At 44.0% G+C, this 288358-nt stretch overlaps 3 protein-coding genes across 6 annotated transcripts in view; 2 read left to right on the top strand and 1 right to left on the bottom strand.

Moving 5' to 3' along the window:
• The window catches only part of LOC311231825 (interferon-induced protein 44-like), a gene marked incomplete at its 3' end in the record, with an annotated part of 41703 nt that extends 33755 nt beyond the window's left edge, over positions 1-7948 (bottom strand). Inside the window, exons 1-3 of the mRNA XM_084318447.1 lie at positions 7417-7948; positions 6749-6791; positions 5798-5993 (exon numbers count right to left, since the gene is read on the bottom strand). Of these exons, the coding sequence (XP_084174573.1) occupies positions 5798-5993; positions 6749-6791; positions 7417-7888 (711 nt within the window). The 5' untranslated portion in view covers positions 7889-7948. The remainder of the gene's footprint in view (positions 1-5797; positions 5994-6748; positions 6792-7416) is intronic.
• A 57979-nt stretch (positions 7949-65927) lies between these two features.
• Positions 65928-92762, top strand: psmd12 (proteasome 26S subunit, non-ATPase 12). Its single transcript, XM_084318583.1, has 11 exons — positions 65928-66125; positions 67584-67643; positions 68443-68571; positions 72124-72231; positions 72453-72557; positions 76031-76180; positions 76368-76502; positions 82622-82734; positions 88153-88327; positions 89744-89821; positions 92463-92762. The coding sequence occupies exons 1-11, from the start codon at positions 66012-66014 to the stop codon at positions 92670-92672; spliced, it is 1377 nt and encodes a 458-aa protein (XP_084174709.1). The 5' UTR covers positions 65928-66011; the 3' UTR covers positions 92673-92762.
• Positions 92763-95693: 2931 nt separating this feature from the next.
• helz (helicase with zinc finger) lies at positions 95694-282301 on the top strand. Of its 4 annotated transcripts, none has more exons than XM_084319194.1 (33): positions 95694-95720; positions 139421-139663; positions 143950-143986; positions 145897-146021; positions 148963-149019; positions 154036-154084; positions 157603-157669; positions 160559-160754; positions 161298-161405; positions 165789-165930; positions 170694-170846; positions 171406-171676; positions 178701-178827; positions 183364-183573; positions 190248-190378; positions 195731-195910; positions 201513-201614; positions 206254-206432; positions 210275-210393; positions 213261-213406; positions 216875-217022; positions 217805-217988; positions 227559-227787; positions 237270-237552; positions 247077-247128; positions 247606-247793; positions 260861-261065; positions 262761-262843; positions 263258-263771; positions 264843-265080; positions 267087-267813; positions 276564-276849; positions 280839-282301. In XM_084319194.1, exons 2-33 carry the CDS (start codon positions 139439-139441, stop codon positions 281183-281185), a joined length of 6108 nt encoding a protein of 2035 aa, XP_084175320.1. In that variant the 5' UTR covers positions 95694-95720; positions 139421-139438; the 3' UTR covers positions 281186-282301. The 4 variants fall into 4 exon arrangements, with proteins under 4 accessions (XP_084175320.1, XP_084175319.1, XP_084175318.1 ...); XM_084319193.1 differs by having other exon boundaries at positions 280836-282301; XM_084319192.1 differs by having other exon boundaries at positions 170691-170846.
• Positions 282302-288358: the final 6057 nt, after the last annotated feature.

The raw sequence follows: 288358 nt of genomic DNA, 5'->3' as shown, positions 1-288358 counted from the left end.
CGCCACGGGGAAAGGGTGTCCAAGAGGAATGCTTCTTGAATATCCTGGAGGCAAAGCACAGGGAAACAACAGCAGGCAGCAGGAACGGCGAATGCAACAGAAATATCAAAACAATCCAACCAAACTTGAATGGGGAAACGGGGTATAAATAATACGGGAATGCTTAATTGACAAGCAGTGACAGCTGAGGGATGTGATTGATAAGCGTGTGGACGGGGGAGAACCAATCAACGACGTCTCTGGGAAGAAGCGTGTGAATAGGGAAAAGAAATGATTAACAGAAAACAAATGGAAAAGAGCGAGTAGGCTTAAAGGAACAGAGCGAGTAAGTGAGCAGCGGACCAATCATCACAGTACTTCAAGAAGCCCGTGGTGGGGAAAGAACCAAACCTTACAGTACCCCCCCCTCCACGGGAGCCACCCGGCGACCCACTCGGCCCCGGCCTGCCCGGACGGGACCCAAGGAAGCCGGCGATCAGGGGCACTGGAGAGGGGGACAAAGACAGAGGCTCGGAGAGGGGGACCGGAGACGTGGACAGAGGACCGGCGAGGGAGGCCGGAGACGGGGACTGGGACCCGACAGCGGAGGCCGGGCACGGGGACTGGGACCCGACAGCGGAGGCCGGGCACGGGGACTGGGGCCCGACAGCGGAGGCCGGGCACAGGGACAGAGAACCGGCAAGGGGGGCCGGAGACGGGGACTGGGACCCGGTGAGGGGGCTGGACGGCACCCGAAGACACCGGGCACGACAGGAGGGGCTCCACCCCTTGATGGTACCGGAGGACCAGGCGATGTGGGGCTCGTGCAGCGCGAGCCAGGGCCTGCCCAGGACCACAGGGACAAGAGGAGAGCTGGTGACGAAAAACTGGAGCCTCTCAACGTGGTCACCAGCAACGGTGAGAAGGACTGGACAGGTGCGTTGAGTGACGTCAGCCAGGCGGCGATGACCCATTGCGAAGACCTCCAAGGGCCTCTCGAGGTCCTCAAGTGGAATGTTGGCCCGGGTGGCAAACCCAACGTCCATGAAACTCCCATCAGCACCAGAGTCCATGAGTGCACCCACCGTCGCCCGCTGGTCCGCCCAGGCTAGGGTGACGTCCGCCAGACGGTTGGGTGGTGCACGGGTGGGGGAACAGGAAAGACGGCTCACCAGGATCTCCCGGGGTCCCGGCGAGCCTGGTCCTCTTGGCCGGGCACGGCAATTGGAGACACGGTGTCCATCCCGGCCACAGTAGAGGCAACGGCCGGAGAAGAGCCTGGACTCCCGTTCGGCCGGGCTAAGGCGGTTGCGTCCCAGCTGCATGGGTTCCTCCTCGGTCACGGCTCGGGAGGGAACAAACCCACCAGTCACGGAGGGGGCAGGGCGGTCAGCACTGTAGAGGCGGCCGCCGGGAAAGGGAGCCCCTGAGCGGAGGTCGATGGCACAGTCGTAAGGCCGGCGAGGCGGAAAGACCTGAGCCCTGGACTCCCTGAAAACCCCCTCGAGGTCGTGGTACTCGGGGGGTACGTCTGGGGTACTGAAAACCTCCTCGAGGTCGTGGTCCTCGGGGGGTACGTCTGGGGTACTGAAATCCTCCTCGAGGTCGTGGTCCTCGGGGGGTACGTCTGGGGGTCCCCGTCGGGTTCTCTCACGTCTTCTCTCCTGGAGGCGTCCGTCGATGCGAATGGCGAGGCTGAACAGGTCCTCGAGGGAGTTAGGCTCCTCCCGGGTCGCGAGCTGGTCCTTGACTGCGTCACTGAGCCCCCTCATGAAGGTTAGGCGAAGTGCTGGGTCGCTCCAACCACTCTCCACCGCCGCCAGTCGAAACTCCAGGACGTAGTCTGTTACCCCGCCGCTCCCCTGTCGGAAGGTACCCAACCGGGCTCCAGGGTCCAGACCACGGGCTGGATGGTGGAACACCCTGCGGAGCTCAGCCACGAAGTCTGGATAGGAGAAAACAAAATCTGCATCCATTGCCCAGGAGGAAGTGACCCACTGGGCAGCCCGGCCTGAAAGCAAGTTTGTCATATAGGCCACTTGGGCCCCTCTAGAAGTGAATCGACTTGGTTGATGACGGAAAACCAACTCACATTGCATGATGAATGTGGCACACTCCTCGGGATTGCTGTCGAACAGCCGTGGGACGGAGAGACGGGGTTCCCGAGGTGCGGGATCGGGAAGCGTGGGAACTGCTGGGGCTGCGGGGAATGCTCCTGAAGGAAGTGAGGGAAGTAAAGCGTTAACGGTGTCGCACAGCGTGTGAAGCTGAACGAGAATACCAGATTGTTGTCCTGCCAGAGCGGCCAGGGACCCTTGAATAAGCTGGACCTGCTCCCTGAGTTCCAGTACAGCTGCCGCAGCCACATCTAGCTGTAGGCTGTGTTCCCTGGCTGACTCTAACTGGACTGCCGCTGCTGTGCTGACTCTCTTGCGGGCGCAGACCGCGCAGGCCAGTACGAACTCCTTGACGTCGCTCCTCATGGTGGGCCACCAGAATCGACGAGCCAGGAAGGAGAACGTGCGATGAACGCCCGGGTGGCAGGCGAACCGGCTGGTATGGCCCCACTGGAGGACCCGGGACCGGACTGAGTTGGGGACAAAGAGACGATGAACCGGTACATTGCCTGGAGCGCGATGGAAGCGTAGGGCACGCCTTACCACCCCCTCGATGCCCAAGGTGACGACTCTCTCTGTGTCGGCTGGGGTCGTCATATTGGTTGGATCGTAATGTTATGGTTTGACACCGACCCCAAACGCAACGACACAAGAGAGTAGGATTCAGAGTTGCCAAAAACAAGGGCTTGTTTATTAAGACTAAAATAAACAGCACAGACTTGGAAGAGTTCAAACAAAGACTGGAATACAAGCAAGGATGAATGTTGCTGCTCTGCAGCTTCTCCCGGGATGGTAGTCAGGGGAAGCAGCCGCTGACGTCAGAGCCGCTCTGCAGACTTCTCTCGGCAGAATCTCTGAGGTGGTTGCGGGACCGAGAGAGAGAGAGGGAGCGAGTTAACTCAGAGTGCAGGTGGAACAGAGCAGGTGAACAGGAGAGGTGACTTGTACCCGAAAACAGAGTTATCCAAGTGACTGAATCTTCGGTGTAAATAAACACTGTGAGTAACGTTCCAAACACAATCCCAAGTGATAGATATCTTCGGTGCAAAATAAACACTGTGAGCGAAGTCCCAAAATACAAGTCCAATGTGATAATATCTTCGGTGTGTAAACACACAGTGGGAGATGTTAGGCCAAAATATTATCCCAATGAAACAATCCAAAAAAGGCTAAACGCTGGGTGAGTTACTGTCTGATAAAAAGCTGGAAATCTTCAGTGTTATAAAAACACACGAAAAACGGAATTAGATCAAAGACAGTCATTAAAAACTCACCCAGGCGTTGTGCGTAAAGAGCGTTGGAACAGAACGGAGCGAGCGCGTCGCCACGGGGAAAGGGTGTCCAAGAGGAATGCTTCTTGAATATCCTGGAGGCAAAGCACAGGGAAACAACAGCAGGCAGCAGGAACGGCGAATGCAACAGAAATATCAAAACGATCCAACCAAACTTGAATGGGGAAACGGGGTATAAATAATACGGGAATGCTTAATTGACAAGCAGTGACAGCTGAGGGATGTGATTGATAAGCGTGTGGACGGGGGAGAACCAATCAACGACGTCTCTGGGAAGAAGCGTGTGAATAGGGGAAAGAAATGATTAACAGAAAACAAATGGAAAAGAGCGAGTAGGCTTAAAGGAACAGAGCGAGTAAGTGAGCAGCGGACCAATCATCACAGTACTTCAAGAAGCCCGTGGTGGGGAAAGAACCAAACCTTACAGATGTAGGCTAAGCTGGCTAGCTACTGTTAGCATACAAGCTTTTACAAACACTAGCCTACTTACTTTTTCATCCACAAAGTTTTTTCTGATCCAGATGCATAAGTCCACTTCTTCATGTTGCTCAGTTGCTGGTTTATACTTCGGTCCTAATGTTGGCGCAAAGTTTAATTTAGCCTGACTTTACTTGTTATAGCTGTACAGCTTACTTCTACTAAACAACAACTAAACTACTTCCTTGCTCTTTCAAACAGTCAAAATGGGTCCATCTGCAGGGTCGGAGGTTAGGTTTAGCTCTGGCCAATCTCAAGTTTCTTTATTAGTTGTCATACAGAAGTACAGAATACTTTTATACAAAATGCTTATTTCTGTTACATTTTGTATAAAAGTATTCTGTACTTCTGTATGACAACTAATAAAGAAACTTGAGAAACTTGAGATTGGCCAGAGCTAAACCTAACCTGCAGATGGACCCGTTTTGACTTTGCAATGCAGCAATCTCTGATTGGATTTGCAAGGCTGCCAATCATATTCAACCTCCATGTATTGGATGGCAAGGGCTGTCAATCATTCAATCCTCCATTCAATGGCAAGAGTTTAACTGCACAGACCGTGCTTAGACGAAGTTAATAGCCTATTTCGATTGGCTGTTATTTATTATTTATATAGCATTGGGTCACACCTGTGAAGTTTTCTTCACGAATAATTACTGCAGTCATTACTGCAGTGCAGGCCTGCTCAGAGCTGTCAATTTTGGCCATTTTTTTAAAAGAAAAAATTCACTGGCATTTTTTTTACAGAGGAAAACTTTTATAATAAAAAAATATAAAATAATAATAATTAAAAAAATAATTTTTTTATATATATATAAATAAAATAAATGTATATATATATATGTAAATTAATAATAATTATGAATTATGAGTGAATTTGTGTTTCACGTGTTGTCATAGAGAAACCTCCACTGGTGGGCTTAGAGATATCCATTTGTGCTTTTGGCAAGCTTTGACTGACTTTTATGAAGTTCAGAGCATTTTTTGTCTCTGGATTTCATAGCGGTCAGTATTTCAGAGTGCATCCATGGCTCAGCGCAATTTTTAACCCTGGTGGTTCTTCTTAGGGGGGCCATGTTGTTAAGTATGGTTGTGAATTTGGTTTTGAATCCTAGCCATGTTTCTTCAACTAGTGTACCACTGAGCTCATCTGACCAGTCCAGGCTCTCCAGTTCAAGGTTAAAGGCCTCGCTAGAGTAGGTTCTGAGGTCCCTAGATGTGACTGTTTTGTGACAGCCGGCCTTTTGTTTTAGCTTTTTGCGGGTACAGAATATCATATAATGATCGCTTAACCCGCATGCTATCACCCCTTTGTTGTATAAATAAAGCGCCCCCTCCTAGCTCTCTCCCAAAACGAAAGACTTGACATATTAAACAAAAATGGCTGATTTATCAACTTCAATGTGACAATATTTCCTGGTTGTTGACAAGGAGGGTAAAATCGAGGAGATGTCACTCGTCATATTCCATCAAACATTGGAGTATGACAGAATTTGGCCGCAGTTTTCACCAATTTGATCCTGTTCACTCAACCAGTGCAATCTGAGCATGCACCATACCCCCATCTCCCATTGGATGGCTGACTGGTGACTTAGCCTACATTTATTAGCCTTGGGTGACAATCACACTCCTAATACTGTCCTGAGAGCACAATATTGATGGAATTAAGAGACTTGCTGAAATATTTCTTCATCGATAGAATAGTTGAGGAATGGGCAGAGCTAAGGCACGGAAACATTTTTATAATTATTGCATTTCCCTTCTGAAGAATGACTTCTGAATGTTATAGTTATGCTTTGTTGCTCGTGACTTTGAAGTCAGGGCCCCATACAATAATGTACACGTTGTACAAGTTGATGAATGAGCAGAAGAAAAGTAGCTAAACAGGGTTTTTTTTTTATAGAAAGAAGTTAGTGAGCAGAACCAACATACCATAGTGGTGAGACTGGTGCCAGAGCTGCCAGCTATGGCCTGGCTGGTAACATGGCCACTGAATATGGATTTGATGGAGTTGAAGAAGCTGGACTTCCCCACCCCCACGGGTCCAATGAGCAGAACCCGGAGCTGGGACACGGAGGCGATGGCAGACTTATAGAGCTCAATGCTCTTCATCAGCTCCTTCTTCGTCCTGAGGGAGCGAGAGGAAACAACCAACCGGTTGAGCACATTACAGCATGTAGAATATAGACCGTTTCAAACCTCAAGACATAAACATTTTGGTCCAAGTTTGTTTATTAATTGTCACAATAAAATACACATCCTTTTACGGTGAAATGCTTGGTTCTGTATGAGCCAGTTTATTCTCTGTTGTAGTGTTCGAGCTGCCTCTACGACCTGTATGTCCAACTTTCTGCATAGGAGTGTGATGATGGGGGAGACAATGGTTTCTGTGTGTTGATATAATGAGAAATACATAGAAATACATAAACACAAATTGTAATACCAAAAAAGCAATACCAAAGAGGCTGCTTTTTCAATGTTTTACCTCCTCTACCAAGTTAGGCATGTTCTTTCAAAAGTGGTTATCAATCATTACAGGCAGTAATTTTGAAAGAAATAGAACTTTACTGCAAAGCCTCTATAAATGTACTGATTACTAGATTAAATGCTGCAGTATAATTTCTACATAGCATCACAACACTGTGTACTGTTTCCATGTCCCCTACCACTGCACTTTTTACAGTCTTATTGTTGTCTCACTGTTCTGTCCTGTCTTGCACTTTACTTACAATTATTTATTTACTGTTGTATTGTTCTAAATTGTGAAACGCATGCACTGCAATCGTCAAATCACGTTCCATTTGTACTGCAATATGGTGAATAAAGTAATCTGAATCTGAACACATATTTATTTAATTTTGATCTATAATTTTAAAAGCTTACTCAGGTTCCCAGAGAATGGTTCTCCATGGCGTTCCCATGCTTTCTGTTGGGTTAAAGTTCATGAATAATCAACCATTTCAACAAGGTGATTTTAAAGTAATAATCATACTGCCCTCCCCTTCCCCAAACACTGGCCAAACAGTAGGCTGCTAAAGAAATGTCCCCACAAAAAAATACTTATATCAGCATTATTAGGTTAATGTTCGTCTGTGCAAGTTGTTGGATCTCAAAGGATGCTAATGGAAACTGCAGTTCTGTTGAAGTCACCACAACAGTTCATAGTGATCCAATGCTAGCAAAAGTAAAACCAGGCGTGTTATCGTTCAAATTGTAAGTTAGACAAAGGGATGCTTATTTTGACACAAAAACACAATCATGGTAAATTAATCATACTTAAATGTGTTGTTATAATTGTCGATTCATGAATGTGTCATCAAAGACAGTGGCCTTGTATGGATGTACTATGTAGTGTCAATGGGGACAGACCTTTCAATAACCAAGACATTAATTAAAATATGCGAGTTTGTCTTTGTTTGCCATAAAGAGTATTTTTCTTCTAAACACTGCTTTATAACATATAGTATAGCCAACATCTGAAATCTGTATAGCCTATCTGGCCTGCAAAGACAAGGTGTATGAATAGAAATACAGCCAGACACTAAACTCACCTCCGACTTGATACACTTCACATTCAGTTAGCTGGAGGTTGTTGCCATGCATTTCTGCAGCATTGGAATTAAAATGTGCACCTGTCACGCTATACACCACAGGTTTGTTACCATGAAGCAGAACAAATTCCTCTCCAAAATAAGGACCATTATTGGGATTAATTCTCATTGCATGTGCAGGGTTGGTACAGTGATATTTGACGAGATTTCTCCCACTAAAAGTGAAAAGAAATGCCTTGTCATCCTGCACTTGCTGGTCAGTTTGGTCAAAAGCTTTGCTGGTGTAGCCTCCAAAAACAAAGCCAGTGGAATTGTAGCCCACAGACACAGTGGGACCCTGGGCATCACATCGCTGGTGGAAGGCAGCTGCTGTGAAACCGTGGACACTGGCTTTGTACAGCAGCTTGAGGCTGACGTTTCCCAACTGGGTGCCCAGCTCTCTCTCCTGGTCCTTGGTTAGTTTGGGATCCATGATGGCAGAGTGCTTTCAGTAGGGTTAGTTAATGGTTGTGTGTCCTCTGGATTCAATGGGCCACTTCGTTCATTCAGTGCACAGTCTCTGTCTGAACACACAATTAAAGGAGTTGCATTATTCTTACTGTTACAGTACAGTCTTGGATAGGTAATTCTTAGGACGCACAACTGCATTAATAATAATGAGAAACAAATCAAGAGATATTTACACAGTGTCTCACTGCCTACTGTCAGTGAATAACGTTGTCATGGGGCTATCCCATGCCCTATAAGTAGGATGCACATTGGCCATACACACACCACTCTTCTATCTATAATAAAAAAAAAACATCTGGCTGGCATAGAATTGTGGATTGTGTATAGTTAATGGGTTATCTGAGTTGTAATGGTTGCCTAACAGTCTTAATTGATTTAGCCCTGGTCTCCACATGTGGTCATGCAGCTTGATTTAGCCCTGGTCTCCACATGTGGTCATGCAGCTTGATTTAGCCCTGGTCTCCACATGTGGTCATGCAGCTTGATTTAGCCCTGGTCTCCACATGTGGTCATGCAGCTTGATTTAGCCCTGGTCTCCACATGTGGTCATGCAGCTTGATTTAGCCCTGGTCTCCACATGTGGTCATGCAGCTTGATTTAGCCCTGGTCTCCACATGTGGTCATGCAGCTTGATTTAGCCCTGGTCTCCACATGTGGTCATGTTAGCCAAACATTTATAAATGACAAAAAATGCAGCCATGCCGTGAAACCGAAACTGAAACTTAAAAACAATGAAACCCGGACATGTCCGGGCAAAAGAGGACGTTTGCTCACCCTAACTGACACTTTTATAGTTGTATCCAAAGCGACTTACAAGTTCTGTATAACCTCGTTCCCAGCTTTATAAGTTCTGTACGACAAGTCATCAGTCGTTCCCTGTAGAATCTCTGGCTGCCATACCTGAACTGGGAGAGGCCAAAGCCTTTTCTGGATGGGATATAAACTAAGAAAAAATATAATTATAAGTTTTCTGAATTTTATGTTTATATAATGCAAATGAGGCACTTCACCATTAAATATGCACACATTTGCATGTATCGCCAAGACTCGCGCCAACATGGATAATGCCAGATTCAAAAACTTGGTTTCATTTTGTTGATACATTCAAAACGAAAATTCTTATATAGGGGATTGTGGCTATGTCCTCTTATCACATCAGGAAATACTGTCTATGGTCATAAAAAAAAGTAATTGTTCGCCTAGTTTTGGTATAAAATGTACTATAAACCCGGCTATGAATGATATATCAACAAACCCCTCTATACCGAGAAGCATAATATAGATGGGAAGAAATGTGGAAAGTTTGGTGTGTAGGTACTAGGGAATGGAGTGCCAAGACTTTGTGTGTAAGTAAAATGCATAAAAACTAGTTTTTCAGAAAACAACCTCAAAGTTTTGTATTGTAAAATACCATGCATTTTTATTTGAAACTGCTATTTATAAACACAACACCCAATCAAACCATTAGTAATAGACACCCTAAACACATGCCTGATAACTGAATAACATAATAATAATGATGTTATTGAAGTGAACAGAACTACACACAGGCTACAAACAAACAGTGTAGTAACAGTGTAGTAACAGTGTAGTACCCTCTAATAGGCAAAACAAATATTTGAATAGATATCACTATGAAACTTTCCCAGTTTGTTATGTACTAAGAAAAAATATATTGCAAGTTTTCTGAATTGTATGTTTATATATGCAAATGAGGCACTTAAATATGTGCACATTTATGGATGCAATCAGGCAAAATGAAGTCAAATAAACAACTAAATGTGTGTTATTGACATTTTATTGTCATTAGTTTCATAGAAGACATGTTTAGGAAGCAAAATATAACTATCTCAATATCGTCGAAAAAAAGCAAAAAGGGGATTTTGGGGGTGTTTTTGGAGGCTCACCAGCAAAGCTTTTGACCAAACTGTTGTTTGCCTATGTAAATGTAACTAATGTCTGTATCGCTTAATTGATTGTTTGTGATTTCGGTTTGTCTCTGTAGGAGGAGCTTCCAGGATAAAGCCTGGGATAGAAGCTCCTCTCAGGAGGAAGTAGAAGTAGAAGCAGGCTTGGAAGAGAGACACAGCCTCGCTGGAACTAGTTCTCATAGCCAAGGGCCTAGTTGTTGCGTGATATTTTGTTTGTTTGAAACAAAATAAAAACAAACCACCCGGTGATGACAAACTGCCTCAGACAATGTTTCCACCGCTTGGCTACAAGGATGTCTAACAAACGTGTCTACTAACAAATAGTTAAATATTAGGCCTATTATAGGAATTAATTGAGAGCTAACATGATAACTAATGGATAGAGAGATAGCACTCCGGGTGAGAGGAGAAATATGTTCTGAATGGGCTCTGAACTGGCTTTCATATTTCTTCTTTCATATGTCTATGCCTACCTTTGTTAATCATCCTGACAGCATTAGCATGTACAAGTGTAACAGTTGTGACAACGTCACCTCAAACTTCGATCCCCCGAGGGAGATTCGAACCCCGGTCTCCCACGCCGCAGGCAACAACACAGGCCGCTATACCAAGAGGTGAAGTCACTTCTAAGTGCTGGGTCTATGCGTCTTTTGAGGATGTGAGAGTGAGTTTAACCCATAGCACCACTACTCACCCCAGCCCTTCTTGACTGCACTTCACGATACCATCCGTTAGATATTTTATATGATTCATACCACGAAGGTACACCATAGTAAGATTTGAAAATGTAAACATTACTCTTGTAAAAAGTGCGCTATTCTAAATGTTGAATGAAATATAGTAATGAACATAATGCAAATATTTACTAATATTTATTTTACTTATTTTGTTATCTTGATATATAACAAAATGCGTTTCCTCGTGACAACGACTTATTTCATTATCTCGATATAACAAGACTTTTGTAATTATATTTTGATAATTATCCAGAACCATGTGCAGAACTCGGAGATGATTGCGAGCTGGTTCATGTGATCACGCCGTCATGTAGTGATGTGTCGTTCGCGAACGAGCTGGCTCTAAGAGCTGGCCTTCCGACCACTGCCACCAAGCCTCTTCAACTCATTCAGAACGCAGCGGCCCGCCTGATCTCAAACCTACCGAAGTTAGCCCATGTCACCCCACTTCTTAGGGACCTGCACTGGCTCCCCCTTGCCGCACGAATCCGCTTCAAGGCCCTTGACCTGGCATATCGTGCGGCAAGGGGGAGCCAGTGCAGGTCCCTAAGAAGTGGGGTGACATGGGCTGATCGGTAGGTTTGAGATCAGGCGGGCCGCTGCGTTCTGAATGAGTTGAAGAGGCTTGGTGGCAGTGGCCGGGAGGCCAGCAAGCAGTGTGTTGCAGTAGTTGAGGCGGGAGATGACTGTTGATTGGACGAGGAGTTGGGTGGCTTCTTTTGTCAGGAAGGGGCGGATCCTTCTGACGTTGCTCAGGAGGAATCTGCAGGTTCTGGTTGTCACTGCGATGTGAGCTTGTACTAGTACTAACATAGTCTGTCTAAAGAGACGAGGGTTCACTCTGCCGCCGTCTTGATAACAGCGACTAAGAAGACTTTCTTCCTTCTTTCTTTGTTTGGATCATTAACATTAAAAGATCACAATAAAACAGTAAAAGATAAAACACCAAACATAAAAGATAAATCAAACAATCTCCATCAGAACAAAGCTAAACAATGGATGTGTTGGAGAAGGAGCAGGAAGAACAAGATGCTCATCATCAGTGGCGTCGTTAGCCCTGGGCTTCCGGGGCTTTAGCCCCGGATGTTTTTCTCCTAGCCCCGGATCTAAAAAAAAAAAAAGAAAAAAAAAATTGTTTACATTTTTTTTTTTTTTTTTTACTTTTTTTTTTCTGATGTCAGCATCCCCATTGTCTGTGCTGAATGTTTGTTAGTGTTTTGTATTTTTTGTTGGTTTTTAGTACTTTAAAAAAAATTTAGTAAGTCGTTTTCATTTGATCCTATAATTTTTTCATTCACCGATTTGTGGACTTTTTTTTTAGTGTCCTGAAAGGCGCCTTATAAATCAAATGCATTATTATTATTATTATTATTATTATTATTATTATTATTATTATTATTATTATTATTATTATTATTATTATTATTATTATTATTATTATTATTATTATTATTATTATTATTATTATTATTATTATTATTATTATTATTATTATTATTATTATTATTATTATTATTATTATTATTATTATTATTATTATTATTATTATTATTATTATTATTATTATTATTATTATTATTATTATTATTATTATTATTATTATTATTATTATTATTATTATTATTATTATTATTATTATTATTATTATTATTATTATTATTATTATTATTATTATTATTATTATTATTATTATTATTATTATTATTATTATTATTATTATTATTATTATTATTATTATTATTATTATTATTATTATTATTATTATTATTATTATTATTATTATTATTATTATTATTATTATTATTATTATTATCATCCAGGAGGGAAAAGACACTTTGGATAGTAGGGACTGCATCTCTGCCTGTCCTGACCAGGAAACACTTTGCAACTGTGATCTCCTCTGGCAATAGTTGGATATTGTAATGTGTGGCGAGGGGTTGCAGCAATTCCACTGAGAGAAACTGGTCTGAGGCTGGATAACATGCCTGTATGCCTCTCATAAGTTGTTATCCAACTCATGAGAACCTGCTCTCAAGCTCTTGCAGCATTCTGTCGACGACTGGATAGAACAGTCTCTGTCTCAGCTGATCTCTTGAGCTGAGGTCTGAGCTTGTGCCACAAGATGACTCAACTACATACTCGTCCATCCTTTTCTGCTTCCTCCTTTGGCTGGTAGTATGTTCCTCAATCCAAAGGCCATTACATATGGCCTTTGTCCTGTCATACATGTCCACTGCCATCTGAGGTGCGATAACCTTTGAGTGTGTCCTCTGTCCTGCACTGTGCTTTTAAATAGTACAGATATTGAAGATGTGCACTTTAACGCAGCAGCACCTGGAGCCATCCATACCCATGTCCAGTGTCCTATAATAAGCTTTAATCGAACCTCGGATAGTCCGGTTGGTTTGGGGTGGTGTGAAAGCTCATTCACTCTTGCAAGTGAACTCTGCTGCGGTTCATTTGAGATGTGAATGCAAAGCGGACCAAAGGCAGGAAAAGACCCAAAAATCTAATATTTTTTTTATGAGAAGACTGAAACATATGTATATAATGAAACACACAATACAGTTTTTTTCCGATTGCCTAAGCATGATATTGAAAACGGGGCCCGGTGTTTCAAAACACACAATTAGCACAACCACACACACAATTATCAGAACACCTCAGATCCTTTGCTAAATTAAACACTTGTCAAAACCATACACTAATTTATAAAAACTACATTTTGTTACCATATGACACGTTTCATATGACTTAATTCTGTTTGAACCAGTTACACACACTGCTGTGCTTAACCTAAAACACATTTAGCAATTCTACTTCTCAGTGATTAGAGTACTGAAGTGAAGTACGCAGAGAATGTGCAAATATACATGCGTGCGTTAGCTATTTTTTTTTTATCCACTTTTTCTCCCATTTTTTCTATATTTTTCTCCCATCCCAATTTCGTATCATCCAATTCAACCCTCCCCTGTCACGAACACTGTTTCTTGCCTCCCACAAGCCGGCTGCAATGTGGACTAAGTCATACATAGCACAAGTCCCCTCCGGTACTTGAGGTAACAGGCAGCAGTCACATCTTTTCACCTGCGCAGCTCGATCTCTCAGTGGCGAGGAGTAACACGTGGGAGGCTCACGCTGCCCCCGACACTTCCTGATTCTACTGCGCAGGCGCACCAACCGGCCTGTAGGAGTCGCTGTCCACAACGCCCGATCCCCACCCATCAGTTTCCCACCCCCTAATACGGCCAATGTGTATTAGTATGAACGACCAGCTAAACTGAAAGCAAATGTGGAGCGCTGGGATCGAACAGGCAAGCCCAGCGTCTCCAGATTTCGTGGTGAGCGCCTTGCCCACTATGCCCTATTATAATAATAATAATAATAATAAATTGTATTTCTAGTCCACTTTTCGTTCACTATAGGATCCCAAAGTGCTACAGCAGTGGTCCCCAAACTATGGCCCGCGGGCCGGATTCGGCCCGCCTCCACATTTGGCCCGGCCCCCTATAGAGCCCCGGAGCTTAAAACGTTTTTTTTTTAAGATGGCAGCATCCCCATTGTCTGTGCTGAATGTTTGTTAGTGTTTGATATTTCTTTTTGGTTTTCAGTACTTTTAACCCATTAGAACCCACACCCATTTCTACTTCAAGGAAAATTATGAGGGGAATAAGACTGACTAAATAGACTACAAAGAACACATTTCTGAATTTATTTTCAAAATAGCGCCCCCTAATGGCAAAGATCTGAAATGTTACATATATGTCACATTGGGCGTTAATCATTAAACTTATTCCTACACTACATGGTACTACATGGTACTACATGGTACTACATGGCACTACATGGCACTACATGGTACTACAGGATACTACATGGTACTACACCTCCTCAGTCATCAACGGTTAAGTGTGAAGAACTTGCACTATTCTTTAACAACAAAATAACCTTGATCAGGGCCAGCATTACTCATGATGGAAATAAAGCTGATTGCAGCAAACCGTGCAATGTAACCATGAGAAGTTTCACATGCATCACATTAGATGTACTCTGCAAAACTGTCTCAGAATGTAACTCCTCCACCTCAGACATTGACCCTATACCTACAGCTTTCTTCAAATGGGTGTTTAATAGTGTTTCAAGCCCTGTGCTAGATATCATAAACACTTCCCTTAGAACGTTAGGTTATGACTATAACCAAGTTCTGTTAACACTAGTGAACGCTCAGCGTCTCATGCATATATCTCGCTTCAGCATATATACACTGAATAAATTTCAAAATGTACCTTTAAATGCCAGCATTCATCTGGCCACACCCCCATCTGCTTACCTATATAAGCAGGGGTGGTGCCACACACTCATCTCCTTCCCAACAAATTTCACCACAATGAAAAATCAAGGGCCGCAGCGGCGTCTAGACGCTGAGCGTTCACTAGTGTTAACAGAACTTGGTTATAGTCATAACCTAACGTTCTGTATCACACTAGCTCACGCTCAGTGTCTCATGCATAATAGGAGCTGAGCGGGAGCTAGAAGCTCGACAAATGTACCCTGCTGAGGCCCCCCACAACCATCAGATCAGGGAGGACCGAGCCCCCCCGACCCCCCCTAATGGAGGGCACCCCCCCTATTGGGGGCTTCACGGGAGGGCGACGGACCCGACCGTGCGAAGAGGCACTCAAGCAACTCAACGCACAGGGTGAGCAGACCGTGGCTTGACCCCACGACTACACACACGCACAACCCGCATGCCACCCGGGAACGAACGGAGGGAACAACCTCGTTACTGCCCCCAGAATCACGGGGTCAAGGGCAAACCCAACCCTGTGGCAAGGCCGTAGCAGCGGAGCACGAAGGAAGACCCAGACCCACCAAAGGGACTGGACCCCCTGGAACGGGGGCCCGGAGAAGTCCATGATTCCAGCATCAAGACCCCACCAGGTGGGCACTCAGTGACCCCGCCCCCCACATCGCCAGCGTATTCGGACAAAGGCCCCTCAGCCGAGCGGGCCCCGTCCCCCCAATAGTACACCGCCTGGCACACTGACCCTGCAGAACAGGCAGTCAGCATGGCCGTAAGCACACAAAAAAGGTTAACCAACGGAAGCAGGCAGCGCACCGGGGAAAAACCAGGCAACAGGCTGTTAACCCTAGCCTGGAGACTGCGGACGAGACAGGCGCCGAGGGGACAGCTGAACACAGCCGCCCCGGCGGAAGGGGCGTAAGCTGGCGGTGTTGCATGACCAAGCCTCCATTTAAAAAAAACCCACCCAGAGGGGTTGAGGCAGAGAAGGCTGACACGATTGGCAGACGTCATGAACGTGCAGGGGCACCCTCAACCGGTGAACCCGGGAGTTGACACTGCTCCAACACACCAGGGAATCAACCACCTTGGTGTTACCCAATGCGGTGGTTGTTCCTATAACCCCTCAAGAAAAAACTCCAAAACACACCTGCGGGTATACACCGGCTATACCGCAGTACAAGTGTTTCAGTTTTTCAAAAAAGGGTTAACCCAGGCCTACGGGTCGACGAAACAGTACTTCGGACCGGGCCCGGCGATACGGGAAGCACAGGGTCACCAGAGGAGGTCAAAGACCACCCCAACAGGCCCCTCTTCGCCATGCGTGAGAGAGGAGCGAAAAAGAATGGAGAACCAGCCCCAAGCACACCGTACTTGGTATTCCCAGGCGGTCTCCCAACCAAGTACTAACCAGGACCAACCTGTGTAGCGGCCGAGATCTGACGAGATCGAGCGTGTACAGGTTGGCATGGCCGTAAGCCATTACGACAGTGCTGAGTAAAAAACGTACCCAACCAGGGTCTCCATAGTGCTTAACCCTGTGACACGTGGCGCCGCTATGCCCGGCCGCCTGTCTGTGCGCTCCGTCGAGACTGTGCTTACTTTTGCTAATATTTATAGTTTTAAGAGTTTTGTCTGTACCAACAGTAGGTGCATTTAATGTGTATGACCGTCAGTCAATTATAGACATCGGATTACGGGAAACTTACCGACTAGATTACTCCCTGGATCAGCTTTCTGAACCGCAGCAATGGCCTGTTGAGATCTTGAGGACACCAGGACCAAGTCTTGACCCCAGGGACAAAGGAACCATCAGACGGCGTGGGAAGAGAGCTGGGATCCGTAACAGACTGAGAACCAGACGACACCGAACGTCACTACCCAGTATATTGCTAGCCAATGTACAATCGATAGACAATAAATTAGACGACATCCGAGCAAGGATTAAATTCCAGAGAGACGTTAGAGATTGTAATGTTCTCTGCTTCACTGAAACGTGGCTGTCGCCAGAAACCCCGGACCACGCCATCCAACCGGCCGATCACTTCTTCATCCACCGCACGGATAGAACAGCTGAATCAGGCAAACAGCGCAGAGGTGGGATCGCCTTCATGGTAAACAACAATTGGAGCGATCCAGCCAACGTGAAGGAATTATCGAACCACTGCTGCACCAACCTGGAATATATAACAATCAAGTGTCGTCCTTTCTTCCTTCCGAGAGAGTTAACGGCGATCATCCTTGTAGGAGTGTACATTCCACCGCAAGCCAGCGATAGTGTCGCGCTCTCCAGACTTCACGATGAGGTAAACAAACTCCAAGCCGCGAACGTTAACTCGGCCATTGTAGTAGTGGGTGATTTCAATAGCGCCAATCTGAGAAAGGTTTTGCCTGACTTCTATCAGCATGTGACTTGTAACACCAGAGGCGGTAACATTTTAGATCACTGTTACTCGCAATTCAAGGGTGGCTACAAGGCTCATTCTGCTAGTGGCTTTGGGAAGTCTGATCATGCGGCCATATTTCTTTCTCCAAAGTACAAACAAAAAATCAAGAGCACACCTGTAGTCTCGCGAGAGGTGCAGAAATGGGATGTGGAGTCAGAGGGGACGCTCCAGGCTGCGTTTGAGTGCACAGACTGGAGCGTGTTCTGCGACACAGATAACATTAATGTCTACACAGAGACAGTGCTGGACTATGTTCGTACTTTGGTGGAAGAAACAATCCCCACTACCACAATTAGAGTTTACCCAAATCAAAAACCCTGGGTAGACAAATCCGTCCGTGAAGCTCTGAAAGCGCGCACCAAAGCATACAACGACGGCCTGGTGGCAGGCAACATGAATGACCACAAGGTGGCGCGATACAACGTAAGGAGGACAATGACAGAGGCCAAACGGCGCTACAGAGATAAAATTGAACTCCAGTTTGAACAGGCTGACTCCAGAGCTATGTGGCAGGGGCTCAAAACGATGACAGACTACAAAGGCACCTCCCTCAAACTGAACAGTGACATCTCCTTAGCAAATGACCTCAATACCTTCTATGCAAGGTTTGATGCTGGTAATAACAACACCAGCCCACAAGCCACGGCAATGGGGGGGGGGGGGGGTCTGCTGCTGATGGAGACTCAGTGTTCAGGGTAACAGAGCATGAGGTGAGGCGGACCTTTAAAAAAGTTAATATCAGGAAGGCAGCAGGACCGGACGGCATCCCCGGCCGCGTCCTAAAAGTCTGTGCCGACCAACTGGCCCCGGTATTCACTGACATATTTAACCTGTCCTTAGAACAGGCTGTCATCCCCACCTGCCTGAAGAAGTCCACTATTATCCCTGTACCCAAAAAATCCAAGCCTGCTTGCCTCAATGACTACCGCCCTGTAGCTCTCACCTCCATAGCCATGAAGTGCTTTGAGAAGCTAGTAAAGGGCTACATCTGCTCCTCCCTCCCCATCAACATGGACCCCCTGCAATTTGCATACCGCCCCAACAGGTCCACGGAGGACGCCATAGCCCATGTGCTGCACACAGCAGCATCACACCTGGACAAGATGAAGGGGAACTATGTGAGAATGCTATTCATCGACTACAGCTCGGCATTCAATACCATAGTCCCCTCCAAACTCATAGCCAAGCTCAGGGACCTGGGCTTGAACTATGACCTCTGCCAGTGGGTCTTGGACTTCCTGACGGGCAGACCCCAGGTGGTGAGAGCAGGCAACTGCACCTCCTCATCCATCACCCTCAACATAGGGGCCCCCCAGGGCTGTGTTCTGAGTCCCCTCCTCTACTCCGTGTACACACACGACTGTGTGGCTCAGCGGAGTAGCAACACAATCATCAAATTTGCCGACGACACAGTGGTGGTGGGCCTGATCTCTGCCAACGACGAGAGGGCCTACCTGGAAGAAGTCAAGGTCCTGGCGGGATGGTGCCAGGAAAACAGCCTCTCCCTGAACGTCAGCAAAACAAAGGAGATGATTGTGGACTTCAGGAGGTCGGGGGTCAAGGACTACAGCCCCCTCAGCATCGACGGGGCACCGGTTGAGAGAGTCAACAGCTTTAAGTACCTCGGAGCCTACATATCCGAGGACTTGACATGGACCACACACATTGACAGTGTTGTGAAGAAGGCACGACAACGCCTCTACTTCCTCAGGCGCCTAAGGAAGTTCCAAGTCAGTCAGAAGATCCTTAAGAACTTCTACTCATGTACAATAGAGAGCATCCTGACTGGCAACATCACCTCCTGGTTTGGGAATAGCACTGCACAAGACCGAAGCAGACTACAAAGAGTGACACGTTCAGCCGAACGCACAATCGGAGGGGGGCTCCCCACCCTCCAGAACATTTACAACAAGCGGTGCAGGGGGAAGGCTAAGAGAATTATTAAGGACTCGAGCCACCCGAACAACTGCCTCTTTGAACTGCTGCGGTCAGGCAAGCGATACCGGAGTCTCAAGGCGAGCACAGAAAGACTCAGAAGAAGCTTCTATCCCCAGGCCATCAGGCTGCTAAACGAACAATGAACACTACACAACAACAACCATCAAACGCACATAGCACACACATCCACACGCACACACTCACTTTAAACAAACACACTGTAGCACCCACTCCCCACACTTTATAGCACACACTCACTTTAAACAAACACACTGTAGCACCCACTCCCCACACTTTATATTTATTGATGAAGGATTGCACTACAACTCGTACACCTTACTGTAAATTGTACCTAAATTGTACCTCATCCCATTTCTGCATTTCTGCTTTGCACTATATAATATTGTACATTAGTACACTGCATAGTATTGTATATTATATGGTAACTCAGTTACGTCTATTCTGCATCGAACATTGTACATATGTCTATACTGAACACTGTGACCTCATTTTCTACTTCTAATTTACATGCTATACTATGTTATTTGATACTATCTTGTCTAGCACAGTCTCTGGAGCGTAACAGTAAGAAGCATTTTGTATGAAAGTATTCTGTACTTCTGTATGACAACTATTAAAGAAACTTGAAACAACCGGACCGACCTGGCATTTTTCCCCCTGAAAAAAGCCCAAGTCCCTCAGGGTACCAGAACAGCAGATCTGCATCCCCGGCGGACAACGGGTTCATCTGATCCGGACCAGCGTGACCAGAACCAGTCCCGTGCACTAACCACGCCGACATGCATACTCCAGGAGAAGGGGCAGATATGCGTGTTGATCTTAAACATGAAAAGAAGGCGCCACCCAGACGTTCGGGCGAACCGCGCCCGGTGGCCCACCCCCAGGGCGTGAGACCCCTCTACATATGTTCAGATCCATTCCGTCATCATCCCCCAGATATGAACGAGAATCCGTCGATAACAAAAACCAGGTCGTTGGATTTGGTCGTCGGAAGAGGAAAAACCTCCATCCCAGTTGCTTTATAAAAACGCCGTTTTAACCTCAAGCAACCAAGGCGTGCCAGTCAGTCGCCTGTTTACAGAACACCCCGAGCTAGCACTATACGTGCGTCGGGACACACCCACATCAATGAACAGGCTATTCAGACCTGTCATTGAATCCCCAAGGCGCCCAGGGGAACGACAAGAGGGGTGTGACACTTCCTAACTCCAACTCTTTTTAGTAGAAAAGAAGGAAGCACCAACAGTATGTATCCCAGTCTACACAGCCGGGGGTAAAAAAAATTCACATTTTTACATCCCACCACCCTCCCATAGGAAGGAGACGGGAATCCCCAGAGAGACTTCCCACGCGAGCTGTACAGATTGAAAAGAATATATTGCACCTTGAGCCATGTAAAAAATTGGATTTAGGGCTCTCCGGGGAGGAGGCACTGAACCCATACACACTCAATAATCGAATTGAATCGAATACATACACAATAGAGTAGGACTCCTTCTAGAGGGTCCACTCACCTTGACAATCTGAGGAGGAGGCTCTGTACTCTGAAGGAGGCTCCCTCACATGGAAGGAGGAGTCCCAACTCACAGAAGGCCCGAATAGGAGCTTGGTGAGGAGGAGCCCTGACCACCCCCCGAAACAGATCCATCACATGGACCTGAACAGCACACGGAAGTCCTACCAACAGAGACGCGCACGGTGACGTACTCTATGGCGGGGGAATTTCTGCGGTGCACACGCCCAATATTCCAGGCCGTGTGACCAGGAAACTCCCTCACCCCCCCCCCCCCCCCTCACCCTGTAACGTGCTGAACCGCAACGTGACAGGAACCCTGAAGGACAGGTGGGTTTACCCATGACCAACAGAAAAAAGGGGGAGGAAAGGTTACCAGTTCACCCCTTTACGACCCCACACCCATGATACGATGTAATGACAAAAAGAGAGTATGACACAGTCATAGTCAGCTCCATGAAGCGGCTGACAGCTTCACACAGCGCATGAGCTAACCTGCTATCTGATTTTTACTAAGGAAAAAACACAGAATAGAGAGGGCTCTAGAGCCCCGGTACCAAACTTACACATGTGCTTCTGTGGCCAGTCCAACCCAGTTGTAGGTCACATGACACACACAACCCATCATCACCTACAAAAAATGGCAAAAACACTCTACAGAGGAACGCCGTTTTTCATAATGAGAGAATACATAATTCTCGATTAGTATCGGCCACAGGCCTTGCTAAGCACACACGAAAGCGACCAAACAATCTTTTCTTTTAGGAAAATAAAGTTTCTCCAGCAGTTTCAGCACAACCTCAGCAATCAAGCTAAGGGTTACATCGTATCCCTACCACACAGTGACACAATGTAGTGCAACAACATGTCTGATAGGAGGATGAAGAAGTCCCCAGGGAACCGGGGGGAAACACAATCCTCCTACTTTACCCTTAATACGGCCAGTTAAAACAGGAAAACCTGTTAATATGTGAACACACTGTTCATTGTCATTACAGGCTGAGAAAAGAATCATTCTTTACTCATTTGTCACTAAGCACTTTGACTGCCGGGAGCCGTCTTTAGACGTCTTTGCTGGCCATGCTAAAGTTGCCGGGGGACGCTGTACGTCGTCTTTATATCAATATTTCAAAAATCTGCGATCGGATTCATAATGTCCCTCCGCTGGCCTGAGATGCACCAGCAGGACCCACTGAGCTCTCTGGCGGTTCAGGAGCGCCATCTGGTGGCCGATCGGCGCAAGCGCTTAACAAGAAGCGCACTAGAGGTTTTGCTAGACGTCCGTATTGCTTCCGGCCACTCGGTACATGTTCCGTGACTCTAGCTCGTCACACTACATAGCGATCGATTGCCAATAACTCGATAAACAACATGATTTGGACGTATATACCATTGTACAAGCTGGAGATGGACCGGGTAATAATATATCCCATAATGATAAAATTTCTACTCGACGATGATCGCCCAACGGCGCGCGGAGACTGGGGTGAGTTTCAGCGTGTAACGTTACCGTCTTCGATAATAACTGATATTATCAACATTTGACCCACATTAGATGATTGGTATAACGCTGCCCACGGAATTATAAACGCCCCCTCGCCCATCCGGTCAACATCAGATGACGTGTAGTAACTTCTAGAAGTACGTCTAGTTGGAATTTTTTATATCGCGCTGATTGCCATCAAACTGTATTTCATCATCAATATAATGCATTTGGGGCTATATATCACGTTCTGGAGAAAGCTGCAGAAAGAGATGAAAACATACTTATACATTAGACCATACTTTACTATGAATATGTGAATGAAAAAGTTTAACGTTGCTACACAATGAACAATACATATAGGACTTTGAATGGGCCCTAATAATGGCAATGTAGCAATAGAATTTAAAAAGTTATAGCCCTGCAAAGAAGGGGACTTTCTCCATAGACAAATAGCGCTGGCAATCTATGGTATATCATTAATTTAACCTTAGGCAACCAAAGTGTTAACCCCCTTAGTTGTGAGTACACGGTACATATAAACACACATGATGTTTCTCAACACAACAAACCAGATCATTTTCACATCTGTAACAACAACCCGATTTGCTTGGAGAAGCTAAATACCAGTGACAAGACAATTCACACACAACTCGCGTCGTATCCTAAATGTAGTGCAGTAACACTCATTTTGGAAAACATCGTTATTTACAAAACATTTAGAAGGGAAAGCCAGAAGCAGTGTACAAGGTCTGGCCAAACCTTGCCTACCCGGAGCGTAGATCAACGAAGTGCAGTCTCAAGGCACCGTAGTAAACACAGCCGTCCTGTGTCGCCGACCCGGCCAGCGTCGCCGCTCCAACCCGTTGCTACGGTCCCCTTTGTTGACGCAGGCTTTGCCGTCCTGGCCCAGGGCAGGTTCGACGAACATCCTCTGTCAAAGATGACGTCGTAGTCAAGAGTGTTTAAAACATGTTATAATCAAAGCACGTTCAACAAAGTAGCATTAAGCTAACGGCCGCTCCAACCGTCAGTCGCTACCGCCCCTGCCCGCGAGACGCCGAGCGAACGGTGCACGCGACCAGAGGGGAGCTTCGAATCCCCCCCCCGCCTCTCCCCGTGAGGGAGAGGGGAGTTGGGAACCGCGGCGGCGCGCGAGGAGCCGGAGCCACCCCGCGCTGGGCCTTGGCCGATAGCAGCAAGCTAACGTTTCCTAGTGATCACAGCAGGCTAGCGCTGCAGCTAACAACTGACTGGCTAACAGTAGGCCCAACCTAGGTAGGCCACGCAGTGATCACAGCAGGCTAGCGCCGCAGCTAACAGCTGACTGGCTAACAGTAGGCCACCACTAGCACGTAAGCTAAGCAGCTATCACCTGAACTTGTACACAATGATATAACACTCACCCAGACAGGCCGCGGTTCTGAAACCCTCCTCACTTTTTTTTTTTTAAACTTTGACCATTCCGCTGGTTCTTTTTTGCGTTTATCGCTTTTTCTCTGGTCAAGAATGACCGACAGAAACAGGTTGAATGGGGGTACAGATGGGGGGAAGACACTCTGAGAAAGTTACGGCTTTGTCCGGGAATCGAACTTGCTACCCCAGATCCGTGACGAGCACGGTTGTCCCCGGCGCCGAAATAGCGCTCGAGGTACGCGGTGAGCTACTGGAGCTCCCCCCCTCCTCACTTTTTAAGAGAAAAGAGAAACAAGATGTTAACACAGTTTTACAACAGTGATTTTACCAACACCCGACGGAGCCAGCACAATACCCAACTGGCCTGTGTAGCTGACTTTGAACACAGATCTTCCGCTAAAGAACATCTATGCCCATATCTCCTCGTGAGGGAATACTCTCATTTGGCTATGAAAGATGGGGCCTAACACGGTGACAGAGAGATATCCACTCGTCCAGAAAACACAGGGATCACCAGTGTTAATGGTCGTGGCCCACTAGTCAAACTATAATGGGCTTCAGATCAAGGTCTTCCGCTGCTGCCCAAGAGGCTGAACCAAAAGACCTTAAACTGGGGCCGGTGTTCGTAAACATTGTCAGTTAGCCCCCATAGCACTAACAGACAAGTGGAGCCGCAAGCAAACAGTACTCACCCAACCTGAAACCCACCACTTCTCACAACAGCGGCGCGTCCTACAGTTCAGCTGTGTCCTGAAAGGTTTCACCCCAACCAACACAGCAAGGAACTGCAGTTGAGAGGCATGCAGCGGCGTGCTCCCAATACGAAAACCGGTGGAGGATTTTTAGAATGATCACCATCTTCCAGACACTCCAGTGACGAAGACAATATCGCCGTATTTTCTCGAAAATAGTGAGAGAGAAAATAAAGATATGATGTCAACGTATCTCCTTGTTCTTCCTTTCCTCGTAAACATTGCTTTTTCCAGCTAATATTTTTCTCCACATCAAGTGGGCATATGAGCAACACGTTGCTTGTGATGAAATTTGAGAAGGAGATGAGTGTGTGGCACCACCCCTGCTTATAGGTAAGCGGATGGGGGTGTGGCCAGATGAATGCTGGCATTTAAAGGTACATTTTGAAATGTATTCAGTGTATATATGCTGAAGCGAGATATATGCATGAGACGCTGAGCGTGAGCTAGTGTGATACAGAACTGGTATTTTCCCAGATGCCTTTAAAACAGCAGTTGTAAAGCCATTACTAAAAAAACCTAACTTGGATAGTAATGAAATGGCAAATTATCGTCCAATATCCAACCTACCATTCATTAGCAAAGTACTTGAAAAGATAGTTTCAGTTCAAATAAATTCCTTTCTTGAAGAAAACAACATCTTAGAAGAATTTCAGTCGGGATTCAGAAAATATCATAGCACTGAAACTGCCCTCACCAAAATAATCAGTGACCTCAGGCTAAACTCTGACGAGAATAAGATCTCCATCCTTGTCCTGCTAGATCTCAGTGCAGCATTTGATACAATCGATCACGATATTCTAATCGATCGTCTTGAAAACCTTGTCGGTTTCTCAGAACATGTGCTAAGCTGGTTCAAAACATACATCAGAGGGAGGAAATTCTATGTTAGACTAGGAGAGCACATGTCTGATATATACGACAACAACTATGGAGTTGCACAAGGGAGTTGCTTAGGTCCTTTACTCTTCTCCCTTTACATGTTACCGCTGGGTGATATCATCAGAGAACATAATGTAGATTTCCATAGCTATGCGGATGATACACAACTGTACATATCTGCTGAACCAAATGATACAGCGATTAGCTCCATTACAGACTGCTTACTGGCAATAAATAAATGGATGAGTAAGAACTTCCTGAAACTAAATGAGAACAAAACTGAAATTCTAATTATCGGCCCCAAAACTAAAAAAGAAACGTTAATAAAGAACCTAGGAGGACTAACCCCTTGGATCAAATCTGAGGTCACTAGTCTCGGGGTTATCATAGATTCAGAACTGAACTTCAATTCTCATATTAGCAAAGTAACGAAAACATCGTTCTTCCATCTCAGAAATATAGCAAAAGTACGACCATTTATTAATCAGAACGATGCTGAGAAGCTAATTCATGCATTCATATCTAGCCGGTTAGACTACTGTAATGCACTTTTCACAGGTCTCCCTAAGAAAACCACAGAGAGGCTTCAGCTAATCCAAAACTCTGCAGCCCGACTGCTAACTAGAACCAAAAGGAGAGAGCACATTAGTCCAGTCTTAGCTGCTTTACACTGGCTTCCTGTAACATTTAGAATTGACTTTAAGGTCCTTCTCCTTACATACAAAGCTCTAAATGGACAGGGACCTAGCTACATCACCAACACTCTAATAAATTACACGCCAGCAAGAACACTGCGATCATCAGCTGCTGGACTACTAGAGGCTCCCAGAAACAGTCAAAAGAGGATCGGTAATGCAGCCTTTATCAACTATGCCCCAAAACTGTGGAACAAACTACCCCAAAACATCAGGGAAGCCAACTCGCTAGACATCTTCAAAAGACAGCTTAAAACCTATCTCTTTGCTCAGGCATTTCAATGACTTACCTAGTCATCTTACCCTGCCTACTTTTCTATGCTAATTTTATCTTATTTTACACTGGCTATCAAATTCATGTGTCGGTTATCACACTTTTTACTTCTTACTGATGACTATTTTTAAACTGAATAATTTTAAACAATTTTTCACACTTTTTACTGTAACCTTGCTATTTAAATTTTTTACTGTTGTTGTATGTCCGTTCTATTTTATAATTTTTAGACTATTTTTAAACTTAATCATTTTAAACTACTTTATTATTTGTATTACTGAATAGAGAGCCTATTAGGATGCTAGATCCTAATGTGAAACACTGTGATTTACCATACCTTGCTATGCTTGCTCATGCCTGTATTTTTTATGTCTGTTCTATTTTATAATTTTTTGACTATTTTTAAACTGAATCATTTTAAACTATTTTTATTATTTGTGTTACTGAAAACTGTAAGCGGAGAGCCTATTGGGATGCTAGATCCTAATGTGACATGGCACTACAGGGTACTACATGGTACTACATGGTACTACATGGTACTACAGGGTACTACAGGATACTACATGGTACTACAGGGTACTACAGGATACTACATGGTACTACATGGTACTACATGGTACTACATGGTACTACAGGATACTACATGGTACTACATGGTACTACATGGTACTACAGGGTACTACATGATACTACAGGGTACTACAGGGTACTACATGGGTACTACAGGGTACTACAGGGTAATACATGGTAATACATGGCGCTACAGGGCACTACATGGTACTACATGGTACTACAGGGTACTACATGGTACTACATGGTACTACATGGTACTACAGGGTACTACAGGGTACTACAGAGTACTACAGGGTACTACATGGTACTACATGGTACTACATGGTACTACAGGGTACTACATGGTACTACATGGTACTACATGGTACTACAGGGTACTACATGGTACTACATGGTACTACATGCTACTACATGGTACTACATGGTACTACATGGCACTACAGGGCACTACAGGGTACTACATGGTACTACATGGTACTACATGGTACTACATGGCACTACATGGTACTACAGGATACTACATGCTACAGGGTACTACATGGTACTACATGGTACTACATGGTACTACATGGCACTACATGGTACTACATGGCACTACAGGGTACTGTCATACATGTCCACTGCCATCTCTGAGGTGCGATAACCTTTGAGTGTGTCCTGCACTGTGCTTTTAAATAGTACAGAGCTAGAGCTAGGTGGTCTGTAGGTACTGTATTTTTATTTCATAAATAGTGTTATTTATTTCATTAATAGTGTTATTATTTATTTCCTGACTTTTTTTTCTGTGAAGATCCCGGAAAGGGTTATTAATATTTGGTTATGTGTGGCTTTCTGGAAAACAATAAATGTTTACGTTTAGGCACCCCTGCGATCTTCTGTTACAAACTGACCCCGGCCCCCACCAGAGAAGGGAAAAGTGATGTGGCCCTCACAGGAAAAAGTTTGGGGACCCCTACAGGGTTAAAACATAGTTAAATCTTTTTTTTTACTAATTATTAATAATAATAAAATAAAATACATAATAAAAAAACGAATTAAAATAAAACATAGTTAAAAACATAGTATGAACAGATTTAAATTTAAAACAACAGCACAAGAAAAAATTAAATCACAAGAAATAGCGAGCAATCAAAGGCCTTTTGAAACAGATAGGTTTCAGGCTTGCTTTAAAAGAGTCCAGGCTCTGTGGTGCCTCAGCTGGATGGGGAGGCTGTTCCACAGGCGTGGTGCAGCCGTGCAGAAGGCCCCGTCCCCCATGGTGCAGAGCCGGGTACTGGGGACCCGGAGGAGCAGGCTACCTGCAGATCTGAGGGTCCCCCAGGGTGCAGAGCCGGGTACTGGGGACCCGGAGGAGCAGGCTACCTGCAGGTCTGAGGGTCCCCCAGGGTGCAGAGCCGGGTACTGGGGACCTGGATGAGCAGGCTACCTGCAGATCTGAGGGTCCCCCAGGGTGCAGAGCCGGGTACTGGGGACCCGGAGGAGCAGGCTACCTGCAGATCTGAGGGTCCTTCTGAGTCTCTCTGTGCTGGCCATGAGACTCCGGTATCGCTTGCCCAACTGCAGCAGTTCAAAGAGGCAGTTGTTTGGGTGGCTAGAGTCTTTGATTATTCTCTTAGCCTTACCCCTGCAACGCTTGTTGTAAATGTTCTGGAGAGTGGGAAGCCCACCTCCAATTGTGCGTTCGGCTGAACGGGCCACTCTCTGTAGTCTGCTACGGTCTTGTGTTGTGGTATTCCCAAACCAGGCGGTGATATTGCCAGTTAGGATGCTCTCTATTGTGCATGAGTAGAAGTTCTTAAGGATCTTCTGACTCACTTTGAACTTCCTTAGGCGCCTAAGGAAGTAGAGGCGTTGCCGTGCCTTATTTTCTTTTTATCCACTTTTTCTCCTTATTTTTCTATTTTTCTCCCATCCCAATTTCGTATCGCCAATTCTTCCCTTCAATTCTCCCCTCCTCTGTCTTGAACGTTGCTAGACTATGCCTCCCACTGGTCGGCTGTAGTGAGGATAGAAGCATTGCATCACGTGTCCCCTCTGGTACACGAGGAGGCAGCCTGTCGCAGACAGCGCGGACTCTCAGTGGCAAGGAGTAACACGTGGGAAGCTCACGCTGCCCCCGATACTTCCTGTCTCTGCTGTACAGGCGTCACCCAACCGACCTGTAGGAGTCGCTGTCCACAACGTCCAATCGCCACCCATTGACTTTCCACCCGCTACCTCTGCCAATTGAGATAGTATGACGACTGGCCCAAGCCGCAGGCAATGCTGACTCGGGGAGTCGAGACCAGAGTCTCTTGCATTGGTGACGAGTGCAATCTCCGCTACGCCACCCAGCCGCCATGTTGCCGTGCCTTCTTGACTACACTGTCAATGTGTGTGGTCCATGTCAAGTCCTCGGATATGTGGACTCCGAGGTACTTAAAACTGTTCACTCTCTCGACCAGTGCCTCATAGATACTGAGGGGGATGTAGTCCCTGACCCCCGACCTCCTAAAGTCCACAATCATCTCTTTTGTTTAGCTGACGTTCAGGGAGAGGCAGTTCTCCTGACACCACCGTGCCAGATCCACTACCTCTTCCAGGTAGGCCCTCTCATTGTTTGCAGAGATCAGGCCCACCACTACTGTGTCATCAGCTAATTTGATGATTGTGTTGCTGTTGTGCTTTGCCACAGTCGTGTGTGTACAGCGAGTAGAGGAGGGGGCTCAGAACACAGCCCTGGGAGGCCCCTATGTTGAGGGCGATGGATGATGAAACTACCATGATGAAACTATTTCAATAACGCCTGTTTTGATTAGAAAGATTAGAGGGTGGCTTTCTGATCTGCTTAAAGGGGAACCACGCCCATTTTCAGAATTCATGTTATTCCTATGGTCACACAAATATTAGAGAAAATGAACAACCTGAACTAAAACACCGACTTGTGATGTCAACAGGTACAGTATAAAGTCTAAAGCTGCTCCATTGACAATGAATTGGGAACAATTGTATAGATGACACTGATCTGATACTTCTCTGGTTTCTGGTTTTGGGAGAGAGTATGTTCACAAGTATTGATTGAACTGTCTTAGGCCGTGGAAATAACATATAGTGTAACGTTTGGGATGTTGCTCTCCTCAGGGAGCAAAGCGTAACTTGGTGGTAATTGACCTGTCTCTTTGCCCTGATTGCACTCATTGGCACCTGGTGTGTCTAGTTAAGGTGGCTTCATATGCTCTTCAGTGTCACTACTGACACTGTGAGTCGATCAACAGAATATCCGTGAGTAATGCCTCTGTGAGTAAGACTTCGCTCCTGCCGTGGGGAATAAGTCCCTTCTTCATTTTTTCTTTTGTTGTCGTGTGAAATTATTATTGAAAGTGTACCTTGATGCGTGTGTCTGCAGCACCGTCGTTCGCCGTGTTTAGTATTTAGCTTATTATATCCCGTTTTGACTTGCTTTCTCCCCTTTATTTCCCCCTGTTTAGTGCTTTTGTTATCGTGTCGCGTTTTGTGGAGACTGAGCTGTCTCTCCTTTTGTTTGCCACGTATCCACGTGCTGCTCGCTACTCATCTGGGTCCAACACACATACCCAACCGTAACGTATAGAAAATGTTCCCCTTTAAATCAAATCCAAACCAATACCCAACAAATCTTTAAACCCAGAATGTCATCGTCCCCAGGATCACGTGTCCCCCTTTCAGTCGTCACTAGTCAGGGCACCTATTGTCCTTCAATTGTATGATTAAATGGACTAAAACTCTACTTTTAATGTTGATAAGAGAAGTTATAGAATTGTGTTCCTCATTTTGATGATTGTATTGGGGGAAAGAACGGGTTGTCAACTGTAATTCTGTGTTGTTCTCACAGATAAAGCGGTAGAGCTCCCTGCACTATGGCCTGAACCTTGGTTGTTTGATTACATTGTGATTGTGCTAATGATGACGATGAATGATCATTATTTAGTTGTCCGGCAGCGTGGCTACATGGGTAGAGCTCCGGACTCATGATCGGAAGATCACCGGTTCGAGCCGCGGTCAAGGCTGCTGTCGGAAAGTGGTGTTGTTGTCCAGCAGGGGGCACTCTGTCCTCTGGACTTGTCAGTAACAATGCCCCTGTTACAGTGATAGGGACACTGTACAACTGCGAGTGCCGTCCTTCGGATGAGACGCTAAACCGAGGTCCTGACTGAATTCGGTCGTTAAAGAACTCAGGATGCCTATCATAAAGAGTAGGGGGTTCCCCGACGTTCCTGGCCAAATTCCCAAATCGGGTCTCTGACATCAAGGCCACCTAATCATCCCTTCCCCTTAATTGGCTGATATCAATCCCTGTCTCCTGAGCCGTTCAGCCATTGTGTAGTGTGATGTGTGCCTGGTGCCAGTGTATGGCAGCCATTGAGCCTGCATAGCCCAAGGTTGGGTTCTACCAGTGGTGGTGAAGGAGGCCATTTCCCTAACCCTATACGTTGAGTCTGAGAAAAAGCGCTATATAAATGTAATGAATTATTATTATTATTAGTTGCAGTTAATGCTATTGGTGATGGTGATAATTTTGTTGTTGTTGTTGATGATGATTATTGATTGATTGATTGATTGATTTATTGATTTATTGATTGATTGATTGATTGAGGCTAGTATTAGAACAAATCAGTTCAGGTCCTTGTGATGTTTTAGATATCTGAAGAAGACCTTCATAATAATCAACATTTTGGTGCCCTGGCAGTCCAACCTGATCCCAGTGCTGTGCTAAGAACTGATCCCAGTGCTGTGCTAAGAACTGATCCCAGTGCTGTGCTGAGGGGGCAGTCTGGACTTAGAGCAGGAACATCACTGACCCACATTATGTATTTATGAGGAAATTAAGCCTTTCGAAATGTGAGGGGGGAATAGTTGAACATCAAACACAGATGGTATAGTGACGCCCACTGGTGGAATGTGGCCAGTGCACTCTGTGTTCATTCATTAGTCTAGCAGGTTTTCAGTTGATAAAAGTACCTCATTCAGCTGGACTGCTCAGTTCAATCAATCAATCAATCAATCAATCAATCAATCAATCAATCAATCAATCAATTCATCAGCACAGACCTAATAGGCCATAAGGTGAAGGCTGTATCATTTCATCCCGTTCCCACCTCCCCGGACTACACAAATTTCACTCTGGGTGAAAGATATATTGGTGTAGATTTAGGAACAAAAAGTTCTCCATTGACAAACCTGCCTGTTTTGTGCAATCATCATTTTAAAGTCGGGACTAGATCTTTCCTCGCGAACAGATATTTGGTCACCACAGAGTTTTATTTGACGTAATTGGTGCCTGTTCGGTCACGTATCTTGCGCTCGACCAATAGCAGCTCTCTTTGTTGCCAAGTTACAGACCACAAGACATTGTGTAAACAGTAACGTGATGTTATCATGTCATCCACGGAGTACATCTCGACGCAAATGGACAAGGAACATTCTAACGTTCGCAAAATAGGCTTCTAAACAATGTTATATGCATATACGCTACTTGCTATAGGCAATCGATTGAATACAGCTGTAAAACGGGCCATAACGTTCGTGATATTAACCATACTGTACATTTAAATCATATCGCCTTCTATCTACACCAACAACACAGCATTGCACACACCGATGCATGACGTCCTGTCGGGGAAATTATTCGATAAACCTCCATAAACACACAATCCGTGACGCATGCAGCACATTTGTATCAAAAACACTTACGACGGCCGTATCCTCGCAACAAAGAGAGCTGCTATTGGTCGAGCGCAAGATACGTGACCGAACTCGCACCAATTACGTCAAATAAAACTCTGTGGTGAATGAATGAATGAATGAATGAATGAATGAATGAATGAATGAATGAAAACTTTATTAACAGATTGCAGAATGGGTACAGTACAGTACAGCTCAATACACACAATTGTTAAGGGGATGCAGACCAGAGAAAGACTTTCGTCTTGTTTACATCAGGGTCCCCCATTTTCAATTCATCGTAAACATATATGACCTACATGACCTACAGATAGACAGTACTGCTACATCTATACATTTATGACATACCAGATTTGCAAATACAGTAATGTTTTGTGATACAAAAAGAGTCCAGAAAGAAAAGAGTATATACATTAGGCGTAGAAACTGTACATTGGATTGGGTAGGTGGGGGTGGGGGGGGGACTGTACATTGGAGGTGGTTGGGTGGGTGGGGGGGGGGGGTTGGTTAGGAGTGGGGGGGGGGGGGGGGGTTGGTTAGGAGTGGGGGGGGGGGGGTTGGGTAGGAGTGGGGGGGGGGGTTGGTTAGGAGTGGGGGGGGGGGGGGGGGGTTGGTTAGGAGTGGGGGGGGGGTTGGTTAGGAGTGGGGGGGGGGGGGGTTGGGTAGGAGGGGTGGGTGGGGGACACTGTACAACTGTACAAACAACACTGTACATTGGATTATTGACAAGACCATACTTGGTAATTTACTGTACATTGGAGGGGGTTGTGTTCGGACATTTTTTTTTTTTTTTTTTTTTTTTTTTTTTTTTTTTTTTTTGTGTTTGGTTTTTTTTGAGAGTGTTTTGAAAGTGGGTAGTGATTCACATTCCTTTACAGCTTTGGTGACCAAGTATCCGTTCGCGAGGAAAGATCTAGTCCCGACATGAAATTCTGATTGCGCAAACGGGCAGGTTGTCAATGGAGAACTTTTTATTCCTAAATCTACACCAATAGATCTTTAGCCCAGAGTGAAAATTGTGTAGTCCGCCGAGGTGGGAACGAGAATAGTTTTCTAGCCACTTCTCAGCCTTCACCGTACGGCCTATAAAGTTAACGCTGTACCTGGGAAGTCCACCTTTTGTGGGACACCCTACCTGAGTGTCACACTGTGGGACACCCTACCTGAGTTACACTGTGGGACACCTACCTGAGTGTCACTGTGGGACACCCTACCTGAGTTACACTGTGGGACACCCTACCTGAGTTACACTGTGGGACACCCTACCTGAGTGTCACACTGTGGGACACCCTACCTGAGTTACACTGTGGGACACCCTACCTGAGTTACACTGTGGGACACCCTACCTGAGTCACACTGTGGGACACCCTACCTGAGTTACACTGTGGGACACCCTACCTGAGTTACACTGTGGGACACCCTACCTGAGTTACACTGTGGGACACCCTACCTGAGTTACACTGTGGGGACACCCTACCTGAGTTACACTGTGGACACCCTACCTGAGTGTCACACTGTGGGACACCCTACCTGAGTCACACTGTGGGACACCCTACCTGAGTGTCACACTGTGGGACACCCTACCTGAGTTACACTGTGGGACACCCTACCTGAGTGTCACACTGTGGGACACCCTACCTGAGTCACACTGTGGGACACCCTACCTGAGTCACACTGTGGGACACCCTACCTGAGTTACACTGTGGGACACCCTACCTGAGTTACACTGTGGGACACCCTACCTGAGTGTTACACTGTGGGACACCCTACCTGAGTGTCACACTGTGGGACACCCTACCTGAGTTACACTGTGGGACACCCTACCTGAGTTACACTGTGGGACACCCTACCTGAGTTACACTGTGGGACACCCTACCTGAGTTACACTGTGGGACACCCTACCTGAGTTACACTGTGGGACACCCTACCTGAGCCCCTTGATGTTAACAGAGCAGTCCAGCAGCAGTAGAGTCTATTTTCTCAGCAGAAATAGACAGTGATCTGTTGATAGATATATTGACATCACACTGGCAACATTACATAACTGACACCTTTCACTAACATTTCAATGTCTGTAGAATATGTATATATAAAAAAAAATCACACCTACCAAGCACCCCCCCCCCCCCCCCCGCCACCCACCCACCCACACCCGTCAGCACCGGCACCCCACCCCCAACAGCAGCAGCAGCAGCAGACTGCCCACCACCCACAAACACCAAAAACACACTACCTACGGAGACATCAGCCCCAACCCTGACCATCACTAACAGCCAGGTCAGGAGGCAGCTCTCCAGGATTAGTGTGAATAAGGCCAGAGGACCGGACAACACCAATCCCAGGGTGCTCAAAGTATGTGCGGAGCAGCTGGCAGCACCGCTCCAACATCTCTTCAACCTCTCCCTGAGGCTGGAGAGGGTGCCCCAGCTCTGGAAGACCTCCTGCATCGTCCCGGTGCCCAAGAAGGGATGACCCAGCACCCTCAACGACTACACGCCAGTCGCTCTGACGTCACACGTCATGAAGACGTTCGAGAGGCCGGTCCTGCAACACCTCAAGCCCCTGGTGCGTGACTCCCTTGACCCCCTGCAGTTTGCATACCAGGCAAACATCGGGGTGGAGGACGCCATCATCTACATCAGGGGTGGGCAACTTTGTATATGGTGAGGGCCACAAAATGTCCACAATCAATCTGGGGGCCGCATTGTTTATCGGCAGTCCCGCCAGTAGTACCCCATCACTCAAATAGCCCATAATAGTCACAGATGTGATAAATAAGGTATATAAACAATTATAATTTGTTGTAACTTTGTTTTTATTCCATTTCAAATGCATTTAGTAATGCAATTTCAACTTTATGAATTTATAAACAGCTGAATTTAAAAGTATTGCTGTAACCCCAAATATATACAAAAATGATCAATTATAATTAAGGCTTCTAATAAAATAAATGTATGAACTTAAAGCCCACTGCTCAACAAACACAAAGCAGCATTCCTGCTGCATTTCACTACAACAGTAAATCAAAAGTGCAATAATAAATGATTTTGTTAAATGTATAAACTTTTATCCTGCTACTAAACAAAACATTATAACACTGAAATGCATGTTATGGATATGAAGCACTCAGGAATGTTTTGTTTAGTAGCAGGATACAAGTTTATACATTTAACAAAATCATTTATTATTGCACTTTTGATTTACTGTTGTAGTGAAATGCAGCAGGAATGCTGCTTTGTGTTTGTGTTATTAGTGTTATCTGAACACTACAAAAGTAAACAAGTAAAGTGCAAGTAAAGTAAAGTGCAATACTACATGCCTCCCATTGACCCTTAATCAAACTGGCATGACATTCACCCTCGCCCCACAGTGGGTCAATAATGGTTATAATAATAATAATAATAATGGTCCCCTCTCTACACCTCTCCATCATCCCCCCCCCCCTCTCTACACCTCTTCATCATCTCTCCCCCCCCTCTCTACACCTCTTCATCATCTCCTTCCCCCCCTCTACACCTCTTCATCATCTCCTCCCCCCCCTGTCTTTAATGAGACACTTGTGGTCTCTCCATTTGGCGCACAATAGCAGGAATGTCAACTTCAATGTTTGTGCATGCAATCTGTATCAGATGAAATAATGTTTCATCCGACAGCCTGTTTCTCTCCTTTGACTTGATGTGCTTCATGTTTGAGAAATTGCTCTCACGTATGTATGTGCTCCCAAACATACTGGCCATAGAGAGGGCAAAGTCCCTGAGGAGTGGGAAGCGGGGCTCAGGTAGCAGTTTCCAAAACGAAATTCCCCTCTCATTTCTCTTTGCTTGAAAAAAAGGATCTGACTGTAGCTCGCACAGTTCAAGCTGCAACGGTGGGGGCTGCTCTGACACCGTAGCGGTGAGGGGGCCGGCAAACAGCGCTATCCGTGACTGCATGCCGTTGAAATCTTCTAACCGATCATTGAATTGCATTTGCAGTGTTTCAATGTCGCTCCTGTACTTTCCGACGGCTCAGCCATCGGATTTCTGTGTGTAGCTGCAAGTCGCCATAATCAGTGTCCGTCTCTTCCAAAAAGGAGACAAACTTTCTATGGTTTAGTGACCTGTTGCCTCCACGAATTAGATTGGTAACCTTGGTAACCAAATCCATAACATGGCTGTATTCAAGCTTCTTGGCACAGAGAGCCTCCTATATCAGATAAAAAAAAAAGAAAAACGATTTAACGACTCTCGCATATAATTTGACTACACTCGACTCGCATTGGTCATTATAGTGACGCACAATAGATGGAAATTATGTTAGCGAACTTACCTGATGTATAATGCAGTGCAGCATTGGACACTCAACGCCACTCTGCCTTAGAAGCCCGGCGAATCCATCGGTAACAACAGCCGACAGTTTATCAAAACCCCCATATTGCTGCACGGCACTTTCAACAGCGTTGAATATGTGCACACTAGGGCTGACCCCTATTAGTCAAATAGTCGACTAATCGATCGAAAGGAGTCATAGTTTACTGCCAACTCTTCTTAGTCGAATACAATACAAAAAAATAAAAAAATAAAAAAATAAAAAAATAAAAAAAATAAAAAAATAAAAAAATATTATAATTTTTTTTTTTTTTTTTTTTTTATATATTGGCCTGGGGCCGCATGGAACGTCGGTGAGGGCCGCATGCGGCCCGCGGGCCGCCAGTTGCCCCTCCCTGATCTACATGCTCCACAGAGCGCACCTGGAGAAGCCGCACAGCTCAGTGAGGATTATGTTCTTTGATTTCTCCAGCGCCTTCAACACCATCCAGCCGTCACTGCTAGCGGAGAAGCTCTCTGCGATGCAGCTGGAGCACGGCTTGGTGGCCTGGATCAAGGACTACCTCACTGAGAGACCGCAGTACGTCAGACTAAAGGACAGTCAGTCTGACGTACTAGTGAGCAACACCGGCGCCCCCCAAGGAACTGTGCTGTCACCCTTCCTCTTCACCCTCTATACCTCAGACTTCTGAACCGCAACTCAAGCGGGTGCCACCTGCAGAAGTTCTCAGATGACTCCTCCATCGTAAGCTACATCACCGACGATGATGAGGAGGAGTACAGAGCCCTGGTGGAGAGCTTCGTGGGGTGGAGCGACAGCAACCACCTCCAACTCAACACCAGTAAGACCAAGGAGCTGGTGGTGGACTTCCGGAGGGGCAATAAGAGGCCGCCCCCGATTCCCATCACCATCCGAGGGGAGGAGGTGTAGGTGGTGGACTCATATAAGTTCCTTGGGGTACACCTGAACAATAAACTGGACTGGTTGGATAACACAGAGGCCCTCTACAGGAAGGGACAGAGCAGGCTGTTCTTCCTGAGGAGACTCAGGTCCTTCAACGTGTGCAATAGACTGCTGCAGTCATTTTACCAGTCTGTAGTGGCCAGCATCCTCTTCTATGCTGTGGCATGCTGGGGAGGCTACATCAACTCAAGGGACACCAACAAGCTCAACAAGCTGGTGAGGAAGGCTAGCTCCGTGGTGGGAGTCGAGTTACCTAGACTAGAGGTGATGGCAGAGAGGGGGATGAGAAGGAAGCTGACTGCCATCATGGAGAACCCCTACCACCCCCTCTACGACGAGCTAGTCAAGATGAGAAGCTCGTTCAGCCACAGACTCATTCCCCCCCGACACTCAACTAACCGCCTCGGACAGTCCTTCATACCAGCGGCCATCAGGCTCCACAACAGTGGGCAGCGACTAGCGGCCTCCAGGCTCCACAACAGGGGGCAGCGACTGCTGCCAGACATTGACCTAGGACTAATAGGAACCCAAGGAGGACAATAACACTACCTTAGGCATACTGCACCTTATGTGGATACTGTGATACTGTGAATAATGTATATTTCAGTAGATAGTAAATTATAACACTACCTTATGCATACTGCACCTTATGTGACACTGTGAATACTGTGAATATATATTTCAGTTAGTTAGATAGTAAATTATATTTACCTATTTGTTTACACTGCTTGTGTTGTTTTTACTACCTGTACCCTCCCTCCTCCCCCATGCTGCTATGATGCCTGAATTACCCCAAGGGGATCAATAAAGGAATATCTTATCTTATCTTATCTTATTTAGTTACCTCAAATTAATAAATTTTGGGCCTCAAAATAATATTTTTGTGAAAATGTGAGTCTCTCTCTCCCTCTCTCTCCCTCTCTTTCTCTCCCTCTCTCTCTCTCTCTCGAACGCAGTGAGCGCTCCGTAATATTATCATGATCATTATGATCGACTAAAATAAAAAAGAATAATAATAGGTTTACTACTTACATACTGTAGTTGTCTCCTTAATACTGTAGTTGTTCATTAATGTTACCTAAATGTCATAAGTGAATTATATAGAAACAACTCACCAAAATTGACTATTGCACAACTGATTTGACCAAAATCGACCAAGGGGGGGGGGGGGGGGGGGACCCCCCCTTACCCCCCCACCCCTGCACTCTCCCTGGCCTGACCATGGCATTCAGTGAAATTATGCTACTGCTCTAGGGGCTGAGCCCCTGTCGTGAATTTATCAAAATGAAACATGAAAATAGCAACTGAACTGTACAAAATAATATTAGACGAAATTGCTGATTTGACAGAAGGAGCAGGAAACACCATGTTGGTTATCTCTGTGGCACCAGGCATAAAGAGGTTGAGACAGTGACTCCCCCGACCAGGTGCCGGACCATTAAGGTCATAAACTGACCCCTCAAGACCAGGTGGTGAGATGGGCAGGAAGGAGTGATATGTACTTTAGCTAAAGAAGAACAGGAAGAGCTTGAGTCTTCCGGTCAGCTATAGAATGGAGTAAGTCGCATGTGACACAGCTGCTCACCCGTTATTTTTTTTTCCGTTTTAAAAACATATTTATAGACCACCAATGCGTTTAAAACTTGACGCATATATCAACTGAGATTATCAACTAACTATATTGACTGAAAGATTCGAGATGCCAACAACAAGGAAAGATCATAAAACGCTTCCAAAACCAAGCGCAGAAGACCCCCCTATGGCCGCGGGACACGTTCGCAAAATCGCAGAGGATATTGACGGGATGTCCACCCCAAGTTCAACCCCTATAATCACCTCCTCAGACTCGGAATATATCATCCGGGAAATGAAAAATGAAATGAAAAAAATGGAGAAGTCAATAACCAAAACAATAACCGAAAAAGTAGATGCTATCAAAGAATCTATCGAAGGCAAAATAGAAGCGCTAAGGGTGGATGCCGAGGCACATATTAAGCGCACCGTGGCACTGGAAATTGGCTTGGAAGCACACCAACAAAATTTCGATCGCATCTACAATGAAGTAGAGGTTAACAAAGTTAACCTAACTGCTGAGATGAAGGGGAACTACAATGAAATCAAGACGGAGCTCAGCGAAATAACGTTGGAGCTCACGCGAATCAATAAAGAACAGAAAGCCAAAATATTCAAGATGGAATATCAAAAACGCAAGCTGAATATTCGTATTGTCGGTCTGGACGAATCAGTGAAGAGTTTGCCACAGAATTACAGAAAATCTTGGGAACAGGAATCCTTCCTAAAATACCGGAGGTGGATCAGTGCTTCAGATTGGGACCCCGCTCCATTGGCAATAACGCTAAGCCCAGAGTGATATTAGTTATACTGCGCCAAGTCAGAATAAAATAAATGATTATGCGTGAAACTCGCAGGATGAAAGGCAATCTGAAATACATGGAGGTACCAATACACTGCTTTGAAGATTATTGTCGTGAGGTAGTGGAACTGCGAGCCAAGTTCAAGACGGTGATGTCTCAACTATACCTGGGGAAATACAGACCCCTACTAATATACCCTGCAATACTTCGCATCGTCGACAAACAAGGAGCAAAGGTTCTCCTCAACTCGCCTGAAGATGCAGCCAAATTCCTGTCTGAACAACACGCAGAATAGTGTATAAATGGCCTTTTAAATCTCAGTTATGCAAGGTCACCATATAGTACAACCTTTAATAACCGAGGATTTGGGACAGTGCTCAGAGTTTTTGAATGCTTTCCCCGACGTGTTTATATTATTGCGGACATATTGGATTTAAGATTGGAACACTCCAGAACATACTGGAACATTCAGACAATGTAAAAATGACATATTGGAATAATCTAGAACATCGAAGCATTCTTTGATATATGGAGCATTCTGGAATATCAGCAATACGTGGTCATTCACTCTACCAGAAGCCCCTCGGGGGAATAATCAACAGCTATCTAGATGCAGAACCACAGAGCCATCATAGCCGGCCGGCTGAAAGATCACTCTACACAACGATCATCGCCCACCCCGGTCAGGGGAAATCAAATCAAATCAAATCAAATTTATTTATAGGGCCCGACAACACACGTTAATGTCCCCATGGGCCGTACAGGTCTTCTTTAAACAAGTCAAGAAGACAACATAACAATAAGTCAAGAACAGAACAAGAACACCATAGGGTCCAAACATTTTTTAGATGAATGCAAATAAATGAAAGAATGCAAGCACTCCCAGACATACCCCACGCGAAGGTAAGGAAAAACTCACTAAAACCTAACAATAGGGAAAAAAAAGCTCCACAGGCAATGTGGAGGAGAGAAACCTTAGAAGGGCCGTTCAAGGGGGGATCTCCCTTCTTAGATGTCGGTGATAGTAGTGTTGCAGACGGACAGTTGGTAAGCATGCACTCATGTGTGTGGTGAGGCACAGATGAGTGCATGCAATAGCAACTGTACATTTTGAAAAATTAAAGATAGAGCTAATAACGATAGCAACTGAACATTTTGAAAGATTAAAGATAGAGTTGATAGCGGATCTATTTGAGGCACAGGGGCGGCGCAAGAGGGTCACGTCCTCCCCGTCTTAGTCACGGGACATTCAACACTCCGGTCGTTGCTCAGGGACAGCCGGAGACAGGGGGAAGGGGGGTGGCGCAGAGAGGGTCGCGAACTCCCGACATCATCGCGGGACATCCGGCACTCCGGTCACCACTACGAGACCTCCGAAGACAGGGGGGCACGCAGAGGGGGTCGCAATCTCCCGGCCTTCGTCACGGGACGTCCAACACTCCGGTCAACACTCCAGGACAGCAAGTCATAGGAAGACAGGGAGACGGGACAGGCGTTAGACAGCTCATGAGATTGTAGTAGGCGGACATAGCAATAGATACAAGTGGTAGGCATATATGTGAATGGAGTAGATATATGAAGTAAGCGTATTATGTGAATAGAATAGAAGTACTTAACCCAGCAATGAAACCGCGTTGACTGTTAATCTGTTAACAGTCTGTTAATCAGTTGACAGGACCACGGACAGACGGCGGTGAATAACTGATCCAATGCCTCGGAGGTGCATGTAGAGCAGTCACTACAAGCTTGGCCAGGACCCCGAGGCATCCATCACCTTGGTCAGCGCCAGGAGACGGGTACTCAGAGAGAAGGGGGAGGGAGGGGGGGGGGGGGGGGGAGAGGGGGGGGGGGAAGAGTTAGAGAGTTCCCATGTTTGTGGTGCTGCAAAGGAGCAGACATGTAGTACCCTGTAGTGCCATGTAGTACCCCGTAGTGCCATGTAGTACCCTATAGTACCCCATAGTGCCATGTAGTACCCCGTAGTATCCTGTAGTACCCTGTAGTGCCATGTAGTACCCTGTGGTGCCATGTAGAGCTATGTAAGCCATGTAGTACCCTGTAATGCCATGCAGTACCAAGTAGTACTCTGTGGTACCATGTAGTACCCTGTACCCTAACTAAACTACCCTATAGTAAACTACCCAGTGGTACCATGTAGTACCCTGTACCATAACTAAACTACACAGATTAATCTAAAGGTCAGTCCCCGACCAGGTGAGATCAAGGTAGGTTGAAGGAGAGAGAGAAAAGATGAGTCTTAAGCAGGGATTTAAAAGCTTCGACAGAGCAGGCGCCCCTGATGACGGCAGGTAATTTGTTCCACAGGTAGGGAGCGCGGTAGACAAAGGCTCTGTGGCCGGCGGATTTCTTTTTAACCCTAGGGGTCGATAGAAGCCCCGCATTTTGTGAGCGCAGAGCACGAGCGGGCGAGTATCGGGAGATGAGATCAGATAGATAGAGCGGTGCAAGCCCATTTAAAATTTTGTAGGTGAGGAGTAGCACTTTAAAGTCAGAGCGGGCTTGGATAGGAAGCCAATGTAGGGCGGACAGAACTGGTGTGATGTGATCAAATTTTCTAGTTCTAGTTAGTATCCGTGCAGCCGCATTTTGCACGAGTTGAAGATTTTTGATGCTTGAATTAGGTAAGCCTGAAAAAAGTGCATTACAGTAGTCCAGACGTGATGAGACAAAAGCATGAATCAGGGTTTCAGCATCAGCCAGAGTTAAAATGGGGCGTATTTTTGCGATATTACGAAGATGGAAGAATGCAATTTTGGTGACATTTTTTATATGTGCATTAAATGAGAGGGAGGAATCAAAAATGACTCCGAGGTTTTTTATGGTGGAGCTCTGGGATACATGACAGGTATCAAAGTTGAGGGAGATGTCCTGAAACAGGCCTCTGTGGTTTGGGGGGCCAACAATTAACATCTCAGTTTTATCTGCATTAAGGAGTAGAAAGTTTTGCGACATCCATTTTTTGACGGCAAGCAAGCAGGCCTCAAGGTTTTGTAGTTGGGAGGAATCATTTGGCTTAATAGGTATATATAATTGGGTGTCATCAGCGTAAAAATGAAAGTTTATGCCAAATTTGCGTATGATATCGCCGAGGGGTAGCATGTAAATCGAAAATAGCAAAGGGCCCAGGACAGAGCCTTGTGGGACACCACATTGCACTGGGAGGGTCTCAGATGTTAAATCATTATAGACCACGCAGTGTGTTCTATCAGTTAAATAGGATTTAAACCAAGCTAGTGCGAGACCCCGAATGCCAACATGGTTCTCAAGCCGACCTAGAAGAATCGAGTGATCGATAGTGTCAAAGGCTGCACTGAGATCAAGCAATAAGAGCACAGAGGTGAGGTTTGAGTCAAGAGAGAGCAGTAAGTCATTTGTGACTTTGGTAACCGCCGTTTCGGTGGAGTGTAAGGCTCTAAAGCCAGATTGAAATGATTCATTAAGATTATTGTTTGATAAATGGTCAGTAAGTTGCGTTGCGACGATCCGTTCTAATACTTTGGATAGGAATGGGAGATTGGAGATAGGTCTGTAATTTTTCAAGATTAGAGGGTCGAGGTTCGGTTTTTTAAGTAATGGTTTAATGACGGCTGATTTAAAGGCCAGGGGCACCACGCCAGTAGACAAAGAGGTGTTGAAGATATTGAGTAGGGCAGGGCCTAGAGTTGGGAAGAGTTTTTTGATGAGAGTTGCTGGGAGAGGGTCAAACAGACAGGTTGAAGGTTTAGCCGCGCCAACCAGTTTAGAGAGGGCACTAAGTGAGACGTTTTCAAGGCAGCATAGCGTATGACTGGAATCAAAGTCAGGGGGAATGCCCGTCAAAGGTTGGGAGGGACTCTGATTGTTGAGTAAAGCAACAATTTCATCTCTAATGAGGTCAATTTTCTTGGTAAAAAATGTCATGAATTCGTTAGCCGAGAACGCATGGTTTAGGGCACTTGGTTGTTTCTGCGTAAGTTTTGCAACTGTGTCAAACAGAAACTTTGAGTTGTTTTTGTTTTCATTTATGAGCCTGGAAAAATAAGAGGTTTTGGCAAGTGAGAGTGCCTTTTTGTAGTTACGTAAACTATCATTCCAGGCGAGGCGGAATACTTCGAGTTTGGTCGAACGCCATTTATGTTCAAGTTTGCGACAAGCCTTTTTAAAGGAGCGCGTTTCCTCCGTAAACCAGGGAGTTAGTTTTTGCGGAGCACGTTTAATTTTAGGTTTAAGGGGAGCGACAATGTCGAGGGTGCTACGAAGGGCGGCATTAAGTTTGTCTGTAAAGAGATCAAGGGGGCCAGAGTAAGAGAGGAAGGGAGAGAGGGTGTCTGGTAGGCAGTTAACTAGAATTGGGACAGTTGAGGCGTTAATACGACGGCTCATGTAGGATTCTACACTGTCTGGGCGAGAAACCGTCAGATCAATTTGAAATTTGATGAGGTAGTGGTCTGAGAGAGCAGGAACATAGGGGGAGACGGTCAAATTTGACACAGTGAGACCGCGGGCTAGGACTAGGTCAAGGGTGTTCCCACCACTGTGAGTGGGTTGGTCAACGATTTGAATGAGACCGACAGAGTCAATGATGTCGGTAAAAGCCTTATTTAGGGGATCTAGAGTTTTATTGGAATGAATGTTAAAATCACCAACAATTAAAATGTTATCTGAGCGCATAACAAGCTCAGAGATGAAAGTTGAAAATTCATCTAGGAAGAGGGTGTAAGGGCCTGGGGGGCGGTATAGGACAGCCATTACAAAGGATGCAGTGGAGGTAGGAATCAGACCGCCACACTTTCTGTTGGGTGGAGAGGGATGCAACAGGAGCACCTCAAACGAGGAAAACTTACAGTTTGCGTCGGATGTAAAGTTGTGCTTAGAGTCATAAATTAGAGCAACTCCGCCTCCTTTCTTGGAGGTGCGTGCGATGTGGGAGCTACTAAAATTAGGGGGTGAGGCCTCGTTTAAGGGCAGAAAATCATTAGGTTTAAGCCATGTCTCAGTGAGGCCAAATAGGTCGAGACTATGGTCTGTTATCAGTTCATTTACCAAAAGAGCTTTGGTTGGCAGAGAGCGGATGTTGATAAGGCCAACCTTCACACTCTCTGTATACTTAGCAGCGCGGTTTTCAGCCATGCAGGTAGGTTTAATCGCAATTAAGTTGGCATGGTTTGTTGCACAAGGACGAGCTGGGTAAAGCGGAGCGTAACGGGATATTCTCGTTTTGATTGGGTATACAGGTTTAGGGGTAGAGATAGAAAGAGAGGAGTGGGGAGCCTGGTGGAGGAGGGACCGAGCAAGAAAGGTATAAGGATTGGCAGGGTCCATCAGTTTAGCATGACTAGCAGGCTCGCTAAGAGCCTGCACCCTGGCATGCTTGTGGGGTGGCTGTCAGCCCGAAGCTATAATCTTGTCTATATTGCGAGATAAGAGAGAGGCGCCTTGCATGTTAGGATGCACGCCGTCCTTTCTCAGCAAGCCAGGGCGCCCCCAGAAAGAGGACCAATTATCCACGAACCCTAAGCCCTGTTCTTTACAGTATTTTTCCAGCCATCGGTGTAGAGAAGCTGTCCTACTCACGAACTCATCATCATGCCGGTTTACAGGCAGGGGGCCAGAGAAGATTACTCGATGCCGACTCATCTTTCTGGCGAGGTCAGAAAGCCTAACTATGTTGATCTTTGTGACCTCAGAGACTTTCATCCTACAGTCATTATTTCCGACGTGTATAACAATATGGTCGAATTTATCTTCAGTGGGTGTGATACGTGGGTTACCTTTTGCCTTGACTATGCTATTCGCCAGAAATCTCAGGTTGGCTTCAATGTCGGTAGCTCTGGCTCCCCCATAACATTTGATCTCGGCTGGCTTGTCTAGCAAAATATGCCGGGTGATGGAGTCGCCAATCACAAGGACGGAACGACGGGGTTGCAGTGGAACCGGCTGCGTACTGGGACCGGAACCCGCAACACGTGTAAAATCATGTTGCGGAGCAGGTGCTGTTGAGGCCAAGGCCGAGCGGTTACACTGCCGCTTCGTAGTGGGCGCAAAGGCCTTGTCCTGAGCACTATGTCTGGGACTCTCCAGACGAGAAGACCCCGCTAGAGGCTCCTCAGAAAAGCCTGTAGTGTCCAAGACGTCTAAAGCTGACTGTTTTCCTGACTCAAGTTCAAGGACACGACTCTCTAACAGAGTTAACCTTTCTAGGAGAGTGGGACAGACAGGACAGACAGAACACATAGCCATGCTTACACCAGGTAGAGCAGGAACAAATAAAGATACGAAGTACTATGGATCAGCTGCTAAAGGCTATGTGTATGAAGCCGATTGAAGGTTTAGCTAATGAGCTAAAACCAGTGGGTCGAGTAAGTTGACAAGCTAACAAGGCAAGACCAGAAAATGCAGGTACAAAGGAGTGGCCTGCTAGAGGAGGGCAGGTGAGGGGCAGTAGATACTCTAGTGCACTCGGTTGCCTCCTCGGATAACTCCAGCAGGAAAACTCCAAGTCTTTGTCTGTCTTAGGCGGTCGCCGGCGCTCTGCTGGCGCTTGGATAGACTACACTTAAATCCCTATTGAATATTGTCCCACACCTGTAGGGGGCTAGTCTCTGACTGATTGGACTAATTACCACAGGCTGCTCAAGTCAAACCCAATGGGGTTGCACAGAGCCTGATTGATTAAGAACAAACAATTATCAAAATATACAATGGATTGAGTACTAACTTACATTACTCAGCAAGAACACAGTGAAGTCAGCTCAGGTTTTAGAGAAATGTGTGCACAGGCAAATGTATTTAAACAAGCTTTGCCTCTGACTGATTGGACTAATTACCACAGGCTGCTCAAGTCAAACCCAATGGGGTTGCACAGAGCCTGATTGATTAACAACAAACAATTATCAAAATATACAATGGATTGAGTACTAACTTACATTACTCAGCAAGAACACAGTGGAGTCAGCTCAGGTTTTAGAGAAATGTGTGCACAGGCAAATGTATTTAAACAAGCTTTGCCTCTGACTGATTGGACTAATTACCACAGGCTGCTCAAGTCAAACCCAATGGGGTTGCACAGAGCCTGATTGATTAACAACAAACAATTATCAAAATATACAATGGATTGAGTACTAACTTACATTACTCAGCAAGAACACAGTGAAGTCAGCTCAGGTTTTAGAGAAATGTGTGCACAGGCAAATGTATTTAAACAAGCTTTGCCTCTGACTGATTGGACTAATTACCACAGGCTGCTCAAGTCAAACCCAATGGGGTTGCACAGAGCCTGATTGATTAAGAACAAACAATTATCAAAATATACAATGGATTGAGTACTAACTTACATTACTCAGCAAGAACACAGTGAAGTCAGCTCAGGTTTTAGAGAAATGTGTGCACAGGCAAATGTATTTAAACAAGCTTTGCCTCTGACTGATTGGACTAATTACCACAGGCTGCTCAAGTCAAACCCAATGGGGTTGCACAGAGCCTGATTGATTAACAACAAACAATTATCAAAATATACAATGGATTGAGTACTAACTTACATTACTCAGCAAGAACACAGTGAAGTCAGCTCAGGTTTTAGAGAAATGTGTGCACAGGCAAATGTATTTAAACAAGCTTTGCCTCTGACTGATTGGACTAATTACCACAGGCTGCTCAAGTCAAACCCAATGGGGTTGCACAGAGCCTGATTGATTAACAACAAACAATTATCAAAATATACAATGGATTGAGTACTAACTTACATTACTCAGCAAGAACACAGTGAAGTCAACACAGTGAAGTCATGCTGCATATACGTATTTAAAAACTGTTTTTTATTAATGGGAAATAATTTCACTACTTCTCCAATTTATACTTTAGATGTTTAAGCATAGCAATGCTCTTTTAAGATCTAAGTTAATGTTCTCTTCCTTTTACTTGTTTTTTTTTCTTTTTCATCCGCTCTCTCTGATTTATTGAGGCTCTCTCTTCAGTTCAAGTTCTTTAATAGTTGTCATACAGAAGTACAGAATACTTTCATACAAAATGCTTCTTACTGTTACGCTCCAGAGACTGTGCTAGACAAGATAGTATCAAATAACATAATAACATAATATAGCATGAATTTAGAAGAAGAAAATGAGGTCACAGTGTTCGGTATAGACATATGTACAATGTTCTGAGTTACCATATAATATACAATACACAATACTATGCAGTGTACTAATGTACAGTACTATCTAGTGCAAAGCAGAAATGGGATGAGGTACAATTTTAGGTACAATTTACAGTAAGGTGTACGAGTTGTAGTGCAATCCTTCATCCATAAATATAAAGTGTGGGGAGTGGGTGCTACAGTGTGTTTGTTTAAAGTGGGTGTGTGCTATAAAGTGTGTGGAGTGGGTGCTACAGTGTGTTTGTTTAAAGTGAGTGTGTGCGTGTGGATGTGTGTGCTATGTGCGTTTGGTGGTTGTTGTTGTGTAGTGTTCATTCATTGTTCGTTTAGCAGCCTGATGGCCTGGGGATAGAAGCTACTTCTGAGTCTTTCTGTGCTCGCCTTGAGACTCCTGTATCGCTTGCCTGACCGCAGCAGTTCGAAGAGGCAGTTGTTCGGGTGACTGGAGTCTTTAATGATTCTCTTAGCCTTGCCCTTGCAACGCTTGTAGTAAATGTTCTGGAGGGTGGGGAGCCCCCCTCCAATTGTGCGTTCGGCTGAACGTGTCACTCTTTGTAGTCTGCTTTGGTCTTTTGCAGTGCTATTCCCAAACCAGGAGGTGATGTTGCCGGTCAAGATGCTCTCTATTGTACATGAGTAGAAGTTCTTAAGGATCTTCTGGCTGACTTGGAACTTCCTTAGGCGCCTGAGGAAGTAGAGGCGTTGTCGTGCCTTCTTCACCACACTGTTAATGTGTGTGGTCCATGTCAAGTCCTCGGATATGTAGGCTCCGAGGTACTTGAAGCTGTTGACTCTCTCAACCGGTGCCCCGTCGATGCTGAGGGGGCTGTAGTCCTTGACCAGTTCAATACCTTCATATTATTCATGGGTTACTATAAATTACACAAGTTCATATAAAATGTAAGTGATTAGGGCATGACAATTGAAGCTTATTTTTGGTCTTTATTTTTAGTTTATCTCATTTAAATTTTTTTTTTTTTTTTTTTTTTTTTTTTTTTTTTGCAAAACAAAACTTATTAAAAGTCAGTACTCAACACACAATGTATAATGAAACTTTCAGTAAAGGTGGTTAAAATATATGCAAGTACAGAAACAGGATAAAACAAAAATAGTCAATAATAACATTTTAACCGTATACCGTGTATATCCAGCGAAGTTACAATTATATAAATGTTAGTATATAATATACCCCTAATACCTATTTTCTAAAACCCTACACACATATGCTCCAGCTCAAACCCCCCCCTCCCGGACCCCCTCTTGGATAGTACCTCCATTATCCCTCACTCCTAACCAGACATCACCATTATAGGCTAGCTTTTATTCTCTCCACCACTTCTAACCACATTAACATTTTGGATTCATTGAGCCCCAGAATTCTTGCTGTTGATATTTCTTGATATATCACATCGAGATATGTAAGAAACCACACTTTCCGGCACATTTTTTCCGGTTGAAACCAACGTGATGCAATCAGTTTTTTAGCTACTGTGATACCCGATAAAACCAATCTTTTTAGTTGTGGGTTCACTGCAAACTCAAAAACATCATTCAATAGCAATACCGCGGGGTGTACAGGTATATTCCAAAATACGAGTATTGATAATTGTTGGGACACATCTTTCCAGAATGCCTTAACTGGTGGGCAGTCCCAATACATGTGCATAAATGTTCCTTCGTCCCCATTTGTACATTGGGAGCATTTGGAGTCTTGTATAAGCCCCATTTTGCACAGCCTTATAGGAGTCAAGTATGTCCTGTGAATATAGTTCAGATTGATTTGTTGATGATCCGGGTTCCTTGATGTAAGTCGGACATTTGCCCAGGCTCCTTGCCAATCAAAGTCATTTTCCAGGTCTGGTATATCCCTCCTCCAGACATTGTCTAGTTGAAGGGTTTCGTACGAGGACGTTAGTAATTGATAATAAAAACCTGATACAAAACCTCCCAATGTATCTCTTTCATAGAAAAATTTGTGGTATCTGTGGTGTTCAATTGGTATGTGTAATGGAACACCGTGAGATCTCATACAAAGTCGTAACTGTATGTAAAAAAGCCATGTGGACTCGGTGAGGTTAAACTTTATGCATATTTCGACATAACTACAGAGGCCCTTGTTATTAAAAATATCCCCTAATGAGTGTATGCCTCTTTCTTCCCATACAGGGAATCTTATAGGTCGTTTTCCCATTAAGAGAGCATTGTTATTGAATATGGGAGTGTGATTATGCCATACTTGATGGTTAGGAAATTTCCTTTGTGTTTCCCGCCATGTCCTGATTGCATGGGTTATTATTGGGCCAAATTCTCGCTCACAATGCTTGATTGAAAGTTTAGTGTATGCTATGTCTTTCAATCTCTGTGGGGCTACTATGTTTTCTTCTAATTTTCTCCAAGATACCAAAGCCTTGGGGTCAAACCATATCTTCTTCAATGGTCTTAATGTGAAGGCATTAAAATATTGTAAAAAATCTGGGACTGCCATGCCACCGTCTGCTTTACTTCTCTGTGCGGTGGATCTTTTTATGCGAGGTGGTTTGTTATTCCAAATAAATTTGTATGTGGAGGTTTGTAATCTTTTCCAGTAGCCCTCTGGAGGAGGTAACGGAAGCATTGAGCTGAAGAAATTGATTCTTGGTAATACATCCATCTTAACTATTGATACCCTTGCCTGTACTGAGTTTTTAAGTTTTGCCCACCTGTCCAGGTCGTCCTTGATTTTGTTCTGTATTTTTGTGTAATTGTGCTTCACCGTTTGTCTTATGGTGGGAAATATTTCCACACCCAAGCATCTGAAATGTTTGACCATGGGTATCGCACCTGGGAGGGTTGTCTCTTTTTTTGCACTGGTGTTAAGAGGAAGAAAAGCCGACTTAGGCCAATTTATTTTAAATCCCGATAAATCACCAAAGTTCTCTATCAACTTGAGTATAAGCGGCAATGTGTTGTTGGGGTTTTGCATGAACAATATTACGTCGTCCGCATATAAACTAATTTTATGATGTGTGCCCTTGATTACTATTGGTTCTATGTGTTGGGATTGTCTTATAAATTGTGCTAAAGGTTCTAATGATAGATCGAATAGTCCGGGACTAAGAGGGCAACCTTGTCTGGCTGAGCGCGATACCGGAAAGATATCGGAGATGAATGTGCCTGTTGTAATCCTGGCCGATGGGTCCTTGTATAGTACTTTAATCATATCAATGAAACCTTTTCCTAACCCCATCCTTTCCAATACTGCCCATAGAAACGACCATTCCAACCTGTCAAATGCTTTCATAGCATCCAGGGATAGTATCGCCTTAGGTGTGATGTCCTCTTTGTCTGTATCTAGTACGTGCAGTATTCGCCTTATGTTATCATTGATCAGGCGACCTTTTATGAAGCCTGTTTGGTCCGTATGAACTAAAGACGTCATATGCTTTTGCAATCTGATGGCTAATATCTTAGAGTACAGTTTGACATCGGTTCCGAGGAGGCTTAAAGGACGGTAACTACCGCATTCAGTGGGGTCTTTGTCTTTTTTGTGAAGAACTGAAATGAGTGCGGTATTTTGGTGTTCAATGAAGCTTCCCTCTTTGACTGAGTATAAGATCATATTTAGTAATAAGGGTCCAAATATGTCCCAGCAAGAAATGTACATTTCTGATGGGATACCGTCAATTCCCGGAGCTTTGCCGTTTTTCATTCCGGATATGGCCTTCTTGAGTTCTTCTAATGTGATCGGTACTTCTAACTGTTTAGCGTCTTCATCCGTAAGTTTAGGGAGAGTAATTTGATTAAGATATGTGTCTAATTTGTCTTGATCAAAGGTCGTTTCTGAGTTATATAAATCGGAGTAGAATTCTTTGAATGTATCGTTTATTATTTTGGGTTCTGTTACTAGAGCTTGTTGTTTCCTAATGGCAGTTATATCTGCAAATTTTGCATTGATTCTTAGTCGCATGGCTAATAGGTGACTAGGTTTAGAACCTTGGAAGTACTGCTGTTGTCTAGTGCTGCGTATTTGCAATTCCGATTTTTGTCTGTACATTGCTTTGATCTCTGTCTTTAGAATGTTAACTTGGTTATCTAGTCTAGTAGAGTTGTTGTATTTTAAAGAATTAAAAAGCGTTGAGTAAAGCGTTTCCATTTCAGACAGTTTTGTGTTTTGATTTTTGCGCAATATGGAGGTAAATCTATCCGAGAAATCCTTGATCATATTCTTTACCGACATCCATAATATTCTGGGATCTTGCACCGAGTTAGCATTATCTTGTAGGAATACTGTGAGAGCTTCTTTAATTTGTGTAATGAATTCCTTGTTGTTAAGCAGCATCGAATTAAAACGCCATCTTGGGGCCCGGGTAGATAGTGTACCAAATGTTGCTTTCAGGATTAAGTAGCAGTGATCTGATAGCGCATTGGGTGTCATTTCCACTTCGTATTTATCAAATATTCTCGGGGATGCAAAGACGTAATCAATTCTGGATAGTGTGTTGTGTCTCGCCGAACGACAGGAGTACTTGCGGGTCATGGGGTTAAGTGAACGCCATAAATCAGTTACTCCTGTTGATTTCGACCAATCTTTTAATGCTTTAGATGAATTCTTTTGTTCGCTGGAGAAGGAAAGGTAAGTTTTGTCCATCCTTGGGTTCCAAATGGCATTAAAATCCGCACCTATTATATATGAGTACTCGGGATGGTTTAACATTTCTCCTGTTAGTGAAGTGAAGAAACCCACTTCGTACAAATTCGGGGCATATACCGCTGCCAATGCAATTTTCCTGTTATTGTGTATAATCCTAGCTATAGTTATGCGCCCCTCAGCATCCGACCATACCCCTTTCAATTCGATATTTAATTTGCGTCTGACGACTATGGCTACCCCTCTAGTTCTCGTAGCAAAAGAAGAGTGACCAATATTATGGTATATGTTATCCGCTAACGTATTTATGTCTCCCTCTAAAATGTGCGTTTCGCTTAATAGAGCCACGTCCACATGTTCTTTTTTCATCAGTGTAAGCACGCTTTTGCGCTTGTGTTGTTTGTTTATCCCACCGGTGTTCCATACCATTATATTCAAACTAGCCATAGTCTATGCATGTTTTCGTGTAGTTTTTGGTAATGTTTCTGGAGTATGAAGCTACAATAGATGCACATCCAATTAATGAGGTCCCGTTGAGAGCTGAGCTTAAAAACATATATATATACAAATAAAAATCCCCTATTTTCCCCTCTCCCAGAAAGTCGAACATGCCTGTGTTCCAAGAACACATCCTCCGCGATTGACTTTCTCCCATGGTCCACCGGATTGCCCAACCTGAGCATTGTAATCCTAATTTTCCTATGCTCATTGCCATAGGATCTAACATTTCCATTCTATTGCAATAGAATGTCGCTTTTGGTCTTGCACCTTCCCTTACTGTAATGAAGTATTGTGATAAATAACCTAAAGATAAAAATAAAAAATAAAATAAAAAGAGAATAAACCTTTATCGACATATTCCTTTGAACCCTCCACCAACGTGTGGGGGGGAAAAAAAAGGAAAAGATTGTAGATCAATATTGACACCTTAATGTGAAGAACATTGGAAAAGAATAATGTAAGTTAAAATATATTTAAAAAATATATAGTAATATTGACACCTTAATGTGAAGAACATTGGAAAAGAACAATGTAAGTTAAATTATATTTAAAAAATATAGAGTAATGAGAAGAAAAAAATTAAATAAAATAAAAATCAATGGAAAGATATAGATAAGGAATAAGAGATAAATAATTATCAACGTGGAGAAGCCACTAGAACCGATTTAACTGATTAGATAAGATAGAAAAGCAGCGCCTTTTAGCGCTTCAATGTGCCTTTAATGGAGTGATTACTTAAATTGTTAGAATAACCTTGCTGTGCTCATACGTTTATGTGTGGATAATTTTAAAGTATTATTAAGGGCTGATTGCACTTCATTTAATTTATTATCTGCTATGTGTATGCACACCGAATGTTATTGTTAGAGTTGTATGCTTCGTTGTCATGGTGCCTTATATTCTAGAAGGTTGTAGAATATACTAGTGCCTAGACTATTTTACATTCCAGAATGATCTAAGAGACCCAGGGCATTTGAGCGATAAACCCAGAATATTCCAGATAGATCTTTTTGCATTGATATTTATTTGTCCCCTCAGAGACCAGAGACTGAAATTATAATGTATTATGAATCGTATTATACACAGTACACTTTGTTATAGACGACTTGCATATCGTTTGCTACTTTGATGAACACAACAATGTCATTCCAACACTGGTGGAATGACCTCATTGATGAACACAATAAAGTCATTCCAACACTGGTATATATTTAGAGAGAGGCTTAACTGATTCCGGCATTTTCGTCATGCTTTGGGTTATTTGCTGCATTTTGATTCAGGAAATCCTCAGCTTCAAAGGGTGTAAATGGACCTGACCTGCGGCCGTTATTGCCCAAGAATGATAACAGCGCCGGATATGCTAGCCTTGGCTTGTAGCCGGCTATGTACAGCTTTTGCATCACATCTTTGTATGGTTGACGTCGGATGATGGCCTCTCTGCTCAAATCTTCGTAGATAAATATTGGTTTATCACCATACTTCAGCTTCCCACGTTGGTTGCGAGCATATTTGATGATTTCATCCCTTGTTGTAGTTTTCCGCAGAGTGACAATGATGACTCTCGGCCCGTTGATATTTTGCCCCTGGGAACCAATTCTGTAAACTTGTTCCACTTCTGGCACTTTGTTTGGATCGGAGTTTTCCAAAATCGTTGATAACTCTTTTGGAAAGTTGATGTCATCGCAGTTCACTGATTCATCAAGCCCCACAATGCGGATGTTATTCCGCCTGTGGTAACGATGGGTTTCTAGTTGCCTCTCCATCACTTCGTTTTTAAGCAATTTTATTTCCCTCCGGTATTCATCTTTCACTTTTTCCATCTCTTCTCCCATCTCTGTCATGATACCTTCGTTCGCCTTGACTGCTTTTGTGTTTTCTGTCACCGAAATCTCCACTGTCGTGATTCGCTTTGACTGTGCATCGATCGCTTTCTTGACTTCTTCTAATTTCTCATCGATGCGATCGAATTTAGCCTCGATGCGATCGAATTTAGCATCGACGTTTGCCTCGAGCGCCTTGATGTGTGTAATCTGCAGGTTAGACTGTTCTACCATCTGTTCTTTCATCAGGTTAGACTGTTCTACCATCAGGTTAGACAGTGTGTTGAAATCGGGTGGATTTCTGCTTTCTTCAGTTGGCGGCATATGGTAGATAGATGCAGTGACGTTGGAATCCATAAATCTGGCTGCTCTCCCTTTCACGGAGCTTGAATCTGTACCTTCTTTTATGTTGGTCTCTATTGACTCTCTTTCGGGGACCGTAATCGATGATCCCGGTAAGTTGTCCTCTTCCTTCTCCTCCTCGGAGCTTGTCGCCGTCGGCTCAGAACCAGCGACGGTTAGGACGCGTCTTTCTCGTTTTTTTACGTCCTGCGCCGTTGAAGTTGCCGTAGTTATTTTCTCTGCCTTCTTTCCACCTTTAACCATATTGTCTTTTGATATGGTTAGTAGAGGGTCTTAACAATACATACGATGTGGTCTATTCTCTTTCTTTACTGTCCAAATAATGTTTTTAAACGAAATTAGCGTTAGTGGGAGCGGAGCAATTGCAAAATGCGTGTGCTACATGTTGTAGCTTAACCGGAAGTTCTATTTATTTATTTTTTACGGGTAAGTGGCCAAGCCACAGTCGACATTCTACTTATGGTAGAATTTAGAGTGTTAGATCCTATGGTATACATAGGAATGTTAAGGATAATTGGATCATTCTGGGATATCCGGTGGTGCAAGGGAGGGAGTCATACGCAAAGGTTGTGTTCATGGAACACAATCCTGTACGACTCTCGGTGGGAGGGAAGGGTAGGGGATTTTTATTTGTATATATGTATGTTTTTAAGCTCGGCTCTCAACAGGACCTCACTAGTGGGATGTATATCTATTATTGCCTCGCACTCTAGAAGCATTACCAAAAATTACAATGCAACATGTATAGACTATGGCTAGTTTGAATATAATGATATGGAACACCGGGGGAATAAATAACCAACTCAAACGCAAAAGCGTGCTCACACTGATGAAAAAAGAACATGTGGACATTGCCCTGCTAAGCGAAACACACATTCTAGGGAAAGACATAGGTAAATTAGCGGACAACATATACCATAATATCAGTCACTCCTCTATTGGTACGAGAACTCGGGGTGTAGCAATAGTCGTTAAACGTAAGTTGAATATTGTACTAAAGGGAGTATGGTCTGATGTAGAAGGTCGGATAACTATAGCTAAGATTGAACATAAGAACAGGAAAATAGCGTTGATAGCGGTATACGCCCCAAATTTGTACGAAGAAGATTTCTTCACTACACTAACCAATGCAATGTTAGACATTCCCGATTACTCATTTATAATAGGAGCGGATTTTAATGCCATCTGGAACCCAAGGATGGACAAATCTTACCTCGCCTTTTCCAGCGAACAAAAGAATTCATCGAAGGCATTAAAGGATTGGTCAAAGATTACAGGTGTAAAGGACTTATGGCGGTTACTTAATCCCACGACCCGAAAGTACTCTTGTCGATCTGCGAGACATAAGACACTATCCAGAATAGATTATGTCTTTGCATCACAGAGACTATTTGATAATTATGAAGTGGAAATGATACCCAACGCACTATCAGATCACTGTTATTTACTCCTTAAAGGTACATTTGGTATACTATCCTCCCGAGCCCCAAGATGGCGATTTAACTCGTTGCTGCTTAACAACAAGGAATTCATTACACAACTCAAAGAAGCTCTTATAGTATTCCAACGGGAGAATGCAAACTCGGTGCAAGACCCCAGAATAATATGGATGTCGGTAAAGGGAATGATCAAAGACTTCACGGATAGCTTTTCCTCCAAAATGCGCAAGAATCAAAGCACAAAACTGGATGAGCTGGAAACGCTTTACTCAACGTTATTTAATTCTCTGAAATACAACAACTCAACTCGACTAGAAAATCAAGTTAACGTACTAAAAATAGAGATCAATGCCATATACAGACAACAATCGGAAATACAAATACGCAGCACAAGACAACAGCAGTACTCCCATGGTTCCAAACCCAGCCACCTATTAGCCATGCGATTAAGAATTAATGCAACATTTGCAGATATAACTACCATTAGAGCACAACAAGTACTTGTAACAGATCCTGTAAAAATAAACGATACATTCAAAGTATTCTACTCCGACTTATATAAATCAGAAATGACCTTCGATCAAAACAAAATGGACACATTTCTTAATCAAATTATTCTCCCTAAACTTTCAGAGGATGACGCTAAACAGTTAGAAATACCGATCACACTAGAGGAACTCAAGAAGGCCATAACCGCAATGAAAAGTGGTAAGGCTCCAGGAAGAGACGGTTTCCCATCAGAAATGTACCTTTCTTGTTGGGACATAATTGGCCCCTTATTACTAAATATGATCTTATACTCAGTCAAGGAGGGGAACTTCCATAAAATTGACAATATTGCACTCATAACAGTCCTCCTTAAAAAAGACAAAGACCCCAACGAGTGCGGTAGTTATAGACCTTTAAGCCTCCTCGGAACAGATATCAAACTGTACTCTAAGGTATTAGCCATCAGATTACAAAAGCATATGACGTCTTTAGTTCACCCGGACCAAACTGGCTTCATAGGAGGCCGCCTGATCACTGAGAACATAAGACGTATACTGCACGTACTTGATGCCGACAAGGAGGACACCATACCTAAGGCGATGCTGTCCCTGGATGCTATGAAGGCCTTTGACAGGCTGGAATGGTCGTATCTGTGGGCAGTGCTAGAAAGGATGGGGTTAGGGAAAGGATTCATCGATATGATTAAAGTATTATACAAAGACCCATCGGCCATGATTACAACAGGCACAATCATCTCTGAAATATTTCCGGTATCACGCTCTGCCAGACAGGGTTGTCCTCTTAGTCCCGGACTGTTCAATCTATCATTAGAGCCTTTAGCACAATATATAAGACAATCCCAATCCATAGAACCTATCGTAATCAAGGGCACACAACAAAAAATTTGTTTATATGCGGACAATGTAATATTGTTCATGAAAAACCCCAACACCACATTGCCTCATCTGCTCAAGTTGATTGAGGACTTTGGTGATTTATCGGGATTTAAGATAAATTGGCCGAAGTCGGCTTTCCTTCCACTTAACACCCCTGCAAAAAAAGATACAACCCTCCCAGGACAGATACCGATGGTAAAACATTTCAGATGCTTGGGAGTGGAAATATTCCCTACCATAAGACAAACGGTGAAGCACAACTACACAAAAATCCAAAACAAAATCAAAGACGACCTTGATAGATGGGCAAAACTTAAAAACACAGTACAAGCACGGATATCAATAGTTAAGATGGATGTACTACCTAAAATCAACTTCTTCTGTTCAATGCTACCGTTACCCCCTCCAGAGGGTTACTGGAAAAGATTACACTCCTCCACATACAAATTTATTTGGAATAACAAACCACCACGTATAAAAAGATCCACCGCACAGAGAAATAAAGCAGATGGTGGCATGGCATTTCCAGATTTTTTCCTATATTTTAAGGCGTACTCATTAAGTCCATTGACAACATGGTTTGACTCCCAAGCATTAGCATCTTGGAGAAAAATAGAAGAAAACATAGTAGCCCCACATAGACTGAAGGACATAGCATACACTAAACTACCAATCAAGCACTGTGAACGAAAATTTGGCCCCATAATTACTCATGCGATCCGGATATGGCGTGAATCACAAAAAAAAAATCCTAACCCACAAGAATGGCACAATCATACTCCCTTATTCAATAACAATGCTCTCTTAATTGGAAAACGACCTATAAGATTCCCTATATGGGAAGAGCAAGGCATACACTCATTAGGGGATGTTTTTAACAAACAGGGTTTTTGTAGTTTTTTTTCACAAACAGTTAGAGCTATGTTTGAAGTCTCACGGTGTTCCATTAGACAGACCAATTGAACACCACAGATACCACAAATTCTTCTACTCAAGAGAGACATCGAGAGGTTTTGTTTCAGAATTTTATCATCAATTACTAACGTCCTCGTATGAAACCCTCCAACTTGACTCTGTCTGGAGGAGGGATATACCAGACCTGGAAAATGACTTTGATTGGCAAGGAGCCTGGGCAAATGTCCGACTTACATCAAGGAACCCGGATCATCAACAAATCAATCTTAACTATATTCACAGGACATACTTGACTCCTATAAGACTGTGCCGAATGGGGCTCAAACAAGATTCCAAATGCACCCAATGTACAAATGGGGACGAAGGGACATTTATGCACATGTATTGGGACTGCTCACCAGTTAAGGCATTCTGGAAAGATGTGACCCAACAAATATCAAAACTCGTATCTTGGAATATACCTGTACACCCCTCGGTATTGCTGTTGAATGATGTTTTTGAGTTTGCAGTGAATCCACAGCTAAAGAGATTGGTTTTATCGGGTATCACAGTAGCCAAAAAGCTGATCGCATCACGCTGGTTTCAACCGGAAAAAATTTGCCGTAAAGTTTAAACATGGACCCCCTGCAATTTGCATACCGCCCCAACAGGTCCACGGAGGACGCCATAGCCCATGTGCTGCACACAGCAGCATCACACCTGGACAAGAGGCAGGGGAACTATGTGAGAATGCTATTCATCGACTACAGCTCGGCATTCAATACCATAGTCCCCTCCATACTCATAGCCAAGCTCAGGGACCTGGGCTTGGGCTATGACCTCTGCCAGTGGGTCTTGGACTTCCTGACTGGCAGACCCCAGGTGGTGAGAGCAGGCAACTGCACCTCCTCATCCATCACCCTCAACATAGGGGCCCCCCAGGGCTGTGTTCTGAGTCCCCTCCTCTACTCCCTGTACACACACGACTGTGTGGCTCAGCGGAGTAGCAATACAATCATCAAATTTGCTGACGACACAGTGGTGGTGGGCCTGATCTCTGCCAACGACGAGAGGGCCTACCTGGAAGAGGTCAAGGTCCTGGCGGGATGGTGCCAGGAAAACAGCCTCTCCCTGAACGTCAGCAAAACAAAGGAGATGATTGTGGACTTCAGGAGGTCGGGGGTCAAGGACTACAGCCCCCATAGCATCGACGGGGCACCGGTTGAGAGAGTCAACAGCTTTAAGTACCTCGGAGCCTACATATCCGAGGACTTGACATGGACCACACACATTGACAGTGTTGTGAAGAAGGCACGACAACGCCTCTACTTCCTCAGGCGCCTAAGGAAGTTCCAAGTCAGCCAGAAGATCCTTAAGAACTTCTACTCATGTACAATAGAGAGCATCTTGACCGGCAACATCACCTCCTGGTTTGGGAATAGCACTGCACAAGACCGAAGCAGACTACAAAGAGTGACACGTTCAGCCGAACGCACAATTGGAGGGGGGCTCCCCACCCTCCAGAACATTTACTACAAGCGTTGCAAGGGCAAGGCTAAGAGAATCATTAAAGACTCCAGTCACCCGAACAACTGCCTCTTTGAACTGCTGCGGTCAGGCAAGCGATACCGGAGTCTCAAGGCGAGCACAGAAAGACTCAGAAGAAGCTTCTATCCCCAGGCCATCAGGCTGCTAAACGAACAATGAATGAACACTACACAACAACAACCACCAAACGCACATAGCACACACATCCACACGCACACACTCACTTTAAACAAACACACTGTAGCACCCACTCCACACACTTTATAGCACACACCCACTTTAAACAAACACACTGTAGCACCCACTCCCCACACTTTATATTTATGGATGAAGGATTGCACTACAACTCGTACACCTTACTGTAAATTGTACCTAAAATTGTACCTCATCCCATTTCTGCTTTGCACTAGATAGTACTGTACATTAGTACACTGCATAGTATTGTGTATTGTATATTATATGGTAACTCAGAACATTGTACATATGTCTATACCGAACACTGTGACCTCATTTTTCTTCTTCTAAATTCATGCTATATTATGTTATTATGTTATTTGATACTATCTTGTCTAGCACAGTCTCTGGAGCGTAACAGTAAGAAGCATTTTGTATGAAAGTATTCTGTACTTCTGTATGACAACTATTAAAGAACTTGAACTTGAACTTGGTTTCTTACATATCTCGATGTAATTTACCATGAAATATCTACAGCAAGAATTCTGGGTCTCAATGAATCCAAAATGTCAATGTGGTTAGAAGTGGTGGAGAGAATAAAAGCTAGCTTATAATGGTAGTGTCTGGTTAGGAGCAAGGGATAGTGGAGGTACTTCTCAAGGTGGGGTCCGGGAGGGGGGGGGTTCGAGCTGAGCATATGTGTGTAGGTTTTTTTTTTAGATAACAGGTATTATGGGTATATCTTATATAAAACAACTAACTAAAAGGTGATCTCATTGGATGTGCCCTGACAATTAATGCTTGTATATCTTATCGTGTGTTGTCATGTTTGTTTATATGTTTGTTTAAAAAATAATAAAAAAATAAAATACAAAAAAAGAAGAACAAAAGCTTACGTTGAATGACCCATTTCCCCCACGGGCCTATTTGGTAAGAGACTAAAGAGGAAGGAGATAATTATCTTTGAAGAACAGGAACCAACTGAAAATACAGTTGAGGTCAAAGGTCTGTTGACACTAGCTAAGCAATTTCAGGTTACGACACGGCAGCTGCTCAGACGACTAAGGCCCAGAGGTCAGAAAGGAAACACCAGACCCGTTGGAATCTCCCTTACACATCAGATTTGACTGACTTTAGGCAGAATGCCCCCAGTTACACATTTAACTCCAATAGATAGACTAGACGGTTTTTAGACCTTGAGGAAATAGAAAACTAATGGCTTTGTCAGAGAGATTAGTTAGATGTCCTTAGAAAACAGTGCAATCAATAATGTACTAAAAGGGAGCTGTCATACCAAATCACCTTAGATAAATAGGTTTGGCAGGCATGAAAAGTTGACAATAAGTGAACCAAATACAAAGACATTGTTTGTAAATTAATGTTAATACTGAACAAAATACTTAGTGATCAAATAGAGCTACAAACTAGATTACAGATTACTTTAGCATAGAAATACCCCCCGTAGGATGAAACAATCAAATAAAGTTCGATTTCATAAGTAACATGGACATAACTCTTAAAACTATTAGGAAAACGGTAGTCACAATAAAGAATAAACTCTTGAATAATAAAGGATAAAAGAACCATGACATAGGACTCCTTATTGGTTATTCAGAGACCAAGTATTCTATTTTCTGTTGAAGGACGTATATGCTATTATCTGTGCACGGAGAGCCAGTCGGAGTCTCCCCAATTTAGACTGTGTAAACATTGTGTCAGCAGACCAGGCTGACGTGTCACTCCGCGAGGAGATCCTTTGGCCAATGGAGAAGCCCGAGCCCTGGGACACACGTCTCCGGGGGCTTTTGGGGGAAGTTCTTTCTTCCCTTTTTAAGCAGGGCTGATGGAGATGGACGACAGACTGAGACACAGACCTGGAGCGCTCAGACGCAACCGAGACAGACGGAGAAGCCGGAGACTCGAGAGCCGAGCCGGACACACACAGAGCCACGAAGACAGACGATGACAGAAGATCGCTTCGCAGCAGGAGATCCTGCCACGGAGAGAGATGAAATCAAGCGCTCCCTGCTTGAGCGCTGATACTCACGGAGACCCAGGGTTGCCTTGGCGACCTCCAACCACAAAGAGAAGCCGCATGTTGTCCTGGACAACGAGAGATAACAACACCACCACCGGAGAAGAACTCTCTGATCGGCCCCAGCTGATCAGATCATGGACAAAACTGCCACACCAAAGAGACGAGTAGATTACAGTAAAGATCTTGTACTTGTTTGACGCATAGCTGTGTTTTATTAACAATGGAATAAACACACCAGTTTGTTTTATTCAGATCACCTCGTCAGCGTTTTCCTTAATAGAACCGAACACCAGAAATACAAAACAATGCAGAGAGAAGGGTAAAAGACTATACGATCATAGAAATAGATATAAATGAAGTGAAGGATACTTCACCCCCTAAAGGTCTGATGCTAGAACCGCCCCTGTTCTGGACCTATTCTGGCCTCGCGGCTGCATTCTGGACCATCTGTAGCCCAAAGTGGACGCATCGAGGCAAGTGAGCAGGGAGGTACAATATACCAGGCGGGATGAAACAAAAGCATGAACGATCATCTCCAGCTCCGCCTGGGACAAGTTTAGCAATATTTGGACGTTAGGATAGGGTGCATGTTCTTCTCCCTCTCTCGTCTGTAAGGGGAAGGGGATAGAATGCCTTGTCTCAGGAGCAGAAAGAGTGTTACAGGTCAAGGAAGATCGACCTGGACTTGGTTCTTTAGATTCCCAACACAGTAACACAGCAGGATAACAGCATCTTTATTTAGAAATATTTAAGTGAGGGCGGCTGGGTGGCGCAACAAGGCGCTCGTCACCAACGCAAGAGACACTGGTATCGAGTCCAGCTGTCAGCGTTGCCTCCGGCTTGGCCGGTCGTCATACTGGATCAATTGGCAAAAAAGCTCGGGGTTGTAACATTTAGCCTCTCCTGTCTCTCCTGTCTCTCCTCTCCTGTCCCTCCTGTCTCTCCTGTCTCTCCTGTCTCTCCTCTCCTGTCTCTCCTGTCTCCACTCTCTCTCCTGTCTCTCCTCTCCTGTCTCTCCTGTCTCTCCTCTCCTGTCTCTCCTGTCTCTCCTGTCTCTCCTCTCCTGTCTCTCCTGTCTCTCCTCTCCTCTCCTGTCTCTTATGTCTCTCCTGTCTCTCCTGTCTCTCCTCTCCTGTCTCTCTCCTGTCTCTCCTGTCTCTCCTCTCCTGTCTCTCCTGTCTCTCCTCTCCTGTCTCTCCTGTTTCTCCTGTCTCTCCTCTCCTGTCTCTCCTCTCCTGCCTTTCCTCTCCTGTCTCTCCTGTCTCTCCTCTCCTGTCTCTCCTCTCCTCTCCTCTCCTGTCTCTCCTGTCTCTCCTCTCCTGTCTCTCTCCTGTCTCTCCTCTCCTGTCTCTCCTCTCCTGTCTCTCCTGTCTCTCCTCTCCTGTCTCTCTCCTGTCTCTCCTGTCTCTCTCCTGTCTCTCCTGTCTCTCCTCTCCTCTCCTGTCTCTCCTGTCTCTCCTCTCCTGTCTCTCCTGTCTCTCCTGTCTCCCCTCTCCTGTCTCTCCTGTCTCTCCTGTCTCTCCTGTCTCTCCTCTCCTCTCCTGTCTCTCCTGACTCTCCAAAAAGGAACTCTTACAACACCATCTGAAAGGTTGACATTTTTTTTTTGCAAGTAGAAATATATTACATATATATAATATTACACCTAAATGGGTTAAGGCAGTGCTTCTCAAACTTTTTTAAATAAATCTCAAGGCCCCCCCTGTCATGCCTCTGCGCCCCCCCTGGGGGGCGCGCCCCCCACTTTGAGAAACACTGGGTTAAGGTATCCCGGCTGTGGTGACAAAATGGCATCCAATGTAATAAAAAAAAAAGTCAACCAACGAACTAGATTCTTGTACCGGATCTCCTCTCTGGTAAACAAGAATACCCTGAAGACTCTGGCAGGAGCACTCATTCAAGGGTACTACGACTATGCTTGCACCTATACATATAAAAAATATGATATATCCCCCCCCAATATATAAATCTAACCATAACTACGTTATGGTTAACTGAGTTTTATAGTGAAAAGAGCAGCTTTATTGGTCAAGATTGAAGGCTCTATATTGCAGGAAATTGCACATACAGGTTAATTAAATAAAAAAAAAAAAACTGCCCCTTGCCTGCAAAAAAAAATAGAAAAAAATAAAAAAAGGCGGGCACCTATCTGGGCTAAACCCCGGATCTCCTATAATCCTAAATCCGCCCCAACATATTTACAATTAGCATTTTATAAAGTAGAACTGTAATGTTACTTTCTCAGTCAGCGCTAAGTGCAGCATCCCTTTTCACATCAAAACATGTAAAATATTTAAACAACCATTAAGCAGTGTTGGGCGCGTTACTCAGGAAGTATAGGAGTTGTGGAAAGCAGGATGAGAGCGTAGATTTCAGTGTGTATCATTTAATCATTAATCTCTGCCGCACGTGCGTCAACACACAGGCGAGTGCTAGCGCGGGTCACGTGGGGGTCGCGGCCAATCAGAGGAACCCGGAAACCGAACTGCGTTGCGGAAAGCATACAAGCCCCCCGGCCCCCCACCCCATCGTTTCACACATCTTCTGTAACATATATATTTCTAAAGGCCTTACACACATATATATATATACCTAATAATACGCGTGTAATAATTAAATAAATACTTTAATTAACAAAAGAGTTTTAGAAGAACTGCCTGAAACAGTTAACATAATAATTTTGAAGGGGTCCTTCCTGGGTCCTCCAGGCGCTACGGACACCAGTGATGTCAGAACACACAGCGACGTCATCACAGAGAGACTCCTTCTGATCGCAGCGTCTCTTCTTCTTCTTCATTCATCAGAATAATCACCAAGTACAGCAAACAACATGTCCGACATAAACGCAGACGCAGAGCGGTCCGATGGGAAGATATTGAAGATGGAGGTGGACTACACCGCCACGGTGGACTCCCGGGTGCCCGAGTGCGAGAAGATGGCGAGAGTAAGGAGCAGAGTTAGACTGACTTTACCCTGAGTCACGGTGCAGCGGCTAGCATGCGAGCTAACGGTAGCTAAGTCTGGGTTAGCATGCGAGCTAACGGTAGCTAAGTCTGGGTTAGCATGCGAGCTAACGGTAGCTAGGTCTGGGTTAGCATGCGAGCTAACTGTAGCTAGGTCTGGGTTAGCATGCGAGCTAACGGTAGCTAGGTCTGGGTTAGCATGCGAGCTAACTGTAGCTAGGTCTGGGTTAGCATGCGAGCTAACGGTAGCTAGGTCTGGGTTAGCATGCGAGCTAACGGTAGCTAGGTCTGGGTTAGCGTGCGAGCTAACGGTAGCTAAGTCTGGGTTAGCATGCGAGCTAACGGTAGCTAAGTCTGGGTTAGCATGCGAGCTAAACGGTAGCTAAGTCTGGGTTAGCATGCGAGCTAACGGTAGCTAGCTCAGTGAATGGGTAGACGTTAGCTACTCAGTTATTTATTTCTCTTGACACATGTATACATTTGTAATCGCTGCTCGGTTTGCTTAATAACTACATACATGTGCACATGTGCTATATCCTCCCTAATCTAAGTGGATTGTATCCAGACGTCGTATTAGCAAGATAACGGTGTATGATGAGTTGAAAATGGGGGACCCTGATGTAAATAAACTAGACGAAAGTCTTTCTCTGGTCTGCATCCCCTTAACAATTGTGTGTATTGAGCTGTACTGTATTGTACCCATTCTGCAATCTGTTAATAAAGTTATCAATCAATCAAACGGTAACAAACCTGGTTAGTTGACAAACGTTATGTTTTAGCTTGATTGATTCAGATTCAGATTTCTTTATTCACCATATTGTACAGGTACAAATGGAACGTGATTTGACATTACAGTGCATGATTGATTTTTTCACAAATGGGAACAACATAATAATAGTAATGATAAATAAATAAGTGCAAAACAGGACAGAACAGTGAGACAACAATAAGACAGTAAAGTGCAGTGGTGGGGGACATGGATACAGTGCAGCACAGTTCAAGTCCAGAGGTCCAGCCCTAGCAGCTCGCCATAGAGGGGGGGAGCAGGGGGACACCTGACTCATGTACCATTTTACTCGTTGAACATTGTATTAACAGATTGCAGAATGGGTACAACAATACAGTACAGCTCAATACACACAATTGTTAAGGGGATGCAGACCAGAGAAAGACTTTCGTCTTGTTTACATCAGGGTCCCCCATCTTCAATTCATAACATTTACGACATACAGATATACAGTACTGTTACATCCAGACATTTATGACATACAAGAAGATCTACAAATATACAGTACTGTTTACGGTTTTGCTGTAACGCTGAATTCTTGTCGTATTATCGCTAGCTAGTAGTTTGTAATCTTAATGTGTAGTTGAATTCGGTAGAAAATGGCGGTTTGCTACCTACCTACCTAACCGTTAATGTGATTGATGTCTTGCAGGATGGCAGACTGCAGGAGGCTGTCGAAAGTTTGCTGTCACTGGAGAAACAAACTAGAACGGTCGGTGACTGCTGCTGCTGCCACCCATAATGTGGTGTGATGATGAGGGGATTCAACATACTGAATATCCCCTGCATTGTTATTGAGAGAGAATTCAACATACTGTATATCCCTGCTCCATTGTTATTGAGAGAGAATTCAAGATACTGTATATCCCCTGCATTGTTATTGAGAGAGAATTCAACATACTGTATATCCCTGCTCCATTGTGAGAATTCAACATACTGTATATCCCTGCTCCATTGTTATTGAGAGAGAATTCAACATACTGTATATCCCTGCTCCATTGTTATTGAGAGAGAATTCAACATACTGTATATCCCTGCTCCATTGTTATTGAGAGAGAATTCAACATACTGTATATCCCTGCTCCATTGTTATTGAGAGAGAATTCAAGATACTGTATATCCCCTGCATTGTTATTGAGAGAGAATTCAACATACTGTATATCCCTGCTCCATTGTGAGAATTCAACATACTGTATATCCCTGCTCCATTGTTATTGAGAGAGAATTCAACATACTGTATATCCCTGCTCCATTGTTATTGAGAGAGAATTCAACATACTGTATATCCCTGCTCCATTGTTATTGAGAGAGAATTCAACATACTGTATATCCTTGCTCCATTGTGAGAATTCAACATAATGTATATCCCTGCTCCATTGTTATTGTGTGTGTGGGAGAGGGAGAATGTGTGTAACCAGCCAATAGCAACTCTACCAAGATTGTTGCTATTGGGTGACAAGGTGTCTGTTATTATTTCACCTAACACTTGTGTCTGTCTCACGTGTGCTCAGGCATCAGACATGGTGTCCACCTCCAGAATCCTGGTGTGTGTGGTTCAGATGTGCTATGAGGCCAAAGACTGGGACGCTCTCAATGAAAACATCATGCTGCTCGCCAAGAGGAGGAGTCAGCTCAAACAGGTGAGTTATAATGGATTTAAAACACACAAGCTTTCCTAATGACCAAACGCTGCTTCCATAGGCTATTCAATGGGCGAATCAAACCCTGTTTAGCTTATTTATCCTACCTTGAATCGCAGGGAACTTTGAAGGCTTCATGACTATAAAACCTATTCTGTATATCTGCAGAATAGGTTTGGCCCCCATCTGTCATTAAAAAACACATTTGGGGCGGTCAGGTGGCGTAGCGGAGATTGTGCTCGTCACCAATGCAAGAGGCTGCAGTCTCGACTCCCGGAGAGTCAGCATTGCCTTGGCTTGGGCTGATCGCTATACTAACTCGTTTGGCTGAGTTAGGGGGAGGGAAGCTGTGGGTGGATCCTGAGCGCGTCAATACTTTAGGCGACCAACTTGCGTTCAGCGTTTCTCTGATTGGCCACGACGCCCATGTGACCGCGGCAGCGCGAGAGAGCGGCAGTGCGGAAATAGGCTGCATTCTATTGCCATGCTCTGCGACAAACTCTAACCTTAACCAACTCCGAAAGAATGCCTAAACTTAACCATAACCAACTCCGAAAGAATGCCTAAACTTAACCCTAACCTTAACCAACTCCGAAAGAATGCCTAAACTTAACCCTAACCTTAACCAACTCTGAAAGAATGCCTAAACTTAACCCTAACCATAACCAACTCCGAAAGAATGCCTAAACTTAACCCTAACCTTAACCAACTCCGAAAGAATGCCTAAACTTAACTGGCGAAAGAAATATTGCCATGCTCTAAGACAAACTCTAACCTTAACCAACTCCGAAAGAATGCCTAAATTTAACCTTAACCAACTCCGAAAGAATGCCTAAACTTAACCCTAACCTTAACCAACTCCGAAAGAATGCCTAAACTTAACCGGCGAAAGAATGCACGCTTATAGCGAGAGATGATAAATTAATTAAACGTAAAAAAAAATAAAAAGAAATTGAAGTGATTCGAACTTGTCACCAACGCACCGCAGGCTCCACAGCAAGGCGGCGAACGAGTTGAGCTAACCGCCGATGTTAAAACAGGGGGGATTACGGCTGCATAATGCCGCGGCAGAGCTCACTGTGAATACTGTGAATATATTTTTCAGTTAGTTAGAATCTAACTAACTGAAAAATATATTCACAGTATTCACAGTGTCATAAGGTGCATAAGGCTAGTATTAGTAGTAATAGTATTACCCATTCAATATGCACATGACAGAAAATATTACATGCCATATAATATTTTCTGTCATGTGCATATTGAATGGGTAATACTATTACTACTAATACTAACCTTATGCACCTTATGACACTGTGAATATATTTTTCAGTTAGTTAGATAGTCAATTATATTGACCTATTTGTTTACACTGCTTGTGTTGTTTTTACTACCTGTACCCCCTTCCCCCATGCTGCTATTATGCCTGAATTTCCCCAAGGGGATCAATAAAGGAATATCTTATCTTATCTTAGCCGAGAGTAGGACAAATTTGGGCTGGTAGCTCTCGGCTAGGTGGCAAATTAAAAAGTAAATCTTGGTTCAAAAAAGGTTGGGCACCCCTGCTTTAACCTCTTAACAGGCGGGCAGAAAAGTGGCCATTTATTTTTACTTGAACTTGAGTACTGCATACTTTTTTTTGCAAAGCATAGCTTTATATACTTATAGCACATGCATGAGCCTGGTCTCTTTTGAAAGATAACATTCTGAAGTGACTAATGCAAAAAAGGAAAATCACTTTTAGTGCTAATGAAATAGAGTAACAGAGGTCTGAACTTGTGTACTCACATTTTTCTGTAGTGGTTGCAATATATATATAAATATAGAAAAAAAAGGTATACGCTGGAAAACACTGCGGCCCCATAGCCTGAAGTCTTAAGTAGTACAGGTAAAAAATTTATAAAAATCCATTCAGAAATGGGTCTTGGAGAGAGATTCCGGGTAAACCGTGTGGGGGGAAAAAGCTCTCCAAAATCCATTTCCTCATCCACGGCCGTTCATTCTGAAGTGTGATTGACTTCTGGTTTTCGCTCGTCAACTTTCACCTAGATCCCTTATTCACACCCCCCCATGTGGGCTATCGTTGGAAAGGTACACTCATTGGCTACATCATTTTCACCATCAGCGGATGATTGGCAGTTCTGGAGCGTGGGGAGTCCGGGGTGGTCATCTGACGTGCGTCGTGTAAAAAGACGCTCGCCTGACATTTCGTCGTCATGTAACTCAAACCGAGGCATGGATTTGGTCGAGTGAGGTGGCGTTCGAACAGCAACAAATAGATCTTTCGAACGGTAATTTATATGTTTGGCGAAAAATGCAGCCGAGCCTCTAGACCAGGGGTCAGCAACCTTTACTATCAAAAGAGCCCTTTTCCCCCCTCCCACAAAATAAAATGCTCAGGGAGCCGCACAACCTATTTACCCTTAAAATGAAGATAACACAGTGTATAACATTTTATATATCCCCAAGCATACCCCACATTTAGCATAAAATGCCTGACAATTGCATACCCAAAGTAATTTGCGATTTATTATACTTTATACTTATAGCACACAGTTTGTTGCATTAATGGAATTATAAAGCAACAAAAAAAGAACATTTTACTTTTTATTGCTGTTGTTACCTGTTATAACAAAGGAAAACCTCAAACTCTTATGAAGAGGAGAAAAAATACTGGCTGTGTAGACCTATTTTTAAATAAAACACAGAAGAGGAGACAAAACACTGGTGTCTGTAGACGACTTTGAAATAAAACCCTGAACTATTCAGGTATATTTGAGTCCTTCCCTTATTTGTGGAACATTTATAAAATAAAAAGTAGTCCACTTTGAAAAAAGACTACCATGTGTAGACCTACTTTGAAATAAAACACAGAAAAGGAGAAAAAACACTGGCATCTGTAGACCTACTTTGAAATAAAACCCTGAACTATGCAGCTCTATTTGAGTCCTTCCCTTATTTGTGGAAAATCTATCAAATAAAAAGTACATTTTTTGTTGTTTGCAAATTCCGCACCACATATCAGGCATACAGGTAAGCCTGCATCGTTAGTCGTGAAAGCAAATTAATCTGTCCACACTGAATTAAACCCTCTATTTTCCTCAGACTTTACTTTTTTTGGATTTATCCATGCTTAGCTTACTGGGGGGTCGGAAACTCAAGATTAGCCACTTGCAGACGGCAGGGAGAGGCGCGGGGTGTACTGTATATTTTAGTTGATGAAATATTTTTTCATTTCAGTGAAAAAAATAAGAGAACAAAAAAATATATATTTTATTTATTTATTTTGGCCAGGGAGCCGCAGCTGATTGGCTAAAGAGCCGCATGTGGCTCCGGAGCCGCAGGTTGCCGACCCCTGCTCTAGACGTTCGCAAAGTGCCGTGACTCTCATGCGTTCTGCGCACGGGCATGTCAGTGCACGTTATGTGGTTAAGACCTCCATCTCTAGAGCCAGTTGTTATTGGGCTTCATTGTTTTTCAACATGTTTCACTGTAAATTTGTTTGCTTCAATTTCTGTTTAATGTACAACAACATTGTATTCCTTCTCATACCAGGCTGTTGCTAAGATGGTGCAAGAATGCTACAAGTATGTGGACGCAACGACGGATCTGACCATCAAGCTAAGACTCATCGACACGCTACGTACAGTGACTGCTGGCAAGGTCTGGAGTGTGTGTGTGTCTGTCTGTCTGTCTCCTGGGTTTCTGTATGCATTTGATTTTTTATTCAATCTCTACTCTAGTACAGAATATGTACTTGAAGTTCAACCATGTATATTAAAAAAGTAATCACATATTTGACTTGAGATGACAATGTATTGATGAGGAGGTCTGAAGTATCTGTCCTACTTTAAGTGCTGTATTAATATGACTTGTTCTCTCAGATCTATGTAGAGATCGAGCGGGCCAGGCTGACCAAGACTTTGGCCAACATCAAAGAAAAGGCTGGAGACGTCAAAGAGGCTGCTGCCATCCTGCAGGAGCTGCAGGTAAACTGCATGTCCGACTCCACTTGTCTCCCGCAGCTAACGGGTTCATTAAAGATCGCGCCTAGCATCATCTGTGGTTCACACAGGCTCTTTACTTTGAACGAGGTCTTCAAATATCAATATTGGCTTAGCATTGCAGCTCAGGTCCCAGCTGTCACCAGCTTCAGTGTGTTCTTTCTGTGGGTGTGAAGGACAAAGTTACAACATTTAGGTGTAGGTTAAAAAAATTAAAGGAGCCAGAGCTTTGCTTTTTGTGTTTTTTCCTGCAAAACACTTGAGAGGTCTCTTTTATTATCAAGACGTCTCCATGGGACTCCATGTACTGCAAACTCACCTTGCATGCATTTAGCTTTTGTACGGGCTCTGTAATTTGTACTTTTTGTAAGTTTCATCCAGGAATGCACCGATACCGTTAGTGGTATGGGATAAAATATCAGAATCCCCAATATTTACATCTGCTTTCAAGAACCATGTGTTACAAAGAAAATAAATAAAAGCGAGGCAACTTGCCTTTGTGCATCTCTGGCAGGAAGCAACACGTCAGATCCCTCCAATCATGTAGCAACACGTCAGATCCCTCCAATCATGTAGCAACACGTCAGATCCCTCCAATCATGTAGCAACACGTCAGATCCCTCCAATCATGAAGCAACACGTCAGATCCCTCCAATCATGAAGCAACACGTCAGATCCCTCCAATCATGAAGCAACACGTCAGATCCCTCCAATCATGTAGCAACACGTCAGATCCCCCCAATCATGAAGCAACACGTCAGATCCCCCCAATCATGTAGCAACACGTCAGATCCCCCCAATCATGTAGCAACACGTCAGATCCCTCCAATCATGTAGCAACACGTCAGATCCCTCCAATCATGAAGCAACACGTCAGATCCCCCCAATCATCTAATGTGTTGCTACATGATTGGAGGTTAGGGTTAGCAGGGCTCCAGACTAACTTTTTAATTTAGGTGCACCAGCACTAGGGATGGGAATTGATAAGATTTTATCGATACGATTCCATTATAGATTCTGCTTGTCGATCCGATTCTTTATCGATTCCTGATAAATGTATAATTTTAATAAATAAATTGGAAATGCAATTGAATATGCTGGTTAGAATAACAACATGCAACTTGACATTTCTGATTCTCATTTATTGTTGAGCCCCCACCAAAATGGTCGCAATTTCGAGCCCTTACAAATTTAGTGACTGCTCGGTGACACTCGTTCACCTTTTCCTGAGTCAGTTTACCCCGCTGTGCTAGTGTGAAAGGATTTTCCTGAGGTGCGCAAGAACCACTAGCTGCAGCCTCAGTCTATTGTGATCATCTAAAATGGATGAAATGGGATAATATTTATACAGTGAAAGCATTAGTTTTCATTTAGGTTTTCCTAGTCATGGAATCAAATAGTCTGCTATGGCTGCAAGCGTAGCGCTAACGTTATTGTTTTAAAATGCGCAACTGTCAGAAAAACTTGGCATTGATCAGATGAATCGATAGTCACGGAGGCATGCGATTCCAGGAATCGGACAATTAGGAACCGGTTCTCGATTCCCATCCCTAACCAGCACATAATTTAGGTGCACCCAAAACTTTCCACTGCACCTTTTGCCGCTGCAATAATACATTTTAAGCGTTACCGTTACCTTTTTTGTCAGTTTCCATACACATTAGTAATTTCTTAAGATGTTATGTAAATTATTGTAAAAAATAACATTGTATTACAGTTGGCTCGCAAAGTCCAATCCTTCACCTTTTTATGTCTATTTTAACACATTCAGCTCAGCTCCAGTTAGAGCTGTCCCAAGCCTGTTTTTGGGATTCGAACATTCGCCAGGGTTTTTCGAACAGATGTTTGAACCATCGTTTTTAATCATGCAAACAATTCGCTCCTAAATAGGGAGATAAGATAAGATATGAAAGGTGTAGTCTGACGTCACTTTGGACCGCCTGCGAGGTCCACCCGTATAGGATTTATCTTTGGGGAAAATGGATTATCGGCTATTGTAACAATTCTACCTCATGAACATTTGGAAAGCTTTCCATTTTTGCACAAAATGAGTTCCCTTCTATCACTAACATTATTTGTTAAGCATTTTTGGTTGAAATAAAATTCAGCGTTTTTTTTTTTACTATTAATTGCGAATATTTTCATGTTGAGCTATAGATTGTGGATGAATACGTACAGAAAGGTACACCATGCAAATGTTGATTCTTTATTTGTTTTAAACAAGACTATTTAGAAATGGGCAATGGGGAAATACATTGTGTTTTCAAGATGATGGACCGGCCGGAAACGGCAATCATGTAACCACTACACCTCCCAATAGACCAGGAAGTAACCACTACACCTCCCTATAGACCAGGAAGTAACCACTACACCTCCCTATAGACCAGGAAGTAACCACTACACCTCCCTATAGACCAGGAAGTAACCACTACACCTCCCTATAGACCAGGAAGTAACCACTACACCTCACGCGTGATTACCAAAGGTAGCCGCATTTCTGGCAGACGCTCTCTGATTGGCCGACGTCAGTTTCTACACTGGTTAAGCTTAGGCACTCTTCGAAGTTGGTTAAGGTTAGAGTTTGTCTTAGAGCGTGACGGCAAGTTCTTTCGACGGTTAAGCTTAGGCACTCTTTCGAAGTTGGTTAAGGTTAGAGTTTGTCTTGGAGCATGGCGATAGAACGCCAGGTAGTTTGCAGGCTGTTTGACGTGGAAATGGGCAAAGACACAGCTTGTCACGCTATTGGGCGCACATGTCACATGAAACGTCTGCCAGAAATGCGGCTACCTTTGGTATGGACGCACACCTCACAATAGACCAGGAAGTAACCACTACACCTCCCTATAGACCAGGAAGTAACTACTACACCTCCCTATAGACCAGGAAGTAACCACTACACCTCCCTATAGACCAGGAAGTAACCACTACACCTCACAATAGACCAGGAAGTAACCACTACACCTCCCTATAGACCAGGAAGTAACCACTACACCTCCCTATAGACCAGGAAGTAACCACTAGAACACACATGGCCACGGGGAAAGAGGCTAAACACACACACATACACACAGACACACAGACCTGCTGGGAGCACCAGTGCGACAAGGGAAAACATCCAGTCGCACAGCTCTTGAGTTTTCGCAAAATACGATCAAAACGGGCGCACCCTGGAGCCCTGGTTAGGGTTACTGAACAGTAGTGTGTATTGTCTTCTCCTATAGGCCAGAACTATGAGAACTGAACAGTAGTGTGTATTGTCTTCTCCTATAGGCCAGAACTATGAGAACTGAACAGTCTAGTGTGTAACAATAGTTAATAGCCATGGAAAACTATGGAGTTCGAGAATTCCAAGGTAGAATTCAGAGAACATTAAAAAAAATAACCTACACCTGAAAATGTTTTAATGACCTTCTTGTGGAGGCTTCTTAATCAGCAACAACGATCCCCCTCTTCTCAAGGTGGAGACGTACGGCTCCATGGAGAAGAAGGAGAAGGTGGAGTTCATCTTGGAACAGATGAGGCTGTGCATCGCCGTCAAGGACTACATCCGCACCCAGATCATCAGCAAGAAGATAAACACCAAGTTCTTCGCGGAGGAGGGAAACCAGGTGAGGGGGGGGGGTTATGAATGTTTGCCGGGGGGGGGGGGGGGGGGTTAATTAGCGGAGCTAATGATGGAGCATCGCCGTCGGTTGTGTGATAGTAAAGGGCTAACCTTCTGTATTGTCACAGTGAAAGGGTTAACCGGCTGTCGTGTGGCAGTGAAAGGGCTAATGTGTGTCTTTTGTCTCACAGGAGGCCAAGCTTAAATACTACAACCTGATGATCCAGGTGGATCAACACGAGGGCTCCTACCTGTCCATCTGCAAACACTACCGGGCCATCTACGACACCCCCTGCATCCTGGAGGACAACTCCAAGTGGCAACAGGTGAGTGGTAGAGCCTGTTTTTGGGCTTCGAACGTTGTCAGGGTTTTTCGAACGGACGTTCAAACCTTCATTTTTAATTAAAAAAAAATTCAAAATTCAAAACAAGTATTTTTTATATATATATATATTTTCTAAATATCCTCAACTAAATCCTCAATTTGAATAAAGTGATTAATTTGATTAAATTAGTTTTTCTTTTTAATTATTAAATCAACTTTCTTAACACATTCCGTGCCACGCCTCTTCCGGGAAGTCAACCCTCTTGACACTGGGTTTCTTCCGGTCAAGATGCAAAAAAGAAATACATTTTGCATTCATACGTTCCCGTGTTATACCGTGGTGAATATAAGTATGGTTTTAGAGCGGTCTAGGTCTATTCATGAAATGCTGAGTTATAGCCCTACACTTTACATTACATTGTAGACTCTAGCGTTCCTCGCCTGAACCCACTACTGTTCCGGATTAAAATCTACAATATATGTATTATGTTCCATCATGAATGCATGAAAGAGGGGGGGGGGGGGGGTGGGGGGCGTTTCTGATTATTCGATCGTCAGTAACGGCATTCGCATTGAACACTAAAAACGGTTATCAGCCCGATCGCTATGAAAGCATTGCAGGATCAAGCTAGAATAGACGTCAAATCGCCCTTACCTTTGGCCGGGAGTAATCCAAAAAGAATATTCCAATTTCTTGATCGCCATCTGTTAGATCCAATGCCCATTTGCTCGACGGCATAAACGACCATAACATACGGATCGGGCATAGTTGACGGGCTTCAATGTAACCGGCAGAACTGTGCGCCTCCCTGAGAAGAAAAAATGAAATCCGAGACCTCTAGTCATCCCACAGCCCAGGATACAATGTTAGAAATGGTGCTCGATACCGCCGCCTGGTAGGAGGCGGCCGGTACTGCACCTTCGGATTCCCACTATACATTTTTCAGGCAACACACAGCTCCCTGAGATTGAATAGGGTATTAAAATCGGATAAAAAAAAAAAAAAAACGATCCAGAAACGTTCACACGTGATTGGCACTCAACGGTCGGGTGTCAGAAACGTGTAAATCAGTGAATGGCACTGGAAGTGTTAATGAATATAACTCATCAGTTTTAATACTATAATATTAGTGTAGCCTAATCTTTATCTGCAACTGTGAAGAAAAACCCCATTGGTTTAAACAGAATGAATAGACACATAAAAAGAATATATATAATAATAATAAAAAAAATTATAAAAAAAATTTGAATGTTGATTTAGAAGTCGAATGTCAACGTAATATGAAGCTTCAAACTATTCGGTACAGCCCTACGCCATACGAGCCGTGCATGCTGGGTAACTCCTGCTGGACCAAGATATTGGCATTAGAACTTGAGTTGGTCCCCAGATGCTGAACTGTCGTTGCCGACTTCTCCTAATAGTTGGGATCGATGGGTTAAAGGCATACATTCCTGGTATATGTAAATTAACTTGGCAAATAAGGAGTTTCTTCTCCCTTTTTCTTGTAAACACAAACCATCAACCAGTCATTGGAAGTCAGTGCATTCTTGGTGAAACTAGAATCATGGATATTATGACGGACAATTTGTTGCCATGAGAAGTGGACTACTGCGGAATCTTTGGTCGTCATCATCCATCATCATCATCCAGCAACAGCCAAGCAGAGTTCTGCACTTCCTTGTTTTCTTCTACCATCATGACAACACTTATGTTAGTTTTTCGCCAGGGACCAAAATGGCTAGAATAATATGTCTCATCACTTGCCAAACTGGAAGACAATTCTAGCCATACCAATTTTCACAGTGCTCTACAACATTTATTTAAATGTCTGTGGTCCAAACTTGGTAGCTCCATGAGACCACAAGATACAGAGATATAATATTTAATTTTTTGATCTACTTTTTCTGTATTTTCCTCCCATCCCAATTTTAGTTGTTATGCCAATTTCCCCTTCCTGGTTGTTGCGCGCATGTGCCCCCCACTGGTCGGTCTAGGGAGCCCTGAGGCGTCTATTCGAAGCCCAAACAATTTGTGCTTCCGCGTTCGAGTTTTGCGCTCTGATAAAAGCCACAACCACGTTACCATATTTGTAATAATGTAAATCATTGTGTCGTTGTACATATTGTTAGGGATGCACCGAAAATTCGGCTACCGAAAATTCGGCTACCGAAAATGGTTAAAACGGCTCTTTCGGCTTTCGGCCGAAAGGGTTTTAGCACCGAAAATATATGACCGAAAGTCAAATAACGTGTTGTTGTGATGACGTCATCAAAACGCGACTACTACAGACATACCGGTAGCATGCGCAACATGTAACGTGAGCAGCTTGGCAGCTCTTCCTGCATTCTACAGCCTGTGATAACTAACTCCTCTTGGGAGTAGGGATGCCCCCCGAAACCCGGTTCTAAACTAAATTAGAAAAAAACTGAGTATTGATCAGCTCCGACGTTAACGGTACTGCTATCAGTAGTCTAGGAGCGGATTAGCTACGGAGCTAACAGTGTACCATCCATCTGCGACGCAACGGTGGCAGCAACAGTGGACACTGAGTAATGTTAACGTTATGACGAGTTCATACTACACTACACGTATGAACTCGACATAACGTTAACATTACTCCGTTTAAATGAAGTGTTTAATTCGCAGCAATCTGTTGTTGAAAATGTATCGTTAAACCGCAAATGGAAATGCGAGGACAGGAAGTCGTCATCAATCGTTGTAGTCTCTCGTAAGCTACGTCATCCCCCGCTAAGAGTCATGGGAGATGTAGTAAATGCAACAGTCCTCTGTGTGTGTCTTTATGCAATCGTTATGCAGTTTTAAAGCACCTTGGCTTTGTTCTGAATGCACTTTGTTGTAATTATCCTACAGAGAAAAGAAAATGCACTTGACTTTAATGCACATTTTGTTGTATGCAAAGAGAAAATGTTTAAATTGTACAATCTTTCAGCAGTCAGTCTGGAATTAATGTATGCATTCAAAAGTGCTGAATAAATGTTTTATGGGCCCATAATAGTGATTATTAATATTATTTAAGTTAAGTTTAGCCATAATCATGTCTTTTGCCATAATCAGGTAGCTAAAATGACACAACATGACACAACATGACACACCACAACACAACACAACACACCAAAAAAAAAAAAAAAACATATATATATTTATATTAATCATTTTCGGCATTCGGTTTTCGGCCAACTGTTTCCTATTTTCGGTATCGGTTTCGGCCAAGAATTTCCCATTCGGTGCATCCCTACATATTGTGCATATAACGTTAGTAGCTAAGTTAGCGAACATTTACATTTAGTCATTTAGCTGACGCTTTTATCCAAAGCAACTTACAAGTTCTGTACGACAAGCCATCAGGAAGGGCACAACTCTATCAGCTGAGCAACAATGTTCATCAAAGTGTTGAGTGCTACAGTGTAGGTTAGTTTATTAGGACAAGTGCATGACAGTACGGTTAGTTAGGGTTCGTTTTTTTTTTTTTTTTTTTTTCAGATAATTGTTGAAGAAGTGTGTCTTTAGTCGACGGCGAAAGATTGGACGTGTTTCGGCTGTCCTAACTGGGGTGGGTAGTTCATTCCACCATTGTGGGGCAAGGACTGAGAATAGGCGACTTCTCTTTGATGACCCTCCCGGAGCTTGGATAGGAGTAGGTCTGAGGCGGCCAGAAGATGCAGAGCGTAGGGGTCTTGAGGGTGTGTAGTTAGAGACCATTGACCGGAGGTAGGCGGGAGCGGTTCCCTTTGCCGCACGGTATGCTAGGTCGAGGGCCTTGAAGCGGATTCGTGCGGCAATGGGGAGCCAGTGCAGGTCCCTAAGAAGTGGGGTGACATGGGCTGACTTCGGTAGGTTTGAGATCAGGCGGGCTGCTGTGTTCTGAATGAGTTGAAGAGGCTTAGTGGCAGTGGCCGGGAGGCCAGCGAGCAGTGCGTTGCAGTAGTCGAGGCGGGAGATGACTGTTGATTGGACGAGGAGTTGGGTGGCTTCTTTTGTCAGGAAGGGGCGGATCCTTCTGACGTTGCTCAGGAGGAATCTGCAGGTTCTGGTTGTTGCTGCGATGTGAGCAGAGAAGTTCAACTGGTCGTCGAGGACAACACCAAGGTTCTTGGCGGTCGGGGACGCGGTCACAGCTGCATTCTCGACTGTGATGGAGAGGTCGTCAGGGGGGAGGATTTGGCCGGCAGGTGGAGCAATTCTGTTTTGCTTAGGTTCAGTTTGAGGTGGTTGGTCGTCATCCAGGCGGAGATGTCGGACAGACAGGCCGAGATCCGCTCAGAGACGTGGATATCTGAGGGAGGGAAGGAGAGGAAGAGTTGAGTATCGTCGTAACGTAGCTTATCTTAGCTTGGTAGCCAGCATTCTCATTGTCGTGTCTATAAGTTCCTTGGCAGAATACTTGTGAGGACAAAGGTATACAAAGAGGAGAGAACCATTTTAAAATCGGCCATTCATGCCGGCTAGCAAGCTACACGTCACGGCATGTTGATAAGCATGAACCGGTTGGGATTCGATGTTGATGAGCATGAACCGGTTGGGATTCGATGTTGATGAGCATGAACCGGTTGGGATTCGAATAGACGCAGCCCCACTCGGTGCATCAGTCACGAAACAGGCTACCACGATAGCTATGAGCTAACTAACGTTAACGTTACAAGCTCAAACACCTTATAACTACTACTATTGTCGTGTCCATAAGTTCCCTGGCAGAATACTTGTGAGGACAAAGGTATACAAAGAGGAGAGAACCATTTTAAATCTGGCATTGTTAGGAGTTTCGAGAATGCTGGCTACCAAGCGAAGCTACGTTAGCTAACGTTATATACACAATATGTACAACGACACAATGATTTACATTATTACAAATATGGTAACGTGGTTGTGGCTTTTACAAATAGTGGTTAGCTTTAGAGATTAATGGCTATGATCACGGAGCAATAGTGTTAGGTGAAACGGATACTAGCTCCTCTGCTAGTAGTAGCAAGGCTCTCTGCTTCCTGCCACTACCTGCCCTGTGACTCTCACAGCCCCACGCTGCCCTGTAGCGTCTATTCGTGGCGTAGATAACTGGCGTAGATAAGGGGGGCGTAATAGCGTAGGTCAGTGGCCAATCAGAGCGCAAAACTCGATCGCGGAAGCACAAATTGTTTGGGCTTCGAATAGACGCAGCCCTGAAGTCTATCACATGCTTCCTCCGATACATAGGAGACAGCCAGCAGCATCTTTTCACCTGGCAGCGAGGACTCTCATTGGTGAGGTGTAACGTGTATGTCACACTACCTTCACCATCTCCCTTCCTCGCTGTGCAGGCGCCCTGACCGACCTGTAGGAGTGGCTGTTTACAACGACCAGATTACCACCCACCGGCTTCCCTCCCGCTGACACTGCCAATTGTGTCAGTATGACGGCCGGCCAAGCCGGAGGCACCGCTGACAGCCGGATTCGATACCGATGTCTCTGCGGTGGTAGACAGACGCTTAGTCCGCTGTGCTACCCGGCCGCCTCATACAGAGATATAATTGAAGGGGTCTTGCACCGACCACAACCTGCCAGCGAGTTGCTGGCTCTGTATCTGTGCCGTCAGGGTAGTAAAAGAGAGAGAGAGGGGAAGCTACAGCAGAATGTCATCAGCCCACAGACCCTGAAAGTACTAAATATCTTCTTGGGCTGGAGGGCTTGTCTTTTTGGTTGACTGGTCATATAGAGATTTTCTTGACTGTATATTCTAGTAGAATAGCAGGCTGCCAATAAATGAAGACAATGTCTCTACTGTTGTCATTCCAGTTTGATTGTTGCTGAAAGAAAGGTGGTTCAGCAGGCCCTGAAGAGTGTCGTGTTTGTGTTTCAGGCCCTGAAGAGTGTTGTGTTTGTGTTTCAGGCCCTGAAGAGTGTTGTTTGTGTTTCAGGCCCTGAAGAGTGTTGTGTTTGTGTTTCAGGCCCTGAAGAGTGTTGTGTTTGTGTTTCAGGCCCTGAAGAGTGTTGTGTTTGTGTTTCAGGCCCTGAAGAGTGTTGTGTTTGTGTTTCAGGCCCTGAAGAGTGTTGTGTTTGTGTTTCAGGCCCTGAAGAGTGTTGTGTTTGTGTTTCAGGCCCTGAAGAGTGTTGTGTTTGTGTTTCAGGCCCTGAAGAGTGTCGTGCTGTACGTGATCCTCGCCCCGTACGACAACGAGCAGTCGGACCTTGTGCACAGAATCAACACAGACAAGAAATTAGAAGAAATCCCCAAATACAAGTAAGTAAGACACCATCCTCTTGTCCCTGGAGCTAGTAGCTAATGAGGTCTATATACATTCAATAAGACAAGGATGTCAAACTAATCTAGTTATTACTTTAAACCCGGGAATCGTACCCCATTATGCCAGCATGCCGTTCTGTGTGATACTATGTGATACAGGTATAGAGGCATCTCTGGGATGGTTTCACCCCAGCGTAGACCTGGGGGGGGGGTTTGATGATGTGGTTAATCTTGTGGTGGTTGTAGGTTATATCATAAGTGGAGCACCATCACCATGCAACTACCCCAACCCACGCACATGATATAATAATACAAATAATAATAGGCTACATGTTTTATGCCTAATTAAAATAATATACAATGTGAGAAGATGCAAAAACCACAAACTTGCAGGAATTTTGCTTAGTCTTTTCAGTTGCAGCATGAATAGAACAATGGCTGACCACATGATATAATAATAATAGGACTCGTAAAAAAAGTTACTATTTGTGGTTCCTCCTTTTTTTTGACAACACATCCACCGCCGGAAACGCTTTACAGCGTTATTGCCCGCCATGCTTTGACCGCCAGACCTCACTGTACAGCGTTATTGAGATCAATATTTCATTTTTTCGCCATGGCATTCATAATTCATATATACATCCGCGACGCTCCAGCTGGACCCTAAAGGTGAAGGCAACGACGGCTCAATACCGCCGCCTGGTGGATGGTCGGGCGAGTTACACTGGTAAACAGGATATGACTGCTGTGCGTCGATTAAATTCATCCGGCCGTCAGATATCGTTGCAGGACTCCCGACAGACACAATGTACATAATCGATCGCTTTATAAACTTAATAATCGATATGATTTCGGCGTTTATTGCGACATACAAACCGGAAATGGACCTATGCGATCGACGTCCTATACTTGGGATCTTTCACCGCCAGTCTCTTTGACGCATGGTAAGAGGACACTAACGTTATTTTCAGCCCAATTGTACATTTCTTTATTTACAAACCATCTGATCAATAAATCAACCCATACTACATAAAGCAGTTACTGACGATCACGGAATTATAAACGACCCCCCCCTTTCCTCCACGCATGATGAATCATAACTATACCGATCATTTGAATTTTTTTAATATAGCGTGTCTAGGGAAGAAACGGCAATCGATAATCTATATATGCGTTTAGGCCTATAACTCACGTTCTAGGAATTACTGCAGAAAACGATAAAAGCATACTTATATTCTAGACGGTATTTTTGTATGAATGAAAAAGTATAACGTTCCCACATCCTGAACGATAGATAATCGATGTTGAATGGGCCATAGTAATGTCAATATAGCAAATATACATTTTTAAAAGTTTATACCCCTGCAAAGAAGGTGAGCCACTCCATAGACTTATAGCGCTGGCAGAGAGGGGCATTAGATGGGTACAATGCCCGGCAGGCAATGTGTTAACCCCGAGCGGTCCGGTACTGGACCACAAATGACATCACGCCATAAATCCATCTCTACAGAATGTATGAATTAAAGTGGAGATGAAGCAGTGAGCAATGTGATCCTAGTTTGTTTGTTGTGTACCTTGTGTAAGACAGGGTTCTATAATCAAATGTGAAATCTATCTTATTTGTCTGAAAAATATAATATAATATCCCTGTTTTCAACATGGGCGCCGCCATTTTGTTGCTGACGTCATGGCTGACGTCATGCCGTGGGTTGGGTGTATACACTCTGGTTAGCTGCCTATTGAATGGGTCAGTCAGCAAATAAAATGTTGCCTACAAAACAACGGGACCGCGGTGGTTCTGTTTGTATTGCTCCTGGCTGTTCAAACTAATTTTACCATGTGAGAGAGAGGAAAGTTGGTTAATTTCCACAAACTACCAGTGAAAAAAACAGTGTTGTTGACATGTTGGCTCGGGCTGGCTGCACTCAGGCGGCGCGACCAGCCTGTTGGACAGGGAAGGAGGATCTGCAGAGAACTCTTCATTGCCTCGGATTATGTTGTTGGGGTGGGATGTTTGTCCAGAAGACCACTAATCAGCTGAAGCCGGACGCGGTTCCCTCGGTCTTCGACAGACAGACCGGCGTTAGCTCTCGGGAGCGATCGCTAGCTAGTTGGCACCAGCCGGGGCCCGGCGTTAGCTCTCGCTAGCTAGTTAGCGTTAGCAACCGGAGCGTCGCGGAGCATTCAGCCTGCTGGCTACCTAGACCCACTTCAACCAGCGTCGCGGAGCATTCAGCCTGCTGGCTACACAGCTTGTCGGTGTGCTGGAGCCTCTGCAAGCTAACGGTAGCTGGCTCCAGGCTCCAGCACAACGACAAGCTGTGTAGCCAGCAGGCTGAATGCTCCGCGGCGCTCCGGTTGCTAACGCTAACTAGCTAGCGAGAGCTAACGCCGGGCCCCGGCTGGTGCCAACTAGCTAGCGATCGCTCCCGAGAGCTAACGCCGGTCTGTCTGTCGAAGACCGAGGGAACCGCGTCCGGCTTCAGCTGATTAGTGGTCTTCTGGACAAACATCCCACCCCAACAACATAATCCGAGGCAATGAAGAGTTCTCTGCAGATCCTCCTTCCCTGTCCAACAGGCTGGTCGCGCCGCCTGAGTGCAGCCAGCCCGAGCCAACATGTCAACAACACTGTTTTTTTCACTGGTAGTTTGTGGAAATTAACCAACTTTCCTCTCTCTCACATGGTAAAATTAGTTTGAACAGCCAGGAGCAATACAAACAGAACCACCGCGGTCCCGTTGTTTTGTAGGCAACATTTTATTTGCTGACTGACCCATTCACTATAGGCAGCTAACCAGAGTGTATACACCCAACCCACGGTATGACGTCAGCAACAAAATGGCCGCGCCCATAATGCTAAATGCTTCAGAAATGTACACAACAAATCGTTTTTTCTTAGAAACTGTTTATTTTTATAACGTGACTTCTTCTGTGGCTTATCTAAATACTAATGTGATGCTATGAATATGTATTTATCGCACTGCTTCATTTCCACTTTAATGTTGCGTCTTTTTATTTTTATTTTTTTTTTTGCCAAGAGTAAAGACCCTAACCCTGTCGAAACAGCAGTCAACGTGTATATTTTCAGCATTACATTTGTTTACCAATGATTTTAACTGTTATTAGTGAAATATAAGATTATTGAAATCTCAGGGCATTGAGTCGGAAACCGGCGCATCACCCTGCAAGTGAGCCAATCGCAGCCCTCGTGGCGATGCATCACCCTGCAAGCGGGCCAATCACAGCCCTGCACAGCTATGCATCACCACAAGGGCTGTGATTGGCCCACTTGCCTTCAGCCGTGCATTTCCTCATTGACCTTGCTCTTGTGTGGAGGAGAGATGAGCAAAAAGGAACTATAAATGCTTTCAAACCCCCGCGACCACAGCAGCAAAGCACCTACGTGGAAGAAGAAGGCCATATGAGCCTTTACACCTCTTTGGCTTAACATAGTCTTCTATAACGTGCCTCCATCCACCACGTCACCCATTCATGTCTGCAGTGGATCTACGTTGTGAAATCAATCAGAAATCCTATCTTTTCCCTGGATTCAGATAATCAATCTGGTGTGTTCATAATGTTACGGATACTAATGTGTCTGTCGCTGGTCCCGTGTGCTCTCAGTGAGGCCAGCAGAGTTAACAGACATTACCAACGTAAACCAACCTTTTACAGACATTATACAGCAATTAAAATATTGTGTTTTATTGTGATTACATTTAAATATGTTTGTCAGTTAAATTGAGAATGAAAAGACATTTGGATCACTGGCCTTTAAAGGGGAATTTTACTGCGTGTCCCTTTTTGCGAAGTTGCTTTACTACAGAGTAAAATACAGCCAGCTCTGTACATATAGTCAGGCCAGAGATATAGCCCTAAACTACCGAGCATGCTCCAGCTTCCTGCTTTACAAAGGACTACACTAAGGTGAAAAAGGATGGGCATCAGACAATTCCAGTCAATGGTTGCCACTCCAACCAAAACACACACAAAGTAGAGAAAGCTGAACTTTTACTTATATTCTTTTTTTTTTATTATTATCTTTTTCCTCCGACACATGTGTAGCCAGCCTAGGGCTGGGCGATATAACGATAACGATAAATATCGTGATATATTTTAATAATCGATATCGAATATAAAAAAAAAAAAAAATCGAAAATCGTTTTTTCTTTTTTTTTTTTTTTTTTTTTGTGACCTGCAACAGGGCAGTTTTAAACCCAGAGACAGTGGACAGACTTGTCTTTCTTGCCTGCAACTTAAAGTAATGGCTTTGCTTGTCCAAATGACAATACTGACCAAATTGAGATATATTTTTCTCTTGTCCATTTATTTTGTTTGCTTTCTAATTTAAAATACAGTTTGAAACCGTCTGTACACAGTAGGCTATGTGTGCTAGCAGAACTAGACTCCAGTCACGAGTCACGGTGCACATGTGCGGTGGTTTGTCCACCAAAAAAGCGCCAAAAGATCGAAAATAAACTAGCAGAGCCAGAACTGTTCAACTCCCCTGGAGCCACAGCCAGCAGAGAAGCCGGTTTACTTTTGCTTTCAAACCAGCTGCAGCCTGAGAACTGGAGTGCGGGGCTGTAACACTAAAGATGGCGGCAACGACAAAGAATTGCTGCAAAATAAACATACATCTGTTGTTTATTAAAAAAGAAAAAAAAATTAACTTATCGAGATATCGATATCGATATCGAGAACATTATCATATCGTTATCGCGATATGATTTTTTGCCATATCGCCCAGCCCTAAGCCAGCCCACCGCTTCTTTTCACCTGGCAGCGCGGACTCTCGCTGGGAGAGTGTAATGTGTGGAAGGTCACACTACCTCTCCCAGTTCCCTCCCTCGCTGTGCAGGCGCCCCGACCGAACTGTAGGAGTCGCTGTTTACAACGACCAGGACCCACCCCACCGGCTTTCCCTCCCGCTGACTCTGCCAATTGTGTCAGTATGGACGGCCAGCCAAGCCGGAGGCAACGCTGACAGCCGGATTCGATACCAGTGTCTCTTGCGTTGGTGACGAGCGCTTAGTCCGCTGCGCCACCCAGCCGCCTTTGAACTTTTACTTCTGGTTACTCCGCTACCTGGCAAGAGACAGTGGGACGCTGCTCCAGAGATGATGGAGCTGGAAGAGAGAGTGGGACGCTGATCCAGAGATGATCGAGCGATTAGGAAACTCCATTGTTGTATGTAGATCTTCAAATCTTGTCATTATGACATCATTTGGGTCTACTAAACTAGCACCGTCCACTGCTGATATTGCCCTTTTCTATGCCTTTCGTGGTTTTGTGTCTTATCTATGTCCATCCATCTGTGTCTGCTGTTTTTTAATCAAGCTCTCCTGGAGTTACTATCCCCCATCATCACGTTAACAGCCGTCCGTCTCCCCCCCCTCCTCCTTCCCCCAGGGACCTGCTGAAGCAGTTCACCACCATGGAGCTGATGCGCTGGGCGGCCCTGGTGGACGACTACGGCAAGGAGCTGAGGGAGGGTTCCCCCGACAGCCCCGCCACCGACGTCTTCTCCACCACCGAGGAGGCCGAGAAGAGGTGGAAGGACCTCAAGAACAGAGTGGTGGAGCATGTACGTCTTTTAGAAGATCTCTGCGTCTTGGGGATTGGGTTCAGGGGTGGGAGATGTAACGAGGGCTACAGGGGCTAAATGACCCCAGAGAGATTTGAAAGTTCCAGAATTTGGGATTACAGGTGGAGGTAGGTAGGGCTCGATAATGAAATGTGTTACTGTTACGGTATATAGATAAAATTGCTTCAACACTTATCAGGTAGCGAAAAATGCTGTCATTCAGTACCAAATTTAGTTACCTAAGTAATTCATCAGCGTCAGTGAGCCAATAAGAACGTTTGTTCCAAGATATAATTCTGTCTTCTGTTCGACCAATCCAAAATGTAATAAAGCCTCATAACGCAGCAAAGTACAGTATCGAAAAGTATCGATTTAGTTTTGTTATCAAATCCTGTTTATTTGTATTCGGTATTGAACATTGGAAATGATACCCAACCCTGGATGGTGAATGGAGAATTAAGAACTACAGCTTTTTTTTATCCACTTTTTCTCCTCTTTTTCTATTTTTCTCCCATCCCAATTCCACTGTGCCAATTCGTCCCTCCCCTGTCTTGAACGTTGCGCGCATATGCCCCCCACTGGTCGGTTGTAGGGAGGATAGAAGCCTTGCATCACGTGTCCCCTCCGATACACGAGGAGGCAGCTTCTTTTCACCTGCCAGCGTGGACTCTCGTTGGCGAGGTGCAACGTGTGGGAGGCTCACACTACCCGTGCCATTTCCTGTCTCTGCTGTGCAGGCGTCCCCAACCGACCTGTAGGAGTCGCTGTCCACAACGTCCAGATTACCACCCATCGACTTCCACCCACTAACTCTGCCAATTGAGCCAGTATGACGGCCGGCCCAAGCCGGAGGCAACGCCGACAGCCGGAGTCGAACCCGGTGTCTCTTGCGTTGGTGATGAGCGTAATGTCCGCTGCGCCACCCAGCTGCCCAAGAACTACAGCTTTTTGTTCATAAACTGTCATAATTAGATTAGAAGCCTGATCTAATTTGTCATAAAGTGGGATTGTTTTCAGTACATTTGAAGAGATAGCCCCATATAAACTGAACTCTTGCCTAGATTGAATCTGTGATGATCAGCCAACGCCAAAATGAACAAATAGTGTGTCTCGTGTCAATTGAATAGTGCTGATTTATTGATGGAACTCCTTTTTAGAATTTGACTGTAACTCTGAAAATGATCGTCTTCAACTTCCAAGTTCTAAAACAGTCAATTGGACTGTTGTTGTCAAAGGATGTTTTTTCTTGACTGCATAGCATGAATATATTCTTTTAATACACTGTGTAGCTGATAATGTTCACCTCAAAATACCCCCCTCCTTTATCCTTGTGTAGCTCCACTTATGCTCTGTTTATATGCTAATATTCTGCACTACAGGAGAATATTCATGAATTACCACTTTCTCTCTCCTCAGAACATCAGAATAATGGCCAAATATTACACCAGGATCACGATGGAGAGGATGGCTGGACTCCTCGACCTCTCCATTGACGTAAGCACCATTCCATTAATTTGTTCTTTCAGTGTGGCTCACGTGTTGGCAGATAAAGGACCGTTCTTTTTATTTTAGTTTTTATTTTATTGGACCTCCATTCTTTGGACCCACAGTTATTTATTTTTTCATGGTGATCTTTTTTTATTATGTATAATATTATTAGGTTTGAGTCAAGTGTGTTTGAGTAATTTGTGTAATTTTTTTATTTGATAATGGTTAAACAAGATTCAGCTCAGCTGTATTAAATCGGTAATAGCGGTACACTTACATACGTAACATTAGGAACACTTAATCTGGCCATGAAACAGACTGATAAAAGTTATGGTTCTTGTATTGATTTCACATCGTAAATCCACCTCAGTTATGAATAGGGAGGTGTAGTCTGACGTGACTGGTTGTTCCACCCGTATAGGGATTTATCATTGGGAAAATGGATTATCGGCTATTGTAACAATCCTGCCGCATGGAAATTGGAAAGCTTTCCATTTTTGCATAAAATGAGTTCCCTTCTATCACTAACATTATTGTTTAAAAAGAAATTGGTGGGAATAAAATTTGGCGATTTTTTTTTTAATGATTTAATTGCGAATATTTTCATGTTGAGCTATAGATTGTGGATGAATAAATCAAATCAAATTTATTTATAAGGCCCGACAACACACGTTAATGTCCCCATGGGCCGTACAGGTCTTCTTTAAACAAGTCAAGAAGAAAACATAACAATAAGTCAAGAACAGAACAAGAACACCATAAGGTCCAAACATTTTTAGATGAATGCAAATAAATGAAAGAATGCAAGCACTCCCAGACATACCCCACGCGAAGGTAAGGAAAAACTCACTAAAACCTAACAATAGGGAAAAAAGCTCCACAGGCAGTGTGGAGGAGAGAAACCTTAGAAGGGCCATTCAAGGGGGGATCTCCCTTCTTAGATGTTGGTGATAGTAGTGTTGCAGACGGACAGTTGGTAAGCATGCACTCATGTGTGTAGTGAAACACAGATGAGTGCATGCAATAGCAACTGTACATTTTGAAAGATTAAAGATAGAGCTGATAGCGATAGCAACTGAACATTTTGAAAGATTAAAGATGGAGCTGATAGCACAGAAAGGTACACCATGCAAATGTCAATGCTTTATTTGTTTTAAACCAGACGATTTAGTAATGGGCAATGGGGAAATACATTGCGTTGGACAGAGGGTGGAACACGAAAAACTGCAATGACTATTGGAGATGCAGATTAAAGGGAGGAGAATTTGTAAGACAACTGTAGCACATTAGACAAGTGGTGACTCAACGAGGAAGGTGTTCACATCTCTTTGAACATTGAGTGTATGTTGTTTTAAAAGGAAATTGGGTCGGCACACAAATGTGGGCCTTGGGAAGATTAAAATAGGTCCCCAAATAATTCAGAATAAATTATTTAAAGCCTGTGGCTATGTTGTATTGTTGTATTGCCAAAGTTTCCCTGAGTCCCTGCAATAATAAGGAAGCTTGGAAAAAGAAAAAGAAACACTGTAGGCTAGCGGCCCCTCAGTCTCAGTTCAAGCTTTATTAAAAACACTGTAGGCTAGCGGCCCCTCAGTCTCAGTTCAAGCTTTATTAAAAACACTGTAGGCTGTAGCCCCTCAGTCTCAGTTCAAGCTTTATTAAAAACACTGTAGGCTGTAGCCCCTCAGTCTCAGTTCAAGCTTTATTAAAAACACTGTAGACTCGCCCCTCAGTCTCAGTTCAAGCTTTATTAAAAACACTGTAGGCTGTAGCCCCTCAGTCTCAGTTCAAGCTTTATTAAAAACACTGTAGGCTGTAGCCCCTCAGTCTCAGTTCAAGCTTTATTAAAAACACTGTAGGCTAGCGGCCCCTCAGTCTCAGTTCAAGCTTTATTAAAAACACTGTAGGCTAGCGGCCCCTCAGTCTCAGTTCAAGCTTTATTAAAAACACTGTAGGCTAGCGGCCCCTCAGTCTCAGTTCAAGCTTTATTAAAAACACTGTAGGCTGTAGCCCCTCAGTCTCAGTTCAAGCTTTATTAAAAACACTGTAGGCTGTAGCCCCTCAGTCTCAGTTCAAGCTTTATTAAAAACACTGTAGGCTGTAGCCCCTCAGTCTCAGTTCAAGCTTTATTAAAAACACTGTAGGCTCGCCCCTCAGTCTCAGTTCAAGCTTTATTGTCAATACCAGCATATGTACAGGACATATAGAAGATTTCAATTGGTTTCTCTCAGACCTCCGGTCTACACAAAATATTAAACAGTAACAGCCTAAGGTGCAATATAATGTATCTACAGGATGAAGGATTTGAGCAGAATATTCCATACAATCGAATTTGTCCAAAAGTGCTTAGTGTGATTTAGCAGCATTAGAATGTTTTAATACAAAATGTAATGTTATTTCTTTATTACAAAGTGCTTAGTGCATAACAGTCTGAACCTTTTTTGGGGGCAGACAGTTGGCGATCTAGAATTGGGTGCATATGATTACATTAGCTAATACAATTTGATTACAATCTTTTATTTTTTTATGTATGTATTGACTACCTAAATGTTTATTGTTCAACGTGAGCGATCTGTAGTGCTGAATTTCCCCTCTGGATTATTAAAGGATTTCTCTTCTCTTCTCTGTATTATTGATCCTTGGGCAGGAGTCTGAGGAGTTCCTCTCCAACCTGGTGGTGAAGAAGACCATCTACGCCAAGGTGGACCGGCTCCTCGGCATCATCAACTTCCAGAGGCCCAAAGACCCCAACGACCTGCTCAACGACTGGTCCCACAAGCTCAACTCACTCATGTCGCTGGTCAACAAGACCACACATCTCATCGCCAAGGAGGAGATGATCCACAATCTGCAGTAAAGCCAGAAAAGAAGAACAAGAGTCTTATTTGTTCTTTATTTTTTTTTGTCATGTTTTTGTTCATACTGTTTTCTTTTGGTGGGGGAGGGGCGGGGGGGGGGGTTGTTTGTGAGTCCACAGTTGTATCAGTGGACTGTGACCGCAGTCCGCAGTCACACAATACACCTCACTTAAGTTACTTAGCTGTTTCTCCTTCTGTCAAGCCAAGTTGAGAACATTCACAATATATTTTGTTTCATGGACATTTTATTATTTTGCATACCTTTTTGTGGGCACGATTTAAACTAAAACCAGGTTGACTTTTCATTTGGGGTGTGCGTTTTTCCCTTTGACTTGTGCACTTACTTTGTTCCATCTAGATACAATGTGTGCATTAACTCCTGTTCCCACAAGCTATGTGACATTTAGAAGGGATTTAGTAGTCGAGTATCTACACAACTTGCTGTAAGAAAACCTTGCAGAAAGCTCTTTTTTATGTCTACTTTGCAATGTAAACATTAAACTCCTCTCTTCTGGGTAAAGGATGTTTTTCTGAAGAGTTATTGCGTAAACCACCTGATCTGTGTGGGGGCGGTAGACTTCTTGTCACGGTGCTCTCATTAACCAGGTTATGATTATATGACACAACGACACTTTGGAGACCTGTCTCGTGCCCAGTAATATCTCAACTAGGAATTTCATAATTTTTTTTTTATGAGAACACTGGGTGGGGGGGGGGGGGGGGGGTTGCATCAAGAAACAGTTTTACATACTCTGCTTGATAACTGTGAACAAGAATTGGGTTTTGAACCATCTCTGACAATAAACTTGGATATTGGTTACAATTTGTTACCGATGAGCTCTCTTTAAAAAAATATTTGTTCCATGCTGATGTTTAGAGGACATTAGGACATTAACAAACAAGAAGCATTAACCCGTTCCTCCACACATCCACATATCCATTTGACATGATAAGCTGTTGAAAGGAAAAACCCATGGATATATGGAAAGGAGTGGTGTCGCCATCTAGTGACGGCATTTAATACTACAGCAAGGGCAACTGACAATGAAGAGACTTTGTGAGCTTATGCAATATGTTTACAACAACGGGTTGCAGGGGTTGCAGTTAAAATGTATATTTTTTTAAGTAGAAATGCAGCACAACAGAATAAATGAAAAGAAAACCAGTTATAATATGTATCATGGAGATAAACTTAAGTAATGTGATACATATTACACAATTATGACTTATCCCCTGTGAATATAGCATGTTGCTAACCAATGTGTATGTAATGTAGGCTATTTGTGCTTACGAGACTTAAAGTAGCTCGGACACTACAGTTCTTTGTGTCTGCAGTTAGAACTATTATATAATGTTCCACAGTGGCTTGATTGATTGATTGATTGAAAACTTTATTAACAGATTGCAGAATGTGTAGAATACAGTACAGCTCAATACACACAATTGTTAAGGGGATGCAGACCAGAAAGACTTTCGTCTTGTTTACATCAGGGTCCCCCATTTTCAATTCATCATAACAATTCATCACAATTCATAATTCAGTGGCTTGGCTAAGCAAATGGTTTGCCCTTCTACTTGGGGAAATGGATGTGTAGCTCAGTCGTGTTATGTTCTGAGTACAAACAAGTTGGTGAGTAGCTGGTAGTTGTTGTGAGGTACTAGTTTACCTCCACTACACACAGAGAGGAAGCAGTTCAGATCCCAGGCTCAACCTTCAGAGCACAGCCCACTCTGTGGGGTTCTAGTTTACCTCCACCACACAGACAGAAAGCAGCAGTTCAGATCCCCCCCACTCTGCTCCCACTGTGTTTACCTCCACCACACAGAAAGCAGCAGATCAGATCCCCTCTCAACCTTCACCCCCCCCACTCTGCTCCCACTGTGTTTACCTCCACCACACAGAAAGCAGCAGTTCAGATCCCCTCTCAACCTTCACCCCCCCCCCCCCACTCTGCTCCCACTGTGTTTACCTCCACTACACAGAAAGCAGCAGATCAGATCCCCTCTCAACCTTCACCCCCCCCCCCCCACTCTGCTCCCACTGTGTTTACCTCCACCACACAGAAAGCAGCAGATCAGATCCCCTCTCAACCTCACCCCCCCCCACTCTGCTCCCACTGTGTTTACCTCCACCACACAGAAAGCAGCAGATCAGATCCCCTCTCAACCACACCCCCCCCCCACTCTGCTCCCACTGTGTTTACCTCCACCACACAGAAAGCAGCAGATCAGATCCCCTCTCAACCTCACCCCCCCCCCCCACTCTGCTCCCACTGTGTTTACCTCCACCACACAGAAAGCAGCAGATCAGATCCCCTCTCAACCTCACCCCCCCCCCACTCTGCTCCCACTGTGTTTACCTCCACCACACAGAAAGCAGCAGATCAGATCCCCTCTCAACCTCACCCCCCCCCCCACTCTGCTCCCACTGCGTTTACCTCCACCACACAGAAAGCAGCAGATCAGATCCCCTCTCAACCTTCACCCCCCCCCCCCCCACTCTGCTCCCACTGTGTTTACCTCCACCACACAGAAAGCAGCAGATCAGATCCCCTCTCAACCTTCACCCCCCCCCCACTCTGCTCAGCCTCCCACTGTGTTTACCTCCACTACACAGAAAGCAGCAGATCAGATCCCCTCTCAACCTTCACCCCCCCCCCCCCCCACTCTGCTCCCACTGTGTTTACCTCCACCACACAGAAAGCAGCAGATCAGATCCCCTCTCAACCTTCACCCCCCCCACTCTGCTCCCACTGTGTTTACCTCCACCACACAGAAAGCAGCAGATCAGATCCCCTCTCAACCTTCACCCCCCCCCACTCTGCTCCCACTGTGTTTACCTCCACTACACAGAAAGCAGCAGATCAGATCCCCTCTCAACCTTCACCCCCCCACTCTGCTCAGCCTCCCACTGTGTTTACCTCCACTACACAGAAAGCAGCAGATCAGATCCCCTCTCAACCTTCACCCCCCACACTCTGCTCCCAGGGTGCTTTGCGAGGGGCTGCTGACAAGTGGATCCAAGATGGCGTAGAAAGTAAAGCTAGGTAAGTGTTTAGACTTCCTTCATTTTCACTTGTCTTTTTCTGTGCGAGGACAACGAGTTGAATCCCGCCCGTAACGCGTTATGAGACTAACGAACCTTGTAAGTTCACGCCCGGACAACAATACAACGCAGTGCCGAGTAGATAGGCCAAATAAAACCGTGCCAAGTGTGCAGGCCCCGAGCCCGCTCCTACAGCTAACACGGCTAGCTTAGTGTTAGCGAGCGAGCTAACAGTTTAGAGCCGAGAAGGGCCTTGTTTTGTCTTGTTGTCCGCCTCGCTGCTGGACGGGAGACGTGTTGTTGTTGCTGTTTATTCGTTGCAAACGTCGAGTGTCGGGTTAGATCAACAACAACAACAACAGGCGGAAGACATTCGGTCCAGGTGTTGCAGCACCGCCGCGGTCTCTGCTCGGGGCTCGAACCCAGAACCCAGGCAGCAGCTCGCCTAGGAGGGATCCTGCAGAACAAACTGCACTTTGTGGAGCGTTTCGCATTCGCTTCTGAGGTCCTCTTTAACGTCCTTCTGTGGTCAAAGTGGCTGGATACATGTGGCAAGTTCTCTCTTTTTATCACGTCGCAGCGAAACCGCTCAGTCTTGTCTCCCAACATATGTTTCAATCTTGATGTTATCTCGATGTTGGGCTCCAGGTCTCCTGGGCTGCACAGCCAGCTCACATCTACCTCATATACACTCATATACATACAAGCAAAACATATACATAAACAGACACATGCATGTATATATACACATGCAAACTGAAATATATACACAGTCACACACAATGTTATATACACACATACACATGCACACATACATAAACACAGACACACACAAACACAGACACACACATGCTATATATACACACATGCAAACTGAAATATATACACAGTCACACACACACAATGTTACATATACACATGCACAAATGTACATAAACACAGACACACACATGCATGTATATACACATGCACAAACAGAAATATATACACACACATACAGTACATGCAGTATACATACACACCAAACAAACACCTAAGAAACAGCAGCAGAGCCTCGGTGATACCCCTCCAACGTGTTTGTTTTAGTTCTGGCACGCAAACAGACATGGTACATCTATTCTTGACTGACCCGGAATCTCAAAATAGACTGTTTATATTTTTGCCACCAGTATGGAGGAGTGACCTTTTTGGTGTATTAACCAACATGTCAAATACAGTAACTAACTAGGCGGCATATTGTGAATGTCTTATTAACACGACCTACTTCTTATTGTAATAGATTTACTGAGTGCAGGTTATTCAAATACATGCGTGTGTAAATACAAATACACAATGGATATGTACATTTATGTGCACATGTTAGGCTATATGCTCAGTTAACTATTGTTCAACTGTAAAGTCAAAATACTTTCTAGGATAGCCACATGTAGGGCTTTATACTACTCAAAACACAGCAATTACTTGGACATTGTAATGAATAGGAGTTGGCACTCAAATAGTCAAACCAAAGTGTCAGTTTATGTCTCAGCTTTCATCATAAATCCCTGGAATAATGTTTGATAGTCTGATGCCAAAATGTTTGGACCAAGGGCCCAAACATAATATTTGACATTATTTAGAAATGTAGCAATTAGACATTAGCTTCTAATGTCTGCAGGTCCTTAAGTCTTAAATTCACATTTACTAATAAAATGCTAAAAGTATTAAATGGTCTTAAATTATGTTTGGGAAGGTCTTAAATATGTATTTATTGAATGCTGTAAGTAGGGTCCAAAATTAACTCCAATCACCAAATGCCTGTAAAATTATTCTTTGTATAATTTTATAAAAATGCCTTGTTATCACATTACAGCCTTTCATCATCAGGTGGCTTCTTCATTCCGAAGGTTGCCTATCACTCTCCAACCCATTCTGTCCCCACTTCTTCTCTCCAACTCTGTGACTCCGCCTCTCACTCCGCTCCAATCACAGACGTCGTCTACCCAGCCTCTTCTTGGTCTTCCACTTCCTCTCTTTCCATCCACCTTCCCCATCACCACCTTCTTTAACATCTCCCCGCTGGATCCTCTCAGCACGTGCCCGCACAACTCCATCTTTCTCTTTTTCAACCTCTCCAGCAGCTGTCCTCCTTGCATATCCGCTCTTCTCAGTACCTCCTCATTCTTGATCTTATCCTTCAATGTTATCTTCAGTATCTTCCTCAGCGTCCACATTTCAAAAGAGTCTTATCATCCTCTTTGCCTCTTCATTCAGCGCCCATTCTTCTGCTCCGTATGAAAATACTGACATAACATACATTTCCAAAATCCTCGTCTTTGTTTTCCAACTAATGTTTCGTCTCAATAATTCTTTATGGTTCCAGAATGCGCCCTTTGCAATTCCGGTTCTTCTCTTAATGTCCACGTTAGCTCTTCCACCTTCACTGATCCAGCTTCCAAGGTACATGTACTCCTTCACTTGTTCAAGTTTTTCTCCATCCACCTGTATTTTACAAACAGTTCCTGGTGTTTTTTCAATGATCATTACTTTAGTTTTCTTTGTTGCGACATTCCATAGTTTTTGCATTCGACATTCAGCTTATTCATCATGTCCTGTAGATCTTCTTGACAGTTACAGACTATAGTGGTGTCATCAGCGTATCTTATATTGGTGATGTTCTCTTCGCCAAGTTTTACTCCTTTCCCTCCTCTCAGACCTTTTTTCATCAGTGATTCACTGTACATATTAAAGAGTACAGGGGACAAGATGCATCCTTGTCTTACACCCTTCTCCACCCTGCTTTGGTCTTTGCTATTTGTGTTCTCAAACTTTGTCCCCTAGTGACCACCGTCTGTTTGGATGGCATGGAGGAGTTAGGAGTTTACAAACACTGCAAACACTGTAGGTTACTTTCGACTTAATTTTTTTTTGATCCACTTTTTCTCCCATTTTCTATATTTTCTCCCATCCCAATTTCGTATCATCCAATTCAACCCTCCCCTGTCACGGACGCTGTTTCTTGCCTCCCACAAGCCGGCTGCAATGTGGACTAAGTCATACATAGCACAAGTCCCCTCCGGTACTTGAGGTAACAGCAGTCGCATCTTTTCACCTGCGCAGCTCGATCTCTCAGTGGCGAGGAGTAACGCGTGGGAGGCTCACGCTGCCCCAGACACTTCCTGATTCTACTGCGCAGGCGCACAAACCAACCTGTAGGAGTCGCTGTCCACAACGCCCGATCCCCACCCATCAGTTTCCCACCCCCTAATACGGCCAATGTGTATTAGTACGGACGACCAGCTAAACTGAAAGCAAATGTGGAGCGCTGGGCTCGAACTGACGAGCCCAGCGTCTCCAGCATTTCGTGGCGAGTGCCTTGCTCACTACGCCACGTAGCCGCCCTACTTTCGACTTAATTTGAACCCTTTCTCATATGCTTCCGTTTAGCTGTTAAAGGTGCTATAGATAACATTTGTATGTAGACTAATTATTTAAAAAAATACAATACAAATATTGGTACCGGGCCAATATTTATATCACATCACAAATAGGTCAATACAGTCCGTATTAAGTGATGTTGTGTTTCTTTTTCAAATGTAGCCAAGAGTAAAGACCCTAACCCTATCAAAACGGCAGTCAAAGTGTATATATTCAGCACTGTTTATTTAACAATGATTTTAAGTGTTAATAATCTAAATATGAGCTTATAAAAATCTCTGCACATTGCACCGGAAAACAGACGATTTAGACGCAAGAAGAAGCACTCATGATTCATGAAATCGCTGTAGTCCTCCTAAGAAAGAGGAGACCCAGGGCTTTCGATGGAAGTCTACATTTCATAAAGCTACAGTACCCAGCTCACACCAGCCGCCGACAACGGAAGTCCAACCATTTTTCTCTTCCAAATATTGACGTAATTTTCGTGATTATATCTCACGGGTTGAAACAAACCTCAACGTTATTGCCATAAAATACAACCTGTATTGTTTCTTTACCTTCCTGTGAACATCTAGAAAAAACCTGCATCGCAATTCGGTAAAAAATGGTGGAGCTATGGACATTATACAAAAATAACTGTACTTACAGTAGATTTCATTCATGGTCTTTGCTGCCCTGTAACGGGCGCCTGGTGGTACTAAATCCAAATTTAACTCTGCCATTGGAAAGAGGAGATTTCTTCTCTTCCATTTACTTGGCTATGTGTTTTTAGGCAAACCTTCTGAAATATGGCTAGGGCTTAACTCATTCAGCGCCAGAGGGCGCTGTGTACTGTGTGGTTGAAAGGCTAACGCTTTAAAGTATAGGAATACGTGGCAGTGTTTGCAGGGCTATAACTATATTATATATTATAGCTATGGATACAATACTATTGCCCATTTGACCTCGAGTATCTATCGTTCAATATGTGAAAAAGAAAAAAAATGTGCATCCATATATTCCCGTTTTATACCGTGGTGAATATAAGTATGGTTTTAGGGTAATTCATGGGAGGCTGGTAATAGCCCCCAACGTGTATTATACTAAATGCATTGGCGTTCCGTCCCTACACACGCTACAATTAAAAAATCAAATGCATATGATAGGTATTATGTTCCATCATGAATGCTGAAAGGTGGGGGGGGGGGGGGGGGGGGGGTCGTTCTTTTATAATTTGATCGTCACCAACGGAATACGTTATGTACTAACGTTACGCGCATACGCTCGGATCGCAATGAAGGCATGCTTTGATCAATGCAAGATTGATATAATATAGCCCTTACCTTGACTAGGATCTGCCCCAAAAAGAATAGTCAAGTCAAGAGTTTTATTTGTCACAGCATACAACAAGCATACAGTGAAATGCGGGAGGTCATGCCCACAGCGATTGTGCAATAATACAAGTAATAAGAATAGGAATGAGAATAAGACATTTGTGCAATAATACAAGTAATAAGAATAAGACATAACAGGTATAATGTACATAAAGTTTACAAAAAGCATGGTAAGACATGCTAAGGTCCTGCGATAGTGTAATACAATGTTAGCTATGGATGAGGCACTGGGTCTTATGTACACTACTATACAATGCTATACATCTACACTTATACTATATATCCTTATGCTATCTTGCTATATCCATCTATTTACTATACAAGAACCACTCCCATTCTTAAAAAAAAAGAATGTGTGTCCACTTTTTCTTCTTATTTTCTATTTTTCTCCCATCCCAATTTCATATTGCCAATTCTCCCCTCCCCTGTCTTGAACGTTGCTAGACTATGCCTCCCACTGGTCACTCGTAGTGAGGATAGAAGCCTTGCATCACGTGTCCCCTCCGGTACACGAGGAGGCAGCCTGTCGCATCTTTTCACCAGACAGAGCGGACTCTCAGTGGCAAGGAGTAACGCGTGGGAGGCTCACGCTGCCCCCGATACTTCCTGTCTCTGCTGTACAGGCGTCACCCAACCGACCTGTAGGAGTCGCTGTCCACAACGTCCAATCCCCACCCATCGACTTTCCACCCGCTACCTCTGCCAATTGAGATTGTATGACGACTGGCCCAAGCCGGAGGCAACGCTGACTCGGGGAGTCGGCTTTTAAAGTGACCTTTTCATTGTGTAAAGTGACCGTTGAGTGTGAGCGTGTGCAGCATATGTGTGTGTGTGTGTTCATGCTAAAGTGACTGTTAGTGTGTGAGCGTATACAGTGTGTGTGTTGTGTGTGTGCTCGTGTGCTTGTGTGTGGAGAGTTCAGTGTTCAAGACTCTGATGGCCTGGGGGAAGAAGCTGAGCCGAAGTGTCTCTGTCCTAGTGCCTAAAAAAAGGTTTGGTTCCGGTTGTCGATAGAGCTGCCGCGATTACCGCGGTATCGCTGTTACATCACGGCCACCGCAGAGTTAGGCTGAATACCGCATCACCGCTGTTTTTTATAATAATAATAAAGTACCCTGCTCTCGTTGGGCTTGCGGCTCTGCAGATATACCCTACTCCTCTGTCGAGGTTCCAAGCGACCCTATTGGGTACCAGAAAAGTCACGTGAAACATTGCAGACCACTGATTGGTCAGAAGAGAAACGCGTCACACGTTGGAGCGTCCTGCAGTGTATTACCACCAATCGGCAAGCGCGTATTCGTTTTTTACGTCCTGAATGTCAGCCATTGATCAGAGCTCACAACACTGCTAATAACGTTAGCTTTAGCTCCCCGCCGGAGTGGACTACCATCGCTCCTCAGGAGTACTAAACTAATGATTTTACTGCAACGAATGTTATAATAAAAGCCCTTCGTTCTATACACTTGTAGGGATGGGAATCGAAAACCGGTGGCTCCCGTGACTTTCGATTCCCTTATCGCTGCCAGGTTTTTCCTGCAGTTGCGCAATAACGTTAGCGTTAGCATGTAGCCATGGCAGACTCTATTTGATTCATTAAGGGCTCGAAATTGCCTGGGTTTTGGTAATATGCTCCCGAAATGCTCCCGCTGTTTGGCTACTTCTATGTGCAGTGAAAACTACTTGAATGCTTTAGAACCTAGTCATTGATTTAGTTCAGGGTGAGCTAAAATTAGCCGCGGAGCTAACGCTAGCTAACGTGAGCTAACGCTAGTTAATCAAGCTCTCAGAGAGAGATAAACAGCTGACAGCGGATAGTACAGGTACAAATACAATAAAACAGCGGGTGGGGGCTGTTGTGTAAACCTTGTACTCTTTAGTTCACATATAATAAGAGACGGAGTGTTTGTTTACTAGTCTGTACTCTGTAAGACAGGAAGTACCGTGGTGCAACATACAAATGTGTCCGTGTAGCAACACAAGCCAATACCTTACAGGACAGGGGCCCGGGGAGGGAGCTCTGTGTGTGTGTGTGTGTGTGTGTGTGTGAGACCGAAGTCAGAGGAATAACAACCTGTTATTCAATAGATTAAATTAGTTTAAGAATAAAAAAATAAATACATTTTAAGAGAATCTCAAATACATTATTTTATTTAAGTGTAGGCTATAGTTAATGTTTTATTTTTTACAGTTTTTGTATTTTTCTGACATGGTAAATGGCTGCTTTTTTATATAGCGATAAAAGCGCTTTACACTTTGTTCCTTAAATTTTACCCAATCACTCACACATTCACACAACGACGGCGTAGGCAACCATGCAAGGTGCCAACCTGCTCATCGGGAGCAGTTAGGGGTTAAGTGTCTTGCTCAAGGACACATCGACACGCTGCCCGGGAGGAGCGGGAATCGAACCGGGAACCTCCGGATTGCCAGACGACTGCTCTACCTCCCGAGCCACTGTCGCCCCTGACATGGGGGCTCAACAATAAATGACAATCAGAAATGTCAAGTTGCATGTTGTTATTCTAACCAGCTTAGTTCTGTTGCATTTCCAATTTATTTATTTAAATTATAAATTGATCAGGTATCGAGAAGGGAATCGATAAAGAATCGAATCGATAAGCAGAATCGATAATGGAATCGTATCGATAAAATCCTATCAATTCCCATCCCTAGTTAACGGTATGCCGAGTTCATACTACACTACACGTATGAACTCGACGTAATGTTAACGTTACTCCGTTTCCATGAAGTGTTTAATTAGCAGCAATCTGTTGTTGAAAATGTAAAGTTGAAATGGAAATGCGAGGACAGGAAGCCGTCATCAAATCGTTGTAGTCATATTGTAGTCTTTTAGTCTTAACACTTTGAGCGCCACGCCTGGTTTTCCGTTTTACCGGCTGAATGCCACCATCGGCGCCAATGTTAACGTTAATATCGCCTAATCTATGTTTTAAATTATGGCTATGTGTCTAATCTGCCCATCGCATTATCAAAGACTATTTTCCAGTCAGTGCTGTCAAGGCAGATTGTTTTTTTTATCGCATCGTTTCCGTTTCAGAGCAGTTAGAAAAGCCCCTGTTTTGATATAAAAAACAGCTCATTCTGGAGCATTCTATGAAAATCGTCTTTTAGTGGAATATTCCACAACGTTGATATTCGTCGGCCTTTTTATGAATCGTTTTCAAATAAACGCTAGATGATCAATATTATACGTGCACGCAAGCACATTACGGCCGCGCACGGATAATCGCTCCGTTGATTTCCTCACAGACTTTTACAGTGAAACCGAAAGAAGACATTTCACAAAACAGCTTATAACTTCATCAAACTTACTCTGATTATCCTAACACTGATAACATAGAGTCCTTACCTGACATCAGATGGTATCCAACTGGTATATTCCAATTCCTGATCACCATTCGAAAAAATCGATACGTGTATGGATCCAACGCGATACTGTAGATCTCCATGATCAGCGGGGATCTGAGGTTCCAGAATGAACTGTGGTAACCCCGGCTGGATCAGTGAACTGGAAAATGTGGAGTACCGGATTTTTTTCCCCATTTCATTTTCATTGAGTCCATTCCAAAATCACTTATGTCATCTGGGAGACGACAGGGGGCGCTTTTTTCCACAGTGATCGCCGGCGCCGCTCGGCTATACTCGGGTAGGCTCGGGTGATGCAATAATTTTTCAGATCGCTAAAAAAAAAAGAAAAAAAATTCTGAGAAATCTCGTGAGTGGCTAGCAACCACCTATAAAAAAACCAGAGAAATCTCGTGAGTGGCACTCAAAGTGTTAACTAAAAGATTTTAACAAAATAAAAAGCAGCAGCACTATTGCATAATTGAGTCATGTTTGCTCTGTATTTCTTTCTTTAGGGGAGTAGGACATTTGTTTCACAGTTTTAGCATGATGTTTTATAGATGGCTAGGTTAAACACAGGTTTTAGTTTTTAAGAGGGGGGGTTTGATTTGATTTGATTGAAGTTTATTTCAAATATGCAACACAACAAACAAACATCAAGTACATCAACACCTCGTGTGTGTGTGTCTTTATGCAGATTTTTATGCAGTTTTAAAGCACTGTGGCTTTGTTCTGAATGCACTTTGTTGTAGTTGTAGAGAAAAGAAAATGCACTTGACTTTAATGCACATTTTATTGTATGCAAAGAGAAAATGTTTAAATTGTACAATCTTTCAGCAGTCAGTCTGGAATTAATGTATGCATTCAAAAGTGCTGAATAAATGTTTTATGGGCCCATAATAGTGATTATTAATATTATTTAAGTTAAGTTTTGCCATAATCATTAGGGATGCACCGATATGAAAATTTGCCACCGATACCGATTGTTCAACTAACACAATCGGCCGATACCGATATTTGTGGCAAAAAAAATATTTGTAATTATTTATATATTTTTTGTAATATATATATATTTTTTTTGTAATTATTATAATTTTTTTAATGAAACTACTGTATATTTATGTGTTTGTATTTGTAGGCCTCTTTACTTAAAAAAAGGAAACATCAAGAAATATGTTTATGGTATTAATTCCACCATGCCATGTAGCACTATCCCTCTCCCAGTATGGTCTGCTGGCCTGCAGCTGGATACTATTGTCTCAACCAGAGCTCTCAACCAATGCAATTAGAACAATTTTGATTGACAGTCGATTCGGCCAATTACGTCACACCGCTAGCACCCACCTCCTGCTGTTCTTACCACCAATCGGCAAGCGTTTATTCATTTTCTACTTCCGGGCATGCAGCCATTGATCTGCTTGCGAGAACCACAACAAGCTTACCGTAGCTAATACGTTAGCTCCCCGGCCCGCCGACCAGCGCTCCACAGGATGACCAAAACGAGGCATAAGGATTTTACTGCAACGAATGTTATAATAAAACAAAGCCTTTCTATACATTTGTCTGATTGAAAACTTTATTAACAGATTGCAGAATGGGGGCGGCTACGTGGGCAAGGCGCTCGCCACGAAATCTGGAGACGCTGGGCGTGCCTGTTCGAGCCCAGCGCTCCACATTTGCTTTTAGTTTAGCTGGTCGTCCGTACTAATACACATTGGCCGTATTAGGGGGTGGGAAACTGATGGGTGGGGATCGGGCGTTGTGGACAGCGACTCCTACAGGTCGGTTGGTGCGCCTGCGCAGTAGAATCAGGAAGTGTCGGGGGCAGCGTGAGCCTCCCACGCGTTACTCCTCGCCACTGAGAGATCGAGCTGCGCAGGTGAAAAGATGCGACTGCTGTTACCTCAAGTACCGGAGGGGACTTGTGCTATGTATGACTTAGTCCACATTGCAGCCGGCTTGTGGGAGGCAAGAAACAGCGTTCGTGACAGGGGTGGGTTGAATTGGATGATACGAAATTGGGATGGGAGAAAATATAGAAAATGGGAGAAAAAGTGGATAAAAAAAAAACAGATTGCAGAATGGATTGGGTACAACTCGGGGCTCTATGAGCAACGGAAGGAACTGAGCTAGTATGAACGAGTAATGCTGGCTACTTGCTATGTTCGGGTAAATACTATGCTGATGTTATTGAACGTGTAACACTAACTATATAACGTTAATGCCACAAAGCGAATGTTTGTCATTTTAACAGCAGATTTTCTTAAATGCCATCTTCCCGAGAGAGGGGTGTTGACGGGGAGCTCTGATGGGTTCGCTTGGTTGTGTTATTAGCATTGAACAGCTAACCGAAAGCTAGCGTTAACTAATGTTAAAGGTTTAGCCATAACGTTACCTTGGCTAAAGTTGGGGCTATTCATAATCCAGCAATAATGGCTGCAGACCTGCAAGCAAAGTACAGCAAGTTGGCAAAGGAGTATTCCAACGTAAATCACATTTTCACCAGTAACGTTAGTCTTTCCATCTCCCGGTAGCTCATGCTAGCTAACCTAGCTCACGTTAGTGTCGTCACTGAGCGACCACCTCGCGTACACAATTAATGACATGTTGCGGACAGCCATTTCGGTGACGATGTTTAGCTTTTAGTGCCAAATGATAAGAGTCTGAAGCGGAGTCTCAAAAGAGAATGTTGAATATTTAGTAGTAACTTTGATGCATTAGGCCTAACAAAAATAATAGTTGGTTTCAGGTTGGTTGTCAGTTTGGCCATGGGTAGGTAGGGAATTTATTTTATTTTATTTTTTTATTTTATTCTTTCCCACGGCGACTATGGATAGGGAATTTCTTTATTTAATTAAAATGTTCACAACAACATGGATGCATGTACTCTGCCAGCATGTTTAATATCCATAATACTAAATGTTTGACTAAGATTTCTATGAAACTTTATTCTAAAAAAAAAAAAGAGAAAAAAATCGGATTTTTTTTTTTTTTTTTTTTTTAAATATATAATTTTTTTTTAAAACTCATAAAATATATTGGGTCGCACCTAAATCGGCAGGGTCGGTCGGCAACCTGAAACCAACCATTATTTTTGTTAGGCCTTAGCTTGTGTGTGTGTGGGGGACTGGGGGCGGCGTTGTGCAGGACGCGACTGAACTTTTTTTTGCCTTTTGACGCAACACAAATTGATGGATATTTATTGGCTACTGCCATCGGTACATTTGAGCTAGGCCGATTGCAGTCAACAAGGCACTTATCGACCGATACCCGACCGATACATCGGTGCACCCCTAATAATCATGTCTTTAGCCATAATCAGGTAGCTAAAAAAATAAATACATTATATATATATTTATATTAGGGCTGGGCGATATGGCCAAAAACGTTATCGCGATAAAATTATAAAATTATTTTCATATAACTCGATATCGATAATTATCGTCGATATAATGTCTGTCAAGTTTAATTAACTTTTTATGCCCGGCGCCGATGGACGGGCTATTAATAGACTTGTTTTGCTGCTGCAAATGTCTCGAGAGTCGAGTTGATGTCGTCATCAGTCCACGCACGTTAGCAGTTAGCCATAGCAAGCGGAGTATCTCATGACAATGTACTAAATATGACCATAAAATACTCTGTTCCGCCCCAATACATTGCAACGACGTCCACCGTATACCCCACACTACTATAACAGTTACCCTCAGAATTCAAAACACACACCAACTCGGCAGGTAAACTGTAAAATAGCGCCGTGCAAGCTAAATATCCTAGCCAGCCTCGTTTCCCCAAGCGGTGTATTCCATGACAATGTACTAAATATGACCATAAAATACTCTGTTCCGCCCCAATACATTGCAACGACGTCCACCGTATACGGCCACACTACTATAACAGTTACCCTCAGAATTCAAAACACACACCAACTCGGCAGGTAAACTGTAAAATACCGCCGTGCAAGCTAATTATCCTAGCCAGCCTGTTGACTACTGGAGTCCTAGATTCCGGGTCTCCTTCCGCTGTCGGCCATCTCCTTCACTGATTGGTTGTTAGTGCGTGTGCTCATATCCAAGCTTGGAAAATCGATATATCGAAACTTTGCGACCACGTTTCATGTTTATTTCGAGGAAATAATTTATCGCGATAGTTATCGTTATCGTTTTATCGCCCAGTCCTAATCTATATTATCATTTTCGGCCTTTCGGCATTCGGTTTTCGGCCAACTGTTTCCTATTTTCGGTATCGATTTCGGCCAAGAATTTCCCATTCGGTGTATCCCTAGTCTTAACCCCTGTTCGCTCAACTGTTTGCATCTAGGCATTAGGGATGGGTACCGTTCACATTTGAACCGATACGGTACCGGTACCTGTGAATCGATACCGGTACCCAACGGTACCCTTTTTCGGTACTTTAGTCTAAAAAAATTTAATCTACAGCTACAATCTCGGTTGTAAAAAAATTAAATAAATCCAAACTTCAAATAACCACACTTTCGACTGTTTTCGGCTTGCCATTGCCCCGACTGCTTTGTTGTTGAATCAAGTCAAATCCTAGGTAAGCGTATATTGTGCGTGTGAACGTTGACGTGAGAAAAAAAAAAGAATACGAAAGCTTTTTTAATTTTTTTTTACAGTACCGAAATCTGGCACCGACGGATCTCACGTGAATCGGTACTCGGTAGTACCGACGTGATTCGGTAGGTACCTTTTAAAAGTACCTAATTCGGTACCCATCCCTACTAGGCACCATGTCCTTGCATAAGTACTTTGTAATGTCCTTCCACCGCTTGTTGTTTGTTTAGGGACTGCTTGTGTCTGCGCGCATCCGGCAACAACTGTCACTCAACATTGCTTTCAGATAATTCTGCTCTTTCTGTCTTTAAAAAATAAATAAAAATTATTATATATAAATATATATATTTTTTAATATAAAACCAAACCATGTCCAGATGATGTAGGAAGCATCTATCTTTCTAACTCATTCTTCTTCATTGTTTGCATCAGGGATGGGATGTCCTGTATCATGCTCACTGTGCTCCATTTCACCATGCATAATTTTTTTGTAGCCAATAGTGGGCCAACTTCTTGACTAGTTTATTATATTTGAATGGCAGCGTGCAGTTCACTAGCTTTGTTTGTTACATAACATTAGTAAATGTGAAAAAGTATTTTTACATTCAAAGAGCCTAAATGTAGCCTACGGTACATCCAGTAGAGTAGAATCTCTACCGTGGATTTCTTTATTTAAAAAAAAGAATTTGTATCTCTCTTTCTCCGATTTTTCTCTGTTTTCTCCCCGTCGTTGTGCCAATTCCCCCCCCTCCCCTACCTGGTTGTTGTGCGCATGTTCTCCTACCGGTCGGTACAAGGGAACCATGAAGTATCCGCATGCTTCCTCCGACAAGTGCGGCGACAGCCAGTGGCTCTAGTCTCTTCTCACTTGGCAGTGTAACGCGTGGGAGGTCACGCTGCTTTACTCAAGTCCTGCCTCCGCTGAGCAAGCGCCCAGACCTGACCTGTAGGTGTCGCTGTCCACATCGCCAGTTTCCCACCCACGGCTTCCCTCCCCCTAACTCAGCCAAACAAGTTAGTATAGCGATCAGCCCAAGCCAAGGCAATGCTGACTCCGGGAGTCGAGACCGCAGCCTCTTACATTGGTGACGAGCGCAATCTCCGCTTCGCCACCTGACCGCCACTATGTGGATTTCTACCGGTATACCACTTTGTTGGATTTTGATCATAATCAGCCACTTATCACCTCTTCATTGGTGTTCGTGTAGTTCCTGCGTTGTGTTTATTTCTCTCTCCGACATCGACCTTCTCATACTGGCTGTACAATCTTTGTCATTGTCAATCCGTAATCATAAGAATTCGACACTGGCAGCCTGATACCTTTCTTGGAAAAATGTTGTTTATTCCATAAACAAAGCCTCGTCATCAGATGTAAACTAGTTCTGTATTGTCCTTGAAAAGTATTTGGAAGAAACTAAATTCATTATCCTAATGGATATCTCCTTTCACCCCGCTCGGTGGTCGTCGCGGCCTAGCTGTTATCCTAAAAACCTTCCCTGTCGTCGTGGCACTTCAGTCCTCCCCTCCACCCCTCCCCGCGAGATCGGTTCAAAGTCTCTGATCAAGCTCTTCTCGTCTGTGCGTTGAATCTGAATCTCACTTACACCCGGAAGACACTCGCATTATATTATTCTCGCCATAGCAACGACAGGCCCGGCCCCTCTTCTCGTTGCTATGTGACACGCTGTCATAACAACTGCTGTTCACCTTTAACACACCCTAATAGGGCTACACGATTTTGAGAAATAATCTAATTGCGATTTTTCTGACAGATATTGCGATTGCGATTACATTTGCGGTTATAATAAAAAATCCCCACAGAGGTTTATTGTAAAATGCGGCTTGCATCTGGCCTACGCTGTGGGTCTTTTTGGGACGCGTGTAGCTTTATGCCAAGCAAGCAGTGCAAAAATTTACCGTAGTGGCGTGCAGTAATGCGCCTTTCATTTTCCGCCGCCCAGCGCCCAGGTCGCGCGGAAATAGGCTGTCTATTGCCATTCTCTTTGACAAACTCTAACCTTAACCAGCTCCTTAACAACGCCTAAACTTAACCGTTCTAACCTTAACCAACTCCGAAACAATGCCTAACCTTAACCTTAACCTTAACCATGCCTAACCTTAACCATAGAAATTATATTGCCATTCTCTTTGACAAACTCTAACCTTAACCAGCTCCTTAACAGCGCCTAAACTTAACCGTTCTAACCTTAACCAACTCCGAAACAATGCCTAACCTTAACCTTAACCTTAACCATGCCTAACCTTAACCGGCGAAAGAATACACGTTAAAAAAAAATCACGTTAAAAAATATTTTCGATGGGATTCGAACTCGCCAGCAAACGAGCCATAGGATCCACAGCCATGTGGCCTTGCCAATTGAGCTATTGCTAGATACTGAATAAGGGGCGGTGACTTATATATATTGAGCTCCGCTCGTGTCGAACCAAGGCGGGATCTCATGCGCATGCGCGGGCACCTCGCGCGAGCACGCCGGCGCACGCACGCACGCACCTGAGCGAGCACGCCGCCGCCGGTGCACGCACGGTAGCATTTGTCTGAAAAGAAGGGCGCTTTACCGCACTGGCGTGCGGTGACGAATGCGGAAGCATTTTTTGCACTGCTTGCTTGGCATTAAGGAAAACGCTTTTGGGACACCGAGCCTGAAAATGTTTCTTTTTACCTGGGAATCGATATCGGTACCCAACGGTACCTTTTTTTTCTGTACTTTATTCTCCCTCTCTGAAGTCTAAACTTCACAACACACAATCTAAAACCCTGTACCTCCCTCTCACAAACCGATCTTGTATCTCAATGGGACTTCCTGGTTACAAAAATAAATAAAAAATTCCTATTTTTTTTTTATTTTGCGATTTGATAATTGCATCATTTCAAATCGCGATTTCGATTTAAAATCGATTAATCGTGCAGCCCTACACCCTAAACGTCCGTTATATTGATGTCAACCTCTCCATAGTTCTGCCTGCTCAGTGCTTATCTAGTTGTTTATGGTACAAGCTGCCGAACGACCTCGGAGCACTGGGCTCTGTCTTAGTCTGCTGCTAACACTCTGTCGTCCTCCTCCTCCACCACCTCTACCTCTCTGACCTCCTCCTCCACCACCTCTTCTACCTCTCTGACCTCCTCCTCCACCACCTCTACCTCTCTGACCTCCTCCACCACCTCTACCTCTCTGACCTCCTCCTCCACCACCTCTACCTCTCTGACCTGGCTATAAGTAGATGCTGTCATCCACCAATATTTAACACTATATACACATTGAAAAACCTATATTTCCTTCAACTTGAACCGTTATACTACCCACACCTAGTCAGATAAATACACTGGAGAAAGCACAAGGCAAGGTTTTAGCGCTTTCACTTTTTTTCCGGAGAGAATAAATTCAAACGCGCACACGGCACACGCGCACGCGCACAATCAGCTTTTCTCAAATCAAGTGTTATTTATGAATGTGTGAGTCTGTATTACACTCAGAGGGAACTGTCTGACCACTTTCAACCTAAGTACAGAATAAAAAATAGCCATCTGTTATTTTGCCCTACAATAAATATAGTTACAACATATAAAAATAGCCCTGTTATTTTGGCCCTACAATAAAAAAAGAAAAACGAAATGCTAAATATATAATGCTAAAATGCTAAATGCTCTGAAGTATACAGTATTCACATAAGGTGCGGATAGAAATCGCGCACCGTTTTGCATGTGCAGAGCGAACACCGTTTTGCCTCTGATCTGGGGCTTTTTGTCAGCAATCTCAAAACTGTTGGCAAGTGGAAAATCAGGGCTATAATCATGTGGTCTGAACACCTCTCCCAGAGTTTAAAGCTAGGCTAGCCACTCCGCCCCTGCTTCCATTCATTGTTAGCTAGGCTAGCGTGCAGCAGCTTTCTACTGAAGGCACAGAGGAAACTGGTATCTTATTATCTTTTTGTCTGACTCTAGGGAAAGATGGTAAGCAAATTCCCCAACAGTAAAAGTAGAAATTGGAAATAGTTATCTTTTTGTTCAAAATGTTCAAAACGTTTTTCCAAAATAGCCTATTCAAAATGTTCTAAATAAAATAAAGAAATAATGGTACTGTTGTGTAAACTAATCTTGTAAAACCATTGAAATAATGAGGTGGCAGTTTAGACTTGTTTTATGCAGTGCCAATGGATAGGAATAATGGAGGTTGCTGTTCCATATGCCACCACTAGGTGCTCCCCTATAATAAATAATGGAGAAGCCTGTGCATTGAAGATTGCACTGCATGAAATGAGTTTGGGTCTAAACGGCCTCCTTGAACCCTTTCACTGCGACAATACACAGAAGGTTAACCCTTTCACTGCCACACAACAGCAGGTTAACCCTTTCACTGCCACACTACAGAAAGTTAACCCTTTACTATCACACTACCGACGGTGTGATAGTAAAGGGTTAACCTTCTGTAGTGTGGCAGTGAAAGGGTTAAACCTTATGCAACCAGGCTGCACCTACATTGATCCATCAATGAACGGATTAGAGATGTTCCGGAAGCTATTACTGTCCTATTAGAACCTAATGTAATCATGCCTTTGTGGATGGTAGGGCTGACCCCTATTAATCGATTAGTCGACTAATCGGTCGAAAGGAGCCGTAGTCGACTGGCCAACCTCTTAGTCGAATATAATAAAAATAAATATAAAAAATTAAAATATTATTATTATTTTTTTCATTCTTTCCAAAAGAAAAAAGGCCTAGAAGCACGGCTAACGCTAATGGCACGCATACCAGAGGCTAACTGCCTACGAAAACAGGCACAGAGGCACTGAAAGAGGATTTCACCCATCTAATGAACACACTAGACTAGACAAATATCAAGATGTATCCATCAGTGGACCAATTGCATGCTTTTGCAGAGGACAAGAAGCCTTCAGTCGACTCCTTCAGACATTAAGCACCCCCCACAGCCCAAATGGAATGATACAAAATAAAAATAAAAGAAAATGAAAGAAAAGTTTAAAAATATTATACCTTTCTTTTGTTTTCTTTTGTCGACCAATAGTTTTGGCCAATCCTAGTCGACCATCCAAATCCTTAGTCGGGGACAGCCCTAGTGGACGGTAACGTATTATCCATCAGTTCCAAAAGTTCACCAAACCTCTCTGTCCCATCAAAACGGACACAACCCTCCAACAACTGGACACGAAATTGTTATTTTCTGTTTCAGTTTAAATTCTGTTAAAATGTTCATTTTCAGTTCAATTCAGTTATTCCTTTTAATAAAATGGATCATTCATATCAAATGGTATTGCACATAAATAGGCACTTCAGATAATCCTTCAGAGCGTTGATCGGCTCAGCTGACCGACAATAAATCAAAATGACACCATTCACCATCGTAGCCTATAATAACAGCATTGCATTGGCCTAGGGCTGGGCGATATGGCCAAAAATGATATCACGATAACTATATGATAATGTTATCGTATCGATAATTATCGATATTGTTATAATTAAACAACAGATGTTTATTTTGCAGCAATTCTTTGTCGTTGCCGCCATCTTTAGTGTTACATCCCCTCACACTCAGTTCTCAGGCTGCAGCTGGTTTGAAAGCTAAAGTAAACCGGCTTCTCTGCTGGCTGTGGCTCCAGGGGAGTTGAACAGTTCTGGCTCTGCTAGTTTCTTTACTATCTTTTGGCTCTTTTTTGGTGGACAAACCAAATGCACCGTGACTCGTGACTGGAGACTAGCTCTGCTAGCACACATAGCCTACTGTGGTTACAGACGGTTTCAAACTGTATTTTAAATTAGAAAGCAAACAAAATAAATGGACAAGAGAAAAATACATCTCAATTTGGTCAGTGTTGTCATTTGGACAAGCAAAGCTGTAACTGAGGGGTACAATTCCCTGACTGTATTGAATAAGTATGGTATCATTAAACCACTACTGACTTATGTACATTACTACTGGCCATACAGTACACAGGTATATGAGATGAACACATCCACAATAACACGGCTTCACAACAAATACTTGTTTAGAAGAATATTTATTAGCAGCACGAAGATTATCTTACATTACTTTACTTATCAAGATTGAGAGTTGCGCTTGTAAGGCGAAGAATGTGCATGAATAGGTCAAGAGCGTAAGTCCATGAGCATATTACGCAGGAGATAATGAATACCACCTGTATCATAAGAATTATATATATGGTACACTAGTAGGGCAGCTGGAGATACTAATAGGGTCCCTCCGGTTGTAGGCCAGCAGGGGAGAGGATTTGTCGGTAGCGAAAGTCTGGGTCAACGAGGAATAAGGAGACTCCAGGTACAGGAGACAGTGCAATAATCTCTTGATCCGCAGACGAACAACAGCTATTCTCCGGTATGCAGTGCCGCATGGAGGAAAGCTAGCCAGCCTCAGGCGTCCTAGAGGCGGGCTCGACGTTGCTCCTCACAGGGTAAATCCCACACAATTGTGGGTGTAGACGATTCTCCGCTCCATCAGCTACAGCACCAAAGCAAATATAATCCAGCCGAAAAGGGCTCTGTAGTCGCCGGGGTAGGTTATCCAGTGTACATATCCACACGGTTCTCGTCTAGGGCTCCTCGGATGACGGCACCAGGTTAAGCCGCCCAGCCTGGATAAGCACACTAGCTCGGTACGAGGAAGCGTTGGTAATGCTGGTCACTGTAGAACGGTAGCCGCACGATACACTATACATAATAGACTATTACTTAATAATAGAATAGGTCGAACTCGACGGTACAGCGTTAAACTCTGACACTTCAGCTATCAATTCGCACGCGGTCTCAAGGCTCTATTTTGGGGCAAAACGGGCCCACTTCACAGCACGTTGTATCGTGGTGTGAGGCTTCAACTTATTGGTTAACATACTGCTGTATTCACCTGCGCCGTATTTATACGTTAGGTGAACAATCTAGTACCAGCCTTATTTCTGTCTCGTATTCTTCGTCTTGGCGGTGACTTTGAACTAGACCTTGGGGGGTATGGCCGTGGCGCCTAGGGGATCGCTGTCCAATAGGAGAACGAAATATTATGGTCTGTACTAGGTAAAGGGATATTCCGTGTATATGTACAAAGAATATACAAGGGATATCAGACGATATACAAATACTATACAATATATCAAGTAATAAATATATATATTCGGTTTAATCTGACCCTTTGTAACAAAAGCCATTACTTTAAGTTGCAGGCAAGAAAGACAAGTCTGTCCACTGTCTCTGGTTTTAAAACTGCCCTGTTGCAGGTCACAACATTTTATTTTTTATATATATATATTTTTTATTGATGTTCTTTTTATTATCAATCGATATCGATTATTAAAATATATCGCAATAATTATTGTTTTATCGCCCAGCCCTACATTGGCCTATCAACCGGTTTTAATAAACAAACAGAAACAGTAGCATGGGCATCTTTTAGATCAGCGGTTCCCAAACTTTTTTGGCCATCCACCCCCCGTCACCTCCTGACCTAGCTGCCCCAATGCCCAACATAAAAAAGACAACAGTCTATTCATAGGTGCACTAAAGGCATCAGGTTTAATCCAATAAGAACACATACCAAAGTGCAGTAGGCCTATGACAAACAAATAAAATACTTCACCACACGAAAGAACAAAATGAGAATTACATGCATAGACTCAGAAACAGATTGGCCAAAAAACAAAACGCATTTTCATGGATTTTAAAGTGCAGTGGCCTGCAGAAAGAGAGAGCGAGGGGCAGAGAGAAGGAGTGGAAGGGAGAGAGAGGCATGATTATTCCCAGTATAGGCCTGAGATTAATCATAATTGCAATTGATTTTGCTTGGGTTTGTGTTTTCTCTATGTGGAGTCATGTTCTACCTGTTTAATTTTAAATTAATATATTAACCTTCTGTGTGTCGCCGCAGTGAAACGGTTAACCGTTTTGGTAGTGCGGCAGTGAAAGGGTTAAAACCAGCACTAACCTGGTAGCAATAATAATATTGATGGTTAATTACTTACCCTCGTTTACGGGACGGCCTGTCACACACTCGAGCGCACTTAGCGGCACTTTGCCCTCGTCTCTCGGCTTAATGCTACGGATGGGCCTGCATCTGTGTACTACAAAGCTCTGCGACAAGTCCTTCTCAACATCATGCAGTCTGGCGATATTTTGTCTTCACTGCTGTGAGCAGAGAATCCAGCCTCGCATAGATTTTGGCGAAGGGCATTTAAATCCTCACGGCTTGCATTGCCAGGTCTGGGTATTATGCTCCATCAGATGGTCGATCAGCTGACCGGTGATTCTCATGAAATCTTGATTTCAAAATTTCAAACAGAATTTTTTTTAACAAACTTGCATCAACAAATTTCCTTTCCAAGCACTATAAGCCAGGTCTGGAGTACATGTGAATAATAATTAGAAAATATTTATTTACAATTTAACGCCGTTTTGAACACACTTTCCAAAATAAGTCCTTCAAATTCTAAACAGTCTTAAAACTTCAAGACAATAAGAAAAGCGTATACATTTTCACAGTTTTAAGAATTGATTATTAACAGTCATAGACGCATACCTGAAACTATGAAATAATATATATCTTTAAATAATCATTTTTAGAATAGTTTGTCATATTACTCTCATTACCGCAACACCTGCAGTCGACAACCTAATTTATGTGATATTTCATGGAAACCTGAATTTGTCATTGTAAACCTGAAAGCACATAACAAATGGACATGCTTTTAGAATCAAATTATATTTGTTCACTAAATTAAATAAACATTAAATTAACAGCTGTTGTGGTAATGATACATGGGTTTCGGAAATGAGATTAATGATTTCGGTAATGATAATAAGTATGCTAAGTGTTGCCAGACACAACTCGAGGCTTAAGAGCAAGCCTGTTGGTTATTTAAACCAAACCACTTGGTGTGTCTGATTAGCCACAAACACCAAAGCAGTCAATTACATTTGTGTCATTTTACTTGCATCACAAAATTTAGGTAACACAACAAATTACATAATTATGAAAACCTCTAATTTACTGTCTATTTGTCAAGTTAACGGTGAACCTTTTTAATGAGAGATTATTTCAGGGCTTGCCAAGTAGGCTTGGGCGGTATGACGGTATTACGGTATACCAGGATATTTCGAGATCCCGCCGGTATGATTCTCAATACCGTGACGTCACAGACTGCTATTACAGACACGGAGTTGATTGTAGTGCACTGTGCACAGCACGCGCCAGCAGAGGGTTACGTGGCTAACGTCGGTACCTGGCTGGTTGCTGGCTAACTAAGGTGGCTAATCGTTCTGAGAGCTAACGTCGGTACCTGGCTGGATGCTGGCTAACTAACGTGGCTAATCGTTCTGAGAGCTAACGTCGGTACCTGGCTGGATGCTGGCTAACTAACGTGGCTAACAGGGCTCCAGACTAACTTTTTTCACCACCGTCCCAGAACCGTCCCGAAATACAATTTTAACCGTCCCAAAGTGAATGTAACCGTCCCAAAAATCAAATGTAGTTTCTTTACTTTGGTTTTGTCGTCTATAGTTGTTATTGCCATAAGAAACACCATTCAGAGAAGGGGAGAATAAATTGATTTAGTCAAAAGGCTCCCATGGTGGAAAGATTTCACAAGAATAATTATGATTAAAAATAAATGGAAAAAAAAAAGTGTTTAACAAGGTGCTAGTATAGGGATATTTGGTCACGGTGCTGTTATAGTCAACCAATTGGAGCCATCTTGATTATTCCTTCCATAGGAAAATATATTTAAATGTATTTGTATTTTATTTCGTTTTAGTTTTTTTTGTTATTACAAATGTGTGTTTATGGTTGAAAATGTTAGAGATAAATAAAGATCAAATCAAATCTAACTGAATAAGTTATCCCTCTTCTAACCAGAAAGAAAAACGTAGTTTAGCTTTAAACTATATAATGTCATTGCGTCCAGAGATTCCACCTTTGATAACTAAAGTAATGACACTTGACTAGTAATGAAACATGTCCCTTAGATCGCGCTGTCCTCCTGAGTCCTGGTCGATATTGATAACTGCTGCAAAATTCCAGCGGGCCCTCCTCACTGAATATGGATTCATTGTGTAGCTGCAGAGTGAAGTTTGCCTATAGCCTGTCGTCTATTTCTCCGCGTTCGTTTAGATAAATGTAACGTTATGCCAATTAACTCGCAATGGTAGTAACATTACGTGTTAGTATAGAATCGAATATAAATCCTTTAATAATCAGTGGCAGTCTGCACGTTAGTCAGTAACGTTAGCTAGCAATAAGCAGCTATAACTAGAACGCGTCGATAACTGTATGTTCCAATAGACTAACATTACACTTCTGTGATTTAAATGTGTCCTCACCTTAGACTCGGGGGTTGTATTGCTGGATGCAGTTCCCTGTTGGTCATTTTGGGTCTGTGTTTATCCTCTTCAAATAGCGCAGCATGTTTGCGGTGCTCTCGTCACCGAGAGGATGCCACAGTATAGCGCGCGTTTTTTTTTTATATATAACATTCTGATCTTTCCGCGGTTCTTGTACAGTGGTCTCGTGCCGTGCGACTGTCAATTACCATTCACTGTCAACCAGGGTTAAATACCAGTGGAGAAAGCCTAGGTAAGCGAGATTTCCCTCACCTGTTAACACGTTTTTCTTTTTTGATGCGAGATTCATTTGGGGTGTGACGCTGCTGCAACGCGACTGGCTGATGAGGTGGGTAGGAGTTTGATGCTGGATTAGTGTATCGCTGCGTTGGGAGGCGGAGATAGTCATTGGATTTGGCAAATCACGCTACGTTTAGACTTCAGTGAACTTAGTCAGCACGAGACATTCACCATTTGACAGCAATATATGCGCGCACTGACAGTCGGCCAATTGACATTTCATGTGAAAAAAAAAATCCTCTCCGTCCCGGTTGCGTCCCAGCAAAGATTTCTGTTGGTCCCAAATCAATATTTGATCGTCCCCGGGACGACGGGACATCGTTAGTCTCGAGCCCTGGTGGCTAATCGTTCTGAGAGCTAACGTCGGTACCTGGCTGGAGGCTGGCTAACTAACATGGCTAATCGTTCTGAGAGCTAACGTCTCTGCCTGGCTGGATGCTGGCTAACTAACGTGGCTAATCGTTCTGAGAGCTAACGTCTCTGCCTGGCTGGATGCTGGCTAACTAACGTGGCTAATCGTTCTGAGAGCTAACGTCGGTACCTGGCTGGCTGCTGGCTAACTAACGTGGCTAATCGTTCTGAGAGCTAACCTCGGTACCTGGCTGGCTAACTGGCTATCGTTCTGTGATTTGTTTACTTGGTAACACGGGTTGCTAAGGAATTTAGGTGCGAGGTTGAAGAAAGTGCCTTTTAGGTTGAAAGAACGGCCCTAATGTCAACGTGTTTCAATATATAAATATAAATGAAAGTCATACCTAGGGCTGGGCGATATGGAAAAAAATCATATCGCGATAACGATATGATAATGTTTAGTGCTGACCTTCGATTTTTTTTGGCAATCGAAGCTTCGGGGGGCCGAGCTTCGATTTTAATTCGAAGCTTTGAATAAAAAAATTTAATTAATTAATACATTTTCTTTTTATTATTATTATTATTATTATTATTATTATTATTATTATTATTATTATTATTATTATTATTATTATTATTATTTTATTATGTTGTGGGACTTGTACAGCACTTTGGTAAACTTTGTTGTTTTTAAATGTGCTCTATAAATAAAGTGGATTGGATTAATGAATTAAGTAGCCCCTTTCGTGACTGTGACGCAGCCAACACAGTGTGATTTAATTCAAGGTGGATCGCTGTTGTCGTTTGAACAACTTCAGATTTCATGGGAACTACCAATCCCCCAAATCAAGAATGTTTAAGATGAATGAAGTAAGATTTTGATTATTTGAAATATGGCCTGTGTAGACTAAACTATGCACAGAATTATGTCAGTCTACAAGGTCCGGATTCTACATGGTCCGGTAGGGCTGGGCGATATGACGATATTATATAAATATCGGGTACAGTTCATTAACGATACACTTTTTAAACGTATCGTGGATATCGTGATGTTTTGCCCAAGAGGCTTGTGTCGCGTCAATCTGGTCCACACGTTGACACTTTTGAACAGCGCCGCCCCACACACACACTACTGCATCAAAAGTTACTACTTATGATAACAAAGGCATTCGTTTTGTGGCATTAACTTTATATAGTGTTACACTTTCAATAACATCAGCGTATTTACATAGTAACGTCCGAGGTCGACCTAGATATAGCAAGCATTAGTCGTTCATATCTCAGCCCGTGCTGACTTGCAGTAAAATCATTATGCCTCCAGTCGTTTAGTCATTCTGCGGACCTAAAAGCTAAACGTCGGCCGCGGCGAGCTACCGCTGCCATTGTTGTTGTCATTGAGCTCTCCAATGGCGGAAGTAAAAAATGAATACGCGCTTGCCGATTGGTGCTAAGAACAGCAGGGCGGGTGCAAGCGGTGTGACGTAATTGGCAGACGCGACTGTCAATCAAAATTATTCTGACCTTGCTCTCACTAAGGAGAGCAAGGTCAATATTTCTCCTCTTCAATAGCCAAAGGACACTGGCACGCTTGTGTGGGGCGTTAAGCCCTCCTGCGTTCCAAATTAAAATATTCAATTTAGCCATGGTCGAGCTTGTATAAATGCGTAGAGAACATACCAGTGCAGCCAGGCTGAGTACAGAGGCGCTGATCCCGGCGGGCCCGGACGGTCAATCCCTGGAGTTCAGAGGAGGAACAATTACACACATATAAGACAACAGTACATAAAACACATAAAAATACCACCCCAGCTACAACCCCCCCTCCTTCTACTCTAAACCCTAACCCACCCGTCCTATTATAAGGCCCCCTATACCCACTCTCCAATCCCCACCCTATGCCCCATCCACTGAGGATGGTCATCTTCCTATCACTTCCCACTAGAGACATGGATCAATAAGACGCTCCCCACTCCAACCCCCCTCTAGATAAACCCCTGAGTAAACCCCCACTAGTCCAATAAACACAAATAATAATAAAAATAAAATTCAATAAAGATATCGGTCGAAACCCACCTGAGCCCTGGCCCCAACATGAGACAACCATAATGGTAAAAATAGCCATTATTAAATAATAACTCCACATCAACCTGCAGCCATCTATTTCCGAACCTGCGCTTCAACGTCGCATTGTTATAGCCCAAGAGGGTATAGGAAAATTCAAAACAAAATTAAATTAAAGCATCCCAGCCGATAGTCTAAGGCAGGATCGGGTCACAGGTTAATTGTGCAAAATTGTGTGAACAATGTCAATTAACAATGACAAAAATAAGAAAGGGAAAAAAAGGGGTTATGGTCAAAGTGCACCCCTGTAGCTGTCCCTCTGATCAGGCACAACGGCTGAAATGACATAACCTATGTAAGAATAGAATTAAACACATTCATTAATCCGGGGATGGTAATAGGCAACACCTGACACCACCTGTTATCATACATTGTTTCAATAAAGATATCGGTCGGAGCAGTTAGTCCAAGGTAGGATCGAATCACAGTTAAATTGCTCATTCAAATGCCATTAAAACAGCGACAATAATTATTATATAATTACTCAGCATCAACCCTGTAACCATCTACCTTGGAGTCTGCATATTAATGTTGCAACGTTATAGCATAAATGGATCACGGAAAATCCAAAACAAAATTAAGGCAAATCAGCAGTTAGTCCAAGGTAGAATCGGATCACATTTAAATCGCGCATACAGATGACATAAAAACAGCGACAATAAGAAAGAAAAAAAGAAAGTAAAAGAGGGTCATGGCTAAAGTGCAAGCCATATAACCATATAGCCATGAAGTGCAAGCCATACCCGACCCAACCTGTTATCATATATTGTATATGCATATTCAACCGACCTTGGCTTCTACTATGGATCCCAAAGCTCAAAACAACCTGGATATAAAAATAAAAGCATACCAGAAGTTAGTTAGGGACTCGACCACTCTTGAATTGTGCAAACCAATGTCCCTTTGAACAGCAACAGCAACCAAAATACGTAACCATTAACGGGTCTCGAATGTCTCAGCGCAGACTATAGACGAAGCCCGCTGGCTAGCCCGAGGCTAGCGCGTAAGCTAGTGATGAATCCGGATAGCACGTTAGCCTATTATGTACAATGTTCAGCTAGCTCGTTAGCTTCCAAAGAGGCGATACACAAGTACGACCATGAGGTCAGCTTTAGCAAGTAACAGAAGTCATTGGGAAGCCCCGCTAGTTGGATGGGCATTGGGCAGTTAGCATGTCTGGGCATGACAGCAAGTATTTGTGAATAGTCGGCCTAATCAATGTATATAAGCCCACACCGCCAAGTCACTCACCCGCCATAGATATCAAGCAACAGACTCTGGTATCCCCGCGAGATATTCCTTCGCTTTAGCCAACGACCAAAATGAACGCTGACCACCGACCTTCTCCAACACAGATAATTTCGCGGGAGCGAATAACGTGGGCCTCAGGCCTAGTTTCCATAGCTTAGTCAGGACCACCTTGTATTCGCCTCTCTGTGCTTGAACCTCCAGTGTAAAGTCTTCGAAAATGGCCACTTTGTGATCGCCAAGCCTCAGATTACCCCTTCTGGTACGAGCCGACCGCATGATGAGTTCTCTCTGCTGAAGTCTGTTCAGCTTGACTATGATGGGCCTCGGCTCTTTGTTCACGCCGGGAGAAAACCTGCCCGCTCTGTAGGCCGATTCACAGACAGGAGGCGAAGGGAGGACGTCCGTCCCTAGTATTTTCTGCAGCAGTTCGGGCACGGTCTCAGAGAGACGGCCTTCACCGCTGGTCTCCGGTACTCCAACAATCCTGACGTTGTGGCGTCTATCCCGGGACTGCATCTCATCCATTGCCGACTGTAGTTTGTTGACTTCAGCCTGCCTAGCCAGCAGGGCGGATTCGAGACCCGCCATCTTCTCGCACTGTAATGATACCTCCGTTGTTAGCATGGCTAGTTCGTTAGCATTAGCCGAGGAGACAGCGTGCATCGTCTCCATCTTGTCTGTCAGCGGTACTACCGCCAGCCGTATTTCTTCTGATATCTCACGACGGAGGCTGACACAAAAATCCGCCAACACTTTCTTCTGTGCTTCAGCGATGCGTGTCTCAGAGTCTGCGTGTAGCTTGGTCATGACCAAGAGCACAGCTTCGCTTAACTCCCCGACAACGGGCGACGATGCGGCCAGGCCCGGTGGCGGTGGTTTGCTGGTTGGGGCAGTCATGGCTCTGGTTTCCACCCCCGTCATCGTAGAAAGTTGAAAAAAGTCGATGAATGTATACTAAACACGACGACCTAGCAAACAGATAAAAAACAAATAAAAATTAAATAAAGACTAATGGGGAGAAACGTATATTCAGCACGGTAGAAGGGAGCTCATGTGAAACACGTCTACTCCATGATCGCTCAGCTCCGCCCCTCGAATGTTGTAGAATTTGTTCTCTCCAGCACAATTCATCGTGTCAACCTCATATTGATCATCCACAATCTGTAAAGAACATAGGTAAAAGAAAAAGTACAAACCAGGACTCAGGATTTACCATTAACAAGTAACCTAGTGTCCATATCTAAAACTAGTTCTACATATACCTGTGTGATGGTTCCAGGGAACAACTCTGCATCATACTCCACAAGGACCCACTTTCCCACTTCCAAAACAGGTCCTGGCTCTGCATTCTCCGTATCTGACTCCACATTCGCTCCTATGAAGGAGCACTCTTTTGGGAGAAAGCATCCACATACACTGCCGCAAAAGCAGTATACGTCCCGGGTCTGGATTACCCCTGGTTTTGTAGATGTCAGCTATAAGCAGAAATTTAATAATAAATTTATTAAAAAAGCATATGAATCAATCAAGTTAAGCCAACTTATGACAATTCATTAATTAATTAAAACACTCTTAACAGGAGCACTCATTCAAGGGTACTACGACTATGCTTGCACCTCATGGTACCAAAGCACCTCAAAGGCACTAAAAACAAGATTACAAACATCCCGAAACAAACTGGTCAGACTACTGCTTGACCTTACTCCTAGAACCCACCTCACCCCTGCCCACTTTGACAACCTAGGATGGCTTAGAGTAGACAACAGAGTACAGCAACTTGCAATGGGCCTGGTCTACAAGATACACTACACCACTAAGGTACCCATGCAGGGAGCGAAATTAATTTTTTGACTCACCGGCCAGTGGCGGGTAGATGGGAAGAATCTACCCGCCAAGCATATTTCTTACCCGCCAACTTTTTTTTGATAAATTATTTTTTTATTATTATTTTATATATATATTTTTTTTATAAAATATATATATTATATAATCATACTTGTGGTTGCAGGGCAGTACAGTGCGACATATATATCGCACGTGCTACAGCAACAGCGGTCTGTGCGATGGATGGATTTACTTCAATAGCACTGGTGTGATAGGGATTCGGTTCATATAGATACTCTTATTTTGAAAATCCTGTAGCGGGTCTCATTTCTGCCCACGCGCAGCTCCAGCTAGGCTCCGAAAGCTAGCAACGTTCAGGTGCATATGATACTCTTATTTTGAAAAAAACTCTTGTGACAACTCGACGAGTCATATCCGCCCTATCCGTGCTTTTGCAAGCAGAGGTTGGTGCGCACTGCTGCGTTAACACAGCAGTGCGCCTACACGTCCCGAAATAAGTCTGTGGTGTTTTTTTTTTCTCGCAACGGGTCAAATGCATCTACATGCTTTGCACCGTCGCCATTCCTTTATGCGCACATCGCCCGAAATTAACGTTTATGTACCATTACAATCACTACAACGTTAGCAAGCTAACAAGCTAATCCTGATCAGAGGCAGAGCCAGCAGACACAGTGTGGACTGGGGAAAGGGAAATGGGGGGGCACTCTCTCCCCTTCCCTGTGTGTGTGTGTGTGTGTGTGTGCGTGCGTTTGGAAAGACGATGAAGTCACTAGTCAGGACTCAGGACAGGAGTACATTATAGTAAACTGAGGATGGACAGATAATGTTGATATTCAAATATAAACACGTTTCGAGAGGAGTGGAAGTTTGAAGACAGACTAGACTACAATATGATGCGGGGGTGGTGAGTTGAAACAGTGTGTGTGAATGAATGAAAACTTTATTTAACAGATTGCAGAATGGGTACAGTACAGTACGGCTCAATACACACAATTGTTAAGGGGATGCAGACCAGAGAAAGACGTTTGTCTTGTTTACATCAGGGTCCCCCATTGTGTGTGTGTGTGTGTGTGTGTCCCAACCGACCCCACTTCTATGTTTCAATAAATTATTTGCATTTAAAACTTAACGCTGACTCATTCCTTCAGTCCACTCAAAATTATGCTAATATTCCTTATGTTGTTTATGATATTAATTGAAAATAGCATATGAGAGTATCATAGTAATAATAACACATGGCGATATACTAAATGACAGCCAAACATGGCACTGCAACTAAATAACACAAATGCAATAGGCACATTTGTGACTGTTACAAATATAACACGTTTTATACTTGTGCTACAAGATTTTGGCCTGTGCTACAAAACTATCAACCTCTGTAGCACCAGTGCTATGTGCAAAAAAAGTTAACGTACAGCCCTGGGTTGTGTTATCTGCGAGACATCGCCACCTCGCTGTCTGCAAACAGCTCCACTGTCTGTGTGTATACTCGAGTGGCCTCCAGCTCCAGCAAGGATTCTCCGGGGGTGCAGCTGGACCCTAAACGCTACATTCAGCATGCAAAAGAATTCTCCGGCGCTGCACCTGGACCCTAGTCAGCAGCCCTCACTCATGCGATGTAAACCAGGGACTCGAATACGCATGTTGTTGTTGTTATGTTGTAGGACATTGATGCCAAGAGCTATCTGTAGCTACTGCTGGATGGCGTTGGGACAACGCCTCAGTGAACTATTTAGTTTACTGCGACATTTCGTAGTGACTAGTTACCTAGCCAACGGAGGTATTATGCACTGGACTATTGCTGGAGGATTTGTTGATGTCGGGAGCTATCCGTAGCTAGCCGGCTGGATAACGTTACACAATGCCTCGTGTATTAAACTAAGTGAATAGTTGACTGGGTCATTTTGTAACGGTAGCTAACGTTATCTCACGAAGGTCCCACACTGACTAGACTAACGTCACGGTGAGGCAATAGCCTCTGTTTACATGCAGGCATACAGGGGTAGGAGCTAGTGATGCACCGATGTGAAAATTGTGGCCGATACCGATAACCGATATTAATATTGCTGTTCTGGCCGATACCGATATTTACCGATGTCGATATCTCTGTATAGAAAACACTTTTTTATGATAATCAAATAAAGAGCTATTTTCCAAAACGCATAATTTTTTTTACTTTTGTAACTTATTTTCAGAAATGACTGATATTTTGAAACTATTTAAGGCCAAAACATGTAAAAAGAAGAAAAAAAAGATAATTTTTTTTTTTTATATAATATCGGCCCTATCTTGATATCGGACCGATACCGATGTGTAAAAAAAACGGCCATATCGGCCGATATTATATCGGCGGCCGATATATCGTGCATCACTAGTAGGAGCAGCAGTGCTAAGTGCTAACTAACGTCACGGTGACTCGGAGGCAATAGCCTCTGTTTACATGCATCATACAGAAACAGGTGGGGAGGGGGTAGCAGCAGCAGTGCGCGGTGCGCGCTTCATGTCTGCTGAGACAGCGAGTGAGAACTCCGCTAAAGAATTTGATCATGATTTTCGGTTTTCACATGACTATTTGATTGAGCGCCACACGGCGCTCAGACGTCTCAGTGGGAGGCGCCAAACGTAAAAACTGAGCGCAAATGGCGGGTGGCGCTCTCTAATTTCGGTCCCTGTACCCATGTACATGTCAAAATACTTCCCAAAGGTCAGTGAATACCACGACCACAACACCAGAGGAAGCTCCACAAATCATGTTCAACCCAGATTCGGCACAAACAAGGGACTAAACACGTTTCGCAATTATGCCACATCAATGTGGAACGCCCTACCCACAGCCGTAAAAAAAATTGAATCCCTACCCACCTTCAAAACCGCTCTCAAAGAGCACCTACAGGAGGCTGCAATTTGAAACTGGCCCCCGTAAATGTCCAAACCCTCCCATCCCATCCCACAGCCCTCCCCCCACCCACCACCTCCCAATGTACAGTCTCCTCCCCCTCGTATGTATATATTTTCTGTTAGGATCTTTGTTTAACAGTACTGTATATTTGCATATCGTGTGTCACAATTTTAACAGTACTGTATATCTGTATGTCATGTATGTCATAAATGTCATTATGAATTGAAAATGGGGGACCCTGATGTAAACAAGACGAAAGTCTTTCTCTGGTCTGCATCCCCTTAACAATTGTGTGTATTGAGCTGTACTGTATTGTACCCATTCTGCAATCTATTGTGTTCAATCAATCAATGAATCAATCAATCAAACTTGTTCAACCTCGTCATGTCACATTGACTTACCTGGTGAATCTTCATAGTCCCGGGCACTGTATTCAGGGATGGAGGAATCAAATCCTGGGCCGAAATGATCTCATCCTCTGTTACCATGTATAGCCTTACAGATGAGTGTGTTGCCAGTTGCTCATGCAGTGTGTTGGTGTCTGGGATGCTAGTTCCATAAGCAACAAGCCGGTCTGCTAGGTTCTTGAGTGCACCCCCTACCCCATGAGGGGCACCCTTGCCATGAGATGCCTCTGAGAAGTTCCAGGTGACATAATCAAACCCTCTCATGAAAGGCACTGTCAAGGCCGGATAGAACACTGTCTTGTTGCAGTACTGGGAGGTGGGTCCATCTGAAATAAAATGGATGTGCTTCACTTCTGGATGTTCCTCCCGGATGGACTTGAGCACTGGATTAAGATGAGCCCACGTTGCAACAGCATCATGCTTTAGGGACGCTGACAGAGGCAAAAGACTCTACACGTCCCCCACTCAGGTATTTGACCCCAGTATGAAGATAAGATAAGATATTCCTTTATTGATCCCCTTGGGGAAATTCAGGCATCATAGCAGCATGGGGGAAGGGGGGGGGGGGGGGTGGTATAGGTAGTAAAAACAGTACAGGCAGTGTAAACAATTTGGTCAATTTGGTCAGTATAATTTACTATCTAACTATTCACAAGCGTCACTTGCTGGTTCCCACCACCAAAGTGGGTGTCTTTCACTTCCCTGGTGTACTTACATCTATAGTTAGTGTGGGCCCACACTATTGTAAAGATAATATTTATTTATTTATTTATTATTTATTCTGCAGATTTTTGTCCAGTAACTCCTGCCAGAGCTTTTTTTGGTCCAACTCGAGTTGCTATTACTTTTTGGAAAGTGTCACCGCACCGTTTGGCTACAAATCGATTTTAAACAGGAACTTTTGCTCCATAAGAAATGAATGGCAGAACATTCTAGAACATTTGTGGTTGCAGTAACTTGTCATAATAGAACATTCTAGAACATTTGTGATGTCACAGTATGATGTCATAATATAACATTCTAGAACATTTGTGATGTCACAATAGAACATTCTAGAACATTAGTGATGTCACAGTGATGTCATAATAGAACATTCTAGAACATTAGTGTCACCTACACTAATTAAAAGTGTGGTTCAGTCAACTCTACGACAAGCGGTTCAAAAGATACAAAAAGGGGGCGTGGCCTAATGATCAATATGAATCCCCTGAAGGGGAGGAGCCACACCATGGGGGCGTAGTCAACATAGACCAATTAAAGAGGATATCCCTACTGATTATGATGTCATAATAGAACATTCTAGAACATTTGTGTTCTATATATATAGAACAATTCTAACAATTATCTCAGAAGATTTCATTCTGAAGAAGAATAAAGTTAGGTTAGGTTTACTTTATTTGTTCAAGGGGGACAGTGTACATTAATAAAACATTTTACAAATGTAAATGCAACCAATTTTAGCCAAAATACTAATTTCCATTGGCAGTCCCCCTGCCAGAAGAATCCTGTGTAAAAAAGGGTTAGCAATAAAAACAATAAAATCAAGATAAATAACATTAGAATAAAAACACAACAAAAGCACATAGACATAGTAGGGATACAGGTCACAATACAGTCATCATCAGGACTGACATAGACTGAAGCCTGCATTTCTCAAACAAGATGCCTAAGGTGAGTGTCCACAATTTAATGTTCTATTATGACATCATACTGTGACATCACAAATGTTCTAGAATGTCTATTATGACATCATACTGTGACATCACAAATGTTCTAGAATGTTCTATTATGACATCATACTGTGTCATCACAAATGTACTATTATGACATACTGTGACATCACACATTTTCTAGAATGTATTATGACATCATACTGTGACATCACATGTTCTAGAATGGTCTATTATCATACGGTGACATCACGAATGTTCTAGAATGTTCTAGTATGACATTATACTGTGACATCACAAATGTTCTAGAATGTCTATTATGACATCATACTGTAACATCACAAATGTTCTAGAATGTCTATTATGACATCACAAATGTTCTAGAATGTCTATTATGACATCATACTGTGACATCACAAATGTTCTAGAATGCTCTATTATGACATCATACTGTGACATCACAAATGTTCTAGAATGTTCTGCCATTCATTTAGTTTAAAGTCTATTTGTAGCCAAACGGTGCGGTGAAACTTTCCAAAAATAGTGGGTGGTCACCTCACTGTAATCAATGTGGACGGCCACCTCTTTCTCAGTAAGGCTCTCCTTGAGTGACTTCAGCCTCTGGAACTGGTGCTGGATGTTATACACATGAATGGCCAGTTTATTTACATGGTCCTGAGTGAGGTCAACAAGTTTGTCGATAGATGTGTGTGTCTTCTCCAGTGCTGTGTTTTTGACATTCGTCTCCTCCAGTGCACCATCTTTTCCCTTTTTGTGATTTTACCTGTCCGGGTAACCCACTGGTCCCAGGAAATTATGTTTCCCTTGGTTGATGGATCAATAGTTGTAGGGAAGGTTTTGCCTTGGCATTGAATGCACCTTCTGTACATGCATTCCATATCACTTGAGCTGCAGACACAGGACTCAACTATTTCAGTTGTGGATGGTGTGGCAACAATCCCAAGCTGGTGAAGCTTCTTGATTTTGAATTGGAAATTCTCGTGGATTTTGCAGGCACAGGTTTCTCTTTGGGAAACGTTGGGTCTCACGGTCCAAAAGGGCTTCAGTCTGCAGAACTGAGCCCTTGAGAGTTTGTAGCGAGGATGCTGACTGAAAAATTTAACATGTAGTCTCTCCATAGTGTCAGTCAGTGCCCTCTTCCTGAACACTTGTCCTTTCTTGCGGACTTCCCCTGTTTTGCCATTGGTGACGGTTGAGTTGTCATCCTGGTGCAAGAAACGACTCAAGTCACAACATGTCCCATCAATGGTCTCTGGCTGTTGTTGGGCAGGGTCTTGGGCTCTCTCCGGTGGGTGGCTCTCTTCTCAATGGTGCCTATCAAAGGCGCTGGTCCTTTTTTGTTTTTTCTTGTAGCCTTCTAAGCTGCTTTGTTAGGTTTAGGGCTGCAACTAATGACAATTTTAGTAGTCGACTAATCTGTTGATTATTTTTTCGATTAGTCGACTAATCGAAAAACAATTATATACATTTTTTGTATTTTTTTTGCACTACCTATCTTTGTGAAAGTGGCTTCTCAGCGCTGGTCCAGCTGAAGACAGAGCAGAGGAACAGATTGGACATTGAGCATGACCTCAGAGTTGCTTTGAGACTCTTGTCAGGACCAAACAACATCCCCAGTTATCCCATTAGTTCCCCCAAACTTACTGTCGGTCTGTTATGTTAACCCTTGTGCATCCCTAGCAATGGTGGAGCTCACTGGGCTTAAGAGATGAAATGATACATCATGTTTAAAGCCATATAATTTTAACTGTTTACTATTTAAAAAATTTTTTTACCCATGTTTAACATTCATAGCCTATTCTCAAGATATCTGTAAAAAATTACACATATTTTCGAATTTTAACCACTTAAATTAGTGTTTGTTTGATACCACGTCAGTTTTTATTGAAAAAAAACTGATAAACCGCCATATTCACCATATATCTATTATTTTTTTCCACTACTTTACAGCATATCAAAACGGGACAAAATTCCTGTGAATAAGAATCTGCCATTATAAAAAAGAAAGGTTGACTATTTCGGTCAGAAATAGCCGTTAGTAAGCGTTAGTAAGCACCGGTTAGTACTAATCTATTACTAAAAGGTATGTATTGTATGTATTTTGAATGCCTGGTGTAATTATTCTGTTTATTTATCGATATATGATGTGAAAATTAGAGATTAGAGATAAAAAAAAAAATTATAATTAGACTTGCGGTTTTATTAACATGGAAGTGGATGGGAGTAGAAAAAGGGACCAGGGGTAAAGAAGGCACTAAACACTATAACTATTGTTTTAGAGTGTTTCATATTATAAGCTTTTCACACAATGAACATATATGTAAAATTAAGATATTTACCCAATTTCATGAAATAATAATAAACACAGACACCGCTGTGCTCACACACACACTCAAAATATTTCAAAAAAGTAGAAAAAGGGACCAGGGGTACACAAGCTAAGAAGTCTTCAGCTGGCTGGACCAGAGCTGAGAAGCCACTTTCACAAAGATAGGTAGTGCACATTTTTTTTCTAAATTATAATTTCAATTTTTTTATTTTAATGACTAATCGACGCAACAATTCCTCGTCGACGATTTTTTATAATCGACGTCGTCGATTATGTCGACTAATCGTTGCAGCCCTAGTTAGGTTAGAGTATTTTCGGGACTGGATTTCCAGTTGATCTTTTGTCGCCCTCAGTTTTGACCTCAGTGAGGTTATGGTTGCCTTCCTTTTTCTTCCTGCTTTGCGGGTGGAGGTCTGCTCTGGTGTTGGGCAGTTCAAAGGTGGCTCGGGAGGGCTTGGTACTACCTGGACATCCTGCATCCTCCTTTTTCTTCCTGCTTTGGGGGTGGACGTCTGCTCTGGTGTTGGGCAGTTCAAATGTGGCTCGGGAGGGCTTGGTATTACCTGGACATCCTGCATCCTCCTTTTTCTTCTTGCTTTGGGGGTGGACGTCTGCTCTGGTGTTGGGCAGTTTGATGGCAGTTTTGGGGGGCTTGGTGGTACCGGTAGGCCTCCATCTTGCTCCGGTACCTGTGCGGCATCTGGCTCATTGATGGAGGGAGGGGTCAAATCCAAGATGGCATTCAGTGTTTTCTTTTTAGCATAATGCCTGTTCGAATTTTCTCTCCATTGTTTTTGTTTCCTTTCATATTGTTTGGAGGTAAGATCTTCCATTTTCTTGATCTTACCATTTTCCTTTCGTTTTTGATATCTAGAAATGGAAAGGAATCATACCATAAAATTAGGAAAAACGTATATGGACAGGCCCTACACTAGTGTGTGTGCATATGTGTCCTACAGTAGAGTTCTGTGTGTGTGTGTGTGTCCCCTACAGTAGGGACTGAATGGCTTACAAAGTGCGAGTGTGTACACATCAGGGCATGTGAGCGGCGCGGCGCGTGGAGCGGGCGGTTTTGACGTGAGCGACGACGGAGTGGGTTTTAAAATGGGTCGGCGCGACGTCCGGAGCGAGAGTTATCCTCCGCTCCAATCCGCTCACAGTGGTTTAACACTGATGTAATATACATGTAGTACAATGCCAAAGCAACAGGTGGCGATGTACAAACATGAAGGCCATTTTCAACAAATGAGAAGGGTGAACCGTCACTCGCATCCTGCTAGACCAAAGTATATTCCGCCATTGTTGTTGATGTTAGCTTACATGCTAACGTGAATGGCAGCGACCATAGCATTGTGGCTAGGCTAGCTACCATCGCTTAGTAGAGCTAGTTGAATGGATAAACAACGTTATTTAACATTGCAGAATGGGTACAATTACAATACGGGCCAACATGAGCGAATGGGAGCGGAACCAGACGTCTAGAGCGAAGAGCGGATTTTTCTAGAGCTCCGCTCCGCTCACATGCTCTGGTACACATCCTCTAGTAAGGGCCAGAAAGCTGGACATCCTATCAACTAAATGGCTTGTATGAGGCTTTCTATAAACTAGCATTTTTGCTAGAGTTGTTCCGATACCAATACTAGTATCGGAAATGCCGCCGATACTGCCTAAAATGCTAGTATCGGTATCGGCGAGTACACGTAAATTCTAGCCTCCGATCCCATGATGTAATTTATCTCCTGCCGAGTCCTGCGGAGAGTGAGGATTATAAAATGAACATGTTTTAAAGTGTGATGCTGTGTCATTTTAACAGCAGATACACTTTCTTAAATTCCATTGTCCCCGACAGTGCGGTGTGACGGGGAGCTCGGACGGGAATCGGGATGTGTTTGGCTGGTGTTATGATAGCATTAGCTGGAAAGATAGCTAGTTGGAACAACATCCGCTTTTAACGTTACATCAAATCAGATGATCGCCTGTCCTTTCTCCAGGACCTAACACTGTGCGTGACCGTCTATCAACAATAATGCACCCACGGTGAATTGTATTTAAGTTAAGTAGCTACGGACTAGCGTTAGCTGACTATTACTAACGTTATCTTAATGTCGATGCGGGAAGGCGAGCTAGGTCAGTTAGCTTAGCTTGATAACGTTACCGTGTCTAAAGTTGGTGCTATTCACATAATCCAGCAATAATGGCTGCAGACCTGCAAGCAAAGTACAGCAAGTGCCAAAGGATAAGAGTCTGAGGCGGAGTTTCAAAAGAGAATGTTGAATATTTATTTTGCATCAAAAACCACAACATGAACGTTCTATCTGCCACTAGTTTACAGACTGAATAGGGTATATCTGCAGAGCCACTGAGTAGCGAGTGCAACACCGTTTAATGTCCGTGTGGATCATTGGAGTAGGGTATATCTGCAGTGCTGCAGCCCATACTCATTGATTAATGATACTAATACAAATCTATACAATCACCTGTTGTTGAATAAATACCATACGTTCTAGTTATTACTAAAAAACAGTATAACAGTATCTAAAAAAAAAAAAAAAAAAAGTATAATTTATATAATTTTTTTTAATTTTTTTTTTAATGCACTGGTATCGGATAAATATCGGTATCGGCCGATACCCAAAGCTTAGGTATCGGAATCGGATCGGAAAGGGAAAAATGGTATCGGAACATCTCTAATTTTTGCTAATCACTGTACCATTTCCAACCCCCCTAACCCCTCTCTCTCCTTCCTTCTGTACTCGTCCAGCAGGTCAGGGTTGTTGAAAACCTTTTCTCTGAATTTTGCTAGCCTAGCCTTTGCTAACTCTTTCTTTTTCTCAGTGGCTGACTGTCTGCAATGAAACAGGAAAGTTAGTAAATTACATCAAAATGAACTTTTGATGATACACATTTTATTATTACTATGTAATTACAACCTTATGAACACTTAATGTTGAAGTGTTACCAACTATTACTATTTAATGACAAAGTTATGTGATGTGTTACCAAATTCTCATTGCCGAAAGAGAAGTTCTCATTACCGAAACACCCATTAAAATGTTGCGGTATATGAGAAGTGTGTTGCGGAGGATGAGAGGAGTTAGCATTTTTAGCTAACAATGGAGAAGCCATGATGACATTGGCAAAAAAATGTCATGGTACATGTTAGGAATGTATTAACCTTTGTATTGATCAAATATTGATGATCAAAACTTTTTTCAAACAAGTAATACTTCATGTTTCAGTAATGAGAATCAATTTTGTCGTGTACAAGCGCTGAAGCGGGAAGTTAGAACTTTTAAGTGTTAACCATTGAGGTGACTTCACTTACCTTGTAGCCATCTTCTAGCTTGTCTTATTCGTGATGCATCATGGGACAATACAACTTTATTTAAAAAATACTGTAGTCTTAACACTTTGGGTGCCATGGGTTAAATTCATGATATACCATAGATTGCCAGCTCTATTTGTCTATGGAGAAGTACCCCTTCTTTGCATGGCTATAACTTTTTAAATTCTATTGCTACATTGCCATTATTAGGGCCCATTCAAAGTCCTATATGCAGTGGTGCAGTCGTAATATGGGAACTGGTAACACGCCACGCACGCGCGCAAAACAGATTTTTTTTTTTTTTTTTTTTTTTTTGAAATAGCGAAGCTGAAAAAGGTAGCAGGAACATTAGAACAGAGAACATTAGAACATATACAATTAGTCAACTGAATGCTTTGTATCTTGTTTGCTAATTCAGGTTAAAGACAGCCGATTTAACCAGCATATTAAGAGAGCAAGACTGTCTATCTGGTGTATGTTATGATGAATTGAAAATGGGGGACCCTGATGTAAACAAGACGAAAGTCTTGGTCTGCATCCCCTTAACAATTGTATGCATGTATTTAAGCATTACATCACACGCAGGAGTGGTTTGTGACCAATAAACCATGCCTAGGGGTGGTTGTTAGGCCCGAGGCGCAGCCGAGGGTCGTTAGACCCCCCTAGGCATGGTTTATTGGTCACAAATCACGACTGCACGTGGTGTAAAGCTTTTATACAACTGCCAGATTCATCCAACCTTATTTCTATACAATAAACACACATTAATCGAAGATTTATTGAAAAAACCATCCGCCAGAAAAAGTAGTTCCCACAACTCCATGTGGAAGCAGCTTGAAGTGCATCCAACCAAACTAACACATCCAACTGTGTATTATTGGAATGATTGAGAGAAGTTGCCTCATGTGGAAGCAGCTTGAAGTGCATCCAACCAACTAACACATCCAACTGTGTATTATTGGAATGATTGATTGAAAATTTTATTACCAGATGCAGAATGGGTACAATACAGTACGGCTCAATACACACAATTGTTAAGGGAATGCATAGGAAAAAAACGTTTTCTTCGCCCTATTTTTTTTATTTATTTCTTTTAGCCTAAACTTAACCAGTTGGAAACCAGGGGTACAGTAATAAAATTAGCAATCAACCAATCAATCAATTCAATAGACCATGCTCACTTAAAACAGCGCTGCTTCTCTCTCAGTCTGACTCTCCCGCTGTTGCAGACAGGAGTGTGTGTGTGTGTGTGTGTGCGTGTGTGTGTGTGTGTGTGTGTGTCACAGTGTGTGTGTGCGTGTGTGTGTGTATGTGTGTGTGTGTGTGTGTGTGTGTGTGTGTGTGTGTGTGTGTGTGTGTGTATGTGTGTGTGTGTGTTTGTGGGTACGCCAGCGTGACGCGTCGGACAGTGAGAGAGAACGCTGCAGTCAGTAGCAAGAAGGAAGTAGAAATTTAAATCAATCAATTAATCTATCAATCAAACCGCGATTTTTCTTTTGTTCTAGATTGCCTCAAGACCCATCAATTACATCATCCAACATTGTTTAAAGGGCTAACACGTTCCCCTTGACAGAATCGCTTTATATTTAGTCGTTATGACGCTATCAACATATCCATTTGTTAAAGATTATTGTCCGCCATCTTGTTTTTTCCGACGGAGTGATCCGGCGGAGTGATGTGATTCGGTGGTGGGCGGGTCCTGGGACCAGGAGCGTGGATTATGAAGGATACATACGTGTAAATGGACTGTTTCAGCCAATCAGAATAGAGAAATTTGCATGCCGTTGTATAATGAGCTGTACTGTACTGTACCCGGGCGTTGGAGGTTGTGCAGGTATAGCGAAACTAAGTTTGCTTTGGATAAGCTGATTCTGAAGCTGCAACTTTCTTCTCTTGGGGAGCGGCGGTGGCCGTTGGTTCAGGTTGCGTTGCAGGTAGGAACATGATACTGTTGTCAAATGATCTGTTTATATCGGTTTGTATTTGCGGGCGGGGGCGTGGTTGAAGACACGCTTTTGTTATGGGTGGCCACTAGGGATGGGTACCGAATTCGGTACTTTTGAGGTACCGAACCGAAACACGTTGGTACTACCCAGTATCGAATCAAGTGAGAAACCGATTTTTTTTTTTTTTTTTTTTTTATGTCAACGTTCACACGCACAATATATGCTTACCTAGGATTTGACTTGATTCTACAACAAAGCAGTCGGAGCAATGACAAGCCGAAAACTGTCGAAATTGTAGTTATTTGAAGTTTGGATTTTTTCTTTTTTACTGAGGTAGGTAAATTAAATTTCTTGAGACTAAAGTACCGAAAAAAGGTACCGTTGGGTACCGGTATCGATTCACAGGTACCGGTATCGGTTCAAATGTGAAAGGTACCCATCCCTAGTGGCCACTGGCCGGGTACTTAGTGCACAACGAATGGATAGAGCGCATCTTTGTGCGCGCGTACTTCTGCCTCAGTGATCATCTAGTAACACGGCGTGTAACCGCGTGTGACCACGACTGCACCACTGCCTATATGTATTGTTCATTGTGTAGCAACGTTAAACTTTTTCATTCACATATTCATAGTAAAGTATGGTCTAATGTATAAGTATGTTTTCATCTCTTTCTGCAGCCTTCTCCAGAACGTGATCTATAGCCCCAAATGCATTATATTGATGATGAAATACAGTTTGATGGCAATCGGGGCGATATAAAAAATTTCAATTGGACGTACTTCTAGAATGATCTACGTATGATCTGATGATGACCGGATGGGCGGGGGATCGTTTATAATTCCGTGGGCAGCGTTATATCATTCATCTAGTGTGGGTCATATGTTCATCATAACAGTTTATATGGAAAACGTTCAAAAATAACGCTGAATCTTACCGGATCTTCCTCGCGCCGTTGGACGATCAGCGTGGTGTAGACCGTTTTCGATTATGGGATGTTTATCCTGATGAACCATTTCCAGCTTGTATAATACTATATACGTCCAAATCATGTTGTTTATCGAGTTATTGTCAATGGATCGCTATATATTGTGACGAGCCAGAGTGCCGGCAGCCAAACCGAGTGCCTGGAAGTAATATGGCCGACCAGCACAACCTCCACAGCACTTCCTGTTTGGCGATTGCGCCGATCGGCCACCAGATGGCGCTCCTGAACCGCCAGAGAGCTCAGTGGGTCCTCCTGGTGGATCTCAGGCCAGCGGAGGGGAAATATGAATCCGATCACAGATTTTTGAAATATTGATATTAAAGACGCTGTAAAGCGTCCTTCGGCAACTTGAGCATGGCCGGGAATGACGCTGTAAAGCGTTTCCCGGCACCCAAAGTGTTAACAGGAAGGTGAAAACTGTTGCAGAGAATGAGAACTGCATCCATGGACATTGTTTTCCACAAAAAAATCATTAATTTGTAAATTTAATTGTATAATTCATCAGAATTTCCTTGATGACACAAATAAATAAACAATATTAATAAAGTTTTAGAGAACCATTTTGAATTTATTAAATATAAAATTAAGTCAATTGTCCATAGAAATCAATGTGGACGCATTGCGCTAATGAGAATTTAAGCACAAAATGTACTAAAATATTAAAATAATTAATTGTTATGAGTAAACAACTCATTGTACAAGAAAGAGCACATTTTTATCTTTAATATTATGTTTTGTTTACTTGAATAAATGGTAAATCATTGATTTCATGAGAATGACCTTTACTGCCAACCCCTCCTCCCTAGTGGTTTACAAAAGTGCATTTCATTCCTAGATATTCATGCTCTCTCTCTCACTCACTCACTCACTCACTCACTCACTCACTCACTCACTCACTCACTCACTCACTCACTCACTCACTCTTTGTTTCTGATCACTTCAGCTGCTCGCTCCCTCCTTCCTAAACTCCCACCCGGTTCGCTCTTCTTTCACTCTCGCTCCGTCTGTTCCCCATTGTATCTCTTTGCCACTTCCCTCTGCTCTCCTTCTCTCATCCCTTTTACTTTTCATCTCCTCCTCTACTTCTCTTATTAACTTCTCTCTCTCTCTCTCTCTCTCTCTCTCTCTCTCTCTCTCTCTCTCTTCCCCCCCCCCCCCCTCTCCCCTTAGACATTCTGTCCCTGAGTCATGGCGGACAGGAGAGGTGAGAGGTCATGTGAAGAAGCCAGTGGATCGTTAGTCAGGCGGGAGTATGAGGCGGTGGTCAGCCACAGCACGGACGCCCTGCAGCTCTTCGGGCCAGCCGCCCCCCCCCCCACCACAGGCCCGCCCGGAGGCCCCCCCCCCTCGCTCGCCGCCGCGCCCCTACGCAGCCGCGCCTTGATCTACAGGATCGCTGCCCTGCTGCAGCTGGTGAGGCCAGAGGGGCGTGTCCTGTTGTGTTTACTGTGGCTATACGTGTTAGGGACGGGCATCTTAAAGAGGATCCAGATCCATTGATCGCATGCTATACTCCATTACTAAAAAAGAAAAAAAAATGTAACCCTTTTCTTTTTTACATTTAAAAAAAAAAATTTACTTATTTTTGTTCATTCACGTATATATGTTTAAGGAAACCAACAAACGGTTATAATTTTACACATACATGTGAAAAGGTATATGTAAAAAAAACTTTTTTTTAAAAAGATTTCATAAACATTTATAATTTCGATATATATATATTTTTTTTCTCATAGCTACGATTACTCACGCCCATCCCTAATACATGTATGATCACAACATATTAACCATGTAAGGCCCAAATTAAATGTACATGATCAACTTCAGAGGCCAGAATGTGGGACCTATAAACACATTTACCAGCCAATAGCATTGTGAGGCTGAACAACAGACCCATTGACTATGTAATAGTCCTAAAAAAACAAAAAAAAACATTTACAGCCTCTTTTTGTTTAATATATATATATATATATTTTTTTTTTGCCGTTTTATCGCTTTATTTATTCTACTGGGCAGTCCAGTAGAGAGAGACAGAGGAGGAATGGGAGACAGAGTGGGGGGAAGACATTCGGCAAATAACGACGGGTTCGGGAGTTTAACCCGGGTCGGCCACTGGGGCGCCCCTGCCACTTTTTTTTTTAAATAGCTAAAAGTTATGTAATTTTGCAACCGAGGGTCTTACAGGATTAAGCATCCATATCACTTTCTCACTACCGATTATAATACCAGTGAGATATTATCCAGGCTTCTTTGTTAGAGAGATGGATTATGCTTCTGTATAAGAAAAGCAGCAAGTCGCCACATTTCTTGTTGATTTCTGACGTTCTCAGGGGAGGTGTGGGTCGTTAAAATTCACATTTACAGCAAAGTTGGCTTCTATTATTCTAATGACTTGTTTTATTGGGTATCATAGTAGTAAGTCCTACTGTAGAACATGACATATTAGCATGACATCTAATTTATTAATGTCAATACTGAACGACTGCGCAATTTGCTCTTGACAAGTGTAAACTAGGGCTGCACGATTTTGGGAAATAATCTAATTGCGATTTTTCTGACTGATATTGCGATTGCGATTATAATTTTTTTTAAGCAGCACCACAGAGGTTTATTGTAAAATGCGGCTTGCATCTGGCCTACGCCAGGGTTCGAAATTAACGGGGGCTTGGGGCATAATGCCCTTGAAAATGGACAAAATGCCCTCGAAAACCAGTTAAGGGGGGCACTTAATGCCCCCGACAGTTTACTAATTATATATATTTATCCGGTAATGGAGCGTCTGTGTATCGTACGGTTCAGATGACGCGCAAATAAAAAAAATCATTTGGCGGAGCCTGTGTTCTGCACTGGCTGCAGGCAGCAGCAGCAGCAGCAGTCAGTTTGTGTAAAAATGGCACGCACAATATAAATCAATCTTCATTACGACTTTAAAAACATAGCCATTAACATTACATAGGCCTACACACATCTTGCCATAGCGTTAGCAGTTTGTAAACACAACGCACGTTTTAACTATGGTAGCCCGACGCAGCCCGCAAGCTAATACAAATACTGTACAGTCAATGAAATGTCACCGTAGCTACTAGCTACTGTAGCAGAGGAGGAAATGAGAGTCTGAGAGGCGGGGTGTTTAAAGACAATGATAGGCGTTTATTCAACATCCAAGAAGGCTAACATACAACTGTGTTTTACTAACTCCAACCGGGACTATTGCCGCTTTCGCGCTGCTTGTTGATGTTATGAACGTGACCGGAACTGAAGGTGCCACACGCTAAAATGTCCGTGGGGACCCGGCGCCAACCCATAGATAGTTCCAACTCACCGAATTACGTAATCCACCACAGTTGCACTCAATATTTAAATAATGTTAGTCTAAATAAATGTAGACCGAAACATAATAATTTCAAGCAGAAAATGAATCTTTCCATTAAGAACTGACAATCAGGGAATTGGGCGGCGTGGCTCAGGGGTAGAGCGGGTTGTCCAATGATCGAAGGGTTGGTGGTTCGAATCCCGCTCAAGCCCATGTCCATCCCACTGCCGTTGTGTCCTTGGGCAAGACACTTAACCTACTTGCCTCGTATGAATGTGTATGCATGTGAATGAATGTTGGTGGTGGTCGGAGGGGCCGTAGGCGATGATTATTTGCCACGCTTCCGTGAGTCTGCCTCAGGGCAGCTCTGGCTGCAATTGTAGCTTACCACCACCGGTATGACTGTGTATGAATGAATAATGGACTCTGTGAAGCGCTCTGGGTCTCATGAAGAGCGCTATATAAATCCAAGTCATTATTATTATTATTATTATTATTATTATTATTATTATTATTATTATTATTATTATTATTATTATTATTGTTTTTGTGTGTTTATATTAATTAAAGAAAGGAAAGTCTAGTGCTGGCTGAGCATATTGTTTGTTTGCACTAAGTTAATACTTTGACAAATGTAGCCTATATTTTTCAGTCAGTTCGGTCTTTGTGTGCCAAACATTATTTAAGGCTGTAAACACTGTAAACCTTTTATTTTATTTTTAATAAATGAGAAGCATGTTTAGATTTGAGTGTTACATTTTTTTTAATAAAAATTAACGTATATCGAACTGAAAACCGTGACCCCAAAATCGTGATACGAACCAAACCGTCCATTTTGTGAACCGTCCCACCCCTACCGTTTATCATAAAAATTCAGTGCCCCCGAAATACAAAAAAAAGCCCCCGAAAATCAATTAAGGGGGGCAAAAAAAGCCCTTGAAAAAAAATGTTAATTTCTAACCCTGGCCTACGCGATGGGTCTTTTCGGGACACCGAGCCTGAACATGTTTCTTTTTACCTGGGAATCGATACCGGTACCCAACGGTACCTTTTTTTCTGTACTTTACTCTCCCTTTCTGAAGTCTAAACTTCACAACACACAATCTAAAACCCCTTACCTCCCTCTCCCAAACCGATCTTGTATCTCAATGGGACTTCCTGGTTAAATAAAGAAAAAAAGAAAAAAACATTGCGATTTTTTTTTTTTTTTTTACTATTTTGTTAATTGCATCATTCCAAATCGCGATTTCGATTTAAAATCTATTAATCGTTCAGCCCTAGTGTAAACTATGGATTAGTCGGTTGCAGTCAACGTCGGACCCTTTAGCTCAACTGGTTAGTGCGGCTGCCTGTGGATCCTATGGTCCCGGGTTCAAATCTCGGTTACACACGTTTATTTTAATTATTTTCATTAATTTATGCATTTATTTTTTTCTGGAGAATTTATTTATTTATCCACTCTTGTTGGATGGTGTATTGTACTTGTGCTGTATAATGACAATACATTTGAATCTAATCACATTTTGAGATCGCTACCTGTTGAGTGGATCCTGATATGGGCGCTGATACTGGCCATTGCTTTCACTGACCTGAATAGACCTTGACCATTGTTGGGTAATTGGAGAAAAATAGTGGCGACATAATCCATTTATCCATCTCCATTAGAGATATCTAATATGCTTTTATGTAGGAAAAAAGGTTGAAGAATCAAATACACATTGCTTTGATTTCTGACCTGTTACACATGGCACAGGGTATCAAATTTGAGCAAAAGTTCATCAAATGGAAGCAACAGATGTGATTAGAGGATCGTGAAAAGAAGGCAGTTCTTGAGATTGAGTCAATTATGCGACACAGGTGCCATGTTTTAACCTGGTATCAACCTGATATCTATATTAAAAGTACTATTATGTTATTTTGTAACTTATTAGTTGAAATTATTATTATAACCAGCCACAATTTCTTCTAAGCCTTCACATGAGGCAACAAATGGAAAACAATTTGACTTTATGTCAGACTGCTCTACTGAAATAACGTAACAGTCGCATTTATAATCTAATCACAGTCCAATTTGCATAAGAAGAAGCCAGAAATGAGAACCGACAGCCCACCAGCCACCCCCCCGTCTCCCTCAAACGTACAGCTACACTATCTTCCTCCCAGCACTACAATTACACCGTCACTTAAGCCCTAAGATTATGGAGCCTGCTTAAGTACTATAATTATATTGCAAGGGACGCGGCGGAGGAGCCAAAGATATCCATTCTTGGCATTTATCTAAGGCTTGGAATACCTTTTTTAAAGTAACAATTCCCTCTTTGTTATGGCAAGACATTTTCCCTGCTCTGACTAGTGTGTTTGTGTTTTTCTACAATCTCTCCCATAGAAAAACTACGACCAAGCAGATGAAGACTGCAAACAGGGTGAGTGAGTGGGGGGTTCCATGGAACACCTTCTGCCAGTGACTGGTGGACTAGCAGCGTTCTGTTGGGACCTATCTCTCCCCTTCCCTGCCTGCCTGCACCACACCCAAGTAGGGTTGTTGCTCGGGGTGGGAGTCGCCTCACCATACCATAGTATCGCCATACTAAATATATTGCGATACGCTGAGTATTGTGGATTTTTTTTTATTTTTTTTTATCTTTTGATCAAATTTAATTTATTACCTTTTTTCAACTGCAAAGTAAAACACAGTGAGATGGAGGGTCAGCTGGGGTCAGAGTTCACAGTGAGATGGAGGGTCAGCTGGGGTCAGAGTTCACAGTGAGATGGAGGGTCAGCTGGGGTCAGAGTTCACAGTGAGATGGAGGGTCAGCTGGGGTCAGAGGTCACAGTGAGATGGAGGGTCAGCTGGGGTCAGAGTTCACAGTGAGATGGAGGGTCAGCTGGGGTCAGAGTTCACAGTGAGATGGAGGGTCAGCTGGGGTCAGAGTTCACAGTGAGATGGAGGGTCAGCTGGGGTCAGAGTTCACAGTGAGATGGAGGGTCAGCTGGGGTCAGAGGTCAGTGAGATGGAGGGTCAGCTGGGGTCAGAGTTCACAGTGAGATGGAGGGTCAGCTGGGGTCAGAGGTCATGTCAGTGAGATGGAGGGTCAGCTGGGGTCAGAGTTCACAGTGAGATGGAGGGTCAGCTGGGGTCAGAGTTCACAGTGAGATGGAGGGTCAGCTGGGGTCAGAGTTCACAGTGAGATGGAGGGTCAGCTGGGGTCAGAGTTCAGTGAGATGGAGGGTCAGCTGGGGTCAGAGTTCACAGTGAGATGGAGGGTCAGCTGGGGTCAGAGTTCACAGTGAGATGGAGGGTCAGCTGGGGTCAGAGTTCAGTGAGATGGAGGGTCAGCTGGGGTCAGAGTTCACAGTGAGATGGAGGGTCAGCTGGGGTCAGGTCAGTGAGATGGAGGGTCAGCTGGGGTCAGAGTTCACAGTGAGATGGAGGGTCAGCTGGGGTCAGAGGTCATGTCAGTGAGATGGAGGGTCAGCTGGGGTCAGAGTTCAGTGAGATGGAGGGTCAGCTGGGGTCAGAGTTCACAGTGAGATGGAGGGTCAGCTGGGGTCAGAGGTCAGTGAGATGGAGGGTCAGCTGGGGTCAGAGTTCACAGTGAGATGGAGGGTCAGCTGGGGTCAGAGTTCATGTCAGTGAGATGGAGGGTCAGCTGGGGTCAGAGTTCATGTCAGTGAGATGGAGAGTCAGCTGGGGTCAGAGTTCACAGTGAGATGGAGGGTCAGCTGGGGTCAGAGTTCATGTCTCCTGAGGCTGTTCTGCCTGCAGGTCCGGGGGATTTGAACCAGCAACCCTTTGGACACATTAAATGATCTCTTAATAGATTTGGTATGACAACATGGCAATGGTTTTTGGTGTTTATATTCTGATTAGTTTTTAATTTCACCTAACCCTGGTACATCAATACATCCCCTGTCATCTCTCTAATAATAGATGTGTAGTAGGGGTGTAAAGGGACACGTATCAGTGTGTACCGTACCGTACCGTACGGCTGTGTAGTGTACCGCACGAATACAACGGTATGTTAACCACTAACGACCGCCCACCGGGGGCTGTTTTTTTCACAATCTAATATAATAATTATTATTACAAGTCGATTATTAATTTCAATATAGAATATTCGTTGACAGCCCTACAAGTAGTTACTGCACACTACATCACCCCTGAGTGGAACATGGAAAGCCAAACTTTCCCCCACTGTACCGAAAACTCGTACCGAACCTTGACTTCAAAACCGTGGTCTTTGTGTACCGTCACACCCCTAGTATGTAGGGTAACAACTGGCTGCATATTCTAAAAGAGAAACAAACTAACTCCACTCTCTCTCTCCACCAGTCCTGGGGGAGGAGCTGTCCAGGGGGGATGGCGCTCTGCAGGCCGGCCTGCGCTCCATGCTGCAGGACGGGAGCCTCCGGGAGGTGGCCTCCATCCTCTCTAAGAGCCTGTATGGAGAGCCACTGGTGAGATACTATACACACACCACACAACATCATCCTCCATCCTCTCTAAGAGCCTGTATGGAGAGCCACTGGTGAGATACTATACACACACATCATCCTCCATCCTCTCTAAGAGCCTGTATGGAGAGCCACTGGTGAGATACTACACACACACATCATCCTCTCCAAGAGCCTGTATGGAGAGCCACTGGTGAGATACTACACACACACCACACAACATCATCCTCCATCCTCTCTAAGAGCCTGTATGGAGAGCCACTGGTGAGATACTACACACACACATCATCCTCTCCAAGAGCCTGTATGGAGAGCCACTGGTGAGATACTACACACACACCACACAACACCATCCTCCATCCTCTCCAAGAGCCTGTATGGAGAGCCACTGGTGAGATACTACACACACACCACACAACACCATCCTCCATCCTCTCCAAGAGCCTGTATGGAGAGCCACTGGTGAGATACTACACACACACCATCCTCCATCCTCTCTAAGAGCCTGTATGGAGAGCCACTGGTGAGATACTACACACACATCATCCTCCATCCTCTCCAAGAGCCTGTATGGAGAGCCACTGGTGAGATACTATACACACACACCATCCTCCATCCTCTCTAAGAGCCTGTATGGAGAGCCACTGGTGAGATACTACACACACATCATCCTCCATCCTCTCCAAGAGCCTGTATGGAGAGCCACTGGTGAGATACTACACACACACCATCCTCCATCCTCTCTAAGAGCCTGTATGGAGAGCCACTGGTGAGATACTACACACATACCATCCTCCATCCTCTCTAAGAGCCTGTATGGAGAGCCACTGGTGAGATACTACACACACACCATCCTCCATCCTCTCTAAGAGCCTGTATGGAGAGCCACTGGTGAGATACTATACACACACCACACAACATCCTCCAACATCCTCCAACATCCTCTCTAATATATATCATCCTTATATATTATCATCCTCTTTGTTTGTGGTATAGGTAATCCATGTGTCCCAGTTTCTGTAAAATAGGTCCTTCTGAGAATAAATGTCAAATATTTCCCCTAAAATGTGCATCTATTGCTTGTGTCCAGGGGAGTGGATTTGTACCAGCTCCTTGGAGATATCGTTTCTTACTAGCAATAAGCAGAATTTCCACTGCTTATTGAAGTCACATGTAGCATCACATGTTCTGATGTTACTCAGACACGAGTCACATTTAGCATCACATCTGATGTTACTCAGAGACGAGTCACATTTAGCATCACATCTGATGTTACTCAGACACAAGTCACATTTAGCATCACATCTGATGTTACTCAGAGACAAGTCACATTTAGCATCACATCTGATGTTACTCAGAGACAAGTCACATGTAGCATCACATCTGATGTTACTCAGACACAAGTCACATTTAGCATCACATCTGATGTTACTCAGAGACAAGTCACATTTAGCATCACATCTGATGTTACTCAGACACAAGTCACATTTAGCATCACATCTGATGTTACTCAGAGACAAGTCACATTTAGCATCACATCTGATGTTACTCAGAGACAAGTCACATTTAGCATCACATCTGATGTTACTCAGACACAAGTCACATGTAGCATCACATCTGATGTTACTCAGAGACAAGTCACATGTAGCATCACATCTGATGTTACTCAGACACAAGTCACATGTAGCATCACATCTGATGTTACTCAGACACAAGTCACATTTAGCATCACATCTGATGTTACTCAGACACAAGTCACATTTGGGAATTTCCTATCATGTCCCAGAACACTGATGTTTTTAAACGTCTAAAATATATGAGAATGTTTAGTGTGCATAGTGCATGTGTCCACACAATATCCAGCATTGTTTATTCACAAATAGCGGTTTGCTTAAAAAATGTATTACATTTTTCCAAATTCTCTCTCACACATGAAATATATATATAGGGCATTTGTTACCTCTACTATTCTGCAGCCCTTGATATTATTTTGGGATTATTTTGTTGTATGCTTCAATTATTACATCCATCACCTAGATAATCCAAATTTTTATCTATTTTTCATAGTAATCCCTAATTTGTAAATACTTAAAGAAATCTTGGCTTTCAAGACCAACTTCCAACTTCGAATATCCTCCACTTAGCTGCTCATAGAATCTTAATTAATATCTTTCACTTAGCTGCTCATAGAATCTTAATGAGTATCTTTCACTTAGCTGCTCATAGAATCTTAATGAGTATCTTTCACTTAGCTGCTCATAGAATCTTAATGAGTATATTTCACTTAGCTGCTCATAGAATCTTAATGAGTATCTTTCACTTAGCTGCTCGTAGATTTTTTTTTTTTTTTTTTTATCCACTTTTTCTCCTTATTGTCTTGAACGTTGCTAGACTATGCCTCCCACTGGTTGGCTATAGTGAGGATAGAAGCCTTGCATCAATGAATATCCTTCACATGAATATACTATCCCCAGGCCATCAGCATGCTCAATGACAATGACACTATGTAACAACCCATCATCTACACTCACAGCACACGCATCCACACGTACACACTCACTTTAAATAAACACTCACCTTAACACCCACTTTACTCACTTTAGACACTTTAACACACTTTATATTTATTAGTAAAGAAATTTGCACTACAATTCATACCTCATTGCACCTTACCCTAAGTCTGTACCTCATCCCATTTCTGCATTGTACCTCACTGTTACTCTTTTACTCTGTATTGTATATTGTATATATGTATATTGACTGAACACTTTTTGTTTACATACTTTTTTTCTTTTCTATTTTATACTTTTTATCTAGCACACTCACTCCCAGGGGCTCATACAGAAAAAAGCATTTCATGATAAAGTATTCTGTATTTTACTATGACAACTAATAAACAAACTTGAAACTTGAACATTGAACTTGCTTCTTGTCTTTTCTCCAGAACGGCATTGTTACAAAGGACCTGACCAGATTAAAAATGCTCCTCTCTGAAATAGAAGTAAGTGAACGACCGCTACCTTCTTTTATCTTGGTGTCTCTTGTCCTCTGTTCGTGAGCCAGTGTCACGCTGTGCTTTCATCAATAACTATTTAAGTCTGGGAGTTAGGGCTGCACCATTCTTGCTCAAATGTGAATCACGATTTTTCTCTCTAGGAATTGAGACCACGATTCTCTCACATGATTCATATTTTTCGTCATCATTTAAAAAAGTTAAAGGAAAACTCCAACATTTTGGGAAATTAGCTTATTTAACATCTTCCCTGGAGTTAGACAAGAAGATACATACCTTTTTTGTCTCTGTGCGTGCATTTTAGCTTTGGGAATAGACGCTCCGTTAGCATAGCTTAGCTTCATCACTGGAAGTGAGTAGGGGCCGGAGCCTTACAGTGCCTTACAGTGTATTGCAAGGTCTGACATTGACCAAACTTGATATGCATGACCTTGGTGGGCTCTAGGTCAACTCCTGAAAAGGGGGTCAATGTCAGACTTTGCAATCAAAAGTTAGGGGGCTAATAACCCTTGCCATAATTTCAGTGTGCCCCCTAACTTTTGATTGCAAGGTCTGACATTGACCCCCTTTTCAGGAGTTGACCTAGAGCCCACCAAGGTCATGCATATCAAGTTTGGTCAATGTCAGACCTTGCAATACACTGTAAGGCACTGTAAGGCTACTGTCCTGCCTCACTTCCAGTGATGAAGCTAAGCTATGCTAATGGAGCGTCTATTCCCAAAGCTAAAATGCACGCACAGAGACAAAAAATGTATGTATCTTCTTGTCTAACTCCAGGGAAGATGTTAAATAAGCTAATTTCCCAAAATGTTGGAGTTCCCCTTTAAGTAAAAAGTTAAAAAAAATCGTCATCATTTAGAAATGAGATTGCATAGGTCTATGGATCGAGATCGCAATTTTTTTCCCGATTAATTGTGCAGCCCTACTGCGAGTTGACAACTGTAAAGATGACGAATAGTCTTAGGTCACATTCACACCAGAGCAGTTTGGTCCGCTTTGAACGCACCAGAGTTTGTTTCCTCGGATAGTCCGCTTGGTTTGAGGTGGTGTGAAAGCTCATTCAACTTTGGTGGTGTGAATGCTCATCGGACCAAACGCAAGACCAAATATAGGAAGTGACCCGATAATTGGAAGCAAGCGTGAAAAATGTCTCGTGGACAGACGTGGGCGAATGAGGAGGTAAAAGCCCTGATTGAAATAATGGTCAGATGAGCAAATTACACAGCTGCTTGTGGCCACTCACAAAAACAACAAAGTGTACAAGTTGTTTAGTGAGAGAATGATGGCAATGAGCTTCAATCGAACAATCGATCAGTCACATCAAAGTAAAAAAAACTGCGTCAGCAATATATGAGAATAATATAATGTGGTGTGTGTGTGTGTGTGCGGTGGGCTGCTTCGCAGAATAATGTGGTGTGTGTGTATGTGTGTGCGCTGGGCTGCTCCGGGGAATAATGTGGTGTGTGTGCGCTGGGCTGCTCCGGGGAATAATGTGGTGTGTGTGCGCCGTCGAGCTGTCCCCGAAGCCTGTTTTTGGTATTCTCACATATATCCAATAGACGAGCGCCCTTTTCGATCGCGTGACATTGTTCAGAAAGTTTGGTGCAGTTGACAAATTGCAGTGTGAAAGCAAACCAAACCAAATGAAGAATGCAACAATGTTGCAACTTCACCCTCCGAATCACAGAGTCCACCGAACTATATGTGAAAGCGACCGTAATATCCACGCTGACTTCATTATCCTGTGGCCCTCTGTCTGTCTGACCTTAATATCCACGCTGACTTCATTATCCTGTGGCCCTCTGTCTGTCTGACCTTAATATCCACGCTGACTTCATTATCCTGTGGCCCTCTGTCTGTCTGAGCTTAATATCCACGCTGACTTCATTATTCTATGGCCCTCTGTCTGTCTTAGGGCTGACCCCTATTAATCGATTAGTCGACTAATCGGTCGAAAGGGGCCGTAGTCAACTGGCCAACCTCTTAGTCGAATATAATAAAAAAAGAAAAAAAAACATATTTTTTTTATTATTTTTTTTCAAAAGAAAAGAGGCATAGAAGCGTGGCTAACGCTAATAGCACGCATACCAGAGGCTAACTGCCTAAGTAAACAGGCACAGAGGCACTGAAAGAGGATTTCACCCATCTAATGAACACACTATACTAGACAAATATCAAGATGTATCCATCAGTGGACCAATTGCATGCTTTTGCAGAGGACAAGAAGCCTTCAGTCGACTCCTTCAGACATTAAGCACCCCCCACAGCCCAAATGGAATGATAAAATTAAATAAAAAAAAAAAAAATTTCCTTTAAAAAATAATATACTTTTTTTTTTTTTTTTTAAGTCGACCAATAGTCGACTAACAGCAAATTTTGGCCAATCCTAGTCGACCATCCAAATCCTTAGTCGGGGACAGCCCTAGTCTGTCTGAGTTTAACACATTGACGGCCACAGGTATTAGACGGACCCAATCTATAAGGCCAGCTTATCATAATAAGGTTTCATTGTACGTGAGGCTGTTTGTAGAGTTAAATCTATACTTTATATTATTGCTATCTGTCCATTCTCATTGTCAATTGACACTATAAACCGTCCCTTTAAAATGGCTTAAAGAAATAACTTTTTCATCAATACGTTCCCATTTTATAGCGTCTTGAATATGAACGTTATATGGGATTGGTCTGGTATATTTCCTGCAAAACGAGATACAGGCTGCTAAGGTAATAACGTTAAATCGAATGGCGTTTTGGCCCTACAGAAGCTAGAGCTAAAAATCTAAATGCATATTGTCAGTATCATGGTCCACCATGAATGCATGAAAGGGGGGGGCCGGGGGACGTTGTTTCTGATGATTGATTACCAATAACGGCGTTAGCCTCAGTAGCCACATTCGCTGATCAGCATGTCATTTATGTGAAAAAGCTCTTACCGTTGGCCGGTTGGACTGCAAAAAGGATTTCCCAGTTATCGATCGCCATCTGGTAGATCGATATGTCCATTGGCTGATGATATATTCCTTTACTGCATACTGAATTCAGCGCCCCAAAACGTATTCCATGCTACATGATTCAGGCTAACGGGAAACTCCATTCAAGTAAAAAAAAAAAATAATGCACCGTTCTGCCACAGGGAACACTGCATTATCGAGACAGCGCCCCTACGAGGATCTGGCCGGTAATGCACTTTTCTGAATTCCAAGAGTAGGGTAATTCTGCAGTGCCGCTCGGTGACATTGAGTAGGTTATTAAAATGGAATAAAAGCCAAAACAACCTAGCCATGAATATGTCCGTGGTTGGCCCTCAAGCGTTGGATCCAAAACACGGACATGTCCGTGGTTGGCCCCGTATGTGTTAACACACTTAGTGCCAGCCATGCGGTGCGCCTTACCCCCCTTGAATGCCACCACCCACTTCAATGATAGAGCGCTCATATTTGCTAACGCATCATAAACTATGTCTTAAATTATGGCTATGTGTCTAATCTGGCCGTCGCTTATCAATGACTTGTTTGCAGTCAACATTGTCGAAACGGATTGTTTTTTAATCGGTTTATTTCCGTTTTATACCATTTTGAAAAACGCTCGTCTTTTGAAAGTTTCAGGAAAATATAAAGATTCTGTGATAATCGCCCTTTACTGGAATATTCTGGAATACACAAAATACTTTGTAATTTTTCGGCCTATTTATTAATCGTTTTCAAATAAACGCTAGATTATCGATAGTATATGTGTACTTATGCACGCTATAGAAGCTAGCTGAAAAATCGACATAGGGCACACGTTGATATCTCTGTGAAAAAAGCTCTGATTATCCTAAGACTGGTCAAATAGATTCCTTACCTCAGATCAGATGTTCTCAAAAAGATTATTCCAATTCCTGATCGCCATTCCAAATATCGATCGCGTTTATTGATCCAACGCTGGGTACTGGAAATATGTATTCCATGCTGTTCTGGTGGTCGGCAATGAATCCGATCCTCTCGGGTGACTTGCCTGAGAAGTAAAATGAGGAAGCTGGATTTTTTTTGAATGTGTTTCATTCAATCCATTCCAAAGGGGTGCAGTACCACAGGGAGAGACGATAGGGGGCGGTATTTTCCCAATGGAGCTCAGAGAGAGTTTGCAGCACTAACGTGAGGCTAGATTGATGAAATATGAATTCAAATCGCTAATAAAAAAAATATTTTTTACTTACCGTACTTTTCGCACTATAAGCCGCACCTGACTATAAGCCGCAGCAGCTAAATTGAATGATGTGTACATATATAAGCCGCACTGGACTATAAGCCGCATGTGTTTTAATGTTTAATTAAGGAGTGGAGCCTGCGGCTTAATTTGACTCAACACGGGAAACCTCACATTTCACTTCTTCCATCACATTAAATCAGATGTTGGTGTGCTATAAACAACCAATATGATGTAGACTTGGCATCATATATAACCCGGACACGGAAAGGATTGACATCTTGATTGCTCTTTCTCGATTCTGTGGGTGGTGGTGCATAATAACAAGAATTAACTCATTTACAAGTTGTATTAAGTAAATAAGGGAACAGCTAAATAACATTTCAATGCAGTAAAAAAAAAGCAATATTTCGATTTTCGGGTTTTGTCCACATATAAGCCACACCGTTATATAAGCCGCAGGGTCGGAAAATGGGGGGAAAAGCCGCGGCTTATAGACCGAAAAGTACGGTAATTTTGTTCATTCATGTATATGTTTAAGGAAACCAACAAACAGTTATAATCTTACACATAGATGTGAAACTAATATTTCATAAGAATTATTAATAATTTAAGATCGATTTTTCTCATAGCTACGAGTAATCGATTACTCACGCCCATCCCTAAGCAATACTAATGTATTTGTGGTGTTCTCTCCGTATCTCTTGCAATCTCTCTCACTCTCTCTCTCTCTCGCTCTCTCTCTCGCTCTCGCTCTCGCTCTCTCTCTCGCTCTCTCTCGCTCTCCCTCTCGCTCTCTCTCTCTCTCTCTCTCAGGGTGTAAATAGCGAGATGGCCCCTGAATACACTGAGGACCACGAGGAAGGTGAGGAAGTAGCTACTAAAACTGCCACTAACTGGAAGAATAACTGTTATAATGTTGTGTTTCCATAGAGCCTTGAGCTTCATGAAAGAAAGATAAACCATCACACTCGCACATCTCTACCTCAAGTTTTTAAGTTCCTTTATCACATTAGAAAATCTGTTCTCATTAACCTCTTAACTCATTAAGCGCCAACCACGTAATATTACGCGTTTGCTCGCCAACGCTTGCGCGCCAAACACGTAATAATACGTTTTTAGATCCTTTGATCTTTTCCCTCTGATCCTCGTTCTAAATCATCATCCGGATCATTCTAGCCATCCCTGGGTCGATTGTATACGTTGGAATTGCAATGCCGATCGAATATCACCAGGTGGCAGTATCGCCTACCTTTTGAACTTTGATAGAAAGTAGGGCTGGGCGATAAAACGATAACGATAATTATCGCGATATATTTTAATAATCGATATCGATCGATATAAAGAAATATCAATAAAAAAATTAAAATCTTTTGTGACCTGCAAGAGACAGTGGACAGACTTGTGTTTCTTGCTTGCAACTTAAAGTAATGGCTTTGCTTGTCCAAATGACAATACTGACCAAATTGAGATTTATTTTTCTCTTGTCCATTTATTTTGTTTGCCTTCTAATTTAAAGTACAGTTTGAAACCGTCTGTAGACAGTAGGCTATGTGTGCTAGCAGAGCTAGTCTCCAGTTGTGAGTCACGGTGCACATGTGCGGTGGTTTGTCCACCAAAAAAGCGCCAAAAGATAGAAAAGAAACTAGCAGAGCCAGAACTGTTCAACTCCCCTGGAGCCACAGCCAGCAGAGAAGCCGGTTTACTTTCGCTTTCAAACCAGCTGCAGCCTGAGAACTGAGTGTGAGGGGCTGTAACACTAAAGATGGTGGCAACAACAAATAATTGCTGCAAAATAAACATAAATTTGTTGTTAATTTTTTTCTTTTTTTAATACTGATAACAATATCGATAATTATCGATATCGAGTGATATGATAACATCATATCGTTATCGTGATAACGTTTTTGGCCATATCGCCCAGCCCTAATAGAAAGGCAACAGGAGAGTCAATGAATGTACCAGACTACCGAGGCTTGCTCTGTGGGGTAGGAGCTCTTCCAAAGCAATCGCTAGCAGATCTGATCGCCTCAAAACCTAGTGTCCCGTAAACACGTGTAATCATTACATATAAACGAGTAATCGCGATCGCCGATGGGATCATTGGAATTATTCTTTTTGGATTACCTTCTGGCTAAGGTAAGGACCCCATATGTCTATTTTACCGAACCTGAAACATGTTTCTGTAATGATCACAGTGGCTTACTTTACTGGTCATAAACAAGGCTTTTTCTAACTATCAGATTTTCGTGGTAAAACTACCCCCCCCTTTCTTGATGATTTTGTGAAGGTACAAACGTACATGTTATATACCTTTTTTGATTTGGGAGTATTTGGGGTTTCAGGGGATCAACCAGAGCGGTTTGGGCTTATTATTGCACATAACACGTTTTATCTCACGATTAGGGCTGGGACTTTAATTAACTACAGAAAAAATTTAAAGTAAAAAAAATTGATGCATTTAATCGCATGATGATTTTTATTTATTTTGTAAGAATGTTACCTTTCAAAGGAGACCAGACTCATGCATGTGCTATAAGTATAAAGTATAATAAATCGCAAATAACCTTTTTTCTTAGTCTGGTTTGTTCAGAAAAAAGAAATTAAATAAGAGAAATTGAGATCAATCAAGAGTTATTTTTTTCAATGGTCAACTGTTCTGGAATGTACTTGAAAGTACTGCGTTTTACTTTTACCTCGAAAGTGCTTGAGTTTACAAAAGGTCCTTTGCGCTATATATATATATTAAGGCTGTCAAAGTTAACGTGGTATTAACGCGTTATCGCCCCATTCTATTAACACTTTGAGTGCCACGGACACGTTTTGTCGTTAGTTCATGCCGCCAGTTGAATGCCAGCAATGCTATATAGCGTTTGTTTGTCGTTTTTTTTTTAATTAGCGATTTGAATTCATATTTCATCAATCGAGTCTCACGCTAGTGTTGCAGACTCTCTCTGAGCTTCATTGGGAAAATACCGCCCCCTATCGTCTCTCCCTGTGTAACTGCACCCCATTAGATTAGACTGATGAAGGGGGGGGGGGGGCAGTTGCCTCATTTTTCTTTTCCGTCAAGCCAACTGAAGGATCCAAGTGATCGCAGAGCTGCAAAACAACGTGGAATACATATTTACAGTACCCAATGCTGAATCAATAAACGCGATCGATATTTGGAATGGCGATCAGGAATTGGAATAATCTTTTTGGAGAACATCTGATCTGAGGTAAGCAATTTATTTTACCAGTCTTGGGGTAATCGGATCTGTTTTGACCTATATATCAGTGTGCGTGCGTGTGTGTGTGAGATATATATATATAGAGAAAGGGGGGTGAGAGAGATGAGGAAGGGGCAAGAGAGAAAGAGAGCTTGGAGAGTGTGTGTGAGAGAGAGAGGGGGGGGGTGTGATTACTCAGCCCTTGTGTGTGTGAATGTAACAAGTTCCTAACGTTTTCTTTCCCCTATTATTTCATGCACACTTTATTCATTGTTTTAAATTATTATTTTCTTTTAAGTTATTTTGTGCATCTAATCACTCTGTTTGGAATTTGATGCAAATTTGCAATGCATGAGGGTCATCCTTTTGTGTTAAATAGCTGCATAAAGCAAGCATTTGTTGACTAATTTTGATAAGAGTATTAACTTGGAACTTGAAAAAGATCAGTTTAAGGTAGATAAAAAAATAAAATAAAAAATGCGATTAATCGCGAGTTAACTATGGACAATCATGCGAACAATTTTAATCGATTGACAGCACTAATATATACTATATATATTATTCCTAAAATTGCTGCACTTTGTTAAAAATTGCATTGATCTGTTGGTCTGTGTAGTAGCCAATACAGGATTTTGCTGCTTAAACGTATGTATATTCATTGATTCACTCGTATACCAAAATGTATTTGAATTGAAATTTTTTGCTTTTCGCATCAAATATTGATATGCGATTAAAATGTGATTAATTTAGATTAATTAACTATAAAGTCTCGAATTAATTCGATTACCATTTTTAATCGAGTCCCACCACTACTCGCGATCTATGGAAAAATACTGGATTATCTTGGAAATGCGCGATGTAATAAACTACAAACTACAGTGTGTAGAAACAAACCATTTTCTCTTGGGAGGGGTAAGGGGGTCGGGGTTGGGAGGGGGTTTGGGAGGGGTGAGGGGGTCGGGGTTGGGAGGGGGTTTGGGAGGGGTGAGGGTGTCGGGTTGGGAGGGGTGAGGGTGTCTGGGTTGGGAGGGTTGGCCCACCAAGTCGATGTATTGGGAACCCCCGCTGTAGTGTATGAAGCAGCCGCTTCCGTCTGTCTGACCCTTGACCCTTGTGTATATGTGTTGACAGTGTCTGACCCTTGACCCTTGTGTATATGTGTTGATCCAAGATGGCTGGCAGTTCCGGCCCCCTCCCAGAGGAGTCACCAGCAGTGAGGAGTACACACTGTGTAAAAGGTAACACACACATTTTAACTCTGTTAACCCTTTCACTGCCACACGACAGCCGGTTAACCCTTTCACTGTGACAATACAGAAGGTTAGCCCTTTACTATCACACAACGACGGCGATGCTCCATCATTAGCTCCGCGAACCTTGCATAATTTCCAGGTACTCGGTGGATGGGGCCCAGTACATGTCAACACTCTTACAGTGACGCCTGGTTACTGTACAGTAACACCTGGCTGCTATGGTTACCATATGGTTTCTAGTATTATAGCCCTGGTACAAGGGCCTAGTGTCCTAGTGTCCATCCCAAGTCATTACTGTGTTAGTTCATATGTCCCCTCTCTCTCTCTCCCAGGTACCTGGAGCAGGGCCTGTAGTTCATATGTCCCCTCTCTCTCTCTCCCAGGTACCTGGAGCAGGGCCTGTAGTTCATATGTCCCCTCTCTCTCCCCTCCCAGGTACCTGGAGCAGGGCCTGTAGTTCATATGTCCCCTCTCTCTCTCTCCCAGGTACCTGGAGCAGGGCCTGTAGTTCATATGTCCCCTCTCTCTCCCCTCCCAGGTACCTGGAGCAGGGCCTGTAGTTCATATGTCCCCTCTCTCTCCCCTCCCAGGTACCTGGAGCAGGGCCTGTAGTTCATATGTCCCCTCTCTCTCCCAGGTACCTGGAGCAGGGCCTGTAGTTCATATGTCCCCTCTCTCTCTCTCCCAGGTACCTGGAGCAGGGCCTGTAGTTCATATGTCCCCTCCCTCTCTCTCCCAGGTACCTGGAGCAGGGCCTGTAGTTCATATGTCCCCTCTCTCTCCCCCAGGTACCTGGAGCAGGGCCTGTAGTTCATATGTCCTCTCTCTCTCTCTCCCAGGTACCTGGAGCAGGGCCTGTAGTTCATATGTCCCCTCTCTCTCTCTCTCCCAGGTACCTGGAGCAGGGCCTGTAGTTCATATGTCCTCTCTCTCTCTCTCCCAGGTACCTGGAGCAGGGCCTGTAGTTCATATGTCCCCTCTCTCTCCCCCAGGTACCTGGAGCAGGGCCTGTAGTTCATATGTCCCCTCTCTCTCCCCTCCCAGGTACCTGGAGCAGGGCCTGTAGTTCATATGTCCCCTCCCTCTCCCAGGTACCTGGAGCAGGGCCTGTAGTTCATATGTCCCCTCTCTCTCTCTCCCAGGTACCTGGAGCAGGGCCTGTAGTTCATATGTCCCCTCCCTCTCCCAGGTACCTGGAGCAGGGCCTGTAGTTCATATGTCCCCTCTCTCTCTCTCCCAGGTACCTGGAGCAGGGCCTGTAGTTCATATGTCCCCTCTCTCTCCCAGGTACCTGGAGCAGGGCCTGTAGTTCATATGTCCCCTCTCTCTCCCAGGTACCTGGAGCAGGGCCTGTAGTTCATATGTCCCCTCTCTCTCCCCTCCCAGGTACCTGGAGCAGGGCCTGTAGTTCATATGTCCCCTCTCTCTCCCTCTCCCAGGTACCTGGAGCAGGGCCTGTAGTTCATATGTCCCCTCTCTCTCCCTCTCCCAGGTACCTGGAGCAGGGCCTGTAGTTCATATGTCCCCTCTCTCTCCCAGGTACCTGGAGCAGGGCCTGTAGTTCATATGTCCCCTCTCTCTCCCAGGTACCTGGAGCAGGGCCTGTAGTTCATATGTCCCCTCTCTCTCCCAGGTACCTGGAGCAGGGCCTGTAGTTCATATGTCCCCTCTCTCTCCCCTCCCAGGTACCTGGAGCAGGGCCTGTAGTTCATATGTCCCCTCTCTCTCCCCTCCCAGGTACCTGGAGCAGGGCCTGTAGTTCATATGTCCCCTCTCTCCTCTCCCAGGTACCTGGAGCAGGGCCTGTAGTTCATATGTCCCCTCTCTCTCCCAGGTACCTGGAGCAGGGCCTGTAGTTCATATGTCCTCTCTCTCTCCCCTCCCAGGTACCTGGAGCAGGGCCTGTAGTTCATATGTCCCCTCTCTCTCCCAGGTACCTGGAGCAGGGCCTGTAGTTCATATGTCCCCTCTCTCTCCCCTCCCAGGTACCTGGAGCAGGGCCTGTAGTTCATATGTCCCCTCTCTCTCCCAGGTACCTGGAGCAGGGCCTGTAGTTCATATGTCCCCTCTCTCTCTCTCCCAGGTACCTGGAGCAGGGCCTGTAGTTCATATGTCCCCTCTCTCTCCCAGGTACCTGGAGCAGGGCCTGTAGTTCATATGTCCCCTCCCTCTCTCTCCCAGGTACCTGGAGCAGGGCCTGTAGTTCATATGTCCCCTCTCTCTCTCTCCCAGGTACCTGGAGCAGGGCCTGTAGTTCATATGTCCCCTCTCTCTCCCCTCCCAGGTACCTGGAGCAGGGCCTGTAGTTCATATGTCCCCTCTCTCTCCCAGGTACCTGGAGCAGGGCCTGTAGTTCATATGTCCCCTCTCTCTCTCTCCCAGGTACCTGGAGCAGGGCCTGTAGTTCATATGTCCCCTATCTCTCTCTCCCAGGTACCTGGAGCAGGGCCTGTAGTTCATATGTCCCCTCTCTCTCCCAGGTACCTGGAGCAGGGCCTGTAGTTCATATGTCCCCTCTCTCTCCCCTCCCAGGTACCTGGAGCAGGGCCTGTAGTTCATATGTCCCCTCTCTCCCCTCCCAGGTACCTGGAGCAGGGCCTGTAGTTCATATGTCCCCTCTCTCTCCCAGGTACCTGGAGCAGGGCCTGTAGTTCATATGTCCCCTCTCTCTCCCCTCCCAGGTACCTGGAGCAGGGCCTGTAGTTCATATGTCCCCTCTCTCTCCCCTCCCAGGTACCTGGAGCAGGGCCTGTAGTTCATATGTCCCCTCTCTCTCCCAGGTACCTGGAGCAGGGCCTGTAGTTCATATGTCCCCTCTCTCTCCCAGGTACCTGGAGCAGGGCCTGTAGTTCATATGTCCCCTCTCTCTCCCAGGTACCTGGAGCAGGGCCTCTGTCGGTACGGGGCCCAGTGCACGTCGGCCCACTCCCACGAGGAGCTGATGGAGTGGCAGAAGCGCTACGCCTCCAGACTCATCCGCCTCAAGCAGCAGCAGGACAGTGAGCGGACGGAGAACTACATGGAGACGCTCATCGAGAAGTGGATGAACTCCCTCTCCCCTGAGAAAGTGGTGAGCAGCGCCCCCTGGTGGTCTAGTCAGCCAGCCAGTCAGTCAGTCAGTCAGTCAGTCAGTCAGTCAGTCAGTCAGTCAGTCAGTCAGTCAGTCAGTCAGTCAGTCAGTCAGTCAGCGTACTCCAGAGCGCCCCCTGGTGTCCTAGTCAGTCAGTCAGCACACCATGTTCTCCAGAGCGCCCCCTGGTGTCCTAGTCAGTCAGTCAGCACACCATGTTCTCCAGAGCGCCCCCTGGTGTCCTAGTCAGTCAGCTACACCATGTTCTCCAGACATTGGATCTCATTCACCAACATTGTCTTACATTTTCTCTTATAACAACCTCCTTTGAATTCCGTGAGAGAGAGTCTCTGCCGGTGACTGTGCTCCACCCCCCCGCGTGTGTACTTGATACGCAACTCATCACGTTTCCATCCGGCGCTCAATAGAGGCACTTTAAATTAAGTATTGTCCAGAAAGACAAACGTGAACCTTATTTTTGTATTTTTTTTTGTATGTTTTCTGTTAACAATTGTACTTAAATGTGATTGTTTTATCTCCTAGTTGAGTGACTATTTGGAGGGAGTGAACGTTGAAACCAGCTCCAACCTGACGGTGACTGTCGCCGCGAAGAAGTCGGCCCACTCCTGGACCTTCTCCTTGTTCTGCAAGGTAAGAGATGTTCACAGATCAGTGCTGTCAATAGATACAATTCATTAATCTCACAATTTTCTACTTAAGACCGAAGCTTGTAACAGATATTTACTTGAGTAAAATCCATGGAATTAATGTAAAATCAACACAAAGAAAATATATTTAGATTCAAAGACTATTTTAATAGCTTTCTTTGAATACAGTTTCTCTCCTGTGAAATACAAAACCATCAACATTGACTCAGCTAGACCTCTTTCTTATATACGAACAAGCAAATATACTGCTGAAAGTTCAGAACGTTGAAGATTTTTCACTCCATAGATTAATCTAGATTAATTTATTTTAATGCTTTAAATAATTTAAATTAATCTCAAGTTAAAGCATTAATTTTGACAGCCCTAATTAAAATATAATCATATTTATAGTCAACTTTTTTGTGTGTGTGACATACCTTTTCTCTGGGTCCTCCTGAGTTGCAATACATTATAATATAAGCTTATTAGGCCTGTTGTGATAATTACTATTAACACATTCCCCGGCCAATCACGTATATATACGTGATTGTGAGCCGACGCTTGACGGCCAATCGCGTATATATACGTTTTTTTTCTTTTTCTTTTTTTTCTTTATTGCAGGAAAAATAGTACATACATTTACAATCGTCAATATTATACATTTTCCATCTTTTCTTCTTTTCTTCCCCTTTCATTTCCCCTTCCCCTCCCTCATACCCACCCCATCCCCCCCACACCGAGGTTGTTGAAGACACATCTGCAAAACATCCAAACATACAACATAGATGATACTGGGAAAGAAAAACAAACAAAAAAAACCAAAAAACAATAATAGTATCAATCAGACCTATCTGTATTATGCACAAATATTTAGATACAAAGAAGTAAAGAAAGAACTAAAAACACAAAAAGAAAACTTCTCCAGCACGGCTGTGGCTGTGGAAGAACGTCATCAATGAGGTTATTTCACTCCTTTCCCCACCCCTGCCCATAATATTGTGGTAATTCTTGAGTAGTCTGACCTTCCGCATCTGCGTCTCCCGTTCCCCTCTCCCTCCCCCAGTTCCCCACCTAGCCCCCGGGGGTCTCATTCACACCCATACATACCAGGACAGGGAAGAGGGGGGGAATTAGAAAATAGGAATAAAATAACGATAAAAAATAAGGTAGTGCAGTTAGAGGTGTAAAGCTCTATCCTTTCTAAGTCTCTTCATTGATAGTCAGGGTATCGATGTGTTGCAGAAATGGTTGCCAGGTCACTTGGAATGTTTCAAGGGAGCCCTTTAGGGAGAATCTGATTCGCTCAAGCTTAACATAATGTAGTATCTCATGTATCCATCTGTTGTGAGTGGGTGGGGAAGGGTGTATCCACTTAAAGAGAATAAGTCTCCTAGCGAGGAGGGTAGTAAACGCCACAACTCGTTTTGCAGCCCTAGATATTATCGTAGGGGTATTCGGGATTCCGAAAAAGGCAGTGAGTGGATCTGGGTCTAATGCCACTCCCAGGACCCTACTCAGTGTATCGAATATTGTAGTCCAAAACTCTGTGAGTTTGGGGCACGTCCAAAACATGTGCATATAATCGGCTGGAGATTGTTTACATCTATTACACGCATCCGTTCTATCCGGGTATATCTTTGCTAACCTCGCATTGGTGTAGTGAACTCTATGCAGTATCCTACACTGCAGCAAACTGTGTCTCGCACATATAGAGGAAGTGTGTACCAGGTCTAGTATATGATCCCATGGTTCATCTGTAATGATAATTCCCAGATCCTCGTCCCATTTGGCTTTCAGGGAATCTAAGCAAGTTGGGTTCAACCAAAATATTTTATCATATAAAATTGAGACGAGCCCTTTCCGCCCGGTACCGAGCGATAGAAGAGGGTCAGTCCTAGAGTCTGGAGTCCGGCCAGGGACGGCCAGGAATTCTAAATCAACATTCAAAATTTTTATAAAGAATTTTTTTTTCTCTCTATTCATTCTGTTTAAACCAATGGGGTTTTTCTTCACAGTTGCAGATAAAGATTAGGCTACACCAATATAGTATTAAAATAAACTGATGAGTTATATTCATTAGAAAGTTGATTTAATTGATTTAGTTGGGCTGGGGCTTCTCCCTGGGCTGGGTCTGGGGTTGGAAAGTTGATTTAATAAAAGAAAAAAATACTAATTTAATCAGATTAATCACTTTATTCAAATTGAGGATTTAGTTTGAGGATATATAAAAATAAATATATATATATATTAAAAAAATAATTTACATTTTATTTTTTATTAAAAATGAAGGTTCGAAACGTCCGTTCGAAAAACCCTGACGAAGTTCGAATCCCAAAAACAGGCTTCGGGGACAGCCTTAACCCACACACACGCCACACACACACACACACACACACACACACACACACACACACACACACCCACACACACCACAGAGACACGCACGCACACACTCACACACACACACACAACGCACACACAATGCACACACACCACAGAGACACACGCATACACACACGCACACACACACCACATGCACACACCACACACACACAGTGGACAACACACACGCACACACACACCACATGCACACACCACACACACACAGTGGACAACACACACACACGCACGCACGCACGCACACACACACACACAGTGGACAGCACACACACACTAGGGCTGCACGATTTTGGGAAATAATCTACCTGTAATTGCGATTTTTCTGACGGATATTGCGATTGCGATTAAATTTGCGATTATAATATATATTTTTTTTAAGCAGCCCCACAGAGGTTTATTGTAAAATGCGGCTTGCCTCTGGCCTACACGGTGGGTCTGTTCGGGACACCGAGCCTGAACATGTTTCTTTTTACCTGGGAATCGATACCGGTACCCAACGGTACCTTTGTTTCTTTAATTTACTCCCCCTCTCTGAAGTCTAAACTTCACAACACACAATCTAAAACCCCTTACCTCCCTCTCCCAAACCGTTCCTACAACAATAACAACAACTTGCAAAGGAGATCTTGTATCTCAATGGGACTTAAATACCCACACACACACACACACACACACACACACACACACACACACACACACACACACACACACACACACACACACACACAGCACACAACAGTGAAGCAGCCAGTGTAGACTAGGGATAACATGGTTTTCTCAACTGCACAGTCAGAAAGTTGTGGAAAATAAATGGACTTGGTTTCAAAGCCGCATTCCTCTGCTGTGGAGGATTCAGGGTTTAAGTGGAATGAGAGGAAATACATTAATAATGTGAACAAGCCAGTATGTCAACTGAATTTCATTCTCTTCATTTCATTCTCCTCCATTGAGCGAATATTTTTTTTTATCTAAGTGCTGAAAAAGTAGTCGGGAGAGGCTTGTTCACGCGTCAGACTCAGCTCGTCGGGAGGGGACGACTCATGTGATCATTGTCATCATTCTCTCTCCTCTTCCCTTATTTAGCTTTTTTAAATAATTGGACGGCTTCATTTGGGTTGAATAAGCAACAATGAATGAGCTGGTTCAGTTCTGAGCCGCACGGTGTTCTTGACTGAGGATACATTTTTTTTAGACTATGCAAAGTTACCAGTTGCCTATTCTAGTCCGGGAGGCACGGAGCGTTATTACAGGCTAGTAGGGCTTGGCGATATCGCCAAAAATGATATCGCGATAACGATATCGATAACAATAAAAAAAAATCGAATATGTTAAAAAAAATATATATATTTTTTTTTATAACAGATGTATGTTTATTTTGCAGCAATTCTTTGTCGTTGCCGCCATCTTTAGTGTTACATCCCCTCACACTCCAGTTCTCAGGCTGCAGCTGGTTTAAAAGCGAAAGTAAACAGGCTTCTCTGCTGGCTGTGGCTCCAGGGGAGTTGAACAGTTCTGGCTCTGCTAGTTTATTTTCGATCTTTTGGCGCTTTTTTGGTGGACAAACCACCGCACATGTGCACCGTGACTCGTGACTGGAGACTAGCTCTGCTAGCACACATAGCCTACTGTGTACAGACGGTTTCAAACTGTATTTTAAATTAGAAAGCAAACAAAATAAATGGACAAGAGAAAAATAAATCTCAATTTGGTCAGTATTGTCATTTTGGACAAGCAAAGCCATTACTTTAAGTTGCAGGCAAGAAAGACAAGTCTGTCCACGGTCTCTGGTTTTAAAACTGCCCTGTTGCAGGTCACAAAAAACGTTTTTTTTTTAATATTTTTGTATTGATATTTCTTTTTATTATCAATAGATATCCATTATTAAAATATATTGCAATAATTATCGTTATTGTTTTATTGCCCAGCCCTAATGTATGTTACTAATAAATCCCTTGAACCTTGAACCCCGACTGTCGTCCCCCTCCAGCCTGCCAGGAAGCTGTGCCGCATCGCCCTGCTGTACGACGCCCACCGACCGCACTTCTCCATCAGCGGCGTGTCGGACGGGGAGCGGGGGGGGGCCGTCTCTGACTGCTGCCAGGAGTGGACGCCCAGCGAGGAGGCGGCAGGTGGGGGCACTACTCACTCACTCACTCACTCACTACTCACTCACTCACCCAGGGGCTCACTCACTCACTCACTCACTCACTCACTCACTACTCACTCACTCACCCAGGGGCTCACTCACTCACTCACTCATTACTCACTACTCACTCACTACTCACTCACTCACCCAGGGGCTCACTCACTCACCCAGGGGCTCACTCACTCACTCACTCACTCATTACTCACTACTCACTCACTACTCACTCACTCACCCAGGGGCTCACTCACTCACCCAGGGGCTCACTCACTCACTCAGGGGCTCACTCACTCACTCACTACTCACTACTCACTCACTACTCACTCACTCACTACTCACTCACTCACCCAGGGGCTCACTCACTCACTCACTCAGGGGCTCACTCACTCACTCATTACTCACTACTCACTCACTCACCCAGGGGCTCACTCACTCACTCAGGGGCTCACTCACTCACTCACTACTCACTACTCACTCACTCACTACTCACTCACTCACCCAGGGGCTCACTCACTCACTCAGGGGCTCACTCACTCACTCACTACTCACTACTCACTCACTACTCACTCACTCAGGGGCTCACTCACTCACTCAGGGGCTCACTCACTCACTCACTCTCTCACTCTCTCACTCTCTCACTCGTAGGGCTGACCGCTATTAGTCAAATAGTCCACTAATCGATCGAAAGGAGCCGTAGTCTAATGCAAAAAAAATATTATAATTTCTCTTTATTTCCTCTCTGCTATTATATCCTTGTCTATTTTATCTATTTGACCAACTGTCTGTATTAAGTATGACAGTTCTGTAATGTGACAGTTCTGTAATGGAGGTCCATGAGTATATCCACAGTCACCATGGACTTCATGTGTTGTGAAGTGACGGTGGCACGTAGCGGTACTGCAAGTTAAACTCACTTCCCCCTTAAAAAAAGACACATAGACATGTTACCAAGAAGTGAACTCACCTCTTGGTGTAGCGGTCTGTGACGTCGCCCGTGGTGCGGCCGGCCCGGGTTCGAAACTCCCTCGGGGCATGTCAATATTATTATATTATTATTATTGTATGATATATGATGATACCAGGACCTCACGCACAGGGAACAGACATAGCAGGACTAACAATAGACAGTGGACCATACACTCCTTGCAATTCCATACACACACAAAATAAATTCCCATGGGCTTGTACCCATGTGACATGTCCCTTCGAAGAGTGTTGACCGTTCTGTTTGTAACTTCTGTTTGTTGCATAGGCTCCCATATATCTCCTTACTTGCAATTACTGTGTTGACATAATAACGTTTCAGTTCTGAGACCAGGGGTCGGCAACCCGCGGTGAACTCTGCAGTGTGAATAATTTTTTTTTTTTATTTTAAAGCTATTTTATTAAATCATTTCAAAAGGAACACCTCTTATTTTGGAGATCGAGGTGATACTGTGAACTGAAATAAAAGTGTTTAATATTTCATCAACTAAAATATACGCCACACCCCGCGCCTCTCCCTGCCGTCCGCAGGTGGCTAATCTTGAGGTTCAGACTCCCCAGTAAGCTAACCAGGGATACATCCAAAAAGATTTAAATGGAGGGTTTAATTCAGCATGGACAGATTAATGTGCTTTCACTACTAACAATCGGGGCTTACCTGTATGCTTGATATGTGGCAAGGAATGAGCGAACAACAAAAACACGTCACTTGCCAAAAAAATTAATAAAAGGCATGTATTTAACAAACTAAAACATTTTATAAACATGGTTTTATATTAATTTAACAAATAAACCTAAATCTACTTATGTCGATGAAAATGTCCAATATGCCTAACTAAATAACGGATGTGTGCATAAAACGCTGAAAACAACCAACTGTACTAACGAAGCAACAAGAGTATTTTCAATTGGACTATTATTATTGAAACGGAGGGCTAGGGCCTCCACGGGTTGCGTTTGATAGAGCTGGCGGATACTATGGCGTTGTAACTCCGATTAAAGAATCACACAGAGGCGTGCTGCAGGTATTGGTTGTATTTGGGAACAGAAAGGTGTGTGTGGTTGTCTACAAGGGAATACAATACAGTATACATTAGTAAACACAAAGGAATACAATACAGTATACATTAGTAAACACAGTAGTGGCGCACATAAACATAATGTCATAAACATGTGGTCTATAGCTGCAATAATATTCATTAGCAATACAGTGCAACTACTAGTAACCAAGACATTCACTTAACCGGAGTTATTATAGATAACCTACATAGCCTATGCAGGGGGATGACTCATGCAGTGCATGTAAACAATATATAGGTAGGCGGACTGTAAACCGGGTGTAAAGCTACATTCTATTCACTAGAGGTAGTGAGTGAGTTATATAGCCTAGGCTAGCTCACGTGCGGCTAAGCTAACCACGCAGCATCACTAGCAGGCAGCATATCATAGCAGGGGGAACCTAGGTTGGCTAACGTGTAGCTAAGCTAACGGCGCAGTGTTTCAATAACAGAGGGAACAACGTCAACAGGAATGGATCAGCGGAGACACACTAAGTACAGAGTAAACCGAATGAACGAACTAGGCAGGACTAAACATAGGTACCGTACTCGCGTGTCATTTACGCACACGTTCCTCAAAGGGACAGATATTACTGCTGCAGCAGCCGCACCATCAGGCAGCAACACAGAGAACAGCTTGCTCACGGTAGAAAGGAGAAACTCTTAAAGGGCCAGTAACGTTATCAGAAGACTAGAGTGCAACATAGCACATCACGCTGAACGATTACACTGGCATAAATCAATTACCCTTTCCTGTCAACAACAACATATTAAAGAGCTATTACGGAACAAAGTAGTCTTATTAGCAGGGCTTTCCTACAATTATTATTATTATTATTATTATTATTATTATTATTAATAATAAAATAAAAAACACTCGCTCGGATGTCGCATGTATACAGAGGTACTGGCGTGCCAGCTCTGCCAGCCTGGGGAATCCCCCCGCATGTGACGGCAACACAATCCAGCTGTATGTCATCAGGGCGGCCTTGTGACCCAGCTCTCTCCACGAGCGCCCCTCCCTCCACGACGCGCGCAGCGGCCCAATCTGTCGTCAGGCACACTGGAGCAGACGTATGAAACCATATGAAATATCGAAAATTTTGAAATGGATGCGTTTGTTTGAGAAAACTAATTTCAATAATATATGCCTCATTCTATGCGCACTGCCAGCCAGCTTTTATGCGACTTTCAATGTTGACGGAGAGAAGATCTTATCTCCCGATTCAGACACAATTTAACACAAACGGTTCCAAAGATATTAATGTTTGTAGGCATATTGTCACACCACCAACAAAGTACCGGGTCCGTTGTCTCTTAGTCAGAATGGATTTGGTGCCAGCTGTCATTTCTGCTCCTCTCCGACACTTGAGACCAAACTAAAAATAACAATAGGCACATACTAGAAATAAGCTTTTGAATAAATTCCAATCCCTCTCTATATATATAGTATAAGTATATATAAAACTTTATACACTTTTCGTTTTAACGGGTAAATAGGTTTTGCAGCTCCAGATGAATTTTATTTCGTGCAGGAGGGCGCAAAATTGCTCTTTTGATAGTAAATGTTGCCGACCCCTGCCTTAGTCCAGTGGTTCCCAAAGTCGGGGTCGCGACCCAAAGGTGGGCCGCGAGCAGCCACGGATGGGCCGCGAGATGATTTAAAAAAAAACAAAATTTTTTTTTTTTTTTTTTTTTTTTTTTTTATAAATAAATCTACTTATTTCAACGAACATTTCAAACTAAATAACAGATTATGCACATAAAACGCTGAAAACAACCGAAGCAACAATAGTATTTTAATGAGGCTATTATTATTATCATTATTATTTTGCAACAAGTTAGCCCTCTCATAAATAGCACATATAAATGAATAACTAACTTGAACTAGCTTCAAGGCCCTCGACCTAGCATACCGTGCGGCAAAGGGAACCGCTCCCGCCTACCTCCGGTCAATGGTCTCTAACTACACACCCTCAAGACCCCTACGCTCTGCGTCTTCTGGCCGCCTCAGATCTACTCCTATCCAAGCTCCCGGAGGGTCATCAAAGAGAAGCCGCCTATTCTCAGTCCTTGCCCCACAATGGTGGAATGAACTACCCATCCCAGTTAGGACAGCCGAATCCCGTCCAATCTTTCGCCGTCGACTAAAGACTCACTTCTTCAACCATTATCTGAAATGATAAAAAAAAAAAAAAAAAAAAAAAAAAAAAATCTAACCCCGACTAACCTTAATGTCATGCACTTGTCCTAATAAACTAACCTACACTGTAACACGCAACACTTTGATGAACATTGTTACTCAGCTGATAGAGTTATACCCTTCTTGCTGTCTTGTCGCACAGAACTTGTAAGTCGCTTTGGATAAAAGCGTCAGCTAAATGACTAAATGTAAATGTAAATGTAAACTAACTTAATAGGATTGAAGTGATATTTGGCTTAAAAAATCGGTCACATAAAAAAAAAAAAAAAAAAAAAAAAAAAAGCCAGGCGATGTGCATTGGGCCGCGGCTCTCTGACGCCTTATTTTCTGGGCCCCGGCCTGAAAAGTTTGGGAACCCCTGCCTTAGACCATCATCGGATAAAAAGCTTTCTTGAGTAAAAAAAAAAAAAAGTCAATAACGTGATTGCAAGTAAGAAAACGTTGTCTTCAGGAGTCTTCCTCCCTGTGTGCACTCTTGATATAAACTGCATGTTTGGACAGCAGCGGTGGACAACGGCCTGGACCACTCCGTCCACAAGGTGGCGGTGGCCTTCAGCACGGAGATCTTCGGCACCTTCCGCCAGACCATTGTGTTCGACTTTGGCTCGGAGCCTGTGCTGATGCAGCGCATCATGGTGGATGCAGCGTCCATAGAAGGTAATTATTGTATTCCACTATTCAGTTTAAGGATTTCGATAAGTGTTAAAGGACACCTCAACATTTAAAGTGGGGTGAAGTATTAACCCTCTCCCCTCTCCTCTGCTCCCCTCTCCTCCCCTCTCCTCTCTCCTCTCCTCTCCTCTCCTGTCTCCTCTCCTGTCTCCTCTCCTCTCCTCCTCTCCTGTCTCCTCTCCCCTCCTCTCCTCCTCCTCTCCTGTCTCCTCTCCTCCTCTCCTCTCCTCTCCTCTTCTCTCCTCTCCTCTCCTCTCCTCTCCTCTCCTCTCCTCTCCCCTCCCCTCCTCTCCTCTCCTCTCCTCTCCTCTCCTGTCTCCTCTCCCCTCCTCTCCCCTCCTCTCCTCCTCCTCTCCTGTCTCCTTTCCTCCTCTCCTCTCCTCTCCCCTCCCCCCTCCTTTCCTCCCCTCCTCTCCTCTCCTCTCCTCTCCTCTCCTCTCCTCTCCTCTCCTCTCCTCTCCTCTCCTCTCCTCTCCTCTCCTCTCCTCTCCTCTCCTCTCCTCTCCTCTCCTCTCCTCTCCCCTCCCCTCCCCTCCTCTCCTAGACCTGGAGCACCTACAGCTTGCCAGGCAGCAGCTCTTGTTGACGTCCAAGCGCTGGGACTCGTCCTGCAAGACCATCGTGGAGTTCTGCCCCAACGAGACCATGGCCGACCTGGAGCGCAGCCTGCTGTCCCGCTACCAGATCCCCCTGTCGGCCGACCAGCTGTTCACCCAGTCGGTGCTGGACAAGGGCCTGACCAAAGAGAACTACCAGGCCCGTCTCCACGACCTGCTCTACATCGAGGAGATCGCTCAGTACAAGGAAGTCAGCAAGTGAGTCATGTTATATATGATGTTGACCCTTTCACTGCCACGCTACAAAAGGGTTAACTCTTTCACTGCCACACTACCAAAGGGTTAACCCTTTCACTGCCACACCGCCAAAGGGTTAACCCTTTCACTGCCACACTACCAAAGGGTTAACCCTTTCACTGCCACACTACCAAAGGGTTAACCCTTTCACTACCACACTACAGAAGGTTAACCTTTCACTACCACACTACAGAAGGTTAACCCTTTCACTACCACACTACAGAAGGTTAACCTTTCACTACCACATTACAGAAGGTTAACCTTTCACTACCACACTACAGAAGGTTAACCTTTCACTACCACACTACCAAAGGGTTAACCCTTTCACTACCACACTACAGAAGGTTAACCTTTCACTGCCACACTACAGAAGGTTAACCTTTCACTACCACACTACAGAAGGTTAACCTTTCACTACCACACTACCAAAGGGTTAACCCTTTCACTACCACACTACAGGAGGTTAACCTTTCACTGCCACACTACAGAAGGTTAACCTTTCACTACCATACTACAGAAGGTTAACCCTTTCACTGCCACACTACCAAAGGGTTAACCCTTTCACTACCACACTACAGAAGGTTAACCCTTTCACTACCACATTACAGAAGGTTAACCTTTCACTACCACACTACAGAAGGTTAACCTTTCACTGCCACACTACAGAAGGTTAACCTTTCACTACCACACTACAGAAGGTTAACCCTTTCACTGCCACACCGCCAAAGGGTTAACCCTTTCACTGTCACTACAGAAGGTTAACCCTTTCACTACCACACTACCAAAGGGTTAACCCTTTCACTGCCACACTACAGAAGGTTACCACTTTCACTGCCACACTACCAAAGTGTTGTGAAGGGCCAGATTAAACCGAATATATATATTTATTTATATATATATATTTAATTGTATTTGTATATTCTCTAATATTCCCTGATATCCCTTGTATATTCCTTGTACAATATGCATTGAATATCCATTCTAGCCTACTGAACATCCCATAATAGTCTCCATTCTACTATTGGTCGAGACCTTGGTGCCAGGCTGCCATACCCCTCAGACCCAGTTCAAACGTACCGCTCCACATGTACGAACAAGTCCTAGTTCCGCGTAGGAATCTGACTACCGCACCACTAATGGGACTATTTGTTCATAGTGCGTATATATACTGCGCTACTAAAGTAGGACTTCCTTTTCAGTCCAGTTTCTTACCCTCCAATAGAGTCACAGACGTAAAGCCTCCCCGCGACGCCACGTGTGGGAGTAAGGCCAAGTTCGCCTACCATCGGTATTGAGACATCGTGTATATTAATATTTGAATAGTCATATTTGGCACTATATCGTCGAGTTGGACGTAGTCTATTAAGCTAATAATAGTCTGTTAATATATAGTGCTTCGTGCGGTGAGAATACTACCGTAGTCAGTACCCCATCGTTTCGGGCAAAGAACTGGCTGCTTATCCAGGGTGGTTGACCCCACGTGAAGCTGCACCCGAGGAGCCCCAGAGCCGACGAGCGAGTGGACCTGTATACCGGATTATTCTACCGACGACAGCCCGCCTTCCCAGGCACGGATTATGCTTTGTATACTTTGATTATTCCATGGATAAAGACCCCCGACACTGCCGTGTGTTGGAACCCCCCCCCTGGAGAGGACGCAAGGTGAGGAGACGCTCTGCAAGACGAGGTCGCTTCACGTCTCTCCTCCGTGGACCGGAGAACGCCGGCCCACAAAGAGTCCACCTGCTTTCATCTGTGGTCCAAGGATCGCCGGCGCATTGAACGGCACTACAGTGGGTTCACCTGGGATACCCTTGGCCGGATGAGGCAGCCGGATTCTACCCCCCCCCCCCTCCTACTCCTGTCGGCTTACAAGCGACCGGATTAACCCCCCCTAGTGTATCCAGTATATAATCATTAAAGTATCATTGCTGTTATTCCTTAAACTATTCCAGGTCGTATATGTACCACCTGCGCCTTCAGAGATTGGACATTCTCTATTGATATACCGACGAATACTCTTGCCATAAAAGTGCATACTAATTCCCATTCATAAATGTGATTGATTTGATTAAGTGCACACCATCGCTGTGTAGAAATAAAGACCTATTTCTAATTCGTACATTTGTGTTGGATCCGTTTCATCTACGTGACAGTGTTCATCATAATATATTTATGCCGTGTACTGGGTGGCCGAATATTAAGTACAAAGGTAGTGGTAGTAAGTATCATATCTAGTAATACAGTCAGGGAATTGTACCCCTCAGGTTAACCCTTTCACTGCCACACTACCAAAGGGTTAACCCTTTCACTGCCACACTACCAAAGGGTTAACCCTTTCACTGCCACACTACCAAAGGGTTAACCCTTTCACTGCCACACTACCAAAGGGTTAACCCTTTCACTGTTGCACTACCAAAGGGTTAACCCCTTCACTGCCACACTACCAAAGTCACTGCCACACTACCAAAGGGTTAACCCTTTCACTGCCACACTACAGAAGGTTAACCTTTCACTACCACACTACAGAAGGTTAACCCTTTCACTGCCACACTACAGAAGGTTAACCCTTTCACTGCCACACTACAGAAGGTTAACCCTTTCACTGCCACACTACCAAAGGGTTAACCTTTCACTACCACACTACAGAAGGTTAACCTTTCACTACCACACTACAGAAGGTTAACCCTTTCACTGCCACACTACCAAAGGGTTAACCTTTCACTGTCACACTACAGAAGGTTAACCCTTTCACTGCCACACTACATAAGGTTAACCCTTTCACTGCCACACTACCAAAGGGTTAACCTTTCACTACCACACTACAGAAGGTTAACCTTTCACTACCACACTACGGAAGGTTAACCCTTTCACTGCCACACTACAGAAGGTTAACCCTTTCACTGCCACACTACCAAAGGGTTAACCTTTCACTACCACACTACAGAAGGTTAACCTTTCACTACCACACTACAGAAGGTTAACCCTTTCACTGCCACACTACCAAAGGGTTAACCTTTCACTGTCACACTACAGAAGGTTAACCCTTTCACTGCCACACTACATAAGGTTAACCCTTTCACTGCCACACTACCAAAGGGTTAACCTTTCACTACCACACTACAGAAGGTTAACCTTTCACTACCACACTACGGAAGGTTAACCCTTTCACTACCACACTACAGAAGGTTAACCCTTTCACTACCACACTACAGAAGGTTAACCCTTTCACTACCACACTACCAAAGGGTTAACCCCTTTCACTTCGACAATACCCCAGGTGTTAAAGTGGTCCAACAGTGTCAGACTGTGTGTTGTACCCCAGGTGTGAAGCAGTGACGTCTGCACATTCAGCCTTCCTTAGGAATAATGGTAAAGAAAAAAGGGAATAAAACTGAATCTGAAGAGTTTCTGAAGAATGTTCTGCTGTGTAAGAACCCAGTCCACCACCAGGGGTCAGACGTGAGCTTCCACAATAGAGTGTGTGTGCGCGTGCGTGTGTGTGTGTGTGTGTGTGCGCGCGTGCGTGCCCACGGGTCTCTCTCACACACACAGCTCAGCTCACCAGGTCTGTGTTATTAAAGGATCATATCTCCGAGGTGACTTTTTTTAAATGTGTTTATTTTAATAAATATAATATATCATTTTTGGCACCTGCTGCTCCCCACAGCGGGGGGGGGGGGGGGGGGGGAGAAATGAAGCTATTAGTGATTCCAACACCGCTTACCAACGCAATCAAAGTCTAACCTCGCAATCCCTGTGTAGACAGAAGAGTGGAATCCAACCTGTGCCACTTACTCCTTTCCACCCCCATAATAATGACAGAATTAATTAATTAATTAATCCTTTCACTGCCACACAACAGACAGGGTTAACAGTTTGGTAGTGCAGCAGAGAAAGGGTTAATAAAACAGAGGTTTGTGTTATTTAGTTGTTCACTTGGACTTAGCAACACTGTGGACAATGACAATACAATAATGTATAATATGCAGACATATACTTCGATTTCTATGTCCTCAAAAAAGTATAATAAAAAAGTGTGGTAGTGAATTCTCATATGAGCAACCTTGGAAAACCATAACTCTTGCTTAAAAACAACAATCATAATTAAACGTGAAATAATAATAATGGTATAAGGCGCTTAAAGGAAACAGGTTAAAGCGTTCTCTTCATTCATTCCCCTTGGTTTGATGCAATTGAACAGGTGAATATAATAACATTCACGTTGCAATAGTAACTTGTGCCTGTCTCCCCCTCTAGAGGGCCTGAGTACTAACTCTAGTCCCATGTATTTGAGATCATTAACGGCATGTTTGCATTTGGAAAAATGTCTAGCTACCGAAGACTTGACATCTGAATTTCTCACTGAACATTTGTGTTCACTGATTCTCGATTTAAAGGCTCTAGTTGTTTTACCCACATAAGAAAAATTACACAGACATTTCAGCAGATACACCAGATTTGAGGAATTACACGTAATACGTCCTTTAACGGGTATACTTTTGCCCGTTTTTGGGTGTGTGTAAACATTTTCTTTGATCATGCCTTGACATTGTACACAGGCTTGACAGGGGAAATTACCATCTGGGATATTGGACATAAAATGAGTGGGTTTCCTTATGGGCAAGTCAGTTTTGACTAGAAGGTTAGATAGATTCGCTTGTCTTTTGTAAAAATAATTAGGCGAATGTTGAAACGCTGCCCCTGTTAGGGGATCAGACTGTAGAATATGCCAATATTTATTGACAATGCTACGTATGTCTCTCGTGATAGGACTATAAGTAGAAACAAAAGATACTTTGTCTGAGTTTTCATTTTTCTTTTTGGGGGTAAACAACGTGGCCCTATCGATCAGTTTGGTTTTGTCCAGGGCTTTAAGTGTCAATACGTCACTGTAGCCTCTTTCATGAAAACTCCCACGGAGAACCTCTGCTTGAGCAATAAATCTGTCTTCCGTGTCACAAATTCTCCTATAACGAACGATTTGGCTAAAAGGTAGACTATTCTTCAAAGCAGGGGTGTGGTAACTGGAATAATGTAAGAACGAGTTACGGTCTGTCTCCCTTTTGAAGACATCTGTGTGTAATGAAATACCATTAGGGGCTTTTTTTTATCAGAACATCGAGGAAAGGTATAGTATGCATATCAAACTTCAATGTAAACTTTATAGTTTCTCTACAGGTGTTCAAGTACTCAAGAAAGGCATAAAGATCAGACGATGAACCAGACCAAATAAAAAATAAATCATCAATGTAGCGCATATAGGATTTGACATATTTCTCAAACGGGTTATTATTAAAAATGTGATCCAACTCGTACTTGGACATATACAGGTTGGCTAGGTTCACAGCGGCTGGCGAGCCCATGCTGAGGCCTCTGTTTTGCAAGTAGTATTTATCTTGGAATCTAACATAATTCTTCGTTAGAACTAGGTCGGCTAGATTAACTAGCGCTTCTGTGGAGGGGTGTGATACCTCCCTTGAGTTTAAATAAAAACTCAGTGCGTCTAACGCGTCAGCATGTGGAATGCTGTGGAATATCTCTTGTAGTGGAATTAACACAACATTATGCATACTTTTGACAATAAATAAAATCTGAATTTGTTCTTACTTGCTTGCCTGGGTAAATAAAGGTTAAATAAATGTAAAAAAAATATTTTTTTATTTTTTTACCGATACCGATAATTTTCTATATCACATTTTAATGCCAATATCGCGATAATATCGGACATCCTTAGTAAATACCCATCGTTCAATTAATAAACTGTATGGAAGAGATTGGGATCATTATTTAGTGCAAGGCAACATCAGGCTTGACTTAAAACATTACTTTCCTAACTTAGTGAAACTAAATGTAACAAATTAACACATAGATATAAATGTACTGTTTTGTTATTTCTTTTATTTCTTATTATTAAAAAAATATTATAAAAAAAATTCTATATCTTTTTTTTTACCGTTACCCGATCCATCTAATTTAGTGATGTATGCATTCCTAATTATAACCACACCTCCATTACCCTCTGTAATTATAACCACACCTCCATTACCCTCTGTAATTATAACCACACCTCCATTACCCTCTGTAATTATAACCACACCTCCATTACCTTCTGTAATTATAACCACACCTTCTGTAATTATAACCACACCTTCTGTAATTATAACCACACTTTCTGTAATTATAACCACACCTCCATTACCTTCTGTAATTATAACCACACCTTCTGTAATTATAACCACACCTTCTGTAATTATAACCACACCTTCTGTAATTATAACCACACTTTCTGTAATTATAACCACACCTCCATTACCTTCTGTAATTATAACCACACCTCCATTACCTTCTGTAATTATAACCACACCTTCTGTAATTATAACCACACCTCCATTACCTTCTGTAATTATAACCACACCTTCTGTAATTATAACCACACCTTCTGTAATTATAACCACACCTCCATTACCTTCTGTAATTATAACCACACCTCCATTACCTTCTGTAATTATAACCACACCTTCTGTAATTATAACCACACCTCCATTACCTTCTGTAATTATAACCACACCTTCTGTAATTATAACCACACCTTCTGTAATTATAACCACACCTCCATTACCGTCTGTAATTATAACCACACCTCCATTACCTTCTGTAATTATAACCACACCTTCTGTAATTATAACCACACCTTCTGTAATTATAACCACACCTCCATTACCTTCTGTAATTATAACCACACCTCCATTACCTTCTGTAATTATAACCACACCTTCTGTAATTATAACCACACCTTCTGTAATTATAACCACACCTTCTGTAATTATAACCACACCTCCATTACCTTCTGTAATTATAACCACACCTCCATTACCTTCTGTAATTATAACCACACCTTCTGTAATTATAACCACACCTTCTGTAATTATAACCACACCTTCTGTAATTATAACCACATCTCCGTTACCCTCTGTGTCCGCAGGTTCAACATCAAGGTGAACCTCCAGCTCGTCACCAGTTTCATGCTCACTGGTATCTCCGGGGGAGCCAAGTACGCCCTGAGCGGCCAGCTGTTCGCCCGCTTCAAGCTGACGGAGACGCTGTCTGAGGTAGGGCTGCACCATTTTGGGAAATAATCGAATTGCGATTTTTCTGACCGATATTGCGATTGCGATTACATTTGCGATTATAATACTTTTTTTTAAGCAGCCACACAGAGGTTTATTGTAAAATGCGGCTTGCAACTGGCCTACGCGGTGGGTCTGTTCGGGACACCGAGCCTGAAAATGTTTCTTTTTACCTGGGAATCGATACCGGTACCCAACGGTACCTTTTTTTCTGTACTTTACTCTCCCTCTCTGAAGTCTAAACTTCACAACACACAATCTAAAACCCCTTACCTCCCTCTCCCAAACCGATCTTGTATCTCAATGGGACTTCCTGGTTAAAAAAAGAAATAATACAAAAGAATTGCGATTTAATTTTTTTGCGATTTGATAATTGCATCATTCCGTTCAGCCCTAGTCTGAGGTAACCCTGTCACTTAACACCTAGAACACTATAGTCTGAGTTAACCCTGTCTCTTAACACCTAGAACACTATAGTCTGAGTTAACCCTGTCTCTTAACACCTAGAACACTATAGTCTGAGTTAACCCTGTCACTTAACACCTAGAACACTATAGTCTGAGTTAACCCTGTCACTTAACACCTAGAACACTATAGTCTGAGTTAACCCTGTCACTTAACACCTAGAACACTATAGTCTGAGTTAACCCTGTCACTTAACACCTAGAACACTATAGTCTGAGTTAACCCTGTCACTTAACACCTAGAACACTATAGTCTGAGTTAACCCTGTCACTTAACACCTAGAACACTATAGTCTGAGTTAACCCTGTCTCTTAACACCTAGAACACTATAGTCTGAGTTAACCCTGTCACTTAACACCTAGAACACTATAGTCTGAGTTAACCCTGTCACTTAACACCTAGAACACTATAGTCTGAGTTAACCCTGTCACTTAACACCTAGAACACTATAGTCTGAGTTAACCCTGTCACTTAACACCTAGAACACTATAGTCTGAGTTAACCCTGTCTCTTAACACCTAGAACACTATAGTCTGAGTTAACCCTGTCACTGGCTTCCAATAACTCATAGAATTGATTTTAAGGTCCTTTTCCTAACATATAAAGCTCTTAATGAGCAAGGCCCAAAATACATAGCAAATTCCCTAGTTAGTTATCTGCCCTCAAGAACGCTACGGTCATCCACTACAGGTTTACTAGACACGCCCAGAAACCAAAAAAGGATAGGAAGTATGGCATTTGCCAACTATGCCCCAAAACTATGGAACACACTACCAACACACATCAGAAACGCCAGCTCTATACACATTTTTAAAGGAAAATTAAAAACGTACCTATACAGTCTAGCTTACAAATAGTTATGGCTTGGAAAAACCTGATGGATCCATGAGGCTAGGATAAGCCTTGTGGACCCAACTTTTTAGATGAAGGAACGGGTACATAGGAGACACGCCTCCAGTTTTTCAAAAGTTTTTGACACGCCTCAGCTTCTGAGCTGAAGGAGTGTTTTTGCGGACCTCCCAAACTTTCAAACTTTTTAGATGAAGGAATGGGTACAATAGGAGACACGCCTCCAGTTTTTCAAACGTTTTTGACACACCTCAGCTTCTGAGCTGAAGGCGTGTTTTTGCGGACCTCCCAAACTTTCAAACTTTAGACTGTTTTCTTTATGCGTTTTTCTTTTTCTTTCTTTCTACCACAAGACGCGGCCACTGATGGGTCCATGGGACTTGGATAAGTCCTGTGGACCCAACTCTGGCCACTGACCACATGAGCGAACGGGTACATACGCACACAATACACGGCCACTGATGGATCCGTGGGACTTGGTAAAGCACTATGGACCCAACTATGACCAATGATAAAAACGTAACTACACTAGCATTATAAGACCTAAACATTGCTACCTACCATACAAGTGCATTGGTTTAGTGCATTTCCGGTTGCTACTGAGCGGAAATGTTTGTGCGGACCTGTTCTCCCAAACTGGTAAGCAAATGACTGTTTTTACGTTATTTTCATTTTTACGTTACTATTATTATTATTATTATTATTATTTTTTTTTAACATTGATCTTAACTGATCACTATGACTTTATTGCTTTTATCGTTATATATGCCTATAATTGTGTACAGCACTTTGAGCTACATGACATGTATGAAAGGTGCTTTATAAATACTTACTTACTTACTTACTTACTTACTTAACACCTAGAACACTATAGTCTGAGTTAACCCTGTCACTTAACACCTAGAACACTATAGTCTGAGTTAACCCTGTCACTTAACACCTAGAACACTATAGTCTGAGTTAACCCTGTCACTTAACACCTAGAACACTATAGTCTGAGTTAACCCTGTCACTTAACACCTAGAACACTATAGTCTGAGTTAACCCTGTCACTTAACACCTAGAACACTATAGTCTGAGTTAACCCTGTCACTTAACACCTAGAACACTATAGTCTGAGTTAACCCTGTCACTTAACACCTAGAACACTATAGTCTGAGTTAACCCTGTCACTTAACACCTAGAACACTATAGTCTGAGTTAACCCTGTCACTTAACACCTAGAACACTATAGTCTGAGTTAACCCTGTCACTTAACACCTAGAACACTATAGTCTGAGTTAACCCTGTCACTTAACACCTAGAACACTATAGTCTGAGTTAACCCTGTCACTTAACACCTAGAACACTATAGTCTGAGTTAACCCTGTCACTTAACACCTAGAACACTATAGTCTGAGTTAACCCTGTCACTTAACACCTAGAACACTATAGTCTGAGTTAACCCTGTCACTTAACACCTAGAACACTATAGTCTGAGTTAACCCTGTCACTTAACACCTAGATTCAGAACACTATTACTATAGTCTGAGTTAACCCTGTCACTTAACACCTAGATTCAGAACACTATTACTATAGTCTGAGTTAACCCTGTCACTTAACACCTAGATTCAGGACACTATTACTATAGTCTGAGTTAACCCTGTCACTTAACACCTAGATTCAGAACACTATTACTATAGTCTGAGTTAACCCTGTCACTTAACACCTAGATTCAGGACACTATTACTATAGTCTGAGTTAACCCTGTCACTTAACACCTAGAACACTATTACTATAGTCTGAGTTAACCCTGTCACTTAACACCTAGATTCAGAACACTATTACTATAGTCTGAGTTAACCCTGTCACTTAACACCTAGAACACTATAGTCTGAGTTAACCCTGTCACTTAACACCTAGAACACTATAGTCTGAGTTAACCCTGTCACTTAACACCTAGATTCAGAACACTATTACTATAGTCTGAGTTAACCCTGTCACTTAACACCTAGAACACTATAGTCTGAGTTAACCCTGTCACTTAACACCTAGAACACTATAGTCTGAGTTAACCCTGTCACTTAACACCTAGATTCAGAACACTATTACTATAGTCTGAGTTAACCCTGTCACTTAACACCTAGAACACTATAGTCTGAGTTAACCCTGTCACTTAACACCTAGAACACTATAGTCTGAGTTAACCCTGTCACTTAACACCTAGAACACTATAGTCTGAGTTAACCCTGTCACTTAACACCTAGAACACTATAGTCTGAGTTAACCCTGTCACTTAACACCTAGATTCAGAACACTATTACTATAGTCTGAGTTAACCCTGTCACTTAACACCTAGATTCAGAACACTATTACTATAGTCTGAGTTAACCCTGTCACTTAACACCTAGAACACTATTACTATAGTCTGAGTTAACCCTGTCACTTAACACCTAGATTCAGAACACTATTACTATAGTCTGAGTTAACCCTGTCACTTAACACCTAGAACACTATTACTATAGTCTGAGTTAACCCTGTCACTTAACACCTAGATTCAGAACACTATTACTATAGTCTGAGTTAACCCTGTCACTTAACACCTAGAACACTATTACTATAGTCTGAGTTAACCCTGTCACTTAACACCTAGATTCAGAACACTATTACTATAGTCTGAGTTAACCCTGTCACTTAACACCTAGATTCAGAACACTATTACTATAGTCGGGGCCCTAAATATGTGGACATCAACACAATTTTCATAACTTTGTCTCTGTACGCCACCGCAACAGATTTTAAATCAAACCCAGGACCTTCTTGCTGTGTTAACCACTTCACCACCGTGCCGCCAGAGCTGGCCCCATCAGTGAAACAAGCCTGCTATATACAGCGTTTAGACTGATTAAACACTGCAGATGGGGAACCACTTCTCAAATCTTCAAACAGCCGTTTTATTTACCCAAAGTGAAGGTAATGGCCTGTACACTAGCTGTGTTTTGCAGGAGTAATAATCAGTGTCCATGAATAAAGATACTTCCACTGCGCACAGACAAATATTTAAAAATGACAAAACGAAACGATGAGCAAACGGCACATTTTGGTTTTGCATGCTTCTTCTTCGCAGGTTTGTGCCGTTTGCTCGTTGTAAAATAAAAACGAATTCCAATTCCAATCCGATCTCCACTCAAATGGAGACTTGTCACCTTCCCGTTGATCCACCAGGACACTCTGGCGGGCAGGCTGGTGATGACCAAGGTGAACTCTGTCCTGCTGCTGCCACTGGGGCGGGAGTGGTGCAGCCAGCCACCTCCGGGCGTCAAGGAGCGCGTCTACGAGGCTGTGATCGAGGAGAAGACCAAGGAATACATCTTCCTGAGGATCTGCAAGAACTGCTGCGACGAGCTGGGACTGCTGCCCGACAGAGAACTACAGGTGAACTACTGGCCCTGGTGTGTTTTCTCTCTTAGAGAGGGAGAACGGGCCCCTAGCGCTGGTGTGTTTTCTCTGTTAGAGAGGGAGAACGGGCCCCTAGCCCTGGTGTGTTTTCTCTCTTAGAGAGGGAGAACGGGCCCCTAGCCCTGGTGTGTTTTCTCTCTTAGAGAGGGACAACGGGCCCCTAGCCCTGGTGTGTTTTCTCTGTTACAGAGGGACAACGGGCCCCTAGCCCTGGTGTGTTTTCTCTGTTAGAGAGGGAGAACGGGCCCCTAGCCCTGGTGTGTTTTCTCTGTTAGAGAGGGACAACGGGCCCCTAGCCCTGGTGTGTTTTCTCTGTTACAGAGGGACAACGGGCCCCTAGCCCTGGTGTGTTTTCTCTCTTAGAGAGGGAGAACGGGCCCCTAGCCCTGGTGTGTTTTCTCTCTTAGAGAGGGAGAACGGGCCCCTAGCCCTGGTGTGTTTTCTCTGTTAGAGAGGGAGAACAGGCCCCTAGTCCTGGTGTGTTTTCTCTGTTAGAGAGGGAGAACGGGCCCCTAGCCCTGGTGTGTTTTCTCTGTTATAGAGGGACAACGGGCCCCTAGCCCTGGTGTGTTTTCTCTGTTACAGAGGGAGAACGGGCCCCTAGCCCTGGTGTGTTTTCTCTCTTAGAGAGGGAGAACGGGCCCCTAGCCCTGGTGTGTTTTCTCTGTTAGAGAGGGACAACGGGCCCCTAGCCCTGGTGTGTTTTCTCTGTTAGAGAGGGAGAACAGGCCCCTAGCCCTGGTGTGTTTTCTCTGTTAGAGAGGGAGAACAGGCCCCTAGCCCTGGTGTGTTTTCTCTGTTAGAGAGGGAGAACGGGCCCCTAGCCCTGGTGTGTTTTCTCTCTTAGAGAGGGAGAACGGGCCCCTAGCCCTGGTGTGTTTTCTCTGTTATAGAGGGAGAACGGGCCCCTAGCCCTGGTGTGTTTTCTCTGTTAGAGAGGGAGAACGGGCCCCTAGCCTTGGTGTGTTTTCTCTGTTAGAGAGGGAGAACGGGCCCCTAGCCCTGGTGTGTTTTCTCTGTTATAGAGACAACAGGGAGTCGAGTTGAGGTCTCCTCCTCCTCCTCTTAGCCCCTAGCCTCAGGTGGAGCTGCAGTACTGATGTACACGTGTGTGGTCTCTCTCAGTACTGATGTACACGTGTGTGGTCTCTCTCTCAGTACTGATGTACATGTGTGTGGTCTCTCTCTCAGTACTGATGTACATGTGTGTGGTCTCTCTCTCAGTACTGATGTACATGTGTGTGGTCTCTCTCTCAGTACTGATGTACATGGTGTGGTCTCTCTCTCAGTACTGATGTACATGTGTGGTCTCTCAGTACTGATGTACATGTGTGTGGTCTCTCTCAGTACTGATGTACATGTGTGTGGTCTCTCTCTCAGTACTGATGTACATGTGTGTGGTCTCTCTCTCAGTACTGATGTACATGGTGTGGTCTCTCTCTCAGTACTGATGTACATGTGTGGTCTCTCAGTACTGATGTACATGTGTGTGGTCTCTCTCAGTACTGATGTACATGTGTGGTCTCTCTCTCAGTACTGATGTACATGTGTGGTCTCTCTCTCAGTACTGATGTACATGTGTGTGGTCTCTCTCTCAGTACTGATGTACATGTGTGTGGTCTCTCTCAGTACTGATGTACATGTGTGGTCTCTCTCTCAGTACTGATGTACATGTGTGGTCTCTCTCTCAGTACTGATGTACATGTGTGTGGTCTCTCTCTCAGTACTGATGTACATGTGTGTTCTCTCTCTCAGTACTGATGTACATGTGTGGTCTCTCAGTACTGATGTACATGTGTGTGGTCTCTCTCAGTACTGATGTACATGTGTGGTCTCTCTCTCAGTACTGATGTACATGTGTGTGGTCTCTCTCTCAGTACTGATGTACATGTGTGTTCTCTCTCTCAGTACTGATGTACATGTGTGGTCTCTCTCTCAGTACTGATGTACATGTGTGTGGTCTCTCTCTCAGTACTGATGTACATGTGTGTTCTCTCTCTCAGTACTGATGTACATGTGTGTTCTCTCTCTCAGTACTGATGTACATGTGTGTTCTCTCTCTCAGTACTGATGTACATGTGTGTGGTCTCTCTCAGTATTGATGTACATGTGTGGTCTCTCTCAGTACTGATGTACATGTGTGGTCTCTCTCAGTATTGATGTACATGTGTGGTCTCTCTCAGTACTGATGTACATGTGTGGTCTCTCTCAGTACTGATGTACATGTGTGTGGTCTCTCTCTCAGTATTGATGTACATGTGTGTGGTCTCTCTCAGTACTGATGTACATGTGTGTGGTCTCTCTCTCAGTACTGATGTACATGTGTGTGGTCTCAGTACTGATGTACATGTGTGGTCTCTCTCTCTCAGTACTGATGTACATGTGTGGTCTCTCTCAGTACTGATGTACATGTGTGTGGTCTCTCTCTCAGTACTGATGTACATGTGTGTGGTCTCTCTCAGTATTGATGTTGTACATGTGTGGTCTCTCTCAGTATTAATGTACACCTGTGTGGTCTCTCTCTCAGTACTGATGTACACGTGTGTGGTCTCTCTCTCAGTACTGATGTACATGTGTGTGGTCTCTCAGTACTGATGTACATGTGTGTGGTCTCTCAGTACTGATGTACATGTGTGTGGTCTCTCAGTACTGATTTACATGTGTGTGGTCTCTCTCCCAGTACTGATGTACATGTGTGTGGTCTCTCTCAGTATTGATGTACATGTGTGTGGTCTCTCTTAGTACTGATGTACATGTGTGTGGTCTCTCTCTCAGTACTGATGTACATGTGTGTGGTCTCTCTCGGTACTGATGTACATGTGTGGTCTCTCTCAGTATTGATGTACATGTGTGTGGTCTCTCTCTCAGTACTGATGTACATGTGTGTGGTCTCTCTCAGTACTGATGTACATGTGTGGTCTCTCAGTATTGATGTACATGTGTGTGGTCTCTCTCAGTACTGATGTACACGTGTGTGGTCTCTCTCTCTCAGTACTGATGTACACGTGTGTGGTCTCTCTCTCAGTACTGATGTACATGTGTGTGGTCTCTCAGTACTGATGTACATGTGTGTGGTCTCTCAGTACTGATGTACATGTGTGTGGTCTCTCTCAGTACTGATTTACATGTGTGTGGTCTCTCTCTCAGTATTGATGTACATGTGTGTGGTCTCTCAGTACTGATGTACATGTGTGTGGTCTCTCTCAGTACTGATTTACATGTGTGTGGTCTCTCTCTCAGTACTGATGTACATGTGTGTGGTCTCTCAGTACTGATGTACATGTGTGTGGTCTCAGTACTGATGTACATGTGTGTGGTCTCTCAGTACTGATGTACATGTGTGTGGTCTCTCTCAGTACTGATGTACATGTGTGTGGTCTCTCTCAGTACTGATTTACATGTGTAGAGCTGCCGCGATAACCGCATTACCGCGGTATCGCTGTTGCATCACGCTCACCGCAGAGTTAGGCTGAATACCGCGTCACCGCTGTTTTTTATCATAATAATAAAGTTGGCTTGCGGCTTGCGGCTCTGCAGATATACCCTACTCGGTTCCAAGCGACCCTATTGGGTAGAAGTGGTACCAGAAAAGTCATGTGAAACATTGCAGACCACTGACTGGTCAGAAGCGAGACGCGTCACACTTTGTAGCCTCAGTCTGAACAAAAACAGAACGCCGGCGCCGCCATCTTTACTGCCTCGCTAAGGATGCATTTCGTTCAGGATTTGTTTGCGACAGAACCAAGCAATAAACAAAAAAGAATGGATTCACTGTGTATTCTGCCTTATTTATTGATGAAACAAAACCGACATCAACCCAATTTACCACCGAGCGGAGAGTTTAGTGTCACAACAAGATCGCTGATGTGTTAAGTTTGTTGTTGTTAATACTACCGTCAGCCGATATACACGAGAGGTAACGTTAAACCCGGGTTTGCTTGGTAGAATACACAATGAGAGGTAACGTTAGCTTTGGCAGAATAGACGCAACGAGAGTCTGATTAATGTTGTTATTGATTGATTGATTGAAACTGTGTTAAACTCTGGCTTGCTGCAAGCCCTCGGACATCTATGCCCACGGAGCTTTCAGTGTACACAAGCGAGCGGCACCGCCTGCATCCCCATTCCCCACACGGAGACAAACGGAGTAGTACCTGGCTGCAGTGGAAAAGGAACGAAGTACCAGGTGCCTAAAGCGGGTCGAGTCGAGTAGGTACTATGCAGTGGAAAAGCGCCATTAGACTAGAGGCAGGCTATAAGAGTAGACTACTAAAAAAAAAAAAAAAAATGCATTCAAACTTTTTTTTTTTTTGTGCGCACTGTGCGGTAATAACCGCGGCGGTAGGAAATATTTCGCAAATTCGTGCGGTAAGGAAAATATCAATACCGCGGCAGCTCTACATGTGTGTGGTCTCTCTCTCAGTCAGGGCTGTACACTGCGATGATATCGTCGCGAATTGCCCCTTTAATTGGCCGTTGCGATTGGTAAATATTATCTGGGGGCGGGCTTGCGAGTAGTGCTTTCAAGCCTTGCATTCGCATTTCACTCCTAAATTATCCAAGGCGTGTGATGACGCCACTCACGCGAGCTGAGCAGTGAGCACTCAGCAGGTATGATCAGCGGGAACAATCGACTGAGCACTCACTCTGATAGACTGGCTGACTGTCTGATTTAGCTATGAAGAAAAGTAAAGTTAGTATTGCTTCATATTTTCGACGCGTACATGTGTGTGGTCTCTCTCAGTACTGATGTACATGTGTGTGGTCTCTCTCTCAGTACTGATGTACATGTGTGTGGTCTCTCTCTCAGTACTGATGTACATGTGTGTGGTCTCTCTCAGTACTGATGTACATGTGTGTGGTCTCTCTCAGTATTGATGTACATGTGTGTGGTCTCTCTCTCAGTACTGATGTACATGTGTGTGGTCTCTCTCTCAGTACTGATGTACATGTGTGTGGTCTCTCTCAGTATTGATGTACATGTGTGTGGTCTCTCTCAGTACTGATGTACACGTGTGTGGTCTCTCTCAGTATTGATGTACATGTGTGTGGTCTCTCTCTCAGTACTGATGTACATGTGTGTGGTCTCTCAGTACTGATGTACATGTGTGTGGTCTCTCTCAGTACTGATGTACACGTGTGTGGTCTCTCTCAGTATTGATGTACATGTGTGTGGTCTCTCTCTCAGTACTGATGTACATGTGTGTGGTCTCTCAGTACTGATGTACATGTGTGTGGTCTCTCTCTCAGTATTGATGTACATGTGTGTGGTCTCTCTCTCAGTACTGATGTACATGTGTGTGGTCTCTCTCTCAGTACTGATGTACATGTGTGTGGTCTCTCTCTCAGTACTGATGTACATGTGTGTGGTCTCTCTCAGTACTGATGTACATGTGTGTGGTCTCTCTCAGTACTGATGTACATGTGTGGTCTCTCTCTCAGTACTGATGTACATGTGTGTGGTCTCTCTCTCAGTACTGATGTACACGTGTGTGGTCTCTCTCAGTACTGATGTACACGTGTGTGGTCTCTCTCTCAGTACTGATGTACACGTGTGTGGTCTCTCTCTCAGTACTGATGTACACGTGTGTGGTCTCTCTCTCAGTACTGATGTACACGTGTGTGGTCTCTCTCAGTACTGATGTACACGTGTGTGGTCTCTCTCTCAGTACTGATGTACACGTGTGTGGCCTCTCTCTCAGTACTGATGTACACGTGTGTGGCCTCTCTCTCAGTACTGATGTACACGTGTGTGGCCTCTCTCTCAGTACTGATGTACACGTGTGTGGCCTCTCTCTCAGTACTGATGTACATGTGTGTGGTCTCTCTCAGTACTGATGTACATGTGTGTGGTCTCTCTCAGTACTGATGTACACGTGTGTGGTCTCTCTCAGTACTGATGTACACGTGTGTGGTCTCTCTCAGTACTGATGTACACGTGTGTGGTCTCTCTCAGTACTGATGTACATGTGTGTGGTCTCTCTCAGTACTGATGTACACGTGTGTGGTCTCTCTCTCAGTACTGATGTACACGTGTGTGGTCTCTCTCTCAGTACTGATGTACACGTGGGTGGTCTCTCTCAGTACTGATGTACACGTGTGTGGTCTCTCTCAGTACTGATGTACACGTGTGTGGTCTCTCTCAGTACTGATGTACACGTGTGTGGTCTCTCTCAGTACTGATGTACACGTGGGTGGTCTCTCTCAGTACTGATGTACATGTGTGGTCTCTCTCAGTACTGATGTACATGTGTGTGGTCTCTCTCAGTACTGATGTACATGTGTGTGGTCTCTCTCTCAGTACTGATGTACACGTGTGTGGTCTCTCTCTCAGTACTGATGTACACGTGTGTGGTCTCTCTCTCAGTACTGATGTACACGTGTGTGGTCTCTCTCTCAGTACTGATGTACATGTGTGTGGTCTCTCTCAGTACTGATGTACACGTGTGTGGCCTCTCTCAGTACTGATGTACACGTGTGTGGTCTCTCTCTCAGTACTGATGTACACGTGTGTGGTCTCTCTCAGTACTGATGTACACGTGTGTGGTCTCTCTCAGTACTGATGTACACGTGTGTGGTCTCTCTCAGTACTGATGTACATGTGTGTGGTCTCTCTCAGTACTGATGTACACGTATGTGGTCTCTCTCAGGTCGAGCTGCAGTTCCAGCTGAACCGGCTGCCCCTGTGTGAGATGCAGTACGCTCTGGACCGCATCAAAGACAACACCATCCTCTTCCCCGACGTCAGCCTCACCCCCACCATACCCTGGAGTCCCAACAGGTACACACACACACACCACCATACCCTGGAGTCCCAACAGGTACACGCACACACACCACCATACCCTGGAGTCCCAACAGGTACACACACACACACCACCATACCCTGGAGTCCCAACAGGTACACACACACACACACCACCATACCCTGGAGTCCCAACAGGTACACACACACACACCACCATACCCTGGAGTCCCAACAGGTACACACACACACACCACCATACCCTGGAGTCCCAACAGGTACACACACACCACCACCACCATACCCTGGAGTCCCAACAGGTACACACACACACACACCACCATACCCTGGAGTCCCAACAGGTACACACACACACACACCACCATACCCTGGAGTCCCAACAGGTACACACACACACACACACACCACCATACCCTGGAGTCCCAACAGGTACACACACACACACACACACACACACCACCACCATACCCTGGAGTCCCAACAGGTACACACACACACACACCACCACCACCATACCCTGGAGTCCCAACAGGTACACACACACACACACCACCACCACCATACCCTGGAGTCCCAACAGGTACACACACACACACACACACCACCATACCCTGGAGTCCCAACAGGTACACACACACACACACACACACACCACCACCATACCCTGGAGTCCCAACAGGTACACACACACACACACCACCACCACCATACCCTGGAGTCCCAACAGGTACACACACACACACACCACCACCACCATACCCTGGAGTCCCAACAGGTACACACACACACACACACACCACCATACCCTGGAGTCCCAACAGGTACACACACACACACACCACCACCACCATACCCTGGAGTCCCAACAGGTACACACACACACCACCATACCCTGGAGTCCCAACAGGTACACACACACACACACCACCACCACCATACCCTGGAGTCTCAACAGGTACACACACACACACACACACCACCATACCCTGGAGTCCCAACAGGTACACACACACACACACCACCACCACCATACCCTGGAGTCCCAACAGGTACACACACACACACACCACCACCACCATACCCTGGAGTCTCAACAGGTACACACACACACCACCCCCACCATACCCTGGAGTCCCAACAGGTACACACACACACACACACACCACCATACCCTGGAGTCCCAACAGGTACACACACACACACACACACACACACCACCATACCCTGGAGTCCCAACAGGTACACACACACACACACACACACACCACCATACCCTGGAGTCCCAACAGGTACACACACACACACACACACCACCACCATACCCTGGAGTCCCAACAGGTACACACACACACACCACCACCATACCCTGGAGTCCCAACAGGTACACACACACACACACACACACACCACCATACCCTGGAGTCCCAACAGGTACACACACACACACACCACCATACCCTGGAGTCCCAACAGGTACACACACACTTTCACTTGCTGAAAACAAAACCAAAGGGAAAATGAAGAACAAGCAGGAAGTGAAGACAGTAGAGGCAGAACAAGCAGGAAGTGAAGACAGTAGAGACAGAACAACAGGAAGTGAAGACAGTAGAGGCAGAACAAGCAGGAAGTGAAGACAGTAGAGACAGAACAACAGGAAGTGAAGACAGTAGAGGCAGAACAACAGGAAGTGAAGACAGTAGAGACAGAACAACAGGAAGTGAAGACAGTAGAGGCAGAACAACAGGAAGTGAAGACAGTAGAGGCAGAACAAGCAGGATGTGAAGACAGTAGAGGCAGAACAAGCAGGAAGTGAAGACAGTAGAGGCAGAACAACAGGAAGTGAAGACAGTAGAGGCAGAACAAGCAGGAAGTGAAGACAGTAGAGGCAGAACAAGCAGGAAGTGAAGACAGTAGAGGCAGAACAACAGGAAGTGAAGACAGTAGAGGCAGAACAAGCAGGAAGTGAAGACAGTAGAGGCAGAACAAGCAGGAAGTGAAGACAGTAGAGGCAGAACAACAGGAAGTGAAGACAGTAGAGGCAGAACAAGCAGGAAGTGAAGACAGTAGAGGCAGAACAAGCAGGAAGTGAAGACAGTAGAGGCAGAACAACAGGAAGTGAAGACAGTAGAGGCAGAACAAGCAGGAAGTGAAGACAGTAGAGGCAGAACAAGCAGGAAGTGAAGACAGTAGAGGCAGAACAAGCAGGAAGTGAAGACAGTAGAGGCAGAACAAGCAGGAAGTGAAGACAGTAGAGGCAGAACAAGCAGGAAGTGAAGACAGTAGAGGCAGAACAAGCAGGAAGTGAAGACAGTAGAGGCAGAACAAGCAGGAAGTGAAGACAGTAGAGGCAGAACAAGCAGGAAGTGAAGACTGTTGCAGTAGAGGCAGAACAAGCAGGAAGTGAAGACAGTAGAGGCAGAACAAGCAGGAAGTGAAGACTGTTGCAGTAGAGGCAGAACAACAGGAAGTGAAGACAGTAGAGACAGAACAACAGGAAGTGAAGACAGTAGAGGCAGAACAACAGGAAGTGAAGACAGTAGAGGCAGAACAAGCAGGAAGTGAAGACAGTAGAGGCAGAACAAGCAGGAAGTGAAGACAGTAGAGGCAGAACAACAGGAAGTGAAGACAGTAGAGGCAGAACAAGCAGGAAGTGAAGACAGTAGAGGCAGAACAAGCAGGAAGTGAAGACAGTAGAGGCAGAACAACAGGAAGTGAAGACAGTAGAGGCAGAACAAGCAGGAAGTGAAGACAGTAGAGGCAGAACAAGCAGGAAGTGAAGACAGTAGAGGCAGAACAAGCAGGAAGTGAAGACAGTAGAGGCAGAACAAGCAGGAAGTGAAGACAGTAGAGGCAGAACAAGCAGGAAGTGAAGACAGTAGAGGCAGAACAAGCAGGAAGTGAAGACAGTAGAGGCAGAACAAGCAGGAAGTGAAGACTGTTGCAGTAGAGGCAGAACAAGCAGGAAGTGAAGACAGTAGAGGCAGAACAAGCAGGAAGTGAAGACTGTTGCAGTAGAGGCAGAACAACAGGAAGTGAAGACAGTAGAGACAGAACAACAGGAAGTGAAGACAGTAGAGGCAGAACAACAGGAAGTGAAGACAGTAGAGGCAGAACAAGCAGGAAGTGAAGACAGTAGAGGCAGAACAAGCAGGAAGTGAAGACAGTAGAGGCAGAACAACAGGAAGTGAAGACAGTAGAGGCAGAACAAGCAGGAAGTGAAGACAGTAGAGGCAGAACAAGCAGGAAGTGAAGACAGTAGAGGCAGAACAACAGGAAGTGAAGACAGTAGAGGCAGAACAAGCAGGAAGTGAAGACAGTAGAGGCAGAACAAGCAGGAAGTGAAGACAGTAGAGGCAGAACAAGCAGGAAGTGAAGACAGTAGAGGCAGAACAAGCAGGAAGTGAAGACAGTAGAGGCAGAACAAGCAGGAAGTGAAGACAGTAGAGGCAGAACAAGCAGGAAGTGAAGACAGTAGAGGCAGAACAAGCAGGAAGTGAAGACAGTAGAGGCAGAACAAGCAGGAAGTGAAGACAGTAGAGGCAGAACAAGCAGGAAGTGAAGACAGTAGAGGCAGAACAAGCAGGAAGTGAAGACTGTTGCAGTAGAGGCAGAACAAGCAGGAAGTGAAGACAGTAGAGGCAGAACAAGCAGGAAGTGAAGACTGTTGCAGTAGAGGCAGAACAACAGGAAGTGAAGACAGTAGAGACAGAACAACAGGAAGTGAAGACAGTAGAGGCAGAACAACAGGAAGTGAAGACAGTAGAGGCAGAACAAGCAGGAAGTGAAGACAGTAGAGGCAGAGCAAGCAGGAAGTGAAGACAGTAGAGGCAGAACAACAGGAAGTGAAGACAGTAGAGGCAGAACAAGCAGGAAGTGAAGACAGTAGAGGCAGAACAACAGGAAGTGAAGACAGTAGAGGCAGAACAAGCAGGAAGTGAAGACAGTAGAGGCAGAACAAGCAGGAAGTGAAGACAGTAGAGGCAGAACAAGTAGGAAGTGAAGACAGTAGAGGCAGAACAAGCAGGAAGTGAAGACAGTAGAGGCAGAACAAGCAGGAAGTGAAGACAGTAGAGGCAGAACAAGCAGGAAGTGAAGACAGTAGAGGCAGAACAAGCAGGAAGTGAAGACTGTTGCAGTAGAGGCAGAACAAGCAGGAAGTGAAGACAGTAGAGGCAGAACAAGCAGGAAGTGAAGACGGTAGAGACAGAACAAGCAGGAAGTGAAGACGGTAGAGACAGAACAAGCAGGAAGTGAAGACGGTAGAGGCAGAACAAGCAGGAAGTGAAGACGGTAGAGGCAGAACAAGCAGGAAGTGAAGACTGTTGCAGTAGAGGCAGAACAAGCAGGAAGTGAAGACAGTAGAGGCAGAACAAGCAGGAAGTGAAGACTGTTGCAGTAGAGGCAGAACAAGCAGGAAGTGAAGACTGTTGCAGTAGAGGCAGAACAAGCAGGAAGTGAAGACTGTTGCAGTAGAGGCAGAACAAGCAGGAAGTGAAGACTGTTGCAGTAGAGGCCTGGCAGAGCATCACCAGGGACGACACCCAGTGTCTGGTCCCAATGTCTATGGGTTCCAGACTTCACTGACTGCAAAGGATTTGCAACCAAGTATTAAAAGTGACCATTTTATCTATAAATTGTTATTTTGTCCAATTACTTTTGGTCCCTTAAAAAGGCGGGTGCACACATAGAAACGGTTGTAATTCTTACCGTTCACCTGATTTGGATGTAAATACCCTCAAATTAAAGCTGGAAATCAAGTCACTGTGGTGGTGTACAGAGCCAGAATTGTGTCAGTGTTAGGGGTGTAAATATTTGACCCCACTTCGATTAGATTACGATTCTTCAGGCAGCGATTCAATGCATCATGAAATCTCTTGACTTCGATGCGATTCGACCCGCAATGCATCGATGCATTGTTACACCCCTAGTCAGTGTCCAAATATTTATGGACCTAACTGTACATTGTGTTTTATAATAATGTCCCCAAGTGGCAGCATGTATTGTGAGAATAATAGTGGACCGAGGCAACTCCCTTGTGGAACTCCAAAGTACTACAAATAAATGTATAAAAAGCTCAACTCTTTTTCTCCTTCTACTTCTCTTTTATCTCTACGCTCCTCTTTCTTCTCTTCTCATTATCCTCTCCTTTCTTCTCCTTGTTCTCCTCTTCTCTCCTCTTTCTTCTCCCCCTCTTCTCTCCTCTCCTCTTTCTTCTTCTTGTTATCCTCTTCTCTCCTCTTTCTTCTCCTCTTCTCCTCTCCTCCTCTTTCTTCTCCTCCTCTTCTCTCCTCCTCTTCTTCTCCTCTTGTTATCCTCTTCTCTTCTCCTCTTCTCCTCCTCTTCTCTCCTCTCCTCCTCCTCCTCCAGGCAATGGGATGAACAGCTGGATCCGAGGCTCAACACCAAGCAGAAGGAGGCCATCCTGGCCATCACCACACCTGTCTCCATCCCCCTGCCTCCTGTCCTCATCATCGGCCCCTACGGCACGGGCAAGACGTTCACCCTGGCCCAGGCCGTGAAGCACATCCTCCGACAGGACTCCAGCAGGTCTGTGTGTGTGTCCTCAGCCATGAGTTATAGGGGAGGGTTAGGTGTAAGGGGGGCGGATATATGGATCGCGGCAAGGCGTGCATGTGTGGAGAAAAGTTGTTGGGGCTCCAGCTCCACCCTGGCACAGGCCATTAACCCTTTTACTACCACACTACAGAAAGTTAACCCTTTCACTAGTAGTGTGGTAGTGAAAGGGCCAACCTTCTGTATTGTGGCAGTGAAACGGTTAACCTTCTGTATTGTCATAGGAAAGGGTTAACCCTTTGGTAGTGTGGTAGTGAAAGGGTTAAGCACATGTATTAATATAAGGGGTGTGTGTGTCCATACATCACCCTGGCGACAGACTGTCAAACACAGCGTCCTGATAGGACCACAGCAGAAGGTCTGCACACTGTACCGCAAAGAAATATAAATCGCAATACTGATTATTGTCATATTAATAATGAAAGAAAAGGCTGTGATTTTGTCATTAGAATGAAGGGTGTTTTGAGGACACTACAACCCACCACCCCACCCAGTCCAACTACACCCCACCACCCCACCCAGTCCAACTACAACCCACCACCCCACCCAGTCCAACTACAACCCACCACCCCACCCAGTCCAACTACAACCCACCACCCCACCCAGTCCAACTACAACCCACCACCCCACCCAGTCCAACTACAACCCACCACCCCACCCAGTCCAACTACACCCCACCACCCCACCCAGTCCAACTACACCCCACCACCCCACCCAGTCCAACTACAACCCACCACCCCACCCAGTCCAACTACACCCCACCACCCCACCCAGTCCAACTACAACCCACCACCCCACCCAGTCCAACTACAACCCACCACCCCACCCAGTCCAACTACAACCCACCACCCCCCCAATCCAACTACAACCCACCACCCCACCCAGTCCAACTACAACCCACCACCCCACCCAGTCCAACTACAACCCACCACCCCCCCAATCCAACTACAACCCACCACCCCCCCAATCCAACTACAACCCACCACCCCACCCAGTCCAACTACAACCCACCACCCCCCCAATCCAACTACAACCCACCACCCCCCCAATCCAACTACAACCCACCACCCCACCCAGTCCAACTACAACCCACCACCCCACCCAATCCAACTACAACCCACCACCCCACCCAATCCAACTACAACCCACCACCCCCCCCAATCCAACTACAACCCACCACCCCACCCAATCCAACTACAACCCACCACCCCACCCAGTCCAACTACAACCCACCACCCCACCCAATCCAACTACAACCCACCACCCCACCCAGTCCAACTACAACCCACCACCCCACCCAGTCCAACTACAACCCACCACCCCACCCAATCCAACTACAACCCACCACCCCACCCAATCCAACTACAACCCACCACCCCACCCAGTCCAACTACAACCCACCACCCCACCCAGTCCAACTACAACCCACCACCCCACCCAGTCCAACTACACCCCACCACCCCACCCAGTCCAACTACAACCCACCACCCCACCCAATCCAACTACAACCCACCACCCCACCCAGTCCAACTACAACCCACCACCCCACCCAATCCAACTACAACCCACCACCCCACCCAGTCCAACTACAACCCACCACCCCACCCAGTCCAACTACAACCCACCACCCCACCCAATCCAACTACAACCCACCACCCCACCCAGTCCAACTACAACCCACCACCCCCCCAATCCAACTACAACCCACCACCCCACCCAGTCCAACTACAACCCACCACCCCACCCAGTCCAACTACAACCCACCACCCCACCCAGTCCAACTACACCCCACCACCCCACCCAGTCCAACTACAACCCACCACCCCACCCAGTCCAACTACAACCCACCACCCCACCCAGTCCAACTACAACCCACCACCCCACCCAGTCCAACTACAACCCACCACCCCACCCAGTCCAACTACAACCTACCACCCCACCCAATCTGAGTGTGTGTCTGGCTTTGTGTATGTGTGTGAGAGAGGGTTGGCCGGCTGTGTGTGTACATGTGGTTGTGTGTGTACATGTGGTTGTGTGTGTACATGTGGTTGTGTGTGTACATGTGGTTGTGTGTGTACATGTGGTTGTGTGTGTACATGTGGTTGTGTGTGTACATGTGGTTGTGTGTGGTTGTGTGTGTACATGTGGTTGTGTGTGTACATGTGGTTGTGTGTGTACATGTGGTTGTGTGTGTACATGTGGTTGTGTGTGTACATGTGGTTGTGTGTGTACATGTGGTTGTGTGTGTACATGTGGTTGTGTGTGTACATGTGGTTGTGTGTGTACATGTGGTTGTGTGTGGTTGTGTGTGTACATGTGGTTGTGTGTGTACATGTGGTTGTGTGTGTACATGTGGTTGTGTGTGTACATGTGGTTGTGTGTGTACATGTGGTTGTGTGTTGTGTGCCCAAAAGGCTGCGTCTTCCATCACTGAAGGCGTTTGGAATTTCATGCACTGTTGCCATTTTAACGTTTCGTTGGCGGTCAGGCCACATGGTTAGTTTGATTATGTGGGAACAGCCAAACGCATATCAGACAAGTGCCTTGGTCTAGAATGACCAATCAACTGAACTGTGCTGTGATCAGTCATGTTAACATCATTGCGATGGATCACACTTCATTTAGTAAAACACACAGATAAGACTGAGACCACTTCCAAATGGCATATCGTCTCAGCCTTACACACAGATACCATAAAGGACAGTGTGCACTGACAATCATTTGCATTAAACAAATAGATGGGTGCACCAGATTTAGCAAGAAGCTAGGGCTGGGCGATATGGAAAAAAATCTTATCGCGATAACGATATGATAATGGTATCGTATTTCTCGATATCGATAATTATCGAATTGTTATAAGTATAATTTTTTTATTTTTATTTTTTAACAACAGATGTATGTTTATTTTGCAGCAATTCTTTGTCATTGCCGCCATCTTTAGTGTTACATCCCCTCACACTCCAGTTCTCAGGCTGCAGCTGGTTTGAAAGCGAAAGTAAACCGGCTTCTCTGCTGGCTGTGGCTCCAGGGGAGTTGAACAGTTCTGGCTCTGCTAGTTTATTTTCTATCTTTTGGCGCTTTTTTATTGGACAAACCACCGCACATGTGCACCGTGACTCGTGACTGGAGACTAGTTCTGCTAGCACACATAGCCTACTGTGTACAGACGGTTTCAAACTGTATTTTAAATTAGAAAGCAAACAAAATAAATGGACAAGAGAAAAATAAATCTCAATTTGGTCAGTATTGTCATTTGGACAAGCAAAGCCATTACTTTAAGTTGCAGGCAAGAAAGACAAGTCTGTCCATTGTCTCTGGTTTTAAAACTGCCCTGTTGCAGGTCACAAAAAAAAAAAAAAGTAAAAAAAACGATTTTTCGATTTTTATTTTATTTCGATATTCGATATCGATTATTAAAATATATCGTGATATTTATCGTTATCGTTATATCGCCCAGCCCTACAAGAAGCTATCATTTCCATCTATAGTCCTATGTACTGTACATAGCTATTTAATCACAATAGTGTCAGTGATTAGCCTCGCCCTCTAGCTGTATCTATTGTGATCACCAGAGATCATCGTTAGAGAGTTGGTGTGTTTTGGGAAGCACAGTGTTTTTCCGTGTTCCTGACATGGCTTTTGGAGACAAAGTGATCTTCGCACGTGTTTTTGCGGGTCCAGTCCACGGTATGTTGACAGAATTTGCAAAACACCTTATCGCCTGAGGCATAAAAGTCATTAGGATACTGCTCTGCTATGAATTTAGGGCTTAGTGTGGAATTTCTTCCAACGTTAACGACGTTAACACCGAAGCAAGCAGCTAGACGCTTGGACATTGCTGCGTGTTGTGTGTAACATGCTGTAGCGTCCCCGGTCATGTTTGCTTTGCACCAAACGTTCCATCTTCTCCCGAACGTGGAATTTCAGTCCAGATTAGGGCAAATTTTGTAATATTCCACGGTTTACAGTTGATTCCATTTTTATTGGTCAATTCCGCGATTCTGTCCGCGATTCCGTGAACGCGGATTTCATATGGCTCTACATAATGCCACAAGCTAACCGCCACAGAATGAACCACATCATCAAAATGTAACTCTGCAATTTCACCAGACCTGAAGATGGCATATTGGCAACTTTGACCCCCCCCCCCCCCCCCCCCCCCCCATCCGTGTTTGTACCTTTTGTGGGAGAATTGTTCCCGGTGTAATCAAATGTAGACAGTCAGGTAGGCTTGAACAAACATGGGTTTAATACTCTGATTCTAAGTAAAGACCAACAAAACTGAGACAATCACAGATGAAAGTGACACTCAAACTCAGGTTAAATACAACTGGATCTTAAGTAATTTCATCAAGAATCATTATAAATTGTGCATATATTTTTGAACATTTTCCCATAATCAATCATGTTAGTTTTTATTAACCACTAGGTTAACGGTTTTCAATAATATTTTTGATTCATTAATCACTAGGTTAATGTCTATTGCAAATATTATTTTGTAATCCCTTCATCCCACATCCTATGGATTGTACAATGAATATACCAACTCTTATTAGATGAGAGAGTGTGAATTGTGGTAGAACTGGATTGTAATGAACCCTCCCCGACAGACAGCCCATTTCCCCCCAATATCCAAGTTCTATCTAAACCTGGCTAACCTTCAACCCCCCCCCCCCCCCCGTTGTACTATTTTCAGTTTATATTTTCAGTTTATCATTTTATATTCTCATTGTCTATATATTCATCTTATATTTTCAGTTTATTCGCACCTAACCAATAGGTTAAACGTTTTATTTGATCCATTAATATTTTAACCAATAGGTTAAAACGTTTTCGACTTTGTTCATCCAATTATACTTCCATATTGTTAACCTTCTACTAACATTAGAAGAAGAAAAAGGTAGTATTGTGAGAGAATGAAACTCATCATCTCCTACCACCACCCCAAGCCCCCACCCCCCATTGTATCCAACGACCCCACAACCTCACCTCTCCAACCACCCCAAGCCCCCCCCCCCCCCCCCCCCCCCCCCAGAGCAGAGCAAACCACACAAACTCACCATTCCAGACAAACCACCCCGAAACACATCACCCCCCCCCCCCCCCCCCCCCCATGGAACAAACCAATCACCCACCTTTCCATGGACACACCTTGTGCCCCTCCTGTATTGACTGTATATAATGTGACCACAATGGTTTATGGAGAGCTCAGTTGGGGGACACTCGGCCAGTGTGCTCTCTGAGTCATCCTGCTGTAACTCTTTGATTCACCTGAACCCATGTTTGTTCAAGCCTACCTGACTGTCTACATTTGACAATTCTCCCACACTTTCAAATAGGACGGTATAATGGGGTAAGAGTCCTGGCTTGAACGGGCAGTGTGTGAAAGGGTCTATAATGTGCACATTTTGTCTGATAGTGTTTTTTCTGTCTCACGTTGTCTACCAAGATGGTCATGAAACAAAAACCACAGTACTCATAGTGACCCCGTGACCTTTGACCTAAGAGGACCTGGATGTTGGGGCATCATGTGTGACTACTGTTGTACTGATGAAACTCTTCTGTTTCTCCTCAGGGTCCTCATCTGCACCCATTCCAACAGTGCCGCTGACCTGTACATCAAGGACTACCTTCATCCTTATGTGGAGGCGGGGAATCCCCACGCCAGACCTCTCAGGTAAACATGCAGGCTGTGTACGGGATGGATATTGTTTATTGAATCCTTTTTTTCAATCCCAACAAAAAATTCTGAATCACTTTTATTCGCCAGTTACACATACAGGGAATTCATCTTGGTGCCTGCTGACACAGAAAACACTACTACACATAAAAGAAAATGGTGCTAAAAATGTTTTTTTTTAACCTCTTAACACTTTGTGCCAAAAACCGCTTATTACGTTTCTGGGCCCCCCCCGACCGTAGAGTGCCAAAAACGTCTTTTTACGTTTCTGGGTAGTTTTTCCTTTTTTCCCCATATTTGTATTCATTATCCATCCAGGGAGCCTGGTGTTACCATAGGGAATGAGTCTGAGGTCGCCAACGTGCAATACCGGCCGCATCCAGCTAGACGGCGGTATCGAGCACCCTTTGAACCTTGTATCTTGGCCTGTGCATGTATCCATAGCTATAATATAGAATATAGTTATAGCTCTACAAACAAGGTGACGGACTCCTATCTTTTAAAGCGTGGCAGTGCATAGATGGGGCCCGAAAACAGCGTGGCACCCAATGTGTTAAACCCCGAGCGGTCCGTTACCGGACCGACAATGACATCACGCCATAAATCCATCTCTACAGAATGTAGCGTAAAGACCCTAACCCTGTCTAATTTTTTTTTATAAAATGGCGGACAAATTTACATTATAAAAACTACTTACAGTAGATTTCATTCACGTTTTTTGCTGCACGCCTGGTGATACTAAATCCAGATTGAACTCTCCCCATTGGAAAGGGGAGATTTGGCCCGAATTTTCAGTTGAAATGAAGTAACACGGCAAAAAGAAAAACAATGCTCACTATTAGGGATGCTCGATATTGGCTTTTTTTACCTATACCGATATTGTCCAACTCTTAATTTCCGATACCGATATCAACCGATACAGATATATGCAGGGTTTCCCCCCCCAAAAACGGAATAATTTCAGGTAATTAATTAACATTACATATCTCTTGTTGTGGAATTAACACAACATTATGCATACTTTTGACAATAAATAAAATCAGAATCTGTTCTTACTTGCTTGCCTGGGTAAATAAAGGTTAAATAAATGTAAAAAAAATACTAATACATTATTTTTATTCTTTTTTGATATACAGATATTTTTCGATATCACATTTTAATGCCAATATCGGCCGATAATAACGATAGGCCGATAATATCGGACATCCCTACTCACTATCAAGGTGCTTGTGTACTTCCCTAAACAGATATGACAAAAGCACAATAGTGACAATCTCTGGGCCCTCATTCATCAACGTGTCTTACGCACAGATATGTGCTTAAGCTGTGCGTACGACCATTTCTAAGCAAAGAGTGGGATTCATCAATTTCAACTTGAACTTGACTTCGTGCTTATGTGTACGCACAGCTCTGAGCACACTTAGCTGACGCCCAGTGGTAGAATATCGTTACTACGGCATAAGCGCTCCTCAGTACATGCATTCGTTTCAACGCGGAAATAAAGACACTGGCGCGTGTTCTGTATGACCCCCGTAATTCATTATAGTTCATTGTGAAATAGCGATATTAGTGTAATTATTGTCAAACCCTAAATAGCATGTGGAATAGGTCTTTCTCTCCGAATGAATGCAGGTTTATATATATAGCGTTATCGGGTGCACTGACTGCGCTCGCAGGAACTGTTTTCAGAGATAGCATCAGATAGGGATGATTCTGAATGAATGAATGAGGGGCAGTCTAATTGCAGAGAGAACATAATATTAACTAGAGTCCACTACCCGAGACACCTCCTTCATTTGTACCGCAATTTGGGACCCAAATTGGAGCTAAGAGCTTAAAAGCTTTTCCGTGCTTATTTGAGAAGGTCCAGCTGCAGAGCCGGAGAGACAGACAGCAGAGAGACAGACAGACAGACAGATAGACACTGTTCCACAGTGTGTGTGTGTGACCACTAGTCTCCTAGTAGAGACCCCCCCCCCCCCCTCTGGACCACCTCCCAGTAGAGACCCCCCCCCCCCTCTGGACCACCTCCTAGTAGAGACAAGTTTTCTGAAATGTATGTTTATATATGCAAATGAGGCACTTCCCCATTAAATATGTGGACATTTATGGATGCAATAAGGCAAAATGAAGTAAAATGAACAACTAAATGTGTGTTATTGACGTTTTATTGTCACTAGTTTCATAGAAGACATGTTTAGGAAGCAAAATATAACAATCTCAAAATCAACAAAAAAAGTATATTTGCCTATTCACCTGCAGTGTCTCGCCTTAATCCTCATCTTCGTCTTCTTCCTAGAGAAGTCTCTACTAGGAGGTGGTCCAGAGGGGGGGGGGGGGCTGAGTCTCTACCATTAGACTAGTAGTCACACACACGCACGCACACACACACACACACATACATACACACACACACACACACACACACACACACACACACACACACACACACACACACACACACACACACACACACACACTGTGGAACAGTGTCTGTCTGTCTGTCTGTCTGTCTCTCTGCTGTCTGTCTCTCTGCTGTCTCTCTCAAAATAGTATAAGTGCTATCTTGGCCCTGAGAGTTGCTCTCCGGCTCTGCAGCTGGACCCTTCTGAAATCAGCACGAAAAAAGCTATAAGCTTATAAAACGATTTAATATGCTAAACTTCGTTTTAAATTCCTTAATTCACTTTTGTTTATTTCATAAAGATTTTCCCGACATAATGCTACCTGCCCCGACCAGATCCGTGACTCTGTTGCGATACAGATGAATTATCTACTCAGAAAGCTTATAAAATGATTTAATATGCTAAACTTTATTTTTAAATTCTTTAATTCACTTTTGTTTATTTCATAAGGATTTTCCCGACATAATGCTACCTGCCCCGACCAGATCCGTGACTCTGTTGCGATACAGATGAATTATCTACTCAGAATAGTATTATAAAGTGGCTATCTTTTATGCTGTAGATCACTGCTGGTATGTGCGTGCAGAACCTTTATTTCAGCGGGGACTGTAGTATTTATTTGACGTTACTGTACAATATATGTATATGTCTTATTGTATTATAATAATTATTAATATTAAAAATAAATTAAGAAAGGCATTCTTATTCCAGCATGCATTAATGACACTAACGGGCAACGGCAAAACAGTGGTTAATGGTCTTTATTAGTGTTTGCGGTGTCCAGGCAGCAATGGTCTCTTAGGAAGTTAATAGATATAATATCCGACAGTGTACAACACCCTCGGTTTAGTCCATTCTTCCACATTTCATGGGGGTGTCCATTACCGTATATGGTTAATCGGGGCGGTTTTGGTATGCAAATACGTGAAAGTGTGCACGAGCCTCGGCGCAGGGCCAAGGTGATATTTATCATGACAGGTGTGCGTAGAACCTGCGTACGCACATGTGGTAAATCCCGTTTATTTTGTGCGTGCACTCATTCTAAATTCTGTGCTTACGTGTGGAAATAGAACATTTTCCACGTCACGTTGATGAATGAGGGCCCTGGTGTTTTCTACTCAACTTTGACCTTTCTTGGTCAGCATGGCCAGCGGCTGCCGTTGCCTCCGTCTGTCTGTCTGTCTAGCTCCAGGTGTCCAAACATCAGCGCAGCAGACACTGATCTATACATCAGCTGGATTAGCCTTGGTTTACAAGCCTGTGGCCCAAGCAATCCATCCGTATGACACGGATTAGTGGACGATCTCGGGGGCTGCTTCTGCCCAGAGAGCCGTGAGATAGACGGTTAACAGGCTAGATGGAGGGAGACGTGACCTCTTCACTCACACTAGGGAAGCACACAGAGACAGTGACCTCTTCACTCACACTAGGGAAGCACACAGAGATAGTGCACATACTATTTCTCTCTCACACTCACTTTCACATAGTAATTCACTTAAGCTTGATTTGGAACTGTGCGTAATCCACGTGTTGACAGTGTGCCAGTATACATAGGGCAAGGGGTACCTGACCTGTTTGACATGGAGGACCAAGGGCCAAAATATAACATGAGTGGCGGTGGGCCGTGGGCCAAATAATGCTAGGCTACTGGACTTTGTTTATTTAATAAATATAACAAGAAGAAACTAACAATGTCTTAGGTGACACTAATGTCAATGTGTTTGTACCTTGTAATAGGCAAGTCCGTTTAGGAATATCTACTTGTATAGATGAATTGAACCAAGTTAGACAAATGGAATTGAACCAAGTTAGACAAATGGAATATCTAATAATTCTCTGGAGCAATTTGGAGTGGCCAACAGTCATATTTCGGAGGGCTGAATTTGCAAACTACAGATACCAACAACCCCCCCACACAGCTGTCCCCAAGCCCTAACCCTCTGCAGATACTCACAATACCCCTCCCACTGAGCTGCTTTCACCTGCAAGACACCCTTAGTCAGGGTTAGTAGGGTTGCCACAGTGCACTTAGTAGGGTTGCCACAGTGATGTGAATTTAACTATAAACTGATAACTTTAGACAACACTGGTCTTATTAAATATAGCACATTTATCCAAAGCGTAAGTGTCTTGCTCAAGGACACAGCTGGTGGTTGGTCTGGTTATCTTTGGAGTAATAACCCAACTAGTTTGTTTCCATAATACTATCCCATCATTCTCTCTCTCTGCAGGGTTTACTTCAGGAACCGATGGGTGAAGACGGTCCATCCGGTCGTCCAGCAGTACTGTCTGATCTCCAGCACACAGTACACCTTCCAGATGCCCGAGAGGGAGGACGTCCTCAGGCACCGTGTGATAGTGGTCACCCTCAGCACCTCCCAGTACCTCTGCCAGCTCGACCTGGAGCCCGGTAAGCACCTCCCAGTACCTCTTGCCAGCTCGACCTGGAGCCCGGTAAGCACCTCCCAGTACCTCTGCCAGCTCGACCTGGAGCCCGGTAAGCACCTCCCAGTACCTCTGCCAGCTCCACCTGGAGCCCGGTAAGCACCTCCCAGTACCTCTGCCAGCTCCACCTGGAGCCCGGTAAGCACCTCCCAGTACCTCTGCCAGCTCCACCTGGAGCCCGGTAAGCACCTCCCAGTACCTCTGCCAGCTCCACCTGGAGCCCGGTAAGCACCTCCCAGTACCTCTGCCAGCTCCACCTGGAGCCCGGTAAGCACCTCCCAGTACCTCTGCCAGCTCCACCTGGAGCCCGGTAAAACAACAGTGGTTTAGCTGTGGTTGGGATTGATGGGGGGATGGGTGACTGGTTTAGCTGTGGTTGGGATTGACAGGGGGATGGGTGACTGGTTTAGCCGTGGTTGGGATTGACAGGGGGATGGGTGACTGGTTTAGCCGTGGTTGGGATTTAGGGACACCTAGTGTTCCTAGGAATGGCCACACGAACATCGGCAAAATAACACAAAGATATTTACTGGTTCCATTTAAGATTTAGGATATAACATTTGTAAGCACTGACATACCAGGTTTTTTTGTAGAGACGGTACTGAATTTTGCCATCCAGACACATGCGGTTTGAAATATGAATATAGAATATCAGGCCTATAAATTACCTTATTATGGCCAAGTCATACATACATATTATGGATCGGGCCAAATCTCCTCTTTCCAATGGCAGAGTTAAATCTGGATTTAGTATCACCAGGCGCCCGTTACAGGGCAGCAAAGACTGTGAATGAAATGTACTGTTGAGTACAGTTACCGTATAACCGTCCATAGCTCTGCCATTTTTGACCGGATTGCGACGCAGATTTTCCCTATATGTTCACAGAAAGGTAAAGAAACGATATACGTTGTATTTTATACCAAACATTTTGAGGTTTGTTCGACCCGTGAGATATAAACGTGATTTCACGTCAATATTTTTCAGAAAGAAATGGTTGGCATATGCCGCTGGTGTGAACTGGGTAGTGTAGTTTTATGAAACGTAGACGTCCATCGAAAGCCCTGGGTCTCCTCTTTTAATTTCATGACTGCTTTCATGTCCTCACATCTAAATCGTCAGTTTTCCGGTAATAACACTTACGCGAAGGGGAGCAAAGTCTTTATTATATGCCTTATGCACACTGTCTTTATGCTACAGAGATGTACACTTTTAACGGAGAGATACAATTTAACACAAACGTTTCTAAAGATATTAATGTTTCCCGGCACATTTTCACACCGCCAACAAAGTAGCCTACTGGGTCCATTGTCTAGGAATGGATTTGGTAGCTGTTATGTCTGCACGTCTGTCTCCACACCTGAGACTGAAAGTACTCAGCCCCTTCCCTATGACACAACTGTAGTTCTTTAAACGGTGAGGGAAATCATACAGCCGTTAACAATAATTAACACATTTACAAGTCGTATTAAGTTTAGCCAATAAGGAAACAGATGGAGAACATTTCAAAGCACTCAAAATCTCCCATCCCAATTTCGTATTATCCAATTCTACCCTCCCCTGTCTCGAACGTTGTTAGACCATGCCTCCCACTGGTCGGCTGTAGTGAGGATAGAAGCCTTGCATCACGTGTCCCCTCCGGTACACGAGGAGGCAGCCGTCGCATCTTTTCACCTGAACAGCGCGATCTCTCAGTGGCGAGGAGTAACGCGTGGGAGGCTCACGCTGCCCCCGTTGCTTCCTGATTCTGCTGTACAGGCGCACCAACCGACCTGTAGGAGTCGCTGTCCACAACGTCCAATCCCCACCCACCGGCTTTCCCACCCCTAACACTGCCAATTGTATTAGTATGAACGACTAGCCAAGCCTGAAGCAACGCAGAGAGCTGGGCTCGAACCCAGCATCTCCTGCGTTAGTGGCGAGTGCCTTGCCCACTGCGCCACTTAGCCGACTTGGATTCCTCCTTTTTAACTGGGCATGGGTCAGCCCCAGTCTCCTCCGTAGGCCAGACCGTCTCATTTAACGAGGCTAACGTGTTTCGTCCTGATACTGACTCAGAATCATAGCGGTGCGTATACGCTCATTATACCACAGCTATGAACCAATCAGATTGCTTGATTTGAGCTACCCATTTTATAAATGTTTTACATCAAACGTCCCCTTTCCTTGCCTCACTCATTGTATATCCCTGCCCCCAGTCACCGGATGGCACTCCCGTCTCTCATGACCTGTGTACATCATTCCTAAGCATTCAGGACTTATGTATTTATGAAGGCTGCAGTGGAAACTGTAGGTATGTTAGGGCGTGGTATAGGGCCCGCTATAGCTACCAGAGAGCCCATCTGGGCCCCTTTCTTCCCTGACATGTCTAAAAGACCCGTGGACATAATTTCAGAGCGCTGTGCTCCTGTTACGTATTCATGAGGGTCGCCGTAAAATGGTAGGTAATGATGGAGTGCACAGTAGGAAGGATACAGTATTGTAGGCCTGCTATTGCCTTAACAATAAAATACACAGCGGGCGGAGGTCAGGTACAGTATGACGGCTTGCATTAACAATTAATGATGTGACAAAACAGGTTGAATCTACAGTACATTTGCGTGTTATCAAGTCCCTCGACTACATTCTCTTGTCATACAATGTAGAAGGATAGGGAAGAGGGCAAGATAAAAGCAGGTCTACGTAACGCATGTTCTGTTGAAAAGGTGCCCATTATCAATGACAGGAGAGACAGTGAGGGGGTGCAACATGCATCTAACGGATCTAACTTTAGTCCTAAAGACGTCATAACAATCCACTACTGGCACTTAATTTGACCAAACTGAAAGATATGGCCAGATTGCCATAGGGCTGGCTGCAAACATCGGAATGGTTCAGAATTAATTCTGTATATTGGCAAATTTACAATACGAAGCCGTTCGATAATGCCGAATAAGTATGTAAATTGCGTTATGAAGGAATTCCTTGGTAACTTTCACGCATGTCGTTGGAGAAATGAGGACCATAGATGCATCTAAAGCAGGGGTCTCAAACTCAATTTACCTGGGGGCCGCTGGAGGTATAGTCTGGGTGAGGCTGGGCCGCATCAAATATTCCACAAAAAAAGGGTTTAAAGTAAAAAAAAAAAAAAAAAAAAAGTACAACTGATCCAATCTTTTCACAAACTCACTAAAACCTCACAAACACCAGCAACTGAGCATTCTCAGTGGTGTCAGTGGACTCATCCACAGCTATGGAAATGCACTGTGCATTTTTTTTTATTCCATCACAAAGCTGTTTAATCAAATCATCAGCCAGTATTTCAGTTATTCTGGTTGCTGTGCGATCTGAGGGGGATTTGCTTTTGTTTGCCTTCAAACATGGTCTCAATCACTTCAGTCATACATTATTTTATTATGTATGCATCAGAGAATGGCTTCTTGTGTTTAGCCAACACCCATGCCACTGAGTGAGGACTTGGTTGCTCTTTCTCGTTGTGACATAGCTTTAACAATAATTCTGCTTGCAGCTTGATATGATGATTTCATTCCATTTATTTTTGTGGTTCTTAGCACTGAATTTTGAGGAAAGGCTGCATCAAAATAACTGTCGTGTGGCAGTGAAAGGGTTAAAGAACGAAGGTCCGAACATTTGGGCTCAGCCCTAATGCTGGTAGGTCTGCCCGGCAGAGTGCAGTTCTGGTCCCAGAGAATAGGAAGAGCAGATATTAATATCAATAAGGCTGTAATAAATGTGTACCTTTTCACAGGGAACTTGCATGATAGCATGTTCATTGTCTCGACATTGTCTCTCCTCTTGTCTCATGACAGGGCTGTTCTCTCACATCCTATTGGACGAGGCGGCCCAGGCCATGGAGTGTGAGACCATCATGCCTTTAGCTCTAGCCAGCGAGACCACCCGCATCGTGCTGGCTGGGGACCACATGCAGGTAACACCTAACACCCCCACACCATGCAGGTAACACCCCCTATAACTATAACATTGTGCTGGCTGGGGACCACATGCAGGTAACACCCCCTATAACTATAACTATAACATCGTGCTGGCTGGGGACCACATGCAGGTAACACCTAACACCCCCACACATATAGAGACCACACGCATCGTGCTGGCTGGGGACCACATGCAGGTAACACCCCCCCCCCCACACCATGCAGGTAACACCCCCACACAATGGGTTTAAACAGGGCTCGCACAAGGTCCTTGAAGTGCTTAAAGTGCTTGGTCTTTGAAATATATGTTCACTATACCAAAGGATTTCTATAGGTCCTTATGTTTACTATACCAAAGTATTTCTATAGGTCCTTATGTTCACTATACCAAAGTATTTCTATAGGTCCTTATGTTCACTATATACCAAAGGATTTCTATAGGTCCTTATGTTCACTATACCAAAGTATTTCTATAGGTCCTTATGTTCACTATACCAAAGGATTTCTATTAGGGATGTCCGATATTGGCATTAAAATGTGATATCGGAAATTATCTGTATCGGTTAAAAAAAAGAAAAAAAAACAGGCAAGCAAGTAAGAACACATTCTGATTTTTTTTTATTGTCAAAAGTATGCATAATGTTGTGTTAATTCCACAACAAGAGATATGTAATGTTAATTACCTGAAATTATTAATTTTTTTGGGGGGGAAACCCTGCATATATCGGTATCGGTTGATATCTGTTGATATCGGTATCGGAAATGAAGAGTTGGACAATATCGGTATATCGGTATCGGTAAAAAAGCCAATATAGAGCATCCCTAATTTCTATAGGTACTTATGTTCACTATACCAAAGTATTTCTAGAGGCCCTTATGTTCACTGACGCAATGATCTCTTTCATTGCGTCATTCTGCCCCCAATCTTAAACCTTGTGTGTCCGAGGAAAGCAACAGTTGTGATTGGAGAAAAGAGGGCAGAGTTTGATATGAACCCGGTTTAGGGGAATGCTTGTAGGGGTAGGGAATAGGATACAAACCCGGTTTAGGGTAAGTGCTGTGGGTGCAGGAGGAAATGGTTCAAATGTGAGTTCCAGGTATTGACATTATGTCATGCTGATATGTCAAGTCAAATTGTAATGTGGCATCGTATGGGAAAGGTACCAGCTACCAGTAACTAGTCTAACAGAGGAGTTTAAGTGTGTGAAGGTGGGAGCTGTTGCTATCAGGGAGCAAAGGTATAGTAGTTAGTCATTTGGACCCAAATCCAACTAGAGGCAGGAAGACAGGCAGTACAGGAAGTAGAGGCAGCTCTTAGGCAAACAGGGGGGGGGTCAGTACAGAAAGTAGAGGCAGCTCCCTGGGAGGGGGGGGGGCTAAGCTCAGGGAAGTAAAGCAGGTCCCACAGAAATAAGAACCAGATATAAAAAAAAAAAAATGAAAGTATGTTGAATAGTGAAACTTATTACTTGCTCTGGTCTCCTGGAGGTCTCTAGGCAACACGCTGCCAGATTCTTCAACTTATGAACTTGTTTTTGTTACAAGGAGAATGATCTAGCCGAGTAGTGTTGTCCATATATATTTATTTGATTTGGTCAACACTAGTGTCTCTTTGTCTGCCACAAAGTTAAGCAACTGGAAATATAAGTACAACAGCTAAAGTGGGCGTGACACGTGACAGGATGGATAGAGGGGTCGTGGGGTCAGGGGTCAGAGGGACAGAAAAACCATGACGTTTTCCTTGTCGGGTCAGGGACGTTAAAGAGCCCACCATGGAGGGGTCAGGGACGTTAAAGAGCCCACCATGGAGGGGTCAGGGACGTTAAAGAGCCCACCATGGAGGGGTCAGGGACGTTAAAGAGCCCACCATGGAGGGGTCAGGGACGTTAAAGAGCCCACCATGGAGGGGTCAGGGACGTTAAAGAGCCCACCATGGAGGGGTCAGGGGCGTTAAAGAGCCCAGACCTGAAAAATCTAAGCAAATAGATGGAAGATGATTAAACAGAAGGTTTTGTAGATACTAGGGCTGTCCCTGACTAAGGATTTGGATGGTCGACTATGATTGGCCAAAATTTGCCGTTAGTCGACTATTGGTAGACAAAAAATAAAATGAAAAAAAAGTATAATATTTTAAATTTAATTAAATATTTAAATATTTTTTTTGTAATTTTGTATCATTCCATTTGGGCTGTGGGGGTGCTTAATGTCTGAAGGAGTCGACTGAAGGCTTCTTGTCCTCTGCAAAAGCATGCAATTGGTCCACTGATGATACATCTTGATATTTGTCTAGTCTAGTGTGTTCATTAGATGGTGAAATCGTCTTTCAGTGCCTCTGTGCCGGTTTTCGTAGGCAGTTAGCCTCTGGTATGCGTGCCATTAGCGTTAGCCACGCTTCTAGGCCTCTTTTCTTTTGGAAAGAATGATACAAAAAATATATATATATTTTTTATTTTATTTTTTTATAAATATATATTCAACTAAGAGGTTGGCCAGTCGACTACGGCTCCTTTCGACCGATTAGTCGACTAATCGACTAATAGGGGTCAGCCCTAGTAGATACAGTACTGAATTCTGCCATCCGGACACATGCAATTTGAAATATGATTATAGAATATCAGGCATAAAATGGTTATGCGATTAAAATGCGATTAATTAGATTAATTAATTACAAATCCTGTAATTAATTAGATACATTTTTTTAATCGCCTGACAGCACTAGTTTTTAAATGAATTGCCAAAATGTACTAACCTCACAGCTGAAGGGAAAAAGAGAAAATAATGTCTGAGTGACTGTAGACTGCAGTTTTGGAATAACCTTTTCACACCTTGTTTTCTCCCCCCCCCCCCCCCCCCCCCCCCCCAGCTCAGTCCCTTTGTGTACAGTGAGTTTGCGCGGGAGAGGAACCTGCACGTGTCGCTGCTAGACCGCCTCTACGAGCACTACCCCCCCGAGTTCCCCTGTCGCATCCTGCTCTGTGAGAACTACCGCTCCCACGAGGCCATCATCAAGTAGGTGTTCCAGAGGTCTCACTCTCCCCCCAACAGGTTCATCAAGTAGGTGTTCCAGAGGTCTCACTCTCCCCCCAACAGGTTCATCAAGTAGGTGTTCCAGAGGGCCCTCACTCTCCCCCCCAACAGGTCACCACACAGAACCCTAACCCTCATCAAGTAGGTGTTCCAGAGGGCCCTCACTCTCCCCCCAACAGGTCACCACACAGAACCCTAACCCTCATCAAGTAGGTGTTCCAGAGGGCCCTCACTCTCCCCCCAACAGGTCACCACACAGAACCCTAACCCTCATCAAGTAGGTGTTCCAGAGGGCCCTCACTCTCCCCCCAACAGGTCACCACACAGAACCCTAACCCTCATCAAGTAGGTGTTCCAGAGGGCCCTCACTCTCCCCCCAACAGGTCACCACACAGAACCCTAACCCTCATCAAGTAGGTGTTCCAGAGGGCCCTCACTCTCCCCCAACAGGTCACCACACAGAACCCTAACCCTCATCAAGTAGGTGTTCCAGAGGGCCCTCACTCTCCCCCAACAGGTCACCACACAGAACCCTAACCCTCATCAAGTAGGTGTTCCAGAGGGCCCTCACTCTCCCCCAACAGGTCACCACACAGAACCCTAACCCTCATCAAGTAGGTGTTCCAGAGGGCCCCCACTCTCCCCCCAACAGGTCACCACACAGAACCCTAACCCTCATCAAGTAGGTGTTCCAGAGGGCCCTCACTCTCCCCCCAACAGGTCACCACACAGATGCCTCTTTTCCATTGCATAGAACCTACTCGACCCTACTCTACTCGCTTTAGGTACCTGGTACTTCGTTCCTTTTCCAGAGTAGAGGTTAGGGTTGGAGGAGAGAGAGAGAGGTTAGGGTTGGAGGAGAGAGAGTAGAGGTTAGGGTTGGAGGAGAGAGAGAGTAGAGGTTAGGGTTGGAGGAGAGAGAGAGAGAGGTTAGGGTTGGAGGAGAGAGAGAGAGAGGTTAGGGTTGGAGGAGAGAGAGAGAGAGGTTAGGGTTGGAGGAGAGAGAGAGAGAGGTTAGGGTTGGAGGAGAGAGAGAGTAGAGGTTAGGGTTGGAGGAGAGAGAGAGTAGAGGTTAGGGTTGGAGGAGAGAGAGAGTAGAGGTTAGGGTTGGAGGAGAGAGAGAGTAGAGGTTAGGGTTGGAGGAGAGAGAGAGAGAGTAGAGGTTAGGGTTGGAGGAGAGAGAGAGGTTAGGGTTGGAGGAGAGAGAGTAGAGGTTAGGGTTGGAGGAGAGAGAGAGGTTAGGGTTGGAGGAGAGAGAGTAGAGGTTAGGGTTGGAGGAGAGAGAGAGGTTAGGGTTGGAGGAGAGAGAGAGTAGAGGTTAGGGTTGGAGGAGAGAGAGAGAGGTTAGGGTTGGAGGAGAGAGAGAGTAGAGGTTAGGGTTGGAGGAGAGAGAGTAGAGGTTAGGGTTGGAGGAGAGAGAGAGTAGAGGTTAGGGTTGGAGGAGAGAGAGAGAGGTTAGGGTTGGAGGAGAGAGAGAGTAGAGGTTAGGGTTGGAGGAGAGAGAGAGAGTAGAGGTTAGGGTTGGAGGAGAGAGAGAGTAGAGGTTAGGGTTGGGGGAGAGAGAGAGTAGAGGTTAGGGTTGGAGGAGAGAGAGAGTAGAGGTTAGGGTTGGAGGAGAGAGAGAGAGAGTAGGGTTGGAGGAGAGAGAGAGTAGAGGTTAGGGTTGGAGGAGAGAGAGTAGAGGTTAGGGTTGGAGGAGAGAGAGAGTAGAGGTTAGGGTTGGAGGAGAGAGAGTAGAGGTTAGGGTTGGAGGAGAGAGAGAGTAGAGGTTAGGGTTGGAGGAGAGAGAGAGTAGAGGTTAGGGTTGGAGGAGAGAGAGAGTAGAGGTTAGGGTTGGGGAGAGAGAGAGTAGAGGTTAGGGTTGGAGGAGAGAGAGAGAGGTTAGGGTTGGAGGAGAGAGAGAGTAGAGGTTAGGGTTGGAGGAGAGAGAGAGTAGAGGTTAGGGTTGGAGGAGAGAGAGAGAGAGTAGGGTTGGAGGAGAGAGAGAGTAGAGGTTAGGGTTGGAGGAGAGAGAGAGAGAGTAGGGTTGGAGGAGAGAGAGAGTAGGGTTGGAGGAGAGAGAGAGTAGAAGTTAGGGTTGGAGGAGAGAGAGAGAGGTTAGGGTTGGAGGAGAGAGAGAGTAGAGGTTAGGGTTGGAGGAGAGAGAGAGAGAGTAGGGTTGGAGGAGAGAGAGAGTAGAGGTTAGGGTTGGAGGAGAGAGAGAGAGAGTAGAGGTTAGGGTTGGAGGAGAGAGAGAGAGAGAGGTTAGGGTTGGAGGAGAGAGAGAGAGGTTAGAGTTGGAGGAGAGAGAGAGTAGAGGTTAGGGTTGGAGGAGAGAGAGAGAGGTTAGGGTTGGAGGAGAGAGAGAGAGTAGAGGTTAGGGTTGGAGGAGAGAGAGAGAGGTTAGGGTTGGAGGAGAGAGAGAGAGTAGAGGTTAGGGTTGGAGGAGAGAGAGAGTAGAGGTTAGGGTTGGAGGAGAGAGAGAGTAGAGGTTAGGGTTGGAGGAGAGAGAGTAGAGGTTAGGGTTGGAGGAGAGAGAGAGAGAGTAGAGGTTAGGGTTGGAGGAGAGAGAGAGAGGTTAGGGTTGGAGGAGAGAGAGAGAGTAGAGGTTAGGGTTGGAGGAGAGAGAGAGTAGAGGTTAGGGTTGGAGGAGAGAGAGAGAGAGTAGAGGTTAGGGTTGGAGGAGAGAGAGAGAGGTTAGGGTTGGAGGAGAGAGAGAGTAGAGGTTAGGGTTGGAGGAGAGAGAGAGTAGAGGTTAGGGTTGGAGGAGAGAGAGTAGAGGTTAGGGTTGGAGGAGAGAGAGAGTAGAGGTTAGGGTTGGAGGAGAGAGAGTAGAGGTTAGGGTTGGAGGAGAGAGAGAGTAGAGGTTAGGGTTGGAGGAGAGAGAGAGTAGAGGTTAGGGTTGGAGGACTGGAATTGATTGAAAGGGTGAGATGGTGGGAAGAACGAGAGAGAGCCAGTCATGAGCTTTGATTACTTTAGCTTTCAAATCCGAACCCAGCATCAGAAAAAGCGACTTGTCCCCTAAAGTTAGGCTGCATATTTAGTCGACGTGAACAGAGCAATAGTTTGTTAAAACTGTTGATTTAAAGGGGAATACCACCAATTTTTTTTAAATTCACATTGTTTATTCCTGTGCCCCAGGACAGTTTGGTCAATATTGGTCAACATGTGCCACTCTCTCCTAAATTTAGAAATTGGAGAGAGAGAGAGAGAACCTTCAGAATTTGTGATGTCACTGGGATGTAAAATATCTCTTTCCTCTCTTCATCCTTTTTCCTCTCCTCCTCCTCTCCTCTTCTCTCATCCTATTTCCCCATCTCTCTTCTCGTCCTCTTTCCTCCTCTTTTCTCACCCTCTTTCCTTCTCTTCCTCTCCTGCTCCTCTCTTCCTCTCCCTCCTCTCTCCTCTCCCTCCTCTTTCCTCTCTTCCTCTCCTCCTCTCCTCCTCTCTCTCCTGTTCCTCCCTCAGCTACACCTCAGAGTTGTTCTATGACGGTAAGCTCATGGCGAGTGGGAAGCAGCCGTCCCATAAGGACTTCTACCCGCTGACCTTCTTCACGGCCAGAGGAGAGGACGTCCAGGAGAAGAACAGCACGGCCTACTACAACAACGCAGAGGTGAACCTGAGTCTTAGTCAAGTCAGGTTTAAGTTCAATATAAAGTAATACCAGCAGTTCATACATTTTAGAGCTGACTATATTATGTTAATATTATATATTAAAATATTACTATTGTAATAAAACATTAAATAATAATAACCATGTTATATAAGTAAGCAAAATCGCATGTAAGGATGCCACTCCCATAGAGTGAGTTGTGTCGAGTGGAGTTGACTGAGAGAGGCCCTGCACATCTGTCCAGGTGTTGGACAATGTATGGAACATAATTGTCATGGCTAGTAGTCAGTCATACCTAATCTTTCTCTTCCACTCTGCGTTCAGTTTGTGGAGTGAATCTGCGGAATGGTTTGAGTGTGGAATTAAAACAAAGCACAAATATAAATTACTTAAAAAACAAAAACACATAAAAAGGATTATATCTCAGAGGTATATGCATGAGGAGGCGTTGTGTTGACCGCTGGAGCCCGGGCGTCCCTGTGCAGGGGCTGGCGCTCGGCGGGATTACCATCATTAGTATTATTATTGATCTTTTCTTTTCATAATATCATAATATTCATAGTGTGGAAATTTGGGTTGTATGAACATTTGTTAATGAGTTGGATAAGATAATAGAGTGTGAAGGGGTAGGAATACATATGTTTACACTTCATCCTACTCCTTTTTGAACATTACTTTTTTGCTTGTTTGTTTTTTAATCTGTTTATTACTTTATTGTTTTATTTAATATTTTTTTTATTTATGTTAGAAATCCAACTCATTCCTTGGTCGTCTCTCTCCAGGTGTTTGAGATCGTGGAGCGGGTGGAGGAGATGAGGAAGAAGTGGCCGGTGGCCTGGGGCAAGCTGGACGAGGGCAGCATCGGCGTGGTGTCGCCCTACGCTGACCAGGTGTTCCGCATCCGTGCAGAGCTGCGCAAGAAGAGGATGCATGAGGTCAGCGTGGAGCGAGTCCTCAACGTGCAAGGTGAGGGGGAGGCCGGGTTAACCCTGTCACTGCCACGGCCACTCTAGTAGCACACCATGTATCACCCTACCACACTACAGAAGGTTAACCCTTTCACTACCACACTACAGAAGGTTAACCCTTTCACTACCACACTACAGAAGGTTAACCTTTCACTACCACACTACAGGTTAACCTTTCACTACAACACTACAGAAGGTTAACCTTTCACTGCCACACTACAGAAGGTTAACCTTTCACTACAACACTACAGAAGGTTAACCTTTCACTGCCACACTACAGAAGGTTAACCCTTTCACTACCACACTACAGAAGGTTAACCTTTCACTACCACACTACAGAAGGTTAACCTTTCACTGCCACACTACAGCAGGTTAACCCTTTCACTACCACACTACAGAAGGTTAACCTTTCACTGCCACACTACAGCAGGTTGACCCTTTCACTACCACACTACAGAAGGTTAACCTTTCACTGCCACACTACAGAAGGTTAACCCTTTCACTACCACACTACAGCAGGTTAACCCTTTCACTACCACACTACAGAAGGTTAACCCTTTCACTACCACACTACCTACAGAAGGTTAACTTTTTCACTACCACACTACAGAAGGTTAACCCTTTCACTACCACACTACAGAAGGTTAACCCTTTCACTACCACACTACAGAAGGTTAACCCTTTCACTACCACACTACAGAAGGTTAACCTTTCACTACCACACTACAGAAGGTTAACCTTTCACTACCACACTACAGAAGGTTAACCTTTCACTACCACACTACAGAAGGTTAACCCTTTCACTACCACACTACAGAAGGTTACCCTTTCACTACCACACTACAGAAGGTTAACACGTTCACTACCACATTACAGAAGGTTAACTCTTTCACTACCACACTACCTACAGCAGGTTAACCCTTTCACTACCACACTATAGAAGGTTAACCCTTTCACTACCACACTACCTACAGAAGGTTAACTTTTTCACTACCACACTACAGAAGGTTAACCCTTTCACTACCACACTACAGAAGGTTAACCCTTTCACTACCACACTACAGAAGGTTAACCCTTTCACTACCACACTACATAAGGTTAACCTTTCACTGCCACACTACAGAAGGTTAACCTTTCACTACCACACTACAGAAGGTTAACCTTTCACTACCACACTACAGAAGGTTAACCCTTTCACTACCACACTACAGAAGGTTAACCCTTTCACTACCACACTACAGAAGGTTAACACGTTCACTACCACACTACAGAAGGTTAACCTTTCACTACCACACTACAGAAGGTTAACACATTCACTACCACATTACAGAAGGTTAACTCTTTCACTACCACACTACCTACAGCAGGTTAACCCTTTCACTACCACACTACAGAAGGTTAACCCTTTCACTACCACACTACAGAAGGTTAACCCTTTCACTACCACACTACATAAGGTTAACCCTTTCACTACCACACTACAGAAGGTTAACCTTTCACTACCACACTACAGAAGGTTAACCTTTCACTACCACACTACAGAAGGTTAACCTTTCACTACCACACTACAGAAGGTTAACCCTTTCACTACCACACTACAGAAGGTTACCCTTTCACTATCACAACCACACTAGAGAAGGTTAACCCTTTCACTACCACACTACAGCAGGTTAACCCTTTCACTACCACACTAGAGAAGGTTAACCCTTTCACTATCACAACCACACTAGAGAAGGTTAACCCTTTCACTACCACACTACAGCAGGTTAACCTTCCACTACCACACTACAGAAGGTTAACACGTTCACTACCACACTACAGCAGGTTAACCTTCCACTACCACACTACAGAAGGTTAACCCTTTCACTACCACACTACCTACAGCAGGTTAACCATTTCACTACCACACTACAGAAGGTTAACCCTTTCACTACCACACTACCTACAGAAGGTTAACTCTTTCACTACCACACTACAGAAGGTTAACCTTTCACTACCACACTACAGAAGGTTAACCTTTCACTACCACACTACAGAAGATTAACCTTTCACTACCACACTACAGAAGGTTAACCTTTCACTACCACACTACAGAAGGTTAACCTTTCACTACCACACTACAGAAGGTTAACCTTTCACTACCACACTACAGAAGGTTAACCTTTCACTACCACACTACAGAAGGATAACCTTTCACTACCACACTACAGAAGGTTAACCTTTCACTACCACACTACAGAAGGTTAACCTTTCACTAGAGCTGCCGCGGTATTGATTATTTCCTTACCGCACAAATTTGCAAAATATTTCCTACCGCCGCGGTTTTTACCGCACGCACACAAAAAAAAAAAAAAAAAGTTTGAATGAATTTTTTTTTTTTAGTAGTAGTCTACTCTTTATAGCATACAGCCTGCCTCTAGTCTAAATGTCTATCTTTAGAGGATGACTTTGCAGCATGAATATTGTTTGGGATTCGGCAAGCACGCATTAGTTATTGAAAGTGAAACACGGATGCGCAGTTCACTCGGTGTCGCGGGCAGGGGTGGTTACCCCTAACCCCCCCGACCCTTTCTTATTATTATTACTATAAAGTTACTACTTTATAATAAAGGCATTCGTTTTGTGGCATTGACATTATATAGTTATACGTTCAATAACATCAGCGTATTTACCGGACCATAGCAAGCAATACTCTATTCATATCTCAGTTCCTTTCTTTGCTCAGAGCGTGCTGAGTTGTCCCATTCTGCGGTCTGTTAATAAAGTTTTCAATCAGACAAGTGTATAGAACGAAGGGCTTTTATTATAACATTCGTTGCAGACAGTAAAATCATTATGTCTCGTTTAGTACTCCTGAGGCGCGATGTTAGTCCACTCCGGCGGAGAGTTAAAGCTAACGTTATTAGCCGTGTTGTGATGACCTGACATTCAGGACGTAAAAACGTGTGACGCGTCTCTCTTCTGACCAATCAGTGGTCTGCAATGTTTCACGTGACTTTTCTGGTACCCAATAGGGTCGCTTGGAACCTCGATAGACGAGTAGGGTATATCTGCAGAGCCGCAAGCCCAACGAGAGGAGGGTAATTTATTATTATTATTATAAAAAACAGCGGTGACGCGGTATTCAGCCTACTCTGCGGTGGCCGTGATGTAACAGCGATACCGCGGTAATGCGGTAATCGCGGCAGCTCTACCTTTCACTACCACACTACAGAAGGTTAACCTTTCACTACCACACTACAGAAGGTTAACCTTTCACTACCACACTACAGAAGGTTAACCTTTCACTGCCACACTACAGAAGGTTAACCTTTCACTGCCACACTACCAGGGCTGTACAGTGCGAGATATATGTTGCATGTGCTACAGCAAGATCGGTCTGTGCGATGAATGGATTTACTTCAGTAGCACTGGTGCGATAGGCATTCGGTTCATATCGATACTCTTATTTTGAAAATCCTGTCGCAGGTCTCATTTCCGCCTAAGCACAGCTCCAGCCATAATAACTATGGCTCCAGCAGCTAGCAACGCTCAGTTCATATCGATACTCTTATTTTGAAAATCTGTGGTGTCGTGACTCATATCCGCTCTACAGCACACAGCAGTACTCGTCTCAGTAGCAGCAGTAGCGTCAGGAACACGCACATTGCAACATAGCAAGGCTAGTGTGCCTATTTCGCCACCCAAAACAAATCCCTGCTGTCTTATTCCGCAACTGGTCAAATGCATATAACATGCTTTGCAATCCTCGCCATTCCTTTATGACCATGTTGTGTTAAAGTCCGGAATTATCGTTACGTTAGCATAAGCTAACAACAAGCTAAAACCCTGTTCAGAGCGATAGAAAACAGCAGAGTGGGGAGCGACTGGGAAGGAGGGGGGCATTCTTCCTTCTATGTGTGCATTTGAAAAGATCAGATGAAGTCAGACAAGTATATTATATTGATAGTAAATGTACTGAGGGTGGACAGATAATGTTGATATTTAAACATAAAAAATACAATACATAATAAATGTATGCATGATCATCATGCAACATAAAACAATTGCAGGAACGGTTTGGGAGAGGAAGGGGTTTTAGGTTGCATGTTCCAAATTTTTTTTTACTTAAAGGAAAACTCCAACATTTTGGGAAATTAGCTTATTTAACATCTTCCCTGGAGTTAGACAAGAAGATACATACCTTTTTTGTCTCTGTGCGTGCATTAGGCTTAGGGAACAGTCGCTCCGTTAGCGTAGCTTAGCTTCATCACTGGAAGTGGGGCGGAGTTAGAGCCTGACGTTCCCTACATTCACGAAATACACTCCAAATACAACTCCAAAACGTTCCTGTAAACATGTTGTGACCTGTGTATTTACCACGTGGAGAAATAAAAAATAATTGAATTCGACAATTACGTTTTCTAAGTAGGGATGCACCGAATGGGAAATTCTTGGCCAAAACCGATACCGAAAACAGTTGGCCGAAAGCCGAAAGCCGAAAATGATCCATAGAATAGATTTTTTTTTACCAATGTTGTGGAACATTATGATTATGGACAAATATATGATTATGGCAAAACTTAACTTAAATAATAAATAATCACTATTATGGGTCCATAACACATTTATTCAGCACTTTTGAATGCACACAGTACATTAATTCCAAGTCAAGTGCATTTTCTTTTCTCTGTAGGATAACTACAACAAAGTGCATTCAGAACAAAGCCAAGGTGCTTTAAAACTGCATAAAGATCTGCACACACGAGAGGGAGAATAGCTTATAGCAGACTTAATTATGTTACTGTAGTGGCTACAGTAAGCATTTTATATAAAAGTACCCCCTCCAATGTACAGTAAATTACCTAGTATGGTCGTCAATATTCCAATGTACAGCTTTGCTTGTACAGTTGTACAGTGTTTCCCCTCCCCCCAACGTACACACACACACACACACACACACATACACACACACACATACACACACACACACACACCTACACACACACACCTACACACGTACGTACACACACACACATACACACACACACACGTACACACATACACACATACACACACACACGTACACGCATACACACATACACACGTACACACATACACACACACATACACACACACATGCACACACACACATACACACACATACACACATACACACACATACACACACATACACACACACATACACGTACACACATACACACACACATACACACATACATACACACATACACACACACACATACACGCATACACACACGTACACACACACACACATACACACATACACACACATACACACATACATGCACACATACACACACATACACATTAGGGCTGGGCGATATGGCCTAAATATGATATCACGATATTTTCTGACCTTTCGGCGATACACTATACGCATCACGATGTTTTTCTTTTTTCCCCCAAACAATTCATTATGAGGCTTACCAAGACAGTATTTGAGTTTGCAAGCTAACATTAAAGACAAAATAAAATACCCATGCATTTAGCATTTTTATATTATATATTAGATTTAGATTATTGGATTATTAGATTATATATTGCATATATTTAGCAATGAGATATTATATGATTTAGATATGAAATATGATGAATTGAAAATGGGGGACCCTGATGTAAACAAGACGAAAGTCTTTCTCTGGTCTGCATCCTCCAGTCCACTGTTGACTGTTGTTGTATTGAGCTGTACTGTATTGTACCTATGCTGCAATCTGTTAATAACGTTTATATTCATTCAGTCGGCAAACAGAATCATTTTGATTGACAGTCGCGTCTGCCAATTACGTCACATCGCTTGCACCCGCCCTGCTGTTCTTAGCACCAATCGGCAAGCGCGTATTAATTTTTTACTTCCGCCATTGGAGAGCTCAATGAAAACAACAATGGCAGCGGTAGCTCGCCGCAGCCGACGTTTAGCTTTTAGCTCTGCAGAATGACTAAACGACTGGAGGCATAATGATTTTACTGCAACGGATGTTATAATAAAAGCCTTTCCATACATCTGTCTGATTGAAAACGTTATTAACAGACCGCAGAATGGGCACAACGGAGTCAGCACGGGCTGAGATATGAACGGCTAATGCTTGCTATATCTAGGTCGACCTCGGTCGTTGCTATGTAAATACGCTGATGTTATTGAAAGTGTAACTATATAACGTCAATGCCACAAAACGAATGCCTTTGTTATCATAAGTAGTAACTTTTGATGCAGTAGTGTGTGTGTGGGGCGGCGCTGTTCAAAAGTGTCAACGTGTGGACCAGATTGACGCAACACAAGCCTCTTGGGCAAAACATCACGATGTCCACGATACGTTTAAAAAGTGTATCGTTAATGAACTGTACCCGATATTTATATAATATCGTCATATCGCCCAGCCCTAATACACATACATACACACATACACATACACACACACGTACACGTACACACACACACACACGCATACACACATACACACACATACACACATACACATACACACACATACACACATACACACACACGTACACATAGGGGTGGACGGTATGGTCTAAAATGTATATCACAGTATAATTTGAAGCATAGACGGTAACGGTATATATCACGGTATCAGTGTTTCTGTTAGAATAATTTTTTTTGCCTGATAGGCAGGCTATATAAAGAATGACATCCTCAAGGCATGTAGATTTATAATATTTTAACTTAAAACTAGGCTACTTTTGCGTATAAAGTCATTATATTCCAAATAAAATAAGTCCCGAGTCGAGACTCCGTGCTGCTCCCATTGCAAACAGCGGGGCTGGATGCTGGATTTTGCTAGAAGCATAATGTAGCTGCAGAGCCGCAGAGCCAGGGGCGCTTTCAGGTCTGGTCACAGGCCCGCTCAACAGCGCCCCCCCACCCAACGGCTGAATTGGGTGGGGGGCGCTGTTGAGCGGGCCTGTGACCAGACCTGAAAGCGCCCCTGGCTCTGCGGCTCTGCAGCTGCATGCTATTCGCAAATCCACTGCTGCAGCCGTCCTCCCGCTGCAGCCGTCGTTATCATAACACTACACACATATCATAATGTTTACAGCAAACTGTAGTTGATCACCAGGTATGTTTTATTAACGTAGAATAATTCATATAAGAAAAACGATAGGGAAATCTCTTACCTTTCTCCACTGGTTAAAAATGCCAGGAACTGAAATTGAAACTTGCTGTGCGCTGCGGTGATATGTGTTTATTATGAAATGACAATTGCGTGTTGACACGCCCACTGCGCGAAGCCTCCTAAATAACTTTTTCCAGTTTGCACATATCTATTATCTATGACTAATTCTATCTATTTTTAGGGGCAAATGCGATTGAAATAGTCGCGCTGTGATTACATGACATCATTGCTATTTTAGAGCTGCTCTACCGGTTACACGGTATAGTCAAAATCCATACCGTTGAGCAAATTAATACCGTTTATACCGTATACCGTTTATACAGTCCACCCCTACGTACACACATACATACACACATACACACACACACACACACACACACACACACACACACACACATACAGCAGTCTGGCCTCTGTTCTCCCATCCCCTACTGTCGCTGAACACTCCTCTTCTCTCCAATCATCTCAAATCCTCTTTTCTCCTGTTCTCCTCTTTTCACCTGTTCTCCTCTTTTCACCTGTTCTCCTCTTTTCACCTGTTCTCCTCTTTTCTCCTGTTCTCTTTTCTCCTGTTCTCCTCTTTTCACCTGTTCTCCTCTTTTCTCCTATTCTCCTCTTTTATCCTGTTCTCCTCTTTTCACCTGTTCTCCTCTTTTCACCTGTTCTCCTCTTTTCTCCTATTCTCCTCTTTTCTCCTATTCTCCTCTTTTCACCTGTTCTCCTCTTTTCACCTGTTCTCCTCTTTTCACCTGTTCTCCTCTTTTCACCTGTTCTCCTCTTTTCTCCTGTTCTCCTCTTTTCTCCTGTACTCATCTTTTCTCCTGTTCTCCTCTTTTCACCTGTTCTCCTCTTTTCACCTGTTCTCCTCTTTTCACCTGTTTTCACCTGTTCACCTGTTTTCACCTGTTCTCCTCTTTTCTCCTCTTTTCTCCTGTTCTCCTCTTTTCTCCTGTTCTCCTGTTCTCCTCTTTTCTCCTGTTCTCCTCTTTTCTCCTGTTCTCCTCTTTTCTCCTGTTCTCCTCTTTTCACCTGTTCTCCTCTTTTCACCTGTTCTCCTCTTTTCACCTGTTCTCCTCTTTTCACCTGTTCTCTTCTTTTCCAGTCATCCCCTCGTCTTCTCTCTTCTCCCCCCTTTTTTCTCTCCTCCTCCTACAGTGGCAGTGCATCCATCTGTTCTCTACAGCTCATTAACTCCCTTGTTAATCACATACACAGCACACACACACACACAGCACATACACACGCACACACATACGTTCGTGCGTACTTGTAGAGACATAGAAACACACACAAATACAAATGCGGTCAAACGGCTGTCTAGTTAGTGCTTTTATGTTCTGAATGTCCACCAATATCCCCTGGAGTGAAGCCCACATAATAAATAATTACTATGACTCAACTATCTATCCAGCTGACTGGTGTGTGGTGTCTCTTGGAGACCTTTCTGCCCCCCCCACCACTATTAACCCTTTACACTCCCCCCTCCCCCACTGGGGAGTGAGTCACCACTATTAACTGCTCTTTAACCCTTTACACTCTGTGACACTTGTATTTTTCTCTGTTATAACGTCATTGCAGACATTGTTTACCAAACAGACTTTAGTTATGACGGAGTAGTCTTGCACTTCCCAGATCTTTTATTACACTATGCTTAGCACTGTATCAGCGCAGGTCCAAAGAACCCATGGTTCATCTCGGGTGGCGCTGGGGGGGGGGGGGGGGGGGGGGCGGCACCAGAACATTCTGATACTTTGTGCCTCCTGGTGGCATATAACCCTTTCAACGCCACACGACAGGTTAACCCTTTACTATCACACAACCGACGGTCGCCGGCTGTCATGTGGCAGTGAAAGGGTTAACCGTCTGTGTATTGTCGCAGTGAAAGGGTTAACCGTTTGGTAGTGTGGCGGTGAAAGGGATGACAGAACGTCACTCATCCCCATTTTTGGGGGAATTAACTGATAGAAAATGTATCGAAAATGAATAATCGAATCGTGGTCAAATGAAGAGATTTCATGATGCATTGAATCGTTGCCTGAACAATCGTAATAGAAATTAATCGCTGTGAGGTCGCATCGTTACACCCCTAGCTGTAACTGTATCATATTGTATCTAATAATAAAAATGAAGTTAATTAGTCGTAGTAGTAGTAGTTTATTCAGTCATCACACAATACAATATACACAATCATTTAACAATCTTTGATTCAGGCAGTGACTGAAGAGGTACAGACTGAAGCATAATGCTTATATCCTATATTCTTAACAAAAATTAAGACTCAACCGTATTCTAAAAGAAAATAACAAAAAAAGGTCACATTTGTAATCTTGAAAAATAGCTATACAAAAAAAAATTATAATAATAAAAAAAATGTCTGATTGGTTTTGATGTGCCCCTCCTCGTCCTCCCAGGCAAGCAGTTCCGCGTGCTGTTCCTGAGCACCGTGCGGACGCGGCACACCTGCAAGCACAAGCAGACGGCCATCAAGCGCAAGGAGCAGCTGGTGGAGGACTCCACCGAGGACCTGGACTACGGCTTCCTGTCCAACTACAAGCTGCTCAACACCGCCATCACCCGCGCACAGTCCCTGGTGGCCGTGGTGGGAGACCCCATAGCTCTCTGCTCCGTGGGGCGCTGCAGGTACATGGCATGGTTTGGTTTATTTTGTTTAAGCAAGAGTGGGCAGTCCACTCTCCTTAGTAATTTCCCGTAGATGAGAGAAGGTTCTTTATTGAGACGGTAGGAAGGCTGAGAGGGAGACACAGGAGAGAAGGTTCTTTATTGAGACAGTAGGAAGGCTGAGAGGGAGACAGAGTAGAGGAGACACAGGAGAGAAGGTTCTTTATTGAGACAGTAGGAAGGCTGAGAGGGAGACAGAGTAGAGGAGACACAGGAGAGAAGGTTCTTTATTGAGACAGTAGGAAGGCTGAGAGGGAGACAGAGTAGAGGAGACACAGGAGAGAAGGTTCTTTATTGAGACAGTAGGAAGGCTGAGAGGGAGACAGAGTAGAGGAGACACAGGAGAGAAGGTTCTTTATTGAGACAGTAGGAAGGCTGAGAGGGAGACAGAGTAGAGGAGACACAGGAGAGAAGGTTCTTTATTGAGACAGTAGGAAGCAGCGTTTCCGTTAGCCGGTAATTACCGGTTTTTGACCGGCAAAATCTGTTGAAGTCCGACATATTTAATCTCTCCGGTCATAATGTCCGGTGAAAATAATTCCCTCTAAACACAATTAGATTATTTGAATTGTATTAAAATAGGCTAAAATTAAATAGCCTATGCGATGAACGAAACAAACAATCATTAAGCAGCCGGTCTAATAATGACATTGTCTTGTCAGCGCGAGCTGGCTGCTGATATATTTGCGAGAAGCATCCATCTGCCGGCCGGCAGGGTGCAGTACTCCAATTCAGCCATTGGCAATTCAGCTGTTGGGTGGGGGCGCTGCTGAGCGGTTTCCAGACCGGACCTAAAAACACTGCTGCTCCATGCTTCACGTAAATATATCAGCAGCCAGCTCGCGCTGACAAGACAATGTCATTATTAGACCGGCTGCTTAATGATTGTTTGTTTCGTTCATCGCATAGGCTATTTAATTTTAGCCTATTTTAATACAATTCAAATAATCTAATTGTGTTTAGAGGGAATTATTTTCACCGGACATTATGACCAGCACCAAGTCGTTGGGAGGTGGAGATATAAATCACGCAAACCCACGATAATGTTCAGTTCTTCGCTTGATATAATTAATATAAATGTCCAATATAACGGAATTCGTTAGCTCATAAAAATGTGATTATAACAGACTGCTGTTTATTAAGGTCGGGCAGACTGCCCACCGACACCTCAAGTCGGCAGCAGCACGAAGTCTCGAGGGACTTATTTTATTTGGAATATATTAATGACTGTATATACGCAAAAGTAGCCTAGTTTTAAGTTAAAATATTATAAATGCCTTGATGATGTCATTCTTTATATAGGCATATCAATTGTTTTTAAGCTCAATAAACTCTGACCGGAATTTATCCCATTTGTCCGGTAGATTGAAATCTACCGGACACTCAGACCTGCAAAAAAAAATTCTAACGGAAACCCTGGTAGGAAGGCTGAGAGGGAGACAGAGTAGGGGAGACACAGGAGAGAAGGTTCTTTATTGAGACAGTAGGAAGGCTGAGAGGGAGACAGAGTAGAGGAGACACAGGAGAGAAGGTTCTTTATTGAGACAGTAGGAAGGCTGAGAGGGAGACAGAGTAGAGGAGACACAGGAGAGAAGGTTCTTTATTGAGACAGTAGGAAGGCTGAGAGGGAGACAGAGTAGAGGAGACACAGGAGAGAAGGTTCTTTATTGAGACAGTAGGAAGGCTGAGAGGGAGACAGAGTAGAGGAGACACAGGAGAGAAGGTTCTTTATTGAGACAGTAGGAAGGCTGAGAGGGAGACAGAGTAGGGGAGACACAGGAGAGAAGGTTCTTTATTGAGACAGTAGGAAGGCTGAGAGGGAGACAGAGTAGAGGAGACACAGGAGAGAAGGTTCTTTATTGAGACAGTAGGAAGGCTGAGAGGGAGACAGAGTAGAGGAGACACAGGAGAGAAGGTTCTTTATTGAGACAGTAGGAAGGCTGAGAGGGAGACAGAGTAGAGGAGACACAGGAGAGAAGGTTCTTTATTGAGACAGTAGGAAGGCTGAGAGGGAGACAGAGTAGAGGAGACACAGGAGAGAAGGTTCTTTATTGAGACAGTAGGAAGCCTGAGAGGGAGACAGAGTAGAGGAGACACAGGAGAGAAGATTCTTTGAGACAGTAGGAAGGCTGAGAGGGAGACAGAGTAGAGGAGACACAGGAGAGAAGATTCTTTGAGACAGTAGGACGGCTGAGAGGGAGACAGAGTAGAGGAGACACAGGAGAGAAGATTCTTTGAGACAGTAGGAAGGCTGAGAGGGAGACAGAGTAGAGGAGACACAGGAGAGAAGATTCTTTATTGAGACAGTAGGAAGGCTGAGAGGGAGACTAGAGTAGAGGAGACACAGGAGAGAAGGTTCTTTATTGAGACAGTAGGAAGGCTGAGAGGGAGACAGAGTAGGGGAGACACAGGAGAGAAGGTTCTTTAGTGAGACAGTAGGAAGGCTGAGAGGGAGACAGAGTAGAGGAGACACAGGAGAGAAGGGTCTTTATTGAGACAGTAGGAAGGCTGAGAGGGAGACAGAGTAGAGGAGACACAGGAGAGAAGGTTCTTTAGTGAGACAGTAGGAAGGCTGAGAGGGAGACAGTAGAGGAGACACAGGAGAGAAGGTTCTTTGAGACAGTAGGAAGGCTGAGAGGGCGGAGTAGGGGAGACACAGGAGAACGCAACAGCAATGCCAGCAATTTCCATCTTGAAAAAATGGTTGTGCATTGAATAATTCATGTTGTTTATTTGTACGGTGTGCGCGTGTGTGTGTGGCAAAATTCAGTACTGTATCTACAAAAAACCCTGTAAATCATCTGCCCTTTATTCATTTGCTTAGATTTTTTTGTTGACACTTGATCTAAAGAAGGCGCTGAATGAAATGTTCACGTCTGGTCAATGTCTGCGTGGTGTTATTCACCGTCGAGTCAGCTGGACGTCCCACCATGAACACACAGCACAGTGTCTTGACTTCACAGCAGGAAGGCTAAAGACGCCTCAGAGACACCTTTTTCATACTATTATATATATTTTTTCGTCCACTTGTTAACCCTTTCACTGCCACACGACAGAAGGTTACCGTGCCTTTACTATCGCACAACCGACGGCGATGCTCCATCATTAGCATCATTAGCTCCGCGGATTTGTCACAGTGAAAGGGTTTAACCGGCTGCCGTGTGGCAGTGAAAGGTTTAATAGGAGTACCCACAACAGTGCTTGTTGCCAGTTATGTATTATTGTTTCCAAGCTGTTGGTATGGATGTGATCTGGGTCAGTGGGGGGGGGTCTCGCCTTGAGGGGAACACACTGCCTTATTGAAGGCTGATTAATTCCCAAGGAGGAAAAATAGCCCACACAAGTCACTGCAGATCAATTAGCATGGACGGACGGACACACACACACACACATTTGTCTCCCCCCAGCTGGCAGCGATGAGACAGGACGGTGGACGCCTCTCGAGTCATAATGCTGTCTGTGTCCCCGTCTACATGTTTAGGGTCACCATGCTGTCTTGGTTTCTTCATGTCTTACCACCCTTAAAACCACAGCCCTCTTATTCTCCCTGACTTAAGTATCTGTAGTCGACTTTGATTATCCAAAATTTGCCGATAGTTCACTAGTAGTCAAATTTTATTTTTTTTATAAATATATACAGTATATATATATAATTTTTTTGGATCATTCCATTTGGGCTGTGGGGGGTGCTTAATTCTCGAGTCTGCTCACGCTGTCTGCTCTTGCCGGCGGGTAACAAAGGGATTTAGAATTTCTCTGAAATGGTCAAAAAGTCACTCTTTTCAGAAATCGGTAAAAATAGAAAAATGAAATTTTCGAGTGCTTTGAGATGTTATATATATATATGTCTCCTTACTTGCTAAACTTAATACGACTTGTAAATATGTTTAATTCTTGCTAGGTGGTATGGTTTTAATTATCCCCATTTTCCAGAGAACTACATCGCGTCACGAAACGCACATACACGCACGCGCACACACACACACTGTGAGAGACAGAGCGGTGTGTGCGGTTGAATAGGTGTTAGACCCCCGCAGAGACTTATCAGACTGTCGCTACCCCCCCTCCAAATCCTAAACAACACATTGGCTTTTCATAATATGTATGAATTATCTCTCGCAATAATATCCACTGGACTCAGCGGAACAGCAACACAATCATCAAATTTGCTGACGACACAGTAGTGGTGGGCCTGATCTCTGCAAACGACGAGAGGGCCTACCTGGAGGAGGTTAAGGTCCTGGCGGGATGGTGTCAAGAGAACTGCCTCTCCCTGAACGTCTGCAAAACAAAGGAGATGATTGTGGACTTTAGGAGGTCGGGGGTCAGGGACTACAGCCCCCTCAGCATCGATGGGGCACCGGTTGAGAGAGTGAACAGTTTTAAGTACTTCGGAGTCCACATATCCGAGGACTTGACATGGACCTCACACATTGACAGTGTTATCAAGAAGGCACGACAACGCCTCTACTTCCTTAGGCGCTTAAGGAAGTTCAACGTGAGTCAGAAGATCCTCAAGAACTTCTACTCATGCACAATAGAGAGCATCCTGACTGGCAATATCACCTCCTGGTTTGGGAATAGCACCGCACAAGACCGCAGCAGACTACAGAGAGTGGCCCGTTCAGCCGAACGCACAATTGGAGGGGGGCTTCCCACTCTCCAGAACATTTACAACAAGCGGTGGCATGGGCATGGCTAAGAGAATAATCAAAGACTTTAGAGTTGCCTCCTAATTAGTTTTGGTTTTCAGCTAGTTCCTTGCCTTTCCTTGCTGTGGTCTACTGCTTTTTCTTAGTGTGTCCAATCCTTTTTTCCTGTTTCATTCCACTTTATTACACATAACTTTATTTACATATGGACTTTAATGTTTAGATTTCTTGTCTGGATTTCTTGAGTTAATACAAACGTCTGGTGCAAATTTTGCTTGAATACGCTCATTGGAAATACATTTACTGAACAAAATGTTGTATCACTCCATCTCCTGTATCACTCCATCTCCTGTATCACTCCTCTATCACTCCATGCATCACTCCATCTCCTGTATCAGGAGATGGAGTGATACAGGAGATGGAGTGATACAGGAGATGGAGTGATACAGGAGATGGAGTGATACATGGAGTGATAGCTGAGTGATACAGGAGATGGAGTGATACAGGAGATGTAGTGATACAGGAGGATTATACTGTCGCTACAGGAGATGGAGTGATAAAGGAGATGGAGTGATACAGGAGATGGAGTGATACATGGAGTGATAGCGGAGTGATACAGGAGATGGAGTGATACAGGATATGGAGTGATACATGGAGTGATAGCTGAGTGATACAGGAGATGGAGTGATACAGGAGATGTAGTGATACAGGAGGATTATACTGTCGCTACAGGAGATGGAGTGATAAAGGAGATGGAGTGATACAGGAGATGGAGTGATACATGGAGTGATAGCGGAGTGATACAGGAGATGGAGTGATACAGGAGATGGAGTGATACATGGAGTGATAGCTGAGTGATACAGGAGATGGAGTGATACAGGAGATGGAGTGATACATGGAGTGATAGCTGAGTGATACAGGAGATGGAGTGATACAGGAGATGGAGGGATACAGGAGATGGAGTGATACAGGAGATGGAGTGATTCAAGTTTCTTTAATAGTTGTCATACAGAAGTACAGAATACTTTTATACAAAATGCTTCTTACTCTGGAGCGTAACAGTAAGAAGCATTTTGTATAAAAGTATTCTGTACTTCTGTATGACAACTATTAAAGAAACTTGAATCACTCCATCTCCTGTATCCCTCCATCTCCTGTATCACTCCTCTGTCACTCCATGTATCACTCCATCTCCTGTATCACTCCATCTCCTGTATCACTCCATCCCCTGTAGTGACAGTATAATCCTCCTGTATCACTACATCTCCTGTATCACTCCATGCATCACTCCATCCCCTGTAGCGACAGTATATAATCCCACACATGGCGTTGGGGAACGGGGAGTTGTTTCTGCTCTCGGAGGGAAGCCTGTCTCCTCTCGTGTTCCCCGTCTGTCCGCCGGCCCTTTGGCTACATCCTCCACAGGCGTGCAGAACGATGATCACATGTTTACACATGCACACGTATGTAGCGAGGGCGTGCACACCAACACTGCACACCCTATATAGATTGTAGATGTAGTAACATAAATACTAAACACGTTGGGTATTTACAAGGACATGCGTAGTCTCTCTCTTTCTCTCAATTCAATTCAATTCAAATGGCTTTATTGGCATGACGTACTTCTACATGTTGCCAAAGCACACAAAATTACCTCCTATGCATTTACAAGCACATGCCCACTTTATCTCTCTTTCTCTGTGTCTTTTGCTCAAACAGACACGTTCACTTACGTGAGCCTGGAGGCACGAGGCACTCAGACTTTAGTCCTCTTCAGCGGAGAGACAGCAGCACACTCATGTTTCATATACACTCTGTATACGGAGTCACTTCTGACAGCATTTCACATCCACTTATCTTTATTGTAGGAATAAACTCTGTTCTTCTCACGTAGCCTATGTCTGCATTTTGCATGAGGGAGGGGTGAGGCGGTCGGGGTCGGCCCGTCGAGTCATTTGAATCCTAGAAAGTGGACCGGGCAGAAAATGTATTTGGAACCCCTGGTTTAAGGTAACGGTGGGGTTTGATTGATTGATTGATTGAAAAATGTATGAACAGATTGCAGAACGGGTACAATACAGTACGGCTCAATACACACAATTGTTAAGGGGAAGCAGACCAGTTCTTAAGGTTTGGGTCTCGAGGTAAAGGCACTGTCCTCACGCGAGCGTCCCGCGTGCATCTCCCTGCAGGTTTTATAAAACATTTAAAGTAAAAATATATGTAATATATGTACTTATTTGTAATATGTACTCATTGTACATTTGTGTATATATGTCAATATATTACTTATGGCCAATGTTCCCTCTAACGTGCGCCCGTGCACGCAAGATGTTTCTTAAAAAACAGCAGTCAGCTTGGATGCACGTACTCGAAACGCAGTGTTTCAGTTTCAGTTTCTTTAATAGTTGTCATACAGAAGTACAGAATACTTTCATACAAAATGCTTCTTACTGTTACGCTCCAGAGACTGTGCTAGACAAGATAGTATCAAATAACATAGTATAGCATGTAATTTAGAAGTAGAAAATGAGGTCACAGTGTTCAGTATAGACATATGTACAATGTTCGATGCAGAATAGACGTAACTGAGTTACCATATAATATACAATACTATGCAGTGTACTAATATACAATACTATATAGTGCAAAGCAGAAATGGGATGAGGTACAATTTAGGTACAATTTACAGTAAGGTGTACGAGTTGTAGTGCAATCCTTCATCCATAAATATAAAGTGTGGGGAGTGGGTGCTACAGTGTGTTTGTTTAAAGTGAGTGTGTGCTATAAAGTGTGTGGAGTGGGTGCTACAGTGTGTTTGTTTAAAGTGAGTGTGTGCGTGTGGATGTGTGTGCTATGTGCGTTTGGTGGTTGTTGTTGTGTAGTGTTCATTGTTCGTTTAGCAGCCTGATGGCCTGGGGATAGAAGCTTCTCCTGAGTCTTTCTGTGCTCGCCTTGAGACTCCGGTATCGCTTGCCTGACCGCAGCAGTTCAAAGAGACAGTTGTTCGGGTGACTGGAGACTTTAATGATTCTCTTAGCCTTGCCCCTGCACCGCTTGTTGTAAATGTTCTGGAGGGTGGGGAGCCCCCCTCCAATTGTGTGTTCGGCTGAACGTGTCACTCTTTGTAGTCTGCTTCGGTCTTGTGCAGTGCTATTCCCAAACCAGGAGGTGATGTTGCCGGTCAGGATGCTCTCTATTGTACATGAGTAGAAGTTCTTAAGGATCTTCTGACTGACTTGGAACTTCCTTAGGCGCCTGAGGAAGTAGAGGCGTTGTCGTGCCTTCTTCACAACACTGTCAATGTGTGAGGTCCATGTCAAGTCCTCGGATATGTGGGCTCCGAGGTACTTAAAGCTGTTGACTCTCTCAACCGGTGCCCCGTCGATGCTGAGGGGGCTGTAGTCCTTGACCCCCGACCTCCTGAAGTCCACAATCATCTCCTTTGTTTTGCTGACGTTCAGGGAGAGGCTGTTTTCCTGGCACCATCCCGCCAGGACCTTGACCTCTTCCAGGTAGGCCCTCTCGTCGTTGGCAGAGATCAGGCCCACCACCACTGTGTCGTCAGCAAGTGTGCCTTACTTGCGTCGCGTGTGTGAGAGTCTCTCCCTCTGTCTCAAGTAGCCAAACTTGAGACCGAGAGACTACACTATAAAAAACAACTGGATATTTGGATAGTGTGTCCGTGTGATTTTTGGCTGGTGAACATGCTGAGTGGCTAGTGACTTTGGAAAACCACTAGCATCATCATGAGGCCTAACAAAATTAATAGTTGGTTTCAGGTTGCCGACCGACCCTGCCGATTTAGGTGCGACCCAATATATTTTATGAGTTTAAAAAAAAAAATTATATAAAAAAAAAAAAAATCAGATTTTTTTTTTTTTTTTTTTTTTAGAATAAAGTTTCATAGAAATCTTAGTCAAACATTTAGTATTATGGATATTAAACATGCTGGCAGAGTACATGCATCCATGTTGTTGTGAACATTTTAATTAAATAAAGAAATTCCCTATCCATAGTCGCCGTGGGAAAGAATAAAATAAAAAAATAAAATAAAATAAATTCCCTACCTACCCATGGCCAAACTGACAACCAACCTGAAACCAACTATTAATTTTGTTAGGCCCGACAACCGTGCTGCTGTGACATTGCACCATATTGTAAGACGAAACAAAATAAAGGACAAATCCATACAGATAAATAAACATCTCTCCATCCGTCTCCTCTCTCCCTCCCTCCTCTCTCCCTCCCTCTCTCTCTCCCTCCCTCCTTCCCTCTTGTCCTCTCTCTCCCTCCCTCCTTCCCTCTTGTCCTCTCTCTCCTCCCTCCTTCCCTCTTGTCCCCTCTTGCTCTCTCCCTCCTTCCCTCTTGTCCTCTCTCCCTCCCTCCTTCCCTCTTGTCCTCTCTCTCTCCCTCCCTCCTTCCCTCTTGTCCCCTCTCTCTCTCCCTCCTTCCCTCTTGTCCCCTCTTTCTCCGTCTCTCTCCCTCCCTGCTTCCCTCTTGTCCACTCTCTCTCCCTCCCTCCATCCCTCTTGTCCCCCTCTCTCTCCCTCCCTCCTTCCCTCTTGTCCCCCCTCTCTCTCCCTCCCTCCTTCCCTCTTGTCCCCTCTCCCTCCCTCTCTCTCTCTCCCTCCTTCCCTCTTGTCCCCTCTCTCTCTCTCTCTCTCTCTCTCTCTCTCTCTCTCTCTCCTCTCTCTCTCTCTCTCTCTCTCTCCCTCTCCCTCTCCCTCTCCCTCTCCCTCTCCCTCTCCCTCTCCCTCTCCCTCTCCCTCTCTCTCCTCCCCTCTCCAGGAAGTTCTGGGAGCACTTCATCGAGATCTGCCACGACAACGCCAGCCTGCATGGCATCACCTTCGAGCAGATCAAGGCTCAGCTGGAGGCTCTGGAGCTGAAGAAGACGTACGTCCTCAACCCCCTGGCCCCTGAGTTCATCCCCCGCGCCCTGCGGCCCATGCTGGGCCCCCACCACGCGGCCGCGCAGGGCCTGCACTCCCACCAGCCCCATCCACAGCATCTAGTGCAGGCCAGCTCCAGTAAGCAGGGGGGCCAACAACAGCAACCGTCACCCCCCAAGGTAAGAAGAAGGTGGGGAGGGCCAGGAGGTAAATTATATAGAGATATTTTTATGAATCTAAAACGTTATTTCGTGTAGCAGTATCGTATTATAAAGATTTAGGATTAAAATTGCATTGAAATATACTCTGTCTGCTTTGGGTGAGAACGGACCATTAGTTGCGTTTTGAGAAATACATAACACAACATGATTTGCAGATTCACATTTAGTCATTTAGCTGACGCTTTTATCCAAATTGACTTTTTTATTTAATTTTATACATTTTTATTGGAAGAACTTATTTTCATATACATACAAAACGGATATCAAAACAACAACACATAAAATAAAATAAAATACAGAAAAATGAAGAGAGAAGGAAGCAGAGAGGGAGGGGCAGAAGGAGAGAGAGGTGGGGGCGGGGGGCCTCCATCATTCGGTGAGGTGGGACTAGATGGAGTCAAAGTATTGGGGAGTGGGTCCCATTTTTTCTGGAATGTACCCAGATGACCTCTGGTGGAATATCTGATTCTTTCCAATTTTAAGAAGGACATCACTTCTCTCAGCCACTGGGCGCTAGAGGGTGGTTTAGTAGACTTCCAGTGGAGGAGGAGATGGCGTCTCACTATCAAGGAGGTAAAAGCCAGAACCCCTACTTGTCTGGAAGTGAACCGTGCCTAGTCTTCTGGAACACCAAAGATGGCGGGATGTGGGGAAATATTTACAGAGAGTGTGAATATTTTGGACATTGTGTCAGTAATTTTAGTCAAGAGCGTAAATGTAAAACATGTGGGTTAAGTTACAGGGTGAGGTATTACATTCTGGCAGACATTTAAAACACAAACAAAAACAAGATAGTGAGAGCACACAAATACTAAAAAGATTTGAGAAAACGTCTACGCATGGGGCGGCTGGGTGGCGCAGCGGACTAAGCGCTCGTCACCAACGCGAGAGACACTGGTATTAGGGATGCCCCGATCACGTTTTTTGCCACCGATCGTCGTGAGCCATATCGGCCGATACCGATCGTTTTTGATTAAAAGAAATTAAAATGTATTTTATATAATTTTTTTTTTTTTTTTTTTATAAAATATATATATTATATAATTAGACATGTGAGACATCGCCACCACGCAACAAGCTCCACTGTCTGTGTACTCTAGTAGCCTCCATCTACGGCCAGGATTCTCCGGAGCTGCAGCTGGACCTATACTCGAGTAGCCTTGAGCTACGGCCAGGATTCTCCGGCGCTGCACCTGGACCCTATTGGCAGGGGCGGACCTTCCTACAGGCGATATAGGCGGTCGCCTAGAGCGCCACCCAGAGGGGGGTGCCAAAAAAAAAAAAAAATTATTTTTTTTAATTTTTAATTTTTTTTTTCTGTGCAGTTTTGGCGCCCACCTCTATATCTGCAACCATTATTTTTACATTAAAAAAATTCTAACATAAGGGAAAATGAGCCAAAAATCTAAAACGGTCGGTCGGTCTGAGCCTCAGCTTTAGGTGTTCACAGTCAGAACATGCTAGAGCGCTGTGCATTGATGGGTATCGGTCAAGTGTTTATAGAATTGAACGTTGAGGAAAGAAAGACTAACGTTAGAGAACTATGAAGAAAAAAGCAGTGGTGAATCTCGCCTAGGGCGCCAAATGGGCTAGGTCCGCCCCTGCCTATTGGTATAATGTTACTTAACTGTGCTCAGCAAGCCCTCAGCTCGAATACGCATCGAATCAGTGTTATAAGACATTGATATCAGGAGCTATCTGTAGCTACTGCTAGCCGGATATATAACGTTAATACAACGCCTCAGTGAATTATTTAGTTCAATGGGACATTTCGTTTTTAACAGTGAACTAACTTGCGCTAACGTGAGCTAACAGCTAACAGGTATCATACATACCTACTATACTTGCTGGAGCGTTTGTTGATGTCAGGAGCTATCGGTAGCTGGCTGGCTAGATACCGTTCAGTTAGACAATGCCTCATCATGTATTAAACTAAAGGGTGAATAGTTGACTGGGTCATTTTGTAACGGTAGCTAAGCTAACGTTAGCTCAAGGAGACGCCGTCCTCCCGTGTCTCACTAGACTAGACCCGTGTTTACATGCGTACGGGAGGGGCTGGAGGAATGAGCAGACGCTGCACTACCGGTGTCTGAGACAGAACTCAGCAACAGCGAGTGAGATCGGGTTGACGATCAGTGAAAATAAAGCATTATCACCGATCGCATATTTATACTGATTATCGGCGATACCGATCGGTGGCCGATCGATCGGGGCATCCCTAACTGGTATCGAATCCGGCTGTCAGCGTTGCCTCCGGCTTGGCCGGCCGTCATACTGGCTCAATTGGTCAGCGGGAGGGAAGCCGGTGGGTGGTAATCTGGTCGTTGTAAAACAGCGACTCCTACAGGTCGGTCAGGGCGCCTGTACAGCGAGGGGAGGGAGATGGTGAGGGTAGTGTGAGCCTCCCACACGTTACACCTCAACAATGAGAGTCCGCGCTGGCAGGTGAAAAGAAGCTGCTGGCTGTCTCCTATGTCTCGGAGGAAGCATCCGATAGACTTCAGGGCTCCCTAGAACGACCAGTGGGGGGGCACATGCGAGCAACGACCAGGAAAGTGTGTGGGGGGGGGGGGGGGGGGGGGGGAGAATTGGCATACGACTAAATTGGGATGGGAGAAAAACACAGAAAAACAGGAGGAGAAAAAGTGGATACAAAAAATTAAATGTCTACACATTTCTATGAAAACAAACGATATAAAATAAAAACATGATCACTCCATGGCAAGAAGATTTTCTTTAAAATGATCAATTCCAAAGCGGGACTGGAGCTTGAAATCAAAAGGCCACAAGAGACGACATGAAACACCACATGTGCCGTACGTCCTTCCCTCATCGGGGGGGAACTGGTACATCACCTCGACTGGCCTATAATGAAAGGTCAGACTTTTGAACTGAAAGGTCAAAACTCCTACGCCATAAGTCCGATTTACAGAAAGCTTGTTACAGACATCCACCTATGTGCCTCAAGGACCCATAAAGTCCACCATATTGATTTTCCACCATTTGGGGTTTTATGTAAAACAGAAATTATTATAATTTTTTTTTTATTATCTTTTTCCCCCTCTTTTTCCGATTTTTCTCCCATCCCACTGTTAGTCGTTATGCCAATTCCCAACCCCCTTCCTGGTTGTTGCGCACCCCCCCCCCTACTGTTGGTCCAGGAGGCCGGAGACTAGGGGTGGACGGTATAAACGGTATGAATTTGCTCTACGGTATGGATTTTGACTATACCGTGTAACCGGTAGTGCAGCTCTAAAATAGCAATGACGTCATGTAACCACAGCACGACTATTTCACTCGCATTTGCCCCTAAAAATAGATAGAATTAGTCATAGATAATAGATATGTGCGAACTGGAAAAAGTTATTTAGGAGGCTTCGCGCAGTGGGCGTGCCAGCCCCTACCGCACGCATGTAAACACGGGTCTAGTAGTCTAGTGGGACGGGACACGGGAGCTGTCGGGACGGCGTCTCCCTGAGCTAACGTTAGCTTAGCTACCGTTACAAAATGACCCAGTCAACTATTCACTTTTAGTTTAATACATGATGGGGCATTGTCTAACCGAACGGTATCTAGTCGGCCAGCTACCGATAGCTCCTGACATCAACAAACGCTCCACAAAGTCTAGTACTAGAGACGTGTATGCTACCTGTTAGCTCACGTTAACGCAAGTTAGTTCACCGTTCAAAACGAAATGTCCCATTGAACTAAATAATTCACTGAGGCGTTGTATTAACGTTATATATGCAGTAGCTACAGATAGCTCCTGATATCAATGTCTTATAACACTGATTCGATGCGTATTCGAGCTGAGGGCTTGCTAACGTTATACCAATACAATAGGGTCCAGGTGCAGCGCCGGAGAATCCTGGCCGTAGCTCTGCTCGAGGCTACTCGAGTATAGGTCCAGGTGCAGCTCGGAGAATCCTGGCCGTAGCTGGAGGCTACTAGAGTACACACAGACAGTGGAGCTTGTTGCGTGGTGGCGATGTCTCGCAGATAATACAAGTACAAGTCTAATTATATAATATATATATTTTATAAAAAAAAAAAATTATAATTATATAAAATAATTTTTTTTTTAATCAAAAACGATGATACCGTGATATATACCGTTACCGTCTATGCTTCAAATTATACCGTGATATAAATTTTAGACCATACCGTCCACCCCTACCGGAGACTATCACATGCTTTCCTCCGACACATGTGCAGCCAGCCGGCAGCCAGCCTGGCAGCGCAGATTCTCACTGGGAGAGTGTAACGTGTGGAAGGTTGCACTACCTCTCTCCAGATCCTACCCTCGCTGTGCAGGCGCCCCGACCGAACTGTAGGGGTCGCTGTCCACAACGCCCAGGACCCACCCACGGCTTCCCTCCCCCTAACTCAGCCAAACGAGTTAGTATAGCGATCAGCCCAAGCCAAGGCAATGCTGACTCTCCGGGAGTCGAGACCGCAGCCTCTTGCATTGGTGACGAGCACAATCTCCGCTACGCCACCTGACCGCCCGTAAAACACCATTTTGACATCTACTCCTACACTGTCAAATTACAGTCCAATTATGACCAAATGAGCTGTGGATCATTAGTGGATCAAGCTTATCTAAAGTTGGATATGTCTGTTTTATATCTTTTTTTTGTTTTGAAGAAACTTCAAAAAGGCCTGGGCCCTCATTTATCAATGTGACGTACGCACAGATATGTGCTTAACCCGTGCGTACGACCATTTCTAAGCAAAGTGTGGGATTTATCAATTTTAACTTGAACTTGACTTTGTGCTTATGTCTACGCACAGCTCTGAGCATGCTTAGCTGACGCCCAGTGGTAGAATATCGTTACTACGGCATATGCGCTCCTCAGTTAATGCATTAGTTTCAACACAGAAATAAGCTTCCGTGCATTACTTCCAACACTGGCGTGTTCAACTTCTGTATGACCCGTAATTCATTATAGTTCATTGTAAAATAGCGACAGTAGTGTAATTATAACGGGCTCATGCGGGAACAAGAGGTTGGCTTGCTTGTTTGGCATGGGGGGCAGAAGCAGAACACCCACCTCCAAACGCCATTAAATATTGTTTCAAATAAAAAGCGACATACTATTATTTTGTGTCATGTTTCCAAATAAGATTGGCCACAACGGAATGCTTTCTACTTCAATTTGTTGATTAGAATAGATTACCTCGCTCCGTTGAAACTTCACTGAGCTCAGCACACAGACATGATAATAATAATAACAACAACAACAATAATAATAATAGCTTCATTTTACATAGCGCCTTTCAAGAGACCCATGCAAGGTCGCTTTACATAGATGGGGGGGGGGGGAATAACAAAGTAATAAAGATAGTGGACAGACTATGTAAATATGATGATGGGATTCAAGTTCGCGTTTTTATTGATCATAGGCATGCTGTCAGAGTATGATGTCATAATCAAACATTCTAGAACATTTGTCGTCACAGATCATGTCATAATAGAACATAGGCTACATGGCATGGTCCATCGTGATATTGTGTAGACTGTTATTACTGTACCACCCATTGTGACAACAGCCTTGTGAGCTCCCACACACAAACATGATGGAATTCAAGTTCATGTATTGATCACATAGGCAGGCTACATCATACATGGCAGTGAGATTCATTGTTCTTGTATATGCTCTCGTATTATTGTTTATATAGGCTACCCAATACTGACATCAAAATAGATTGTATGCCTCTAGAAATCATATGCAGCAGGTAGAAAATTGACGGAAAATCCGTCGCGATTTGGAATAAAATTGAGGAGAACTTTAATCCCTGGGTATTAATCAAACAAAACGGGAAAAGGCAGTCATATTCCAGCACGGTCTTTATTAGTGTTTGCGCTGCCCAGGCAGCAATGGTTAATAGATATCATATCCGACATCACCGTACGTGTACACGTCTGTCAGCCTGTCTCATAACACGCTTCCCTCGGTTTAGTCCATTTTTCCACATTTCATGGGGGTGTTCCATTACCGTATATGGTTAATCGGGGCGGTTTTGGTATGCAAATACGTGAAAGTGTGCACGAGCCTCAGCGTAGAAGCAAGGTGATATTTATCATGACAGGTGTGCGTAGGACCTGTGTACGCACGTGTGATAAATCCTGTTTTTTTTGTGCGTGCACACATTCTAAATTCTGTGCTTACGTGTGGAAATAGAACAGTTTCTAAGAAAACTTGATGAATGAGGGCCCTGGCTCAGCACATAGATTGATGCACCGTTAGGCCAATCATCACAGCGTGCAGGATATGTCCACATCAAGACCTGAAACATACCCTGAAAATATCATTCAAACTTACCACTAGGGGGTGCTACACATAAAAAAGGGTATAACTCTTATGGCGTGAGTCTGATTAACACAGAACTTGCTACAGACATCCATCTACTCATTCTACAAATTTGTCTCTTGGACCCATAATGTCCGCCCTCTTGGATTTCATGTAGAACACAATTTTGACATCTCCAAGTCCAATTACTACCAAATAAATTTGTTGTGTATCATGACTAGATCAAGCTTATCAAATGTTGTATATTTGTATGCATGTTCATACCTTTTTTATATTTTAAGATATTAATTAACCAATAAACTTTTGTGGCTTAGCACAAAAATGGATGCAAGTCAACAACTTTTAGGCCAATCAACATACCCTGAAAATGTCATTCAAATCGACCACTAGGGGGCGGTACAAATGCTAAAGGTGGGTGTGGCATAACACAAATCGGACTATAAATCAACGTTTTTTTTTATCCAAACATTACAAAACCTGCAGGACATGTTTCATAACACTGCTGAACACAGTGTGTGTGTGTGTGTGTGTGTGTGTGTGTGTGTGTGTGTGTGTGTGTGTGTGTGTGTGTGTGTGTGTGTGTGTGTGTGTGTGTGTGTGTGTGTGTGTGTGTGTGTGTGTGTGTGTGTGTGTGTGTGTGTGTGTGTGTGTGTGTGTGTGTGTGTGTGTGTGTGTGTGTGTGTGAACTTACTTTGCAATCCTAATGATAAATATTGTCTTGAACCCCATTGATCGACACTTTCGGCTATATTTATGATTGTTTTGTTGTGGTTGAAATGCCTCTGTCTGTACGCCTGTCAGTCCACCTGTCTGTCTGTCTGTATGCCGGTCAGTCCACCTGTCTGCCTGTATCCTCCTTGCCCTGAGGTAAAGGTTAACGAAGTCATCACAGCTGCCAACCTGCTGCCATCACCCGCTGGGCCTAATGAGCCCCAGCTCCGCATCCTGCTACACACACACACCTCTCTTATCCTGCTACACACACACACCTCTCATCATGCTACACACACACACACCTCTCTCATCCTGCCTATACACACACAGCCCCATGCAGACACACAATCAATAAAACACAACTTTGCCCACAACTATCATATTTTATAGTCTTGGACAAGCAGTTGATGCATATATTTAGACTTACTTATGTACAGTAGTCATAGTTTGTTTGAGCCTTCTGCCCCAGATATACTGTACACCATGAGCCTTCTGCCCCAGATATACTATACACCATTGTTAAATTCTGATCAATCGGCCAGTATCACGTCTTCTTGTGTTATCCTCTCTCCATCCAATCCCTCTGCGTTGTGTACTTTTAATGATCCTGACGTCTCATATACTGGCTGTACAATCCTTATCTCTCCCCGTTAGTGCAAACCGCCACCATAATGTTTCACCACCTTCGTAAGAATTCGACACTTGACAGCATACCTTTCTTGAAAGAGCGTTGTTTATTGATATAAACAGAAGCCTCAGCCCAGATGTTATCGGATTGTATTTTCATTGCTATCGTCTCTGCTGTTATTCAGTCCAATGGTGGCTCAGGCCTTGTCTAGCCAGAACCCTTCTCCCGTTAGCCGAAGCTAATGATGATGTGTCATTCCCCCCCCCCCCCCCCACCGGCGAGTCTCTGATGATTTCCTCCATCTCAGTCTTAGTCAGATTGTAGTCTGCCCTTACCCGGAACCACTGTTCGATTTATAGATCTTCGTCATAGCAACGACGGCCCGCCCCCCTTCTGGTTGTCATGCGACGCGCTGTCATGACAACTGCTAATAACCTTTCACACATTTCAAAACGTTTCATTACTGTTTCATTAAGGATGTCACCCTTCTCCCTCGCTCTGTGCATACTGTTATCAATGTGTTCCAGATCGGAATGTCAACATTCGGCCCTGCTCAGTGTGGTGCTCACAATCACACCCTGCTCGCTCTGAACCACCTCTCCTGCTTCCACCACCGTCAGCCTGCACATTTTGACCTCCCTGACCCGGCCCCCTTTAGATGCTCTCATCTCCCCCCAATCTATACATCACATACTTTGAAAAACACCTGTTTCCTTCACCATAATCCTTCTGCCCCAGATATACTATACACCATGAGCCTTCTGCCCCAGATATACTATACACCATGATCCTTCTGCCCCAGATATACTGTACACCATGATCTTTCTGCCCCAGATATACTATACACCATGATCCTTCTGCCCCAGATATACTATACACCATGAGCCTTCTGCCCCAGATATACTATACACCATGATCCTTCTGCCCCAGATATACTGTACACCATGATCCTTCTGCCCCAGATATACTATACACCATGATCCTTCTGCCCCAGATATACTATACACCATGAGCCTTCTGCCCCAGATATACTGTACACCATGATCCTTCTGCCCCAGATATACTGTACACCATGATCCTTGTGCCCCAGATATACTGTACACCATGATCCTTCTGCCCCAGCGCACAATGCACTCAAGAAATGCTGTGCAGGTCAACATACCACGAATACTGCCGAAGGGTTCAACACCTTTCCATGCTTAGAATGTTTGCGGCCATTTGGATAAGAGGGTTCCATCAGTGTTCCATCGGATAAGAGGGTTCCATCAGGGTGTTCCATCGGATAAGAGGGTTCCATCAGGGTGTTCCATCGGATAAGAGGGTTCCATCAGAGTGTTCCATCGGATAAGAGGGTTCCATCAGAGTGTTCCATCGGATAAGAGGGTTCCATCAGGGTGTTCCATCGGATAAGAGGGTTCCATCAGGGTGTTCCATCGGATAAGAGGGTTCCATCAGGGTGTTCCATCGGATAAGAGGGTTCCATCAGGGTGTTCCATCGGATAAGAGGGTTCCATCAGGGTGTTCCATCGGATAAGAGGGTTCCATCAGGGTTCTCCATCGGATAAGAGGGTTCCATCAGGGTGTTCCATCGGATAAGAGGGTTCCATCAGGGTGTTCCATCGGATAAGAGGGTTCCATCAGGGTGTTCCATCGGATAAGAGGGTTCCATCAGGGTGTTCCATCGGATAAGAGGGTTCCATCAGGGTGTTCCATCGGATAAGAGGGTTCCATCATGATGGCTCCCACCCACCCGCACACACACACCCTGCCTGTCTCTCTCTCTGCTGCTCTCTAAAGATGTGTCTCTCTCTCTCTTTGTCTTTCAGGGTAAAGGGCAACATGCAAACCACACGGAACACTTCCCACCTGAAGGATTTGGTGAGTCTTAACCTGCCCATACTGTACCATCCGTTCACGCTCTCCTTATGTCGCACAAGTGTAAAGGGGAAATGTGAGCAGCGGTTTGTGGGGTCTCCAGGATGTTCCCCCTTCCTTCCTCCTTTTTGAATTAGATTAAGTCCATGAATTTCACCGTTTGACTCTTTACAAACAAGACTATTTGTGTGATCTAAATATCTACCATGATCCCCATGGCTCTTTTAGATCCCTACGACCTGCATTACAGTTACTCACTCCATTACAACATGTGTATTATTACCGTCTCGTACAACCTAGTACAACCATGTTGAGTGGTATTGATTGGGAACACTATACTCCTACTAGGAACACTGCTTCTACTACTGTAATGCTGTACAACGTTCCAGATAACTCGGAGGACCTGGAGTTAGTTCTGTAATTCATCAAGGAAACAAGTGGGAGGTCTGTAATTTGCTCTCTCTCTCTCTCTCTCTGCAGTCCAACCCAACCCAGCAGTGTTGATGGGGAACCCCATCCGGGCGTTCACGCCGCCTCTGGGCGGGACGGCAGCCGGGATGGGCAAGTCCCCCAGCCCTGTGCAGAGGATAGACCCCCATACGGGCGCCAGCATCCTCTACGTGCCGGCCGTCTACGGAGGCAACATGGTCATGTCCATGCCGCTGTCTGTAAGTCTCTCGTCTCTCGTGTCATGTCCATGCCGCTGCCTGTCAGTCTCTCGTGTCATGTCCATGCCGCTGCCTGTCAGTCTCTCGTGTCATGTCCATGCCGCTGCCTGTCAGTCTCTCGTGTCATGTCCATGCCGCTGCCTGTAAGTCTCTCGTGTCATGTCCATGCCGCTGCCTGTAAGTCTCTCGTGTCATGTCCATGCCGCTGCCTGTCAGTCTCTCGTGTCATGTCCATGCCGCTGCCTGTAAGTCTCTCGTGTCATGTCCATGCCGCTGCCTGTAAGTCTCTCGTGTCATGTCCATGCCGCTGCCTGTCAGTCTCTCGTGTCATGTCCATGCCGCTGCCTGTAAGTCTCTCGTGTCATGTCCATGCCGCTGCCTGTCAGTCTCTCGTGTCATGTCCATGCCGCTGCCTGTCAGTCTCTCGTGTCATGTCCATGCCGCTGCCTGTCAGTCTCTCGTGTCATGTCCATGCCGCTGCCTGTCAGTCTCTCGTGTCATGTCCATGCCGCTGCCTGTCAGTCTCTCGTGTCATGTCCATGCCGCTGCCTGTCAGTCTCTCGTGTCTTGTCCATGCCGCTGCCTGTCAGTCTCTCGTGTCATGTCCATGCCGCTGCCTGTCAGTCTCTCGTGTCATGTCCATGCCGCTGCCTGTCAGTCTCTCGTGTCATGTCCAGGGCACGAAATTAAAGCCTACCAAGCGCCATTGGCGGGCAGATTTTACGTTTGGCGAGTGAGACTGAGAGGTCTGTCCGCCATGTGGCGGGCAATCAAATAGTCATGTGAAAACCGATCGAAAATCATGATCCAATTCTTAGCGGAGTTCTCACTCGCTGTCTCAGCACAGACATGCAGCGCACTGCTCCTCCTACTCCTCCTGCCCCCCCCCCCCCCCCCGCACCCGTGTAAACAGAGGCTATTGCCTCGGGCAGTCACCGTGACGTTAGTCTAGTAGTGGGACCTCCGTGAGCTAACGTTAGCTACCGTTACAAAATGGCCCAGTCAACTATTAACTTTTAGTTTAATACATGAGGCATTGTGTAACGTTATCCAGCCGGCTAGCTACTGATAGCTCCTGATATCAACAAATGCTCCAGCAATAGTCCAGTGCATAATACCTCTGTTGGCTAGGTAGCTCACGTTAGCTCACTAGTCACTACGAAATGTCCCAGTAAACTAAATAGTTCACTGAGGCGTTGTCTTAACGTTATCTAGCAGTAGCTACAGATAGCTCCTGATATCAATGTCTTATAACATGCGTATTCGAGCCCCTGGCTTCCATCGCATGAGGGCATGCTGAATAGGGTCCAGCTGCAGCGCCGGAGAATCCTTGCATGCTGAATGTAGAGTATAGGGTCCAGCTGCAGCGCCAGAGAATCCTTGCTGGAGCTGGAGGCTACTCGAGTATACACACAGACAGTGGAGCTGTTTGCAGATAGCGAGCATTTTGACTTGTTGCGTGGTGGCGATAATACAACTACAAGTATGATTATATAATATATATTTTATTAAAAAAAAAATTGGCTGGTAAGAAATATGCTTGGCGGATAGATTTTTCTCATCTACCCGCCACTGGCCGGTAGGGGTGGACGGTATAAACGGTATACGGTATAAACGGTATGAATTTGCTCTACGGTATGGATTTTGACTATACCGTCTAAACCGGTAGTGCAGCTCTAAAATACCAATGACGTCATGTAACCACAGCGCGACTATTTCACTCGCATTTGCCCCTAAAAATAGATAGAATTAGTCATAGATAATAGATATGTGCGAACTGGAAAAAGTTATTTAGGAGGCTTCGCGCAGTGGGCGTGCCAGCCCCTACCGCACGCATGTAAACACGGATCTAGTAGTCTAGTGGGACGGGACACGGGAGCTCAGCTGTCGGCGGCGTCTCCCTGAGCTAACGTTAGCTTAGCTACCGTTACAAAATGACCCAGTCAACTATTCACTTTTAGTTTAATACATGATGAGGCATTGTCTAACCGAACGGTATCTAGTCGGCCAGCTACCGATAGCTCCTGACATCAACAAACGCTCCACAAAGTCTAGTAGAGAGAGACGTGTGTGTGCTACCTGTTAGCCGTTAGCTCACGTTAACGCGAGTTAGTTCACCGTTCAAAACGAAATGTCCCATTGAACTAAATAATTCACTGAGGCGTTGTATTAACGTTATATATCCGGCTTAGCCGGATAGCTCCTGATATCAATGTCTTATAACACTGATTCGATGCGTATTCGAGCTGAGGGCTTGCTAACGTTATTCCAATATAATAGGGTCCAGGTGCAGCGCCGGAGAATCCTGGCCGTAGCTCTGCTCGAGGCTACTGAGTATAGGTCCAGGTGCAGCTCCGGGGAAACCTGGCCGTAGCTGGAGGCTACTAGAGTACACACAGACAGTGGAGCTTGTTGCGTGGTGGCGATGTCTCGCAGATAATACAAGTACAAGTCTAATTATATAATATATATATTTTATAAAAAAAAAAAAAAAATTATATATAAAAAAAAAAAAAAATTATCAAAAACGATGATACCGTGATATATACCGTTACCGTCTATGCTTCAAATTATACCGTGATATAAATTTTAGACCATACCGTCCACCCCTACTGGCCGGTGAGTCAAAAAGTTAATTTCGTGCCCTGGTCATGTCCATGCCGCTGCCTGTCAGTCTCTCGTGTCATGTCCATGTCCATGCCTGTCAGTCTCTCGTGTCATGTCCATGCCGCTGCCTGTCAGTCTCTCGTGTCATGTCCATGCCGCTGCCTGTCAGTCTCTCGTGTCTTAGGGTACAGAGAGCATATCACCATTTCGAGAAACCGGCCATCTCAAATTTTTATGATTTTCATCTTTTAATTAGTCATTTCTGAGGTTCTCTTGTCTTGTTGTTAATGCATATTCACAACCTATGCATTGTATCGCTACTAGTGGTGGGACTCGAAATGTATCGCAATTTAAACGCATATCAAAATTTTGATATACAAGTGAATCAATGAATATACATATGTTTAAGCAGCTTGTTTATTCAGGGTGTCCGCGGGACCTTAAAAAGTCTTAAAAAGTCTTAAATTCAACTATCAACTATTAAGGCCTTAATTTGTCTTAAAATGTCTTAAATCCGACTTTCGGAGGTCTTAAAAACATGCCATGTCATCTTATGTTTCATTGTGAAATCTGGGGGGAAACTATTATTAACGGGAGATAAAGTCAGACTTTTTTTTTTCTTTCACGCAAACGGTACGCTGCGCAGTGGGGCGGAACCAATTTATGGTCCTTAATGTGTGTCGCCGTCGGGAGCTATTTCAGAACACCGGAGCATAGGTAACACGTTATTCAAGCCGTAGCGATAACGCTGACGTTTAGTTTAGTTTAATTGATTTGTATTTATTTGCACTCGTTAATTTAACATGGGAAAGTGCAAATTTAATGAGAACTGGCTCGAAAACCCTCTGTTTGCACCGTGTGGTTGGTCCCAGTGAAAGTACGAGGCCCGCTGCAAACTCTGCAAAAAGGATTTTAAACTGGCAACGATGGGAATAAAAGCAGTCGAGTCACGCATGCACAGCGCTAAGCATGTTACCTCTACAAAAACCCGCCTGCAGACAACTTCAATATCAAATTTCTTTTCGACGCCGTCCACATCAACTGCTCAGGGACAGGTAGGTCTACCACCAATTACATCTGCACCTGTCCGGGTAACGTTCGGCTCCACGCCAACCCTTGAAGCTGAGGTACTGTGGGTTCTAAATACGGTCGCAAAGCATCAGTCCTACAATGGAAATGAGGGACTAGGAGAGGTGTTTCAAGCGATGTTCCCTGACTCTGTTAGGATCTATGCGTAACAGTACTGTATATTTGCAATGTATGTCACAAATGTAACGGTAATATATACCTGTATGTCATGTATATCCCTATGCCATAAATGTCATGTATGTTGTGCATGTCATAAATGTCACTATGAATTGAAAATGGGGGACCCTGATGTAAACAAGACAAACGTCTTTCTCTGGTCTGCATCCCCTTATTATTGTGTGTATTGAGCTGTACTGTATTGTACCCATTCTGAAATCTGTTAAATAAAGTATTCATTCAACCAAACCACAAAAACAAAACAACTGGATGAATGAAAACTTTATTTAACAGATTGCAGAATGGGTACAATACAGTACAGCTCAATACACACAATAATAAGGGGATGCAGACCAGAGAAAGACGTTTGTCTTGTTTACATCAGGGTCCCCCATTTTCAATTCATATTGACATACACAACATAGAATAGATAGAATAGAAATACTTTTATTATCCCGTGGGAAATTTGACACTGCAAATCGCTCAACATTTAAACATTTAGACAGGACAGGTCACGAATTAGAATAATAACACAAATCAATAAAGTTGCCTAGGATAAGAGTAGAGTAAAATAGAATAAAAATGAAATAAAATATACAGAAATAAATACAGTAAAAACATACATGACATCATGACATACAGGTATATACTGTAGTACTGTTACATTTGTGACATACGATATGCAAATAATATACAGTACTGTTACCCAGAGATCATAACAGAAAATATTATATATATATGATGGGGATGAGACTGTACATTAGGAGGAGGGGGGGGGGGTTGGACATTTACGGTGGCCAGTTTCGAATTGCCTCCCGTAGGTGCTCTTTAAGAGCGGTTTTGAATGTGGGCAGGGGTAAAGTGGGTTTTAGGAGTGAGGTTAAGCAGTAGTCTGACCAGTTTGTTTTGTGATGTTTGTAATCTTGTTTTTAGTGCCTTTGAGGTGCTTTGGTACCATGAGGTGCAGGCATAGTCGTAGTACCCTTGAATGAGTGTACTGAGAGTACCCATGATTTTTGCCATTTTGTTATCGTGAAATTGGTATTAAATTTAATTCTGAGTGGCATTAAAAAGTCTTAAAAAGCCTTAAATCTGACTGGGCTAAACCTGCAGATACCCTGTTATTACAGTCAAATCAATGCAAGTGCAGCAATTTTAGGAATAATATATATATATATAGCGCAAAGGACCATTTCTCTTTTGAACCTCATGTTATCCAGCTCTAGTCCACACAGCTTTAGTCACACGCAGTTGCCAGTTGAAAACATAACCAGTTGGTATGAAACATTCTCTCAATTGTCTGCCTCCTTCTGAACCCTTTCACTGCCACACGACAGAAGGTTAACCCTTTACTATCACACAACCGTTCAGAGGGACTAATGATGGAGCATCACCGTCGGTTGTGTGATAGTGAAGGGCTAACCTTCTGTATTGTCACAGTGAAAGGGTTAACTGGCTGTCGTGTGGCAGTGAAAGGGTTAAATACACTCTGGTGTAGATCTATATCTACGTCTCTCCCCTCCAGACTGTGTACACGGTATGTGAGATGGCAGTGGACAATGTAACATCAAAAGTGCTTTCCCCACCGCAGAGCAAACTGAATATTCTAGTAGGAGAAGTCTGCTTCTGGCTGTTGTTCACCTGTGTGTTGAGCTAGATATTTCCATTTTAATCTGCTTGCTGTAAGGTATTGTATTTATTAGGGATGTTCGATATTGGCTTTTTTACCGATACCGATATACCGATATTTTCCAACTCTTAATTTCCGATATCAACCGATACCGATATATGCAGGGTTCCCCCGGAATAATTTCAGGTAATTAACATTACATATCTCTTGTCGTGGAACACAACATTATGCATACTCTTGACAATAAATCAAATCTAAATTTGTTCTTACTTGCTTGCCTGGGTAAATAAATGTTAAAAAAAATTAATAATGAATAACCATGCTAACATTGACCAGACGTGAAAAATTGCCACTCAGCTCATTCAGCACCTTCTTTATTAAGTGTACTAAAAATCTAAGCAAATTAATGGAATTCTATGCATAGCCTAGCAGTAAATTAAATGGTACTTGTGATCTAGTAACATGGTTTACATCATCAATGTGAAGAAAGCAGGAAGCCGGACCAGCACTCTCAGGTTCAAAAAGTTTTAATGGCAGCCGTGAACAAACATGTTTCGGAACAAAAGTTCCTTCTTCAGTTAGTGCAGTGCATCTCAAACTTTTTCTGTCAGGCCCCCCTTTGGCGGACCAAAATATTTTGGGCCCCCCCCCTCGCCCCAACAAAATAGTCATGAAATGGGCCATGTTTAAATGTATTGAAATTTATATCGTGACCTTTCAAATTGGCCCTAAATTTTGTTTTCAGAGCTGTCATGTATGAAAAGCCAGCTTCACACAGATACTGTATGTGGTGCTGAATGGTATCAACACCTTAACTGCTGCATCATGAGATACTTGGTGGGCCATGAGATGAGATACTTGGTACTAGAGTTGTTCCGATACCGATACTGGTATCGGAAAAGCCGCCGATACTGGCTAAAATGCTGGTATCGGTATCGGCGAGTACCCTCTAATGCTGCGCTCCGATACCATATGACGTAATTTATCAACAACACTGTGGTCTGTTGAGTAAGCATTATAAAACAAACGTGTGCTTAATCGATTAAAGTGTCAATGCCATTTGTCATTTTAACAGCAGATACTTTCTTAAATGTCATCGTCCCGACAGAGCGGTGTTGACGGCGAGCTCATGGGTTCGCTTGGTGGCTGGTGTTATTAGCATTGAACGGCTAACCGAAAGCTAGCTTTAACATTACCTTGGCTAAAGTTGGGGCTATTCATATAATCCAGCAATAATGGCTGCAGACCTGCAAGCAAAGTACAGCAAGTTGGCAAAGGAGTATTCCAAGTTAAATCACAATGTCACCAGTAACGTTACAGTCTTCTATGGTCTTCCCATATACCGGTAGCTCATGCTAGCTAACGGTAACGTTGTCATTGCACAATTGCACGTCGCGTACACAATTAATGACATGTTGCGGACAGCCATATCGGCGACAATGTTTAGCTTTTAGTGCCAAATGATAAGAGTCTGAGGCGGAGTCTCAAAAGAGAATGTTGAATATTTATTGTGCAAAAATCAAAACAGATCCGACTGCTACTGAACGGAGCCTTGTAGACAGACTGAGTAGGGTATATCTGCAGAGCCAGTGGGTAGCGAGTGCAGCAACGTATAATGTCCGTGTGGATCATTGGAGTAGGGTATATCTGCAGTGCTGAAGCCCCATACTCATTGATTAATGATACTAATACAAATCTATACAATCACCTGTTGTTGAATAAATACCATTACTTTCTAGTTATGACTAAAAAACAGTATATATAAAACAGTATTTGTTAAAAAAAATATATATATATATATATTTATAAAAAATTTATATAATATCGTTTTTTTTTTTTTTTTATGTATGCACTGGTATCGGATAAGTATCGGTATCGGCCGATACCCAAAGCTTAGGTATCGGAATCGGATCGGAAAGGAAAAAATGGTATCGGAACATCTCTACTTGGTACTGTCACGTTTTAGACTCAAACGTGAAAGTTGTAAAAGATACTTAAAGATATAAGAGATGAAACACTTTTGAAGGTATTTATTATAAAAAGTTTAACAAGCAATGTAATATAAAAGTGAATAAGCAAAGTATTTATACAAGGTGAATATAGCAAGGTACAATTGAAATCTATAGATTGTTACAACCGGCCGGTCGAGTATAAAAGAAAGAAAAAACAGTCATGTCATTGTGGGTCAGTCCAGCATGTCTCGTCCGTCCAGTCAGTGTCCAGTAGAAGTCCAAGCAGAAGAAGTCCCCCTTCCCTGTGAGGGTGATCTTTATTAGCGATCCCATAGTCCAGTGTGTATGTGGTCTCTCTCCTCAGTGCGCGTCGTGTGTCTTGTGTATTGGTCAACCTGTATGTCAGCCGTGCATGAGTGCGTGGTACGCACATTTACGTGCAAGTTTGTGCGTGTGTGTCTCTATGATAACGATCTGTGATTAATGGAGACTGGAATATGTGACCAGTGTTTGACCTGGTCGTATATTAGTTGGCTTGTGGCATTTTGTTGAATTATGTGATCCGGCTAATCTGGTGGGTGCTGTGTGCGCGTTGAGAGCAAGGGTGTGGATGTGTGTGTGTGAGCTTGTCCTATGTGTAAGTGTGTGTGTATCTGGTGTGTGTGTATGCTTGTGTGAGAGGGACGGAACCATGCACCAGGGGTCAGCTGCAGGTCACTGATCTGTGAGTGGCCCTCTGTCTGAGAGAGAGACGTAAACAAGCTTTATATAGTGTAGTGATGGGAGAATGTCTCTGCTTATAAAATTACATGATACGTGTCATATTTCATCAGTACTCAGCACCACACTCAGCTCTCTAGGTGGTATCAGATGAGATTTCAAAGAGTTTGGATGGAGATGTGTCGGGAAGCTTTGTCTCAATGTTGTCTGTAAAGGTTTTTTTATCCAGAGTAACTTGGTGATCCTTTTCTGTGTTTTATTAAATAATGATTTTCAGATTTTGAGAAATGGTATTTTCATGGAGAACTGTGCAGCTGCAACAGATAGCACTTTAGTGATCATTTTCTGTAATAAAAAAAAATAAATTTTTTGTTTTTGTTTTTTTTAATAAATCTCAAGGCCCCCCCTGTCATGCCTCTGCACCCCCCCCTGGGGGGCGCGCCCCCCACTTTGAGAAACACTGAGTTAGTGGCTAGCAACGATAGCTTGTAAAGATGGGGGCTATATACACAGTTGGCAGGAAGTGACATCATTGCCTGGAATTCCTAGTCAACTTTGACTGTAGGAAGGACATTATAATCTAGTATGTTATAATGTGAAGTAAACTCAAATTAAGTACAAATAAAAATAATAATAAAAACCAGAAACTAAATAAACCGTCTTCACCATAGCTAATGGGGCTAAATAAATGAGCAAATTACAATAATTGCAAACACAATTCTCTAAGAAAAGAAAAACAAATCCTACGTTATAGGAGAATTTGTGACACGGACGACAGATTTATTGCTCAATCAGAAGTCCTCCGTGGCAGTTTCCATGATAGAGGTTATAGTGATTCATTGACACTTAAAGCCCTGAATAAAACCAAACAGATTGACAGATTTAATTCATATTTCATCAATCAAGCCTCACGCTAGTGCAGCAACCTCTCTGAGCTCCATTGGGAAAATACCACCCCCTATCATCTCTCCCTGTGTAACTGCACCCCATTGGATTAGACTGATGGGGGGGGGGGTCCAGTTTCCTCATTTTACTTTTCCGGCAAGCCATCTAAAGCAGTGGTTCTCAAACTTTTTACACCAAGTACCACCTGAGAACGTAGCTGGCTCTCCAAGTACCACCATATGACGGCGTTAAAATACAGTCTATTCAGCTATGCACAGTTCACGCAGGAGGCAAATGTATTCCTAATACCATTATTTATTGTTAACTTTTGTCAGACACAGCCACAATGTACAACGCTTCCACACAACTCATACAATGCAAGGGGCATTGAGAACATAATAACTAACATTCTCACATAGCAAGTGAGAAAATTAAGAACAACTGTATTTCAGCAAATGTACTTAATTCTCTCTCTATCTCTATCTCTCTCTCTCTCTCTCTCTCTCTCTCTCTCACACACAGCAAGCCATTGTCCGTCATTCTCTCTCACACACACACACACACACACACACACACACAATTATTTTGTTACAAAAACTTAATTTCCTGCATTCTGGTGCAGGAATTTTTGAAATTTTACCCTTTAAATGCCAGTGTTTGTGATGGGCATCACAAATTATTGTAAAAAAGAAAAGAAAACACATATTCAATACATTTTTGAATGTTTACCCTTTAAATGCCAGTTTGTGTGATGGCATCACAAATTATTGTTAAAAAAAACACAAAGTAAAATATTTTCAATATATCAAATGCAAAGTAAATTTTTCTGGGGGGGATTATTACAGGCTAGGCATTGTCAATGATTAGCAGCAACACAGATTTTGATGGATTTTTTGTAATGTCAGATTTAACACCAACTCTTTTCAGAAAAGTGGGAGTACTTCATTTTTTATCTGACATTACAAAAAAATCTAAAAATAAATGGTTATGATCAGGGCTGAAGTTGAATTAAAGATTTATGACTGTTTAGACTGCATTACTCTCTGTCACAGTGATCTCCTGGTTGTTCCCCACTTAGGTTATCTAACTATCGCGCCACCGCAACCAGAAACACTGGCCTGGCCTGCTTCTAAGTTCAGTGGCCTAAAAAAAAAAAAAAAAATTTTGTTGTGCTTTTTTGGAAATGTTTTCAAGTACCACTAGCAGTACCACCAAGTACCACTAGTGGTACGCGTACCACAGTTTGAGAACCTAAAGGATCTAAAGGATCGAAGTGATTGCCGAGCCGGAAAACGGCGTGGAATACATATTTACAGTACCCAGCGCTGAATCAATAAACGCAATCGATATTTGGAGTGGCGATCAGGAATTGGAATAATGTAGTGCCGAGAAATGGGAGTCGGAGACGGTGGCTCGAGGCAGAGCGAATAGTATTTATTGAGTACACCTACACGATACAGTACGTTACTGGAAAGCCACCGCTTAAATATGAATGTCCGATGTTCTAGAATGTTCTACTATGACATCATCACAAACGTTCCAGAATGTTCGGGCGGAACTAATGTTCTAGAATGTTCCTAACAATAGTTCCGTGGGTGAATTATGTACCATTACAATCACTACAATAATCTTTTTGGAGAACATCTGATCTGAGGTAAGGAATCTATTTTCCCAGTCTTGGGATAATCGGAGCTTTTTTCACCTATATATCAACGTGTGCCCTGTGTGTGTGTGTGTGCGCGCGCTGATCAGGAAATGAGAGAATAGATTTTTCAGCTCGCTTCTCTAGCGTGCATAAGTACACATATACTATCGATAATCTAGCGTTTATTTGAAAACTATTCATAAATAGGCCGAAAAATGACGTTTTTTGTGTATTCCAGAATATTCCAGTAAATGCCGATTATCACGGAATCTTTATATTTTCCTGAAACTTTCAAGAAAACGAGGGCTTTTCAAAATGCTTATAAAACGGAAATTAACCGATTAAAAAAACAATCCGTTTCGACAATGTTGACTGCAAACAAATCATTGATAAGCGACGGGCAGATTAGACACATAGCCATAATTTAAGACATAGATTATGCGTTCACAACGCTATCATTGAAGTGGGTGCTGGCATTCAACCATGTTTTACCATGTTAACCAGTGGCACTGGTGTTAAGGAACTCATGAAGAATGAGGATTTAATCTTTAGAAAAGCAGACAAAGGTTCTGGAATCGTTCTCCAAAATAAAAGTTCTTATGTTTCAGAGATCAATAGACAATTGAACGACATTGAGGTATATACCCTTTAAAATTCCGACCCAGTGTTTAGATTCTCCACTGAAATCAAAACAGTCCTCAAAAGCCTGAGATTGGCGGACGAAATCTCAGAAAATGAATTTAAGTGTATGTTTGTAGAGTTTCCTATTACTCCTATTATTTACACTTTACCTAAGATCCATAAGGATCTCCAGAATCCTCCGGGCCGACCCATAGTCTCCGGCATAGGGTCTGCCACAGAAAAAAATTCCCAATTTATTGATGCGCATATCAGAGATTTGGCCTCTTCTCAACCGGGTTACTTAAGGGACACTACTGCTTTTTTGAGCGGTTAACTGCCTGCAATATTTCCCCTTCAGACATATTAGTCACAATGGATAATGGATGTGGTCAGTCTATACCCCAGCATTCCAAGCGCTTAGTTTTTACCTAAACTTGAGGGCGCACCTCCACAGAGGCACTAGTTAGCCTAGCCGACCTGGTTCTAACAAAGAACTATTTCAGATTCCAAGATAAATATTATTTGCAAAACAGAGGTCTCAGCATGGGCTCGCCCGCCGCTGTGAACCTAGCTAACCTGCATATGTCCACGTTTGAATTGGATCACATTTTCAATAATAACCCGTTTGAAAAATATGTCAAATCCTATATGCGCTACATTGATGACCTATTTTTTATTTGGTCTGGTTCATCGTTAGATCTTCACGCCTTCCTTGAGTTCCTTAACACTCACAGAGAAACGATAAAGTTTACTCTTAATATCGATTTGAACACTATCATTTCTTGATGTTCTAATTAACAAAGCCCTAGACATGTTTGTTCACGGCTGCCATTAAAACTTTTTGAACCTGAGAGTGCTGGTCCGGCTTCCTGCTTTCTTCTATTTAATCCTCTGGATTTCAGCACCCAGTGTCAGATATTGAGAGCACGGTCTATCTTGACTTACATCATCAATGTACCATGGTTCAGTATATCACCATGTGGATAAACTAGTGATCTGTAAAATAGGAATCAAAATTAATGTTTTATCTATTTATAAACATATGAATGTGAAGTAACATATTTAATTATTACTGACTGAATAATATCTCACGTTTTGTTTGAATCATTGTTGGATTGATTAGTTACAAAGACATAGTAGTTACCAACCTAACATCTCTCCTCTCCTCTCCTCTCCTCTCCTCTCCTCTCCTCTCCTCTCCTCTCTTCCCCTCTCCTCTCCTCTCTTCCCCTCTCCTCTCCTCTCCTCTCCTCTCCTCTCCTCTCCTCTCCTCTCCCCTCCCCTCCCCTCCCCTCCCCTCCCCTCCCCTCCTCTCCTCTCCTCTCCTCTCCTCTCCTCTCCTCTCCTCTCCTCTCCTCTCCTCTCCTCTCCTCTCCTCTCCTCTCCTCTCCTCTCCCCTCCTCTCCTCTCCCTCCTCTCCTCTCCGCCCCTCTCCCCTCCTCTCCCTCCTCTCCCTCCTCTCCCTCCTCTCCTCTCCCTCCTCTCCTCTCCTCTCCGCCCCTCTCCCCTCCTCTCCCCTCCTCTCCTCTCCCTCCTCTCCTCTCCGCCCCTCTCCCCTCCTCTCCTCTCCCTCCTCTCCCCTCTTCTCCCCTCCTCTCCTCTCCCTCCTCTCCTCTCCGCCCCTCTCCCCTCCTCTCCCCTCCTCTCCTCTCCGCCCCTCTCTCCTCCTCTCCTCTCCTTCTCTCCTTCTCTCCTCTCCTCTCCGCCCCTCCTCTCCTCTCCTCCCCCTCTCCTCTCCTCTCCTCCTCTTTCCACTCTTCAGTTGCCATGGCCAGGCTATCAGAACCGTTTTGCCATGGACCCTCGCATCATGAATCACCAGGCAGCCATGGCCTATAACCTCAACCTCCTTCAAGCCCAGAACCGAGGCTCCCCCATCCCCTACGGTGGCGTGGCCCACCCCTCCCCTCTGGGGATGGGTCAGCCCAGCCCTGACAAGGAACTACAGGTGGACCCTATCCGAAATGGTACGGCAGTCCAGCCAAGTTAGTCAAATCACTGCAATCATTCATATCAATCTATCAATTAATTGATCTGTTATCTATCCATCTCTCTGTCTGTACCACTATCTAAACTATTAGTAATCTGTCTGTCACCTGCCTTGGTTTGTATTTATCACGATCTAGAACAGGGGTGCCCAACCTTTTTTGAACCAAGATCTACTTTTTAATTGGCCACCTAGCCGAGAGCTACCAGCCCAAATGTGACCTACTCTCGGCTAGTATTAGTAATAGTAGATTAATAATACCCATTCAATATGCAATATTTTCTGTCATGTGCATATTGAATGGGTATATAATATAATATGATATTTTATATATCATTGTAACGGTGTAGTGTAGGAATTACAAGAATGACAAGAATGTTATTAATGAAATTAATGAATATTATCAAACTGAATTGTTTCTGTATACACATTTATAAAACGATCAAGGCATATTTAGACATTTTTTATGCGTTCACGTGCGCTTTTCAAGAATAAACAAAAAACTAGACTTAATGGGAAGGGTGTGCTTGTACATTTGAACATAGTTCCATGATATGTGGCTGCGTTGTGCTGAGAAAGAGGCGCAGATCGGCTTCTACTCTGAGGCGAGATCTGCATTTATTTTGTATTAATGTCGGAGCCGAGAATCCCGCTTGACGCAAACGGGACTCAAGCTTTCTCAGCGCAGCACTGGGTAGTCGTTCCGGACTGATATCCAGAACTTTGCGAGGGCGTGTCCAGTGAACTTGACTTTCAGTAGCTCGTCACAAGAAATATCGATCAACGCCTCCTGCTCAGACAGAGGGATGCCTGTTGCGTCATGCGCAATGAACGGATCTTGGATCCAGTTGTTCAAATTGTCCGTGCTCTTTCTTTCGGGGAAATAATTCCAAAATGTATCAATGAGCCCTTCTGTGTGGCTACAGATGATGGGCTTCAAATCACCGTTTTAAATTCAGGATGCTTAGTTTCCAAGTGCCGCTGTAATTTACTTGGTTTAAAGCTCTCGTTAGAAAGGATCTCGTAGCACAAAACGCACTGTGGTCTCGGGTCATCTTCTTGGCCAGTCCAAGTAAATCCATATGCCAAGTATTTAGGATCATAACTTCTTTTACTCCGTTTCATAGTAGTTCTGGAATCGCTACTTACTAATTCTGCCTTTCTCTTGCCAGCATTTGGAACACACGCACGTGACGCGCCGCTTCTGACAACAGACCTATCCATTGCGAGTGTCCAAGTTAAATGAATCAACTTTATCATCAGCTTTATATGCACGGTCGTGGCACTTTGCGCTCCTCTGACTCACAAAAGACCAGACGTGGCCTCAGTGATTATACCTGCGCAGGATGTATGATGTGTATTGGAATACTGTGCCTCCGTTGATGCAGGGGCGAGACATGGCAACCACACACAGCGGCCAGGTGGAAAACTCCATCTGTCACCTCCCTAAATAATCTCACGGTCTACTTGAAACCAGCGCGCGATCTACCGGTCGATCGAGGTCGACTGGTTGGGCACCACTGATCTAGAATATCAGTGAATATCTATCTGCCAACCATGTCTAGTCCGTCTCTTCATTATTAGTCCCAGCAGCGGAGAAGCAGAACATGTGTTCAGGTAGATGTGAGCATGGCCTGCTGGAGGATAATGAGTGTGCTGCTGTTTGGTCTCCCAGGTAAACTAGATGCATGTCCAAAGTCGGAGCAGAGGAGTCTGCAGACACCAGAGAGGAAGACCTTAGACATGAAGGACAAACAGGTAAGCTGCTGTTTCATATTAGAAGGAAGTTATTCTCTTGTTATTATGGGGAATAGCCATTTATCTAGGTGGTTTATTATGGGGAATAGCCATTTATCTAGGTGGTTTATTATGGGGAATAGCCATTTATCTAGGTGGTTTATTATGGGGAATAGCCATTTATCTAGAGGGTTTATTATGGGGAATAGCCATTTATCTAGGTGGTTTATTATGGGGAATAGCCATTTATCTAGGTGGTTTATTATGGGGAATAGCCATTTATCTAGGTGGTTTATTATGGGGAATAGCCATTTATCTAGGTGGTTTATTATGGGGAATAGCCATTTATCTAGGTGGTTATAGATGTGAGTTGCTCTAAATGGGTTTGTTGTGATAGTATTGAGTATTGATGGTTTCTGTGTGTTTGGACCCCAGGGAGATTTAGACACGGGCCAAAGTGGAGGTCTGGACTCTCAGACAGATGGGCTCGGCGGGTTCCCCAATGCCATGCTCCACCGCAAAGACCCTCCCACAGGCCAAAGAGCCCTCAACTACCACCTGGCACCCCCCAACCCAGCCTTCGCTCCACACCCAGCAGGGGGGAGGCCCTTTCCCCCACAGTACCCGGTCTCCAGGCTGCCGTACCGCGTGGGTCAGCCCCAGCAGCACCCAGGGATGGCCCAACAGAACCAGCAGCAGCTCAGTCCGGCCTACACCAGTGGCAGTCACAACCCTTCCTTCTTCAGCGGGGGGCCCATGCCCCCCCACAGGGGCGTCCAGTCCCCCCCCACCTTGGACATGGCTGAGTCCGGAGGGGGGGAGGAGATGGGGAACTCCATGAGGGCTTCGATGGGCCACCAAGGCGGCCACCACCCGGGCCTGTCGCAGCCGGGCCGGGTCAACAGCTTCGTGGAGGACGGGCCGGAGGGAGGCCTGGGAGAGGGAGTGGGTGAGGGCACTCATTATATTATATATATATATATTAGAGCTGGGCCGTTAACGGCGTTAACGTGCTGCGTTAACGCTATACTAGTATCGCGCGATAATATAATTAACGCATTAATCTAATTTTTATTTATTTTTATTTTATTTACCCAGGGTAGGTTCACTGAGCACAGATGCTCTTTTTCAGGAACGCCCTGCTTCACATTCACACAGTTCCATTCACACCTGGGAGCTGCCCAGTACAACCACAGTCTGCCACCGTTGGCCACTGAGCAACTCCACTGGAGCAGTTGATTCAAGCCATGTCACATAGTTCAAGTTTGAAATGATTCTTTCTGTTTTGCTCCTGAGAGTGTGCTAGATACTGTACTGTACTGGTAATATTATTTATTTGTGTTAACTTCTGAATAAAACAACTTATTAAACACAAGTACATCTTATTGAACATTATTTTGATATTTCATTACCAATTATCATAGCAAAACAGCTTTTTCAAACAGTCTGTAATGCATTTTGGAAACGGGAGATGGCCTGAGAAACATAAGGAGGAAAGAAAAAGTGATTTCTGTGGATTCAAACTTTGATCTTGTGATGAAAATAGTTTAGTTTAGTTAGTTTAATACTTTATTGGGAGCATTACATTTATTCATAGTGTGCTTACTTGGCTTTTTGAAGGTGCATAATCCAGCATTTTAGGTTACCATCTTTTATATTATGGACTTGTTTCAAGTAGTTGTCTGAACATGCATTATGTCCTCGTGATTAGGGTTGGGCATCGTTTGGATTTGAACGATTCCGGTTCCGATTCTCCATTTCGATTCCTGTTCTAAACGATTCTCGATTCTGATTCTTTGAGGTGCCGGTCAAAACAGGTCACAGCTTATTTTGCAGGAGATTTTTTTTAAATGTTTGAAAAATCTTTAAAAAAAATTCATACTATTCATATTGTCAGTTGACTTCCAGAACCGGAAGTTAGGAACCGTTTCCTATTAGAACCGGTTCTCTGTGCCCAACCCTACTGGTGATTGCATGGCTCCATAGTACTGTATGGCTCACACACCCCGTGTCCCTGCAGACCTCCAGGGCCCCCTGAGCCAGCAGCAGCAGCAGCAGCAGGCAGCCCGGCTGGGCCAGTGGGGGGAGGGAGCAGGGACCTTCCTCCAGGGAGGCGTGGCCTTCCCCCTGCCCCAGCAGCTGGCCCACCTGGCCCAGCCCGGCCTGGCCCGCTTCCCCCCTCAGCTGCTCCGAGCGCCCAACTGGAGGATGAGCAGCAGTCTGGAGGACGAGGCCGGCGCTGGGCCGCCGTTCAGCAGGTGAGGAGCGTAACCTTCACAGGTCAAGTCAAGGCAGCTTTATTTCATTTTGTCAACTTTTTCTCCTCCATTTTTTCTGTATTTTTTTCTCCCATCCCAATTTTTTTTCCTTCCCCTCCCCTTCCTGGTCGTTGTGCGCATTTGCCCCCCACTTCCCGTTCTAAGGAGCCCTGAAGTCTATCACATGCGTCCTCCGATACATAGGAGACAGCCAGCAGCCTCTTTTCACCTGACAGCGAGGACTCTCATTGGGGGAGCGTAACGCGTGGGAGGATCACACTACATCACCCAGTTCCCTCCCTCGCTGAGCAGGCGTCCCGACCGACCTGTAGGAGTCGCTGTTTACAACGACCAGGACCAATTGCTGACTCTGCCAATACCAGTGTCTCTGCGGTGGTAGACAGACGCTTAGTCCGCTGTGCTACCCGGCCGCGCCTAAGTCAGCTTTATTTTTATAGCACATTTACAAATGACTAAAGCCAAACCAAAGTGCTTCACAGGTACATGATAAAAACACATACAATGCAGTAATAAGTAAAAATACACTAAAATGACAGAAAAACGTATTGTGGCGGCTGGGTGGCGCAGCGGACATTGCACTCGTCACCAACACAAGAGACATCGTATCGGGATCCGGCTGTCGGTGTTGCCTCCGGCTTGGGCCGGCCATCATACTAACTCAATTGGCAGAGTTAGCGGGTGGGAAGTCGATGGGTGGTCATCTGGACGTTGTGAACAGCGACTCCTACAGGTCGGTTGGGGCGCCTGCACAGCAGAGACAGGAAAAATGGCGGGGGCAGTGTGAGCCTCCCACACGTTACTCGCCAAATGAGAGTCCGCGTTGGCAGGTGAAAAGATGTGACTGGCTGCCTCCACATGTATCGGAGGGGACATGTGATGGGCTTCTATCCTCCCTACAACCGGCCAGTGGGGGGCACATGCGAGCAACGTTCAAGACGGGAGGGGAGAATTGGCACGGCTAAATTGGGATGGGACAAAAAAGGAGAAAAAAGTGGATACAAAAAAGAAAAAGGTATTGTACAATACATTTTTTTTATTTTTTTTAAAACAAGGTGCATGGGTGGCTGATTGGCGCAGTGGGCAAGGCGCTCGCCACTAACTCAGGAGACGCTGGGTTCGAGCCCAGCTCTCTGCGTTGCTACCGGCTGGCCGGTCGTTCATACTAACACAATTGGCAAGTGTTAGAGGGTGGGAAAGCCGGTGGGTGGGGATTGGACGTTGTGGACAGCGACTCCTACAGGTCGGTTTGGTGACGCCGGTGCGGCGGAAACAGGAAGTAGCGGGGGCAGCGTGAGCCTCCCACGCGTTACTCCTCGCCACAGAGTTTGAGCTGCTGCGATGAAAAGATGCGACAGGCTGCCTCCTCGTGTACCGGAGGGGACACGTGATGCAAGGCTTCTATCCTCACTACAGCCGACCAGTGGGAGGCATAGTCTAGCAACGTTCAAGACAGGGGATGGAAGAATTGGATCATATGAAATTGAAAATGATGAAAAATGGGGAGAAAAAGTGGTTACAAAATTAAAATTAAAAAGCAAGGTGCAATATAAAAGAGACAAGAAATTAGATAAAAAGTCCAGAGTAACAGCAAGTGGCAGGCTAACTCTGGTCAAAGGCCCAGGAAAAGCGGTGTTATAAACTCATATTTAGCTAATAACACTTAAAATCATTGGTAAACAAACGTAGTGCTCAAAATATACACTTTGACTGCTGTTTTGACAGGGTTAGGGTCTTTACTCTTGGCTACATTAAAAAAAGAAACGCAACATTACTTAATACGGACTGTATTGATCTATTTATGACGTGAAATACATCCTGGCCCGGCACCGGCTTAACGGGTTAAGTCAGTGTAGTAAGTATAGTCTCACACTGTATGAGCTGTGTACTCATGTGGCGAGCCGGCAGACACAGTGTAGGAGTCAAATCCATAGTTCAATCAACTATAATTACATTCTTAGTTATTAAAGGGCTTTTCTTTTCCCCAGATACCCAGGCTTGTTGAGAGAGATGCCCCCTCAGGAGCAGCCGGACCCCAGGGATGCAGTGGAGATGCAGCCCCCTCCCCAGTCCCGTCTTCTCCAGTACCGCCAGGTCCAGCCCCGTTCCCCGGGGGACCCCTCGTCCCCTTCAGCCGCCACCTCCAACCACACTGGCCCCTTCCCCTCAGGCCCTTACCCCCACGACGCCGGCCGTGACCTCCTCAACGAGGGCCTGCTCGGCAACCCGGCTCTCCAGCAGCACCCAGGGAACCCCCTCTACAACGCCTACCCTCACCAGCCCCCCGGGCACCCTGCCAGCCCCCCTCCCTCCCAGGTGAAGTACCTCATGCAGGAGGCCCCGTGGTCCCACGGTGGAGCTGCGTCAGGGGCCCCACCTCAGCAGAATCACATGCTGGGGAACCAGGGGCAGGGCTTCCCCTACGGGCTGCCGGTCATGGCTCACCCCAGCAGACAGGAGCAGGTCCACCTGATGCAGCTCCACCATCAGCACCAGCAGCACCAGCAGCAGCAACACCAACAACAACAGCAACAACAGCAACAACAGCAGCAGCAGCAACAACAGCAGCAGCAACAACAACAACAACAACAACAACAACAGCAGCAGCAGCAGCAACAACAACAACAGCAGCAGGGTCAAGGCCCAGTCCAAGAGTCCTACCACCCACTGTCCCCCAGAGCAGCAGCAGCCACAGCCCTGCACAGCGTAGACGAGGTAAGGGGGGAGATGGAGGTAAGGGGGGAGATGGAGGTAAGGGGGGAGATGGAGGTAAGGGGGGAGATGGAGGTAAGGGGCGAGATGGAGGTAAGGGGGGAGATGGAGGTAAGGGGGAGATGGAGGCAAGGGGAGATGGGGGTAAGGGGGGAGATGGAGGTAAGGGGGGAGATGGAGGTAAGGGGGGAGATGGAGCTAAGGGGGGAGATGGAGCTAAGGGGGGAGATGGAGCTAAGGGGGGAGATGGAGCTAAGGGGGGAGATGGAGCTAAGGGGGGAGATGGAGGTAAGGGGGGAGATGGAGGTAAGGGGAGATGGAGGTAAGGGGGAGATGGAGCTAAGGGGGGAGATGGAGGTAAGGGGGAGATGGAGCTAAGGGGGGAGATGGAGGTAAGGGGGGAGATGGAGGTAAGGGGGGAGATGGGGGTAAGATGGGGTAAGGGGGAGATGGAGTGTCATGTACAAAGGTCTAACGACCGCACAGAAATGTAACTGGAGCAGGCGGTACATGAGCAGAAACAGCCCCGCTCAGTAAAAATGCTTTTCAAAACTCCCGGGTAGGCAGATAGTAAACAAAGACGTTTTCAAATGGTAAATTAAGTTTATTGCATGTGGGGCTTCCAACCCACGGCCTTTTCCCAAAGGGAAAAGGGATGTTGTCAGTGGGGATTTCAACCCACAACACACACAAAGGGAAAGGGTAAGGGGAGAACAAACAAGGTGAGAATAATAATAAACAAGGCAAACACTAACCACACAACCACATGCCACGTGGTTGGCAATCTGGGAACAAAGGAACACCACTCTAACCATGTAGCTCACAGTGTAGGATGAATCTAAAATGGCCAACAATATACCTACCCCACACAGGGTTTGGTCCACGCAGGCAGCACATAATCAATAGTCCATACACAGTGGCAATTGGCATAAGCAAGCACAATAATAATAACTACACAATAGTGGCAAACAGAGGCAACCTCACTCCACTTGGTCACTGGCAAAATGACACAGTGAGGCCCCCCGACGTGTGTGTCCTGTCAGCTACTTGTCCACCCGTCCCTCTCGAAGTGATTGCCCTCAGCTGTCACTCATTAGGCAATCAGCACTCTTCAGTGTAGGGACGGGCAGCACCTGACAGGAAGAGAAGAAGAGACAGCATCAGCTCTCATGTTCACACACACACACACATACAAAACATAACATAACACTAATTATACTAACCTGATGTTCACATGGTCTTCCAAATACAGTAATAATGATAATGACCAACCCACGTACGTCACACCTCCCCCCATAAGAGCGAACCCGCAGGGTTAGCAAAACATTATCACTTATTATTAACCAACATCAGATTAGCACTAACAGAACAAAAATAAATAGAAATCACCCTCCATATAGGCCACATGCCCCTATTTTGGGCCCACACGGTCAACCACCACATCACCCAATACCAGATGCATCAGCCGTCGGACGTGGCTGGCACATTCCTCATACCGAGGCCATGACGGTATACTGTAGTCAACCATACGCGAATTGCTCAATGGTGTTCGCACTCCCAACATCAACACCGTGCGTCCTGTAAGGCACATTAGAACACAACACAGCATGTGAAACAACAGTCCTGTCACCCCTCAACTCCGACGAGACGCGGGCAGGACTTTTCATTAGCCTATTCACATGACATCAGCGTGTCCTCCTCCGCCGCCCGAGCGTATGCAACATATACTTAGTGGCAGACACCTTTCCTTTTACCACATAAGGTCCTGAGAACCGGGCAGTGAGCACCGTACTAGGCGTGGGCAGCACAATAAACACCTCATCCCCCGCCTCAAAATGCTGCGCCACCGCCAATTTGCAAAACTCACCACAGACAGTCACCCAACGCTAGACCTTGGTCTCGCTTCCGCTCCTGTGCCCTAGGGACAGCACAAATAGAAGGGACATTGGGGTGATTATCAATCAATGCATCACACAATAAGTTAGTAAATGGAGTGTCTCCAACCTCCAACACAGGGACGACCTTACCCCCAGCGATATCATTCCCCATGACGAAATCCACGCCCTTTACGGGAAAACATGGGCGAACCGCGACTGGAAAGCAACCTGTGATCAGTGCAGACTGTACATGCACCTTATGCAACGGCACGCGCACACACCCCATGTCAATACCTCTCACCAATTCGCTCGACCGACAGGAGTCCACATCCAATGGTAATACATCAGCCAGGATGAACGATTGAGAGGCTCCTGTATCACGGAGTATTCTCACCCGTTGGTAGTCCCCAACTTTACCCGACAGGGACACATAACCATCAAACAAAAAGGGCTCAAAAGAGCTATGCTGGTCAGGACATGACACCGTACCAATCAACCCCACCCCTTTCGGTTCCTGGGCTGACTCCCTGGTCTCCTGTCGATCCCTTAGCGCATGACAGTCCCTCATAAAATGCCCTTCTTTCTTACAATAATGACACACCAAGGTGGCCTTTTCAGACGGCGGTGAGCGGAATGCTCGCTCGTCACCCAAGGCATTTAGAGACGGCGGTGAGCGAGGTCGGAATGTTCGCCCGTCACCTCCCTGATACGGCGACTCAGAAGGAGAGAACGCGCCCCCTCCTACATACACATCATTTCGCACAGCAATATCTTTGTGGATCAATGCGAACTCGTCTGCCAGAACTGCAGCTTCCTGTAGGGTAGAAACTTTGCGCTCCTCTAAGTACACTATAATGCGTTCGGGCACGCATTTCTTAAATTGCTCAATGAGGACTAACTCGCTCAACGCTTCGACACCATCCACGTTACATGCTTCACCCCAACGAGTAAACATAGTCCGTTGTCCACGGGAAAATGCAACATGTGTTTGAGAGGGAGCTTTACGTAGTGCCCTAAATCGTTGCCTATACGCTTCCGGCACCAGTTCATATACGCGCAAGACAGCACTCTTCACTTTCTCATATACCACGCTGTCCTCATTCGATAATGACTGGCATGCCTCCTGAGCCCTACCAGTGAGCCTGTATCGCAATAATATTGCCCACTGGTCCTTTGGCCAATGCAAAGCCCACGCTATTTGCTCAAAAGTAGAGAAATATGATTCCACCTCAGACTCCCGAAAAAGGGGAACTACAGAAATATGCTGCCCAATATTAAAAGGGCCCTGGGAGACTTCAGTTGAGGAAGAGGAGGAGCCACCACTCTCCAATTCCATCCTTCTTATAGTCACCTGGAGCATTCTGTCGTTCTCCTCCTTTTCCCTCAGCATCTCTCTTTCTTCCCTCAGCATCTCTCTTTCTTCCCTTCTCTCTTCCCTGTCTCTCTCTTCCTTCCTCTCTTCCTTCCTCTCTTCCTTCTCTGCCTTCCTCTCAGTAAAATTCCTCTCCTCTCTCCTCTCCTCCCTGACTCGCATAGCCTCTCTTTCCTCCATCTGGAGACGGGCCAAACGTCTACTTGATTTACGAGTGGGAGAAGAAACAGAGGCACACGACGAGTGTACAGACCCATCACTATCATTTTCCTCTCCCTTGGAAATGCCACCTCTCCGTTTCTGCACCGCACCAGGTTGATCTAAACCACCAGTGGCCTCACCAGCCTTATCAGCCGCCTCGTCGCGCGCGGCGTTCTCAGAGCCATCCTCCTGGGCTATGGGCAAACTAAATATATTTTTGTCCAACAACCCCGCCAGCACGATCGCTTTTAACTCCTCTTTACTTTTCGAACTCTGGACAGTAATGCCATAATGTTTGGCGACACTACACAAATCTATCTTTGTGCAGACATCAATTTGATCCCTCGTAGGATCTGTCAAAAAAAAATCAAACGTAAAAGCCGTCCCAGCCATAGCCCTTGCAGAATATGACTATGCCACAAATAACCTACGTATAATTACCCTGTGCTCCCGTAGCAACCCGCGTTACCAGCAAACGAAATAACGAATATCTAATATAATAATAATAAACGAATAACAGGTACCAGGAAATAGCCACTCACCTACCCCACAATATCCGTGCGTAACACATTTAATCGCCACATTCCGTAGTATACAATTCAACCATTCTGATTTAATGCCCACATCTACCATTCATGAAAACAATAAACGTTGGTCTAACCATCTAACTAGGATCACCTACGTCACTCTAGCATACCCCAGCTAAACTACTCCCCTGGCGGGATGAGGCCTACACATATCTTCAGTCGCTTACCGATTTCATTGCGCGCTCCACCGGAATTACGACGCGTGCCCCCCACCCGCTAACCAAGTAGGCGATCCCCCTGTTACCTATGTGGCAGAAAAAACAGATTTGTTTAAGAGCATCACATACAAGAACGGTTCACATCAATCAAACTGTGCAGCACGGACAATGGAAAACACACTACCTTACCTATGAGAAAAATGCAACCTACCTGACACGCTCCAATCGACAAGTCCACATGTCACATACCAACAAGGAACTATACAATTGTGCAAACTAACGAGCCCCCATGTCATGTACAAAGGTCTAACGACCGCACAGAAATGTAACTGGAGCAGGCGGTACATGAGCAGAAACAGCCCCTCTCAGTAAAAATGCTTTTCAAAACAGTCCCGGGTAGGTAGATAGTAAACAAAGACGTTTTCAAATGGTAAATTAAGTTTATTGCATGTGGGGCTTCCAACCCACGGCCTTTTCCCAAAGGGAAAAGGGATGTTGTCAGTGGGGATTTCAACCCACAACACACACAAAGGGAAAGGGTAAGGGGAGAACAAACAAGGTGAGAATAATAATAAACAAGGCAAACACTAACCACACAACCACATGCCACATGGTTGGCAATCTGGGAACAAAGGAACACCACTCTAACCATGTAGCTCACAGTGTAGGATGAATCTAAAATGGCCAACAATATACCTACCCCACACAGGGTTTGGTCCACGCAGGCAGCACATAATCAATAGTCCATACACAGTGGCAATTGGCATAAGCAAGCACAATAATAATAACTACACAATAGTGGCAAACAGAGGCAACCTCACTCCACTTGGTCACTGGCAAAATGACACAGTGAGGCCCCCCGACGTGTGTGTCCTGTCAGCTACTTGTCCACCCGTCCCTCTCGAAGTGATTGCCCTCAGCTGTCACTCATTAGGCAATCAGCACTCTTCAGTGTAGGGACGGGCAGCACCTGACAGGAAGAGAAGAAGAGACAGCATCAGCTCTCATGTTCACACACACATACAAAACATAACATAACACTAATTATACTAACCTGATGTTCACATGGTCTTCCAAATACAGTAATAATGATAATGACCAACCCACGTACGTCACATGGAGGTAAGGGGGGAGATGGAGGTAAGGGGGGAGATGGAGGTAAGGGGGGAGATGGGGGTAAGGGGGGAGATGGAGGTAAGATGGAGGTAAGGGGGAGATGGGGGTAAGGGGGGGAGATGGAGGTAAGGGGGGAGATGTAGGTAAGGGGTGAGATGGGGGTAAGGGGGGAGATGGAGGTAAGGGGGGAGATGGAGGTAAGGGGGGAGATGGGGGTAAGGGGGAGATGGAGGTAAGGGGGAGATGGAGGTAAGGGGGGAGATGGGGGTAAGGGGGAGATGGAGGTAAGGGGGGAGATGGAGGTAAGGGGGGAGATGGGGGTAAGGGGGAGATGGAGGTAAGGGGGGGAGATGGAGCTAAGGGGGGAGATGGATAGAATGATAGAGATGCCAATTACTACAATATTGGCAAAGTTGCTCTGATTTGGAGTAACAATTACACTGCTGCCATTTTAACTCATTGACTGCTACGCTGTTTTCCCATCTCTAATCCCTGGCACCAGCGTTTCAGACCTTTTTAACGATGTTTGTAGATCGTATATTCTATATTATAGCTATGGAGACATACTATGGCTCATTTGAAAGGCAATATTTATACTCCAACAGGGAACAAACCGTTTATTTCTACATACATCCTACATACATTCCTGTGCAATCCCAGGCTAAAGAGTGGCCATTTCCCAAAAATGTTCTAGGAAGAGAGATATCGCGTCTTTTGTGAAACATGCGCCTGGCTTGGCCTGGCGGTGAGATTTGGAGTTGGACAAACCCCCCCCCCCCCCCCCCCCCCATGTATTTACGTACATTTGCAAGAAGGAGGCTGGGAAGAGCGGCGCTATGAGGAGCCAGAGCTAGCCTCAGTCGTGCGCCAGCTCTGCGGCCACGCTTCTGCTTACGAGGCCTCCGTGCCCGGAGGTCTGACGGTGTCGTTCGGTCCATCGAAAAAGATGGAAATATCCAGTAATCCGACATGTGAACCAATGTCCAGTAGCTCTTGTCTTGTGTACAAAGGGTCAGCGCAAATATACTAGGCGAATAGACTGAACATGAGTATGCAAATAAGAGTTGATTTGCCGTTCCTGGCAAGACAAAAAGCTGCTGCTTGATCAAGCGCCGCCATCCTAGCTAAAACATTTACTCAAAAGTAGGCGAGACTGCCACCTATCAGCATTTGATCGTTATCACAGTGTTACCAAATCCATACACAAGGTCCGGGGGACCGTCTAGTATCATTTGGTCCGGCAGCGTGGCTACATGAGTAGAGCTCCGGACTCATGATCGGAAGATCACCGGTTCGAGCGCCGGTCAAGGCTGCTGTTGGAAAGTGGTGTTGTTGTCCAGCAGGGGGCACTCTGTCCTCTGGACTTGTCAGTAACAATGCCCCTGTTACAGTGATAGGGACACCGTACAACTGCGAGTGCCGTCCTTCGGATGAGACGCTAAACCGAGGTCCTGACTGAATTCGGTCGTTAAAGAACCCAGGACGCCTATCGTAAAGAGTAGGGGTTCCCCGACGTTCCTGGCCAAAATCAGGTCTCTGTAAGGCTGAGCCCGAACGTTAGTTTGTTACGTTGGCATTCAAATTCTAAATCAACATTCGAATTTTTTATTAAAAAAAATATATATATATTTTTTTGTTTTAATGTGTCTATTCATTCTGTTTAAACCAATGCGGTTTTTCTTCACAGTTGTAGATAAAGATTAGGCTACAGTAATATTATAGTATTAAAAAAAACTGCTGAGTTATATTTATTAAAGAAAGTTGATTTAATAAAAAATATATACAAATGTAATCAGATTAATCACTTTATTCAAATTGAGGATTTAGTTTGAGGATATTTATTAAAAAAAAAATAAAAAATAATTATTAAAAACGAAGGTTCGAACATCCGTTCAAAAAACCCTGACGAAGTTCGAATCCCAAAAACAGGCTTTGGGGACAGCCTTAGGTCTCTGACATCAAGGCCACCTAATCATCCCTTCCCCTTAACACATTAGGTGCCACGCCCCTTCCGGGAAGTGCATAGGCTCATGCCCCATGTAATCGGTCACCTTGTTTGTAGAGCTAAACCTAGATTTTATATTATAGCTATGGATCCAATATCATTGTCAATTGACAGTATGAACCTTCCATTCAATATGCCATAAAGAAATATTTTTTCCATCGATACGTTCCCGTTTTATACCGTGGTGAATATGAGTGTTATATCGGAATGATCTGGGATAGTTCCTGTGAGGCTATTTATAAGGCGCAATGCTAATAACGTTAAATCCATTGGCGTTTCGTCCCTACACACCCTACAGTTAAAAATCCAAATGCATATGATCGGTATTATGTTCCATCATGAATGCGTGAAAGGGGGGGGGGGGTGGGGGGGGGGTCGTTTGTGATTAATTGATTGCCAATAATGGCATTCATTATTACCACAACATACACTGAACTGGGGTATGGCTATGAAATCCTTGCACGATCAAGCTGAAATTGACGTCAAATTACTCTTACCTTTGGCCGGTTGGATTCCAAAAAGAATTTTCCAATTATTTGATCGCCATCTGGTAGATCATAAGTCCATTTGGCACACGCCATAACGCTATACAGCATAATGAGTATTGTCAGTGTGACACCAGGTCTGCAACAGGGGTTACTGCATTCTCAAGACAGCGCCACTACCAGGATCTGGCCGGTACTACACCTTCGGAGTCCCAATATGCCTTTTCCAGCAAAATACAGCTCCGTGACATGAAGTAGGATATTAATATCAGAGAAAAACTAAACAGAAACGAGAAGGGTTAAATGATGTAATATCTGGGGCTGCTCCATAGACACTGAATGGGGCTCTGACTTTTTGAGGCCATCAAATCTTTGTCCCAATCTTACACCCAAATGAGGTTTCAATTATGGTTCAGGCTATGTAGCAATGCTAGAATATAAACCTAATTTGGGTGTAAGAGCTCACACAAACATGTCATAGCCTCATCAAGTTAGCAGCCCTAGATTTTACTCTCGGTAAGGTAACCTCACTGATAGGAGACAAGATTCAAGAGTTTATTCATACATTCATACATACCAGGGAATACAGTGAAATGCGGTTGGCCATGCCCGCTACGATTGTGCAACAATACAATAGTAATAATAGTAAATGGTAATAAAATAAGTAGAATAGACATGATAAAATAGATGTTAATAAATCACTTAAAGGCACTGTGTCCTATGTACACTATTATACAATATACAGTTTTTACTTCTATGTCCCTATGCTATACTTGCTGTTACTAACTATACTGTACAATAATCACAACAAGTTATTTTCTTAAGGGATGATGACGGGTCAACAGCTGGGAACTTGAAGAGTAAATAGACATGCAGCAGTTCCTTGTGTAAATCTTGTTTTATTGAGCTAATGTATCTTGGTCTCTCCGTTTCTCTCTGTCTCTCCTCACAGTATGAACCAAGAGGTCCAGGCCGGCCCCTCTATCAGCGTCGCATTTCCTCCAGCTACCCAGAGGAGTCGTCCCCCGCCTCGTCCCAGCAGACGGGCCAACCAGACCCCCAGGAGCACCCCCACCCCCACACGCAGCAGCAGCAGCATCATCAGCACCCCCACGCACCCTACGGTTACCCCCCACCAGAGCTCTGGCCCAGTAATGGAGGAGGAGTCCCCAGTCCGTTCCAGAACATTCCATGTAACGGAGCCGGCGGGCCCCTCGCTCAGCACCGCGACCTCCTCGGTGGGTAACGTGCCGGACGGAGTCGTCTGAACGGGAGACCACTTAATTCAATGTGTTTCTCCCGCAGTCTGGGACAGTCCAGTCCAGAAACCAGACTAGACAGTGGAGCTGTTAGTGATGTTTCAGTGGATAGTGATGTTAGTGATGTTAGTGATGTTTCAGTGGATAGTGATGTTAGTGATGTTTCAGTGGATAGTGATGTTAGTGATGTTTCAGTGGATAGTGATGTTTCAGTGGATAGTGATGTTAGTGATGTTTCAGTGGATAGTGATGTTAGTGATGTTTCAGTGGATAGTGATGTTAGTGATGTTTCAGTGGATAGTGATGTTAGTGATGTTAGTGATGTTTCAGTGGATAGTGATGTTAGTGATGTTTCAGTGGATAGTGATGTTAGTGATGTTTCAGTGGATAGTGATGTTTCAGTGGATAGTGATGTTAGTGATGTTTCAGTGGATAGTGATGTTTCAGTGGATAGTGATGTTAGTGATGTTTCAGTGGATAGTGATGTTAGTGATGTTTCAGTGGATAGTGATGTTAGTGATGTTTCAGTGGATAGTGATGTCAGTGATGTTTCAGTGGATAGTGATGTTAGTGATGTTTCAGTGGATAGTGATGTTAGTGATGTTTCAGTGGATAGTGATGTTAGTGATGTTTCAGTGGATAGTGATGATAGTGATGTTTCAGTGGATAGTGATGTTAGTGATGTTTCAGTGGATAGTGATGTTAGTGATGTTTCAGTGGATAGTGATGTTAGTGATGTTTCAGTGGATAGTGATGTTAGTGATGTTTCAGTGGATAGTGATGTTAGTGATGTTTCAGTGGATAGTGATGTTAGTGATGTTTCAGTGGATAGTGATGTTAGTGATGTTTCAGTGGATAGTGATGTTAGTGATGTTTCAGTGGATAGTGATGATAGTGATGTTTCAGTGGATAGTGATGTTAGTGATGTTTCAGTGGATAGTGATGTTAGTGATGTTTCAGTGGATAGTGATGTTAGTGATGTTTCAGTGGATAGTGATGTTAGTGATGTTTCAGTGGATAGTGATGTTTCAGTGGATAGTGATGTTAGTGATGTTTCAGTGGATAGTGATGTTAGTGATGTTTCAGTGGATAGTGATGTTAGTGATGTTTCAGTGGATAGTGATGTTAGTGATGTTTCAGTGGATAGTGATGTTAGTGATGTTTCAGTGGATGAGCTGTTCCTGCAGTAACAGAAGAGTGTCATTAGTTCCATTATGAAGTGTATGCGTAGTGCATTTTAGTTTTGGATCACCGTCGAGGGGTTGATTCAGATAATTAAATCTGATAGCTGGCAGTCTGTTTTGCCACTCTGTGAAGTGTGAAGAATTTAGTTATTGAATGAAGCACCTGTCATGAGGTTATCATAGTCAATCAAGCCACCGGAGGGGAATACAGTGGCGATTGACTTCTGTCAGGGGAGTTCCAGTTTACCTGTAGTCATGAAGCTATGGAGTGATTCTAGAATTGCATCTCATGTCCATGGTCGGCTATAGCATAATTAGGGCTGTCACTTTTAACAAAAAAAATCGAATTCGATATTCGTTGCAGAATTGTAGACTAATTCGAATTTCAGCGTAAAAAAAGGTCTTTAGAATTGCAAGACAAAAAATAACCATGACCAGTAATTATTTGGAGTACGTGTGGGTCAGCTACGTAACGGTGGAACGACTCAACCCGCCAGAGCAGCAGCGTGATACAAGCCCCATAATTAGGTGCATGTAATACACTCATTGTGTATTAGCAGGGCTCTCTTCCTCACGTCGTTGGCATCGGCTAGCCCGGCGGCTATTATTAGCGTGTCGAAAGATTCCAGCCAGTGAATCCACAGAATTGGTGGCTCGCCAGGCAGGGCGAGGAACAGAGAGAGATGTAGAGAGTAAAGAATCCATAATCCTCATCGCCAATATTGTGTATAATAACACGACGGTAGACGTTGAAACACTCGCTGTGTTACCCTGTACAGATGACTTAATCTACTAAACTGTGTTACTCTGATAACTTAATCTACTAAACTGTGTTACCCTGATAACTTAATCTACTAAACTGTGTTACCCTGATAACTTAATCTACTAAACTGTGTTACCCTGATAATTTAATCTACTAAACTGTTACCCTGATAACTTAATCTACTAAACTGTTACCCTGATAACTTAATCTACTAAACTGTTACCCTGATAACTTAATCTACTAAACGGTGTTACCCTGATAACTTAATCTACTAAACTGTGTTACCCTGATAACTTAATCTACTAAACTGTGTTACCCTGATAACTTAATCTACTAAACTGTGTTACCCTGATAACTTAATCTACTAAACTGTGTTACCCTGATAACTTAATCTACTAAACTGTGTTACCCTGATAACTTAATCTACTAAACTGTGTTACCCTGATAACTTAATCTACTAAACTGTGTTACCCTGATAACTTAATCTACTAAACTGTTACCATGATAACTTAATCTACTAAACTGTGTTACCCTGATAACTTAATCTACTAAACTGTGTTACACTGATAACTTAATCTACTAAACTGTGTTACCCTGATAACTTAATCTACTAAACTGTGTTACCCTGATAACTTAATCTACTAAACTGTGTTACCCTGATAACTTAATCTACTAAACGGTGTTACCCTGATAACTTAATCTACTAAACTGTGTTACCCTGATAACTTAATCTACTAAACTGTTACCCTGATAACTTAATCTACTAAACTGTTACCCTGATAACTTAATCTACTAAACTGTTACCCTGATAACTTAATCTACTAAACTGTGTTACCCTGATAATTTAGTCTACTAAACTGTGTTACCCTGATAACTTAATCTACTAAACTGTTACCCTGATAACTTAGTCTACTAAACTGTGTTACCCTGATAACTTAATCTACTAAACTGTGTTACCCTGATAACTTAATCTACTAAACTGTGTTACCCTGATAACTTAATCTACTAAACTGTTACCCTGATAACTTAATCTACTAAACTGTTACCCTGATAACTTAATCTACTAAACTGTTACCCTGATAATTTAATCTACTAAACTGTGTTACCCTGATAACTTAATCTACTAAACTGTTACACTGATAACTTAATCTACTAAACTGTTACCCTAATAACTTAATCTACTAAACTGTGTTACCCTGATAACTTAATCTACTAAACTGTGTTACCCTGATAACTTAATCTACTAAACTGTGTTACCCTGATAACTTAATCTACTAAACTGTGTTACCCTGATAACTTAATCTACTAAACTGTGTTACCCTGATAACTTAATCTACTAAACTGTTACACTGATAATTTAATCTACTAAACTGTGTTACCCTGATAACTTAATCTACTAAACTGTTACACTGATAACTTAATCTACTAAACTGTGTTACCCTGATAACTTAATCTACTAAACTGTTACCCTGATAACGTAATCTACTAAACTGTGTTACCCTGATAACTTAATCTACTAAACTGTGTTACCCTGATAATTTAATCTACTAAACTGTTACACTGATAACTTAATCTACTAAACTGTGTTACCCTGATAACTTAATCTACTAAACTGTTACCCTGATAACGTAATCTACTAAACTGTGTTACCCTGATAACTTAATCTACTAAACTGTGTTACCCTGATAACTTAATCTACTAAACTGTGTTACCCTGTACAGATAACTTAATCTACTAAACTGTGTTACCCTGTACAGATAACTTAATCTACTAAGGGTAACATAGTTTGGATTTATCACACTAATTTCAAAATGCTAAATCTCCTGTAATTATGAGATCACTCTTATGACTTGGCCTTATGACACCACCTGCCTCATTTGACATGTTTTGAATAAAATTGCATTGATACTCGATAACCTGATCAACTAATTTCAATGTCTAATGCCCCTTACACTCTTCCATTCCTCTCCCTCCTCTCCTCTCCTCCACCCCCCTCTTCCTCTCCCTCCCTCCCCCAGCAGCTTCCTCCAAGGCCATGCGCCAGGCGGAGGAGCAGATGAAGGCGGAGGCAGCGGTGGCAGCAGCCCAGCAGTCCCACCCCCTCAGCTCCCTCCAGCACCTCGGACAGTTCCCCCCCCTCATGCCTAACAGCAAGCAGCAGCAGGCCCCCACAGAGCCAAGCCAGGGTCCTCAGAGTTTGAGCAAGCCCCCCACCATGTCCTATGCCAGTGCCCTCCGCGCCCCACCCAAACCCCGAGCTGTTCGCCCTGAACAAGTAAAAAAGAACAGCGACCCGCTCTCCCTTTTACAGGAGCTGAGTATAGGAAGTTCCAATGGTAGCAACGGATACTATTCCTATTTCAAATGAGTGTTACGGCCCAAATCCCACCTCCAAATTACCCTTAATAATAAAAAAATGAAAAGAAAAAAAAAATAGAGAAAATTTGGGTGGGGAAAAAATTCTAAAAAAAAATTTAAAACATAAATAGAAAAAAAAATTTAAGTAAAAAAAACAAATACAAAAAAAATACTAAAATCTTTAAAAAAAAAAAAAAATATGGTGCAAAGTGCTTTTACAAATTGTTTCTATTGATAGTATTTTTTTTTCGCTTTTTTGTTTTAAACTTTATTTGTAACAGTCAAAAATCTCTTGTTTCACATATCTGTGAAAAAATAAAACATAAGTATATATAATGAATGCATTACTGGTATATATACATACTCATTATGTATATATGAATATATACTTCTATTATGTACACTTGTATATGTACGTAATGCAAAAAAAAAATGTTAAAAAATTATAAAAGGAATTACAAAAAAAAATCTAAAAAATATGTAAAATAAAATTATAAAAACAAAAGATTCGGTTGACCATTTAGCTACCTGCATATTTCTTTCTTACTGAAGTTGGCTTTGTTGGTTGCTAAATAAGTACCGGTATGTTGAATGCTTTTTGTTTTGTTTTTGTTTTCCTCAGTTTCGAGTGGACTTTATATGTCTTGATTTTCATACTAGTTGTGGCAATGGGCTAAAGCTAAGTGGTCAACTGATTACAGGAACTATATGGAACATTGTATAGAAGTAGATACATTTTCCTCTAATCTGTACATATAAAGAAAATAAATGACTGAGTTGTATGCCACAGACATGTATCTAAATTCCCATACCATGCTAGCATTTACATTTAGAACTTCTTTTCCTTTCGTTTGCTCTTGATCCTTAATCCTTCGACACACCTTACCCGGAAATCACCTTCAGTGACAGTTATCAATTCAATAGTAAATGTGTGTTTTAGTTGGCACACAATCATAAACGCATCTAAAGGTGACTGTTAATTAAAAATGTCAAAGTACAAATGTTGATTGCACATACATTTTCCTTTTCACCGACTGATCTTTGACAACAATAGAGGTGGCATGAAAATATACATCGAAACAAGTGGCATCCTTGTCACATTCCACTGTTTAATAAAAAATATATTTAAAAAGGGGGGGGGGGGGGGGGCTGACATTGGTCTTGGAATGACAATTGCTTATATGAATCGAAGGCTTTCAGAGTGTGTTGTGACGAGGTTGAATTTCAACTTGTTCCTTGTCAAGAGATGTTGACTAAATATTTACCAGTGTAGTTTTCTATAATAATTACAACCTGGGATTTTTCCTAATTGGAGATAAAGGATACGCTTTTTGTTGTGTTTTTGGGGACTGTGAGTCTTTTGACAGGTTGCAATTTACAACTGCAGTAAATCTAGAGGGATGGTGAAAGTGAAGAGAAGGGATCATGGAGAGGTCAGAATGTCGTGCACAGGCTTTTCACAGGCACAAAAGATTCTATTTTAGTGGGGGTTTTGTTTTTTTCTATAGGGAAATACCACGTTTCGGATCATTCCTAAATTAAAGCAACAACGAAAAGGTCACATTTGTGCCACAAAGAATTATGTCATAGGGGTATTTAAAGAGGAAGGATTACGCAGTTAGTCAGATAACAGAAAATGTATCATATGTAATTATTGATGTTACTGATAATACCCATTTTTTAAAGTTTAAATTTTAATTATTCTCTTAGATATTGGTTCAAATTGATGTCTTGCAACTATACCCATGCTGTCTCATTATGACATGAGTTTTAATGTTATCTTTCTCACTAATCCGTGTCTGGAAACGCCCCCAGATCTGTTGTGCCTGTGTCAGCCATTGCGCGTGAGTGAGAATTAGGAGAATTTGAGGTGAAGGTTTGATGTGTCTTTAATTTTACTGGACATATGAGAAAGTGAAATCAACAAGATGATCCTGGTGTTCAAATTATAATTTCTTTTAACTAATAAATTGATTCTTGTAGACCTTGTTCAAAGAAAAAATTACTTTAATTTGGTTTGATCTGATAAGTTCTAAAGATGAATGCAACAATACTGCAACCTCACTCCACTATACTGCATTTGATGTACACTGTTATCTAGATCTTGTTTTTACCAAATTACTTTCTTTCCAGTAATCTGTAATGTACATTAAATGTGATGTCCCAGGGTTAAAATGTCATGTCCATGTGATTCAGTCAACTCAGCAAAAATAAATTGCTCTTCTGAAGGTCATTCATGGTACGATGTAACATATGAATGTTGTGATTTGCATTCCAATCAGTGAGACATTGGTTCTTGGTTGGCATACAAGTATGTTATATTTCAAGTTTTCAAATAATAATTTTTTTCAGAACCATCAAACTTCCCATACATCCTGCTTTGTGTACACCGTCATGAATTTCCTTCATTAAAAGTTAGCCTTCAATATGAAATGGAAATGTCCAGCACTAACTAAAAGTTAATACAGCAGTATATGTTTTGTTCCTTTTCTGAAGACCAATACTGGAAATAATTAACAATCCTATTTGATGTAGATTTATTAATTTATTTGTTTCACAGCTTTCCATCAAACCCCAATCATAAAAAAAAAATCACACCTTTTTTTGCCTAAATGGTATACATGTGATGAGAATACATAATGGGGGTTGTGTTCTTTAAAAATAACGCATTGCTATTTCATGGGATTTACCAGCAGTCATGACTGCATCTCTTGAAATGCTGACATTCAGAAAGCTAATGTTCTAAGACTAATAACTTTTTGATGTATTTCAAACAATCAGCAGAGAATAACAAACTTATTAAGTTCATTAAAATCATTGTTGTCATTGTTGAAATTCAAAAAGGTCCAGATTTAAGATGTTTGTCTTTTTGACTTGTCGGTAAACAACACATAACTTGTAAATATACATTTTCTAGGTATTTACAAAAAAGGTTTTGGGAGCGCCTCAATTTTGTAGAAGCTGTTCCAAGAAGAGGTATGCCCTTTTTAATTATGCAAATTCACAAACACAAATCTAGAAATGGACAAAAGGACCCAGTTGGCCGTTACTCTCGTTACAGCATCCTGTTGTAACTTTTTAGATTAATTTTGTAAGATTGTGTCAGACCGCTTTGACTGAGAGGAGAATTTATTTTGCAGGTATATATGAAACAAGTTATTTTAGTGTAGAATACATACTTTTAAGTATATGTTGCTGCATTTCCTTTTTAGTTTTATTGCTAAATCACAGCTATTACCCAGAGTTGTTTTAAGTTCACCAGTGCTTTGTGGTTCGACAATGATTTTTGTGAAGACTATATTTTCATTCTGTGCATGTCAAATTGATCTGGCTAGTTTTTATCCCTGTTTTTATCAAATGGTTTGTATTGATTTGTGGAAAATAAATAAGAGAAAAATCATGCTTTTGTTCACCCTACAGAGTCACATTTGGTATTATTTGATGTGTACAATGACGTGACATTATGAACAAAACTTATAATATTTTACTAACATGTCAATGAAATATGTAATGGTCATGTAAGTTTTGTTTCTGGAATTATTTAGCAGGGCTAAAGCTAAGGTTGCTCCCAATTCTCTGCCATTATTAATAAACATGTTTAATACCTGTGCAAAGTAGTGGACATTAATCAGTTTTCAAATGTTTTTTGGCTCATCTCTAAATTGTGCAATACAAATTCGTCCCAGCTTCTACAGCCTTTCAGATATGACATCTGAAAAAAGTATGAGAGAAACTTTGCTATGGGATTAATAAACTTCCCATTTTTTAACAAGGCTTTTCGCCAACACCTCTTGCACCAAGTCACATATCATCTTTTCAGTGTGGATTTAAAAGGAAAAAAAAGTTGCTCAATGTTGCCTTAATACTACATAGATAATAATAAAATAATAAATTTACTTAACTTGAATGGCATGTCTTGAGGGAGCAACCTTTTGCCCACCCAGTAGAGAGCACTGTGTTCAGCCTTTTGTAAACGCCACATCTATTCTTCTCCTTTTCTTTTTTTTTTTAATATAAATCTCCAGTTTCCTCCATTCTTCCCCTTTACTGCAGTAAATCAATGGCACACATGTTCTCCTGTCTCCCGGTCACATTGGGTACAAAACAATGAATATATCTGTTTCACTCTTCATTTCAGTTGGTGGTGGTTATGATAAAGGATTTAGACTGTGTTTAAAAAATCTTTTTTTTTGTTTCTTTATTAAAGTGTTTTTACTGAAATGTTTGGAACATATTGGTCTTTATTTGTCGGACGAGCTGCTGAATGACCGTACACATCCACAGTGCAGGCTATCTTATTTTTCATGAGTGATTACTAACAGGATTAGGAAGGATGCTTTCAAAATGTATTCCTTTAAACATTACTTTTTAATGATGTGTTTCAGTAACATTTCAGTTACTATTTATTTAATCACATTCCTGTAAAAGGATGTAATGGGACACTTGGCACATGCAGCCCTCAGACTCCAGCCAACCAGAGTCTAATAGTATTTGCAATTAAAGGGAAATGCCACCCTCTCCGCCACGTTGGGAATGGGATATGACTATGTGCTGCCAATGCATTAAACCTATGGAGTCGCTCACCTTGTTTGCAGGGATATAACTATTTAAATATTATAGCTATATATGCAATACTATGGCCCATTTGGCATCGAGTATCTATCGTTCAAGATGTGAAAAAGGAGTATTTTTTCCATCCATACATTCCCGTTTTATACCGTGGTGAATATAAGTATGGATTTAGAGCGGTCTGGGGTAATTCCTGGGAGACCAGTATTAGGCCGCGACGCATATTATAATAATAACTTTATTTGTATAGCATATTATACTTAATCTATTGGCATTTCATCCCTATACACGCTACAATAAAAAATTCAAATGCATATGATCAGTATATTATGTTCCATCATGCATGAAAGGGGGGGGGGGGGTCGTTTCTGATTAATTGATTGTCAATAATGGCTATGAAAAAAATGCACAACCAATCTGAAATTGACGTTAAATTGCTCTTACCTGCGGCCGGTGAGATTACAAAAAGAATATTCCAATTATTTGATTGCCATCTGCTAGATCGTATGTCCATTTGGCCCACGCCATAACCCCCCACAGCATAATGAATCTGCCATCCCGAAAGCTATTCAAGGCGATCGGTATACCCCTCAGTCCACGTTACTCAAAAACTCCGCCAGGAGGAATTTCAATGTTACACAGAGTCAGAAAGGAAGTGCGACATCGGCCGCATACCACCAGGCAGCGGTATTGGACCTTTGCGATCTCAGACACATTGCATATGGTACCACAGCCAACCTGGGTGATTTATGAATGGAAATAGCGAATAAAATAAATAACGTGGTTGGCGTTATTCGATTGGCAGACAAACACGTATTAAATCGTTGTTGGTGGCCATTGAGTTAAGAATTCACTTACTGTGTTATTCCCTTGCCCCACACTTTAGTCAATATTGTGTGTACCATTCTTTCCTAAAGCTAGAACCCAGAGAGCATCCTCACATTTCAAAACATCCAATGACATGTGGTAGCATTCACCAACTTAAAAAAAATAAAATAAAGGACCATCAAACAAAACAATGCCAACTTTTCAGCCTAGTCAGCCTCCATCAGAGCATGAATGTTGTAGTGAATAGTGATGTCAAGTGATCTATACAGGGCTTCCTAGTGGTTGTTTGATTGATTGATTGATTGAAAACTTTATTAACAGATTGCAGAATGGGTACAGTACAGTACAGCTCAATACATACAATTGTTAAGGGGATGCAGACAAGAGAAAGACTTTTGTCTTGTTTACATCAGGGTCCCCCATTTTCAATTCATCATAACATATATGACACACACGACATACAGATAGACAGTACTGCTACATCTATACATTTATGACATACCAGATTTGCAAATACAGTACTGTTTGTGATACAAAAAGAGTCCAGAAAAGAGAGTATATACATTTGATGTAGAAACTGTACATTGGAGGAGGTTGGGTAGGTGGGGGGCGGGGGGACACTGTACAAGCAAAACTGTACATTGGAATATTGACAACCATACTAGGTAATTTACTGTACATTGGAGGGGGTTGGGTTAGGACATTTACTGGGGCCAGTTTCGAATTGCAGTCTCCCGTGGGTGTTCTTTGGGAGTGATTTTGAAAGGAGGTAGTGATTCACATTCCTTTACAGCTTTGGGTAGGGCGTTCCACATTGATGTGGCATAATTGCGAAACGTGTTTAGCCCCTTGTTTGAGCCGAATCTGGGTTTAACTTGATTTGTGGAGCTCCCTCTGGTGTTGTGATCGTGGTATTTACTGACCTTTGGGAAGTATTTTGACATGTACATAGGTACGTTGGTCGTGTAGTGTATCTTGTAGACCAGGCCCATTGCAAGTTGCTGTACTCTGTCGTCTACTCTAAGCCATCCTAGGTTGTCAAAGTTGGCAGGGGTGAGGTGAGTTCTAGGAGTAAGGTCAAGCAGTAGTCTGACCAGTTTGTTTTGAGATGTTTGTAATCTTGTTTTTAGCGCCTTTGAGGTGCTTTGGTACCATGAGGTGCAAGCATAGTCGTAGTACCCTTGAATGAGTGCTCCTGCCAGAGTCTTCAGGGTATTCTTGTTTACCAGAGAGGAGATCCGGTACAAGAATCGAGTTCGTTGGTTGACTTTTTTTTATTACATTGGATGCCATTTTGTCACAGGAAAGATTAGCCTCTAAGATGGAACCCAGGTAGGTAATTTCATCTTTCCTTGTGACAATATTGTCACCCACTGTAACTGAGAAGCCGTCGGTCTTGCTGAGTTTGTTATTTGAACCGAAGAGAATGGACTCTGTTTTGCCCCGGTGTAATGATAGTTTGTTATCAGCGAGCCATATGCAGATTTTGCCTAGTTCCGAGCTGAGGGTTTTTTCAACCTGTAACTTGTTCTTGTCAGAGACCAGCAGGGCTGAGTCGTCCGCAACAGGAACAAGTTGCAGTCACAAGCTGACGACATGACATTTGCTTAAATTAGGAACAGTAGCGGTCCTAGTATGCTTCCTTGTGGATCACCACAGCTCACTGGGAGGGGGGGGGGGGGGGGGCGTCTCTACATTTCGTAGCTCCAGTTCTGCAGACCCCTCTCTGATTGGTTGAACTCCATTTCTGCAGACCCCTCTCTGATTGGTTGAGCGAAGCCCCTCT

The sequence above is a fragment of the Notolepis coatsorum genome, assembly GCF_963971535.1.
Source record: "Notolepis coatsorum genome assembly, chromosome: 7".
Classification (NCBI taxonomy): domain Eukaryota; kingdom Metazoa; phylum Chordata; class Actinopteri; order Aulopiformes; family Paralepididae; genus Notolepis; species Notolepis coatsorum.
Note: the sequence above shows the minus strand (reverse complement) of the source record. Positions and strands in the feature narration are given on the sequence as shown.

Excerpts from the sequence above, each read along its gene's own strand:
- psmd12 (XM_084318583.1), top strand. The coding sequence starts at position 66,012 with ATGTCCGACATAAACGCAGACGCAGAGCGGTCCGATGGGAAGATATTG. Across the intron at positions 66,126-67,583 it reads AGTGCGAGAAGATGGCGAGA|GATGGCAGACTGCAGGAGGC; the intron begins GTAAGGAGCAGA and ends GATGTCTTGCAG. Across the intron at positions 82,735-88,152 it reads GAAGAAATCCCCAAATACAA|GGACCTGCTGAAGCAGTTCA; the intron begins GTAAGTAAGACA and ends TCCTTCCCCCAG.
- helz (XM_084319191.1), top strand. The coding sequence starts at position 139,439 with ATGGCGGACAGGAGAGGTGAGAGGTCATGTGAAGAAGCCAGTGGATCG. Across the intron at positions 149,020-154,035 it reads TGCTCCTCTCTGAAATAGAA|GGTGTAAATAGCGAGATGGC; the intron begins GTAAGTGAACGA and ends TCTCTCTCTCAG. Across the intron at positions 195,911-201,512 it reads CTCCGACAGGACTCCAGCAG|GGTCCTCATCTGCACCCATT; the intron begins GTCTGTGTGTGT and ends GTTTCTCCTCAG.